Here is a 232,485-nt window from a genome sequence, read left to right on the forward strand (position 1 = left end):
TGTTTTCACCCATTTTACTGCTCATTTTATTTTTCTGAAATAAAGAATATAACAAACTGCATACCCCTGTTTTCAAACTTATTTTTATTTTTCCAAAAAGCCTGTTTTATTTTTTTTAAATAACACATATAACAAAACAATGTATTCCCTTTGTTTTTCCCTATTTCACTCTTAAAAATACATTTAAATTAAAAAATAATACCCAAAACCTTTGTTTAATTGCCCATTGTAATGTGATAAACTACAATCATGGAACATGGTTTCCAAAACTGCATTACAACTACAAACACATGACCGGAACTGGGAGGCGGGACTTTCAGTCTATCCTGATTGGATAAGAGCATGCTGCATTCTCATTGGTTAGAAATTAACATGATTATATGCCATATAGCTTACTACTACTAACGTAATATTTTCCTAACACTAAATTGCAAAGTGGGTCAGTATATAATTCAATACACATGGAAAACATCTTCAAATTCCCCAAGTATACTATTTCATTAAATGTGAAACAACTCCACGGTAAATATTTCATTTTTGGCCGTCAAACGTAGGCAAAATACAGACACATATGCTTTCAATGAGGGGGAGCGTGTGTCCCTGCAAATAGACCCTAGGGGTAACACTGCCTAGTTTGTGATGAAGCACAGTGAATGAATTTAATAAATATTGACCCAGAAATTATATTTTTGTGTAAAATTGCACTGGATTCTGGGACACTGTCGGTAGTTTTAAAAGAGAAATGCCTTATTTTTTTAATGTGTTTGTTACAGCCTGAATGTTCCAGACAATAGCAGCAGAGCTACCATCAGAAAACCAACACTGCAGTCGAGACATGGGGTGGCGTTGTTGAGCCGCGGGGACAAGTAGTCTGCATGTTGCTAGAAAAATGTAGAAAGGGATACATTTTTGTAGAAAGTGACGTGTAAAGTCTCGGGCAACTTTGTTGCAAGCAACTGTATCACAGGACTGTTGATTTTGTAGAAGCAACATTACGTCATAGAACAAATCAGCCAATGAAAGCTTATCCGCTGGCGAAATTTTTTTTTTTTTAGAAAAAATAGCGGAGAAAATGAATCCGGAGCCGGTGTGGGATATTGTGAGGAAGATATATAAAGAATAACGTTTATATTATTATATTGAAAAAAAATGCTGGTAAATTATGTGGACACTAAAAGACACCAATAAACTTTCTGATATGAAATGTCATCTATGTATTGTCTTCTCCGTGTTGTCCATCAACATTTTATCTACAGTGTCTACAATAGTCCCCTGAAATCTGACAATGTGGAAGCAACAGATTTTATTCTACATTTTCTAGCAACATGTGTCTCTTTGGCTTTACAGTGATATACTGTAACTGTAGGATGCACACTGATGACACCTTCTGGGCATTATGTTGTATTGCGTTTGATAGGCAGTTCATAATATGTGACTTGACAGCACTGGAGGAAAAGCATCTGTCCGAAAACAAATACTATAATTGAAACACTATAGTTTTCGAGGAGACGTGTTGTTAGACTATAGTATGTTGTCATTGGATCCCCCAAATGTCTGATGTGATATCAATTGTTAAACATATTTTCAGTGTGCATTTTTTTTAAGTAACCGGCCTACTTCTATCGTTGCTAGGTTTTGTCTTTTGTATTGTACCAATAAAGTTTTGTGAAACGTTGCGTAAGCTGCGTTACGTTGCCAGAGGGGAAGGAGGAACACTAATGGTGGCAGGCAGCTAATGTTTATTGGTGATTAAAGGGAAATAGAGCTGTTGCCGATACTGTTTAATTGAATTTCTTCAGTTAGTACAATCTTAATTTTGCCAAGAACCCTCAATATGTTGCCACGGAGCACCACCTCGCTGTTTTGTGTTCTTTTTCAAGCCCTGGCAGCGGTTTCGCAGGGATTCGGTGAGTTTGAGTCCGTCAGTGTCGGAGCTCCGATAAACGGGGACCGCTTCAGGATCGAAGGCCGGTGCGTTGTGCCGGGTGTCAAAGCACAAGACTGGGTCTCTACAGCACGAGTCCTCGTCGAGGGGGAAGACCATGTCGGCTTTTTAAAGTAGGTTTTCTGTGATGTTTTAACGTGTAATTGACAACCGTGTTGTACTGGCAGTGTGATGGTTGCAGTAAACAATTAATGATATTTCGGTCGCGGAGCATACATTTTTCACACAGGCTCAGATATTCACATATTTGATATGCCACGCAACTGTATTTTGACGATTTTCACAGTGTTTGCCTTGCAGCTGCGACTGATAATTATTGTGAATATAGGAATGGCAAATCAATCAAACTGGCACAGCAATGTTATTTTCTTACCAGTTTGTGCGTCTCTTTTTGCTTCTTTTTGTGCCCCATTTGTTTTCGTTTCGCTTCACTGCAATATTTTAGGGAGCGAAATGCTTGGTTTAGTCGCAGAACAGAATACAAACTGGGGCTAATCTATTTTGAAACGCTAAATGCAGCCATACTTCTGTAATTCTGTACGCTGTCTCTTAACGGGGATAGTTACAAATTCTCACTATATTTTAGTTTTTTGCTGGATTAGTCAAGGCAAGTTAGTAGTTACTGAGTCATGACTAGTAGAGAGGCCCAATCTAAAAATAGGCGGACAGCGGCTATAAATATAGCAGCGATTTCTACAAAATTGTTGCACATTCATGGTGAAAATTATACTATTATGGGAGACTTTACACTGTTTCCATAGTTTACAGATCTTGAAAAGCTTTAGATTTTATTTTTCCTTCCCTAAAGATGTTCAGTTCCTACCAGGAGGATTTTTACTGGCGGCAGCTGATTTCGCTGCAGCCAATAGCTCCAGAAAACAAAATAGGCAGTAGAATCTGTGCTGATCATAAGGAGCCCCAAAACGGCTGCTGTCTGTATTTGTTACTGAACTGCTCCAGTTACTGGCCTATTGTTTTTGACTGTCAGCCTGTGAACAAACCAAGCATCCTCCCGATGCTACTGTAGTACCTGCATTAGCAGGCAGTTATGAATGACATCTCCACTGTAGCTCAGAGAAACAACAAAAAAACAAACATTTGACCATAAACACATACATTAGGTTGAAAACAAGAAAGCTGTAAATTGTATATTAAATAAATTCTTTATATGTTTTGGGGTGATACTGAGTTGCATTATCTCTTAATTTCCAACATTAATATTTTTTGTTCTTTCCCCTAGAACCGATGGAAGTTTTGCTGTCAATGATGTCCCCTCGGGTTCCTATGTAGTAGAGATTGTGTCACCAGCATACAAGTTTGAACCAGTTCGAGTGGACATTACATCAAAAGGCAAAATGAGGTATGGCTTCTAACCCTGCTGCATCATGTGCATCTTTTACATGGATGTGGTTAGCTTTGTGAATAGACTTCTGTTGCTCCAATATTAAGACTTAATCATTTTCTTTACAAATGTGTGAACCTTGATTTGAGCATTGTTAGACATAATTGCTTGTTCATCGTCTTTTCTTGAGCCCAGTGTAAGACTGTGACCTTTCAACTTAGTCCCTGCTGCCAGATAATGTGCAGTGTTGCTGTAAGACAGAAAAAAGCTCCACCCCTAAACACTGAACCTTAACTATCTGGTTGACCTTATTCATGGTAAGCTGGCTTCATTTCCTCTGTCAAATGGCTGATTTTATATTCCAAGATTCAGTAAGTCTGGGAGCTTACCAATGATCAATTAGTAGCATATATTTTAGAAGGAAGTAATTGTAATAAGGCTGTTGTAAGTTTAAAAAAAAAAACTGCATATAATATATGCAATAATGGTGTTTCTGATCTGGATGAACACAGAACATCTCTATTGGCAGAATTTTCTAAAACTTGCTAATGTACAAATTTAATTGCAATGAGAAATATTTTTTCATAACAACCCTTGCAATCCCAATCACATTTCCTCTGTTTTCTATTTCAGGGCCAGAATGGTTAATTTCATTAAAACATCTGAAGTGGTGCGCCTGCCTTACCCACTGCAGATGAGATCCTCTGGCCCACCTAACTATTTCAATAAGCGTGAAACGTGGGGGTGGACAGATTTTCTCATGAACCCAATGGTAGGCATTATAGAATTAGTGAACAAAATAAGGTAGTGTCTTTCTCTTTGTCTTTTCAAAGCGTTAGTTTGCTTGACTAAGAATGTGTACCCAGATTTAATGACTGAATTTTCTGCCACTAATCCAAACTGAAACACAACTAACCTCTTCTATGGTAAACAAGTTAATATCATTATAGATGTTGGAAAATTCTTTCCCAGAACTGGGCTGTAGATCACACACACTTATGTCCTCTTCATTTAAGGTGTTGCATTTCTATTCTTTGTGACAATCAATGTGCATGCACACACACAATTGTTACATTGATTTCCAATGTATTGTTTTTATATACATAAGACATTGATATATACAGTGTGTATGTATATCTAACATACTGTACATTAAAACAGTTTCCACAAAAGCCATTTTTTCTGTATAGATGCTAACAGTGACAGCCGGGTTAAGCAGTGCACAGATATCTGCATGAAGGAGCTTGTTTGTTTAATCTGACTGTTCAACTTCTCTAGGTTATGATGATGGTCCTTCCATTACTGATTATCGTCTTGCTACCCAAGGTGGTCAACACCAGTGATCCTGAGATGAGACGGGTGAGTTCATATTTGTAAGAGAACCAAAACATTTTTAAAAAGGAATCTGACCTGTTATATCATGCTTATACCATGTACTGCTTCCAAAATTTCAGTGTCTACAATTTAATATGATTAACATTGCAGATCAGGCCAGCTAATGCGTAGGTTAATGTACTGTATTGGAAAGCCAGTAGTCTATGGTTACAATTTAGGTGCTGTTTTTTAGTTTGTTTATTTTTTATTACTTCTGCATTTTAGTTTAGTTTTAGTTGAAACACTTGTCCAGAATGCCTTGCGATACATAGCATCTTACTGTATAATGTTAAATACAAGTTCAAGAATGAAGTAAAAAATTGTACATCACATTTCTTTTCTTCTTTGTTTAGGAGATGGAGCAATCTATGAACATGCTGAACCCTAATCCTGAGTTACCTGATGTGTCTGAATTCATGACCAAACTCTTCTCCTCCAAGGGCTCTGGCAAGTCGGGAAGCAGCAGCATTAAAGCAGGAAAAAGTGGGCAATTGAAGAGGAGGTAGTTCCTTCTTGTAACCAGGAACATAAATGCACAGAAACACTGCCTGGCATGAAATTATTTAGTTTGTTTTATTTTTGTCCTTTTTTCTGTGTTTGTGTTTTTTATTTTATTTTTTTGGAGACTGAAAACAAATCCAAGTCTCTTGGTGTAGGTCTGTTACATTACAAGCTAGAGAAGCTAATGATGCTAGGAACAGCTCAAATAAATGGATTGCTTACAGTATAAGCCAGTTTTGTGAACATTTGTTTCTTTTAAATACCCCAGTTGTTTAAAATATTATTAAATCTTCTTGGGGCTGTTCATGGCATCATTTGCCACCCCAATTTTATACTAAGTTGGGTTATACCATAAAACATTTTATATTTTATTATCATTAATTTATTTTACTGTTCTATGGGCTGTTTGATATACATCACTAGTATAACCTATAACATAGCTTTGAATTGTATATTTTTAACAGTGCTAACAAAATTGAGATGCCTATGTAATAAACTACACCTACTTGAATACTTTAAGAGCTGAAAATGAAAATGTCTTTAAATAAATATTAATTTGAGAGTTTTATTTGCCTGCATAGACCCAGGATAAGGGTTTAGATCATTATAAAACGATTATTGTGATTCTTGTACTTTTAGAAAAGAATAAAACTGTATTTAAATGCAAAGGATAATAAAATTGTAATTATCATTTTGTGTGGTTTTTATTGGTGATTTTAAGATTTAAAGATGCAGTGTTTAAGACGGTTGGTACCTATTATTATTTATTTCTTACCCGACGCCCTTATCCAGGGCGACTAACAATTGTTACAAGATATCACATTATTTTTACATACAATTACCCATTTATACAGTTGGGTTTTTACTGGAGCAATCTAGGTAAAGTACCTTGCTCAAGGGTACAGCAGCAGTGTCCTCCACCTGGGATTGAGCCCACGACCCTCCGGTCAAGAGTTCAGAGCCCCAACCACTACTCCACACTGCATCCCCAGGGACTTCATGTGTTTCATGGGACATTCCCCCCATGAGAGGTTCTGACGGCAAGATTCATGTGTTCGAGGTAACAGTGTGTCAATGATTGCAACTAACTGTTCAAATGTTTTGTAAGTTTCTCCCTGTTCAGACCGTGGTGACACAATAGCCGAATGACACCACATCAGGCAAGTGGTAAAAAGTGGCTATTGACAGACAGACATTTCATTACTAAACGTTTCTTTGTTTTATTAGTGCTGAATATGCAATGCAAGTGTTTAAAGTTATGGATGTTGAGGTTAGTGTTGAGCAATAATTAAATAAGCGAACCGCTGGTATTGCAGATCCCAATTAGCTCTAGTCTTGGACTACCTAATGTTAACTTGGGTAAGAAAGTCCAAGATTAATGCTAATCAGGGTGCAAACAGCTGTACATGTTTACCATTTGTCATTGATCTGTGTGTTTCAGGAGGTGGGTTTGTTTTAATTTCTTATACCAGGTATTTGCATTTCTGTTTAAATGTACCCCCTCCCCCCTTTTGCTCTAAAGAAATACTTTGTTGCTGATGCTTTATGTATCTCTTTATGGTAGGTTACCTTGCAGTACAGATAAGACCAGTGATATCTTGCTTAATTAAGCTTGGCAGTTATCCAGATGCCACACATACATCTACAGTTCACAGGTTAGGTCATGTTGTTACCTTTGTACAGACTTGGATTCTAGAACTGTAACTGCAATTAAAGTTTTATATAGGAAAATCAACTTCCATTCTAAAAGCATTCCAAGTGTATTAAAATAGCCAGATCTATTGGACAGGTTACTTCCGATTGAAGATTGACCATGCATGTGAGCTTTTCCGATTTGCTTGTTAAAGAAACGTCTCTCATCCCTTAACTGTTAGTGTGCACTAGAGATAGTAGAATATCTATGAGAAGGAAATTAAGTTTAATGTCAATATTGGATATACTGTACTGCACATTTTGCAATAGGAGTTTGGCACAATCACTTGGCAGTGGGGCAGATGGCCTTTATTTTTGTTCAACACAGATACTGGGTTAATAAGGGAAATAGGTTTCTCTTATGTTCCAGTGCTTCACTTCTGTGCACAAGAATAAGTAACATTTAAAAGGAAACCATTCGATAAGGGTATTACAACATGTTTTACTACAAGTTATTGAGAATATCTGGGGATATGTGGAGAAACCACTCTGCCTGTATGTCACTGTAACAGGGCGAGCAGCCCTGTATATTGTTTGTTTATTTATTTTTAGATCGGGGTCTCCCCCTCCGCCCCTGTGCAGATTGTTTTGTATTGTTTATTTATTTTTAGTGTATTGTATTTATGTCGGCGAGCGCCGTATGTTTTGTTTTGATTAAATGACGGCGTAGCACCGTGTTATTGTTTTGTTTATTTTTAAAACGTGCCCTGGCAGAGGCGAGATCGGTGCTCGTCCTCTGCCAGGTGTAATGAAAAATACTCGTGCAGAAGGTGGCCATCTCCCGAATTAATTAAGTGATTAATTTAGTTGCTAATCGGGAGATGGTCACCTGAATATAAAAAGCCTGCAGCTCTCCAGTTGAGGGTGGGTGATAGAGAGGAGAGAGCGAGCAGAGAGACGGAGAGCGAGAGAAGGTTTATTTAAAAACGAAACTAAAGCATAGCATACAGGAACAGTGACAGCGACTGCCCAGCCTGACCTGTATGGTTTATTTATTTATTTTGTGTTCGAGATTTATTTTTGTTTAATTGTTTTATTTCTGCTCTGCGAGCAAGTGTTTATTTTTGTTTGAATATTTTATTTATTTTTTGGATTCTTTAAATAAAACGGCGCCCGCGCCACTGCACAATACCTTTTTGTTTTTGTTGTCCCCTCTTCTGCCGTGACGTCAGACCACTCAGCCATTCCTGCCACAGTCACACTTAAATTTTAAGTTGTACATGATAGATGTATGTTCTGGTCTATTACAAAATACTGATCACTCTAATTCAATGTACATGCATGGGGATGTATGTTACTAACATATGTATCAAATTATTTACCATGTTGGTGTAATTATTATTATTATTATTTTAGCTGGGACTGCTACAAAACTTGAGCTCTGAAGCTCACCTATGTTGTCTCCTACCAGACTTGTAACATCGTGTTCCTTACTCCTGATTGGTTTTGTCGTGGAGTAAAGAGTTTGATGATCATTGTCAGTCACTCTTGTTCACAATCGGCTTTACTCAAAATTCTTATTGGCAGGCCTGGCCACTTCAGATGAAAGCAAATAAGACGTTACCAGCTCTCCTCCATTCAAAATCGTTACATGTGCTATTGTGGCTGGAGTGCTGATTGGATCCTGTGATGTATTGCTCAGTTGTTAAGCAGACTTAAAGTGTTGTGTCTGATTTCTACATTTTGTATGATTTAAACAGAACCTAAATTACATGATTAAAGTATTAGATTGTTTCAACCCAATAATTTTCATAGAAGGTGTCAAGTGATCAAGTTGGGCATGACTAAAAAAGATGAATCTTCAACAGTGGATAAACTTTCCCCCACATACTCACTGAGAATGGTCTGCAGAAGTATTATGCAATTTATCTAGAGGGAACATGGAGCAGAAGCAATATAGCTTAGAATGTTTAAAAATATATATATAGTTTGATTGAAAAAAAAGGGAGTACAGAGACCATTGTCCAATAGTACAAAACCATAGTATTGCTACTAAAGATCATTTATAAGTACTGGGTCTGTTTCCCCAAAACAAAACCGTGTTTGCATCATTATTATTATTATTATTATTTATTTCTTAGCAGACGCCCTTATCCAGGGCGACTTACAATTGTTACAAGATATCACATTATACATTATTTCACATTATACAGATATCACATTATTTTTACATACAATTACCCATTTATACAGTTGGGTTTTTACTGGAGCAATCTAGGTAAAGTACCTTGCTCAAGGGTACAACAGCAGTGTCCCCCACTGGGGATTGAACCCACAACCCTCCGGTCAAGAGTCCAGAGCCCTAACCACTACTCCACACTGCTGCATCATCACAGCAGCCTCATTTCGCAAGAATTGGGCAATGCTACAAAATATCAAAGGTTAAGATCTGTCTACGGGGCAGCAAAATACAGAAACTAGGGGAAAAAAACTCTTTGGAAAAGAGCTTTGTCATTAAATCATGATCAAATATGAAATGTCAAATGGAGATGTTTTTCTTTTTTTTTTTTTTTAAACTGAGGATAATTTATACACATGCTAATCGTAACCAAAGACAGAAAATAATTATAGAAGACAACAGAAAGAGCAGAGTATTTGTAAAGCGGTTGGTGCTACAAAAACAGAGGTTTCAAAAGGCAGTTTTGAAAGAAACATGTTATAGCAAACATGTATTTTATTTTAAAAGATGATACCTGGTACTAAATTAGGATAAAGGTCTCAGTTGCCTTACTATCAGAAAATATGTTATACTTGCACTTCCTGGGTCATTTCACCCCAGCAGTGTCTTCTGGGTCAAATCATGTTACTGGCTGAAAGCATATCAGTCAATAGGGAAGCAGCTGGTTGGTTAAAGACAAGTAAGAAGCCATTAAAGGGATGGGGACAATTTCACACTCCAGGTGAAATAACCAAGGAAGTGCAACACTATCTGAAAGCATGTTTTTTTTTTATTTAACTGGGTGTAGTACCAGATATCATGCGACCTATTCAAGTAATGAACTACAGGTAAGACTGATAGAATTATTTTATGACTTTAAGTGTTGCCACTTTAACCCTTTACGTGTCACTTGCATGTTTTGATTCCTTGACTCAAAGTCCAGCGCTAATTGCGTAAGTGTAAACTGAAGACACTGCCTCATTGGACTCTGAGTTTGCTGTAACGCAGTTCAGTCTATCACAGGAGTGTTCATTTGGGCAAGAGCTGTGTAACAGATTGCTGAATCTGTTCAATGAGTAACACTGAATACACCAGGCTTCAGCAGACAAGGTAATCTAACCACTTATTGTATTATAGAGGTTTACCATAGTAAGAAGTGCAGTAAAGCCCAGAGAGATGTTAAAGCACATTAAAAACATGGCGAGCCATGGCAAATGTATAGTATAAACAGCAAGAATACTGTGCAGATTTACTGTGGTAAACTTTTAGAAGGGCTTATAAGTAATCCCTTGTTTATTTCATTATTTATTTCACTCATTCCTGGAGAGGTAGGTGGAAATGAATAAGCCTACACAATCTGTTTTCTTTTTCAGTACACCTCAGCTTGAAGAATGGATTTAAGGCAGTTTTTGCAGTTGGTGCTGTTTGCATTGCTGCCCTGTGTGGCTGTGGCACAAGCTGAACCACCTCCTGTAGAAAATGCACATCTCCTCTCTCCAGAAGAATACAAACTGGTTTTGAATTTGGAACTAAAAGGTACGTTTACCATTAATACTGTGGACAGCTCTAAATACATTCTGTTGTAGCCAGTTGAACACTAGCTGAAATTAGCGGAGGATTTTAAAGGGTTAAGGCTGGTGGGCACTAGTCTTGGATTACCCAATGTTACCTTAAGTAAGGTAGCCTAAAATTAATGCTAATTGGTGACTGTGAAACCAGCTATTAGTGTCCCATACAGTCTTTCAGCTGGTTTCACAGACCATGGTTAGCACAAATTCTGAGCTACATTACCTTCACCTTATAAAGTGCTAGTCAGGGTCTGTGAAGCCAGTTATAAGATAAAATACACCGCTTTTCATTCCTGTTTAAATGAGGTAACATTTAAATGTAGTGAGGTACATTTATTTTAAATGTGTTGTAAAATTAAATTATTGTGGCTGAATCTGCCTTCTGATAAAGTTGATTGCCCAGAAGAATAAACTGTAAAAGATTGAAGTGTTGTGTGACACTGTTGCTTATACTAAATGTGTCAGAGTAAGCTCAGGTTTATTGGCCTGCATTTGGGTTTATGTTTGCTGCTGGTAAGAATGCATGGCCATGGCACTGCTCATGAGTTGACATCAGGGGTTCATTTGTATATCAGATTTTCTTGTTCTAATGTACGGATCTTGATTCACAGTAGCTTCCGTGTAATATATTCTTCATGTCATCTGCTTGTGGATCAGGGTTTCATACCTTATTGCTGGTGTTGGTAGCTGCATGCTGACCTTTGCTTAGCAATGTTTTACCATAATCTTCAGGTTTGAACAATAAGTGGCGATCCGACTTATCTGATGAACAGGAGAGATGACACTGTTGTTGTTAAGAGCTCTATTTTTCTTGCATTTCGCCATTAGAGGTGTAAAAATACTAGTATTTTTCTTACTAATAGACGTCGCATCCTAAAATATATCATTACAGTTTCTTCATTCAATTCATGGAACAGGAAAGTGTTTTTTTTTTTATTGTACATGTTATACAGTTCTTTTTTGCAACACAAAGTTTAAACTTCCCAAACCCAGGTTCTCTTAGAAAAATAAAGAAAACCTCTTGAATCTTGAAATGATTCCCCAATAATTATTCGCTAATCATTTTCAACCCCATGGGATTTTGCTGGAGATTTAATAATACATTTAAGCACAATACAAAATAAATAACAAGTCATTTCAAATCTTCAATAAATAAGTCTAACAAAGGAAAAGCATGTTGTGCATCAGAAGATTCCCACATGATTGAGACAGACAGAGATTATTAGAAACCAACACAATAACCTGCACCAGTTGAGCAGATCAATTCAATAAAGATTAGGACGTGCAGGTCGAAGAGTCACATCTTTGGGAGTTCATTTTTAAAATTACATTTTCTCATTGTTTATTTTCTTCTTTTTTCAGTCCTGGACCTCATTTTTTTCAGACTAGCAATTTCTGTGTCTAATCTCTTTCATTTTTTAAGGTTAACTTTTATTTTAAAAATAAACTTTTCAACGACAAAGGTCTTCCTGTATTCTTGAATCAAAATGTTTGTCATTGAATTTAATACGTTTTTTTTAAATATTTCTAAAACAAAAAGTTAACCTTTGTTTTGTATTTCTAATTTTACCACAATTGAGTTATGGATGATTTTTTGTTTCAGATTATCCAAGTGACTGCTACGAGGCCTTGCAGCGCTCTGAAGGTATCTCCCGGGATGGTCTCTACGTGATCAAGCCAATGAAATCCCACATCGTGGTGTTCTGTGACATGCTGAACGGCGGCTGGACTGTGATCCAGCACATCACCGTCAACAGCAGCGTGGACTTCGACAGGACCTGGCACGAATACAAGCTGGGCTTCGGGGCGGTGAGCGGAGACCACTGGCTTGGGAACGAGTACCTGTACCAAATAACCAACAAGGGCGGGAGATACAAACTGGGAATCAAACTGGTTGACATGGACGCTGGAACCAAGGCTGGGGAGTATGATCCTTTCTGCGTGGAAGGAGAGGAAACTCAGTATAAGATCCGCTTGGGTCTGTATGAGGGGGCTGCAGTGGATGCTTTGACGCAGGATACAGAGGCGTATCTCCATGACAACCAGAAGTTCACCACCAAAGACAGAGACAACGATAACTACTACCAGAACTGTGCCCAGCTGGAGTATCTCGGAGTGCCAGGGGGCGGCTGGTGGTACGACGCCTGTGCCGGCGCCAACCTCAATCGTAGGAATGTAATTTACTGGCAGAAAGACTGCAACAAGGAACACCTCTGCAAGTACGCCTGGATGATGGTGAAGCCCACTGAGCACGTGAAGACAACCAAGGCTGGAAACTGTCGTCGTGATGAGTTGTGACGCGAACTAAAACTGAATATTTAACTTGTTAATGAATCCCTTGTGAAAGCTTACCACAGTATATTTGCACTGTATTTTTAAAAATATTTCCAATGCTTTTTCCATGGTTACACTATGCAATTACCATAGTTTAAAATTATTTGCCATGTTTTTTTAAATTTGCTTTACCATACCTCTCTGTGCTTTGCACTGCTTACCTATGCGTTACCACGCTTTCACTGTGCTTTATCACACCTTTTACTACGGTAAACTTTAATAAGGAATGATCGGCTCAAGGGGACACATTTGTAGATTGGGTCTTTGTTGCCCGGGGTACATTTCGAAATATCAAAGTATACCCTGGTTTAGACAAAGCTATTGTTTTGGTACCTCGGCCTGTTACAAATGTCTCGTACCTTGTTGCAAGTCATTTATAGCATCCCTTTGTTGCATTGACATTTGTCAGACTTAGCGTAGCGGAGGTGCCATAGCGAGAGAAAACGTGCACGCGAGATCAGTTTTACTTCTTTAAATATTTTTAGATTTATCAATGATTTGTGTGTCAATATGGGCGATAATGATAAGACCTTGTGATGATGTTGCTACAGTAAATGCTGGAGATGGTGATCTTGAATTGTTTATCTTGTCTACGGTGACGTATTCTTCTGCCTTAATCTCCCTCCCCTTTCTCATCATATCAGCCGCTGCACATGTCCGTCTCATACGATAACCACACAGTTCGCCCTGAGCCACACCAGGTTGATTGCAGGTGGCCATGTTGGGAATGCGCGTGCCATGTCTGAACGGAAATGAACGGTTTGCAGCAAATGCTACTTCTCGTGAAATTTGAAAAGCAGTTTGTAACACGCCGAGGTACCAAAATGACAGCTTAGTCTAAACCAGGGTACACCGGATTCTCCAGTCGACAAAGACCCAATCTGACACACATTGTGTAATAATTACATAGTAATTTTATATCTTTATTGTCCTTTTATAGTTGCATTTAGCTCAGTGTGTTAATGTAACTGAAATCTGATCTTGCTTATCATATGTGTTTTTCACCAGGAGCGACAAAACTAAAATAATAACCTAGTAATTACATTCATTACATTCCTTTTACTAAATAATTACTCATTTGTAATACTGTATGTAGCCTATTACTGAAACTGTAACCATTTTTGTTTTTTACAATTTTTACTACCAGTATTGGATTACTATAGTTCTTGGAGTCTGCAAAGCAAATTAAACCTTTGATTTTGTACCTTTGTCGTTCATTATGTACGTACTCATTAAGAACACATCTTCTAATATGTAATGTGGGGTCTCTGAGTGGCTCATCTGGTAAAAGCACAGCCGTGTGGTGTGCGAAGTTGCTGGTCTTCACTGGGGTAACACAAGATACCGTTAAGAAACAACATAGTTAGTACAGATATCCCATTACAAAATGCCAGTCTTGAAAGATTAACAATATGTTTGGATATATCATACATTTAATTAATTCATTTTTTCAGTTGAAACTTAGCTGTAAGGAATTAGCCAATTTGTTTAAAATACTGTATGAAGGCTGCCAATGAATGTAACTTTTATGTGACTGTTCCTTAAATAGTGAATGGTATCTTACGTAAATGCACTATGCTAAAGTCATGTGGTTTTTGGTATACAGTGGGATTCCATAATTATAGGGTTACTGGTAAGAAGGTCACAACAGACAATAATATATTAACATGGCTATATATATACACACACACACACACACACTTAGGACAGTTATTTTCTGCATCAGAGAACCAAATGTGTGAAATCAACAGAAGAGCAAAAATGGGCTGGAGTGCCTTTGGCAGATTTAAGCATGGTTCTGAAAGAGAAACTTCTCTTATGCCTCAAGAGAAAAGTCTTCGACCAATAGTACCCGATATTATGATCAAGTGAAAATACATGTTTCTATAACATGTTTCTTTTAAAAGTGCACATTTCAGACTTCTGTAACAAATGAAAGTGCATGCCATGTCAGATTTGCTCACAAATTCTGTTTACATTCTTTTAGTTTAGATATAAGTACAAGTTTACAGTACATATTTACATTTTATAATAAGTGTTGACGGCACCAGCCGAAAATTATTCTACTTAGTTTCTCATAGTTTTATTTATAAATTATGTTTTACATGATACATTTATAAGTATGGAAGGGCAAACCTGAGTAAGAAAAGTGCAGGTTTGAGTAAAAAAAATGTTTGAAAAATGCTTCCCTACTATTACAGTAAAATACCAAGATCTAGTTAAAGGGCACATAAGGACCTTTTTATTTTGTGTTACATGTTCCCATGTGCTGCTACAATTTATTTATTTATTTATTTACATTTTGACCATGTTTTTAAACATTTAAATTGCATTCCCTGCCTCAAGATGACTTCCCATGTATCTGCATGGACCTCTGAGAACTACATTTCTCATCATCCTCCTGCTCACTGGTAAATCCATCTGAGTTACATATGTGAGCAGGAGAATGATGGGAAATGTAGTTCTGAGAGGTCCATGCAGGTACATGAGAAGCCATCTTGAGGCAGGGAATGCAATTTAAAAGTTTTAAAAAAGTGGTCAAAATGTAAAAAAAAAAACAATTAAAACAATACACACACCTTACATAAACAGTTGTAGCAACACATGGGAACAAGTAACACAATAAAATAAAAAGGTCCTTATGTGCTCTTTAATAGAGTACGTATTATACTTTTATTTCATCTTCCGTATATATCTAGCTATACCATACACAGAACATATGCAAAAGTCACTGTACCCATTAGTATAACAAGGTTCCACCTATTCTGTTTATGAATGCAAATATGTACAATACAGCACAGACGTTAGCAGCACATGGAGTGTTTCACAGCAGACTGATGGCACCATGATCCCATTGCTTTATCAGCGAGGCAGTATTTACAGCCCTGTCAAATTCAATGGCTCTAAACTCTACTCAGCAGTTTCTGCAGAGGCACAAAAGAGAGCTGTTAGGAAACTGAATACAAAAAAATAAAGATTGCAAATCAATAAATACAGGATACGTGGTGAGAACACTTCCATACATATAAAAGGCTAAAGAGCTTCACATTCTGTTTAAAGTTCCCAGTGTTTCAGATGTGATTCATCTGGTAAACTCTTCCATGCATTCATCTTTAGGAAATGAAAGTCCTTTCATTTGTCCTACTCTCTGTGTTGACTTAGGTACATGTTATTTATAACATTTAGGATTGGAATCAATTAAATCCCTCCTACCAAGGATGAAGAGATATTTTTCTTTGAACCTGTCTTCATACAGTAGCTTGTGCCTTTAACTCCTAGGGCTTGCCTAACCCTCCTCTGTACCTCCTCATGACATGTGCAATCATTTTGAGGTGAGGTGACCAGAACAGGACACAGTAATCATTCAGAGTGGGATCTTTTTTCTTCCCAGTGGTTTTGAGTTTTATGCATTTCCCCCCAATATTGTCTCTTAGCTAACTTTTAGATATATGTAGTGCTTGCTGTAGACTACTAAAGGGTGGGTTTAATCAAATAATAACCCTGTGAGGATCCCCAGGTGCGCATCCGCTCATGGCGTGCAGGTGAGTTATATGACCAGGAGCCTGCTGCTTGTGAACATTCAGCCTCATTTCCTGAGGTGCGTCATGTACGTGTTTTTAATTAAGAGCTAACTGAATGTTCCAATAAAAGTTTTTTTGTAATTTATGTAATGCAAGAGCATGGTTGTGTACTGTACATTTAATTAAATAGTGCCTCAAAACATAAACATAACCCAAGCTGTATTTATTTTCAGTTGGGTGGAAAGACATTTAGAGAAAATGATTTATCTCAATATTGAAGCACGAGAACTCCAAACCACTGCATACATCATGCAAAAACATTAAAAGACATTTGAAGCTCTACAGATGATAACACTGCAGCTCAGAAAGGACTCTTTACTTGGGCTTTCGTTAGTTTAGACAGGAAGATCAGTTTTGTGTTTCAGATCAGATTGAATCTAGTGGAAATATGCATTGTGTATACCAGTATATCAGGCTTTGAAATGACACGTTGCCTCAAAGCTCAGGGAAACACTGTGGGTTTGATAATCCACATTGTGCCCCTCCCCTCTCTATATCACTGCATGCTCAGAGGCCCTCCTTCTGTTTCCCACTTTGCCAGCCCTAACCACATCACACACTGAATCTGGATAGGTCACAGAGGGTATATGGGGAAGAGTTGCGGACTTGGTTCTATGGGAAAAGTTACAAATTTTAGATCTGAAGAGGCTCTCCATGAATAGTAGTGTTAGTGGAAAAGAATCACCTGTGTTAAAGCCAGGTTGCCTAGCCTGGACAGAAACCAATTATAGACAGTGATTCAAATATGTATTTTCTATGGAGGGCATACTGTTAACTATCAATTTTATTTTTCAAGCCAGCTGTTGGCCAATGAATTTTTATGATGTTAAATTGCAGAGTTCCAACCTTACCTTTTCTTCCTCCAGCCCATTCCAGATTTTGTATCTCATGCTATGCTGGCTTTCCAGGGTGAAAAACAGAACATTTATACAGAGAAGGTGCTGTAATGAATTTGATGTAAGAAGCATGGTTGATTTAGTAACATTGCTTAGTAAACAGCCAATCACAATGCTTTTTAAATGAAAAACCTACATGTGTGTGATAAGGGGTGCAAGACAAAAGAAATACATATTTTCACATATGGTCAGGGTGCAGACAATAGCCTATGGTCAAGTGATTTTTTGTCCATGCACAACTACAGCCCATGGACAGAATAAACCCAGGCCAGGGTTAGGAAGATTCAGAATGGTGCCCATGGTCATCTATCTGTCCGCAAACACATGAATGACCTACAGTACAGATATGGTACTGCAGACTAAATGTCAACCACAGATCAGGACAAACACAGCTTATTTGCTTCCCTTTGCAGCAGACATTTAAGAAAAATGGATATCAATTGTACCACTGCTGCGACAATTCAACCCCATTTTATAATAAGTGCATTGTGTTCTATCTTGACTGGCCACTCACGGCAGTTTGTTATTAGCAGTGGGATTCTGGCTGTTCCAATATAGCTTCTCCTCAGCCCTCTTCTTCTTATTCCATTGACAGAACAGCAGCAGCTTAAAGGTCTTCTGAAAGGTCTTGTTGCACAGGGCGTAGCAGATGGGGTTGATGGTGCTGTTGACGTAGCAGAGCCAGTAACCGAGATGCCACAGGGAGGTGGGGATGCAGTCTGAGAACGTCGAGATTAAGACCATGATGTTGTAGGGAGTCCAGGTGAGGATAAAGGCCAGGAGAATTGCACTCAGAGTCTGTGCCGCTTTCTTCTCCTTTATAAGAACCATCCGTTTCCTCTTGGTGAGCTGGTTCTTCAGGCTGGGGTCGATGTTTTTAGAAGCCGAGGGTCCCATGGATTCTGCCGAGGAACCAGACGAGGCTGCCAGCTGGGAGCAGCCGTTTTTGCTCAAAGGGGGGCTGCTGTCTTTAGCGACCAGCTTAAATTTGTAGGAAACACCTTTTTTACTGTTGATGTATTTGGCGGGTGAGGTGAAGTAGCTTCTCAAGTTCGGCTGGTCTTCACCAAAGTCGTCTCTCCCCTCAGAGTCTGCAAGGCTTTCGTTTTGGCTGTCTCTGCTGATCTGTTTCTTGTGAGCTGCCTGGAAGATGGGCTTGGACATGTGCTTGTCCTCGTCTTCAGAAGAGGGGTAGCTATTGAAGGACATCACCTGGTCATTCTTGGACCACTCATCGTTGGTGTTAGGCGCAAGGGCTGCTTTCAAGACCGTGCTTCTGCTAGAGGACGACCAGGAGGTTTCGTTCCGATCCGGGTTGGCGTCCGTCTGTCTCTTGCAATTGAAACACGATTTAAGAAGAGGGTTTTGAGGTTTCGCAATCCTCAGGTCAGCTGAGAAGTTTGAGCCTTGAAGTTCGGCCAGGTCCTTGGTGCGTTTCTCAGTCTCCTTGTAGATACGACAGTACAATATTGTCATGATGGATACAGGGATGTAGAAAGCCGCAATGGCTGTGCCGAAGGTGATGACAGGCACAGAGAAGAACTGGATCTCGCATTCACCTGAAGGCACAGTTCGTTCTCCAACAAAGTATTGCCAACATATAATGGCAGGAGCCCATAAAATAAAAGACACCAACCAAGCAAGGCCAATCATGATGCCAGCCCTTTTGGTTGTACGTTTCGCCCTGTAAGTCAAAGGTCTTGTGATAGAAAAGTATCTGTCGAAGCTGATGACTAACAAGTTCATTACAGAGGCATTGCTGGCCACGTAATCCAGAGCTAGCCACAGGTCACAGGCGAGGGTCCCGAGTGACCAGTATCCCATTAGTATGTAAGAGGTATAGAGATTCATGGAGAACACGCCTATAATGAGGTCGGCAAAAGCCAGGCTCAGCAAATAGTAATTGTTGACCGTCTTCAGCTGACTGTTGACTTTAAATGAAACCATGACAAGGATGTTGCCAATTATTGTTATCAGACTCACAATGGCAGAAGCAGTTGCTATGGTTATGATCTCCCAAAGACTGTGGCCGCTCATGTGTTGAAGACTAGAGGCATTGCTACTGGCTAGTGTGGAGTTCTTCACCAGCGCTGTTTCCATTATGAGGCTGGGTTTGAGTGCTCTGCAGGCAGCGTCCTAGAAAATGGAGTCAGCAGATCTTGCCATGGTACAGTGTTATGGGCCTATATGTAAGAAAAAACAAAGATAAGCGTCAAATAACTTTTAAATATAGTATATTCCTTTTAGTGTGGACACCTCAGGATAGAAACCTTTCTGCACATTATAGAGCTGTCTACATATTAATTCATGATTCATACCTTCCCATTTGAAAAACAAAAGAATACACAAAATGATCCTTTCTTTCTGATCACAAGTGCTGAAAAAAATAAATAAATACAACTGTTTTTACAGTATATTTAGTTTTTAGTAAACTACATGAAGCCTAGGTTAATCCTCACCCCCAGGTCTGTAAAAGCTTTTTGAGATATTTGCCTTTCTTCTGGCTTCTCAACGTGCACCGGAATTTTGACACACATATAGTACAAGTGTGCAAGTGCCAGTACAAAGATAAGAAGCAATAGACTCGCTGTCTGTAGCACTGGAGAAAAAAGATCCCAAAAGCAGCTGAAGTTGGACAAAATACCTAATACATGATTTTGACAATATTTGAAGCATTAGAAACAATTCTGAACAAAAGGGAGAATGGGAAACGATATACATCAGATACATCACAGCCAATACTACCTCTGTACTTTCCATGTCCTGTCTGTGTTCAATAAAGGTTGGTTATTTTGTCTACATCACCATGTTTGCGCATGCTGTTCATGCTCTCAGGCTTGTAGTACCACCAACACTTTCATGCATACAATATTGAAAATAAATAAATTACATAAATAAATGTATATATTGGTTTTGACACATAATAAATATATTTTTCTTTTTTTTTCCACCATTGCTTTTATATGGGGGGAGGCATCCTCTTATGAGGATTCATACCATTAATTTGCGTCTACATGTGTCCTCATATAAAGACTAGAAGAGATTTTTTTCATGTCCGCCCCCATATGAAGTCCCATGCATGAAAGGGTTAATCAAATGGAATTCCAGCTTCAAAGAGCTTTTCTTACAATGCAATTAATATAGATTTTTGTTCTGTTTAGTGTGAAGGGGTCACTTAGTGCAACGTTGCAAGGGCGGTCTCAGGATTTAAACTCACAAGCTGTTCTTTACCAGCTGGTAAGACTAAGAGTTGTACATATCACTAGCATGGTTGTTACACTATTGTTAAAAATAATTAAAATATCGGAACAATGCCAGCTTTGAGGACTGCATAAGAAATATTAACAGCGGAAATATGCTACAACTAGAAGCCTACAAGTCCCTTGCAACAGGTATCCCTTTCATGCATTGAAGATCATTAACTGTTGGAAGTCAAACAATTCTTTTTCTGTCGGTTGTCAAGTAAAATAAAACAGGAAGACACGTAGTGCATATTTTCAAAGTTTATTTTAGTTTTTAATTAACTAATTCCATTTTCTCCTGTAAATAGAATAATTTTAGTGTATATGGTCAAAAATAAACAGATACAAGCTATGAATGACGACATTTCTGCTCCAGTTGACATTCATTTTTGAGAAATGTATACAGTAATACTGTCAGTATTAGTATTACAGAACTTATACAACTACTAGCATCTTTAAACGAACATGGTTTTTATTGTGTGTACAGACTATATATATAAAGCCGTGTAACCATTACTGCGGTATCGAGGAATTAAATAAATATCAGTTATGGTTGTTTGGGGGGATTGTTTTGACTGTGACACTGCCTGAACTACAATAGTGTAACGCTGAATGTCCTCCGGCTGTCTCTGTGAGAGAGGCAAGGACTGCTGACTGCTGTGTTGATGGAGCCAAGAGCTCGGAACCGGGGGTCTGGCAGGGGAGGTGGCAGAGGTGGCTGGAGGCGAAATGCTGGGGAAAAGCAGAACCGAGACGGCGGCGACGGCAGCGAAACGGGAGCACCTGAACACCGTGGCAGAGGGAGGGGAGGCGCTCACCGTGGAAGGGGAAGACAGGAGCATCGCGGGCGGGGACACACATCAGCTAGCGGGAGAATAAGTGAAAAGCAGGTACGTGGTAAAAATGTATGTATTGCGTGAATTAAACTTCAAAGCAAACACCAAGATACAAAAAAGTAGTCGAACCGGATATACAAAAACTATTATTTTTGTTTATTCACGTGCACGAGTTCTCTTAACTTTTCCAACAGCACTGAGACAGTAGCATTGAGCACTGTTTGTAACCCTGCACTGCCAGTGTACAGCGTTGCAAAACTGCAATAAATAACATCTCAGTAAGCTGTTACAGATGACAATCTGTTGGGGCTATGCTATGTATTATTAATACCAGCAGTTTCCAGGGTTCTTCGTCCACCTGCTATTCTCTGACAGCTCATTTACCAGGTGTGCCTGGTGTAAATGAAATCACTAAGGGCGTGTTTGTTCTCAGAGTCTGGTTATACATTACCACCTGTACTTGGGCTGTGTGAAGATAGCAAGTTTCACTACAGAGAAAAACACATTAAGAAAGCATTCAAACTGGAAACAGCGTGACTTTTGACAGCTCCCTAATTTGAAATTTTAATGGACTGAAAATCTTTTCCACTGGTGTAGTGGCATCACTTTTTCTTTAAAATAATAGTTCATTATGCCAACGCCTTTCATGTCAGCAGTAAACCCTTACCTGGCTGTAATGGTGCATGGTTATATATATATATATATATATATATATATATATATATATATATATATATATATATATATATACACAGTACTGTGCAAAAGTTTTAGGCAGGTGTGAAAAAATGCTGTAAAGTAAGAATGCCTTCAAAAATAGAAAAATAGACATTTAATTATATATGCCATAATAGATTATATTTATCAATTAACTAAATGCAAAGTGAGTGAACAGAAGAAAAATCTACATCAAATCCATATTTGGTGTGTCCACCCTTTGCCTTCAAAACAGCATCAATTCTTCTAGGTACACTTGCACAAAGTCAGGGATTTTGTAGGCATATAGTCAGGTGTATGATTAAACAATTATACCAAACAGGTGCTAATGATCATCAATTCAATATGTAGGTTGAAACACAATCATTAACTGAAACAGAAACAGCTGTGTAGGAGGAATAAAACTGGGTGAGGAACAGCCAAACTCAGCTAACAAGGTGAGGTTGCTGAAGACAGTTTACTGTCAAAAGTCATACACCATGGCAAGACTGAGCACAGCAACAAGACACAAGGTAGTTATACTGCATCAGCAAGGTCTCTCCCAGGCAGAAATTTCAAGGCAGACAGGGGTTTCCAGATGTGCTGTCCAAGCTCTTTGAAGAAGCACAAAGAAACGGGCAACGTTGAGGACCGTAGACGCAGTGGTCGGCCAAGGAAACTTAGTGCAGCAGATGAAAGACACATCATGCTTACTTCCCTTCGCAATCGGAAGATGTCCAGCAGTGCCATCAGCTCAGAACTGGCAGAAAACAGTGGGACCCTGGTACACCCATCTACTGTCCGGAGAAGTCTGGTCAGAAGTGGCCTTCATGGAAGACTTGCGGCCAAAAAGCCATACCTCCGACGTGGAAACAAGGCCAAGCGACTCAACTATGCACGAAAACACAGGAACTGGGGTGCAGAAAAATGGCAGCAGGTGCTCTGGACTGATGAGTCAAAATGTGAAATATTTGGCTGTAGCAGAAGGCAGTTTGTTCGCCGAAGGGCTGGCGTGTGGTACACGAATGAGTGTCTGCAGGCAACAGTGAAGCATGGTGGAGGTTCCGTGCAAGTTTGGGGCTGCATTTCTGCAAATGGAGTTGGGGATTTGGTCAGAATTAATGGTCTCCTCAATGCTGAGAAGTACAGGCAGATACTTATCCATCATGCAATACCATCAGGGAGGCATCTGATTGGCCCCAAATTTATTCTGCAGCATGACAACGACCCCAAACATACAGCAAAAGTCATTAAGAACTATCTTCAGCGTAAAGAAGAACAAGGAGTCCTGGAAGTGATGGTGTGGCCCCCACAGAGCCCTGATCTCAACATCATCGAGTCTGTCTGGGATTACATGAAGAGAGAGAAGCAACTGAGGCTGCCTAAATCCACAGAAGAACTGTGGTTAGTTCTCCAAGATGTTTGGGCCAACCTACCTGCCGAGTTCCTTCAAAAACTGTGTGCAAGTGTACCTAGAAGAATTGATGCTATTTTGAAGGCAAAGGGTGGTCACACCAAATATTGATTTGATGTAGATTTTTCTTCTGTTCACTCACTTTGCATTTTGTTAATTGATAAATATAAACTATTAACATGTCTATTTTTGAAAGCATTCTTACTTTACAGCATTTTTTCACACCTGCCTAAAACTTTTGCACAGTACTGTATATAATTATTTATTTTTTTGTGACACAGTACTCATGGTTTTTATTGTAAGTACATTCATGTCTCCTATCAGTCAGCAGTCAGCTCAAAGCTTGCTTTTTTTTTTGGTGTAAACCTTGGTGATGCTTTTGCAGGTGGTACAGTATGAATTAGGTAGAAATTGTGTGCACTTAAATGCAGGCTGTAATCCCTTCACCACATCAAGGCAACGGGCCCTGCAGTTGTCTCGGTATGGTGATATTCAGGATGGTGGAATGGTGATGATTCAGAAAACACCTGCATGGCACAGCCAGTCTGCTCAGTTGGAGGTGGTCAGAATGGCAGCTTTACAGTACAGACAAGCTTGAATTAAATTACCTTTTGTTTTACTCTTGTTATAGCTCAGGAAGGAAAACAGAAATTAAAACTCGGGATTCTCATTTACCAAACAGTGTTCTAAGAACACTCATATATATTATAGTGTTCTAAAATGACAAGAGTACCCAACCCAATACTAGATGTGGCTGATAGGCTAATCCTGCATACTTGTATGAGCCATATAGGATCTGCCTTTATCAAAACTTTATACTGACTCTATAAACAGAGAAGTACATTTGGACAAAAAAATTATGTATGTATGTATTTATTTATTTATTTATTTTAGATTTCTTTTGATTTGGGTCACAACTGCTTAACGGTATCTGATACTTGCATGAGCCTTGCACCGTCCTTTCAGAAACTTCCCTTGTTTAGGTATGTTATTGAAATGACCAGGTGTCAGGAATTTGAACAATCAGGTCCCTGATAAATCTGCTCTAACTGATCATACTTCTCATCATACCATAAGTCACACTCATCATAGCATTAATAAGTCACACACAAGTCTGTAGTAAACATTCATGCAGATATAATGGAGGTATAATTTATTTAACATCAAAGTGATCATTAAAATAACATCATTCTATTTTTGAAACACAGGGTGCAGGGCTTGTGTGTTTCAATCCATGCTTTGTGTGCACGCACACAGACACTGAAACATTGACTTCCTTGAGTGATCGTGATCAGAGTATAACTGGTGTTCTCTGTTGTGAAGGTTGAGGAAGAGGTGGATGTGAAACACAGTGACGATGAAGATTTTGGGCCCAGTGTCTTTTCTCGGAGGAAGCTGGTTTCGAACTGGGACCGCTATGAGGCAGCTGAGAAGGAGGAGGTCGGGGAGAGTGGACAGTCACAGCGAGGAGCAGACTTCAGTGTCCTCCTCAGCTCTGCAGGTAGGAACGACTAGACCATGAAACAGTGCTGTTTTGTATAGAAACCAAAACCCTGCCAGGAGTTAGTGCTGAGACAAACTTACATACACAGTCGACCAGTGCGCACACATACAGAGGGTCTTCAGCATTTCTTAATTATTGCACAGTACCTTTAAAGGTTCAGAATATAAAATCGAGAGTTTATCGGATTATAGCCAAATGCTATCAGAAACGTCTGTAGGCGGCTATGAGTGTATGATAAAAGTTTGGTGAAGATTGGATAAAAATAAAGGGAGGTATCATGTTGAGCGTGTCAGATGGACAAAAACAATCAGCGTGTGAAAAAAAGCATGTTTGTGTTTACCAGAAGTTCTCAGACTTGCCCAAACCCTTCTTAAGTTCTCCTTGCCATCAGTTTTGTCACATAATAAATAATTGCTGAAATAAATAAAACTGCTAGCAATAATAAATCCCTGTCTGTACAATTTAAGGACACTGTGTATTTTATGGATAGGGGAATGCAAACCGCTGTGGTAGTGTATTTTAAAATGAAAGAATATAAAAATATTCATCTAACAGCATATGCTTGTTTGGAAAAAATTGTTTATCGCAGCACTAAATAAAACACATTTAGGAAGAGAATCTAAATAAGAAGCATGTTAAATGTATGAGTTGGAGATGGTTAGCACCAGATTCCATTAACATGATGTTTAAAGAGAGCCAGTGAATCGGAGCTGGGAGCAGGAAGTATTGTGTATATAAAATACATAAATAAATGATAAAGATTTGGTTTTGGTATAAACATAGGATCCATTCAGGTGTAAACTCTTTTCTAGTACAATACCCATGTGACCAGACAACACACAACTATAATTGAGCAATTGACTTTGCACTGTTTTCAGTATCTAGTCATGATTTCAGATTTGCTGTCGCTGATGGCTTGAAAACCATACAGGCAGCAGAGCAACAGTGCATTGAGTCTTGAGCCCCTTTCACACTGGCGTTCCTACCCTGGTCCTTACCCGGGTCCTGGCTACCCGGATCACAATCCTGCGTAGTGTGAAACTACATACCTGGGATGACCTGGGTCGGCAGTAACGCACATCAGGATGTGGGTCGACTCGCTTTGACCCGGGTTGAGCGAGATAGAATGCATGATGGGCGCTCGTAAGTGTACAAACTAAATAACCAACCGTTAATCTTGGGCTAGTGAAATTGCAGTGAAAAACAGTAAGCTAGATCTGTGGTTTTCAACTGGTACGCATCTGCAGTTGTTCTTTATGACGATATGATTCCTCAACCACAATGCTCCCTTAATCACACCATTGTAATGTATCAATCTGTTTGTAGCACTGCATTACAGAGAAATGAGAAATTATGATGCAGTGCTCCAGACTGTGACTAAAATGGTTGCAAATCTGGCTACAAAAAAGTTGCACATAGTTACGTGTGCTCCTGCTGGTCCCTGCTGGAAACACTGGTACTTGAGATGAAAACCACTGATCTAGATTGTGTTGCCTGTTGTATTGTGTTTTCTCCACAGCAGCAATGCTGACAAAGTGATTTTCCAGCCCTGCTTGTATGTGATTATTGTTCAGTATTCAATAAGACAAGCAGGCAGTAACCCGACAGTGTTCTTAGTGTCACAAGAGCACCATCTGAGGATCCTAGTAGTTTTACAATACAGTAGAAAACGTACACTCAATTAAGCAGTGTTTTAAAGTGTAATGTTACAATAACATCTGATGGAAGCTGTTTTGTATTGCTTCTACACATGTATCATAATGCACAATGTCTGTTTATGTGATTCATTGAACCATTTTTAATATTTGGTAAATGTCGTGTGATGTAAGGTTTCTACGACTTACTGGAAATAACTGAATCCCACAAGCAATTTTGGATTGCCATACACTGTGTAAGTACTATGTAATAGACACCCCAGTTGCATGTGCACCACCAGTAATAGTCATTGATTTTTAAATCTGTGATACATTTAGACACAGGACACTGAAGTCTCCTGCTTATCCATTCAGAGAGTTCATGCTGCTTGTGTCAGCAGGGACTGCAAGCGCAGCCTGCTGGAAGCCCTTCAAGCTGTACAGCTGTGTAGCTAATAAGGAAAGCATTTGCCCATTATTCATATCGTGTGCACTTTCTCTGGAGATCATGCCTTCAGAAGACAGAGAGTAAAACTAAGGCCAAGTACAGTACAGGAAGGTTATAAACTCACTCAGCGCAGAGCAATACAACTTGCCAGATGGAGTCACCAGTAGAGGGCGCTCAGATCCTTGAGTGAAGCTTATTGGAAAGTTTGATTAAACGTTTGTCTGCTTGACAGTGTTAATGTTAAGTAACTGAGTGGCTCAGACCGGGAATATTTCCTATCACTGATGAAATCTGGTCTGCAGCTCTGAGCTGCTCAGAGCTCTGTTTATTTCAAGAAATTGTTTATTGAGGGTTGGCAGTTTAACAATGTGTCTTCATTATCCTGCATTCCACAATGAGGTGGCATACCCTGGCTTGGATTAAATTAATTGTGGTTCTGACATTTTGCTAAACATATTTATTTTTTTAACCAGATTGCAAAACATGTGGCATGTTATAACACAACAACATGCCTTTTGCATTTTGACTGTACTTGCTTTTATCAGAGACTACCATTTGCCCCTGTAATCTTAAAAAAATACTCTAAATCAAAAGCTCCATGTTGTGGAGCTCACTGAGCTCCATATGGCTTAGTGTTACAGAGCACCCTCACCCTGTAAAGTTTGCAATAAAGATATACTTTGCTGTGTCTTGTGTTGTCTGTATCACAGTATTATGCAGTATTTTTAAACATATTGCCAACTCTTTTTATATTTTTAATCACACATCATAAATTAACTGGTCTATACATTTCTTAACATTTACTCTGGCCTGTTTGCCAGGAGAAAAAAACAACTATTTTCTAAGGATATCCAGACCACGCTCCCTCCTGCAACAATGTTGTTTTTCTGTTCTCGCAGTACACCACTCTTTTTTTTTTTTTTTTTACAAAACCTTCAGAAATATGTTGGAAAAAAATGGACACTGGATTCAGCAAAGGAAAGAATAGTTTCCCCTCAATGTGAAAATGGAAGAAGACAGACGCACAGACAAACAGACAGATTGGGATTCTGATATTTAATAAATGTTAGCAATTTTAGTATAATATAACCACAGTTCTTTTTTTTAGTTTTAGTTTTTTGATAGTTCTTTTGAAGTCACTAAAGTGGTAGGAGCTCCATAAATCAAATGTAACAGCACAGCTGAGAGATTTAAGATGTTATAGTTTATATGCAAGAAAAAAAGCTTAATTTTACTCCCATACATTATTGAGAATTTGTCGTTATCTGTTTTTAGATTCATCAAAATCTTATCCTGATTGCAATTCTAAACTGGGATTTCCGTCAATTAGTCAGACTTGCTCATTTCTAGTTTTTTAACATTTAAACTGACATTTCATGAAAAAAATGGTGCAACCTGATGAAAATAAATCAATTCTTGCCCTGCATATTTTATTTGAAGCTTATTGTTATTAATGTCATTGATGAAATTAACTGCATGAGTCATGTTTATTTCCTTCATTATACATTTAACAGGAACTCGCAAATTATAAACTGTAATTGCATTTCAAAATATATATATACGCATATTGTCAACCGTATGAAACTGATATCAGCTCTGCCCTAATTTAATGATTATCCCAATATTATTCTGTGGACCCACGTTTAATTACAAAAATCATATTAAACTCAGTAAGATTGCAAAATGAGTATATATCTAAATTCATAAAGAGTGAATTACTGTCCCCGTCTTCCATTACCTGATCTTCATGACACTTTTGACCAAGTGCAAAAGCTTTTTCATGTCTGAAAATGTAAGTCATTTTTATGAACCAGTGATTTTGTTCAGTCCAGTTGTTGGCTGTACTTGGAGAGCATCTGCCTTTTGGGATGCAGACAGATTTGTGCGGATGTACACAGCGCCTGAAGGAAATGCCTGACTGAGACCTAGCACAGGGACAGAGAGCCGCAAGGAAGGCAGATGATTCAGCAGCCAGAGTCGGTTAGAGATGCCAGCGTGATGGGACTGGGGTTCTGGCAAGCAGGAAGTAAAAATAGAATTGACTGTGGACAAGCATTGTTTCTACAGCGGTGGGCACGGGGGTGGGGGTGATGTTGGGATTAGAGGATGTTGCTAGGTGCAGTGTGTTTGTCTTATGTCTAGTAGAGCTGAGCTTCGTTATTTATTTTGTATTTAAGACAGAACCTGTTTGCACAATAGACAGCTTACTGTTTCACAGATTGCTTCCTGATAAACTAAAAAAGGCACTGTAATAGTGATGTTCATCTGTCCGTGAAAGCAGGGCTGCAGAATTGTTGTGCACACGCACACAATGTGCGGCAAAGGATTTGGTCAGGACCCAAAGATTTTCTTCTAGCTATAATTTTTGGGGAGCTAATAGGAGCATTTTCATGTCCGCATCAGCTGCCCCCAGAAACCCTCTTCTTAGCGCTTTTTTGCATAGCTGATCGGATCTCATATTAGATTCAAAGTGAAGTAGAAATATTAAACTTAGTCTATAACTGCTGTTTTGTTAATTATAAATGTCTAATTATTTGGTTCTGAAAGGTTTGGAGTCTGTGCCCCGAAGACTTTGAACCTTCTGCTACCCTGGGTGAACCTGTTCTGAGATAAATACACTAGCCCTGGGTCTGAACTGATGATAATAAAATGGCTTTGGTGATCTCCGCTTAAGTTGGTTCCCACCTCCTGCACAGTGGTTAGCTGCTAGAGGGTTGTCACAAAGACAGCCGGAGTGGGTGGCGTCAGACCAGAAGCAGGAAATAAACGGACAGAGAGGTGTGGTTTGGTGAAGCTGAGCGAATGCTTTCGCTCAGCATTTAATAACAGAACAGAAAATAAAAGGTTTGAAACAACAAAACACAGCACACTGCACTTGAGGCCAAAATAAATAGACGAACAAAACGGACTAGACAGACAAACAAACACGGTGAGCAGATAACAATATTTACGTTCTTTTATATTTACTTTACTCCTTCTCTCTCTCCCGTTCTCCACTCACCGAACACCCAACCCCGACTGAATGCTACGTGTCTCTATATATACTGTTGTGCTGGGATTCAATTACTAATTAATTATTCACTTGAATCCCAGCACGTGAATTAATTCTGTGCAACCCCGTGCTCACATATTACATTTAACCAGCACGTGAAGTGATTTGTGCCCTCCTCGTGCCTAAATACAAATCTACACTTTTTTAAATACACGTGAAACACAGACCCGTTTATATCCCGTGTACCAATGACTATACACCAACATTAACACACGCACGCAACATACAACACATAATATGCACACAGGGGCGGGGCACATTGCCACATATACCCCCCCCTGTGCAAAGCACACATGGCCTCAACGGCCACCTCCCCCCTTAAAAATCCAGCAGTCCAGAACAAAGTCTCGGGCTGGGAAGGGAGGCTTCAGTGGGCCCATGGCTGGCCATGCTGTCAGCACCCCTGCCGGTAGTGGCACGGCTGACAGCCTGCTGGTCCACTCCTGCAGCGAAACTGCTGCAGTGGGAGCAGGTCTCCGGACCTCCCCCACGATCTCCGGCAGCGAAACTGCTGCTGGGGTTGGTGGTCTCCAGACCTCCTCCCCCTTCCTCGTGGCCGACAGCTCCCCTTTCTGGGGCTCCGGCCCCCGTACTCCCTGTGGTGGAGGTACGGGAAGCAGAGACAGCTCCTGCTGTTCTGCTTCTGGCAGTGGCGGAGGCAGCTCCTGCTGCTCTGCTCCTTGCAGTGGTGGTGGCGGAGGCAGAGGCAGCTCCTGCTCCTCTGCTCCTGGCGGTGGTGGATGCAGAGGCAGCTCCTGCTCCTCTGCTCCTGGAGGTGGTGGAGGCAGAGGCAGCTCCTGCTCCTCTGCTCCTGGAGGTGGTGGAGGCAGAGGCAGCTCCTGCTCCTCTGCTCCTAGTGGAGGAAGCGGTGGAGGTGGCGGAGGCAGAGGCAGCACCTGCTGCTCTGCTCCTTGCGGTGGTGGAGGCAGAGGCAGCTCCTGCTCCTCTGCTCCTAGTGGAGGAAGCGGTGGAGGTGGCGGATGCAGAGGCAGCTCCTGCTGCTCTGCTCCTTGCGGTGGAGGCAGAGGCCATGGGGCTGATGCTGGCCACTCAGAGGGAGGCTGTGGCGGCTGGACTGGTGTGCGCCGTGCTCCCTTCAGCAGCATAAATAGAGGCTGCTGGGGGACACCAGCATCCTGCCCTTCTCCCCCCCAGAAAAATTCAGGGGGTTGCGCCTGTAACTCCTCCCCTTCTGGCTCTTGGGACGGCAGCGATGGCTCCTCCCCCTTTAGCTCTCGGGATGGCAGCAGCAGGTGAACCAACAGGTATTCTCCCTCTGCTGGCAGCTTGGGTCCTAGGGCTGTGGAAGCCCCGACTTCCCTCTCTTCGGGCTGTGGACGCACCGACTCCTCCCTTTTGGGCTGTGGACGCACCGACTCCTCCCTTTTGGGCTGTGGACGCACCGACTCCTCCCTTTTGGGCTGTGGACGCACCGACTCCTCCCTCTTGGGCTGTGGACGCACCGACTCCCCCCACTCAGGCGTAGGACGTTCGGGCTCCTCCCACTCAGGCGTAGGACGTTTGGGCTCCTCCCACTCAGGCGTAGGACGTTCGGGCTCCTCCCACTCAGGCGTAGGACGTTCGGGCTCCTCCCACTCAGGCGTAGGACGTTCGGGCTCCTCCCACTCAGGCGTAGGACGTTCGGGCTCCTCCCACTCAGGCGTAGGACGTTCGGGCTCCTCCCACTCAGGCGTAGGACGTTCGGGCTCCTCCCGCTTGGGTTGTGGACGCTCGGGCTCCTCCCGCTCGGGCTGTGGACGCTCGGGCTCCTCCCGCTCGGGCTGTGGACGCTCTGGCTCCTCCCGCTTGGGTTGTGGAGGCAAAACCAGCAGGCATTCTTCCTCTGCTGGTGGAGACGGGGACAGCAGGCATTCTTCCTCTGCTGGTGGACCTGCTACCTGGGCTGTTGTTCCACTTATAACTCCCTCCAGGTAGCTGAGGACCAACTCCACACCTTCCTCCCAGGTGCTTACAGTGTGTTCCCTTGCATACGCCTCCCATCGCTCACTGTCCATCAACCGCAGGAACCGGACGGCTACTGGTATCGACTGGGCCTCCAGCCCAGCATTTTCCCGGATCCAGTCCCGCAGTTTGATGGCGTCTTCTGCCATATTTCCTCTTTTTTTTTTTTTTTTTTTTTTTTAATCCAAATATGCGGTTCCTGCTCTGGCCTGAGTCCTGGCGGCGCTGTAAATCCCACGCAGGACATGCTTTCGCTCAGCATTTAATAACAGAACAGAAAATAAAAGGTTTGAAACAACAAAACACAGCACACTGCACTTGAGGCCAAAATAAATAGACGAACAAAACGGACTAGACAGACAAACAAACACGGTGAGCAGATAACAATATTTACGTTCTTTTATATTTACTTTACTCCTTCTCTCTCTCCCGTTCTCCACTCACCGAACACCCAACCCCGACTGAATGCTACGTGTCTCTATATATACTGTTGTGCTGGGATTCAATTACTAATTAATTATTCACTTGAATCCCAGCATGTGAATTAATTCTGTGCAACCCTGTGCTCACATATTACATTTAACCAGCACGTGAAGTGATTTGTGCCCTCCTCGTGCCTAAATACAAATCTACACTTTTTTAAATACACGTGAAACACAGACCCGTTTATATCCCGTGTACCAATGACTATACACCAACATTAACACACGCACGCAACATACAACACATAATATGCACACAGGGGCGGGGCACATTGCCACAAGGGTTTAACATTTTGTTTGCTGCTTCTTGTCTGCCAACTTTGTTGGATCTTGACCAAGTCATCGATGCCCATGGCCAGTAGCTATCTGGGTGTGGTAAAGACCGTGAGAACAGGACTGAGATGGTAGGAGGACCTGGGGAAGGTGTATAAGAATGTGCCTTGGGCTTTTGGTAAAACTATGCATGCTGTTGCGATCTGAATCGCCATGTGTCCAAATAATGAACAATATACGGTATACCTGGAAAGCTGTGTTCTTGTTTATTTTATACCATTTGTAGTTACGGGTTCTTCCTCCGAATTCTCTTCCCATAGCTCCTGCTCTGCCTCTGTGGTATTTTCTCACCAGGATTCTCACAAAGCTAGAGGGCAAGATGAACCAGCCATACAGCAGCTAAGGCCTCCTATGTGCAGTAGGGGTGTAATGAGCCACTGATGTCACCGATACAATTCATAGAATGATATTCAGGTTGAGATATAAAGTGTTTCTCGATACTTTTAATGGTTCTGATAGGCTACTTGTAGGATGCATATTAAGATTAAATGATCACCTAATAATGGACTATGTAAAGAATTGTTACATCCCTAATTTGCAGCAAGGCTTAGATTTGGGAAGAGTCAGTAACCAACTTCATCTCAGCTTAGCCCTCATTGTACTGTGCTTCACATCACAAAACCTCCACCTCAACTGGCACCATCTGCCTTGGAGAGGCTGAATGGCAGGTGGGGGTCCAGTAGTATCGAGATGCATCCACAGAGCTTTACCGGGGAAGCTCATCATTTCAGTAGATTTTGTTTAAACGGGTTATGTGAAAAAATAAATCAGTCTTGTGGCAAGTGGATGTGTCATGTTTAACTTTTCATTTTCCTCTCTGGTATTGTAATACGCAAAGGGGTTCGCTTCCTGTTCTTGGACTCTTATAGAAGCAGGTGGATATGTAGGAAACAGCGGATTACTCTACTCGAGGGGGGTGGCTCCCTGTAGATAAGTCAGCCTCAATATTGCTTGCAGTATGCCTCCCTGATGAAACAAAGCTTTTTGTTAAGGAAGTATGGAAAGCAGATGCAGGTTCTCATATTCATGAATGCAGCTGTGCAGTGAAGTATGTACACTGCTTTAATATGCATGAAAGGAGAAAGCTGGGTTGCTTCACAAAAATTTGTAAAGATTTTCTTTAAATTAAATGGCATCCAAACTGCATGTTTTGCTCTCTAAAAGTCTTTGTATTTTTTTTCAATTAACCTGTTGATCTATTTCAATCTGTGATGTCAGCTAACACGATAGTTCCATAAATCTTACCTGTTTTGAACCTCCGTTTGCTATATAGGTCTTAATTGAAATTATCTAGGAAGTGAAGCAGTAACAGACTTCCTGAGGCAAGGATACTGAGAACATAAATTGTCCCAAAACAAAACCATATACTGCAAAATGAAAAGGGACTTGCAATGTTGATGAGAGGTAAGACTTTGTATAGGTTTTAGAAAAAAAAAAAAAAACACATTCACAATAAATGCAGAGGCTGAACATTTAAACAGGCTGTAGACATACAAAAACATTCTCTATTCATTAAAACAGTTAATGCAAAGTTAAAATGATAAATATGACCAGGTAATGACAAGGAAGCCTGTTCTTGTTATGTCTCCAGGCAACGGTTTCAGGGCATTCAGACATTTTCTTCAGTGGACAGACCACGCTCCCTCTCTTACTCTCTGACTCATGCTTCACAATTAAAAGACTGTACATTCCTTCCTCAATTATTGCAATGGTGTGTTCTCAAAAGAAAATATTCAATGTGAAAAATAGATATATAGAAGCTTCTAAATTGCAAACAAATGACTCTTCCTGTACTGGTCTGTATGTGTTCATGGCTAATCTTTCCAAATGCAATGGAGTGCTTTATTCCGCTCTATTGACATGCTTTGCATTCTAGTGGAAACAAAAATGAGTAATATGGTGAGTAATGAGGGATATAAATGAGACTGCAGAGGTTTTTCTGCGTTGGTTTATGCAATATTGAACATTACTGCCTTCCTCTCACATTTGTTCTAAAATTGGTATCTAGGTCCGTCGCCTATGTTTTGTGTTTGTGGAGAGAAGGGGTTTGGAGCTACAGCCTGTGAAACGTGAGCACAGTGCTGTTAGATGGTAAAGCCTCTACTGCCTTCCCAACACACACACACACACACACACACACACACACACACACACACTCTCTCTCTCTCTCATATACTATTCTTGTTATAATAGAATCCACAAACCCTTTCATAGGCTTGATTGTCTTTTTTTCCCCCAAAAGTGAGTGTTTTTTAAATAAAATTTGCTTGAATGTATGCTAAATTTCAGGCAGGAAACTCTAAATACTGCTGCAAAAATGATCAATTGATTGACCGCACGACACAACACTGGATAACGTGAGGCAACATGTAACCCAGCAACCACAACAGCCTTGACCGCATTGCAAACACAAGAGTCAAAACTTGTTTTTCTACCAGTTTGTGAACTGGTATTGCTTGGCATGTCTAAAAATACTGGGGTCTGATCAGCATTTCCGATCTGTCTAAGCTGGTACTGTTTGTTAGAAGTGATGATGTTAAAACTTCTCTTGGTGTTCCTCAGGAAGCTAATGATGCTTCTTTGTAAATGGCTGCCTGTATAACATTCAAATTCAAAATTGGGCAGACATCTTTGTTGTCTTTTCTTGGCAGTCAGTCATGTTGCTGTTTGTGTACTCAGATAGTCATGTCTTTTGTTGCCGATTTTAATACACGCCTCACTATACTGTACTTGAATTTAAGCAGCCTATTTTTAAGAAGCAAAAAATGGTTAAATTGTGTCTTAAATTCGAAGGAATATGGTAATACAACAGCTTCACTGTTAGTCCTTCATCACAACAATAGATGATTAGATGATCCCATTAACTAGCCTTGACTAAAATAATCCATTGCCATCCTACTTAAGGGTACTGAATATACTAACACTGTACATCTGCCCAAGGTTAAATAAAAAAATAATAAATGCATTATTTCTACCATAGTAGGGGAAATAATGGACTTACTATTCCTTCTTGAGTTTAAAAAAAAAAAAAATCATTTTAATGCCTCGTGCTGCAAACCCTGGCTAAGGTGAACTTGAACGTGTGCTGTGAAGCCTCTGGGGAGCATCCACAGCAGTAATATAATGAAGTCAATCAAGCTGAAGTTCTAATTGAAGCGGAAACAGAACCTTGTCTCTGCTTTCGTGCAGCTAACGGGATTTGAACGTTTGCCCTGTTTCAAGTCATTGATCTGTCTTAAATCATTAGTATTGTGTTGGTGTTGCCAGTGATAATCCTTTAGAAAGGAAGTTTGGGCAGTTATATTTCAAATCGGAGAGACAGCGCTGGCATTCTACAGCCATGGTGCTTCAAGGTGCACTAACCATGGCTTTCTTCACAACATCAACTGAACCACATGTTCCCTTGCTGTTTTGCTGATTTATCTTTATTTTCCTGTTTTCACATCTACGATGCTATAACGTCACTTCCTGCTTGACATATAACAAGACCTCACCTGAAACAACGTTGCTTTTTCTGGGCTCATGTAGGGCCCTATTACTTGTAACACAGGAAGTGAAAGTGCATTGTTGCAGGATGCATTTTGTTGTTTATGAATTATTATTATTATTATTATTATTATTATTATTATTATTATTATTATTATTTATTTCTTAGCAGAAGCCCTTATCCAGGGCGACTTACAATTGTTACAAGATATCACATTATTTTTACATACAATTACCCATTTATACAGTTGGGTTTTTACTGGAGCAATCTAGGTAAAGTACCTTGCTCAAGGGTACAGCACCAGTGTCCCCCACCAGGGATGCTTTGACACTCTTGGATAAACACACAAAAACTAAAACTTTTTTAGCTACCATTACAATGTGATTGCTTATATTTGACTGTACCGTATGTCCTATATGTAAAGATTAAACTTGTAAAGGAAAAAACATTTTATCAATAATGAACAGTGTGTGTGTGTGTGTGTATATATATATATATATATATATATATATAATATATATATATATATATATATATATATATATTAGGGATGTCAAGCGATTAAAAAAAAAAAAAAAAAATCTTGGTTTTAATTGCATATTTAATTGATACAATTACTGCATCCATCTCATTCAAGTTTGCTTTATTCCTGATATTATTATTATTATTATTATTATTATTATTATTATTATTATTATTATTATTATTATTTTAAAGCTCTTCTTATATGGTCTTGAACCTTCTTATCTTCAAGATCTGCTGACCCCGCATGTCCCACATGGTCGTTCCCGGAGATCGGAAGATGGTAATCTTCTGACAGTCCCTACATTTATTTGAGCTCTGTCGGAGCCAAGGCATTTATTTGTAATGCTCCATGTCTTTTGAACTTGCTCCCGATTCATATCAAGAATGCTAGCACAATTGAATTTTTTAAATCCTGTTTATTTGTTTGGGTCTGTTTATTTGTAGTTGGATTATATATTAGACACAGGCTTTTTTCTATTTCTTTTTGTAAAGCGCCCTGGAATGCTTGCATGAAGAGCGCTATACAAGTGAAATTTGTATTTTATAATAATAATAATAATAATAAATGATTCTGTCTCTCATTCATATATATATATATATATATATATATACATATATATATATATATATACATATATATATATATATACATATACATATATATATATATATATATATATATATATATATATACATATATATATATATATACATACATATATATATATATATATACATATACATATACATATATATATATATATATATATATATATATATATATATATATATATATATATATAGATATATATATATAGATATAGTAACCCGGCCGGCACTCACGGTCGTTCGTTTGCCCCTTTCAAAGCAGACCCAGGACACAGGAAATGGAGTTTCAAGCGCGGTTGCGCTATTTTTAATAAACACAAACACAAAACAAAACCTAACTCCGTTTTGGAGTACTTATTAAACGGGTTATTCCCTGACTAACTTGCAGGACGGCTAAGCCTGGCACCACGGAACATAAACCAAAACCACACAGGTTTAACACAACACGTACTTCTTTTATGACTGCTCGGAAGCAGAGCACCTCTCTTCTGCTTCCTTCTACTCAGCAGCCCCGTGCAGACTGACTGCACATCTTAAATACCCCTGCACCTAGTACTAATTGATAACTACCAGGTGCGGGTGATAATTAAACAAATAAAACAATTAATTTAAACAAAATGTGCATTTGCACATGTTTTTGGCAGGGAAGATTTTAACCCCCTCCCTACCGTGTTACAATATATATATGATACATACAGTACATCAACAGCACTTAAGAGATGTGGCTGTACATGTATCATTTATTTATAGTGCTTGTACAAATATCAGAATATTCAAACTAACACTGCCTTAAAATGTATTTGGTGGGAAAAAACACCATGTTCATATTTGTTTATAACATAATTTGTAAATCACTGTATCAAAAAGATGCAAAGGAAACTATTGTAATGCATCGGAAATAAATAACACATATTCTGCTGTACATTTGATGGGGTACCTTTTACTCCTGAGAACTTTTTTTTTTTTTACTGTAATATGGTACATATTTTTCAGCTAATTCCAAATGTAAGAATATTTGTTTACATTTTTTAAGAAAATTTGAACGTCAAACACCATGTCGATCCCAGAACTACATGTTTGTTTAACTGAGCTATACCTTTTGAGATGAAGGATGCAACACACACACACAATCCTTTTTGTGTGCAAGTGTTCTAACATTACCTGGTTTACCACTCAAAGCTTTTGCCATTTATCCTACTAATCCTGTAGCACTTTACATGTAATCTTGTAAAATCGCATAGCTTTTAATGTCGTTCTCGCCACATGTGTGGAGCAATGTGGAGTAGTGGTTAGGGCTCTGGACTCTTGACCGGAGAGTCGTGGGTTCAATCCTTGGTGGGGGACACTGCTGCTGTACCCTTGAGCAAGGTACTTTTACCTAGATTGCTCCAGTAAAAACCCAACTGTATAAGTGGGTAATTGTATGTAAAAAATAATAATAATGTGATATCTGTCTAATGTGAAATAATGTGTATAATGTGATATCTTATAAACGATTGTAAGTCACCCTGGATAAGGGCGTCTGCTAAGAAATAAATGATAATAATATGTCAGCTTCTCTCCCCGGAATAAAGCAATAGCTCTTTATGAAGCGCCTTCTCAAATGCAACTTTGCGAGTATGTTGGACTCGCGTTTGAACCTTTGCCCTGTGTAACCTTGATTCCTTTTGTCTGCTTATTAGTTTCACAGAAAAATAGATTGCAAGAAGAAAGGCTGCTGTGCACTGATTAGCATGAAACAGAGCAAGTCAGGTTAGATTTCTGGGAGATGGGACTTCAGCCATGCAGCAGTTTGCAAATTGTATATCTGAAGGGAGTTTTTGTTGTGTGAATAATGTCAAGATTCTAGTTATTGGGTTTCATTTTTTAAAGATCTGTATTAAATTATCGTCAGTATTTCTAAAGTTTTACATGTATTAATCGGACGTCTTTTACTTGTCTTTCAGCTTTAGAAGAATTAGGAGAGCGATAATGTAGACAGCATGCCAGGCTACCGTATTTATACTTGAACAATAATAAAATGCATAAGAAAGCCTCTTCTCTTATTTGATGCCATTACTACATGATTGATTGATATGGGTTTATTTTTCATTACCATAGATTTTAGCTTCATTTTAATGATCTTTTAAGTTCATGTGCTGGATCTTTATTGTTATCATTGCTGCTGCAAGAATTCAATTAGTTTACAGTCTTGCAATAAAGCATTGAAGTCATGCATAGTTGAACAGAAATCTCTACTTACTATCCGAAGGTGTTTGCTGTCTTTTCCACAGAAGATCCATCAGCAGGTACAGTCAGGGGGGTTTTGAACTCTGCACACACCCAGTCCAGCATGCCTGTTCACTCTTCTGCATAGACTTTCATATCTTCCATTGAGGAAAATGATTAAAGAACAGCATTCATGGATTCCCCAAAAAACCTTTTCACTCCGCGGTCCTTTCTGTTATATGCTGGGAACTGTAAGCATCCTAAAACAGCTAACCCAATATACTCCAGGCATTCATAGCTATTTAAAAATTGATTGAAATTCATCCTTCTGTTTGCACATGTTTGTCAAGCATTTATATGGTATCTATATAGAATTTTCTTTTTGTTCTCCTTGATTTAAAAGCAAGTCCTAAAAAAAAAAGAACAGATGCCAGTAAGAACTGTTTTCAGAATCCTTTCCTCGCTGAAGTTGCTTGCTGAAGGTCTGGAAGTGTCATATCTCCCTGTGATGCTTCTGACTCAGATGTAACACTTGCTTGCAGGGAAGACGGATTCCCATAGGGCAGAATGGCTCATCATGTCTCGGGACAGTGAGCATGTATGGCAAAAAGCAGGATGGGGGGGGGAGGTTAATAGAAAAAAAGGGACCCGCCCGCTGATACGAGCTGCTCAAACCAGGCAGTGAGCAGCCAAGATGACTCTTCTCTTGCACATAATGAGCACATTAATTTCCTCTGTGTGACTGGCAACTGTGTCCGCTTTAAAAGACAAAAAGAGAGGCAGATGATGTTATTACTTGTGATTGGTGCTCTGTGTTTGAACAGCTTTAGGTAAGCAGTCCACATCAGAGATGCTGTGTGCTGCTTTGTGATGTGACATCAATTGTGTTGGCTTTTTGTGTTCTCTTAAACCACACAGAGATAGTTTGACCTGGGCTGAGATGATAAGGTTAAACAGACAGGGATGTGGCTTTTTCTTTTGTTTTTTTTTGTTTTTTTTTAAAAGATTGATCCTTTTAATTCATATGTCAGTTTATTGTTAAGGCCAAAAACATTTTTTTTAATTTCATATATATATATATATATATATAAAAGGTTCCTAGATCTATATATACAGTATAGCCTAATAGATATAATGCATTTCCAAGTGACTGTAAAAGTGAAATACTGTCAGCAGCGTTTTTTCTGTATGTTATTTTTTTTGCTGACTATGCAGGGACAGTTTCATGTTACTTTATAGAACGGTATTTGTTTAAGCCTGCGTTGATTAGTGGTTACAGTGTTTGCATGTAATCATTTGTGGGTTATGTTAACCCACGTTCATTCTGCGCAAACAGGTGGTCAGTAGTGTGTGTGTGTGTGTGTGTCCACAAATAGTTGAAAAGCCATATAAAGGCTGTCGTTGTATAAAGCGTACACAAGACTTAGCGCTGGGACAAAGATTTCTTTGAATGTATTCGGAGGCACAGTTACCTTCTCGGGAAGTAGCAAACGTAGGTTCATTCACTGTACATAAACCAACCTACATTCCCTGCCTGTAGGCTTTTCTGTAATCCCTGTCTCTCTTTTGTTTTTCTCCCAAGCAGTGTTTTATATTTACACTGATGAAGGCATGAACTGAAGCATTTGTCTCCTTAATAGATTTGTAGAGTGTACAATTATTTCCCCCCCATCGCTCTCCCAAATATCCAATTAGCTGCCGCCCCCTGGACAACACAGGCCAGCCCTGCAGGTGTCCACTTGCTTCACTGGGTGATGCCTGGTCACTAGGAGCTGCTGTTGCACGGTGAGGAGAAACAGTCCCCACACACCACATTTACCAGATGTGGCACAATGGGATCCCAATTAAGGAATATTTTAATATTCATTTGAAATTATTCCAGAACTACAAAAATGACCTTTTCTGTATCATACACTGAGGTCGATTTTAGTTCTATTCTAAGCAGTGACAGATCTAAATATGAATCCTGCTGAGGTTTTACCCCTAGCATGATATACTGCAGTGACCCACTTATTCACATTGCCACATGCAATAAAAAATAATAACAAGTTGGATTTATTCGATTAAGGTGTTGGGATCCGCTACTGTTTACATCATTAAAAAAAGCCCCTGTTACAGTATATGATGGGGTTGAATGTCTCAGACAATCACAGATCCAGCATTTACATTTACAGGGTTATAAAAACATCTTGGGGCAAAGTTTGCCTTGACCTCTGACCCTTTTGGTTTAAAGATGAAGAAGACCAAACGCTGTAGGATTGAAATTTAGTTCCCAGCAGTGTTGTATGATTCACAGATATCACTGCTGCTTGTCGACAACATTCTGAAGTGACAGTCACATTACACTGTGCCACTGGGGATGCTTTATTTTTGTTCGCTTACTATCTAGTTCATCCTACCTTTTTCCTCTGAATCATTGGCGTCAAAATGAAAGATACCTCTATTTAATACCTCTGCCGCAGAATGGCACCAAACACCATGGTAATGGAAAATGATCATAACAATGCCTGGTATGGGCACCATGTCAAAGCCATTTCTGCAACGTGTTGAAGATGACAAAGAAGAATTAGCCACTCACCAGTGCTTTCCTACTCTTCTGGTTTCTCATGTGAGGTATGAAATGCCCGCAGTGTCTGTTCAGTCAGTCATTTTGAATTCATGTTCAAGCCATCTGAAAGCATATAGTACAAAACCACTGCCTGACACATTTAAGATAAGCTGTTTTCACAACAAGCGATTAGCCTCTTTGACAGCTTAATTGAATTTAAGACGCCAGGTTCACCAATTCATTAATCCAGCCCTGTCTTAAATGTCTTCAATTTATCAACTCTAGTCATTCAAAGTAAGTCTTATACCATCAGAGAGAGGGTTAGCTGACCTCCATAACCTGTAAAAAAAATCATCTGCTGATCCATTTTATTTGAGCAGAGTTTAGCTTTTAGATTTATTTTTGTGTCTGTTAAATTGATTTCTGTGCAAAAACAAAACACAATAAGATGTACTGGAATCTAGCGGAACCTGGGAATCTGATTGGCTGATTGGCTTTTATATTTTATATTGCTACAATTCGGCTTTCAGAATGGAACTTTACCTGGCTAAGCTGGCATGTTATTTTCATTACAGCTGACTCTAAGAGAAACAAGCATAAACCACATCACCACTGCCAACTATGGTATTTTATTATTACAGTAATAAAATGCATTCTGTCCTTCCTATTGCATTTGCATCCTTTGTGGAACATGATGTACATTTTTACCTATTTCTTTTTCCTATGAACATAGCCTCCATATATAGTGTAGAGGCACACAATGTGCTGTCAAAAGGATTTTTTTTTTGAATTAACTGATTTTTTATTAAATTTTAATTATTTCATAATACAAACGATAGGTATAGATAAGGTGTCTTGTTAATAAAGAGATTACTGTGTGTTTGTCTGTATGTGTAAGGTAGTTGTTGACCAGCTATTTTTATCTGAGATGTGACGTCCGAACCTGTAACCTACGACATGTGGCATGAGTAACAGTCTAGTAACCTGTCAACACCTTACTTATTATTTTACACCATACCTGCTTGTTCAGATTCTTGATCTGTGAAGTTGTTCCTAATGGCTAGTACTCTGATCCCCCTAATAATTCTAGCAAGAAGGCTAATTGCTGACTCAGTTTTCTGTGAAAAAATTATATTGCTTGCAATGGGGGTTCCAGAAAATATGTGAGTTATTATCTAAATACCTTGCACAAACATATATTACAGTACTTAAAAGAACATTGTTTAATTAGTATAAATGTTAAAAGTGTAATTTAAAGCGCAGCAGTGTGGAGTAGTGGTTAGGGCTCTGGACTCTTGACCGGAGGGTTGTGGGTTCAATCCCAGGTGGGGGACACTGCTGTTGTACTCTTGAGCAAGGTACTTTACCTAGATTGCTCCAGTAAAAACCCAACTGTATAAGTGGGTAATTGTATGTAAAAATAATGTGATATCTGTATAATGTGAAATAATGTGATATCTTGTAACAATTGTAAGTTGCCCTGGGTAATGGTGTCTGCTAAGAAATAAATAATAATAATAATAATAATAATAATAATAATAATAATAATATATCGCCCCTGAAAGGTCTGTTGGGTGGGAGGGACTCCACATTTGTAGTAGTTAGCTGCGACTGCATTGAGGAGGATTCCGTAGGGCTAGTGGAGTGAATATAGGGGAAGTTGCTTATTGTATAAACTTGTCATGAATTTAAAGTGGATCTGATCTTTCATTATGGATTTTATAATGTATTAGTTATTTTCATGTTATTGATCTTTGGAAATCTAATATAAATGAGAAAGCATACTAGTTTCCTGGTTGTATTTTATTTTGTTTAACCTTCTGAGATGCAACATAGTTCACACAATCGGTCATCCACACAGTGACCCTACAACAGACATTAAAACTAAAAAACAATCACTTCTGAAATCTCACCATAGGGCTCTATGGGATCTTTGTGATAACCATCCCAGTCTGCGAGTCGCTTTAGGGTACTTGGAAATCTCTTTAGGCCAGGGTTGGTATTATATTTAACAGTGTCGTTATTTAGGTCATAATTATTTAGATCAGTAGAATTAACCCCACATGTTGTTTCTCTAAATCCTACCTTGAATGTCTGCTGCTGCTTTTAAGTTTCCCTACCCCTGTATACTTGCTCTGTCTTAATGGATCTGTCCTGATATCATGCAATTTTATAAAACTATAAAATGATAAAAAGTCACTGAGGCACCGCCAAGCCCTCTGGTCGCCTGTATATTCGATGACAGGTCAGCAATCACTTCTGTTGAATCCTGAAGCACTTTTGCTTGGGCAGCAACAGAATCCAAGCTGTGTGGCACTCCTGCCTGGACAGATGCAATGCAATACATTGAAGGGATACATGATGAAGATCTGAAGAAACAAGATGTATTTTACAGTGTCTCTCCTGGGAAAGTCAGGGTTACTGTACACAAAGCTTCAGGCTATGAAATGGCAAATAACTTTTACTGTGTTTTACTGTTGCCGAGTTGCTGAATGTTATTTGTAGAAGATGTCAGATTAAAGGAAAGTCTGTGGCCCAGATTTGGGTGTAGGTGTAAGCAGATTTTTGTGCATATTCAGTTTTATCAAAAAGAGTAGGATTTATAAAAAAATGCAATGCATAGACCATTTATAAAAAACATTCATCCAAGTATTAGTATTCAATCTCTTCAGCAAGAGGCGGTTGTAAAATCAGACGGGGGAGAAGGGGCAGCAAGGAAGGCATACTGAACTTGCACTTATCTAAGCACATGTTGGTAATTCTTTCATGTGTGTGGTTAACTGAATAAGTAGTTACTACATTTGCAGCTGACAGCTTTGTCATTGGAGCCTGGCAAACAAAGTGAATATTGTGTGACCTATTAGACTTATGGATACTGTTTAGAGGACCCTTTTGCAACTTTGCAAGTCCTTTACTACTGTATGTTTGTATCTTTGAAACCAATACCGGAAGACGGAAGTCATTTATTAAGAAACTTTTCATGATAAACTGACCCTTGAGAAGCCTTGCTGAACTTGGTGTAAGTCCGTGTTTGTAAATTGCACAACTGTAGTAGTAATCAACAGTGCATACCCCAGCACCAACCCCCCACAGAACAGCAAACAAGCATGAGTTATTCCTGGCCTGTACTTAATTATGTAGGTTAGAAGAAGCAGGTGCTTATAATAGGATCGATTTATTTTCTTTTTCAATTCATGGTAATTGGCATATAATCAAACCAACAGCTATATTGCATTGGCATTTAATTGCACCTATGCCTTTTTGCTAGATTGTAAAATGTAATGATTACAGCACTTGGGGTCCATTGTCTCATTCAGGTCTCCTGGTGAAGCTGTGTCTTGTGAGATGCTGCAGCAAAAGGAGTTTAACTGATGCCTCAACTGGGGAAGATTATTCTAAGGTATGGTTCAGAAACCATTATAAATGTAATAAAACACATTTCTAAAAATCATTTTTATAAGTAGGGCCCTTTGAAATTCACGGAAGAATTAGAACGACATGACTAAGCTGCAATTCAGTCCTAAATCTCAAGATGTCCGTGTAGCTACTCCAGCTAAACTGATCAATAGAATAATTCAGTAATCAACCCATTAAGTTCTGGCTAATTAGAAAGCACCCCCTAATTACATGGGATGATTATTGCCATTCTAGAAATTGATGCGTTTACAGAAAAAGCTTATCTTGAGACCTGCTGTTTTAGAACAAATAGATGTACCAACAAACTCAAAAAGCATTTCTTTGAGAGATCGCACTCATATAACTTATTTTGAAAGCCGTAACGTTAGAATTCATCAAACGTATAATATAGTTGCAGAATGAATAAATACATACCGACCACTGAAATGAGCACAGAGGCAGAATTAACAGACATTTAAACGAATGAGAGCATTCTAGCGCTGCTTCAGCCAACGAGATCTGTCAGAACAGGATGAAATGACTGACTGAAACTACACTAGCTTATTAAGGGACCACTGAGTTGACTGACAGCGACCCCCAGCCATTCAGAGCGGAACAGAGACGGGACAGACAGCAAGTATAAAAACTACACTGACTAGAGATTATTTCTTAAATTATTATTTTTGGTAAGAAAAAAAAATAGCGAGTGGTTTTACCAACATTTATCCTTTGTAAATGTATTTGTCAAAATATTTTTTGGGAATTTGACGTTTAACGAGCTTTACTGATTTAAAATCGAAAAGTAGCAAGCTGATTTAAAATCGAAAAGTAGCAAGCCTACTTATAATGCGTTCTATAGGTATTTGTAAGTGATTGGGATTTTTCTGAAACAAGAAACTCCTTAAATAACTCTGCAGCTGTTGCAGGTTTCTGAAACGTCTTGTCTGAATTCTATATTTAATCGCTGCACAAAGTGTTTTCTCTTCGATTAGCACCCAGGCAGTCTGTTATTATTTTCTCTGGAAGCCTTTATTTTCTCAAAGCCTTTCTTGTATTGGTTGTCGCTTTCCTATCATTATAATGGAAAGTACTTTCACTGTATGTACATACAAGTGTCCCGTTTGTCCTGATGAATGGACAGACAGATATTCCTCCACTTCTCCTCAGATTCTAATGGTACAGAGCAATCGATGTACTCATTATAACAGTAATGAGACTCACAGAACTCATTTTCAGGATCTTGTTGTTTCTTCTTTCCTCTGGCAACACAGCAGAACAACCTTGAAGAAAATCAATAGAAACTAATAGATAAAATGAGTGTGATTTTTTTTTTTTGGTTTATTATTGTCCAATAGGGCAGTCATTGGGTTTCAAGTGTAAAGTAATTTAAGTCAACACGGTCACAATAGGTGTGAGCTTCAAATTAAGGTTCCTTCTCAAAGAAAAACATTTGGGAGGGCTCTTTAAGATTGGTAACCAAGGCTGCGAGCCTATTCAGCATGACAATGCCCAGAGGCAAGACACATGCCATTATTATAAATCACTTCTGAAAATGCAATTAAAAAAAACAAACCAAAAAACACTTTTTTTTTTTTTTTTTTGGCGATTTCTAAGCTAATACATTGTGTCTCTGTTAGATACGTCATTTAGCACAGTTTGTGCGGCTCTGCTTCCTCAAACTTCACAAGATGACATGTCGTATAACACTAAGACACAGATGACTTACTACCTTATAAAGCAAATGGGTTTGTAAAACAAACAAATCTCACTGTGAATGTTTTTCACTTTAGTTGATGATCCAGATTAGTCTACAACACGCAATGCGTCGCTTACCCCATTAGCCAACAAGCGATCATATGTGTACTGCCACCATCGCGCAGCACGTGCCAATTCATCAGACATGGTTATTAAACAAGATTAGCATGTACATTAGGATGATTACTAATAAGCAGAACAAGTTGGGTGGTAGTTGACCTGCCAGCAATGAGCAGGTTTAACCCAGATTCATAGAAGTTTTGATCAATTGAATTATTAACGCACACCGATATATACAACATGTCCATGGTCACAAGATGAAAACCGGTCCATAATCTGCAATAACAGCCTTAGGAATACCCGAATATCCATACTTGCCACAAGAGAACAAAGAAAATACATTATTATAACATTTTTCAGCTATTTTCCTCCAGCCGAAGAATACAGGTATAATAACAATAACACTATTATTTAAACGTTACATGTCTTTTGTAAGGTGTTTCAAACAAATTGAAATTATTGTAACTGAGCAGTCCTTGTAGCAGGTGCGTCAAACTCCAGTCCTCGAGGGCCGCAGGGTCTTCTGGTTTTCATTACAACTTAAGCTCTCAGTTAACATAATTGATCTAATTATTTGTTGAATTTGACTTATTTAATATTTTTCAGGGACTTTTACAGTTGGTGATTTTAAATGCACTTGATTCAAGGTACACTACCTATGAAACATTTTGAGGCCTGAAGAGAAGTGTTAAATGTGTCCAGTAATCAAATAATTAGACCAATTAAGTAATTGAGGGCTTGGGTGGAACAAAAGCCAGAAGAAACTGCGGCCCTCCAGGAACTGAGTTTGACACCCCTGCCTTGTGAGAAACAAAACAAGTCACATTGTCATTTTCATCAACCGTGTAAGTCTGTGCAAGACTACTGCAAATTGCCAAATACACTGTAGGCTCCATTGTCAAAAAGAAAAAAGCTTACAGTAAGAATAAGTGCATGCAGTCAGGTCGTTTGAAAGACGAAATAAAGCTGAATATTCATTGTACACTGTACTCTATTACAAGCAGCTGAGTCATTCAAAAAACTATAACCATGAAACAATTAGAAAATGATTGCTTATTTAAAAATAGCAATAAAAATAAAGGTTTAAACCAAAGCAAAAGTATGTGCAAAGCTGCAAGCAGATTTCATTCAGAAAAAAGGATGGGACCATCTGTGTAATTGCCTTTTAATATTAATAGCATTCTTTTTTTCTGCTACTGTAATAGCACTGAAGTTGGAGGAGGCAGTTTTAAAGTGGACCGTTGATAGGTTTGGAAAACGTAATGACTCGCATCCTGAATATTTCAAAATAGATTTTAAAACCTTGGCTTAGACCATTTATCACTGCAGCACAACATCATAATGCACTTTTGTGAAATATACATATATCTGAGCCCCTCTTGTGCTCTTCTCTTCATAATTTACTAGACAGGGGCTCTTGTCTTACTAGGTTTATTTCATCCTAGAATAATTCTAGTTGCTGTCGTGTTGCCTGTGGAGGATCAATATCTCTAGCCATGCAGTTGTCTATTTGAAGTGTATTTGTTTATCACACTTACAGTTCTAGCTATATCTCAGGATCCTCTCATCCAGCTGTGATGGTATTATTGCAAGTTGATACCGGACGGTCTTGCTGGTCCAAATGACTCATTTTTCTTGGCAGCTGCTTGTCTGATTTTGATGAAGGGAAATGTATTCTGAAATTCTGTACCTCGTGATATGAATGTACAGTAGGTCCTTGTTCTTTTTAATGGTAATGACACCTATAATTTTGTTAATTTTAATCTTTGATGGGAGGTATTATTTGTTTAATTTGCAGTTAAGCCACGTTAACAGTAAATTGTTAGCTCATGAATGTTGCCTTCTGTTCTTAATTGGTATAGGGACAGTAATCCGTTAATTACAGTTAGGTTTAAAGGATTTATACTTGTTAAATATAATAAACACTAAATATATTTTAAAAAAACTTGTAGGATATAGTATAAGCACACTGGCTTGTGACTCAATATTTGGTAGGTTAAGACCACCAGCATGTCGTGTGTGGCAAACTAATAGTGAATGTCTAATGCCGTCACCAGAAATTAGTGTACAGTACAGTAAATGCTTCATCTATACAGGGTGGAGCAGCGTATGTATGCACAGGGACACCTAATGACAGGTGTAGATTGTTTGTTACTACAGTTCCATATCATATAGAACTTATAAGATGTGTTTACCTGCTCCGATTTACTTATTTAAAAGAAAGAAACATCATGATTGATACAGATATAGCACAGAAATATAGATTAAGTGTTTACAGGCATGCTGTGTCTTTGTGTCATTTACTTTTTTAACATGGCTTGGAATAAGCCTTGATACTGGTACAGGTAGCTCTAATTATGTGTTCACAGTCATAGTGGGGATGTATATCACCAACATGCTCATCATGGACAGACACACGTCTGCACCACTATCAAAATGTACTGTAATTCCCACACAAATGATCATATTTGCTTAGTTCTTCACTACGTTAGATTCTTGTGTTACCGATATTGCAGGGTGCTTGTACTCGAATTGTATCAGACTCATGATAAGTCCCGCAGCTATATTGTTACTTTTTTCCACGTCTGAAACAGAGAGTCTGCTGTGCCCTGTGTGTTGAAGACAGGATTAGGGATGCCAAGTATGCAAAACCCTTAGTAATATTCCTTAAGCCTTCATCCGGTTTTAAGTCCTTGAATCCCTTTTAAAGTGCTTTTATTTTAGGCACAGATGTTGAATTAAAAGTAGCAATGACTCCTGAGACAGAGGTCTGGTGGGACTTTGTGAGCTCGTAATAGGACATGGAGCCTCAGGGTCACCAGTTTAGTTTGTGCCTGTCCTGTCCTGGCTTTCTGGTGTGCCTGTGTGGGTGTATTCAAATGGACTGGTCTTAACACGATATTTAGGATGCTGTGTCTGTTTTGAAGGATGAAATGCAGTTTTGCTATGCATGGAACTGGTGTCTTTTCAATCTGTCAAAACTATAAATCGCGTTTGGTTTAGCAAACTAATTTAGATAATTTCATATTTCAGTCTTCATCCTACCACATTTCATGGATTATATATTTAAATATATTTTTTTAAATCATAATGTTTTTATTTTTTGTTTCTTTTAAGTCATTCATTTGTGTTCGCTGTAACTTAATATGGGATCCCAATGCTGCAAAATATATACAGATACTCACTCGTACCCTCTTACGGATAGTAATATTATTACAGCTTAGGCTAGGGGTATAGTGTTGTACAGTAACCCCTTTTCAAAACCAATCCTTCATAAAGCACGCAGAGTATATTAGAGAGATGTGTTGTGTAACCTTGTGCTCTTATAGAAGTTGTCCAGTGCAGCAGCTTCTTATCTCTTCTTTAGAGATTGCTATTCCCTAGACATTTCTAACATATAATCTGTCAGCTCTGGTCAATCCTGGCCTCAGTTATTTGATCCCTGTTGACTTCTCCTAATTCCCCTTAACATCCCTTTGGTTCTGAAAACCTAAAGTGACTTTCTCAGTGCCCAGGGGAGCACATGTTGCGCCTCAGCTTGTAGAGGAGTTGGTTCACCCCCTTCGGTCTGCTTCTCTGATCTGCTCAAGCACGGTGCGGTCTGTCTTCTCCAGTTCCTCATGCGCAGACAGAGACTTGACAGTTTCCTTTGCGACAGCGCTAGGATCGGACTGTCAAAACCAGTTTTCGTCTGCTGGAATGCAACACTCTGACTGTATGGGAACTCCCATTGCATTTGACTTTTCAAAACCATTGTGTTGCAGGAAGGTGAAACGTGATAGTTACATTTAGGAAGGTGGAAGGATGAGTGCATTACCATCTTGAAAATAGCCATTGTTATCAGGGTACAAGCGCTATACTGTTGGGTGGCAACAAAGCTTAAGCAAACTATGGCATTTGTTTAGCCTTCCAGAAATCAGGGGACCCAGGGCATACCAGAAGACCATGCCCCAGACCTGGGTGAGGCCAAATCCCTTTATAACAAAACCCATCAAATCATATCTGGTCTTCATCACAGTTATGCATTCTGTTGATACATCTGGCCTCTTTTTTAATGGTTTGAAATCACTGAGATCTATTATGGATGTGTACAGGTACAGGTTTGAAACCATTTTTGCTCTGTTCTCCTGAATCCTCATTTTTCCCCAGCTAAAAGATTATAATAATAATAATAATAAAACATATTAACTTGTCATTTGAAGCTTTTAACTGTCCCTGAATATGATCAGTGGATGTGAATATGGTCATTTAATTGTGTACTGCAGTGGGAGGCAGTTGGGAGCTCTTTTGTATTGAATATTGACTAATCATGTTAATGTAATGTACTGCTGCCAAGTCTTGCCTTAACATTCATTTATTTTACTGTTTGGAGTGCATGCTGATAAAATGCACTTACTGTAATATACACAGGCCTAGCTACTGAATTGTATTTCACTCTAGGGTGGTAATAATAATAATATAAGGAATTATGTACACCCAATTATGTAATTCTATCGAGGGTTTCTGGTGACATAGATGACGAGAGCACTAACTCGAGTGATTTATCAATGTCACCAGAAACTTGAGATAGAATTACACACTTTTATGTACAGCTTTGCTGGATATTATTATAATACATGGTGACATAACAGCTATCGGTTCAAAACTGAGTTCACAATCGCTCACATGCCACAGCAAGTTAACATAATCAACCTTTTCCCTCTTTTGAATGAAAAACAGACCAAATTTTGTTTTGATTAGAAAATATAGTTGGATTTAGTAACATGTATATTAACAGTAAAGCTTTGTAACAGAAACGCTGAGCATCAGTGTATGGGTTATATCGACAGTGGCACATATCAAACATTAAGGCTCTTGCTGAGACTGCATTAGATTAGTATGTTGTAAGAACAATTATTTGTGGTATTTTGTGATACTGTTTTATGTAGTAGTCCCAGCAAATATACATTTTCTTCAATAACCAAGACTAGGCACTTCTCAATTCTGCATTTTTAAAGAAAGGCTTTGGTTCTGTGTATGCCCTCATTAAGTATTTAAAAGGTGCTCTAGCGGTTTGTTGGCATTTAATGCTAGTAGGCACAAACAGACTTGTTTTGGCCCACTAGACTTGAACTACGTTGATGTGCTTGCTGAAGCTTGCTGAGGTTGCATTTGAACCTGAACTGCCTGCATACTTACCATCCCCACAGGTTCCATTTTTAAAGGATAGGATTTATTGAAGCTCTTTATTAGGTTGCAGAAGCAGACAAGGATTAAAAGAACAAGTACAGGTGCTCCCTGTCAAGATGTTAGTGGGGATGGCCGTGTAGTATTTATTTATACAGTAAGTACAGTATGCATACTTGCGTTTTATGAAGTATCTGGAGAACCAGTCAATCCAACTTGGTGACCTACTTATTCAAGAGTCCAGGTTTGTGAGTTTTTAGTTGCTTCAGTTATGTGAAACTGCTCCGTCTGTACGTATGCTGGCATGATATTGTAATGTTCACAACCTGCAAATTTGTGTTGAATGGCTAAACTGTTTAATAATCTGGAATTCTTACCACAATTGGATTAGGCAGGTCTATATATCGCAGATACTTAGGCTGTGAGAGTAGTAAACATTTATGAACAAGGTGACTTGGTGGATATGCTTCCTTGTCTCCAAAGAGTTTCCGCACAGTTTGTCAGCATTAGTTACACAACGCCAAAGTCTATTAAACAAATATCCAATCTGTTATGAGGTTGGACGAGCAGTAGCTATGCAATACGTTGTACCAAACAAGAAACGACATGTTTTTTTAACCAGTCAAAGAGCAAAAACCTATAGATTTGCTAACCCACAAATCTATAGCTGCAGCGTTTTCTGAAACACGTTTTGGTAGAGTGGGTCTTCGTTACAATGGATGCTCACGTGCATCCAACAACACGACAAAAAAGGAATCCAGATTTGTTTCCGCGAGATTCTAATTCATGGGTTTTAATTTGTTAATGAATGATTTATTTTTCTTCTGCATCCATACATTTAGTGACACAATTCTGTGCTCGACTGAGCAGTGGCTTTGAACATTTCCAAAATACAATAGCCTAAAAAGTTGAAATAAATAAATAGCCCTAACCATGTTCCCTTGTAAGTCACAGTCATTGGTTATAATAACAATAATAAAGTCATGTAGCTCTTATGCTCTTTTTATAGATCATTCTTCAGGAATGGAAATAAGACTCCTGTTGAATAGCAGTTTTACCCATTCCAGGTTTTAATAAGCTCTTGATTAGCCCCAGTGTATTGGTAACAAGCTCATAGTAAAACCAGGAATGCATCTAACTGCTATGCTTTATTCAGCTGTGAACACATCTGGCCTTGTTTTAGTGACGAGGGCCGAGAGCCGATAAATAATACTAATTTACAGAGGGATCAAATAATGAACTAAAACAAAATTGATAACAGAGAGATTTTCCAATACTCAACGTTGATTCCTGAACCAGAATGGTTGCCTGTATGTAGCATTCTTTGAATTGCTTATCTCAATGATAAGAATCAGGGTCTGTGTGGTAGATTGGGTTATTCTCTGCAAACAGTGCTTTGTGTTTCAGCGTTTGCTCAGGAAACAGAATGTACCCAGCACCAGTCTGCACACCAAATCTGAGAACACTCCACAACAGCTCCAGATAATTGTTTCATACTCACTGATATAATAACCTTTAGCTCTATGTGGGATTTGCTGTTATTCATCAGCATCACCAGGAGAGAGTTTTATTCGATTTCACATAATTTTTTTGCTTCCAATCTCAGTATTATTTGAACTCAATACAGTTTATTTTGTTTTATACACAGTTGTCAAATGTTTAGTAGTATGTGATTTACACCCAGTAAGTCCTGCTTTAACCTATATTGTTATGAGTTATATATTTTGGAACTGTTTGCCAGCTGTTTAACACCAAATCTGTCGGCTCTCTTCACCACACTGCCCCCTCCTACCTTCAGACCCTCATGTCACCCTACACCCCCTCTCGCCCTCTCCACTCCTCCTCTACTGCCTTCCCTCCACTCTCCATCCTTCCGTGCCTGCTCCTTCTCTTCCTAACCCCTCTGTGGTGGAACCAGCTAACGGAAACTTCAGGACTGCTCCGTCTCTCCCTGCCTTCCACCGCCTCCTCAAGACCCCCCTGTTTAACTGCACTTGTAGATCTCTTGATCTACCCCTCCTACTATGCACTGGACTTGCTTTACCTAAGCACCACATTACTGGATCTTCAGCTATTGCACTATCCTTGCACTATTGCACTACTAATATGTAATTGATATAACTTGTATTTCTTACTTGTTGCATCCTAGTTCATATTGTATTTTAGTAGTATTATTTACATTTACTGTAAACTACACTGTATTACAATATGAATCTTGCATTGTAACATTGTACTGCCCTGTAACACCTGTAAGTCGCCTTGGGTAAAGGTGTCTGCCAAATTAAATAAATACATAATAATTCAGGTGTTGATATGCCACCAGTACTTTCTGTACAATCAGTGCCTGGGTTGTAGTATTTCCAGTCCGCACACAAGCAGCGGATGTATTGAATTTACTGTACTGAAACTGCAGCGGAGACTCAAGATGAATGAATTAATTAGCTAAACGAGTCAGAAAATGACTTTTTTTGGCCCCTTCTGCTTTTGCATCTTGTGCTTAACAGAGGCCCGGCTTTCTGAAGGTGCCCTCAGATCTTTCAAATCAATCATTGTTGCCATTAGCTAGGAAATTGCTGCAGGACTACAGTACAATACGCATAGAGACACTTTACTGTAAATGCTCATCTAAGGATTCGCTTCCATACCTTGCTTAGTAGTCTGGAGAACTGCTTTTTCAAAAACACACTGCAGAACCTGTGTTAAATCACTCAAGTTCTCTCTGAAATTTGATCCTCCTCACAACCCCTTGGAGTGATATTTGAATTGATGTTTGTTAGAGAATAATTAGATTTGTTTAGTTTTGTGTCTGAATAGGCAATAAACTGGGAAATTAATCATGTTAATGCTTTTATTGTTTGCTGCTGAATATTACATTAGCTTGTTTATTGCATTACTGGCGCTTGAGCTGTTAACTGTTTTACTGCTGACTTTTAAATTCCTCAGATGTTGAGGTACGGAAGTGGACCTGTTTTTCTTTACTGTACATCTGATTAACTGGCCTTATTTACAGCAAGTAGCACCTCTTAGCTCCCAGTGCATTGTTAGAGGAGACAGGTGTGGTATCCAGTGTTAAAGGTGTCTGTGTTTTGGGCCATTGTAACACTGTTTCTAGTCACAATACATTGTGCTTGTCTGCAGGCACAATTAGAACACCCAGGAGATGATGGTCCATGTAGCTCACTACCCCTCGCTGAGATCCATCTGCTTTCTTGTGACTGTTGCTGAATAGTTGCACATAGCTCATACGTTGCACACTAGCATTTTTAATTGTAATATGTTTTTACCGACATTCTCTTTATTTCCTCATTCTCTTCATTAAGTGCTGTCAGTGCTGTTTTCACCTGACAAAGCACATTGCTCTTCAACAAGGTGCAAGCTTCCTGGTTAAATAAAAACACTGACGGTTGCTATACCAACAATAAAACACACCACCAATGTGTTTGCTGTTACGAGATTCATTTCTCCCCACGCTCGGGTAATACAGTATGGCATGAAATTAATTCCTGTGCAATCAATAAACTTTATTCCAATGCGTATAAGAGTGACTGCATTTTCTTACCTGCTTTTTATCCGTGGCAGGGCATGTAAGTTACTGGAGATGCTTGTAGAGATCTCTTTTTCAAGTGTGTCTGGGATGCATTTCAGAGTGTTTCTCTGATTAAACTCCAATCCCAGCCTCAATTACACAAGGTGCTGGTATCACAACGACTGGGATCTTTTGGATGATTTATTGTGGCCAGGTAGTGCATTACAAGTTGAAAAAAACATGCAGATAAATGTTGATTCAGCAGAATTAGATTGGTCAGCTTCAACCTTTTGGAGTTAATGTATGACCTGAATATCTCAAAGGAAGCAGAGGACAGTTAGAAAGGGAGGAAGTGCCTAATAGCCTGGAGATTGCAGGTTTGAATCCCGGCTATGTCGCTGCCGACCATGACCGGGGGTTCCTAGGGGGTGGCGCACAATTGGCTGAGCGCCGCCCAGGTAGAGAGGGCTTAGGTCGTCAGGGGAATCCACGATTCACCGCACACCAGCGACCCCTGTGGCCAATATGGCGTCTGCGGCTCTGCAGTGGAGCCATCAGATCTGTTGGCCTCGCTGTTGATCTGCAGTGCGAAAAGTGACGGATTGGCAGGAGCACGTTTCGGAGTAAGCGTGTTCCAGTCTCCGTTTCCCGAGTCGCCAGGGGGTTGCAGCAGTGAACTGGGATACAAATAATAATTGGGCATTCCAAATTGGGGAGAAAACCGGAGAAAAAAACCATTGGCGACGACTAAATTTATTAAAAAAATACAAAAAAAGGGGCCAGAAGTATCTGGGCTATTGTTTTCCCTTCTGGCTATTCTATTTCACATATCCATTTTACTTCTTGTTTACAAACCATTCCATCTGATATATCTTTGCCTTTTATAATATGACCCAGGGGATGCGCTGCTTTAATTCACTCCCATTTCTAGTTATTCTCTATTGCTCACTCAACTTCCATCTTGTTTTTGGTTTGGTTAAAAAAAAAAAAAAAAAAAAAAAAAAAAAATTGAAAATGCATTAGTTTCTATATGTCTTAAAATAATAGCTTAACATCCTGCCTGGCTTATTGAGGACAGACTAGAAGGCGGCAAACCTGCTGATTTCATATTCAGCACTCTGTCTCTTCCCCCATCGGTGTGTTGTGGGGTTGTCAGTTTCTGGAATCATTTTCTGCATCATTTTCATGGCAGAGATTCGAAACAATCTGCCTCCTTTCACCGTTGGAACACAACAGCCTATTCACGTCAACAAAGGTGACCTGCCATGATAATTACAGAAGCTTTAGGACATTTCCAGTAGACTTCCATTTTAAATTGGTCCAATTATGGATTTTAGACAAACAAAATCAAATAGACTTGTTCCTTTACTACAAAATGTAAAGGTAAAACATTTGTAGCAAAGCTTCTGTGCATTACCCCGTGGCATAGAGGGTCAAATGGCTGTGAGTGTGTTTTTATATTAATAATAGTAATTTAATGCTGAGAAAAGTAAGTGTGAATACTGTAGGTTACAAAGACAATTTTATATAGTGGGGATATAGTACAGTAGATGTGCCGATATCTGGAGAAACCCTTATGGAGTTGTACTTGGCAAGTCTTCTCCACTCAGGGTCTCCTCTAATATATGTCTGACTGAACATACGAGACCAGTGGAGCGAAAAGAATTGCATATATACAGAGCAGGTAGAATAGATTTAAAGCAATGTAAACTACTCAGAATTGTAGACGATATGAAAGGGCCTGGCCAGATGTTTACTTATAACCTGTTTTTTTTTAAGCTTAAAAGGCACAGGTTACGGAAACCATCCATAATTCACTGGTGTATAAAAAGTGGTTAGCAAGTATTACTGCAGAGGGTGCAAGGCAAGCCGTGGGACATTGGCCTGCATAACACAAGCAGATGTTTCAGTAAGACCGGGAAAGGAAACAGAAGCACAAAAATGTGTAACAGAGAGGACTGAACTTCTGGATCCTGTGTAACTACTACTGTACACATCTGGTGGAAGCAACCTTTAACACTGTGCATTAAAGGACAAAGCCATGCTTTCTAGTTGCCCTTTTTAAAAATGCCACCACGACTGCACTAGTTGATCATTTTTTCTTAGACATTTTATATTTGCAAATAACTTTCTGTTTGCATGGCTTACACAGTCCTAAAGTATATTGTGCAACGAGTGCTATTGTTTGCATAGCCAAGGCTTTAAAAACTGCTTTTTTTACACCTCTTCTTAACCCCATCCACGTGAATCACTGGTGTTTCTGTGCCCGCTGCCCTGCTGCAAGATGAATTGCACACCCTGCTGATGGTCTGACCAATGACTGCATGAAATCTGTATCGATGTGGCATAGCAAGTGAATGCACTTTGTTGGGACACAGATTCCTAGTTAGCATTAGCAACACTATTGCTGGACCCATTGTCTTGGGCTTTTTGTTCTTCTATTTTTTTAATATTTTTCAAATACTGAAGTAAAGGTTTAAATTGCTGTTTTCTGGTACTTAATACTTCCATGTGCTGTTGGGTAGTCTTACCACAATGGTCTGGCTACAAGGAGACAAACAGTACAGGAGCATATATTGGCCAATTCTGCATATCGCAGCAATTAAAAACTGATTTCAATTGCATTGCTTATTTTAATATTTAGGCAAACATGTACTGGGGACTTATAGTAAAAGTAGTAATAAAAAAAGCATACAAGGAAATTAATCATTCTGTAGCGCCTTCATAATATCCTGTTTCTTGAATGTTGCACGCAGATATTAAAGATATTGAGGTTATAGAAGCTAGAATAGAACATTTGCTTTTTGATAACGTTTATTAAGTTTACTGTGACGCAGTATAGCATAGTAAAAGCATTGAGAAATCATGGTAAACCATTATTTAAAAACTAAAAAAAAAAAAAAAAAAACAGAATTACACATGATAAACGTTTGAGGTATTGTGAAAACATTTGAGGAGATCTCCAGTAGCATCAGTAGCATCCTCTCCAGTAGCACCCTCACTATTTCCCACCGCGATATTCATTATTCCTACTGCATGTACTTGGATTTTTAATTTTTTTTTAACATTACTTTATTAAAATATCCACCCCTGATGTTTACAGTGAAGACAAGTTATTGGAGTTTTGTGAATAGGAAATGAATTCTACAGTATTTGTTCTCTACTTCAATGAAATGTAATCTGAAACATCTGACTTTGAAAAGAGTCCACCTGAAGTCTGAACCTGCTCTGTAGCGCACTGCTACTTGTTTATTTTAGGAACAAGGTCTTCCGTGAGTAATGCGAAGCGTACTCTATTACATTAGAAGAGGGGAGCGAGGGAACAAGAGCAGCATTCAAGGACTGTCCTATGTTTACTACAATTACATACTGCAGAGGAAATGTCAGCAGTTTTGCTATTCCTTAATTCCCTTTTTAGCTTTTGTTATGTATGTTTTTAGACCTGCTGAAGGTCTGAAGTATCACAGCTTTCTATGTTTTCTGCTTTTTGTTTGCCACCTTCTGTTTTTTTTTAAGTCGTTTTAAGCACCTCTGTGGTCTCACTGCAGCTCTCGAGCATGTCTTCTCTTTTACAGTTCAGTTGCTACACTAGTGTAACCATTAACTTGCCCCACTTTAACACCCCCAGTGTATCTGAGAAATACAACATTTGCTCTGTGTGGAATTTCTTACTAATATTTCTTATATCCACAAGAGGTAACTGGATTTTTTTTTAAACCTGTACCAAGTTGCTTTTTAAAAGCTACCAAATTCTAAGCATGTGGAATGCACTCTTGTCTTGTGACTAGGTCACCATGTTTGCTATCATTTAATTATTTAGTATGGGGACATTATTTTTGCAAAGATGGTGTTAAGCCATGAATCAAAGATAACACATTTTGTCTATACAGATTACATTGTATATCTGCCACTACTGCATCTAGACATACAGTTCATTATCATTGTTTTAAGCACTGAAAATTTAAAGAATTCAGTATCTCAAAAATTCTGCCAGGGTCTTGCCAAAACTGGATGCCCTGTCTCATTCTGCACTGAGATTTCTAATCAGTTTGGGTGAGCCTGTTCATCATTGTGCCTTAAACACACTGGCCTGACTTCCTCATTCTCATGAAGATTGAGACTGGTATACAATAGTTTATAACTCCCACATTTATCTCGGTAAACTGTTCCTTCCTTCTAGTAGCACTGTAACCTCAGACTATTTTCTGGTTAATGGTTTCACATGGATCTCTGTTTTGGTCATGGAATAAACTTCAGGAATGACTCAAATAAGCGTGTCTTAACAACGCTAATGGAGTTTAATCAAATTATTGACATCTATTTAGCAGAGACGACTTTTAAAACCATGTCCCACAAATGTAAGTACAATCCCTTTAGAGCCGTATAGCAGGTGGACTGCTGCAGTGAAAGCGATGGTGGCAGTTTGAAAGTGTTTTTAATTTGATTCACAGACTGTACACTGCCGTTTGTTGCCAAGGTAGCCTTATGACAGCAAAACACTGAGCTCAATAAAGAGGGTGTATTAAAGAGATGTGTGTTGAATAAACACGTACAGTACGGAATCAATAGGGAAAACAAATATTCACCATTGTTTTGTTATAAAAATATTTGGATACTGTTACTGTTATAAATGTGCACCAGAGATACTAGCAAAGAGATCTGAAAAGACAGCAAATAATCCCAGAGCATGGCTGTTTACACTTGGAGATACAGACCTGACAAGTAGGAGTTTAAATATTGCAATTCATAAAGATATAGATAGCTCTTAATCTGCGTAAGCCTGCTGAATGCTGGAGAGCAGTGGTCGCTAATCATTGCAGGGTCTGTCTGCTGCTAACGGTATGTTTTAATCCATTTTGCCTTATGTGGCAGAATCAAAGAAAATAGGGTCCTAATTGGGTAATACAAATTAATAATGCTAGTGAATGAGAGCAATGTTTTCAGGCTGTTCTCACATATTATTGTAGGTGAGACTGGACCTGTGGCAGAGGGGACTGGATGGTACAAGGTTAGGTTTAGGGAAAGTTTTTAGTTGAAAATGCATGGATATAGGCTTGAATGCAAAGACAGATTACTTTGTTACAAAAAAATAAGGGAGTACAAATATTTGAAAAGGGAACCAACATTCCCAAATATTGGTTCTCCGGGGGGGGGGGGGGGACGGACCTGTTGTGACGTCACACTGCTACAAGCTAGCTATTGGCTATTGAAGTTTTTAGTTGAAAATGCATGGATATAGGCTTGAATGCAAAGACAGATTACTTTGTTACAAAAAAATAAGGGAGTACAAATATTTGAAAAGGGAACCAACATTCCCAAATATTGGTTCTCCGGGGGGGGGGGGGGGGGACGGACGGACGGACCTGTTGTGACGTCACACTGCTACAAGCTGGCTATTGAAATATGGAGCACCCACACTTCAGAAAACTTCAGTTACAATAAAAAAGGCACTAGCTGAACGATTTGTCTCACAATTTTACATCAGATTTTATGATTAAGTGTTTGAACTGGTTTGCAGACAGTGTTTCACAATCATCCTTGGTTTAATATTGTATAGACAGGGAGTGACAGCATGGTTGAGAACAGCAGACCACATGGAAAAAGGCAAACCGTGCCCCTAGAGCAGGGGTCTCCAACCCTGGTCCCGGAGAGCCCCCATCCTGCAGGTGTTAGAGGTGTCTTTACGTCATCAATGGCTAAAGATCTGGAACAATGTTAATCTTGACTAATTAAGCCAATAGTTCAATTAAGTAACTGAGAGCTTGGTTGAAACGAAAACCAGAAGACCCTGCCCTAGAGCATTGTGTCATAAAAATTGACATCATCCAATTGGCAACATCCATCGTAAATATGAAATAAATACATTTTTAAAACCTGGTGCTGTACACTTTCAAAAATGGCACCCCTTATATTTGGACTTTATCATGTCATCCTTTGTTTTCTGCTTGTAAGTGGGGTGCAAATGAGCAGGTCATACAGTAGATGCAGTGAGGAGCCTGAAGTCGTTGTCTAACCACTGGCAAACGTAACCTTAAAAAAAAAAAGGGTCAGAAGAAGACGTAAAAACAATTCCAGCTCAAAACTGGTTCAATTCCAGCTCAAAACTGGTTTATGCAGAATATATACAGGGTTTGGGAGTTGATCCGATTTGGAAATTGTTTGCAGAACGAAGGGCATTGTAGCTAGCTTTCTTTTTTTTTTTTATTTTGGTTTCCTGAAAGTGTTCTGTTTTTATGTTCTATTCTCATACTTGGTTGTCAGCAGAGATGTTACTAGTTTATAGTTTAAACATTTAGATGTCATATGTAGTGTTTATACAGTAGGATGTGTATAGTGCGTGTCGGAGAGATCGAGTAACTTTTACCCTGAGTGCGTGTCGGAGAGATTGAGTTCTGCCAGCCCGTAATCCTAACTGGGGCTGAGAGAGTCCCACTTGAAATCGATTTTGTCTCAATATGCTGCTGATGGAAATGAACACGTCTGATTTCAAATTACTTTCAATTCAGTCCCAGTGGCAGGTGGAAACGTGGCAGTATGATTGATATATGGGTATCTGAAGACTACTTTCACTTATTGAATAGTGTTCCTTGAGTGCTCCACTCAAATTTCCAATTTTCTGATTTATCTATCGTTCAATTTTTCAAACGCTTCTGATGATTTAACTTCAAATCCACAGACTAGAGAACATCAGGACAGCAGTTTGAATGTTTAAGTATTGACATCATAGAAACAGGTTTTGTCAGAAATGGTTAGGAGCCTTCACGTAAGACAGAAGACCATCAAGAAAATCTAAGAACAATGCAGCGCACCAGAGGATGGAGGCTAGAACAACATTTTCTTTTTACATTTTTTTTTTTATTTTATTTTTTTACTATTAATCAAATTGTGATGAACCCTGTTCCTGGTGATGGCCAGTTATAATATTGAAGTCTAGTTGTTTTTCATGGTGTTCTTGTCAGGATACTTAGAAAAGAAAACATCAAGTCTATCACTGTTATGAATTGTGTGTTAACCTAATTTGAATGAAGCAGGTTTCATTTATTTTGTTTTGGCTATCCATGATTACCGTATTCTTTGGAATTTAACTTTTTGAACAATTATTTGCTTCTCAAAAATAGCTTGCGTCTAAATTCAAGTACAGTATAGTGATACGAGTATTAAAATTGCCAACAAAAGACATGACTAACCGAGTACACAAACAGCACGGTGACTGACTGCCAAGAAAAGACAACAAAGACATCGCTGCCCGAATACACAAGCAGCACCGTGACTTACTGCCGAGAAAAGATGAAACAAAGCGTTACTGGCCGATCTCAAATCATCCATGACATACAGGCAGCCATTTTCAAAGAAGTGTCATTAATACCAAGAGAAACTTTACAATTTCATCGTTTCTAACAAACAGTACCAGCTTGGACAGATCGGACATGCTGATCAGACCCCCGTATTTTTCGACATGCCAAGCAATACTGTTGTGTTTGCAATGCGGTCAGTGCTGTTGTGGTTGCTGGGTTACATGTTGCCTGATGTTATGGAGTGTTCTGTCGTGCTTGCTGTTGCCGGGATACGTGATGCCGTAAGTGAGTGAGTGGTGTATGTACGACAGAGACACCAGCTTAAGTATTATACAGTACGCAGTACAATAAACAAGCGCCGTGGTTAATCTACAGCAACATTGTTTCGTGTCAGTTTTGTACGATACAACAGCATAATAAAATAAATATAAATAAAATGGATGTTCAGTTACTGCTGTCTAAGGTTTCAGTGCTGGTTTCTAATGTCCTCTGTCTTCAAGGTTTTTGCCTGGTTTAAATTGGTTTTGCTCTTGTTCTGAAAGTTACGAGTGCTTGGGGCTCCCACTCTCTTCACTGCTCTCCATTGTCCTGGCTGCTGCCTAGACCATCTGCTCGCTTGCTTGAGCAGCGCCCCTGCCGATCTCAAGAAGATGGATAGCTGAGAGATTTGAATATGCAACGTGTGCTTTCCATTTTCCATTCAGAGAGTCTATGGTCCACATTGCTTCAGAGGACATAAATGTGCAACAATACCCCAATCAGCTGCGCACGGCTTTGGACAATCAGGAATGAGTTTGGAGTAATAACCTGGGTTCAGTGTGATGCGCTGAATACCAACTGGGTGCCTAACGTAAAACTTTACTCTCTCTCATTGATGGTGGTGAATTTTTATAACCTGCAATTAAAACTTCTTCGTTTGTGTGGCACCGGTTCCTAAAGGTGAAATAGTTACTGTACAGACAGGTGCCCAAGCACCAGCGTATTTAGAAATTTGAATCTATGTTTGTTTCATTTGAACTTGGCCTTGTGTAATGGACAGTGTTGTATGACACACTGCCATTGCAGATACTGCTGAACCCAGAGTGTGAGAGGTGCTGAGATATGAGCTGGAAAGAACCCTGTTGCAGGGGATCCATGCTAGTGTACAGGGGTTAAGGAGCGTGCTTGAGAACACCATAGCTGCGTCTCCTCTGCCTCGAACCCTGTTCTGAAACCCATTCTCCATGAGCACTTCCACTGATTGCACTCCCCTCTTCCACCGCAAGCCTGTCTTGGTGTGGAGGATGTTTAGTGGAGCATTCTCAGAGCAGGTTGAGTGAGCACACAGCTTACCTTTTTTTTTTTTTGTTATTGAACATCTGGTCGCATGGCAGGTGTTCCAAGCAATGAAAGATTCCTTGATTTCATTTTTGATCTATAACTATAAAGTAGGCTACGTACGGTAATTTTCCTTTTAATTACTCTTACTTATGTTTCTAGTTGAAAAAGAAAACTAATGAAGACATGACAACTGCATTTAGGGTTTTTGCTTTCTTCTGTTGTAAACATACATTGCAGGGGTTCAAAACAAAACAAGTGTCCAAAGCCCATTGACCCCTAGTTAGAAATAGCATAGACCAAAGCTTTTTATGATTCCTAATCAAACTGCAGGGTGATGCATGCCCTCTCTCTGTGCAATCATAATCAATCATAATTATTATTTTTTAATATGTTCTTTATTACTATTCTATATATGTATTTATTGTTATAATTATGTTAGGCTTATACATTTACTGATTTCTGACCCGTCCGCGTCACATAAGTCTTATGTGATTGTTACCCAAAATATACAAAGATTCCATTTAAAAATCAAAGGTAAACTGTTCATGGATAAATATCAGGGCTCTAGTATCCAGCATTTTCAAAATTAAATAATAAAGTTAAAACGAAGCATGTATACCGGTTGTAGGCCTTTAATGGCCAGAATTCAAAGTGCTTTAAATGGTGTAGGATAGTGTCACCATTTTATTTAAGAGATGTACATTCAGTAGTTTAAACACTATTAGAAGGAAGGAATTTCAGACATTAAGCAAGTTAGGAGAGACTTGCAGAACCTATTTCCTGTACAGAACAGCAGTATTTTTAATTCCCAGTCTGGTTTGTCGCCAGTGCTTTTTTTTCACTTTTTTATATTACAAGCTGGCACATGAAGTGTTTCCTACAGGGAATGCTAAAAGGACTTCTCTCCAAGGATTACTTCAATAGTTGCCCCCATATGGTAGGATGTTTTGATTCTTCAATCTGTTGTGATTAAACAGAAGAGAATCAGTAAGCTCCCAACTGTGCAATATGGAAGTAGCTAACAACAACAAAAAAAAACATAATATAAAAAGGGCTTCTCTATTTTGTAAGGTAATTTAGTGAGAGTTTAATTTTGGTAATTTGTATTCAGGAAATTAAAAAAGGAAGTAGTAACTGAATGTTGGTTTGAATTGTGACAATGTTCTACGTGACATCACCCCGTCACTAACTGTTGTCTGACATCTATCACTGCCACCTGCCCAACTAATACTGCTGGTGAACTATGGCTTTTTGGTGTTTGCTCAGAATAATTTTTTCACTTCTACACTATTTATGGGGATTTATTCACCTGCATTTTAAGTGGAATCGTTAGTATACTATTGTCTTTTAAAATAATAAATTGATTACAATACTGTGATACAGTGTGGTTCCTAGTGCAAAGTGAAACCCCAATATGTTAAAATATGATATGAAAATACATCTCAAGGGATTCTATTCATACGAGTAACAAGTTAGTACAACACTTAGTCTAAATAAACATTGGACTAACTTAATACCTTGTTTTACAATCCTCTAGGGGGCAGACGACTGATGGAGTACTTTAAAACCACATCTTAAAACCTACCTGCAGACTATCACTAGTACTGCACTCCATACTAACCACAGGATTATCCCGTTAGTACTCTGATTTGAGTTCATCGTAATTGACCATGTGAGACAGATATATCAGGGTTAAAGTGTGTAGTGTTAAAAGGTACAGTTACACACAACTTGGAATGTTAGTTGAAGGATTCAGAAGTGTATCATACAGTAAGTTTGCTACTACTGTGTTTTTGTTCTAGTTTCATAACTATAGTGAAAGACAAATCCAGCCCATTGTCTCCTTTTTAACTCCACTGTGTAATCTGAAGGTAAGAGCATTACCTCTTATTAGAAGTACCCCCTTTCTTGGGCAGAAGATTTTATTTGCTTTTAAAAAACATAATTTATTATTATTATTATTATTATTATTATTATTATTATTATTATTATTATTATTATTTATTTCTTAGCAGACGCCCTTATCCAGGGCGACTTAGTCGTAAACAGAAATACATTTTAAGAATCACAGTACAAGTATTAATACAATTAAGAGCAAGATAAAAATACAATGACTTAGGTTCTAGCAAGTACAAGTATATTCAGTAACAGAGCAGATAACAGTGTCAGTGATAGTACATCAGAATATAATTAAATACAAAATACTACAGATTAAATAACACTTGTGACAGATTACAGTACTCTAAAAGTACAGGATTAAATGCAGTAAAATAAAGGGCAGGAGCAAGTAAAGCACATTTAAGGAAGAGTGATGTGTCCAGAGGGAAAAAAGAGTTCTACGGGTGCTGTCTGAAGAGGTGAGTATTGAGGAGGTGCTGGAAATACACTGACACAGCATCCCTGTCAACAAGTACAGGTGTTTATACACTGACACAGCCCGTCACATAATAATAATAATAATAATAAATCTGTTTTTGTACAATTTTACGTTTGGAGGGCTATACATTTTGATTGTGGTTTGTTTCTGTGAAAGCTTATGACTCATAACTTACGCATTACCTGTTGGATTGATGTGCTTCATAAAACACAAAACAAACACAATTGCAGATTGTTATTAATATTTATTTCTTAGCAGACACCCTTATCCAGGGTGACTTACAATTGTTACAAGATATCACATTATTTTAACCCATACAATTACCCATTTATACAGTTGGGTTTTTACTGGAGCAATCTAGGTAAAGTACCTTGCAGCAGTGTCCCCCACCTGGGATTGAACCCACAACCCTCCGGTCAAGAATCTAGAGCCCTAACCACTACTCCACACTGCTGCCCGAAAAAATGGTGGTGATTTCCCCTGGACTGATAAACCGCTTTGATGCATTGTGCCAATATTCTGTTTTTCTGTAACATGCTGTTCAAAAATAAGATCCATCGTCTGTTGAAATCCAGCCTTGTGACTGATTGAAATGATAAAAGGTGAAATCTCTCCTCCATGGCCTGTAATCTTTAAATCCGCTTAACCTCCTGTAAATGTATCGCACCAGGGTCTGGGTATACAGGCTCCCAAGCTGCAGAAAAGTGGGTTTGAACTCTCTGCTCACATCTGTCACTTCCAGAGCCTGCCAACCATGCAGCCAATCAGTATTACTCAGATCTTTTGAACACTGTGTTTTAAAATGTGCCAGGTCATGTTTAACACAATGTCAAACCGGAGTAGTTGACCTAAAATGCAGGGTCTGTTCTGCTGTTTTGTTTGTAAATGCTATTGCACAAGCCAGGCACTCTATATCAGTACTGACAACACATGACAGATAGTCCAGTAACCCAAAATATCATTCAGCTTGAGCACAAAAGATGATTCGATTTCTGTTTAACCTTCTGGACTTGATTCGTTGTCAGATATACTCTCTCGTTTTGAGATTCTTTGCACATTTTACTTGACCTTTTTCTATAGTTGTATCTTTGTGGTGTTATGGCCTACTTGTTTCACTCATGTGATATTTTTTCCAGGCCTATGTTGCAATATCAGAGTGTAGTTCTTAAAGACTGGATGAGGTAAAAAGGTCACATTGTCACATGTTTTGAATGGAATGGGGAAGGCTGTTCAGTGCAGGTATTTTGGATTCTCAGACAAACCCCAATCAGCTCCAGACCAGGTAAAAGCAGATTTAGAGAAAAGTAATAATAACTCAACATTGGACCAGCAGAACTCAAAACCAATCAGAGTGATTTACAAACGCACTGAAACATGAAGGGAACTGAATTAGCTTGTCAGTAAATCTTGCTTTGGTGTGCCCTAGATGCTGTTGATTTAGATTGTGTTAAAGAAAACCCTGCTCCCTGAAGCACCTGCTTTGTTTTAGACCATGTTTCAATTTTTTGAATGACTTTGCTGATGGCTTTGCAGAAAATCTCAGAGTGTGCTTGCAAGTGTTTCCTGACAACCAAACAAACTGTTGCTCTTTGCAAAAGGAGTCTGCTTGTAAAATAGTAGAAAACTTGCAGTCGGATTATCGGCTGCAGTTTCTCCTAGAAATGCCTGTGCTCTTTGCCAACTTATTTGTGAGAGATTTGCTGTGGGGAAAGAGCTGCTAACCTTTTATAAACAGCCCCTCCTGCGGAGGAGATCAACTGCAAGACAATTTAAAAGATGCAGATGAAAAATAGAAATATTGGAAGAACAGGAAAAAGACTCGCCTATCCTAAATAAAATACAGATTAATGCTGGAAAAAAAATATAATAAAACATATTGATTGGTAATCAACCGCTCCCTATTCAAGCAGCATTTTGATTTCATAAATATTAAGCATCAGAGCTAGTTTTCATGAATTGATTTGAACCGTCTCTTGGTATTAGACAGCGCTGTCACTCATGATCACTGCAGCTGTCAGTATTAGTTTCTAAACTGTCGGCTTCAGACTGTCTTGCATCCAGCCTGCTGATTTCAGTGTCGGGCTCCAGCCCCACATTCACATCACCTGTTTGCCAGTGCTGCTTCTTACTATACTGAGGAGTCAGGTTCAGGATTATCCAGTATTGACAAACCTCGCTTGACACTTGACACAGTAATATAACAGTACATAAGTAGGACCGTCCTTGCTGACATTCACTGCAAACCCCCCTTCATACAAAACAAAATAAAACAATGCAGTACCTACAGAGCACTGGAAGATATCTGTCTGCATTCTGTAAGGTGTGGGGAGTGAATCATAACACATTTGAATACATCTGCAGATAAGCATCTACATTAAAGACCTTTTCCATAAAAAAATAGCTTTATATTGTATATGCAGTGTTCTCATCCCCCTCGAGAGTCGGGGAAGAGTTTGCAAGGTGACAGCAGTCATTTGTCATTCTTAGAAAAAATGGGGAGACCAAGACAGGGTTAAACAGGCAACCAACTTCCACTCCCAGCACCACATGGGTGGTTCAGTAGTTTTTTGAGTCCCTGTACAAGAATCACAGTGAAAGGCCAAAATTCCAGTACACATTGTTGCCCTGTGTACAGATGACATCCTGCAAATAGACCATTACAGCAGACTGTAGTATTTCATCTAATCTAGTTTCTTTCAATTTTGATAACCGTCAGTTTTATGGATGAAAATCTCACCAAAGTAAATCCTAAATTAACTTTTAAAAACAGTTTTAAATAAATAATATATCACTTCTAGCACCTGCTAACTTCTAGGACAGTGAAAGCTGACCCAAACTTTATACGATGACATCACTTCTACAAACGACACTCTGCACACTGCAGAACATAATAACTCACAGAAGGTGCAAATATTCTCCAGGCGCCGAGATTAGGAGGGGGGGGGGGGGGGGGTGAGATTGAGAAAGATAATAACAGGTACAGTGCAAATGCGTCAAAAACCATCTGTCCTCCACTCTCCACCCTCATGTAGGGCAGTGTAATTAAAAGCACAGCAAACAATCTTTTCTCAAAGATGTGAGGCTGTGTTAACATGGAAAGCGTCTGCATGGAGTGGCTGAAAATGGCAGAGAGTGGCAGCCCGTGGCGCAGCTCGTTCTGCAGCTCTGTGGATCGTCTGAGCGGCACAGCGGGCTGCCAGCTGCACAAGACAGGCCAGTATGTCAAACAAGCCAAGGTCTTTCTTCTCTCGTCCTTGGAGGAAACCACATCCCAGCGGCTCATAATTCACTCTCAATATTACATTAGAACTAAATAGAAAATGAACAATACGTTTCTTCCCAGCTTTATAACTACATAATGAAAAAGTTATCTAATTTAAGATTCTGATTTCAAAACATTTTCCTTTTTAATAAGAGCTAAAAAAAAATAAAAAAAAAGTGTTAAATAATAATGTTCTGAAAAAGAAAAAAAGCAATTCTTACCTGGCTCCAAAATAAGTCCTCCTTTATTCGCAATGATATTAAACTTTTTAGAAATGATATTTGCTTTCAAAGATATTCATAATATTTACTTATTAAAGGAACATCAAAAAAGAAACGTTTCTTTTAATAAGAACATGATTTGAGTATTAAATTAGGGAGCCAGGGTCAGTTTTTTTTTTTTTTTATTGCAATAATAGAAAACTGAAAACAGGTATGTTTTAAACAATTACTTAATGTTACCTTTGGTTGGGATGACTGTGGAGAAGCTACTGAGGTGACCTGTCGTTCTTTTTTAAATTTCAAATTGAAAAATGACATACAAACCATTCCACTGTATGCTAAGGACTTGTTTCAAGGCTTTTGAATGAGAATAAAGCTCTGGGTTGATTCTCAGGTTTAATTTGAAATCATTGCTCTACAGTAGCTTCAATTCATGTACATTTAGAATGACACACGATTTTGTATAGCCAGCTTTCTTCCATATAGGTCTCAGACCTAATGATAGAATATAGGGATGGAAATATAGCTCCCATTGCATAGCAGTTTGATCCATTCTGATTTTAGTAGGAGTTTAATAAGACCTGCGCAAAATTGTTACCTATATACTGTGGCCAATCAAGCTTGTAGTACAACCTAGAATGGATGAAACTACTACGCAATAGGCATACATTGTTAGATACAGGCTCTCACATGAAAGTCTCTAAACTCCGTCTGACCAGTCAACACCTTCATCTTACATTTTCACTTCCACTGGTAGATTGACCACTAAGGTTTTTCTGTGCTTGGCATGGCTGTGAACCATGATTTCATTTCCTGATCTCGCAGAATAGCACATCTATTATGTAGGGACTTTTCCTGCGGGTAGTCCTGTGATTGTGATGGACACTAACAGAAGTGGTTTCATGTGAGAATTATCAGAGAAACTCCAGTGCAGGTGGAAACGAGACACAAATGAAGGCAAGCCCAAACCCAAACTTACTGTCTGCTCCCAAAGCAGATTTTAAAATGCATACAGAAATAACAACTGTGGATTTGTTGACCAGTTTACCAGTCGGCCAGACTAGATCTCTGATCCTGCTGTAAACCCAATCACTTCTTTGTTACTGAGATTCTAAGGCAAGCTTGGGAAGTCTGTCTAGACTGCTCAGGGATCTGACCAGTAGGGCTTGCTGAAGCACCATGAGGTGGAGGGTGTTCTTCTTTAACTTGCTAACCTCCAAATCAAACCCCTTCCTCTGTGCGTCAGTGATGGGTCAATGACCCACTCTATAGTCTTGTGATGGCTGTTTCCTTTCTGTGCCCGGCTGATGTAAGATTGTAGCTGGAGCTAGCCCTTATTAGAATGGGTACAAAAACTTCAGCAGTGCAGAGTTTGACTGGTGTTGATGTAAGATCAGCTGTGTTTGCTGATGGAACAGTAACATTAGTAACGTTCTGAACTTCAGAAGTTGCTCCTGTAGTATTTTGATTATGAGAAGGCACTTTGTGTGCAAACAACCTTTTGAATTAATCATGAGTCCAGCTTCGCTTTGTACACTGCATACTCCTTGACTGTCAGATTTGAAAAATGGGTTTCAAATCCTGATCTGTGCCTGCACAACTAATATTGCTTTTAAACATTGTAAAAATGTACCGTTGTAAATTGTCGTAACGTTCTGAAGTGCTCAATTCTCTATGCATAAGTTGCATTACTAAATTACAAGGTACTGTATTAAAGGTTGAATTACTTTTGTAATCTTTCTTGTTTATTACCATAGCAGTAAATGTTAGTCACTTCACTGAGACATCAGTTTGAAACAACATGGGCGACTGCAATGATCTATAAAGTGAATACATCAGCAGACCTATACAAATGTGTATTTCTTCCTCATAATCCAGACACATTCCAGCTATCCTCCACTATAGCTAAAAAATAAGACTTCTGTGCACAAGCTTGCCATTCTAGTTCTAGTGTACAACGTGTGACTCTTAATGCAATTTGAGCACCATATAGTCTAGTCCCCATTACATGAGAATGCAAAACAGCATCATGTATTTTATTTACAATGATGATGTCTGGTTCAGTAGGGAATGCAACACAATATATATCTGCAGGAGGTGCTCTTCAGTTGTTGTCACCTGCTACAGACAGATGTAGGCTTATCAGTGACAAACTGTCAGTTATAAATCCAGCCCAGAACACTTGGGTACTGAATAGTGACTATGGGTGAAAGTCTGTAACAAATAGACTTCTAACTTTTGAGAGGTTTCAGGATTCCTCAGCAAAAATATGTTTAAAACTGGAAACAAAGGGTCATGTAATAATGTTAAACTAATAATGTTTCAGAAGCTGCTGTACCCTTTACTAGCGACACACACAAGGGTTAATGGCAGCATTATTGTGCGTGTATTGTAGCGTAATTATCTGCCGCAGCATGCGGTGTGTGCAGAAACATTTCTATCTCCACATTTAATGAATTGACCTTTTTGAAACCATTTACTATATTCAGATTATTCATATACCTTTTGATATCTCATTGCCAGTGTAAAGTTCATGCATGCGGTTTAAATGGAAATCTCTCCCTGCTCCTCCGGTGTAATTGAAAGGGCTATCGGATAGCAAAGTGCAGAGCACAGCTGGTTCAAAATGAAGAAACCCATCTGAAGTGTAGTGGTCAGGGCTTTGCAAACTTAGAAATCTCAAGGCTTTGCAAACTTAGAAATCTCAAAACCTTACCTGGCGACAACCTGCTATGGTTTAGTGTGCAAAGAGAGACCCTGACGTATCTCTGCTTTGTCCCGTCTTTTCAAGGGCACTGAAAAACGTAAAGGAGTGCTCACCAATGCTTTCAAATCCATTTTCTTCTCATTCTTTTAATATATGCTTTATTAACATTTTTACTAGTCCATCTATTGTGCTGTCACATTTAGGATGTTCAAATATTTAGAAATGTCTATGTATCTCAAACTTGAACTACAAAATACAAGCAAAGAAGCCATAGATCTTCCGAAAAGTGCAGAAAAGAAAAGTGCAGAAAAGTGGGACCAACGATACTGTTTGTGCTAATGAGATGTAGGAAAATGGCAATAAACCAAGGCCAGCATAAGGTCCAATAGGAGGTGTATACTGTAATGTGGGTTTACAGTAAAGCTCTCTTACCTGTAACACTAAGTGAACTTACAATAGTGTGGCAGGACAACATCAATCTCTGAAATGGTCTAATAGCTAATAGGTGGAATATCAATGGCAGTTGGCAAAAGTGAACTATGTCGATATGATCCCGTTTCTCATGTCTAACAACGCGCACACAGTTTCCCTGATTCACCTCTACGTTGTTTATACTTTCCCTTGCCTTATTTTCTGGGTCATCCTCCATGCTGAGTTTTTGCAAGCTTCAGACACGCTCTCTCCAGATGGGACATGAGTTACAAAGATCTTCCCAACCAGGGTTGGGGTCAGTTCCTTTTTTTCAATTTCAATTCCATTTCCAGTTCCTTTGAAGGACTTGGATTTGGAATTGGGATTGATTTAAAAGAGAATTGGAAATTGATTTTCAAAAGGAATTGGAATTGAAAAAGGGAATTGACCCCAACCCTGTTCCCAACACACTGTCTGCATCACACGAGGAAACACCTCCCTAGATTTTGCTCCACTTGAGCTGGAATTGGCCTCCTGTCAGCGTGTCTTTTATAAATACTATGACTAGCTGAACATTTCGTGCATAGCAACTTATTGTTCTGAAAGAACTGTGAATCCTCATCTCCCATCTTCTCTCTTACTCAGGTGATTTTTTCACTCAGTTTCGATTTGCTGAAGAAAAAGAATGGGAGATTGACACCCCAGCTAACAATCAGGTACATCATTTCAATTGCTTCTATTTTTGTGTACCCACTGTAATTAACAGACTTTTCAGGATTGAGTTGCGAGTTTCTGGGGTTTTTTTTTCTTCTCATCAGCAATAGAAGTCTGGTAATAAGCAAATGTAATGTTTGCCTAATTTATATTCAAAATTTAGAAATTAATATTAGTAAATTCATGTTTTTTTAGTATGTTATGGCATTTCAATTACATGTAAATAGTACTAATACTCTCACATTACCACTGGTAAACGATTAATTGATTTGCCTGTTTTCTTTTTGAGCTAATACAACACAGTACTTTTAAAATACCTTCATTTTAAGTCTAGTGTAATGCTTACCAAGTAGTGTATTGGGTTGCAGCCCATGATGTGTCCTGACAAGCTAGGCTGCTTCTCAGCCTGTTTCAGTGACTTGTGACAATTCAGTCAAGTGCAAAGCTGTGTTATCCCTGCTTTCTCAGGGGAATGAAGGGCTATTGCTGTCTAAATAGGAGCTTTAAATATGAAGAGTTACAGAAAAGGAGACTCTAATGAGCTCAGTGTCTGAAGATGCAACGTTTCCAACCTTATTATTTTTTCGGTTTATCCCTTCTTGAAAAGCAATGCAGCTGTGCTCCAGCAGTAATGATGAATCGACCTGCCTTTGTGTGCTTTCTTGCAGATGTCGGCTCTGTATGTTGACTGCCAGTCTTTGGCCCAGTCCCTTCAAGAGCTCCCTCTTCACCTGAGGTTAAACCTGGAGGCTGAACTGGTCCAGGTACTGAAGCACATTTTCTTACACTAACTGTATGCAGAACATTCTCTAATCTCTGTACAGTTTTTGAATGGTATTACTGTATTGTTTTTATATGGGGCTGTACTTGGTCATCACCAGGGATCCAAGGAATCCATTTGCTGCGGAATAACACAGAAAAACACAGATTTTCTATATTGTCTGAGAATATAGTTTTACATTTGAGGTTTTTTTTGGTTGTTTGATTACCAAATCAATACACCTATCATATATAATCATCAACACAGGCAATTTTGCTTTAAATTTAGTAAACATACTTGTTCAATAAAACTGCTTCTGGTGTGCAGAGATGAAGGTTGAAAGAGGCGCACTGTCAGCGTCACATTCGTGTTGAAATGTAGCTGCAGTTTACTTCAGAATCCAGTGCGTTGTTGCTGATAAAAATCATCTCTAAAAATCGGGTTAATGAGTTTGGCAATAGCCATCCATATGACAAAGACTAACTCGGAAATAAACTAATATGAATACTATTTTTTGGTTTTTATTATTACTACACAGAAGTATTTATAATCTTTAAAGTAAAATGGTAAGTTTGTTTATATTATTGATTGATGGCACTGGCGAGCGTGTAACTTCCTTAGAATTTAAAAGTGTACCAATAACTATTTCCTGTGTTAACTGTTATTGAATTGTACTGTTTGTGTATCTTATAATGTGACCGGGGGTGGGGGGGGGGCTCAATTTTAGCCTTTTATTTTTATTGTGGAAAACTAGGATCCCTAGTCATCAACCCTTTGTCATGTGCAGGTAACAACCCCTGTGGAACTACCCCCGGTGATGATTAACAGCAAGAAGGAAGATGTGACTGTCGCTCAGTTCAGAGGTCCCTCGGCTGGGAAGTCTGAGTCCTTCCTGTCTTCTGCTGCAGCTTCCCCCTTCACCAGTTCTGTAACCCTCGCTGACCCGCTGTGCTCCGCTGCACCCCAGCCAGCAGCAGATGAGCTAGATGAAGAACTTGACGTGCTTCTTACTTTAGAAGACCCAGTTCAGACCGCTAAAAACAGCCTTCTGCCAGATACTACAGCCCAAGACATGGAAACTGTGGACATCATTGCTGCTGCAGATCCAGGTAAGAAGATGAACTGCTTAATTAACATTAGGAACTCTGTCTATTGACAGGCACAGGCACAGACAGACACGCCTCTGTAGATTTCTACGGCCAACGTGGAATGGAAGTGCAAGGCTCAGGAGCAGGTCCTGTAACTAGGAACTTAAGTGCTGTAGAAAAAAAAACCTATAGGAAACTTGTGAGAATGCTGTGAAATGAAGAGAGGAAAGAAAGTATTTATTAAAGCCTAGGTTTTCTTTCAAGATGTTCCAAGGGATGGATTGAAAAACATTAGCAGGAGAAAGATGTTCTCCTGTAAATACAGGGGGGCAAGCTTACACAACTTTTCTGGGTAATTTACTTAAGAATTCCTGTTGAAGAGTGTAGAGAGTAAGTAGCAGGACTCCGAAAAATATAGCATCACATGTCCCCAAGCGTTGCTACAATTGTTTAAATAATGCACCTCTAATTTTTCTTTTCATTGTTAACATCCTGACAACTTTGTGTATTTAAACTTAAGTCTGTTTTAAAGCTCTTTTCAAAATAGCCGCTCTAGTGAACTGATAGTGTAAGGATTATTGCCCACATTGTCAAACAGGTAACACAGCAATAACAACCCATTATGTGGTATGGAAAAGAAAAGCCAGAGCTCTTATGTTTTTTTTTTTTTTTTAAATCGCTCTTCCTGCAGTGATTTAGAGGACAGATCTCAAACCCCAGTGCACTAGAGCAGCCATTTTGAAAGCGCTTTGAAACAGACTTTAAAGTTATAAGTGTAAGAAGTTGTCAGGATGTTAACAATGAAAAGAAAAATTACAGGTACATTATTTAAACAGTTGTAGCAACACGTGGTGACTTGTAACGCTATATTTTTCAGAACCCTGCTACTTACTCTTTTTAAGGAGGTGTCTGGATTATTCAACCCAGAGGACAGCACATGCTCAGAATCAGAAAGTTTCACAGAGCCTTGATGGAAAGTTTGTCAGTCGCCCCAGGCTTTCTGCTGTAACGGTTTGCTCCTCCACTTGCTGCATGCATATTGCATCACTGTTTCTCTTTTAATAAATGTGTGTGTTTGTTTGACCACAGTGTCTGAGCATGGCAAGGAAGCTTCTGCAGGAGACATGACCATGAAGAAGGAAATCACTGAGGACGAGCTGGAGGACTGGCTGGACAGCATGATATCTTGATGCTCAAAAGGCAGGACTGCCAGACTCAACCGTATCAAACAACCAAGTGCCAAGGCGAGGACTAGCATGCCCATCACAAAGCACTTCAGTGACCATCGCATAAAAATCTGGACGCACAAATACGCCCATGCCTTTTTGTTCTTTCAGTTCCACAGTTGCTTGGTGACAGTCCTAGCTTAGGAACTAGACTCGCTTTGTTTCCTTGTTCTGGGGCATGATGCTTCCCAGTGCCTAAGCATACAGGTCGTAAAACTTTTGAAGAACAAAATGCAACAAGAAAGGCAATGTATCTCTTTAGTTTTAACTAGGTTGTGCAGGACAGGGGTGTTGCTATATCCTGTATGTCTAAGCTAGGGGCCCTAGCTTTATCAGCTCCCTCTTTGTGTTCAGTGCCCTATCCAGGGGTCAGGACCATGGGACTGTCAGGCTAATGGGTCATAACACAGGGCCATTGAATTTAGTGCTACCTGCTAGCCATAAAAGCAATTGCTTTTAATGACGGCTATTAAACAGGAACCAGGGCATGAATTAAATGATTGCTGCATTCTACTTGTAAAAGATGACAAGACTGTGTGTCATTCAGCCTTGCCCAAAGCACATGCACTACAGCTTCTCAAATTGTACCTGTAAAACTGTGGTTTGCTTTATTGATCTATAATTAAAGCATAAACTGAATGGAATTGGACTCACCCTTTGACTTTTAAATCAATGTGTTGAGTATCCAATTGTATGGAGTTCATCACTGTGTTTTTTTTCTTCTATGCGAAATTAAGGGGCTCACTTGATTTCTTGTCAATTGCTGCTTTTTTATTGTGCATGGAAGATTAAGTGGACAGAGGAATTGACATTTTACAAGAACAAAACTACAACAATTTGGTAATGAAGTTTCATACTGAGAGAAGACCGGTGAAATGACTAATTCAAGACCCCAGATTTTATTGCATTGGGTACTTTTATTTTTCGAAAGAAATGCACAGGTTAGCAAAGCTACTACATACAAATGGCCATACAGTAGCACGTTATTGTTAAGTGTAGCAGGTAACCTTGGAATTAATTATTATTGTATATCCATGGTTTCGTTGTACGTTTTGGAGTTTTGCGGCTGGACAACCGCAGTTGAAAAGATTCCAACCAGAGTGCATTTACACACAGATTATATTTTTGTTTTTTTACATTTTTGTTTTTTTAACAAAATTGAAACAAAAGCCACAAAACTCTCCGAAATTAAATTCTGCTTCAGCTAAACCTGGAGAACTACAGCACTAGTATAACTATAAAGTACAGACATCGTCTTGCATAGCTTTGTCTTGGTTAAGGTAAGGCACTTTTCTTTTTTGACACTTGATAAAAGGTAGTCAGAGCTGCTTGTACATTTTTAACTCGTGACAGCTCAGGAGAACCATATTCTTTAAATAAACACGCAGGTAGGAGCCAGACAAAAGGTTCAATAAATAAATACAATGTTTCACATTTGTTTTCTTTCTTGATTCTACAAGCCCTACTTTTAGCTTAAGTAGCAGTTCAACATTCAATTAACATTGAAATTGTACGCTTGTGCATGTAAAGGCATAGATTCATTCAGTGACTTCATTGAACCCAGTGTTTCATGAGAAGACTACATTTGTGCAAAGGATTGGGGTTATACAGAAGAAAGGTAATAGGTTTGTCACAATAATCAATAATTCAAAAAACAGAATACGTTTGGGCAAGTTGTAAATGTAGTTTCCACATTGGCACAAAGGTAGCAGGTAAACATGCCAGTTAAACTGAAATATTGGACATGTGCCTCTTTTTATTTATTTATTTTTTTAAGAGATGACAGGCTTTAACTCGTAGCCCCAATAAATCCAAACAGCAGGGATATGGGATTAGAAAGGCTAAAACGTTATGTGTTGGTGGTTATTTAACATGTACTTAAGTATGTTTTAAACAATGTTTTTGTGTGTGTGTTTTGTTTTATATTATTTGAAAAATAATTTCAATTTGCCTTTAGGTCACATACTCAGTACAATAGGCAGTGGCATTTTTCCTAACCCAGTTGATCTTCGTATTGTTTGCGGAAGCAGTCTCCGACAGGGAAGAAGTCCCAGCAGCGTTCCTGGTACATCTTCCAGACGTAGGACTCCTGCAGAACGCAGAAGGAATGGTTATCCGTCGGGAAGCTTTGACAGCACCATCACTACAGGAATATTTTCACTAAAACCATGTTCTCATTTATATGTTTAGACAGACTAAATGCTCCCACTTTTAAAAAAAAACATTACCCAGTCTATTGCCAGCCTATTAATTTGTGTATCACAATTAATAATACTGGGGGATGAAACCAAGGTCATTTAACCTCCCAGTCCCCACCGCTCTTGTTTGTAGAACACCTCCATTTCATCTTTTGAAAAATATCAAAACACTTGTGACTGTTTGTTTAAAATGAAATGTACTCACAGATCTTAAATTCACCCATTGATCCCTCACCACTCATAGCAGTATCTGGTATAGTTCCCACAGAAACAACCTTTTCCAGAGTGATGCCCTGGCCTTCTCTACCTTACCGGTAAGACTCCTGATCTTGTTTAATTGGAAACAAGCCACACCTCCTTCATTTGTCCAATTGGATAAAAGATATAATGCAATTTCTTAAGCTGGAGAAAATCAAGTTTACACTGCGTGGGTCTACTGAAAACTTCTATTCTACCTGGCAGTCATTTCTGACTTGTCAATGGGCTCAAACTTATCTCCACTGTCTGAGACCCCTCAAACTTTCTAGGTGATTTGCATGTAACATTATCTCTGTTTTCATTTGAATTTCCTCTCTTTCTGTCTCCTGCTTTGGTTTTCCACTATCTTATTATTTATTATTATTATTATTATTATTATTATTATTATTATTATTATTATTATTATTATTATTATTATTATTATTTTGATCCGTTTAATTTTCTTTTTACATGTATATTATATTTTCTGTTCATTTGCCACCTTGAATATGGAAGCTGGATTAATTGCAACGCTCTACTCAAGCTGTTTTAGCTGATTTAAACCTGAAAAGAAGTATTGAAACACAGTGCTTAATGGTGTCAATTTCAACATACCAACTGAGCCTACTTAATTAATTTGGCCCCTTTTGCAGTTTTAACTTGGACCTTGCCTTGTGAGTTTTTACTGTTTTATTTTTTTCCCCTCTCATCATGCCTATTTTTACATTTACAAATGCTAAGGTTTCCATCCGTAAAAAGCTTAACGCTTATAGTAGTGTATTTTTATAGTTTTATATATGAAATATTACAAATATTACAAAAGTATACAATATTTTAGACAGCACTACCGAACAGCAGTGTGTCAATTGGATCTGTCTTCTCAACTGACTTAAAACAGCAAGTAGATCTCGTTAAATCAATTGATTGGTAGAAGTGCTGCAGTAGGGTTTAATATGTACCTCAATTATGTACCTAGATAAGTGGAATGCTGCAATTAATCCAATTTTTTGTTACTTACATTTAAAAAAAAAAATATAAGCCATTCAGACTGAGGCTACATACCTGACCAGTGTGCTCTGTCTCATCCTTGTTAATGATGTACATCAGGAAGAACCTAAAATGTGAGAAGAGTAAAAGATTCAAGAGCTCAATATCAAGCTAAAATTATTTAAAGTAGCCCCTACAAAACATATCACTTTGCTCAGGAGAATAGTTAAATACAAGTTTGTAAAATGTTTGCTGTAATTATTCTTAGATCCCATTTTGTATTACCAAATGAGATTGTAGGTGAATAAAAAGAAAATATACAGCTAGAAAAGAACTAGAATGCACATTCCATATTGACATAGAACAGCAACAATGCCCTCCGCATCAGAAATTACCAGAGACTGCAGAACGTTCTGGTAAAAAAATACACTCCGCAATATCTCAATGCTTTAGATTTGGAGAAAACAAACTATCTTGGATCTGAGAACAATGGCAGGCACACACACATAGAATAACACTTAGTAGAGGGAGTTTCAAAGACTGAATTGTTCCTCAAAGTTCTTTTGATAAAGTGGGTCACATACAGTATCAAGATTGAGAACTCAGAGGAGAGAACAAGTCTTCATTGATGGCAATACATTCTGTAGCGAGACACATCAAAAAATAACACTTTATATAGCAACAGTAACTTCATCACAATGTTCATCTTTCTGCAATCCCCTTAAATTATCCTCTTCTTAATGCCAACAGGTGTTCTTTATAGTGTACATTTGCAAACTTGCCACAGACCTGCCATATGGAGCTGGGGCAGCAGTAAGTGCCCATCTTCATGGTACTTGTAGATTTGAAGACCTGAAACATGCAGGATCTCTGGGCTCTGCCTGAGAAAAGCCCCCCATACAAACCTACTGCATCCTGTACCAGCTGAAAATATTATGGATTGAATTTGTTCATCTAAATGTCAGGAGACACTGGACATCTGCCTAACTTCAATGGCTTGCACAGCAGTCTAATTCAGTTCTATTTTATTGTGAGCTTAGACAAAGTACAGTAGGGCTCAGGTTCTTTTAAGGGTTTATTTTGCATGTCTTCTGGCAGGCAACTCCAGTCTTTATTAATGACATTAACTATCTTATGTTCTCCTGTTACTGGTCCATATGAAAAACTGTGGGGAGTATTTTTATTTTATTTTATTTACTGGCATGCCAGACTATTACTCTATGTAAGATAGAGATCCAATCAATCCATTCTAGTTCACATGACAAATGCATTGTGCTTATCAATGCAAAATAACACAGAGCAAATATTGCTAAAGCACTAACATATTCTAAGTAAGTCATGCATTGCAGTATAATGAAAGCAGCATAGAGTAATTTGCTTCCTGGGTTTGCTCCATCACTAGTTATTGCTTAGCATTCATTGATATTGATATTAATCCTTTATACAGACTGTACAAGTGGCAGAAAGGAATGTGTGACACTTACAGGTAGTTTGCGAGGTTGTGCTCTTCTAAAGTGTGAGTTTCAAACCCATGCGGTACTCTGTCGAAGTAATCGTTACCAATTCCACAAATGAAGCATTTGGTCTGGAGATTAAAAATAGAACACAGCATGTGTCAGAGAAACAGGCCAAAAGCAAAAAACCTTTGAAAAAAAGTACTGCCTTATCTCTTTCAATACAGAGGCTGTCATTTCAAAGTCACACACATACAGTAGAGTACCCATACATTATTTAACATAAAAACTTCCATAAAAACATTTAAGAGACAGGGTTTCCTACATCCTTGCTTGGATTTATCACTGCAATTCTGATCTTGAAAGGAAAGGAATGCCCCAATGTCACTATAATATTCAATTACAGTGTTTAACATCAAGACAAATGAATAAGCAATGCAAGATCCTCCTAAAACAGAATATTTCCAGTTAAACGCTGCCTGATGAGGATTGAAATTATTCTTCTGGTCTGAGTTGATCTGGGTGGCTGTATGTTTCCTGACAGCAGCTGTAACTGCCAACGGGATTGCTCTTTCCAGCGAGGCTCAACTTCCCATTAATCTTGAAGCATGATTCCTAAAAACCCTTGAAAATTCAGCTCATTTATAGATTCACACAAGTGTTGTTTCGTATTCAAGTATCAGTGTTTGAGACACATTAATCAGTGCAGTTTACAGATTGAAGAGTGTGGTAATCAGGATTACGTCTCTGAGCATTAGGATTACTGTTCCTTTGCATCTCCTGCAATGTTCACTTAAGGAAACGGATGCCAGAACACCTGGCGGCATTACCAGTTCTTGCTTCTGCCTTACAGCAAGAGGAGTCTATTCAGTTAAACAGCAGATGATCTTAATACTGCAGGTATTCAAATCAATAACACAATCTCCATCAACTCCCTTCTCCCCTGAAGTTTTTTTGTTGTAATTGTAACAGATCCTTGTTTGTGTTATTTGTCAATGAAGTCTTTTTTGAACAATTTCAGTGATGGCTCTATTAAGATCGGTCTTGAATACACTCTTTTCACCTAAAATGAAGTCCCATACCTCCATGTCTTCTCTCACTTGCTCCTGTTGGTCTCTGAGCTCACCGAACGCATCAATAATCAAACCTGCGAGGAGAGAGAACAGTACGGTGAGACACAACGGCTAAGCAACACTCCATCAGGACACGGTTCCCAGGATATCAAACTCATATTAAAACTACATTGTTCAGTATTGTTTTATGTAATATATGTTTTAAAATATAATTAAATCTAAGTACCTAACACATTCCTAAAAAATGAAGAACATACTTCAAATAAATTTTAAAATAAAGCTTGGTGATGCATTGTTGTTAAAAGGACAAAATTATTCAATTGACACTAATTAGTTTAATTAGCATAATCTGTCAAGCTATTTATGAGGGATGTTTTAGGGGTGCATTGGTAATGGCCAATACAAATCTAGTATGCTGCAGTAAGACAACTTATCACAGAAGGCTCCGTCTTGACAGGGGACACTTTGAACTGTACTATACTGTACAGTATAAAACAGGCTGCCTCTCAATGTCAGACACAATAATACACATCTATCTAAGACATGGCTCTGCTGGTGAATGAGAGATTAAAGACAGACCCTGTCCAGCAGCTTGGGGCTGCGCTGCAGCTACCAGCAGGAGCGACTTTGAGAGAGGCAGAGCCCACAGGGAAACAAACCTACCCTGGATGATGGCCAGCAGGATGACGATGACGAAGAAGAAGAAGGTGATGTCGAAGATGATGCGGTACATCTCGTAGGGGTCCCCTGCAGGGTCCTCAAGCTCGTCTCCGATCCCACCGCCAGCGCGCACGCCCACGTACATGTGGAACAAGTAGCACTGCCAAACACAGGACAGGGGCGATCAGCATAGCGCCGGTACACTCACACTGGTGCAGGGCATGCATAATGCATGTTTCCATATCGTGCTGATCCAAAATGAAATGAACATTTGCCGTGTCTGATTCTTTAAACTATGCTGCTTGATTATGCATGTATGACATTATACACACGTAATGTCAAGCCTAGGATTATCGATTCCAGGCTGCATCATTTGTTGAAGCGCTAACTCACCGTCATCATGTCATCGCACTTCATGTCAGGTGCGTCCTCATCCTCACTCTTGTTGTAGAACTTGCGGAAGAAGTTGAAGGCCACGACCGTGTAAAGATACACCACCACTGCCAGCAGACCCACAGTCAACGCCAGCTGTGATAGGCAACGCACACATCACATCACTGCAGCACTACAGTTTATAGCTAGGCACTGTATTCACACTGCAGAGACCATGGACAGTGAAAACTAACCTCAACCTAACTGGGATTGTTCATAGAATCCATTTGTTCAGATGATCAAATTACTGAAGGGGACAACACTGAAAGGGATTTTTTTTTTTCGTATGTTCCAAACATCTGACCAAAATCATTTCATTTTTATAATTGCACAGACATCCTGTTCCACTACAACAGCTGTTTTCTACATTTTACTCATGCCACAAACAATGGAACTGAAAGTATCTTATTGTTTTTGTGTCATTCATTAAATTAACTCATTTTTACAAAACAGCCTAAAGGTTAAAGATCGTGAGTGTGCAAGAGATGAACATGACCAATACGAGCACTGCATTGATAAAAGGCTCTTTTAAAATAGGCTGTTTGCATACGTGACACTGCAAGCTTCAATCAGTCTGGTAATGTCAGAAGCACAACTACTCCCTTGATCTGTCTGAAAAAGCTGTTTGGATGCTGCGCTCTGCATACCTGCTTTCCATTGTGAGTTACAGAGGACAGGATGGTTCTCAGGGTCTTGAAACCCATGGCAATATCAAGCAGATGGGCAGCGAAGAAGAAGTTGTTGTAATGACCCAGGACAGACATAGTGGTGTACCAAGCCAGGTAGAGGAAGGACTGAAGAGAGGAAGCAGTAGGTTAGTAACAATGCTATCAGTGACATGCCGCTATGGACAGAAGTTTTGCATCACCTAGAATTTTAGGATTGAGACATCATTAAAAAAAAAAAAAAAAATTTAATTGTATGTAAAAATAATGTGATATCTTGTAACAATTTTTAGTCACCCTGGATAAGGGCATCTGCTAAGAAATAAATAATAATAATTTATATATATATATATATATATATATATATATATATATATATATATATATATATATATATATATATATAAACACAATTTAGATACTTTATTTCACATCATGTAATCAAAGAAACTACAAAATGATATTGCAAAAAAAGTAGAAAGGAAGCCATAAAATGTCACAGTTTTCAATTTTTGTCAGTTTTTCATTAAGTATGTGGAAAACTACAAAGCGGTATGTAATTCTATATGTTAACGTAACATTATTCAGCAGATTTCGTTTGACTATTAGTTAATTTTATAGGGTGATGCAAAACTTTTGGCTATAGTTGTATAAGCACTTGTATGTACATATAGAAAAATACATAAGAACTGACAGCGGGACAGATTGCATCAAGTGTTGCACAAAATCCAAGTAGAAACGTGTGGCATACTGATGGACATCATTACAGATGGGCAGGCATATTCCCAGAGTCTCAACTGCTAAATAATGTTTTATCCCAATTGTAAAAACAGTTCTCTTGAGATGTAAAACATACAGATGTGTGTGCCACACGCTATTTAAGAACTATTAACAATATTGCTATTTATACAGTAACTACTTTGAACACAATTCCTGAGGCTCTAAGAATAACACATTGTGGAAAGCGCTCTGGCAATAAGGCTGCACCTGCATGTTTGATAACAACAAGACCCCGCCCTGTCCCAGTTTGTTTTCTAGCAGCAGTCAGGGAGCTGGGCAGCCTTTCCCTTGTAAAAGATTTCAGGTCATGACTGAGTTGGGCTGTCAGTCAGAGCTTTGTAAGGAATCTCACCAAGCCTGGAGCTAGTGGCATTGTCACTCGTTTCATAGCGTTGAAATTAGCAAAGAAAAAAATGGCGTTTCCCTTACATTATCAGTGAACACGACCCCCAGTTTCCAGATGTGGTATTTCATGTCAATGGAGCTCAGCCTGTAAGAATAATACCAGATAAAAATCCCAAGGCAGCAAAACCCCTGAACGATGCTGACAAGTGGAGACTCATTCAGGGACAATGTGCACCATTTGTTCTTAGTTTTGTATTCAAAAATCAACTCAGAATGTATATTAATACAGTAGTTCTGGACTTTCATTATCTTCCATACACCAAAAAAGAAAAAAAATCATACAAATTGTATTTTGGGGTAAAAATCTGACAACTGGTGCTATTCAGTGGACTTAGCTATTGTTTAGTGCATGTTAAAGGGGTAGTAGCTCTTCAGGAAAGAAAATCCCTTATATTCCGGAGTTTGTGTATGCATCTCAAAGAAGTGTATACTAATATTTGTGGCCATCACTGCACTCTATTGACACCTGCTGGGAGGGAAGGGAACAGCACCAATTGTCAGTAACTCGACACTCAATCTAGCAGTGTGGTATAAAAAAAAAACAAACAAACAAGCTTTAGTTCACCTCCAAACGAACTTGGTCCCTTTGCTCGCAGATAAGTGTGAACAGCAAGCACACTGACACACTGTTTCAAACGAAACGAGCCAGACTGAGTCCGTCTGAAACGGAACCAGTGTGAATGCAGCCTCACTCTAGGTCAGTCTTAATCGCCGTTTATGGAATGCACCATCTGTGCTCTTAAATATCAGAAAACTGACAAAAATAAAAAAACACAACTTACCAAGACACTAGAGTTGCTTCCTTCGCTGCTGTTTCCTCAGTAGGGTTGAAGTCCAGCGCACTTTTATCCAAGCCCAAGAGTTCAGCAATACGTTCTGGTCCATAGAGATCCCCATACTTATTAATGACCTGCACAGGACAAGGAAAGAAGGGAGCATGACAACCTACAGTACAGGACAGTACATACAACACCCCATATTCATACATGCAATGAAAATGATATTTAACAAGCTGATAGATAAAAACTAACTACTATGTTAAGTGGGGCATTTTTTTTTATATTATTTTGCTGAAACCCTCAGGAACCGCCTGGGGTTTCCTCACCATCCCTGGACCTCGGGATGCGAATCTCTGTCCCTAACCGTGATACATTGTGAGATAACTGGTCAGATGTCTGAGCAGATAACAACCAGATAGCGTGACAGAGCTTGGTGTAAGTGTGAGAGGCACTGTGTTCTCTTATTAAACGCAAGAGATAACTTGAATTGCGTCCTTTTCAATCCACCCACGTTGAGCGGATTCCGCAGGGTGACTGGAGAGAGCTCAGCACATTCACTCAGCCCTTCTGTTTGCTTTCTGTTCACCAAGAGACCTCATGAGGCCGGTTTGCACAACAGGCTTTAACTGTACTTTAACTGTTCTCCCTTCAGAGACAGAGACTTCATGCACAGTTCAATGCATGACCTTGCTAGACAAAGGGCCCTACTTCAGTGGTCCAAACCAGGGGTCAGCATAGCAACCTGTCATACATGCCAACGTTGGCACGGCACGTCATTTCGGCTGGCACAGCATTGGAACACAGCTGTTTCTGTTTGGCTTGTGTCGTCACACTGAGGTCATGCTACATGCCCAGAAGAAATGTATCCAGTGAAGCTCAAATATTACAAATTTTAAAAATACATCATTATACTTTTCTATGCGTGCTGTCAACGGCTCACCTGCCATTTATTTTAATTAAACCATTCATTTAAAAAGCTGTTAATTGTGCACATGTGGTGTATACTTAAACAGTATGTGTTTTCACTTCTTGAACGTCTTCATTCTATTGATGCCATCTAATCAAGGGATTAAAAGTAAATCAGAAACAACGATACTTACTTTACGTTTAACAAACTTGTCCCAGTAGTTATTAGGGAAGGACCTGTGGTAAAAAAAACACATTTCAGTGGTAAGTGTTTCTGTTTTTGCAGAAAACCATCTGCATTGACAGCACTAGAAACTAGAAGCTGCTTTTAACAAGGAAGAGAATAAAAAATACCCAATATACTTCCTTCATTCTAGGAACAGAGAGCTGTCAATTAAGCATGGATTTGTGTGTTACAAGCCATTGTTTAACCTGAATGAACACATGCGTTTAAAGGGGTTACAGACGCCAGATGGATTTGTTTGTCCGTTTTGTCTCATATAAAGACGCTTAATGTGAATGCAATTTTTGGTCATTAAAAATAAATAAATGAGGATGTATGTAGCCCATTGAAATTAGCAGCAGCATGCGTCTGTCTGTGAGTGTGTGTGTGTGTGTGTGTATATATATATATATATATATATATATATATATATATATATATATATTATATATCATTAGTTTGTTCTACATAACAATACATTACTGGGAAATCAATGTAACAATTGTGTGTGTGCATGCTTATTCATTGTCACAAAGACTGAATAGAAATGCAACACCTTTAATGAAGATGATATAAGTGTGTGGGATCTACAGCCCAGTTGTTGGGCAATTCTTGCTCACATCTTTAATGATATTAACTTGTTTACGATAGGAGAGGTTAGTCAAGTTTGAGTTTGATTGGAATGGAATCATCTAATCTGGGTACACATTCTTAGTCAACCAAACTAACGTTTTGAAATTACAAAGAGAAAGTCTGCACCTGTCTGCCTCTCTGAGTGAGCGTGTGTCTGTGTATCTGTCTTACGGTGTGCTAATGACAAGGCGGTCCCACTGTCCTTTGATGTCATCGTCAGAGGGCTGCTCGGTGATGTACAGGCCGTCAAACTCCAGCTTTCGAGCGATTTCCTTTTCACGCTTGAACACAACCAGAGGAACCTTGTGAGGGGCACAGGGAAAAGCACTTCAGTAACAATCCACAACCGCATGTGTAAACACAGGGCATATTAATGGACCAATACCTCTCAGGCTGCTCCTGGAACTGCAGAGCACACGGTTTACAGAGGGCTGGAACTTTTTAACCAGCACACATTCATAAACAGGTCTCATACCGTCAGGTTAAGCGTCTGCTGGAATGATTCTGCCACAAGGTACAGGATACGATTCCTGTGCAGACCAGGTCCTTCACTATGAAAGTGTCATGACCTCTGTGATATCGCATGATTAGTATTCAAAATAGGGCAAAGCAGGACAGGCTATGGGCTATGGTACACAGATATTTACACATATTCTCAGACCACAGGAATACAAATGTAAAGGTGGTCAGTGCCCACGAGAACCAAAAACACATCAAATAGAATGCTGCAACCTGAGTAGACTCTGCACTTGCTATGGAGCTAGGGCTTTTTGTTTATGTATATGTCGAAATTGTGGGGATTTTTGTCAATGACCAGAAATCATGTTTATAACCATCCAAAAAGTGAATTGACTGGTTCCTTCTGGTAATTTACTGGGAAATGATGTGTTCAATTCAAACAACAGCACAGACGGGGAAACAAAATGTACCTCTATTGCAACAAAATGCAGTAAACTGCTACACAAACCGGGGGCGCAAACACAATAGTACTACTCTTCTGTGTTCACTCTGTGTTTAGAAGATAAAGACTCAGTGTTGTTTTAATTATGTTTCTATAAAGTTTCTGATGTTAGGTTTGAACCGATAATCACACAGAAATTCAGTAACTGTGTAAAGGAGCGCTTGTTTGACAGGGGCCTACCTTGAGACAGTAGTATCCGACGACACACACTAAAGAGATGATAGTGTGGATGATGGCGAGGAACCGCAGTGTGGGCGCCATGTAGCCGGTGCTCTCCTGCAACACAAAGAACTCCATCCCGAAATCATCATCATCATCGTCATTCCAGGGGTCAGAGTCTTCATCCTCCTCCTCCCCAGTCACCTGCACAGGTACAGCAGTGACGCAGACTCTTATTAGACTCAGGTGTGACGAAGCCTGTGTTAAACTGCAGTCCTGTGTGCTACAGCTATAGTTACCTTGTAGAAAAGCAGGATGAAGTTGATGGCAAAAGCAACAAAGAGAGCAAGGAATCGCAGGTTGTAGAAGTTTCTAGCCAGGTAGTTCTGAAAAATCAAAAAATCTCCTGGTGATCTGGATGAATGAAAAGAACCCTTGGACAGTTTAGATGGGTTTTGACTCATCCTTTTAAGAATATCCTTTACAATTCCTATATTAATGTTGTATACAGTATTGTTTTGGTGTATGGCTCCCATAGTAAGAATTCATTTCCATTTCAATGTATTTTATTTCTATAGTGTCTTTCATACAACAGTATCTCAAAGCACTTCACATTTCGTTTAAAAAGAAAGTATGCAATATCAAGAAGTAGTAAAAATACTAAGTAACAAGACATATTTATAATAATAATAATAATAATAATAATAATAATAATAATAATAATAATAATACATCAAAATAAAACAAATTGCAGAAAACTGGAAATTAAGAAGAATGATAAAACACATGATTACAAAATAAGCAAATAAAATAGACAAAAACAATTATATTTGTAAGTCAGGTAAAAAAGACTAAACTATAAAAGCAAGTCTTTAATCTTGACTTAATATTGACTGATGCAGCATTTCTGATGAGATCCAAAATTCGAAATCCTACGGTATGTCTAGAACTCTGTCCCATTACAGGAATACTGTGCCATCACTGTACAATAGATTCTCACCTGGAACAAAAGAAAATCATTGGGAGCTAGTACTTTGAAACACTGATTTAGCCTTTTTCCTGATGAGAATCGAATGAAATGAAGGTGCAGCATACCCTGCAATGGGTGAAAAACCCTGTATGGAAATTAAACAAGTAACACATTCCCTGCAAAGTTTTCTGTTACGATTCCTATAAGATTCATAGCTCACTGTCTGAGAGCATGAACCAATCGTTTGATTTCAGATTGAAGCGCTTCAAGCTTTAATATAAAAACATGAGTCTGCCATCAGATGGTCCATAGTTCTTGCACTGAGCCAGCAAGCTTTGATGTAGGAGTCACACCACAGCAACCCTGGCCTTCACTCCAGGACTCACCAGCATTTTAGTTTGATAGACCTCCAAGCCTGCTAAGAACTTAGCCATGAAGGCATCCTTCTCCCCCTTCTTCTGCCCGTGCCTCCTCCTCCGCGCCGCCTTCTCCTCGCTCAACGGCTCCGCCTGCTCCTCTTCCTTCGCCTTGTCCTTCTTCTCACCATCCTCCGTGCTGAGAGGAACGACACAGGAACACGTTGGACAAAACTCCAGTACCAAATACAGACAAGCCTGCCTAGAACTCCAAAAACCAGACATGAAGTACACTTGGATCAGGAGACTCAAATACAAACTCTCTGTGTGGGATATGTAGAAAGACGTGTTGAAACTTCCTACCATCATAGTATTTAGATTCAACCAGGTTTTGTTTTATTGTTTATTTAATAGTAATAATTAATACAAAGCCACATAGACAGAAACTCTGCAATAATGGAAAAATTAACATTCTTCACTATTTGAACTAATATTATCCAGTCTGGCGCAGGAGGTATCTGACAGTAGGGGACGAAATAGCCGTCTACTGCAATTATCCACAACGTAACAGCATTCGCTGGTAGAAGAAACAGTAACAAGAGTGCTGTCTTTACTTGTGTTTCTCTTTACTGTTTCAGTTTTAGAAATAAAAAGAGCAACTATTTCAACACACTAAGTTTCATTATTCCAAGTGTGCAACATTGGCTTGCTGCGGTTTGGATTTTGCACCTGTGGTGTGCAGCGTCTTGAGAGACATGCATTGAGTAAAGTTCAATAATGTATAGCTCACTTATAACATAACACTCATATTCATGTGTTATTAAATTTTTTAACAGTTTATTACAATATGTTTCTTTCATGTTCCTTTAACTCTGTTTATAGCGTGTTATTACCAAAACCTTTCTAATAGTGCTTATACTGTAGCAGTCTTTACATATGGGTTATTGACTTCTTGTAACAGATCCGGAAACTTACTCTGCCTTTTCTGGTTCGGCCTTGGTTTCTGTCTCAGTGTCCTTGCTGGAGTCACCTGCCTGGAGCACCAGAATGACAATGTGTTAGTCTCAGGCTATTCATAGATCAGACACAGCGTGACTCAAAAATCACTGGACGAGGGCATCCTTCTTGTGCTTTCTTTGGAACGTACTGCAGGGCAGGATATCGACTGAAGACAAGATGGCCCTGGATTGAATGAAAAGCACCTGCAACTTCTGTGTTTACCGGTTAATAAATGTGTTCATCCCATGCGTCCACTGACTTCTGAGTCATCCAGCATATGCAGTAGTACAGTTTAAGACTGCAAACTAAATAGCCACACACACAAGTCAGCATAGTTACAGGTATTAGGGTTTCAGTACTTTGTTATGAAATTATTGATGAATTCGGTATCTTCTTAGCCTTTAATACAGAAATTAATACAAAAACAAAAGAATAATTTTCAAATATCTAAATAAACAATATATCTGTTTAGTATGAAAAAAAACTAAATAGACTGACAGTAGCTTGGATAAAAAAAAATATATATGATTTTATTGGACTTGGACAATTTCTTTCAGCAAACTGGATCTTTTTTTCAGGTTACAACTGGGGCTTTGTACACTAACAAACAGTAAACTGAACTGCACAATTTATACTCAGACACCCTTAAATGTGCCAATTCACAAAGTAAAAACAATTTATTGAACCACTCACACAATGAAAAAAAAGTAACCCATTCAGAAACTGTAATTTAACTCTACATTGTTCCCTTTTTAGTAATTAATATGGAATGAATAAATACTGAATTAATTAGGTGATTAGTACCCAAGTTTGGTTTAACGGTTTAGTGAATGCCTAATTGTTTAGTTATAGTAAACGTGTACACGTCAAATCCCCATTTTTTTGTTGGTATGACTGAATACCTGTAGCTAGGTCACCTCCTAAAGGTATTCAAGATGCAGAGAGAACTGTAAATAGAGCTAAAAGACAGATATACGGTAGCACCTCTTAATACCTGTCAGGGTTTTAAATTACAGCTGATTTAAAGAAATTAAAACCAACCTGTTCCAATTTCTTTTGACGAACTGCGCTTGCCAGATTGGCTGGGGCATCAGTACCAATGGTTTCAGAGATATCCCCGAGACCAGGCTCTGGGCTGTGTTTTGAGTGACCTTCCTTCTTAATGCTACCCAATAACTCTGACATCAAGTCCGGTTCGCCCTTTTCACCTTTCGCTAACTGCACCAGGTCAGACGAGGCAGTGGCTTCGCTGATCTCCGATTTCTCTGCTTCCAGGACGTCGCTGTGGATTCCGAACTGGGTGGGGTCGGGCATGTTCCCCAGGATGTCCGTCACCTTGATGTTCTTGGCACCTTCGACCAAGCCGCCGCCAAACATGGAGGTCCAAACGATCTGGATGAGCCCCCACACCAGGGTGTAGACAAAGTGGAAGAGTCCCACAAAGATCATCCAGAAGAATGAAAAAAACATCACAATAATTTCCTTGGTGCTCATCTTCTTGAACTTCTTGTACTGCTTCTTGATGTTCTTTAAGGTGAGAAGCTTCATGAAGTTGGTGAAGTTCTTCTTCATGGAAACACAAGCCATGGTGAAGGCAGACGTGGACTCCAGCGAGGCCTCTTCATCCTCTGCCGCTGTCAGCTCCTCTAGAAGGCTGTGAGGCTCCTCCTCATCTTCCTCTGGTCTCTCTGCAGCATCCGGCTCTGAGATCTGCGAGGCCAACTGCATCTCAAAGATGGTGTCCTCGCAGAAGTTCACAAAGAGCTCCATTTTCTCACTCTCACCCCCTTCATTGACAACATCAAAGATAAACTGTCGCTTGGACTCTTTGACTTGTGGTTTCTCCCACTGCGTTCTACTTGACTCGCTGATCTCAAAGTATACCCTCTCAATGCGCTTGGCTCCCCCCAGGATTTCAATGCGACCCAGGTAGGGCTCGAAGTAATTCAGTACATTTTCTGCTAACTCCTGGAAAGTCCCCAGCCTGGTATCGTGAGGCATGTGTTCAGACAGGTTGGTCAGGAGCACAGCCACATTGAAGCCAATGTCCTTGGCTGGCTCGTGGAACCTCTCCACAAACTCTTCGTAGTTGAACATGTCGTTCTCATCGGCATCTGCACAGGACAGCAGGAACTCGATCTCAGACTGAGTGTACTGCCTCTGGCTTTCCATGGCTTTCTGGAACTCCTTCTTGGAGATGACTCCCTTTCCATCAGGGTCATACTCCTTGAAGGCATCGGAGGAAGTCAGGTCTTTCAACTTAAGGAACATGTCAAAGAATTTCAGGATCATTTCCACATTGTTGGAAGATTCAACTAGGGTGTCCACCATCTGCTTTCCAATAGTTCCATTGACAACGTTACCTGTAATAAAACACAACAGCATTAAAGGAAGTTCCAATATACTTGGATTTAGCACTGTTTGGTTGAATATATTTAGGGCTTACGTTTTTTGGTTTTTATTCATTTCATTTTTCTGTGCTTATTTTTAGCTATGTTCGACTTTTATGTAATTTTTTTTTTTGGGCTTTCGTTTTTTATATACTGTATGAAATTATTGTTTTCTGTCACTTTCCAAAATACTTGGGCATTTTGTTCTACCTTCTTTCCTTAGCTGTCTTCCACAACGAAATCCTCATGATCACGGACACATCCTTCTGGGGTTTTTGTGTTTGTAAATATAAATATATTACATTTGGTTGGATTTAATTCTAACTCGTGATACATACGAGGGAACATACTGGATTACAGGGGAGTGAGGGGGAGGTCATTGACGTGCAAGGGAGTGGTTTATGACCTGCCTACCTTCCAGGAGGGACAGCATCATCACCACCATGTCCTGCTGCAGGTCCAGCAGCTCTTTCAACAGCTCAATCTGACTGGAGTCCTAAATAATCAACCACACCAGCACCGAAACACACAGATACACAGACACCCACAAACACATACACAAACAGCACAAAAACAACATGAGTCAATCTCCAGCCAGCTCTGGGAGGGAGATGCAATTTAAAAACCTGAACTGACATTTGGAAAGGACAAAACCGGATGACCCATGCTGGGTAACCACCATCAATCAACCATTTTTAATGTCATCCTATTAAAAATGACAAATAGCATGTTCCTTTGCTGCCATGGAAGTCAAATGTATAAGTGCTACTTTGTAGACTTTGTAAACATTTGAAAGTACAGTACGCCTTTACAAGTGGTTTTGTAATACAAACCCATACTGTGAATTTACTTTAAACATTGATGCCTAAACTGCTAACACACAATTATTTTATATTAGCAGGACTTTCTAAAGAACTAATAAAATAGCAAGGCTCTGTACCTGAGAGAGCTTCATCTGCATGTTTGCAAAGACGTGGAGGAAACCAACAACCGCGTCCCAGAGCCTGCTGTGAGCCAGACTCTGCTGATTCCCGATGCAGGGGCCCTGGGGAGACAGGCAGGGGTCACAACACACTGCATAGGCATTATAGGGGGAGGGAGGAGAGTGTGAAAGAGAGGGAGAAACAGAGAGAGTGTAAAAGAAATGAAGAGAAAAGGAGGGAGAGAGGGAATGAAGGAGGGAGAGAGAGAGAAAGTGACAGAGGGGGTAGGGGAAGGAGAGAGAAAGAGACAGCGAGAGAGAGAAAGGGAGGGAGAGATACACGGGGAGAGAGGGAGTAAGCGAGAAAATGAGTGTTAAAGAAATAAAAAGAAAGGGAGAGAGGGAAGGAAGAAGACAGCGTGAGAGAGAGAGAGAGAGAGAGAGAGAGAGAGAGATGGAGGGAGACTGCATATACAAGATTTTCTAAATACAACACCATAACCTTGAAAACACATAACGTTATTCAGGAGAAAATACAATAAAGTAAAATAATTACTCAATCAAATAAATAAATAATACATAGCAAAGTGGTGGAAACTAGGCAATGTACAATGACCCTGGGCAGTCCATGTCTCTCCAGACAAAGACTGTTTGTGGACAGGTGCAGTGCACAGTGCTCCAGCTGCTTCAGTCTCTGTACATGTGTGCCACTCAGTGGGGTAAAGATGTAGTACACTCCTTTCTTTCCAAAAATAGAAAACAAAACAAAAGCCAAATGGATAATGACATTCTGGAGCTGTGTTGTAGACGGCACTCTTTCAAAGAACGAGCAGGAGCATGAACCCCAATATTAAATCCCAACACTAATATGAATAACCGTTTACACATTTTATAAGAATGTTTGATTTTACCTGGCTAGATAATATTATAAATAAAATATCTTTATTCTAGTGTTTCTACATACTTGCATTGGGTCACTAGCTGGGGTTACAATCTGTCCTCAGGCATTTTCAAAAACTGAGGAAGTCTTAAAGCTATGGAAACAAGGCCACGGTTCCAGCAACAACAACAAAGCAACTCTTACCGAGCTTCTCCAAGAACATTGGTTGCTTTTCATGGCCACAGAAGCCAGCTTTGGAAGGACGTGCACCTTGCCTCCTTACCTGAATGTACTCCGTAAGAGAGTTAAAGATTTGTTTAGCTACAGCCAGCGCTTTGGAGAAGTTGCGTTGCCCTGGTTCGTCTATGACGTCCTTCCCTGAATAGTACCAGTAGAAGTCACTGATGGATTCCTGCAGGAACACAGCCAAGTTTCAAATTATACTGAATGTTCTTTGTAATAGTTTTTGGAGCTCATTGTATAGCTATGGCCAAAGGTTTTACATCACCCTGCAGAATTAACTAATTTTGCTTCATAAAGTCGAATTAAATCTGCTGAATAATGTTATGTTAACATAATGAATTACATACTGCTTTGTAGCTTTCCCCATACACAATGAAAAACACACAAATTGAAAAATGTGGCATTTCGACATCTAACATGAAATACTGTACTACTATTATGGCTTCCGGTAGACTTTTGCAATATCATTTTGTAGTTTCTTTGATTACAGGATGTACAAAAATGTCATATATTATTAATTTTATGTCTCAATCCTAAAATTTTAGGTGATGCAAAACTGTTGGCCTTAGCTGTATTGTTGAAATGCATGCAGTGCTCTACAGACACCCAGGAGGATGATTCACAGCGTAACGGTGTCTGCACGTTCACTGTACCTGCAGACGCAGCAGGTAGTCCACTGTGCTGATGATGATGTTCACAGTGGCAGTGTTTCCAGTCTGGGTTCTCAGGAAATTCTGGAAATCTGTTCATTAAAAACAGAGAACACTGTCAGTATCTGCAGAGCAGGTAAGCTTGTACAAAAAATGCTTCATTCTGCAGTTTAAAATATTATCACGATGAACGAACACCTCCAGGTGTCAGATTACTAACTATAACACGGCTGGCTGCCCATCGTTTGGTGTAGGGATGTAATTTATTTTAATTTCTAAAACATTTCAACATCTAAACTTGAAACATTACAACAAGCTCTCCATTAGAGTGCTGTTATTTTTTATTGTAACTTAACACTTGAATGTGGATACGAGTGTACAACATCTATGTGTATATGGAAAAAACTTTGAACAAATAACCCACACTTCCTACTGTATAAACACTGCAGCTGACCTGTATTTGACATGCATATCTTTGACACACTTCAACTCTTAAGATCCCTAGTTTGGTGCCTCCTCCTGTCCGGTTTCATTGCTCTACTTTTAATCTTTTTCACAGCAGCAGCACAAAGCAGCCAATTAACTTCATAACCAACTTTATTCCACCATTATAAATATTATTTATTTCTTAGCAGACGCCCGTATCCAGGGCGACTTACAATTGTTACAAGATATCACATTATTTTTACAGACAATTACATTATTTTTTACACATTATTTTTACATACAATTACCCATTTATACAGTTAGGTTTTTACTGGAGCAATCTAGGTAAAGTACCTTGCTCAAGGGTACAACAGCAGTGTCCCCTACCTGGGATTGAACCCACAACCCTCCCGTCAAGAGTCCAGAGCCCTAACCACTTCTCCACACTGCTGCCCTATAAACCCATTTGACCTCTCCAACTGGTATAAGTCTTGTCCTTTCTTGACATCCAACCTCTGTTTTTCAAATGCTTTATAAAACAGCCAACTGACATTAATGTCATCAAAGGCTGGGCATATTTCACAGAACTTCAGAATCACGGTTTGGATGTTAGTGTCAAGTTATATCAGTTTGGGTTCTTAGCAGAAGGTCACTTGCAGGCTTCAATCTACTCTCTGAGATGCCCTGGAGAAGTTGGGCAGAAACTGGACGTACCATTATTGTGACCTTCACATAGCAGCTGCAAAAACCTAAAGAGATCCCGAGTGAACTCATCGTTTTGAAGAACCTTCTCACCTTAAACAGAAAAACAACAGTTCAATGAGCAGCCCTGTCACACAGGGGGAGCTGATAAACATGGGGTCAAGACATAAAAGCTACTTTAGCCTGCCGTTGCTTTTTGTTTTTATTGTAGCAAACTGAATTTTCTTATCAAAAAGAATAAAAATCGGGCCAAAAGTAGATTTAATGATTAGAACAATAACCAGCTCTCTCATGGTTACTATGTATATTATTAGTAGTAGTATTATTATTATATGATGGTAACATACAAAAAGAGCAGAAAAATATGCGTCATCTTGAAATCCATTCAAATGAAAACAAATGACAAAAACTGCAGTTCCCTTTCAATTCGAAGACGACCACCAAAACATCACATATGGGACATGCATGCCTATTGGTAGGTATTTTCTGAGCTCTCTATACCAGAGCTGCCGATAGGCCCCTTCCTGTGATGACGCCCCCTGTCCCGCCTACAGAGGGGTTAAAACCTTCATTCCACGGATGCCACATCTCTTTTTACCTCTCAAGATGGTAAGGTAAGACCCTCTGTGTTGGTATCTGAGCATGTTGTGAAAAAGAGCTTTTGAGTCAAATGCAGTTCCCTTGCGTTTCAGGCTGAAAGCTGGCTTGCTGCTTCCATGGAATCAATGACTCCTGATTCAGCCTTTTTCTTCTCTCTTCTTCAGCAACTTGCTCGTGCTCGTGTTGCAGGCTACTCATTTCCTATCTGTGGTACGTGAGCCGACTGCCTGTGCAGTATTGATTTAAAGGAGTGAGCGTTGTTGTTGTCAAGCAACTCGCTAGCTGCCAAGTGGCAGTTTAAATATATATAAAAACATATATACTTGTTATTGCTGTTGACTAAATACCCTTGCTGGCACATCTGCAGTGCACAAGCGGTATTCCCACTTGCCTGTGTTGTGCAGCAGCTAGGTTAAAAAAAAAAAAAAAACAGCAGGCCTTGTCCTCCACGGGCTGTATTTTAACTAGACCTGCTGTAGAGTAGACCTTGCCGGCCTCGGGCCTTCGAAAAATCAACAACAGCAGCAGTGTGCTCCCAGTTTGTATTGTATTATTGTGTTGTACTCCGTCCACAGATTTGCCCGCCACAGCTTCAAACTGTGAGTCCCCTGGTATACGCTACGCACTGACCAGGTGTTTGACTACACGTGGCTAGGGTAGGCACCGCTGCTTCAGCTGCCCCCTGGTGCTTCGGTACCTTGGTGCACTAGTACCTCGGTGCACTATGCTATGCGCTACCCCAGGTTGTGTTGAATACATGTGGTTAAAGACCAGGTACCTCTCGGTGCTTCACCACCCTCAGTACTTAGATGCTCCATGCCTCGGTGCTTAGCGCCCTTGTGCTTCAATACACAGGTCTACACCCTCCGGTATTTAAACAACGCCCTTGGGGCTGTGCACACATGCTTGCACATCCTGCACAACGTCCCCTGGAGGACGGCTGAGCCATACGTGGCGCTGGGAGCCCCTGAGCAGGCTCAAGCCTTTGCTCTGGCCCCAGCTCAGCCGATAACGCCGGCCCCCCGGATGTCAGCATTGCTGAGGAGGACCATGAGGCGATTTTGTACGCTTTCTTGCCGATACCGCTACTCCCTGCCTTCTTCGAGAAGGTTAGGAGAGACAAGGCAGCAGTTCACCTGGTGGCCTCTAGATGGCCTAGGAGATTCTGGTTTTCAAACCTCTGGCAGCTGCTGCAAGGCCAGCCCTGGGAGATCCTGCTGCGCATAGATCTCCAAAGTCAGGCACAAGGGACCCTCTGGCACCCAGGACCGGGCAGACTCCAACTGTGGGTCTGGCCCCTGAAACGGGACTGTCTGTCCACCTTAGGGCTCTCAGACGTAGTTGTCAGTACACTGCAGAACCCTAGGGCCTCCTCCACAGGGGCGTTACATGCCATAAGTGGAAGTATTTTCAAAATTGGTGTATGACCCGAGGTCATGACCCCAATTATTGCCCTATAGCAACTATTTTGCAGTTTCTGCAAGATCTGTTAGAGGCGGGTCGATCCACCTCTACGTTGAAAGTGTACCTAGCAGCCATATCTGCATGCCATGTCCTCATTGACTCAGTGTCCCGGGCACTCATATACTAGCGACCTATTTTTTGAAGGGTGCTTGGTGGTTACGCCCTCCCAGGAGGGCCGTTCTCCCTGAATGGAGCCTTGATGTTGTACTGGAGGCTCTCACAAAGGCCCTGTTTGAGCCTATACACTCCATAGAGTTGAAGCATCTGTCTATGAAGACAGCCTTCCTCTTGGCTATCACCTCCGCAAAGCGGGTCAGTGAGCTGCAGGCGCCGTCGGTGCACAGCTCCTGTATGCGGATTTGAGACGATGGCAGCAGGGTGTCACTGCGTACAAACCCTACTGTCCTCCCCCAAGGTGATCACAGCCTTCCACATGAATCAGTCTGTGATGTTAGGTGGCTAGAACAAGAGCCCTGCGTCATTCTGACCAGCTCTTTCTTTGTCACGGTTTACAGACCCTTGGACAACTCCTCTCAAAACAGCGACTGTCCCACTGGATTGTGGATACAGTCTATGCGGCGTATGACAATGCTGGCTTACCCCCACCTGGGAGAGTAGCTGCGCACTCCACTAGAGGGTTGGCTACATCTTGGGCCCTCTTCAGAGGGGCCTCACTGTCCGATATATGTACGTCGCCCTCACGGCTTCGATGCAAAAAGAGACATGGATTCCGTGGAATGATGGTTTTAACCCCTCTATAGGTGGGACAGATGGCGTCATCACTGGAAGGGGCCTATCGGCAGCTCTGGTACAGAGATCTCAGAAAATACCTACCAATAGGCAGGCATATCCCATACGTAATGTTTTGGTGGTTGTCTTCTCTTTCAGGGAACCAGAGTTACTGGTAAGTAACCTAACGTTAGTAATGCTAAAATTATACCATTCTGATACACATATCGGGCATTATTAGTGGATGTAATGAACTCTCATCAGTGTTTCGGTCAGCATGCACACTCCCTGCAGCCAGTAGCTGTTAGTTAGTTCAAGTCCAGGGCAGAGCTCAGAATTCAGAGGGCAGCACTCAAAGATGAAGATCTGAACATGTATTTACCCCGCTCACGCATCATGACTGCGACCCACGAGTAAAATAAAAAGAAAAAAACAGACACAAGTAACAATGAATTTGATAAAAAAACACGAGAAAGTTTACACATTAAAAACACACACACACACACACACACACATATTGTTACAACTAGTGCAAAGGTACATTTCTTAAGTGACAAAAAAAAAATTTGAAACTTAATCTTCTGGCTAGTTTTAAAAGTTTTGGTTTTTGTATTGTTTCCACAATCTTTGCCCTCACTTTAAAATAACACGAGGTAACTGGTGGATGAACGCATGAATTAAAGGGTGTGTGGGTAAAATGTTGTTTTTCTTGAATATTTTTAACCCCTCACTTTGTGACGTACTCCATGGGTCTAAATGAGCTTCACAGCACCAGATCTAAATGAAGCTATTCTTTAACTTTATTTGAATCCAGCTGACGTTTGACCCAAAGGTGAAATGGTGCAATCGAAATACAATAATGTATGGGTCAGATTAACACACAATGATATACAATAGGTCTCTCGTTGATTTTGGACAGTAACGCCCAAGTGGCTGGGGAGATGTAGGACATCAGTATGGATTTCTTTTTTTCTGTTTTCAGTTTCTTTTACTTACGTGATCCCTCGTCAGCCAGCATTCCAAGTCCCTCAGCTTTATTCTGTCTTTCAAAAGCATTCAAATCCAAAACACTGTTGGGTTTAGAGAAAGAGAAATTAGACAAGAACCTGGATATCTAAGAAACCACCCCTGTTGATCTGGGTTTACTGTACACGAGGAGTAACATGAAAGCGAACTTTACACACTTTTTCACATCCAGGATATCGAATAAGGAAGACGTAACAGTGTTTAGATTTACTTTAGATATACCTTCATGTATAAATCTACTGTGATATTGCTAGAGCTTCACATACTGGAATACATAGAATTAAACTGACGGTGTACATGAGGGAAAAAAAAAAATCACACAGCACAATCCTGGTTCTCTAGACAGAAGTGGATTTGAGAATGGGTAAAAGTAGCTTTCTCACTGTTAACTGAAAAAAACACAGCTGCAATTAGATATTGATGTAAAACACCATATGGTCCATAAGTCCTCAGACTGCGCACATTTTGTGTTGAATAACCCCTCTGGTTTGCATACGATTGTCTGTCTGTACATCACACTGAACAGGGACTGCCTGAGACCAGAAAGGATGTTATTAAATAAAATCAGGTTTCCGTGTTTTAAAACATCTGTCCTCACCTGCAAGACTGCATCAGTCCTGACAAACTCTTGAAAAACCCAGCATCCCTTTTCTCTTTCAAATAATCCAGCATTTTCTAGAGCAGTAAAGAAAGAGCATGTTTGAAAATGAATAGAATGAATGTGCTGAACAATCTCTTACAGACACACATACATGTACAGTCCAGTACTCAGAAATTGTTATGACTGATAATTCTGTGTTCGTTTTAAGTAAATCCTTTTGGATTTTCTATGGTTAACATGATTCCATTGCAATACAATACCATTTCCATTTATATAGCACTCTTCATGCAGAGCATCCCAGGGTACTTGACAATTAAAAACTATATATATTTATATTTTTACATTTGAGCATTCCTGACATGACTTGGGATGGAGTTCCACAGGCAGGGAGCAGAGCAACTAAAGACCCTTGCCCCCTCCTGATTTTAGAGAACTTCTAGGAACTTCCAATAGTTGAGCATTCACTAAATGTCAAGCTGCGACTAGGACCAGAAGCTACCAACATTTCCTGTAAATAGAAAGACCCAAAGCCATGAAGGGCCTATAAGCAGTAAGCAGAAATACGTATAGATATCCAGTCAGTGCTGGAGGAATAATGTAGAACACTTTAACAGTACCTGCTGCACCACAGCGTTCCCCCCATTTAGCAAGGCGATACCAAGCTTCAGGGTGTACACAATCATGGGTCCCATTGTACCTGCAGCAAAGACACAAAGCCATGTTCAAACAGAGAAGCGTACTGTACATCAGCAATGTCTCACCACACAAACACTAATACTCTGACTGGCTCATGGTGCTACACCATTGCATGGGAAGACAGACACAGTTACGTCACATAACAAAGGTACTTTACGGCATGTAAAAGTTAATCTCATGCGGTACAAAACCCTTTGAAGATCATTTTCATAAACCCACTTGGAGAAAGTAAAGGAGCAGCCTCGATGGTTTTAGGTTTAAGCTGCAGTACCATTTCGCGTTGCTCACTTTTCATTCAGCACAACACGCACAGTTGAATAATTGATTTGTTGTCACCCCTTTCAGTAGAGTACATTCTTTTAGGATACAAATGTTTTGTACTCTGGAGCCTACTGGTTAAGCTGCTGGCTCTGATCACACTGTCTCCACTGCCTGCTGTTTAGTGTTGCAGCAGTGTTGTATCGAGTGTTTGGTACCTCTGTGCAGTAATGCTTGTATCCTGTTTTGTATCTAAGAGATACTCTATGCAGCATTCGGAGCCTGATGTTACCTTTGCTGGCGCTGATCATCTGCAGCACCATCTCTGCAGCCCCGCGGTCGTGCAGTCTCGCCTGCTGGTACAGAGTCTTCTGCTTCTCCATCTCTTTTTCCTGGGGGAGGCAGAGGCAGAGGAGATAAGAAGATGTGTACAATGAAGTGACAAGAAATAAGAATCTCATTCTGTAGGAGTTTGGTTTCTCCCCCCCCCCCCTCCCCTGTCTAAAGGAGCTCTGGAATGAAGAGCCCCCCTACTCTGTGTCAGTGACTCACCTCAAATGTTTTCTCTTTCCCCTCTTCTTCCTCTTCTTCCTCCTCTTCACCCTGGCAGCTCTGAAAGAGGAACATCTTGTTTAGATATATTGAATCTTACAGGACTAAAGCTTTTGTGGGGTTTGTATTGGTAGGTGCCTGAACTGAGTAATACAGTAATACAAAGATAAGGGAGCCAGACTTCTGGCACAGTAGACACACAGAAAGGACACTGGGGTTAGATTCTCAGTTGCTACAGGAAAATGACCTTCAAATACTTGTATTATAATTCCCCAGTCACAAAATGTATCCAGATGGGTTTCTAGGCTATACTGTAGTTCAGTCATGTGAAAACACTGGTCTGTGTACAATACTGTGCTCCAGAAACACTGCTGTGTGTGCCTGGACTATGCAGACTCCATACCTTTGCCATCATGTCTGCATAAGCAATATACAAAGGATCTTCTTCAAGAGCGCTGGGGAAAGAAACGTTGTTTACAGTAAGTGAAACTTGTTTTTACAGTTCATTGAATAAGAAACACAATGATAATGGGGTTATATTGCAAACAAGACACAGCTAAACTCCAAAGGTGTTACTACTTAAACTAGAAGGATCTCTGTATGCTTTGTGTTTTAAGCAATTTGTCAATATATGTCAAGTAATTTGTCAATATATGTAATTGTTCAAAATTATGATTGTCTTCCTGTAGATAAATACATTCAGAATTATACCTTCTGGCTTTGTGTGCAAAGTGTAAACCAGTGGTGAAGGGGTATATGTAGAGCTATGTGCAAAGCTTTGTGTGAAGTGTAAACCTTTAGTGTTAAGTTGTGTGTTTGAAGTGTAACACTGAGTGGAGGTTTGTATGTAAAGTTTGTGTGTGTAAAGTGTAAAGCTTGTGTGTGTAAAGTGTAAAGCTGTGTGTAACCCACCTCCTCTCAGTGAGGGCATTGCGACTGAAGTGCAGAATGAGCTGATGAAGAGGATCGGGCTGCTTGTTAGCCTCCTCCTCCTCCTCCTCTTCTGCCTTGCCCTGGGATTTCTGCACAAATAGCCACAACCATCAGCATCTCCCACCTGCCCACCAGTACAAACAACACACAGCACACTCATCTACGCCACACTCATCTACAGCACCGCTGCTGTCCTTCTATCACCAAAACAGAACACAAACATCCCTGTGAGAAACATCAGTGATGCTTTTGCCAATTTTAGAAGTTTTTGTTATTTGATTCCAAGTCGCTACATTACTTCATACTTTGAATGTAATCTTCCCATTAAATCTGTAATTTGTCACTTCTCTCCATGATCTACACATTCACCACAATGTCACTGCAATAAGACCTCTGACCTGATATTAACCAGGCATTACTGCTGGGCCAACAGGTTTATGACCCCTGATAACCCCCATTCTGTTGGGTCTTGGTTACTAAATGCCACCTTCAGTTGTAGTTTGTACAGTTTTACCTAAAACATTAAGTCACTGATTTAAAACAAGAGTAAAATGATATTCCACACTATTTCATACGAAGAACATAAAGAACAATATGGCTTCTACTTAAATACATGCATATACAGTAGACATTCATAATGATTAAACAAAAAAGTACATTTATGTCAGTCCTTGCTTTAAAACAAGCAGTGGTATGACTTGATTAAAATGTAATGAACTGCTCATAAAAATATCAAACCAATACTTTTGCTATGGTGAACAGCAGCACTGAAATTACACTGATTAGGAAACATGCAGACACACATCCACGCAGGGCAGGAAACACTGCATTGTGTGACACAAGCGGCCATGAGAGTTTGTTTAGCATGATTGATGGAAATAGCAATGAGACCCTTTCCTTATACAAAACTGTGCATTTATCAGCAGCACCTTCAGTACCAAAGGAAAAGTAGCAAAGGGTCTCCTTGGACCAACAAAGTATCTCTACTCCATTTTCACACATGCTTAGCATTATTTTGAGTCATTCTCAGTGTGTGGTTGATTGGTAGTTTTAAAACTTTCTGTTTTGCTTGCACTGCCTTCTGGGAAGTCTGTTACTGGTTCACTTCATTGGTCATTTCACCCAGCAGTGTCTTCTGGGTAATGTTACAGGCTGAAAGCATGTCTGTCAATATGAGAAGCGGGTGGCTGAGAGGAAAGAATGTGAGACCCAATATCAATGAATGTGCATGGCAGAGAAATTATGGAGCAATTTTATTGGCTACAATTATTTTAAAGCTTGCTTTTGTTCCACCAGCGTAGAGCAGAGAAGCTGTTAAAATTTCACATGTTAAAGCTGCACACTAATCAAAAGATAAATGCTTTGATAAATGTTGGAAAAATCATACTGAGCAAATTAAAACACTATTATAAATCACATAAAAGATTTAAATAATAGCTGCATATTTTCTCAAACTTCTACATCTTCTCGCGTATACAGATGGCATGTGTGTATATAACACTATGGCACCATTCTAAAATTAACAACACCTTTTAAATTTCATTGTGATTTATAATAACCTTGCATGTAGGTTTTCTCTTATTGTATACGAGATGTCATTTCACAGCATGAGCAGTCAGACTTCACTAGACAAATCTTATACAATACCCTACAAAACAATGAATTAAACTGGAAGACTTCAATGTAAAAATTTAAAGTTTAAAAACCTCTTCAATACACATCTTAACCATGACTAAACCTTCCTGTCGACACCTACCCATAAAACACCTAACATCTCCAAAGCAGAGTCTGAACTGAGACCGGATACAATGCAACATCAGCTTCAGACTTCACATTTCAAGAACTTGGCAGGAATTGTGCTTGCAAAACGTTCAGCACCAAGCGCTGCAGTCTGATGCAAAGCACAGAGAGGGCAGCACTGTACTTACTGCTAGGTCCTGAACTAGTCTCTCCTCAAATGAGTACTCCTCTGTCTCTATCCAAAACCTCTGATAGCCAAAGAGGAAGAGGTTAATAGAGCGATGCCTGGAGGGAGAGCGAGATTAGGGGCATTAACAGGAAGGCAAAGGCAGACAGGAGAGGAAAAGGGAGGGGGAGTAATGATTAGTGTGGGGCTTGAAAACTGGTCACCTGACTGGTCAATGATTTGCCACACTGGTTTGCTTTCAATAAGGAAGGTAAAGAAATACTTCAAAGGAGTGACATCATAATTATTCAGACAGTTAACCATACATTTCAATGTCCATAGTTTTAAGCAGTAATCTATCTATAGTGTTTAAATGATCCGGAAAGAAAGGGGCTTGTTACCAGGAGGTTCAATCTCGGCTCGGCCACAGACTCTCTCTGTGTGACCCTAAGCAAGTCACTTAACCTCTTTGTGCTCTGTCCTTCGGGTAAGTCGTAAAACCGAGGTCCTATTGTAAGTGACTCGGCAGCAGCAAGTCTCTGTAAGTCACTTTGGATAAAAGCGTCTGCTAAATGACTAAATAATCCAACAATTAACAGTTTAACCCGGCCCCTCACTGCAGGCTGACCAATCAGACTCCCTTGGTGTGAGTGGAGGTGGGAGTGCATGGCTGGGGAAGAGAAGGGGGAGGGGCAGCTCTTATGCAGATTTATGCAGACAAGCTACGTGTCTGAAGCTACGTTACCGTTAACATGTAGATCAGACTGTCATAGTCTGTCGTCTCATGCATTTTTTCCAGCCATAAATGTTGATAGGAGCTCAGGAAGTAATTATTATTTTTGTGTCTAAAGAAAAGTACAGTGTTGTCACCACATCACACCACAAAAAAAACACAAAAAAACCCCACATATTTTAGGCTTCGTGTTCGTGGCCTTGAGTCCCAGAACACCTCATGTAAGAGCTACTCTGCCATTTGTATCTCTAAGCTGCTGAACTGTGTTAAGTTGAGTTGTAGCTGTGATATGGTTATAAATTTATAAATCAATCAAATCAAATTTTATTTTGTATAGCGCCTTTCAAGGTGGGCCACCTTCACAAAGTGCTTAACATTAAAACAATTCAATACAATGAAAAAATAATAACAAACAATAACAATTTTAAAATATAAAATACCTAAATAAAAATAGTAAGTAATAAAAGATAATAAGAGAAACAACAATAATTTAAAAAAGAACATTCAAAAATGAAGAAACACACACACACACACACACACACACACACACACACACACACACACACACACGAATAAATCGAAAACACATCTAGATGAAAATTCCTGCAACTGCTGGTTATCGGGTGAGCTGCAAGAGCTGGGATTGGAAACACTACTGGATACAACCCAGCTGTTATAAAAAACCCCATGATTCTGTTTTTCCCCTAGTAAAACCAGTTTTTCAGTTCTGAGCAGGACATGAGAGTTCTAACAAGGCTTGGTCTGGAGGCCCGGCTGATATGGGAGAGGTCCTACCTGGGCAGGTTATACAGAGGAGCCATCCTGAAGCAGGCCACCACAGCCCTCTTGCGCTGCTTGGACAGGAGCTTGTGCCACACCGCCTTCTTCGACCTCAAAGGTTGCTCAACCTTATCAAATGGTTAGAAATCACAACCCCAAAATAATATTTCAACACTGATTTAATTAGTTTTTCTTTGTCAAAGTTGATATGTACTGTGATGGTTCAACAACAAGGAGAGGGAGGGGGAAGGGGTGGATTGGGAGAGGGGGGGGTTAACCTGCTCCAGGGGGAAGGGGAGAGGGAGGGGGGGTTACCTGCTCCAGGTGGAAGGGGAGAGGGGGGGGTTACCTGCTCCAGGTGGAAGGGGAGAGGGGGGGGGGGTTACCTGCTCCTGGGGGAAGGGGAAAGGGAGGGGGGGCGGTTACCTGCTCCAGGTGGAAGGGGAGAGGGAGGGGGGGAGGGGGTTAACCTGCTCCAGGTGGAAGGGGGGGGGGGGTTACCTGCTCCTGGGGGAAGGGGAAAGGGAGGGGGGGCGGTTACCTGCTCCAGGTGGAAGGGGAGAGGGAGGGGGGGAGGGGGTTAACCTGCTCCAGGTGGAAGGGGGGGGGGGTATCTGCTCCAGGTGGCAGGGGAGAGGGAGGGGATGGAGAGTTTACCTGCTCCAGGTGGAAGACAGCTGCTGAGATGCTCTGCACTCTGTCCACGGTGTGCTCAGGGTCTGGCGGCTCCTCGTTCTTCACAACCACGTCTTTGTAAAGATTCATCTGCCACCTCACTGCAGGGTCCTCCGACTGCAAGAGCAAGAAGCCAGCTTTAAAAAGTGCCCCGGTTATCAACTCACCTCTGCCACCCACTAACCAATCTGAATATCAACAGGAGACCTCACCCTGCAATCCACGCAGCAGTGATTTTACCAGCAGAGACACAAGGGAGCCTGTATCTCACAATACGCTCTTCGCTTCACTCAAACAAAACAAACTTCATGGATCAAACTCCTTGAGAGCAAGGCAAGTCCTATCCCCCATCTTCTCAAGCAGGCTTACCTTCTCCTGCAAGTGAAGGTTTTGGCGTAGATGATCTTTGACCTCTTCATCTGTATCTCTCTATTGAAATGAAGTAAGTCGTTATTTGACCGACCAAAGATGATCAAAATCCAAGCTGTGAAATATCAAATGGCCAACAATATACGTTATTAGATTTCTTTAATTGTAACTGGATGATGATGTGTGTATGTGACAATGTTTTTTTTTTTTTTTACTGTCTTCTTAGCCAGGTCTTACTTATAAAAGGGTTAAAGTGACTTCCTGGTATAATACAAGTAAATTGTGCAAGCCGTGGCTCACTCACAAGGCTGTATCTTCCTTTGGCCAGTGAGATAAGCTCCTGGTCCCCTGGGGTGCACATGTTGAGGCCGATGGGCAGCATCTTCTTCAGGGCCGCTATGATAAGGGAGGTCTGGATGGAGTACAGCTCTCCGCGGCGCTTCGTCCTCTTCCTCTCCTGGTCCTGCCCTCCAGTCTGGCAGAGAGAGGGCAAGGGTTACCATAGAGACCAGGGGCCTTAGCTGGGTGTGTTTACACTCAAACTGGGCTTTTACAATACTGTTTTTCTCATTGTCTTACTTTCTCATTTGGTTACATTTTCAGACAGTAAAGGGACTATTCTGTATCAGGCTTAAGTAGGCTATTCTATATCACTGAAATAGGCTTTTCTATATCTGATAACCATCTGTATTTATGTTGTGACCAACTCCCAAATAAATAACAGCTAGTATAGGGTTGGGCCCTATGGTGTTACAATCCAGTTTATTCAATTCCAGGATTTAGTTTGAGTATCATTAGTAACGCAGAAGCATGTCGGTGAATTAAACTCACAGTAAAACTGGGAATAGATATAATTACATTTATATTTATAGTCCTGAAACGCAAGGAGAACTTGGTGACAAACAAAAGAAATACTACTGGCACCAAAAGTCCAGTTCAGTAAACACTACAAGCTAAGGACACAATTGTACTGATGCCTTTACAATACAAAACTGTAAAATATAACGTCTTTTTACCTGTATGGGTCATCTATTACAACAAGATTACATATTACAAAAAGATTTACAGTGGAATTTGCAATATAAAAGCAAGCTAATAAGCACGTATGTTTGTTCTTGAAAAACACAGCTGGAGTGACTTCAGCACTAGGCTTGAATGAGAAAAGACCCTGCTATTTTTAAATACTTAAAAGGTTTTATATATTTTAGCACCTGCCTAGGGTCTTCTTTTCAAATTCCAGTTCCAGGGCTGAAATGTCATTGCGAAAACCTGCAAAGTGTAGTTTGATTACATATTGGGGGTTATAAAGGAAGTGCTACTGGGAAAACACACTGAATTTATAGGTGTGGACACAGGGATTGCAACAGGACTGTCAAGGTCTCCGACTGCCTCAACGGGTCATTAAGGACCCTGTGGTATCGGGCACCCACAGGATAAGGTAGAATAAGGGGCAAGATTTTAGGGTTTTACCTAATTCAGCCTGATTTCAACCCCAAATGGAATTTGTAGATTAGGGTAAAACACAAGTCAACTTAACAGCTGTATCCAAGAATTTTGAGAGGCTATTATATATAGCAAGGCAAATTATTCCTTAACCAATGAGCTAAATAAAATGGAGTATTAATGTAAAGTGCTTTAAAACTGTACAAAACTAAAATGCAAAGCCTCTGTTGCTCCAGGAGTATGATAAAATATAAATGTGTCTATGCGCAGAAATAAGGTCAGATTTAACAATCCTTTGGTTTGATTTGATTGGTTTTTCCACAGTAGCACTGCAAAGTGGCTCACTGGCATTATACCCGCCTGTATGTATAACACTGGTTTAACCCTTTGCCCTTCAGCCCCCACTTTGAAACAATGTTCATTTTAAGTAAATCTAAAAGGTGCTAAAAACTCATTGCAGGTGACCTCAAAGCAAACTGGATTGCGCATCCCGTTCAAACAATGCAGTTTTTATTTGCAGCCACCAGGTGGTGCCAGGATTCATGTAAAAATCCCATTGAAAAAAAAAACAAACATCACAGGCATTTTAAGGAGGGTGTGATATTGGCAATATCGGAACTGTTTTTCCACCCCCTCGGGAAAAGGGTAAAAACAAATTCTACTTTGACGAGAATTTAGTCTCGGGTGCTTCAAGTTGGCGATTTCTATAGAGAGTTTGATACATAATAATATAAGATAAGCACCATATACCAGGCTAAATACTCTATGCTGCCAGCTAAGCACACGTTTTAAAGCATTTAAAGATGCAAGGCTGCTATGAAACTACTACTAGCAGCATTTCAGGACAGGCAGACAGACAGAAAGTGGTGTTTTCAGATACAAAGACCAAAGTGATGTACAGCTCTGGAAAAATCAAGACTGTATACTGCAATCAGCTTGATGCCAGGCAGTTGACGCGAATGCTTGGCTAAAAGACACAATGCATGCAATCTGACCTGTACCTTTACAGACAATGACTGTATGAAAGAAAAACACAGTGAACATTTACTAATGCATATAAAACAGATGACTTAACCAAGATGAAATGTATACAAGTAGTTAAACAACATCAACATGCCAAAAAAAAATAAAAAAATAAACACATTATTATCGGAAAAAATACACACTTTCAGTAAATGGCTGAACAAAGTTTTTGGAATTAGTGTAGAATCCATTACATTGCTGCACTATATATTTTACCAAGGGATACACTGGCATTGCCGTGGCGTGTTACTAGGTAATAATGGAACTCCCAAGTCAATATTTGAAAAAGGCAGTTCCATTATTAGAGGAACACGCCTCAGCAATGCTGTTATCACTCTGTACAGGGGGGTGGTCTGTGGTTGAGACCTACCTTTGACATCTTGCTCTTGCTGTCTGCCGTTAGGAATGACAAGTTGTTGATTTCATTTTGAATCACAAAGTTTTGCTCCTCCCGTTTAAAGTTCTGTAAAAGAAAATATCATTTAATATAAAAAAATAAATAAACAGCAAACACTTTATTGTGACTAGCTCTATATAAAGACCATCTCAGCTACAACATTATTTTAATATATGTTCAAGTAATAAGGTTCATACATTTAATATACTGTATATAGCTGGCCATTCTCAAACAATTATTTATTACTGTAGATTGTAATACCTCATCTTGTTTCCAAGTTTGGCTTTTAAATATAGAACTGGAGTCCTGTGCTCATGTCAATTTACGGTATGTGGTGTAAAATATAATGTGGCTGGAACAGCAAGCTGAGAATGTGTTTTTTTTTGTTTTTTAGCAGTTTCCTTCAAAACCCCTTGATGACAGTAAGTAAAACTAATTTCAGAAAACCTGTTTCTCACAATATCATTGGATATACACTTCCTTGAACTTGTAATCTGCATCTCCCTGCAGCTCGGTTGATTTCTCAGCTTTGTGTCTCATAGCGGTCCCAGATACAGGCACATTCTGCTCATGGGCATTTTTAAACCACCATCCTCAACAGCAAGGTACTGAGAAAAATCAGGAAATGTGTTTGCGGGAATGGTGAAATCGGCAGCAACATCTTTCTATTTCTTGTAAGGCTGTGCATTATACACAGCTTTCAACAACTCCACTTTTGTCTGCAAGGATAATTCACGTTTGTTGTGCGGCACTCGTTTCAATCCTTTTGGAAATGGCATTGTTACGTGAGCACTATGGCAACTTGAAATGCATCATAGGATCAGTAGTCCCAAAATAGCACTAATACAGTACAGAGGCGTTCATCTGGATGTAAGTGAATACATTTCCCAATATCCTTTACACTTGGCTGTTTGAATGTTTAAAACAATTTTTTCTTCCCTGGGCGGGGCTCCAAAATAATTAGCAGAAACAGGACATTCGTGTTAAGTGAATTTGTATTACAAAAAGTAAAGTAAATTTGGCAAGGACCATGTAGGAAATCTGTAGTATAAAAGGATATTTGTTTTATCCAAGTTTGTTTTAATGAGAATTGACTGTATGCATATATTATATAAACTACATGTACTTACGTGCGATTTACACCACAGGATAAAGACCTCAGCCACCATGCGGAACAGTTCATTAGAATCTGCATCAGGCTCTTTCAGCCATCTTGACCTGAATCAAATGAAAAGAGGACATAACAGCAATGTGTTTAAAAGCTCAAATACACCCAGGGAACATTTAAGCCAGTCTCAGCCACAGAGACACAATGCACTGTGCATGGTACCTCCAATCCTGTAAACACTGGCTGCACCTCATTCAAAGTAAAAAGAAAACTTGAGAATGGACTTGAGGTAAGACATTGCTTTAAAAATCTTTGTTATTACCCCTTCGATAAGTGTAAACCCAGAAATTGTTATTAAGTTACTTCAGCACTTGACATTTTTTTACCAGCGTAAATCTGTCAATCAAATTTATAACAAACAAACAGTAGCAAATCAATCAAGAAATTAGAAATGTTTTGTTTTTAATATAGCCTAATGGTTTAACAGCATTTTAACCCAGATTTCAAGTGAGTGTAGCAGTGCAGTGACTCCTATTGTGATTTGAGGCATTCTTTGTTAACTATGGGCTTCACTACTTGACACCTGAGTTGTTACTCACACACTGTGGCTAATTAACCTCCTAGTAACCCCTGGAGTGGAGCATAAGAACATAAGAATTCAGCTCATCTAAGCTTGTCCAGTTCCTAGAAGCTGATTGATCTCAAAACTTTGTCAAGTTGCATCCAGATAACCCATTACTACCCTCACTACTCTCTAGGTGAAGTGTTGCCTTCCTGAAGTCTCTCTACACTTAATGTTCAAATGTATCCTCTGGTCCTGGTTTCTGTACTGCGCTTAAAGTATTGGTTAGGGTGTCGACTCTTTTTAAGATGTTAAAGACCTAGGTCATGTCCTCCCTGACTCAGCCTGGCAGTGGCCTGTACCTGTTGTTGTCCACATAGCGGATGAGCATGGGGTAGAAGGAGTAGAGGTCCCGGCAGAGCACAGCGAATTCGTCCAGGATGAGCAGCTCTGCCTCCTGCGTGTCTCCTTTGCTGTCGGCCTTCAGCAGCTCCTCCTCCGCCACCACCTTTGCCGTCTTCTTCTTCAGCTTCTCCAGCGTGGGCAGGAAGTGTGACCTGAGCAGGTCGGGCCGCGCTTTGCAAATAATGGGCTGGGCGTACACTGGAGAGGGGAAGCACAACAAAAGGGTCACAAACCAGAGAATTTCTTATCAAATACGGGTTATTTCTGTCACCACAGTGACCCACGTATGGTGACCTTAACAGTATTCACAGACTGAACTCCTCTAGTTGCAATACTGTCCACGAGTTAGCATTCAGCTGTTTGTATGCAGCTGCCCCGGCCCCCATCGGTGCTTACCGGCGATTCTCTTCATCCAGGAGGCCTCGTCGATGCCCAGGTTGTTGTTGAGGATCTTCAGGATGTTCCCCAGGATGACACTGAGGTGTTCCGAGGTCACCATGGTGCAGCAGGGCCCGGCCGACTCGTGGTTGTTCTCTGGACCCTTCTCCCACCAGTACGACAGGTAGTTACACAGCATGGGCAGTATGACCTCGATCACATGGGGCATCTCGGTGTAGCGCGCCCCCGACTCCGCCATGTCGTTGATATCCTTCATCAACCTGTCCAGCTGCGGCATATCGGGACACATCTCCTCGACAGTGTCCGGCATGCCAAGAACTAAACCAGCAAAGACCGGAGGTTAGAACTGGGATAGCAGCAAAGACAGGGGTATAACAGAGAGCAGCAAAGACTATAGGGTACAGTTGGGATAGCAGGAGAGACAGGGGGTATCTTAGGCGAGATTAGTGCTAATTGGGGTCAATGAAACCAACCACTAAGATTCTATTCTTGCGGCTCGCTCTTTAACGTATACAATACTAGGGCTGGGTATCAGCAGTGTCTTAATGATACGATACTTATCCCGATACGAGGGTCACGATACGATACGTATCACGATACAGTAAATTCAGTCTCATTTGCTTGTGCAAGTGTTTGCAATAACACTGGTAAAGCACTTTCGGTCAAATGAGCTTCATGACCCGTTTTGCTTTTGTTTCCTGTTTATTCTTTAAAATACATTTATTTAAAAAAAAAAAATTAAAAATCAGGGCTCCAGACACAGTTGTTGCCTCAGGAGCCAATGGCTCCTCGGTCAAATCCAATTGCTGGTGCCACTTCAGGAACAAGTTGGTTGCTATCATATTCAACTGCTTAAAATAAAACAACTTGTGAAGACACTAAAGTGACACTAAAACAATGATTTAATGTCTGTACTCACTTGTTTGTTGCCATGTTCTATATAGCTGATAACTGCAATGAACTCAGCATGTTTATATTTGTTATATTTTTCAAGTGTTGTGTGTGGAATTTGTGACGGCACCTCTAATTGTGTACAGTTTTAACATGGGAAACAGCATGCAGCAGTGCAGCAGCTCCCATGCTCAGTATCAGTGAAGTCTTGAACTGACAGTATGTAACACAGACAACTCTTATCATAACATGTTACCGTTTATTTTTCAGTAAAAACAAGTTTAAATTGCAGTGATTTGGTTCTGCTGTTCACGATATTAAATACTAAACATTTACACAACACACACACACAGAGCCAATGCGACGCCCCCCTCAGGGTCCCCAGCAAAGTTCGGCCTCTGCACAGCCCAGATGCAAACTGGTGCCGTCCAAGCTGTGTGACTCATCCTGCGCTCCCAGTGGCAGCGCTTTAACTGGATGAGTCACTCGGGGACCCCCTCTCATGGGTTATTTAAAAGCTGTTCTTTATGAATAAAATAGAGTTTGCGGTTCATGACAGCATTATAGAAGATAGTTAAATTAAATAACGTTTGGTATACACGTTAAAGCAGTCTTTTCAAATGTAATAAAACTCATGAGTGAAAGCATCCCTCAGGCCTGGAGGGACACACAGAGTGGAGTGGAGCAAAGCAGCACATACCGGCTCTCTCCCGTGGCGTCTTCGTGTTAAACACAGAGTGGGGGTTGTGGAGGTTGAGATGGGGTTCGAGGAACGCGACCGGCATGGCTCCCGCAAGAGTGGCCAGGCACTCCCCCAGGGCGGGACGCTGCCTAGGGGAAACAAACAGACAGCAAGAACAGCTTTTACTACTTATTCATAAGAGACAGATCTTATTCAAACAATCATCATGCAAGTACAGCAATAAGAAACACAAGTCAAGCAGACAAACTTATTGACGAATAACTTTACAAGTGTTATAACTAAGGCATAAGTCAAAAAAAGTTTGTCTACTTGACTACGTGACACCTCAGATCACTGATGAAGCAACTTCAGCTTAGACTGCGTTAAGCAGTGAAACTGGTTCCTTCTGGTTTTTATGCAGTCTGGTGGATACTACTCATACAGATGGGCACATATAATTAATTCTGTATGCACTAAAAGGACAAATTAATATCTAAAAAATGCTTGGAATGGAGATCCTGTAAATGGTTCTTTGTCTGCTTCACCTGCCTGCTTATAGGAGATGGATCTGCCTCAGAGAGGTACTTACCTTTCAACATAGATGTTCTTTCCAGTCCCCAAAGAGTACAGACTGCACAGGATCCTATAGCAGGAGACTTGAACATCGTCCACTAAAACAGACAAGAAGAAGGGTTTCACTTTACCTCAAAGTAGCTAGCAAAATAACCCCATACACATCACCGGTCGTGCACGTTCATTTGCGATATACACATGTTGAAGCATTTTCATTTTAAAACATGATCATCTGCCACTATGTAGGTTTTAAAAATCGTTTCTAAGCTGTACTTTCAAGTTCCCTTCATTGGTTATTTTACCTGGAAAGTGGATTTGTCCCTGACCTTTCAACACCTTCCTTCTATTGACAGAAGACAGTGCTGAGCTGAAATGACCTAGGAAGTATTACAGTCATATATTTCCTAACTGAAAGGCAAGCAAATCGAAATTTCTCTTGTAATTAGTGTAGTACCAGGTAACATGTTTTAAAGTGAAAATACATTTTGCTGTGTCATGTTCATGACAGGTATTATTTTTTTAGCTACGATCACTTTAAATCTGAAGATTGTGGACCGCAGCTCTACAGCAATAGAGAAGAACACTCACAGAGCAGGTCCAACCCGAACTGGTTCTGCGTGATGTGCTCAAACAGGGAGGTGAGGATGGGCAGCAAAGCCACTGTGGTGTAGTTGATGTTCTGGGAGACTCCCTTCATCTGAGTCCTGGAATGAGTGAATTTCCCCAGCTTCAGGTTTTCCAAGGTCTTCTCCAGATCCTCCGCCGCACTGTCAAAGAAGGTGCGCAGGCTAGCCTTCACGAGCTCCGAGCCCGATTTCATCACAGTTCTGCACAACGAGAGACAGTTTACTGGAGGTAACGGGTGCCAATGTTGTATTACAGCACAGTGAGTCTGCAGAGGTATTTCATGAAAATGAATGCTGATATTAAAATATTTAACCAAGGACCTACCTCGTATCAAGAGTGCGAGCCAGGATATGCAGACAGCTCACCATCGTAGCAGAGTCACTGCCTGCAGGGGAGCAAACACAACATATCATAGACCACACAACACTGGCAGCAGTGAAAATGAAACATCAGACTGCTTCTAAATACCTTCAATATGCACATCAGCTGAAGAGGCGTTGATTTCACATGGAATATATTATATATAATATATTGAATATAAAATAGTAAGATGACAAATGTGTGATTGTCCGAGTTAGTGACTGGACCCAGTCTCATGCACCAAAGCACAGCTCCTACCACACTTGAAGACATGGCATTGGTCTATCCTCCTATATTGATTACTGGTATGTAATCTGGGTGTAATTTAAAATGACGCCAAGTGATTTTCATGATGCTTAGCTAATGCCACAAGGGTTTCTGGTGACATGTTAAATGTTTCTGCATGATTGTTATGAATATTTATGGAAGTACAGCAATGTACAAAACAAAGTTGAGCCACACCAGCTGTGGGGTTCTGTGTGCAGGTGACCTCACTTTCCAGCTGACCAGTCTGTTAGTTATGATTATCACATGATGTGTGCAGCCCGTCTATAACTTTCTGGAGCAAGGAATTTTAATAAAGGTCCAGCAACTTCAAACATTGTGTAATGTGTAACAGAGATACACCACAGTCCATTTCCAGCACACTCTGGAGACTGAGGTTTTGTGAAAGCCAGCGATTTTTGTTACTGCAGTTCATTTAATACTGCATGCGCACAACAAATCTTCTTTAGCGTTCCATTAAATGGAGTTGCCTCAGTAAAATCAAGGCCTGCTTACCAAAGAGTGAAATCCTGTGTCTGACAAGAGCTGCCAGCTTACAGAACAAACTGAGGAAAGAGAAAAGAAGAAAAAGAAGACAGTAAAAAAAAACAGAATGGATAGCGGAAGCAGTTAAGAGAAGGAGGGCCCAGATTATACACATGGACTGTAGAAGAGAGTTCATTAGGTGTGGCTGTCTGGGATTACCTGGTCACCATCTCCTTCTCCTTGTTGGATGCATAGCCGCTGCTGCTCAGTGTTTTAGCAGTTGAGGACAGGAAGTACAGACTGTGATTCTGAAAGTAGTGGTCAATCAATGGAAGAAGAACCTGGGGGCACACAACAGAAAAGAAGTGTCGAGTAACTCCCTCTGAAGGATGAAGGGGAGTTCAACCCATCACCTCTAAATGTTGTTATTTATTACAGCTTTCAACTGGCAAGACCTCTTTACAGGCCTGGGAAAGATACTATAGTGAACTAATAAGTATACCCATGTCCAGTTTTATAATGTTGTCATTATTAGACATTGGAGCTTTTTAATTAGTTAGTCTAGGGTGGTCTTTCAGTCGTTAGTATATACTATAAAATCAATCAATATTCTGGTTTTGTAGAATCTTAGTTGCCATTGGAACTCGGAACCACTTTGAATGATTGTAAACATTATAAAAAGGGAAGGGAAATAAGTAAGATTACATTTGAAGCTACTTTACCATTGAAAGTTCAAGTTACACAAAGAGTTAACTGCTTGCTCTCTCACATCTAATGCTAAAAGGAGAGTGGGACAAAGTTATTGCCAGACAAAATTGTTGCTAAAAAAATACACACTGTCGTGTTTATGCAGGTATAGTAAAATATGCAAGTGTTTCAAAAGCTTTAGATTTCACATTTTCAATTGATGTGCTACATATTGAAATCCAATCTAAACTCTCATCATACTAGAAAGACACACATCAGTGGAAAGCACATGCATTAAAAATGATATATTGTAATGCTGCTCTGTAGGTTAATGGCAATTTATAACATGCACAACACCCCATCTCCCTGTCTTTAAAGTAGATCTACTGCATAGTGGTTTGGTTTAAAAGCTGAAATGCGGAATAAAAAATTCTTACCTTTGCAAAAAACTTGATTTCCTGCTCATAAGGAGATTTGTCAACTTTCCCACTGCTGACCATAGCCTCTGCAGGTAAACAGCAAACACTCAACATCAACTCCAGCAGGAACGGGGCTGAACACAATTCAACATGACTGGCACTGGGTTTTGCCATCTCAAACACAGGGAAATTAACTGCCCCCCCAAGAGAAAGGGTTATCCCTCCAGTCCAGGGAAGGCTTGGGGCATGGAGTCTAAACTATGTCCTCCCTCATCCCACTGACAGAAAGGGAACATGTATGATCAAAGGCAGCAAGATTTGCAGATTAAAGACAAAAGTAAGCCACTAATTAAAACAGAACAAATAAAAATGCAGCTAATATTTCAGGGACTGTAATAAATTAATACATACTGCTAACAATGCAGGGGACAGTAATGCTACTGGATAACATGCAGCCTTTTGTCTTATTAACAACATAATAAATAATTGCTAATGCTGACAACGGCTGCCAATTACATAAATATTCGCCAGAGAGACTTTTTTTTTTGTCTATTGGAGTGGTGTTATTGTGGAAATAAATCTCCAGTTTGCAGAGACTGAGGTAGTTCTGGCACCTACCCAAGTGCGCAATGAATTCCTGAGCAGAGTCAACATACTTCAGCAGCTTCTTCAGGAATTTATAAGCAAACCTCTTCTCAATGGACGAGGCGTCCTGCTCCATGTCCTTCAAGCCTCTGAAAAAAAGATACACTGTAAACAAACCCAGAAATGCTGTTCTGATTTATTTAGCTCTATTGTTTATCTTGATTTCATAGTATTTCATAAAAAGAAAACTGTACTCTAATTTTGGGTTTACTGTAAATTCCATTTATATGTTAAAAAGTTTATAAAATTGAACTGCATGCAACACCCCCATCAGAGATCACCCTTTACAACTGTACCTGGTAATGGTGTAGCCACTGATCTGCAAAAACTTGAAGAGCTCCTGAGCCTTCTCCCGGTCCCTGGCTTTCTCCTTGGCAGTCAGAGTGTCGTAGGGAACCAGCAGGGGGTGGCTCCCGCCCCCTGAGGAAGAGTTATTGGAGGAAGTTTACTGATATATAGCTCAGATCTGGGAGATACTGTCATAGTAGTGAGGGGGTCATGCTTAAACATCTCCACACTTCAGTTTACGTTAATAATCGTTCAGACAGACACAATTTTAATTTGCTTTGCGGTTACCTGAATAGTTTATTTTAGTACGTTCTGTGTCGCTTACTAAATGGGGAGCCCTGTTTTAGCAACACAGGGATTAATTACATGTTAGTTTTGCAGTTTTATTTATTTGTGAATCTGTAAATGTGTAAACACAGTTTCCAGATTATTATTTGTAGCACAGCAATCAGGGTGTCCAGCAGTAAAACATTCTGATTGGGATAAATTCATATTGCACTGGCAACTTAAAATCAACCTAGATTTACTTTTTACAAACAGGTCTCTAATTATCAAAGGAAGTCACCCAATTACACTTAAGGTTGTTAGTCCGTCAAAAGGCTTTTGTGACATGATTTGTTTCAAATATTATACGTGGTATCAGGATAAAAGAAATAAGCAGACTTGAATTCATGTCTTACCTCTTCCTAATTCTATTCTCTTCTTTTTAGCCCATATGTTATGGTAGTTTTCAGCAACAACATCAACCATTGCCTGTTTGAAATGAATACATACAGTTTTAGCTGCAACATGTATCTTGTTCATTGAAACGTGTATTTTTCCAAATCTGCACCATGCTGTAGTTTCAGATTCTCGGTCAATTATTACTTCATTATCTTTTATACTTCATTACCATTTGTCCAAATAAAAATGAATAATAATAGATTAGTCTTGATCATAAGTACACCCATAATGTGAAACTTCATTTAAATTTGGCAAGACCTTCTTTTGATATGCTTCTCAACAGACCAGTTTGAACGGCTCTATACTTCACTAGCAGCGTCTTCAACTTGATCCAGCAATGCCCAACTGGATCCAAGAACCTTAATACTGTATTCCCACCCCAGTGTTAAAACATAAAATAAACATTTACTGCATGAAATGACCACTGGTTTATTTCTAGAAATATGAAAACAGACCTAATAAATTCATTGAAACATTTTGAGCAGAAGTCTTTCACAGTGTGTTCAATATTGAACTTAAGTTCACTGAAGACATTGAGACAGACTTCTAGTCGAAACATTTCTTTTAGTATTTCTAACATTAGCAATATTTTTATGGAAAGCAATGGAGAAGATGCGATGGGTGTTAAGACTAGAGGTTCCTCTTATACAAACGCATGGGTAGAATATGCTGTAATTTTCAATACAGTTCAATTATGTTGGGTGGGAATAGTTTTCATTTAAAACAAGTTAAAGAATGTAAATGTTACAAACCTGGAGCTCTCGGGAAAGAACAATATTACTCATGTCAAGCGGACATGGGTTGTAGCCATTGCCCTGCCAAATTAATGAGACGTGGGTTAGCGGTGATACAAAACAGGCATGGGTTTGTACCATTAACAATACATGAAAATAAACTAAACAAAAATGAAAAAAAAAAGTTGTTTTTGGAACCTATTTTAAGAAGCAGAAAATCCCTTTGTACTTTAATCCAGTGATGCTGACACATGTTTATACCTGTGAGAAGAGAGAGGAGTAAAGGGGTCTGTGAGTGCCTGTGCTCTGTGCTACAGTGCTCTGTGAGAAGAGAGAGGAGTAAAGGGGTCTGTGAGTGCTTGTGCTCTGTGCTACAGTGCTCTGTGAGAAGAGAGTAGAGTAGGAGTCTGTGAGTGCCTGTGCTCTGTGCTACAGTGCTCTGTGAGAAGAGAGAGGAGTAAAGGGGTCTGTGAGTGCTTGTGCTCTGTGCTACAGTGCTCTGTGAGAAGAGAGAGGAGTAAAGGGGTCTGTGAGTGCTTGTGCTCTGTGCTACAGTGCTCTGTGAGAAGAGAGTAGAGTAGGAGTCTGTGAGTGCCTGTGCTCTGTGCTACAGTGCTCTGTGAGAAGAGAGAGGAGTAAAGGGGTCTGTGAGTGCTTGTGCTCTGTGCTACAGTGCTCTGTGAGAAAAGAGAGGAGTAAAGGGGTTTGTGAGTGCTTGTGCTCTGTGCTACAGTGCTCTGTGAGAAGAAAGTGGAATACCTGGGAGGACTGGGAGATCTTGCGCAGTTTCTCACTTTCTCGCTGCTGAAACATGGCTTCACCCTCTTTGGTCCTCTCAATATTCCAGCCCATAGCCAACATGCTCTTAAGAGACTCTTTAACAGGCCAGCGATAAATCTCTCGCTCCTGAAAGAAAGATGAAAAACAGGCACGTCATAAATAAATTCATATACTATAAAGATGATCCATCAGTATCATGAAAAAGTAGATGACCATGATCTATACCCACAGCAAGTGTAATATCACTAGACATGCAAGCGTGATACACAGCAGAGCAAGGTTACCTAATGTAACACTGGGCAGTCCAAGAAGCTTTCAGCAAGAATACTGGCATGGTTGGATGCTAGGGAGTTTTATGTTGAAACGGCCAAAAGGAAACTAAACAATATATGTGAGAAAAATTCAAAACGTGCACAAAACAAAAGGCAAGCACAGCACTAGTACATTTTCATACCTATCAAAATTTACTTTCATTAAATACATTCCCTCTGTCTCAATCTAAATGTTCATGTGATCCTAATTATGATTACACCTCTGTCTCGGTTTCAACAAAACCTTCAGTCGCTTTGAGTAAATACTGATTTCATTGAATCCTTGAATTTCTTCTTGCAACACATAAAAAAAAAAAAAAAATTGTGCTAAATCGGGGCTTGTGAAACCAGCTGACGAGTTTAGTAGCATTTGATATGATTCTCGATGGGATTACTATGCTCAGGGGCCAAGTGTCTGATTGAACTTTCTTGCTTCTCAGATTTACAGTAATCTAGGCCAATTCAACTCCAATATGCAGCTAAAACCTTCAAAAGACATCCTAATGGAAGAGACCAAAGCAGGGATCCCAGTGTGACAGTTACCTTCTCTGCTAATGATTTGTACGGCCTCAGCAAGGGATGAGTCTTCAGTTTCTCATCAACCGTCTCCCCGTATTTCCAACCCCCCACCACCTGTGGATAAACGACACACAGCTGAGTCACAGCATCCATAGAGGCTGCAGTGATGAAATGAGACTGTTTAGAACTACAGCACCATTAAAGTGTTACAGAACCCCCTGCAGTGCTTACAAGAAACAGCAATTTTGTTTTATATAACATATTCCTGATTGTTTTAAGTTTTTTTTTTTAATTAACACATCAGAGGTAAATCAATGAGGGAATAACTTCTTTCAACTTTTACACTTTCGCCAGGAGAAAGATTTTTTCTTCCAAACATCGCGGTGTATCCAGTTCATGCTCCCTCCTGCAACAATGCTGGTGTTCTGACTGAAATGAGTGCCGTATTATGCAAACAGAATACAAACACTGTTGCAGGAGGGAGTGTGATCTGGATACACTGCGATCTTAGACATTTTTTTTTCTCCTGGCGAATGCTCCAGAGTAAATTTTGAGAAATGTATAGCACAGTTGATTTATGAACCAGGATGTGTGTTAAAGAATTTTTAAAATGTCTGCACTATGTTTAAAAATATAACACTGCGACAACACGGGACACAGCAAAGGTAATGTAATGTGATTTTTGTAAACTTTGCAGGGTGTTCTGTAACACTTTAAAACACTGCAACTTGTGGGCTAGGTGGCAAAGTGGGTTAATTCACAAGCAACACAGAAGCATTTTCTTTTTAAAATAAGCCATCTTAGAAAGAAGGATAGTTTGCAGTATGTGCTTTTTAAAGAGCTACAACTGTCATAGACATCTTTTTTATAAAGCTTTTTTTTAACTTGTTACCTTTTCAGATGCCCACTTGTCATGAGAGTGCTCAGCATATTTGTTGGCAATGTATTCCATCTTTTCTGGAAGGGAAATGCTGAAAAAAAATCACAATAATTATAAGTGCTATTATAATTAAAGTAAGCAATGACACCCAACAGGGTGGGCGGTATTGGGCAATACCGAACCGCCCAAGGGCGTGATGAGGCCAGACGCCACAGACGCCCACCCTACAGGCTTATTGCGCTTAGAAAATGGGTGGCTCAGGGAAACCTCTCCAGGCACTTATGCTGGTACTTTTTATATCGTGGTCATCTATTGAAAGTTAATGTACCCCCCTGCCAAGGGTACTAGCCAATGAGATGCCAGGAAATATAAAGCCAATTTTCTAATAAACAATAAGCAACTGAAGCCATTAGCCAGGAGAACTTGAAAGAACAACACATTTGAAGTCGAACTGCCGACGATAGCAAGATGATTTAAGGACTCAGAGGAGTTTTAAACTTTTCAAATCACGTTTTGTAATCAATATTCAATCTCAAGTTTATTTAATAAACAAGGTCTTCCACAGTGTGCTACATGTGGCAAAACAAACAGAACACAAGACATGTACTGTAACTGATCTGAAAAATCACCCACAAATGTAATTTAACTGATTTACTAAGCTTACTTAAATAGAAGATGAAAAATGTACTGGGGAATTTTTTTGATATATCCATGGGCGCATTCCTGTCAAACTGAGAAGAACGTTTTTTCCCCTCGTTACACCTTCCTGGTTTTACCTCCACCTGCGACTTACTTGGAAGTACTAATAGGTTTGGGATCAAAATTTCCCTGTCCATCCACTGATGCCTGTTTCTCCAGCATGCTGGTAATGCTGGCATCCACGTAATCGGGAGGCAGAGCCCCGGAGATTGCACTGAGGCAGGGCATGGCCATTTTGAAGAGCTCAGGGTCGTACTTCTGCAGAAATAATAGGGACTGATCGGAGGAGTCCAACAGAGAAACACACAGAGGATTAGTGGCAGGCAAGAACACAGCAGCATAGCCCCGTGAGTATTAACAGAAGCAGGAAGCATACAGCGTACTAAAGAGCAAGAAGCCCAATGGGGTTTCAATACCTGTGTAATCATGCTTCCTTACCACTATAGTAAGCAGAGAGGCGAAGCTCTCATAGTCTTCTGACACAACGCTGGACTGACTATGCATAGTCTTACATGCTAAAAAAGCACAGTTAAAATGCCATCAAGGTGTTATTGGTGTACTTGTTGCTCTTTAAGACTCAATTTGTTATTATTAATTAATAATTTCATGCAAATACATGCCACCGTCAACTTTCAAGACTATTCAACTTAATTGAATTGAACAGCGTGTTAATAATACCCATATTCAGCAATAGAAATGCATGCCAATATTTACAACTCAAATACCAATAGCATGCCTTTTGAAACGTTCCTAACAAAATGTTACATTTAAAACTTAGTGTTGTGCTTTAAAAAGAAACATGCCGTCTGTATTAGTAACACAAACCAGCAGTTATTATCAGGATGTATTGTGACACTGTACCTTTTGAGAGAGCGAGTCAAAGATTCCCCAGAAGAGCTTCTTGGTGAGGAGCACCTCCTCCTCAGAGGCCATGCCATAGCTCCCCCAGCCCGTGGGGAGGCAGTAGTACTTCCAGCTCCGCTCGTAGTGATTGGTTAGCAGCTGCAGAGGAACAAGAGTGCTCTGTTACACAACAGTACAAGCTGTATCTACTAAGGGCTCAGCCCGGTTCAGAAGAGTGGTCGTGTTAGAGTGTGTGGTTGCAATTGGACCGGAGGCTATTCAAATATAATAAATATATGTATATAACTAGTTACTGTTACAATTAGAAACAGTTACTTCACAGGCACAGTTTACATTTTACAGAGATATTCTTTTATGAAAAAGAACCATAACAGTAGTTACTTTAGTTATGAAAAATGTAATCCGATTACAGTAATGTGTTACATATAATGGGTGAATCTCTTCCACCACTTAACAGAGGACACTGTGTACGAACCTTCAGGGGCATCTTGCAATACTCGGTCAGCAAAGGCACGTCAAACACCAGGCGACGCAGAAGCTGCTGTAGCATCGAGGGCCGCAGGTAGCTACAACCAGAAAGAAAGCAGAAGAATCAGAGATACCTTCAAAAAACAAAGAGGGACCAACAGGCTGGAGCACCATCCACAACTGCCATGAACTAAACATGGTAGGGCTCTTCCTAACAGACCAGACCTTGCTGTCTCACAGCCTCATATTCAAACTCTAATTAATCTCCGGATCTCTGCTCTGGAGCCCCAGTAACTCTCAGGGAGTTGAGGTTTCAAAAGCTTACCTACAAATACCCAGCAAGCATTCCTCAATGGCGTCCCTCTGTGCTTTGGTGAGCGAGCGGCCCTTGGACAGCCTGTAGATGGTGTGCAAGGTGGAGTCTATCAGGGAGGCGTGGTGCTCTGTGCCGGCGAACTGGGGAGCGCAGCGAGTGAGCAGGTGCAGCACGGCCGAGCAGATATACCTGTTCATAGCCAGAGCCATCTCAGTGGTGCTCAGGGCCTCCTGTGGGGGCAGAAACATGAAACTGTGAACAGGCCTATACTGCAAACAGGCTTTGCACACTGCTCTAAGCCCAGGTCAAAACCATTGTTCAAAACCTAAGCATAATAAGAACATGTTCTTCATTTTAACTGGGAAAAACACATTTTGTCAGGATGGCTCCTAAGACAGGTATCACTCTGAAGGTTTAGCAGTTTTAGAAGTCCTCAGTCACAACAATGCATTTTAAACGAGAATAACGAAGGCCAAATTGCAAATGTTGGCTCTTTCGTAATATCCCATTTTGGGTTTGAAAAGACAATCTTAGGTAGCAGCACATACTGTTCAAATGCAGCAAAATGTATGGTTAACATGCAACACGATTAACGAGCAGAAAAATACTGAAGCAGCGACTTTGTGTAGTCATGTGCTACTATTTAATCAGCTTTTAAGGACATTTAGAAATATTAAAAAAGAAATACATTCAACGACAAATGTAAGGAAACTAAATTATTGATGTATTTGTGTGTGAAGGAGCACATACAACAAGGGTTTAAGTTTTTTTTTTATAGATTCAAATAAAAGTTATTGCTTAAACATTATCATTTAGACATTATAATGTAGCACCTAGCTATAAACAGAAATTAAGTAGTGATCAGTGACCTAATCTTATGGAAGAAGCACCAGGCATGGGATGGTCAGTCGTCAGGATAGGACTCGGGTATGCTTCTTGAATGCACCCCTGAGTGCTGCTTTTTTATACTCTCTACACCCCTTTGCATGCAAAGCTTACTTGCTGGCTTATCTCTGTGTATCAGCAACATTTTGAACAGACAACTCTTACTATCAAGGTCAGTTCTGTTCATCTGAATGACCTTTTCCCAGGCAATAAAACATTATTTCCCTGAGAGCAGAATACACTGCCCACATAACAGCAGCACAGCTGTATCTCAAAGCATAGTTTTGTACTTGTAATATTTTCATCAACTCTTTCCTTACACAAACGTTTCAACCAGAAGTCTTCAATTGCAGCTCCTCCTTCACTCACCGTGTCGAGGGAGGCTGAGGCCCTGAGGTCTGGCAGGAAGCCCACCTCCAGCAGATGGAGCAGGAAGCTCTGGTCCTCGACCCCATAGACACGCTCCAGGAACAGCACCATCGGGGCCTTGTGATCAGGACAGAAAGTACCGGACATGTCGGGCTCAGTGACGGAGCCGTCTGAGAGGAAAGAGGAACCGAATCAATGAAACAACACGACAAAGCAGGGAAAGAAGACCCATGCTGAAAAGAAAGAACACAAGGTGCTAAGTTATGATACCCGGCAAGGAATGCCGGGGCAGACGGTGTTACTGCTATTAAGAACCAAACAATCTTTCCAATCTAACTGCATATAAAAACTCCACAACCACCTCTGAGTTTTGGTTATGATTATTGTTTTTCTGATCGTGTTTCAGTGACCAATTTCTTTCTCATTAATTTAACAGGTAGTGTTGTGTGATGCACTGCTGTTATGGATTTGGACTCCTGTTGAGTTTAAAAGCTCAATAACAGCAAATGCAGACGAGTCACAGTGTTTTGCATAGAGGTTAAGATGCTTACTCACGCTGTGCACGGATGCCGGTTTGTGCCCGTCCTCTGTCCTGTTACAAAAACATCCCCTGCAAACTGATTGCCAATACTCCTGAAAACCCATGTGTATACCGTATGTATCTATCAGTACCTTTATTCACAATTGGCATTTTAAGTGGTATGCTGATAATGCCCACCAGGTCCTCAGTTGGTACCAGGGATCTCAGAATGGATCTGATCCGGAGAGCTTCCCCCTTCCCTGTGTTGATCAGCTGTGGGACAAGAAGCACAAACACACACACTGTCACTGTACTGAATACTATTGTGAAGACCCTACATTACTTGAAGTGCTACAGAACACACTACAAAGTTTACATGAAACATTTCCTTTGCTGTGCTCCGTGTTGTCCATTTCGCAGTGTTATATTTTTTTAATTTTTGCAGACACTTTTGAAATCTTTAATCATGTTTCATGGGTCATAAGTCAACAGGGATATACATTGCTGAAAATTTACTCGGAAGCGACCGCACTTCCTCCTGCAACAATGCTGCTTTTCTGTTCCCACAATGCACCACTCATTTCAATCAGAGCACCAGCATTGCTGCAGGAGGAAGCACGAACTGGATACGCTGCGATGTTTAGATTCTAAAAAAAAAAAATCTGTAATTGATTTGCCTTCGATGTGTGCATGAAAATATCAAAACAAAAGTCGTGAATATGCTGAAAAGAATTTTGCTTTGATTTGGATACAGCAGAGGTAATGTGTTTCTTGTGAACACTGCCACTTCACTTGTGGTGACTTTCTCCTTGACTTAAGCAGGGAGCAGAACAGAAGTGGCTGAAATGAGATCATTTACAAACATTTACAATAGGAGCCATGAGTGCCAGTACTTGATGAGTCTCCTTGAAACCGAGAAAGATTTTCTGTCAAGCTGCAATTGGAACAATTCATAACAAGTTTGTTAGATTATTAGATCCTATAAACACTGCTACTCAGGGGGCAGCGATACCAGGACACATACTTCTTCAGATGTACGCTGACTGTTTAAGGCACCCACCTGTTTGACGTTGACACCTCAAGGTGACATGCACCTGCACTGAGATATTTAATTATCCCCACATTCTGATAATTCAAATAACTGGCGATAATGAAAGTCATACCCAGGTTTCATCACATTTAGAGAGTGGTCGTCTAGCTATATAGGTATATAATACGAGGTAAGAAATTGATTTGTTGAAGCCGGTGGAACTCACATGCATCTCAGGTGCGCAGCGACCCAGCAGGTCAATGAGAGCGGAGTAGAAAGACATGATGGCATTGCCCATGTGAACAATCTCCTCCTCTTCCTCCTCCTCCCCAGTCCTGCTCAAGCCAGAGACAGACATGTTCAAACACAACCCATTGAAACACAAGCTTCAAACAGAATACACTGGAAGAAAACTCCCATTTCACAGCAGCAGAATTGGCAGTTTCCTATGAGCCTAATTAGCCCCAGTGTACAGGAGTGGTAGAAAGCTCAGGTGGCTGGTGTCATTTAGCTCACAGCACTGCTCAAACAAGTCCTATTTCCATCCCTATTAAATGCACCTTATAATTTTGCTATGAGAAATACACTAATTAAAACACATTTCTAGTGATGATATGTCATTTGTAGTAAATACTGTATATTTCTCAGTAATGTTGGGTGTGGCATTGCTGTCCATTGGCATGAGGGATGTGGGTCGTGATTAGGGATATGAGACTTACGCGTCTCTCTGGAGTCCCGGGGGACCACTGGGCACGTCGAGGGCGGGGTTTTCAGAGATGTCGATGGCCTCCTTCATGGCCCCCAGCAGGCCCTTCCCCCCCTCCCCACGCAGAGCCGGGCCGAAGCACTCGGGGTGACGGATCAGAAGCTTCACCACCACGCTGGAGTTCTCTTCAACACTCTCCCCTGCACGGACATGAACAACAGAATAGGGCTAGCACCGACCAGCCGACAAGAAATGGGACAGTCACCTCAGAAACTGGTAATCGACTTATTGAATGCTTCCATTTCAAAGCAGCAGCCACAGAATCATGTTTTTGTGTGTTTAAAGTGTATACTAGTACATAACTTCCTGTTTGAATTAGATGGGAAGTAATGGGCGGTTTCAGATGGCTGGAAGTGCATATTTCACATATAAACAACATTTTAGAACATTATTTTTTTTTTTTTAAAAACCAGGCAGTTTTAAAATATAAAACACGAACAAAAATGTTACAAAACAGTACACAGTTCTGGCAGTTCTATAAATAATGGAATTACATTTCACTCCTTTAACCCCGTCTATCCTGGAAATACCAGCACTCTGAGCGTATCAATTGGGAATTGATTGGAAAAAGTAATTGGAATTGAAAAAACAAGAATTTACCCCAACCCTGCTATTAATAGAGATGTTTCCTGGATATAGCATTACAGAGTACAGGCACTAGGGGAGCCAGGATAAGAAGAGTTTACATCCAGCTTTGAGCGGAACCCACCGTTGACAAAGACAGCGAAGCGCAGGAAAGACAGGTACCGCTCCCCTTCGATTGGATTCCACCCGATGTCAGGGTACCCTTTAGCCAATAGCATGGGGCAGCTCTGGAGCCCACAGCCTGCCAAGTACGTTACAACCTGCCAACACAGACACACGAAGATTAAAACTCATTTCACATAAGCGTGCAGGTGCTCACAAGATTAGCTCTCAAGACAAACAAGAAAATGAGTTCCAAAGTGTGAAACAGAGGGGAGATCAGGTTTCACAATAATGCCATCAACATTGCTTGCTGCGTGCCCACAATAGAGGTGAATAACCTTGGGCGGTGTGCTATCAGGAAATAAAGGCCTAGAGCACTCAGCTGTTGTCTAAAGGGTTTTATCAGAAGTGTGCTCCTACCCACAACTCCAATGCTCACACTGTCACACCACAATTATTTGGTTGTTTTTTTTGTGGTTATTTGGGCTCTGGGTTCTTCAATAACAAATATCTTCTGCTGTGAATTCTAATCATATTCTTCTGAGTAAATCACCTGACTCTTAATATATATCCACTAGATGTTTTTCACACAGTGAACAGCATTGGAAGCGCTACCTTGTCCAGGTCAGGCTCCTCCAAGGCCAGAGCCAGCCCGTTGTTGTCCATCACAGAGGCGGCGGCAACATCCAGGGGGGTGGAGCCTCTCATTGCCGGAGACGCTGCGAGCACAGGAAGCAGCCGTCAGGAAACAGGAAATACACACAGAGCTGACTACATACCTGGAGTACACCTATTGTAGACACTGTATTCAGCCAAATCAAAAGGTGTCTAAGTCGGGTTAACATACAGGTATAGCGAGGGAAGATTACTGTAGTTGAAAAACCCTAAATGTTATAGATCAGAGATGTGAAACCTTTTTGATTGAAAGAGCCATACTGATGACTAGAGATTTTTAAAAGGGACATAAGAAACAAAACCAAAAAATGACAAATGTTACGCAACATTTCTTTTTGCACTAAAACTAGCTTATGTCCAGCTTTCACCTCTAAATCAAGAGAGCCATAGTGTGGAGCTCTGGTGTAGATAATGCCAAGCCAAGTCACTACATCAAACTAATCTAACCGGATCCTTTATAAATCAGTCTAACCCCTTTCAATTAATCATGGCATTAAATTCCACAGTAGTTTCTGCAGTACTGAAATCTGAACAGCAGAGAGCAGAATCTACATCTACATTAAATGTGCATTTATTCAGCAATATGCAGGTGTCAAGCACGCTACAGTATGGACATAAGCCTCCCATTGCAGCGCAGTTTAAGTCATTCTAACCAAGTGCTAGCATGGCAAAGGAAAACATATTTGAAATCCTCTGTCATTTAGAAGCACACACAATGGTGTAATACATCTCTAAGAATGTACTCTACCCTCCATTGAAACATCATTCAAATATGTTAGTTGGTCAGACTTCAGTTGCTCAGTGGCTTAATATGATAACTTCAATTAGTTTGTTAGCAGCTGAAACACAGCCCTCCCTGTGGTAGAGAGGAGGTATCAAAGGGAAGCTGGATGTCTAGAATCTCCAGCGTCTTGACTTGCTTGGGAAATGAACCAGAAAGACGTATGGTCGTTCTACATATATTTTTAATTAAAAATGATACATGAAGAATATGTGAGACTTAAATTAGATTTCTCATTAAAAAGAACTGAACAATCAACAAGTTCCATGATTTCTTAGTGAAGAAACCCTGTCTGTACATGGTGTGATTTACTATAGAAATAAAAACCATGTCCTAGTTAGAACTCCTTTAGTATAGGTAATACAGATCTGTAGTAAAAGCTGGACTGGTACAAACTGCTCTGTAACGGGAGTCTCCTTTCCATCTCTGCATTATCAGCAGCATCTGCTATCTATCAGTGTGTGCCAGCATCCTGCCAAACTCCTGTCAAGCATGTCTCCCTAATTCACCTCATTTGTCAGCGCTAAGTGCTTACTATACAGTAAGTGATTAAACTGCAGATATGAAGCACGTCCACCCAGACACTCAAACCAGCTTGGAGGTCTTGTTGCAGGGCTCTGAAATCCATTTCTCTCTTTCTCATTATCTTTAGTACCATCCTCACAGCTCTGCTCCCCTTGTGCAGATGAACTTTCTGTTTTGAATTAAGTCATATTAAGGATCACCCTCTCACCCCCATATCTGGTTCTTGTTTCACAGGAATTAAAATGATTTCAACTGAAAAGGGCCTTCTTTTCTGTCAGTAACCAACTATCTACTTCCCCCGATGACTGACATGCTGTGCAGCCGGTAAGATTTCTTTAACCCTAAAGATGCTGCTGCAGTGAAATGACCTAGGAAGTAAAGCAGCAACAGACTTCCTGGAAGGCAAGGTAAGCAAACAGAACTTTCTTTAACCTTGTACCAGTCAGGTTTTAAATGAAAATGCTTGTTTTCTTTCTGAAATAATGTTGCACAGGTATCAGTGTGCTCCAACACACACCCAGTCCAACACTGCTGTTCTCCAATAGGTAGCTGAGATGATCAAACATGGACTTCTGGTTCTGACTGCTGATGCGGCAAAAGTAGCACAAAAATCGGCAGCAGCTCGCCACCATCTTGGGAAACCTAATCTGCTGCAATGAGAGAGGAAACGAGCGATTCACAGAGATCAGTGAAAACAAACGCTAAGAACAGGGACAGTCAGAATTGTTTTATTCTGTAACCTTAATACAGTTTAGCTAAACAAGCAAAACATGTGGAGACTTCGTACCGATCACAGTTTTCTTTTTTTAACTTTTTAATTATTATTATTGTACATCTTAACAATACAATTTTTCAAACAAGAGACTTATTGAGCACATATTGTTAAATTAGGATTATCCAGCTAATTGTAGTTAAAAAAAAAAAAAAAAGAAAAAAACAACAACATATGGCTAAGACAAAACTGTAGTATTTAGTCCCGGAGTGTGCGTGTCTGTGTGCGAGTGTGGATATGAGCTGAAGGATCTACCTGGGATTTGTCCCCTCCGAGCACATTCACCATGACCTCCATCACAGTCTCGTGCATGCCCAGCACTCTCATCAGATTGGGGTGCTGGTAGAACACCTTGTTGTTCATGATGTCCCTGCAAAGCAACACAAAGAAAACAAGCATGTTAAGAGTATCCAGGACCCACAAAGTTAGCCTCAGCCCCGGGGGCAACACTGAAACAAACTGATACCCGCACATGGTCCAACCCTTGTGGCATAACAGAGAACTATTCTGTTTTAAAGTTTCAAATGACATTTTCTACAATAATCTAATAGTTGGGTTACTGTAATAAACAAGCCTTCTCATCGATACTGTACGTTCGGGCAAAGCTCAGCTGAATGTTAACGTGAGGGTTGGTTCACTTTGTCTAGTGGGCATTGTAAAAATCATTCATACACCTTACCCTGTGTACAGACATCATCCTGTGCATGCAATATATTATTATTATTATTTATTTCTTAGCAGACGCCCTTATCCAGGGCGACTTACAATCGTAAGCAAAAACATTTCAAGCGTTACAATACAAGTAATACAATAAGAGCAAGAAATACAATAACTTTTGTTCAAGTAAAGTACAAGTTTGACAAACCACAATTCAATAATACAGCAGGTAATAGTGATAGTTACATCAGGATATGATTAAATAGTGATAGTTACATCAGGATGTGAGTAAATACAAAGTACTACAGGTTAAAAACTTGGCAGATTACAGTATTCTGAAGTACAGGATTAAATGCAGTAAAATAGGGGCTGATAAGAGCAAAATAAAGCACATTTACATGAAGGGTGATAGTGTCCCAGGATACAAACAGAGGAGTTCTACAGGTGCTCTTTGAAGAGGTGAGTCTTAAGGAGGCGCCGGAATGTGGTCAGGGACTGGGCAGTCCTGACTTTTTCATATAGGCAGAATTCATAAGAAAAACAACACTATGTTTAATAGCAGTACCTGAGTGTTTGTTTTTGTGATTTATAATAATGTAATACATTTTTTGTCTCTTCTTACAACAAATCATTTCAGTTTTAGTGGCACAAACTGCACGAGACGCCCTCTCTTATACAATAAGAGATGAAATGGGAAGGCAGCTGGGAGCAAACTGGCAACCCTGCACATCGCAAACAAGCTTCTTAACTACTATGAAAAAGAGACAGGCTTGAGATTATAGAGCTTTTAAACATATCTAACCTCACACAACACTACCTGTTAGAGCTACACCCTAAACACCACTTAAGATGTGTCTGACTGCTGCCTTGGGTTCAGTCCTTAGTGTCCAATTCATCTTTCTATCTCTTATGCTTTAGGAGTTATAAATGTTATTTTATTAAACAAACTGAATGTTTTTGGGGACCAGTGTCAGTCATTTATGGTGAAGTCCAAGGATGGAAACCTCTCTCAGACCTTGTTTAGCCCTAATGTAACCAAAGGTACGGTAGTCCAAGTTCAGAGCTAATCAGGGTCTGTAAAGCCAGCTGTTAATGTATAGCAGTTTGAGCCATCACATGCTTAACTGTGTTGTTAATTAGATATAGCTGAGATTGTTACCTACTGCTCCCAGTAAATGGAATAATCCTCAGAGGATCAAAGTGCTGTGCAATGGGAGTCTTATTTCCATCCCTGCACTGCCCTCGCTGTGTCTATGTCACTGATGCTACAGGCAATGTGGTAATGTAACACACATCTTTGCTGGCTGTGAAATGCTCTTGAGCATACTGTAGTTGCTCTCCAGATCTAAAGGTGGGAGTAAGACAGGGGATTTTTGAAGATGAAATTACAAATGTCAGGAAGAAGAGATATTTATAGAAGCAGAAGTCGCTGTTGTTTATCTGAAATCAGAACAGGTCTGGGGAGGGTCTATTAAGATGAATGATGCACACCTGTGTTCAATGAGTATCAAAGTGCTAACCACTGGTTATTATATTATTAGCACTATACAGTATCACTGTCCTCTTTACAGTAGTGCTAACCAGTCACCGACCCCTTTAAAGCAGTACTAACCAAGGCTCTTATCCCTTATTAGCACTTGGCAGTTGCTTCTTCTGCTGTAGGTCAAATTCATGTCAACTGCATTAGCAACATGTGCCTGCAGCATGGAAAATTATAAGTTGCAGTGTAATCTTTTTATTTATAGTGTTGTATGCATATCCGGAACAATGTAAATGAAGAGCCAAATTATCTTCGGCACAACAGAAGGGGGTTGAGTGATCATGTTGCGAATGCCAACTGAAAGTGAAAACATTTCAAACCCTACTAAGGAGAAGAAGTAGAAGATACTCCACGAAGACTTCACAGTGCAGGCATTGCAACCCGAAGCCACAGGACAGGGAAGTCACATGCACAAAGTGTGGGATAGGGTCCAAAATGAGGCAAGCTGGGATGAGCTAATCAGAGTGAGAGACAGACTGCCAGCTGATACTGTATCCCCGCAGTGTGAACAAGATGCTACAACAGGAAAATTAACAGTGTAGGAGACATCTTCATTTCCTTCAGAGACTGAAATACTGAATTCCCTGAGCAATTCAGAACACCCTGATGCTTTTATGGTGTTAGCAGGAACTTAACAGGAGACAAAGAGACAGCTGAAACTATCTTTATGCATGTAAACAAACTGGAAAGCCAACACAGGGTGCACAGGGTAAACAATCTGCTCCTGATGGATTCTGCAATCCTAGAATTTAGTTCCATTTTGTATGACTGCAGTACCTTTGATGTGTTCTGAAAAATAATGTGTCCGCAATCTTTTTGCAGTCTATCTGGAAATGATTATACTTACTACAGTTATCCAACCAGTAACATACTGTCGTGTCAACTGACATGCTGCTGGACCAGAGAGTACCAAGACCAGTTAACTAGGTTTAGCTTGGGTCTGATTGCTGGCACTGACCACTTCAGTAACGCAGGCAGTTCAATAAGGTAGTTATACAGTAGGTATTTTACAGATGGATATTGCGTATTGATATAAAATGCATAGAATAGTCCCTGATATTGAAGTGATGAAGCCATCTGAAATGTCTTTTTATGAGACGGCTCGTATCAGCGTAAAATCAGCTATACGTTTTTTATGAATCTTATTTAATTGTATTTAATAATAAATATATGCAGTGCAAGACACAAGCTGATTTTCATGCACTCAATAAAGCTTAGTAGCCTCTCTTACCTCTCATAGAGTGAATATCAGCTTGTATCTTACAGCACCCTATGAAATATTCGCCGTATTTATATAGCCCCATCAGTCACTGTGCACAACTGTACCATGTTAAGTTTCCGATCTATACATTTATTTTATAATGCATATATGTTTGTTTTTTTTCAAAGTTATGGCTCCTTCTCTAACTCTATAGAGTTCAGACAAACTTTTAAAAATTTTAAGAATGTAATAAAAATGTGTGACCGAAGGGGATATATAAACCATGGATAGGATCAATTGAGATGCACCATCCTACATTGTAACCAATGCTGGTAGTCCTGATCACTTTTATAAAGCTTGGATCAAGCTCCTCCTGCCTTGCACACAGCCCAGGACTCCTCTCCTACCCCAATCCATTGATCATGAGCTTCTCCTCCTCTTTGCCCATGCGCACGCTGAGCAGGGAGCGGATCTGCCCCAGGGAGGCCAGCAGGTTGATGGTGTCCTGCACGGAGGCCGCGCTGATGGTGTAGCCCTTCCTCATGGCACGCAGCAGCTCCCCGATGCTGTCGTACTGCCGGCGCAGCAGACTGAACATCACACGCACCAGCTCGGGATCCTGGATGTGAGACTCCTGGGCCCAACTCACCATGGTCTGAGAGATCAGCTCCTTCAGAGTGGCTGCAAACAAAAAAAAACATGGATTAGGTCAGACTTTAAAAGAGCTTTGTTTTGACTGAGGTTTGGTAAGCAGGTAGTAGTAAGTTAAAAATGTTTAGTTATCAATGAAGATATTATCAATTTAACACAAAACCTCTCCAATCATTATTCTCTCTCACTCATGTCCTTTATTGTTTTAAATACTTTTTAGCTTTCAATGACAGTCTGTAACAAAATTATTGTTGGCAAGACCATTATTGATAGGAAACATTCAGTATAATAAATCAAGACACAAAAAAAGAATATGTGTTAATACTGTGATAAATCAACCCTTATACGTAGATAAAGGTAGCTTATACGGTAGCTTATATGTTTTCTGTTTAGGGTAATATATGTGCACATATGACAACATAAATAAATAAGGATATTTGAAAAGAAAAATGTAAAAAAAATGTATTAACCTAAAGAAACTTAACTGAAATGTTGCTCTGCAGTCCAGGGTAGATTTATTTATGTGTAAGGTACACAGAGCCAGACACCATGAATTTACTCACTAGACTCCTACCAACAGTACAATCACCCAGGCAGGGTCAAATTAACCACAATATAAATATCCCCGAGCACAGGCTGAAGACACATTCAGCATTTTTTTGAATCGTGTCCTTTTTTATAGATTTAAAAGGCTAAAGACACCTGGAGGCTGTGCTAGACTGCCAGAGGTATGACAATAATAATTTCATACTAAAATACTCTTCTACAAATGGATATCACTAAGGTGTATTTGTAGAAACCAATCCTTTGATTTCACTTTGACTCAGGTGAAGATAAATGCTTCTTTCCTGAGTTACAGGTAGTAGAACCCCAAACATGTGGCGCCAGGAGGTGAGATTCTATTAACTGTAACACAAGCATCTTAACCACTGTGCAAAACAAGCAGGCTTGTTTGAATTGGTGGTTGTAGAGGTTTTGCCTCATCTCATCTCATCAACAGGGTCAGAATCTGTAACAGCAGTGTATCTCCCAGCACTGCTCGGTACACAACCATGTAGTTTCTAATGAGTTTTCTACCATTCACTGGGTACAGTACATTGTAGCCCTGCCACTGACATATTTGTATATTTAAAAAAACAGTACCACAGAATTACAAAATTCCATTTTCTTACGGTATTGCTCTTGGTTCTTGCACTCTCTCCTTCATACAGTATCTGAATAAGAGGTTTGAACAGTGTTGCTGTGTGTGTGATAGTGAGGAGGGGGGTGATACACCACACAAGAGCTGTATGCACATTAAAAACTGTTGGAATTCATCTATTTAGATGCAATTGTTATGCGTTACTCCTAAGTAACTGTTCTGGCATCCCATTGTAGGTTTTAATTGAGCATCTAGCCACTAGAGCATTGAACTTACCCACGTAATACATCAACGTTGACACTCAGTGCCTACTGAATACTCTGTTCAATGAAATACAAATATACTGGAAGAGATGGGAAATGAAATTAAAAGTACTGTAACTGCAAAACCAGTCTCCTTTGGGTATCACATTCTCCAGAAGAAAGAAATGAAGACGAATGTGCTTAGCAACTTTAAAAAGCTTGTCATGCCCCAATGATACTGAAAGTGGCACATGTCCAACTGAGCACTCAGTATGGGCAAGGAGGAACCTAACCCAGCAGCGGTGTGCAGTGTTACAAGAGGTGAAGCACTTGTGTAGCCTTGTGTAAAGCAAAGATCATGGAATTATTATTATTATTATTATTATTATTATTATTATTATTATTTATTTCTTAGCAGACACCCTTATCCAGGGTGACTTACAATTGTTACAAGATATCACATTATTTTTACATACAATTACATTATTTTTACATACAATTACCCATTTATACAGTTGGTTTTTTACTGGAGCAATCTAGGTAAAGTACCTTGCTCAAGGGTACAGCAGCAATGTCCCCCACCTGGGATTGAACCCATGACCCTCCGGTCAAGAGTCTAGAGCCCTAACCACTACTCCACACTGCTGCCCTAATGCTGCCCGAATTAATATCCAGGAATGGTACACTGTCCTCTGGGATGTTCCGAGCATAAGGGTGGAAGTTTTTGGCAGACTGAATAAAATATTCCAGTTCTTCAAAGGTGCAGTTATATATTTCTATTCAGATCAGGTACTTTCCACTGGTATTGTTGAAAAAATCCACCCTACAGAAAGGTAGGAATAAAAGCGTCCCATTTTAGTTCCCATGCTAAATCCCTCCCTTTTGAGTGGATAATTCTCCATTAAAAAGAGAAAGAATTCAAATCAAGAACAAGCTTGCAAGTTTTAGTAATGTAGTGATTGAGAAATCTTCATATAGTTAAACCCTTATTGTTGACAGTGGAGAGGTTTTTCATATTCAGGTGATTATTACAGTTATTCCAGGATAACTGTGTTTGATTACATTGGTGAAGAATACATGTTTCTATATACGTATCTGACTTCCTGAAATCATTTTCATGCAATGGGTCTGAGGGAAGGAGCCCTCACCAACTAGGCAAGACAGCCCTTCAGCTCTCTGTATATACTTCTGAAACATTAACTGCTGGTACCTGACGCTTGAAAGCCATAAACAAGGCTATTTTTTCTTATAAAATATGTTGGGTATTGTAATTTGAGCCTCACCTGCAGCCCTAAATCAGGCCAGCAGCAGACACAGATGCTGACTAAGGCAGCATGAAAGAAGGGCAGGATTCACAGGGCTTCACACCTGATTATTACTCCCAATTCTGACAGCTTAATGTTTAATGCTCTAGGCCACTAACACATTGAAGGCATTTAAAATTAATTATAAAAGGAAATCTTCTTTGGAATACAGAGCTGGCTCGATTTACAGACCTGTTGGTGTTCCATCCCCTGTGCCTCATTATGACTGAAGCAATAAAGAGAGCAATACAGTATCAAACTGCTAAGGTGTAATTCTCTCTGCCGGAGGAGAAGGGAGTGTACAGAAGCAGCTCTCTTTAATAAGCTCTGTAGAGTAAACCGTTATTGCTTATTTAAAATCTCCAGATTTAAATGAAATGGAATCTCACTGCAAGGTTTGCTTTAAAAAAAATGTAGTTTGTATAATGATTGCAATGGTGTATTTAATACAATTTGTAATTCGTATTTGTAGGCAGAATCTTAAATCTCCCAACACCGTAAGCTGGTGTAGTCTCGGAAAAATAACGGCATTCAACAACACAGAGCAGAGAACCGGCCCCTACATAATGTGTTATGTACTATTTCCATATAAGGCACTGACACTATTGAATTAGTTGCAGTAGGGGTGTCTTTTTACAAAGTTACCTACTGAAAAGAGTTAACATGGACAGAAGACATTGTCCAGAGGAGCCCAGATTGTGAATGTGTGATCCACAATACTACATTCTGCTGTGAGAGGCCCCAGCTTGCTGTATGCTGCACTTAAACAGTCATATATTGATCCAACAACATATTGCTGAATACCGGCATTCAAGGGGTGACCAAATCTTTACTTTATTACCAGAAAGCTTAATTCCTCTGTAAAGTGCATTGTTTCAGCTTTATTGCCAGTTCCTTTCATTGCAGTCCTTTAAATAGGCTGCCTTGAATGTCTCGTTTTATTACGGCGACACACTTGAATGCTAATTTATTTATCGATCACATAAATTGCTAATGGAGAGCTCTGTTAACAGAACACACATGCAGCTGAGCTTGTACATCAAACAAACATGTTGGCATCAAAAAAATATTAAAAACTGGCAGGTGATTTCATCTTGACCAAAGGGTTCAGCTTCTTTTATAATTTGAACAGTTTGCTACTAAGTGAAGTGTTAAGTGGATGATTTTTTATGGCAAGTCTGTTCCTATTAAAGTAATTGGTAGCTTACAAAAGAGTTTTTATGCACAGCCATTCATTACATAGGTCTAAATGTGCCGTTTTAAAAGGCACATGTTTTAAAACACAGAATCAAGGAGAGTCTAAATACACAAATGTGACAGCCAAGCACTGTTAGAGATGTTTTCACAAACCTTTGAATGATTACAATAACCTTATAATCCGCTGTTCTTTATGGAATTTATCCTGTAGTGTTTTGAATTTAGGATTGCAATACACAGAGGTACCAATGAAACTAACACATGAATACTCTTTAAAACCATTCCATGTTAGTAATATATTGCACAGCAAACAGCTTGCTATGGCATTTTCCAGATGTTTTTTCTTTCAGCTCTTAAGAAGCTAAAGCAATACTATTATCAGACTCCAGCAGTCACTAGGGTATGGAACTATTGTTGTATTATGTACAGATAATTTGTTTCTATATATCATTTTGTTTACTGGTACAGCATGTACTTGAAACTAAAAATTACATTGCAGTTTAGCAGTTTGTGCACAGCTTCAAGTTACGCTGTTTTGTACTTGACACAGTGTGCAAGCTCTGCAGTTCCCGGCCACTTTCAAGGACTTCCCCTAGTTAATGCTGAACAGGTTAGGAGAGCATTGCTCCATCTACCACCAGCAATGTCAGAGGCTCCCATAGCAATTCTGCAAGCTACTCACTGTACGTGTGCTATTCGTTTGCAGATTGCCCTCAGATGTGTCGTGACTATGGTGTACCCAATGTATTTAATCTTTATGCTCTGATTTTGAGAGCTCTCTTGAAGCCACAGGGGTGCTATTTATATCTATATGAAAGACAGCAGCGTCCTTCTTGCAATATAGATGCATGGATGGGAATCTGGGTGAAACAGACAAATATATATATCGGACTGCATGCCTGGCAGAGGTGTTTTTCCAGAATTAATTTCTTAATTACTAGGAGTAAATCAGTGAAGCATTCTGTGCAGGTTCAGCATGGAAGAAATTAAACAAATCCTGTCCTGACTATGATGAAAAAAAACCCCAAGAAAGAAATAAAAAGGCCAGGTATAACCTGGAACACTCCTGTAAAAACAGCACAATACACTGTGCCACTCTGTCATCACAAACAGGTATCTGTAACGCAGAAGACAGGGGGACATATTCAATTATGCTTGACTCCACTTTATATCAAGCAGCACAACTACTCCATAATAAGGCTCTCTGTGCTCCAAAACCAATAACACAATTTCAGGAAATTAACTTTGACCAATATCCACACAGGGCACTCCAGAGACGAGTATTGACATGTGACAGATCTAATTATCCTCCACTCGATGAACCAGGTTATATTGTAGCAGGAGGCTTTGTGTTCCAAAATCTATAAAGACAAGTTTGTAATTATTTACAGAAATTATTATTTCACATGCAAAGCCTCTTGGAGATGTGACAATCCCCCCTTTGAAGAGTGTGGGCAGGTCACAGGAACAACGGCCTCTTACGAGCATACAATTACTACAGAAAACATTCAACAGTAAATAATGCTTACAAGTCAACCACTAATTGCAATGCACATGAAAAAAAGATGATTTAGTATATTAAATAAGAGGTTGGCAAGACACTTTATTGCAGCTGGGAAGAGAAATCCATGACAATGCCTGTGCTATTCATTAGCAGCCCTGCATACTTTACACTGTATATTCAGTGTTCAGGGAAAAGCTATTACTGGAAAAAGTAAACAGTGAAGGCAAGGGAAAATGACACAGTGTGGTATAGTGCTAGCTGCTAGGCAGGTGGCATGAGATCTTCCCATCACAGCTCTTATTTGAGCACATCTCAAGCCCTTTTTTACATACCCTTTTACTGTAATTAACTTTCACTTCACAACTAGTTCATCCACTAACATTCCCTTTGCATTACTGCTGTATTAAATTCAATTTGATCTGCGCAACAGGAATCAAGTGGCATGATCCAAATCTATATACATGAAGGAAGACACATCTTTCTGCACTGTTTAACTGCACTTTACACACAAACTGCACTTTAAGATTAGTTGTTTTTTCAACATCCAAAGTAATTATTTCCATATCTCTGCCTCATAACTGCCTCTGGTGGTAGTATTAGTTAATCTGATCGTTAGTTAGTTGGTTTTCCTAGACTGAGTGAGCTCTTGCTACAGCATTAGTGTCAAAACAGTAGTAGTGCTGAGCCGAATTGCATGGTAATTTTATCATGTGGACAACTGTTCAATGAGACTCAAGCTGAGCATCTGGATTCAAACCCGGGCCACCGGATGTGAAAGGCATGAAAAGCTAGTGAATTAGCCAGCTGTCTGTGCCACCTAGCCTCATTGAAGCTTGCTCAGCAGGCATGCTGATGTCAGGAATGATCCAGCTGTGTGTGGTACTCACTGGGGGCTGCCTGCTCCTCCTCAGTGGGCTCCTCCTGCTTCTTGGGCGCTCCTTTGATCTTGTGCACCAGGGAGAGCAGCCGGCCCCTAATGGAGGTGTCCTGCTCCACCTCCTCCTCCTCTTCCAGAGGGATGCCTAGCAGGGAGACAGGAGAATCACATTGCAGTCCATGAGACGAGAGGAACATCACACAATCCAGCTGTGTACCAGTTATGCAGCCTACAGCTCAAAAACTAAAAAGTCACATGACTACAATGTGTCAATCACATGACGTCACAGGCACTGTTACATTTTACCAAAGGGTTTCCACAACATTAAACTACGAAGTCTGCATCTCAGGCGGTTGATGAGCTGTTGAAAAAGCCTTGGTGTGTGTCAGTGCCCTTATATTAACACTGTAGTTCTTTATTCTATATACACTATATAACTTAGAGTGAAGCAAACTTAAGACAAGAGCAAATGCATAGTATGACTGTCCCTTAATGTATACGTTTTTGTTTAGAAGGTTGTTCGTGAAGCTTAGTAACAATATTGATTGTAAAATGAAAAGTGTATTGATGTGTGTGTGTGCATGAATGATTTTAGTTTACAGAATAAAAATCAAACCACCAGCTTAGGTTAACATTCTGAACTGTATTATCCTAAAACATTTTTACAAAAGCTGCAGACATCAAAAACGCACAAGCCATTCTCATATAATGAATTCTGAAAGATTCTGAAGACTGAACATGCAAGCATATTAGAAACATTAAAGAATAACATTTTATGAAATATCATGTTTCCAACAACCCTTGTGTGTGTATTAATCATTTACTTTTAAACATTAACTGTAGGGCCCCTAGTCGACACTGCAGCAATTATTTATTCATAAAGGTGTTAAGATTCAGTAGGGTCAGCAAATGCACACAGTCAAGCTATTAGTTACACTGACACTACAGCAGGTTACAAATTCCCTGTTTTTCATTCCAGCTCATGCAAGACAATGGTGTTTCGCATGTTTCTTAGAACTCTGTTATGTATATATTTGTTAGGGTGCTTGCAAATTCCTATAGCATGATGCGTTTCCATACCACAGTGCAGAAGCAGGTCATCGTGGAACTCGTACATCTCCTCACGGATTTCATCTGGACAGGGGCAGTCGTCTCCGAGTTTGTAGTTTAACAACATGTTGATCTACAAGAAAAAGAAAATTGTTAAGAAGCCGTCTCGGTACCAGGCTATGCAATTCAATACAATACCACCATGCTGAAAAGGCACAAGACACTGCTGTCTTGGCAGGTAGACCCACTACTAAATCGGAAGCCCTTTGAGAGAACAATGGTGTACAATGCTGTTAATGCAAACAGCTAAGTTTTGCACCAGAAAATAATAATGGCTCATTCAATTTGATGCTCAAGTTGGGCACTATACTGCTGTTGGCTGAGGACATTTTGCAGGAGGTCTGGAGTGAGTTTAGCACATCCAATCAGCCCTTACTGTATGTTTGGCTTTAGGATTTCAAGAGAGTCCTTAGGAGGTTGACACAAGCTCCTTTATATAAATCTGGAGCCATACTAGTAAATACTTTAGAAGTCAAAAATACAATTTAAAAATTGACTCTGGGAGCCAATGCAGTGAGGCCAACGCAGGAGTTACTGTATTTGGTCTCTTTGTTTGTTTTGCTGAGAACCCTAGCAACTACATTCTGTATAAGCTGCTGATGAGTTACGGCTGACCTGGGAGTCCAGCAAATAGAGCCGTGCAGTGGTCAAGTTGGGAAGCCACAAAAGCATGGATTAGAGCCCATTCACACGTGCGATTTAAAGAGTACATAAGGACCTTTTTATTTTATTGTGTTACATGTTCCCTTGTGTTGTTATAACTGTTTACATAAGGCGTGGGGTTTTTTTTACATTTTGACCACTTTTTTAAACTTTTACATTGCATTTCTTGCCTCAAGATGGCTTCCCATGTACCCGCATGGCCCTCTCAGAACTACATTTCCCATCATCCTCCTGGCACTGGTAAATCCATCTCAGTTACATATGTGAGCAGGAGGATGATGGAGACAATTGGAGTCTGCACTTAACAGTAGATCAGAAATAACTTTGTCTAGAACCTTAGTTAGAAATGGCAGATTTGAGATAGGTCTATCAATCTTTAAAGCTGCAGGGTCCAGGTTGCTTTCTTGAACAAGTTTATCCACAGCAATTTTGAAGGCAGAGGGAACTACTCCAGATGACAGATCTTTAGCATGCGGGACATAATCTAGGAAATATAAAAGCATTAAAAATTCCACAGACTGGATCAGAGTCACTGTCAATAAAATATTCATGTATAATAACTCTGTCCTGTTTAGCAGATAGCATAGAGAGAAACAATCAACACATTCTGTCACAAAAGGTAGGTTGAATTTGAGTGTACGATAAATAAATTACAATGATCACAGGTAATTGACTAACTTACTTTCAATTATATTTTGTTTAACATTGTACTTAGAACGATGAATGGAAGAACCCCTCTCCATAGGGCGTTCCTTTTGCAAAAAATGTATAATAATTCAGGAGAGAAGCCTCTATCAGAGAGACATTTTCATCACCATGTAACCAGGTTTCTTCAGTGAATTCATTCATTCGTGGAGCTTTGCTGGATAAAGATCTAGTATTAAATAATGCGAGACATAGCAGGGAGAGTTTGAATCATAACGTCTGGTTACAGAATCCATTACAGACTGCAGATTAAACTGGCAACTGGTTTGCAGACTGGTTTCACAGTGCAGATGGAAACATGGCATAAGACCTATCCAGCAGCTAGGTGTCTGTTATCCAGTTATTTCTTTCTCCAGCCTGCACTGAAAATGATGCACCTGTCTGTGCTCCTCACCTGCTCCTGTGGAGACGAGCGGAACTCCCTAGTTTTCTTGGCCGTCACGGCTGCAGACATGTTCAAGGCCAGCATCAACTCGTTGTAGCGAAACTTCTGATTGAACTGCAGCTTTGAAACAAAGTAGTCTGAGAAGGAGACGATGGCCTCAACCCGGTGTCTCAACTCGCAGTCGCAGAAATAATGAAGGAGCTCACACATCTGGAAGAACAACAAACCTTCATCAAACAGCTATCTCTCCGAGTGGACCTCTGATGTGATTCACTTTCATTCTAGATTATATATACATTGGCAGCTGATTGATTGTATTTTTTGTAAACATTCATCAACTATCTTTGTACATTAGACTGATAGGACATTATATCTCCCCATTAGCATGACCCAGCCTGTTTTGTTGTTACCTGTTGTTTCACAGACTCTGGCAGTCTCTTCTCCAGCAGACCCTTCATGAGCTTCTTTGTGTCCTTCGCTTCCTCCTCTCCAGCTTCCACCGCCTTCTCCTCGTTACTCGTCACTTCCTCCTTCTCCTTGGCCTCTTCCTGCGGCTCCTCCTCTTTCTGCTCTCCGAACACGTTGGGGTCAATCAGGATGAGGATCTGCTTCATGTCCTCGTCCGTCATAACGCCCATGATGAGCAGCGTGCCGATCAGCTTCAGGATGGGGACGAACTGGAACTCCACACTGCCGCCCACGGGGTCTCGGATGTGATGGCCTCCTCCCTGCACCGCCTCCGTCAGCATGCCAAGAGCCCTCTCCTTCAGAGCATCCAGGGGGATCTGCGGGGTGTACAGCTGCCGTTTGGGGTTGGCGGTGACGAAGTACACAGGGGAGAAGTTCAGCCGTGGTTTGAGGGACGTGCTGAGACCCACTCCGGGCAGGGAGTGCTTCTTGGACTCGTCTGGGAACAGCTTGATGCTCCTGGTTTCGTCAGTGATCGGGATGATGAACTCGTTGTTCATCATTAGCCTGGCCTCCTTGGCGGTCTCCAGGTGCATGCTGATGAGCACGTCGTAGAAGCCACTGCGCAGCAACCCTGGCAGGTATTGGTTATCAATGGCGTAGAGCAACTGGGACTGGTCCACGTGGCTGCACAGCACGTGCGAAATGCGATTGTTGCCGAGAGCACACAGAGCGCAGTAGAGTTTGAGGGTGTGGTAGTGGAACTTCATTAAGTCTTCTTGTTCGGAAAGCTCTAAAATGTCAACGCACCTAATTGAAACACAACGAGAATACAGAAATACAGAAATGAGAGAAATATTAGTTTTAGGATTCATTTTTCATTCAACATTTTATTTATGGCTCTCTAACCTTATTAAGGCTTTAAGAAGGTACCAAATTACAAAACAAATGAACAGATAGGATAAAGCTTATCGATGGTTTAGGGCATTGTAAACAATATTAGAATTAAATAAAACAGCTGTGAGAAAAGGGGCAGTTACTGTAAGTTATTGTTCTGTACATAGTCTTACTTGTTTTATTCAGCAAAGATGAGCAGAATCTGAATAAATAAATACATAAAATGAGTGGTTGCAGTAGATATGGGTAGTTCTTAAAATCAGTGTGACCCAGGAATGTGATTGTTCTTAAGATCAGTATGAAGTGGGAATGCGCTTCTTCTCACGGACCTGTTCTCCTCTGGGATGTGCAGGGCCATTATCTGCAGGGGTTCGAGGCACTGCACCACCCAGCCGTGCCGCTCGCTGACCCGCACCGTCTCCACCTTCAGGAAGGAGTTGGGCATGCGGCTCCAGAGCACGGACGTGATGGTCTGCACGTCCAGGCGAGGCGGGCACTGCGGGACTGGGTTCTTGTGCTCACTCTTGAAGAGGGCAGACGACAGCGGCATCACATTCTGTAAACGGAACATCCACAGACAGTTATCTACGGAGCACCATGTTAATTTACTTCACACATGAAGGGTTCAGAGGTGCAAACTTTGCAAAGGAACAAATGTGGCCATTAAAGTCAGTTAAATAATAATTCTAATATTTTATAGCATGAAGAACTATGCTCAGATACTTATTTAAGTATTTTTTTATTTGCCTTTTGTAGATCCTTTGTGAACGGTTTAGAGTCTTTGTAACTCAAATTGTGATCAATCACTACATATTTAAAGAAACTGTTACTAAAGCTGATATTTATGAAGACTGTTTCACCGGTGTTGGTCTGTATAAGTACACATAATGCAGAAATTAAAGACAGCCATGTTGTATTAGAACAAACCAGCATCTCCAGTTACATACCTTCAGTTTCCCCAGTTCAAACTGGAACAGGTTGGGACTCGTGGGCTGCACAAACACGGCAGGGAACAGCTTGGAACTGGGCTCAACCTGAACACAAAACCAGGACGCTGGTTACACTGTGACTGCTTCCTGCACACAACTGAGAGCATGCTGACAATAAGGGGGGAGGAGGAGGAGAGGGTCAGGGGTGTCAAACTCAGGTCCTGGAGGGCCGCAGTGTCTTCTGGCTTTCGTTCCACCCGAGCTCTTAGTTACTTAATTGGTCTAATTAGTTGATTAATTGGACAAATGTAACACTTCTCTCCAGGTCTCAAAATGTTTCATAGGTCGTGTATCTTGAATCAAGTGCATTTTTAAATCATCAACTGTAAAAGACCTTGAAAAACATGAAATATGTGCAATTGAACAAATAATTAGATCAATTAACTTAATTGAGAGCTTAAGTTGGAATGAAAACCAGAAGATTCTGCGGCCCTCGAGGACTGGAGTTTGACACCCCTGGTCTAGAGTATACTAATGAATGCCCCCAGAACAATGTGTGAGGTTTGTATCCCATCAAACATACTTTATAAAAGATAAACTCTGGTGTTTCCCACACCACGTTTCTCCTCAGAAGAAGGAGAAACCTACGTTTAAGCAAGCATGCATTTACATATTATATATATATATATATATATATATATATATATATATATATATATATATATATATATATATATATATATATATATATATATACACATATTTTTTTTTAAAACATGATATCTGGTACTAAATTAGGTTAAAGAAATATCTGTTTACAAGCCATGCTTTTTAAACTGTCTTGAACTTCCTGGGTGATTTCACCTGAAGAGTGAAATTGTCCCCAACCCTTCACTGGCTGCTTTCCTGTCAATAACCAATCAGCTGCATCTCTATTGACTAACATGCTTTCAGCCAGAAAACACTACTGGGGTGAAATGAACAAGGAAGTACTTTAAATTAGTTCCTTGAAGACAAGGCAAGCAAACTGAGAACTTACAGTAGTACCAGACATCTTTTGACAATGAAAATACATAACATTGCCACAACATGTCTTTCTTTAAAAACTACACTTCTGGAGATCTATGTAACAAATGGAAGTGCAAAATAAGTAAGATTTATGGATTTATTTTGTTAGCTACAATTTATAAGGGAGTTCAACTTAACCATCACAAGGAGTCAAACTGACATACAAATATGCTACTCACTCTTTAATTGAGTTTAACTAATGTTGTTTGTGCTCAAGGTTCAGAAGCTTAGCTTTCTAAAATCTAAGCTGTTTGGTTGAATCAAAGTGCCGCCCAGTTATTAAAATCAAACCAGCGAAGCAGTACCTGGTAGGAGGTGCCCAGGTCCTTCCCATTGGCGGTGAAGGAGACGAAGCCGGTGGCCAGGTCAATGTGACAGCCGATCTCCAGGTCTGCGCTGCCACGGGTCATCCCGTGGGCACCAATGGCATCACCCCCCCACACCATGTAGCAGTTACTACGCTTCACACTGGAATGGAAGGGGTTAAAACGGGTTCAGGGTGTACAGGCAAGACCTGCACTGAGAATGAACGTCCAAATCTAGGACGAAAACCATGCCTTTTTTTATTGGCACCTTTTTTTGCATGTGCTCTAGGTTAGCTGGAGTTGTGAATGTCAAATTTAAATATTGTTCAATGTGCTTCCATCTGGAAATGCCCAATACTCCTTTCCAGTCTGACCAATACAGAGCTCAAAAAAGCAGGCCTGTTACACCATTTGTTTGCTTGTTTTGCACTGCAATGCTTACAATTGATTAGCATACTGCAGTGATTTCATGGGGATAACATTAACATAAAACAGCTCACTGAGTTTTGCTTGCTATTTTACAAATAACTCTTGTGATATGGAGCGAAACAAAATCCATGTTGAAAAGATGATTATTTTTTTATTTTTTTTTAACATGACTGTGGGAGTTTGCTGCTGTATGGAAATGCCCTGCTTGTCTGAGCACACAGTGCACTGTACCTCTCGTGGACGCGTCCCCTCTCATCTCCCAGCGTGACGGTGACAGTACGGTTCCGGTTCAGGTCAAAGGTGCTGCTGCAGTAATGGTAATCAGGGGTCACCCAGCCCACCCACACACTGGAGGGGTCCTGCCCCCCGAACACTCGCACAGAGTAGTAGTACTGCAGAGAGGATCGACACGAAAACTAAATATTACAGAAGAAACTCCAAATAATCACAAAGGAACCTCAAAACAATTAAATACGTCCAATGACAAACCGATTCAAACACTTGCACAGAGAAGTACTGTAGTGCTGCAGAGAGAGATAACTCAGCCCACAAACCTACTCAAAAATCCACAAGAAATATAGCAAAACCTGAAATACAGTCACCGTTTAAAAGGGGCCGCACAGTGTGGCGTCCGTCACCTAGATGTACAATGGGGGACAGAAATGCTCTCGTGTTTACTAGCTGGTAAGAGCCATGATCATTTAGCTCAGGTGGCTGTACAGGTTTTACAGGAGAATGGTCTCTTTGTTCAAGTGACTAGCACAGTATGTGGGTTCCAGCTTTAGGAAACCATAACACATGACAGGGTAAAAGGCATGCAGATTTTGAACCATATTTAAACACCCTGGAGTGTGTTATTGTGCTTATAAAATGGCACCCTCCTCCACCCCTCTCCTCCCCAAAGTGAATTGTTTGTCAAGCGAATCAGGCAGCGGTTGGAACACTCGTTAGCCAATACATTTAAGAGAATTTATTTACCGCAGTGATATTTCCATATTCTGGCCCTCTAGAAGTTTCATCAACTTGTTTTGGGGATTTCAGTGGAAACCTGAAAAGAACAACATCCAATGTATTAAACCTGTGCAGCAGACGCCTTTATAGATTGTCTTTATTAGTGATCACAGAGAACAGGAAGACAACAATACTACTGTACAAATAACCTGTATATTATAGCCAGAGGAGTATATACTTCTCTTGAAGTAACATTCAAGTGCTTTTGATTAGCTAATTAGACCCTCTAGGCCAGTGGTGAATAATTATGTTCCTCATGCTGGTCCACCTGTACACTAAATTATTTTTCTGAACCAAATGAACCTCCTCCCATGCGCTCACCTCTGCTTTGGTTTCTGTGACTCGTCGTGCAGCTTGCTCTCGGAATCATGAAGGGTTCCATTCCGGAAGGAGGAGTGGAACTCCACAGGCATGCTAAGTCGACAGTACACCATGTCTGCATTGCTGTTCTGCGTGCCAAACGTCTTGTGAGTCACTTTGAGACAGGGTGGACTGTCGATAGTCCCATCGATTCGTGTGACCTACAATAAAATAGAGGGAAATATAGTAACTTTACAACCAAACAATCATACGGAGCTACTCAAACCCTGAAAACTGTTTTTGTCCAGGAAACAAACATTTGATCTTCACTTCCTTCTAAATGCATTTCAGTGAAACAGATCAATTTTTGTTTGAAAACACACCATTATTGAAACCGCTGAATTACACAACTGCACTGTCTTCAACTAAACCAAACCTGAGCGAGGTATATACACTTGCTTTTGATCAAGAGAAGTGCTGTTAGTTTCAATTACTAATACTACACTGTGCACCTGCTGATTACTTCAAACCCACGTGAATGAAATCACTTAAGTGCACTTTAGATCTGCCACATTTAATATTTTAGAAATAGGTGTTTTGTACTGATCACAGAGTAATGCATACAATGTTGGCAAAGCCACAAATCATTTCATTGCCCGTTCAGAACCAAAGCACAGTTGCAAAACAGCCTTGCTACAGGCCAAGACCTTTAGACTGTGAGGCTCCATGGAACAAAAAAGAGAAAGAGCTGTACTTTAAGAAATGGTAGCAACCATTGGTGAATGGTAAAACAGTGGTATTTTCATATTCTTATCAATTGTATCACAATGGAACCTACACACAGTGGTATTCTATGGTACATTATAAGGACCACTGTGCAATATGTGTACCAAATCAATTTTGTTTGCCAATGATTCTGCGAAGAATTCTTCAGTGTGACATTGGGATAATAATAGCACCTCAATTGGATTTTCAAACATTTCTATTAAGGAACTCAAAATGACTAGGCCTCAGTCTAGCCCTTATAAAAGTCTACAATGGTAAACGTGCACTGTCATTTAGCAGTTTTCCCATGCATTTAACATAGTTAACATTTTTATTTTTTATATGCTTTAAAACCTTGCCAGACCTTACAATGCTTACCTGTGCATTACCGTGCTTCTACTATGTTTTACTACACTCTGCTATGCTTTTACTATGGGAAACTTTAATAAGGGAGTATCACAGTTTTTTCCTTATGCATCATTTTATTAAATGAAAGCAGCTTTGCTTGTCGGCTGTTCCACAGGCTCTGCCGCTTCTCCTGTCCCTTACCTCCACGTGGCCGTGGTTTTGTGGCACGTTGATGAAAGTGGGCAGACGCTTGCTGAACCACATGGCGACGTCACGGTTCATGTTGACGGCGAAGGGCTCGAAGCCCTCCTGCAGGCCGCACATGGTGTAGTATTTAAAGGTGCTTGCGTCCTTGCCCAGGTTCATGCGGCCAATCTGAGACAGACCCAAGCTGCACACAGGAATGAAACCTGGAAAAGCAAAAAGCACAGCCCCTTTCTCCTTTATAACAGACCTCTCATATAACAGTATACACCTCTCATTCAGAAAGAGTGCTGACACAAAATAGATCAATGTATATTTTGGAATGGTATATTCTGGCATTTTTATAACTTATTGGGGAAAATAAAATAAAAATGCTATGGTAACAAAAAAATAACTTGCAACTCAAAATGTGGAAATAGAGGCAGAACAAATCTGTCCCAAGGTCTTGATTTTTCTTGGCCCGTATGTCACATAAATCAGAACTCTTAACTGAACTCAATATATTGTATTCAGGTTATATAAAATTTGAAGACAATATCTCGTGTCCTTGTTAAACTCCACGGCTTCTCTGTTAAAAGCAGAGTTCTGTATGTGAAAGATTAATGAAAAAAAACTGGGAGTGCTACATCAGCAACGGAATGAAAAAAAATGTTTCAGCTGGAAAGCCTTCCTCTGGAGATCTGTACTAGTTATATAGCTGGCTACCACTTTATTAAAATAAAAATCATTATGTTTTCTAATATTTACTAAGATGTATTTTATTGATGTCCTGCTGTCCTACACAGCAGGACATCAATATAATACATCTTAGTACGCAGGAGTGGCAAGGAGGTATTGAATACAGTGCTAAACTAAAGAACAGTGTCCATTTTTTATTCTGAAATTGATGTTACACAATTCCCTTTGCACGGAACTGAAAGCATCTTATAACGGTCTTTAATAGAGAACATATTGCTGTGAACCAGGCTGAGCTCATTGTTTTTTTTAAATATTTCAAAACCATGAAGGCTATATAGGCTACAGAACTTTTTCATTTGTACACCCTGTTTATTCTAGCTTTAATTTCCACAAAAACGAAATAGGGAATTATACACACTCAGTATTGTAATAAGCCGTAGCTCACAGACCACAAACTCACCATCTTCAACTTCAAAGTCAGCGAAACAGAGTTCGGAGCCTGTGTTAGTGATGAGGATCACTCCGTTCAGAGTGAAGATCATGGATTTATCTTCCATGTCAATCATACAGCCAACCACGTCACCCGCCTTCCAGGAGCGACCAAAGAACTTGGATCCCTGATGCACTCTTTGACCCTGAAAAAGCAAGGCAGGAGGAGCTGGAATTCATTGACAGAGTGGACCCAGTCCAGTATAACACTACCATCCTGAACTAGGAACTGCAGTCCTACCTGAACTGGATCCTGATCTAAGATACACAAGCCCCTATGCCCGTCGAGACACAATACCACAAGATCAGGTCAAATCTCAAATGGTTTCAAATTAGAAATTGAAGCCAATTTTAATATGATACAGTATGAAACTAAGAAAAGAGTTTGAAATGTCCTGCTTTTACAGCGAGTCACTCACACTACATGTACTTCTGGTACCATTCATTCAGCTTATCGGAGGAGTCCGCTACCTTGACACAAGAAACTTTACTGTATGTCAGCAAATTACATCCAAGACTGTGTTAGTGACAATGATGGATTCAGTTGTCCTGTTTTGCCATGCTTCATATGGTTTAATACAAGGTGATGGCCATGTAACAAACAGGCATCATTTGCTTTAAAAGCAATGTATGTTTCAAAGTCCTAACATGAGCACCAACCTGGTACCCGTTGAATATGAAGGCCTGGTCATCCGTCCCGAGGTCAACGTCAGGCCTGCAGCCCGGCCTGGCCCAGCCCACACGCATGTCTCCTCCACTGACGGCCTCAAACTCAAAGTACCACTTCCCTGTCTTCACTGCGTAGGTTTTCTCCACCCGGAAGAACCGTATCTTATCAATACTCAAGCGCTCTAAACTCTGACCAGCTGGGCGAAAAAGGAAAACGTAACAGGACAATACACTTGAAACAGACAGCTCTTCAACAGGTTTGAATGACAATAGACCACAGAGACGGACCAAACATAATTTTTGTGAACAAGGTCATTCATTACACATACTGAGTGATCTTCAATGGTAATGCAATGGTTCTGTACTAAGTGGTAGCACAAGGAAATCCACTACAGTACATGATCAGCAATAACTAGAAACAAACCATAATATTAGAGATACCATTCTTTGTCCCAAAGGTTTTTATTTTTCTACAGTTACAGTATACAGTAACCCGTCGCATATCCGACTGCAGTGGGATCAGTGTAAGGGCGGATATGTAAAAAGTCAGATAAATTATGTTTAATACCATTCATGCCTGTAACAATTACTGTATTCACATAATTATTGTTTTGAGATTCAGCTTTTATTAGGGAGCTCCCCTAAATCCCTTGTTTAGAAAGATACAGGGTATTAATGCTTGTGACAGAGAAGCCGTCTGCCATGTGGGTGCGTGCATTCGCTGCTGAGTGACAGGAGATCGAGACGGAGGTTGAAGTTGATACGCCCTGCAGGCAAACTGGATTTATTTACATATCAACATACTGAACAGCTTGTGACAGTACCAGCAATGGCAGCGCACGGAGCACATACAACACGAAAACGTTGGAAAGATCTACAATATCTGAACTAATCTTCTCTGTTCAATAATAAACTAACGTTGCTGAAGAGGTTGATCATGGCGGGTAAACGGTGAGGGAGGATATGTGACGGGAGGATATGAGACGCATTACTGTATAACCAAATTATTTCAACATGCTTGGTACAATTATTTAGCATGCCATGTCTAAAAAGGTGTGCACTTGCTATATATCCTACCTTAAAATTCCCTCCTTCCGATTGTTGTGAAACATTTTACTGATTCAGAATATGTCACCTGAAGCCCTAGTATCATGCAGAGTGGAGGATGTATGCTAACACACACTGTAACCAGAGACTTCCTTGAGAAAAATGTGTTAAAAACCTAAAACATGGACAAATGTGAAACTCCATCTAAGAAACATGGTTGGGAGGGTCTATTAATAAAGCTAATGAAAGAAGAGACTGGGGGGGGGGGCTATTTTGAAGCCAGGGTTGACTAAAAATAACTTGAAGGTTTTATCTTCAGATTACTATTAAGTATTTTGAAATTATGGAATAACTTCAACTGTATAAACTAGCAAGCAACTACCCAGAACAATAACTGACCTGAGCCTTTCTGCAACCAAGTTGTTTCTAGCTAGTTAAAAAAGTGCCTTTGTACATGCTTTAAAACAGGACTCCTACTGTTGAAGTTCCCCTTCATCTCACTCAGCAGGACAATATGTACAGTAAAATTCATTTTGCTTACCACTCTCCTGGTCAGCAGGTTCAATGCTAAATCCATAGCCAATCAGTGTTCGGACAGCCTCACGCAGGCTGTCTCTGTTCGATTTCTTTGTGCGCTCATCTAATAATGCATACGGCACCAAACGAGGATTCCTTTTGTTCTTCAGATCCTTCAGCAAGCAATAAGACAATGACACTTGGCTATAAAACAAGGGCTTTACCAACACATTTAAAATGCAGATAATCAATCATGTTATAGTGTAAGTAATGGGGTCTATCACAATGACATAATAAGTGGTGTATCTAATTCTCACCACTCGTAAACTTAAGCCACTGTTTTCCCCCGGTTGTGATTTAATGAAAAACGTTTACTATTAACAGTGAAAGTGACTGCTGTCCCTTGCAAGGGATGGTCCTACCTGTTGAATGCCATAGGTCCATCCTTGCTTAATTCTGTCCTTTGCCCAGACGTTGTGTGCGTTCTCAGCAAGTTTATCAACCAGAGCTTCCTGAGCTGGGATCAGCTTCACTTCAGAAAGTTCCAGTGGCGCAGGTTTATAACCGTTCGACATCATGTAGCTTCAATTAAACAGAGAGATTGATGAGAAGCAATTCCCTGGCTGATCGATTCAATGGGGTTGTCTGCTCCTACTACAGTACAGTAGTCCATCGCTAAACCGGACATGTCTGGAGACAGACAGGTTGTCAGAAATAATGAGGTGTCCGGTTTGAAAAAAAATAAATAAATAAATAAATAAAAAAGTAAAAAACACACAAATATACATTTATAATGCTCAAGTCATTTTAAATGTAAAAATCATTGCATTGACAGTATAACACTTTTTTTCAGTGGGTCTCTTTGGATCATGCAATACACAGATATTTAGTTATTACTGGGTGAAACACGTCTGGCATATCTAAATATATGGCATAACAGTGCCTGTATTAGCAAGCGACTACTGTATACTGTAATTGAGAAAACCTACAGCATACAGTCATTATAAAACCACCAATGGATTTTTTAAAATGCTTTAACCTGTAAAATGGATTCCAATTAAGAGTAGTTTTAAAAAACAAGGTAAAATAAATGTCATTGTAAAACTGCGTCAGGTTTGTCTCCAACCTACTTTTTGCTAATTCCTGCTAATTCCTTCAGTGTCTGACTCGGTATACTATATCTCTGTCAGCTTTATCTGACTTTGAGGCATTGCATTTATGCAACTTGGTAAGTAATGAAAAAATGAATAAAATATAAGAAGCTATTATTAAACAGACTTACTTCTTGGGAAGTTTAGTTTTTTTCAGATCTTCTTCTGCGTTCATCTTCACCTGAACAACATGGCACCCCAGAGCCAAGAGGGTCCTGGAACAGTGAAGGAAACTGGTCTGAAACTACCTCCATTTCTATTGCAGTGCCACGAAACCATGCCGGCTTCGTAACAAATCAGGAACACTGAATTACTTTTTGTTATATTTAAGAAAAGGACTACACCTAATACAGAACATAGAAATCAGAAAGCGCTTCAAACACACAAGTCAAACCTTACGTGTGACATGCACACGCTTTTCATTCCATCTTACTAGAAGAGGAGCGAGCAAATGGGTTCGATAGCTGGATTTTTCTAAGAACATTTTGAGCTGCAGCCTGACCAAACCATCCCTGAGAAGTAACTATTTGCAACTGTAACTTCAACTTACAGTACTTACGTTTTTCTTCAAGCAACTTGTAACTGTAACCGAATACGCTTTGTGGTGACGTGTATGTGCCAAACATTAATTTGGAGGCTTTAGGGCCCTGGTGTTAGCCACATACGCATCATCATAGCAAAGGTAACAATCAATTTAATTGAATAATTAATGGGTAAATGCTGATCAGCTGTGACTGATCCAGTTGGGGAATAAAAAGGTCACAGTTTGTGTGTTCGGTGATGGGGGTTGAACTGGAGAGATAGGAGAAAACTGAACAGTGGAAAAGTGTGTTGGACAAAGAAGGATTTTCAGATAAAGAAACAAAGGTACAGGTTTTGACAATGAAAGTGCTGGATGGTGATTTGGATTAGGTTATTTGTGGAATTGGTTTAAACAGGGGAACAGGCTTACCTTGCCCTGTGTTAGATAGGAGTACCGTTAACCTGTTTAAATTAGTGCCCAAATAAGGGCTAGGTTTTGTTTTGTGTTTTGCTTATTTTGAAATCAGCTTGCTAATAAAAATACACTACAGAGTTTAAAGAACACTTCCAGTGTACCGTGTGTATTTAAAAGGGACATTTTACAGCTTTTAAAAGTAACTTCCCCAATACTGGGTATGAACCAATTCAAACTGCTGGTACTCCAGAATGTTCAATAGAAAGACTTCTAGTTGATACTTTGGCATTGAACTTAGTTTCTTTTTGCATTTCTAAATTCAGCACAATTGAGTGTCTAACAGTTCTGGATGATAGCATGGTATATCAGTACCTGCCAGTGTGCCACTGCATCAGGAGCATTCTTTGTTCCCAATCCATTGTGTTGCCATTGGTCATAATGCTGTGGTCTGCTCAGGGGTCTGCTAGGGTTTCTTCATGGTAATATATTTGTATTGTAATGGTATGCCAATGGCATTTTTCAAACAAATAGTATTTCTTTAGACCTAGTTTTGCTACAATGAAAAACTTCCTTTTTAAAAGACATATTGGGCGATTTTGTCCACAATCTCAAACTGTAAAATAGAATTGTTCCCCCAAATCATAATGGCTGAAATACAGCATGCAATGCACAGAATCAGCAGTTTTTTTTTTATTTACCCATGATTCAAATCAGAAACTTTCCGACTGCAATTAACAAAGATAACAATTAATCAACAGAGATGAGGAGCTGTAACAAATCACACTACATTTAATGAAAAGGCAAGTATATCCGTTCTTGTTTCATTTTTTTCATTTTGTTAAATAATTTAACAGCCATCAAGCCATCATAATTGACCTCAATATGCTTAGTGTCCTGCGGCTTTCCCTAAAACCAGTATCCAAACCCAAAAATCCATCAAATCTCCATTAAAAATGTACTGGATCATTTTTAAAAGAACTAAATCATTAAGAAATGTCAGCTTTTGGCAGGACGTTATTACTGAAGTTGTTTGCAATAGGAACTGCTAGTAAATGTACTCCTTGACAGGCATATACTTTTTCAACCCTGGTGGCGCTGTAATAGCACTTGCTGTATGAGTTGTCTATGTAGACCAGAAGTATAGGATTATAAGATTATCGTTGTATTTATGCAAAGAAATCCTCAATGTCATTTACTGAGTATTTATTCAGGAGCAAAATCTCACAATAGACAAAACTTTTATATGTCACTGTCAATTTGTAAAAGTATAAAATCAATTAAGAGTGCGGTGAGGTAAGCCAAGAGGTAAACTGGTCAAAGCACAACAAGCTGCAGATGTGTGTGCTGTTTAACTTGCCATTCTTAGCATAGGAGGCTGTGTGGTCCAGTGGTTAAAGAAAAGGGCTTGTAACCAGGAGGTCCCCGGTTCAAATCCCCCCTCAGCCACTGACTCATTGTGTGACCCTGAGCAAGTCACTTAACCTCCTTGTGCTCCGTCTTTCGGGTGAGACGTAATTGTAAGTGACTCTGCAGCTGATGCATAGTTCACGCACCCTAGTCTCTGTAAGTCGCCTTGGATCAAGGCGCCTGCTAAATAAACAAATAATAATAATAATAATCTGTAAGGATTTGCGACTTACAGACGATTACAGTATTCACGTTTTTCATTTTGATAATTGCAATTTGAAAAAGAATAAGACGACAGAAAGGGGTCAATGGGATTGTATATATTAGAACTTCATTATTTTATAGATGGGTCAACCAATCCCATTTATATGCTATTTTGTGAAACAGGTCATGTGTTCAAAAGACAGCTTAGAGGACATTACAAGGCTTGTTTCCATTGTTCTCCATCACTGAACTTTTTACACTGTCCATTGTTACAGTAGAAAATCATGTGATCGAATACAAAGTTATCCTAATTCACATAACCTGAAGTATGAATGCCTTTGATGCAATGGAAAAGATGTTTAGACAATCCTTCAAGCCCATCTCCATGTGGTTCCTCCCATCCTGTCAAACACTTTCACACATATACCATTATGGCTCCCAAGCACAAAACGGATTGGGAAGATCTTACTTTAAAGTTTCGGTTGACATCTGGAGGTTGTAATTTTTTTCTGTTTCTGGCAATTTCGAGAAATCCACGAGACAGGGGTGCTGCCTTTTGTTGTCATCTCGAACCTAAAGACACAAAGCATACAGTTATTAGAGTCTCGAAGGCGAGGTTATGAACTAGATCAGAGATAATATAATATATTGTATTATAATTAGGCTTGCTACTATTCAATTTTTATTTTTTTGCGAAATCGACGATTAATATCGACATTTATTTTTCAATTGAAACAGAGAATGGGTGAAATCGACCTTTATGCTTAAAAAAACACTAGACTTTTTATGCCATTGAGAAACGTCTCATTAATCGAAACCCCTTTATCATATTCAACATGCAACAAAACCATGGTTACCAACATTCTGGTTGAAATAATGTTTGGTCACAGCATAGCTACCTTGTATAGATAAAGAACCTACACAAATTTAAAAATGGTCTCAAATAAGCTGTAGCAAACGCTATATAAAAGTGTATTACATAGACCTAAAGCATAGATTAATTGGTAAAAATAATATGCACAGAAAAAAACATTAGATAGCTGAACAGAGCTACCTTGCACTTATTATCCAGAGTCTGAGCTCCACCCCTCTCCTGCTTCAGCACAGCTGGAGTCCGCTTCGCCCTGACGCAGAGACTTCAGCCGTCGTTCAGGGTATTGTGCATAATACTCATCAAGTGTTTCCTCTTGCAAATCAAACTAGTAACTATCACCGTATATACCTATAGCAAAAGCCTACCTACACCTTAACCCACTAATTTCAAAGTAGGTGCTTTGAATGACAGGCGCTGTAGCTGGCAAATGAAAGTGCACAGACGGTGCAGGTTTGATGATTGACAATCATTTAAACGAATGAGAGCATTCTAGTGCTGCTTTAGTCAATGAGATCTGTCAGAACAGGATGAAATGACTGACTGTGAAACTACAGTAGCCACTGAGTTGACTGACAGCGACTCCTAGCCATTCAGAGTGGAACAGAGACAGGACAGACAGCAGGTATTAAAACTACACAAACTAGAGATGATGTCTAAAATATACAGTTTGGCAAGAAAAAAAAATAGCGAGTGGTTTTACCAATGTTTATCATATCTAAATTTATTTCAGTCTAACTCGTTTTTTGGGAATTCGACATTTAACGAGCTTTACCAATTAAAATAAAAAAGTAGCAAGCCTAATTATAATATAACATCAAAGCTACAACACATAATAGGGGGTTCAAATATGATCCAATATTCACTTGCCAAGGGGTGTTGTTAGGAACGAGGTGAAGCCAAGGGCCATTAAACAGCCAAGGCCTGCAGATTTTGGACCGTATTTGAACACCCTCCCAAAAGTAAATCTGTTGTCAAGGGAACCAGTCAAAGTTCCCAGCTGTACTGGTACATGCCTGCACAGGTTAGAACACTTGTTAGCCAATGAAACTGCTCCCTCTATTATTGCTATCTATCTATCGATCTATCATCTATATATATATATATATTATGAATGCTGCGTGCCAAATTTTAATATACTTCTTATATTGATTTCATGTGACTTGTACTGCACATCATAAGCAGATGAAGAAATTGTTTGGCTTCAGACATTTCTTACCCCCACCTCCCCCTCCCCCTCTCCCTCCCCCCCCCCTCCTCTCCTCCCCCTCCCTCCCCTCCCCCCTCTCCCCTCCCACACCTCTGCCACACCTTTCCATAGTTCCAGCCGAGTTCAATCTTGTTCATACCCCACAGTTCATGGATATTTTCTGCCAATTTGTCTCTGACTTTTTCTAGGTGGGGAGGCAAGACAATCTGGAAGAGAATAGGAGTGTTTGTCATATAGTACCTCTCACTGGGGCTTAAAGACAGCTTTCCACAGTTAAATTTCCAAGTAGCAGCCAGAAGAAACAGGACAAAACCACTGACCACCATAGGAGGAGAAAAGCACAAGAGTACTGAACACAGGTCTTACTCCTATCATACTTACAACTGCACTCTCCAATAGTGTTGGACTATGAAATATTATAGAAATTAATTAAATAATAATGTATACTAATTCTTACCTACTATGAATTACTATCAATTGTAATATTTTCCTATATAAAAAGATGCAAGCTTACTGTATACCTGATTTTTTAAAGGTATTTTTTGGGAAGCTACGAATGAATACATTCCCAGTCCCCCTGCTCACCTGGCCGGTCTCGACAGGCATGGGGACGAAGGAGGCTTGGGACAGAAACTCTGTGGTTCCCAGCAAATCCCGAACGCCGTCGTAGTCCCTCTTGTACTCCTTCACTGGCTCCACCCTCATCTTCTCCTTGGGCAGCAGGGCCTCGTAGCAGGGGGCGTAGCCCACAGGAGGCAGGAACTTGAAGTCTCCGTGGCGACCTCCCAGCAAGAAACGCACCCTGAATAAGACAACATGGACACTGATTTTTCTTTTAAATTAAAGAGTACAAGCACGGCTTTAAAGTTATTTGAGCACTTAAAGCTGCTGCTGTGGGGGAAAAAAAACACCTTTACAACTGAAATTAATCTATTTTGTTATGCCAATTAATATTATTCCCTTTATAGAAAATAATAATGTGTTTGTCTACAGTTCATTTTTAATTGTAGTACAATTCTACAAAAAACAGCTACTGCATAGACAACCATCAAATCAAATTGCCAGCCGCAGTATCAAGGGACATAAATATTCAGTTTTTCAGGTTAGTCGTGGACCAAAAATAGGCCTCTGTGACACATCCTTTTATTTATTCAGAGTCCTTCACAAACAAGCATCCCAGAGCGCTTCACAGGCTAATAAATGCAGAAAAAACACCTGCCCCTAGTGGATTAGACACACTGTGCAGTGGGAATCATAGAGTGAATGTGGTCTGATTGTTTATTTCACTTGGAGAAAAGAAAGCCACAAGCCAAAGATTCCTTGTACTGTTTATGTTATAACGCAAGAAAAGACACAGTCTTAATCATTTAAAAAATAAAAGCAGAGCAGCCCCTGTCCAATTCCGCAGCTTGTTTGATCCACGTGATTGCGGCCGGCAGCAATTTAGGTCCAGATATCCCAAGAGGCAACAGGGAGCAGCTGGGACAGCCATTTAAAGCAAAGCCTACAGTTTCTCTGTAAAATGATACGCTATGTTAATTTGCAGTGCTCCTTACAAGACGTGACAAAAATAGTGTTAGAGGCGCAGCTATGACAGTAAAAAATCTGGTGGTCAGTTCATTTGGTATTTCTAGTACTCTGCAGTTTTACCTTACTATTTTTATAATCTAAAGACAGCATGCATTCTATACACTACTTAAGTGCCAACCTATTTTTTTTTTTTTTTCTTAGCAGATGCCCTTATCCAGGGTGACTTACAATTATTACAAGATATCAAATTTTTACATACAATTACATTATTTTTTACACATTATTTTTACATACAATTACCCATTTATACAATTGGGTTTTTACTGGAGCAATCTAGGTAAAGTACCTTGTTCAAGGGTACAGCAGCAGTGTCCCCCACCTGGGATTGAACCCACGACCCTCCGGTCAAGAGTCTAGAGCTCTAACCAGTACTCCACACTGCTATCCCATATTTTGCCAGTTTAGTTAATTAAAACAAATAATTTTTTGGCCGATATATTCATAAATCAATATGGATTTTGGTTGTAATTTCTAATTTAATATTGCATTTGGGTATTAAGTGTTCATAAGAGATGATGAACCAATACCTGACACCTTAATAATCCTGCCACTCCCTGCTGGGCCTCTCCTGCGCAGGTATTGTGAACTGGGCTAGCCTAACTGTCCATCAAACTCATTGACCAAACTGTACTCTGACCCAGGCCTCCAGCGCCATTCCACCCAACCCCCTAATAACTCTAACATCTCTAAATGGAAGTGATTTGTATGTAATACGTGACATGTGAATACTGGAAGATATCCAGTAATATATGATCCTTTGGTGCTTGCGGTATTCCCACTGGCGACGCCGAAAGGTAGCGGGCTCTGTTGTCGTTGCAGCCAATCACAGGAAGAATACGAACAATTCAAAGCTACTTAGTCAGGTTGAAGCGTAACCACCCTGCCCAGCTAAAACCCACCTGGAAACCTCATCTGAGGCAATCGTTTATATATATATATAAAAAAAAGGTGCCTACAACTATAACAAACTGTTTAATACCTGTATATATTTAACAAATTAATGTATTTCCTTATTTTATTTATCTGTATTATGTTCTCGTTTAAACTGTTTACAAATTTCATGTTAAAATATAAGTAACTAATTTGCAGTCAGTGTGATACCTCAATGAAAAAAAAAAAAAAAGTGCTGAACTATAAAAAAAACCTTACAGAAACCCCCGTTATATACAGTATTTGTATCAATGATTGTAATTTTATCCACACGGAAAGGTGCTGATAAAATGCTTTGGATCAGAATTAAGATGAATTAATTAACTAACATCAGAATTAAGAGTACCTTTATTAATGGTAGAACTCTGAACCCCTTTCTTCACGGAATTCACTCAGAATGATTATTCTATCAAGGCAGCGTAAAAATGTACACATATATGAATTTGCACAGTTAATTTTCTAATGTAACGACTTACATTTTTAAGAAAGAGAGGGCAGCATGTTGTAATGGTTTAACGTAACATTTTCATGTAAAAAAAAAAAAAAAAGGTTGAGTTTTTATGGTTTATGAAAGCAGCTATAAAATTTTTTTTTAAAAAAAACCTTGGAAACCAAAATTGCTGGGTCGGTGTGGTTTGATCAGTTATTTCACAAAAGGTAGTGAAAGTAGAATACGGCATTCAACTGCAAGCTCTTAAGGGTGCCCGTATTAATAGTATTTAGATTGCATTAAGTTTTATATGGAATAACTATGTCAGTATGGTTAACAAGTAAATACTTAAGTTGATTAACAATATTTTAACACATTTACTACTTTAACCGTGTCTATACATTTAAGCACTGTAGAAATAGTACTTGTTAAAACAGCATTCTTGAAAAATACGTAATTACGTAGCTCCATGAAATATACAGTATTCACTTGCAGACTTTAGAACACACATCAAAAGACAAAATAACTTCATATATTTAGTTTTTAAATCTTTCACCTATTTATTTTATGATCGTGTTTGTGTGAGTCACATTTTCCTTACACGTGTGTGTGTGTGTGGTTATTTATGTTTTTAAATTACAGAGTAGTAGAGAGGAGAGAAATAGGTAAGGTGTAACTCAGGAGAGAGAGGCAGTGTGAGCAGAGCTAGGAAGACAGAATAACGTATGAGACTGCATACAAGTCATATACAATCAGCCACCTGATTCATGACTTTTTTTTAAAGCAAACCCCCCAAAATCAGATTCTGAACAAGGTGCTGTTGTCACAACATCAAATTCTCCAACTACACAAACTGACCAAGATGTAAGTAGTGAAGAAGCTAATGTAGACATAAGTGATTCAAATCTACAAGTCCCTTCCTCACAGGAAATAGAGAGCCAATCTCAAGTTTCTAATTTCAAAGCAACAAGGCAGAGAGAACTATCTGGACCTTCTGCTATTTCACAGGCAATATGTATAATTTATTTGCACTGAAAACAATATAACATTGGTCAAAAAATGTTGACTTTACAGAAAATAAAAAATAGTGAAATAATAATAAATCATGTATAAACCATACTTGGAGCTTCTTAATTCATCTCCCATTTCCTTCCACTTACACAAAATAAAAACAAAAAAAACAAACACTCAGCCCCCCAAGCCCTTTTGCCTCCCCACTTTCAGAATCCTGGAGTCACCACTGGGTATTCCAGAAAAGCATCTCATTTAGGATAGGAATGTTAATGTCACAGGGGAATTACAACAGACAGGATTCATATCTCTGAAAACAGGACAGCAAATGAAATTCAAAAGAGCTACATATGGGTCAATCTAATGGCCCAAAAGCAATTTTCCACTTCAAAAACCTATTTAGAAAGGATTTTAATATCATTATTTACAATAGGTGGCCTGTGGTTGTTATCTTGCATGCATATAGTTACCACAAACAGGACAAATATGAGAACAAATGTTGTTTTTTTTTTTTTTTTTTAAATATACAACAAACCTGGCACTGTGTAGTCTGAAATATGGAAATATAAGAGATACTTAAAAAGTCTATGGTTTATTCCATCAGGGGTTTTTTTGTAAACAGTGTAAGCTGTCAGAAATTAGGGCAGTAAGAAACATGAACAGCCTTGGGACATGTTAAGCTTTTAAGAAGAACCTTCCACAGCAATGACATGTTCGATTAAATCAAATGAACCTTTAAACCAAAAGGAACGGGCAGGGGAGTTTCTACAGGTGAAAATGGGGTTTGTTACTAGAAAAAGCTAAGGGATATAAGAAATAAAAAACACACAATACTGTATGTTGCTTACAATTATCTTAAAAGAAAATCTAACCAATGGAACATCGCATTGGGCAGAAGAAAATGTAAAAATGGGTATTAGTATCTGTAATGGGGGTAGTGGGTTATTTTCAAAACGTGGTAACTTGTGTTGAGTAAATGCCTGTTAATAAAGTTCTGGAACTGAAAAGGCAAATCACATTTTGTGAATAATTACTTACACATTACAGGGCTTAAACTGAAACTGAAACGCAAAGCAGTTTTACCTTTGTGAATGTAGGGATGGTTTAGAAAGTGCCCTGTGTTGGTCACTTACTTGACTCCTGCAGAGATGCTGACAACGGGGAAGAGAAGCCCGTCGATGTTGAAGTTCTCGAACATGCCCTGCACTGGCTGCCCGTTGATACGGAAAGAGATGCTCGGGGCCCCCAGGTCCAGGCAGCAGCTCACCACGTCATCCGAGGTCAGCAGGTGCTGATTCACCGACGCCACGCCTCGGGGCACTCGACCTGCAGCCACCGGGACACAGGGACTTGTTATTGGAACATCCACATCACAAAGCAAACACCACAATCAGGCCCAGGAGTAAACGACAGGAAAGACTTGAGAAGGGTCTAGTCATCTCAGATAGTACAGCACAGGGCTCCCCGTCTAGATTATAACAGAACTCAATAAATACATTTGTGCCCGGCAGAGTCAGACTACTCCTAGTGCCCACCTGTCTGTTGGCATCATGTCTTACTGTAGGCAACGCTATTGCCCATTTCACCTGTACCAAAATTCAAAAGCCCAAAACAAGAATAATACATTTTACAATTAACACCATTAACCCCATTAAAAGTTGCAAATGAGAAAGCTGTGTTACAGCTCAAGTGGACCAAATTCTGGCTGATGAAAAGGTGTCAGGATAGGTGTTGTAAAGCTATATTATCTCCCAGTTGAAACATGCAAATAAAATAAAAAGAGCTTGTTTCAATGAATTTCCAACAAAAAACAATTCACTGAAGATCAATGACACCCTAAGTTAGCATGGTGTCCAGTAGTATAGCACATGTTCAGAGAATGATCTGTGGCCGTGGTCATCCACCATCCATCTTTTCAATTATTACAGGTCATTGGGCAATCTGTTGTAAGGGAGCCAATATAATGCCTGTAAATGAGTGCACACAATACTAATTGATGTGTTATTAGTAACGTTCCTTTATTGATTCCAATATTCAAAAGTTATACACATATTGCTTAAACATTATGATTAGACACAATCACGTAGCACCTAGTTATAACAGTAGCATCAGCCACAGAGATGGTCATGTTGTCAAGAGAGAATTCAGGCATGCTTTCTCACTAGCACTCAAGTGCCTGTCATATATGTTGCCCAACTGTCTGTGTGAAGCTGAACTTTCTTTGTACTGTTTTCTTGACAATACCAATTTCTTGGCGTGTCTGCATAGGGTGACCAGACGTCCCGATAAAATCAGGATCGTCCTGATATTAGGAGCTATGTGCTGCGTCCCGATCGAGGCACTGTCCCAATTTTTAGAGTAAACGTTGAAAAACCTGGCGTAAAATGGGAAATTTAGATTTTCTCATTAGGAAATTCTGTATATGTGGCTGCTGCACTGTCTCGCAGTGCAACCGCACACTCTACTAGTTTAGGGCGTGTTGTTTGAGGGAGTTGTTTGCATCTATGCGGCTATCCAATCGCGTTAACCTGCAGTCATATGATGCGGGATGCGTCATGTGTCTTTGGTGCGTGTGTCAGTGTGTCTGGGGCGTGGGCGTGTGTATATGTATGCTTCTGCGTGGTTTTACTGGCAAAGTGTCATGATGGTTGGTGTTGTCGATGAACCTGTCACTAAAAAGCAAAAGTGTTACAAAGGCATTTTATAAATTGTGTAAAAAACTATTCGGTATCAGTCACAGCGGCAAGTCGGATGTGACGCATCCCGCCGGTGGGAAACAACATGTGCCAAACTGCAAAACAGAATACCCTTGCCTCAAACTTCTTCAGCAAGCCCAATGAAACGTTGGATACCCAAGATCTTGCTACACAGCTTAGCACACAGTAGTGCACCAACATTCCTATCGGTCTTGTGACCGAATTGAAGCTTGCGTCTACATTGTATCCTAATTCATCGATTTTGAAAAACATTAATTGTGGCTGTACGAAAGCCGAAGCCCTGACTTGGTGTGTATTGTCTAGTATTGAGCTGGCGAGGTGCAAAAACGCAAGTAAAAATGAATTTCAACACGAGCTGCAAGGAGTCAGACAGAAAGGATGTTATGCGCATGGCCAAGTCATCCAAGAAGTATGAGGCCGCTGGTGCTGAAAATTAGAGAGCTATACAATACATGGTATATGCACGCTCTATTTTTTATTTTATATACACACTTACGTTACAACTGCCCCACCCCCCCACAACTGAAAGTGTCCTGATTTTTCACTCTTGCTATCTGGTCACCCTAGTCTGCAATGTTGTTTCAGCCACAGAACATCTTCTGCACAAGGTCAAATGTATCCCACTTTATCAGTTCCTTGTTCATCTGTATCCTGAGTAGTAAACATCATCTTACAACTGCTTAACATGCAGCTGTGCTGAGTGTAGAGTACTCATAATATTTGCTTAACCCTTCATTATCCTTACACTGCGACAGAGGGTTCAGGAACCCTATTAAACTGTTCTTCATTTTTGGTGTTTGGAAATTCATAGGGCTCTTAGAGCACATATTACTGCATTTTGAATGATCCATATGCTTCTTTTCAATACACAATGTTGGCTACACAAATGTCTGACATACTGTATGGAGACCCCAGACCTGTCAACTGGAATTTAGCATTCCTTACTCACCTGACCACAGCTGAAGCCCGTCGAAGCCGTAGGAGTAGAGGTCGTCCCCGACCCCATTCCCCCCCCAGCCCTCTCCACCTCCAGGGTAGGGGGCATACCCTTTCGTGTTGGCCCAGCCGACGCGCAGGTGCGAGGGCTCGTTGGTCACAAAGGGATCAACCTGGTCGATTATCAGCTCGTAATACCACTTCTTGTACTGAGCAGAACCCTCGCTGACTCCCAGGAAGATGTTTGGCCTCATGCTAAAAAAGAGACACAGTAAATCCAAATCAAACCACAATCTGTATTTGATTTTTTAAGAGACAGTGGAAACGCTAGTACTGTACGTGCAGATGTCACACTTACATAGAGAACCGGTCGTATAATTGTGAAGGAACTTGGAAACACAAGTTTTTCACAGAATTAAAATCTACAGTAGCTCAAAGGTAATTGCCATTGGTTCTGGCTTGTGATTGTTAGCACTAATAAAGGCTATTCATGTTACAAGATGTTACTCAACACACGGTGTACGCTACACCCTGTTTGCAGATAACAGGGTCATCTGTGGATATTTATTCTTATGTGTGTGAACAGGGATTCTGTCTGTGGTTTGTCCATGGTTATTTACCCACACACTTGACTTGTCTCCATGCATTAATTAAAGCTTTCCATTGACTAGCCTTGCACCCCCAGGGTTTGTCTCTGGTTCTACGAGCGGCTGTGGTGAGGTTACAGTACCTTGTGACATCGTTCACCATGCGGCTCTGCAGAAGCAAGTCCCTCCGAGACAGAAGGTTGTCACAGATCAGGTTCTGATTGGTTCTCACGGCCACCCCATTGCACACGCACAGGGAGCACAGCACATCCAAAACCTGTCGTGAAGAATTCAGACTTTTAACATCAATATTATATATATATTTTTGATGTACACAAAAGATTTAAAAGAATTAAATATATATATTTTATTTCACAACATTTTGGACAAAAGCCCTTCTTCAGCAAATCTTTTTAGCAATTGTTGTATAGCTACACCTGATGAAGACACACTGTCGAAATGCGTTGTGTTTTTGCTTTGTTTGGTTTATATATATACATATATATATATATATATATATATATATATATATATATATATATATAATTTTTGCACCCCTAGTTTATTTAGATAAGTGTGTGCAGTTTTGTATAAAATTAAACTTTACACTTTTTTTTTCAAAATAACCTAAGTTTGGTAAGCTATATAAAAGTCTTAACATATTTCTGTCCCCACTTCTTCCTTTAAAGCTGTAATTAGCATTGTTAAACCATCTCTATTTCTTAATTACATCATGGTTATCTGGCAAACAAGCTTTACATTCAGAAAAATATATCTGGTTTACTAGGTTTGTAGAGTATTGGAAAAATATACTGCTTATCAATAGAGAGGTAAAATAATACTGTTAGTGTTTTTGTATTCCTTGAAAAAGACGATCACATACGAAAGTGGAAGTAAAATACATGCGCACGTTGTAATAGCATTCATTGGAAGACACAGGAACTAGAGTGCAGTATTTACTTGTGTTTCTCCTTACTGTTTTAGTGTTAGCAATAAAAAGAATGACTCTTTCAACGCAAACTTTGAGTTCAGATATTTTAAGTGTGCAACACATCATTTGCTGGTGTAAAAAGAAAGGCTCATTAAGTCAATTAAGGGTCTTAATGCACAGGTCTATTCGTCCAACATTAGTCTAGTGGCCCCACCACTATTATCCGTGACGGCACCTCTGTGTGTGTGTGTGTGTGTGTGGAACAAAGTTCCCTCTTGCAGGCTGAACCCTTCAGTGTTAAGTTACCTCCGGGAGCCTTGTTGCTGCAGTGTACTTAGTATCCATGGCCAGTGCTAATGCTGACAAACCTGCAGCTTGCCTTAAACAGCTGGAGAGATTATTCCATATAATGAATACTGGTCATGTGGGAATTGATATGGAGTACTCGGCTTTACTGGAAAACGTGACACCATGGATATTGACAGCGATAGCATGCTGCCATTGCGTAGACATGCAGAGGAAACTGAAAATGGGCGACCTCCTGTCCCCAGGTTGAGCCAGAGAGACAAAGCTCAGCCCTGCCAAACGCAACATGAATAAACTTTAATGTGTTCTTCTTTAGAGTTAAATTTGTTGGCAGGGGACTCTGTTCAATCATTAAACCTGGGAAGCGGCTGCTAGCAAGCTTGAAGGCAAGGACATTCTCAGCTTGGGAAGCCTCTGCTGGACTTTAACATCGTTGCTGACAAGACCTAATTTTAACATCTGAAGATTACATACTGTCCCCCTCTTTGCAGAATACGTACAGTATGAAAGAATGTTCTCTTGTAAATGTGTCTCTGTCATCAATAAGAGCTTCCAGAATAGTGCTACTTTGTCCTGGTAATAATGTAGCATTATCTTCACAAAAGGATGTATTACTGTAGAAACAGCTTGCATGCACGCTGATGTACCTTATACAGAAACCAATTACAGATGTGTCATATTTCTTTTAGTGCAGTTCAAAGCATTATTTATATTCACTTATCATCCGAATGGGGAAATGGAAAATGACTGTCCCAGTGGTGACAAAGCCGCTGCCAGCTACCCTGCACTGTGTTATTTATATTGAAACGGAGAGAGTATGCCCTACTCACCTTGTGATTGCGTCCATGTTTCTCCAGCAGGGAGATTACAGACTTGATGTGTCCTCTCTGGATGATGTTCAGGGCTTCAGGGCTTTCAATGAGGATGCAGTGCAGGACTTCAATAATTCCTACAACACAACCAGACAGATTAGAGGGAGGTCTGCCTGACACGGCATCACATGCCAACGTGCACTCGCCAATGAATATGTTTACTGATCTAGTGTATTGAAAGCCAGTGGGTGGGTATTTTTGTGTTTTGGGGGAACTTTCTCCAATCGAGTGTCTTTAGTACCCCCATTATGAAGGTGTCTACAAATGTTCAAATCAAATCAAAGCGATCACAATAAGAGTTACAAAGCTTTAATAGCATGTTTTTTTTTTAACCAACTAGAGTGCATCTTTCATAGAGGTTTGGCTGTCTGCCAACATGGCTTTAAAATGGGTTTAAGGTGGGTGCTGTCATTATTTGACTGAACCATAGTTAAACTTGTTACAGTTAAAATGGAAAAAGGACATTTCTTTTGTCTATTATCCTACTAATCAATACTGCTGTGGTCCAGGGAATGGGGAAGGCTACACCTTGCACTATACTGCCCATTGACAGCAAACAGCATTGTTTCAAACGACAAATACAATACAATGATTGAATACAAGAGCAGCTGACGTTACCTGACGAGGACTCCAGCCGGTCCAGTTTGCTGACCAGCCAGTCCAGGTTCTTCGAGAACTGGGTGCAGTTGTTTCTGTTGCCACGAATCAGGGCAGCTAAAAGAAAGATGAATCAGTCAGGGTGGATGTGGTCACTGGCTTGGGCCTGTTTCATTAAAGTGGCCCAAAACAGCGAGTGGGTTTTAAATCACAAAAGCATGCCTTTATTTATTTATTTATTTATTTATTTACTTATTCAGTTTATTTTGTATACATTTAAAATGTTTTTGGTGCCCTTGGCCAACTGTGTTTCCTTTCTGTTTCTCATGCATAATTTCAATTGCAAGGAAGAAGAACAGACTACAGCATCCCCATTTATATTTGCTATTTATGTAAATCCAAGACTAAGTATATGGGAGAAACAGTCCTGAAAGGTAATAGGAATCCAGGGTCACCTAAACCACATTAGAATGTAGCTGGGGAAGAGATGAGGTGTGATGAGAATATAACAGAAAGCCTTTGTAATGTAATTGCAACAGAACATTCCAATAAGCAAAAACATGTAGAAAAGAGGGTCTTATTACTTCATCGCAGCTGTATTCAGATTTTGTTCTGTGTGTTTTTAAAAAAGTTGACATCTGTAAATTAAGGTGTAAGCCTTTTACTAAATTGCTCATTGACCAGATGGCAAACATGAATATTTTCACATGCAACCATTAACTGAATTAAGACCATATGCTTATGCAACCCCTTTAGTAATGATGAAATACTCCGTCTGGGGCTGCTGAGACATATTTCACACTGCTCCAAGGGGCGACAGGAGTGGCAGTCGGAACAGATGTACTGTACCACTGCTGCACGTGTTTCCAGCCATTCAGGGCCCGACAGCACAACACTCTGATGTCAGGGCCAGAATTCTCAATTGCATGCAACTGTGCAAACACCACCAACAGCAACACAAAAACACTGAGAGCAGATGCACAGACAACCAAACAGTGAACCATATAGACCATAATAACAATTAAAGAAGTCACATGGACTAATTCAGTTTTAGTACAATCCATTTTCTTACTCACTCAGCAGAACTTAAACAAATATCTAACATTTTGGGAATGTCAGTTACCAAAAAGAAGACCTCCAAATCGACTGCTGAGTTTTATACATATTTTTACAAAAAACTAGAGACAATTACTCTCATAACCTTTATTACTTATTTTAAAACTGTGCCGGTTTATAGAACTGCCATCTTTTAGATCATTAGATGAGTACAACATTTGTGTACATGGCAAATATATATATTTAGACACATATTACTGTATAAAACAGTATTTTTGACAACACCCCTACACAGGACTCGTGGCCTTCCCCTGGGGACTACTTCACCTTCCTCTGTCCTCTGGGTCCTCTGTGAGAGCAGACGAAGATCAAACCAATAACCCCTCAGCACACTGAGGCACTTCTTCACTTACCCAGTAACTCATAAAGCAGGTTGAGAATGTCCTTCCACGCGGCCCCAGCTTCCTCTCCTGCATACTCCCCGAAGTGCACCGCGCTGTTGTAGATGTTGAGTCGGTCGATGCAGTTTGAGACCAAGGTGAGCATTCCCTAGGAAACGTGAGAGAGAGAGAGAGAGAGAGAGAGATGACATTCATTAAAATCTGCCATTACCAAGCCATGTTGTTGATGCTTAGGTATTGAGATCAATCAGCAGCTAGGAACTAGCATTGAAGGGCCAAATACCATCCTCTCGTTTGTAAATTATGGTTGCAGTGAACTAGATTGCAGTCTTCTGTGCTGATGTCTATGTGAACTCCCATCTAACTCCCATGAAATTGGGCAGATGGAGGCACCTACTAATGGACAGAGGATTCTAGGACTACCGACACAGGTTGTAAAAAGATTGTATTAACTAATTAGAGGCAGAAGAAAGGGGTTACATCGTCTAACATTAAAAACAGCATTTTTACAGGGACCAAAACACAGATCGCACTCTTTAAAATAAATCAGCGAGGATTTGATTTGCTATTTATTCAAAATAAGAATGCAAAGTGTCTGAGTGGCTTCCCTCAGTCACTAACCACCCTGTACAATCAATCTGTTGCTTTCACTTTCGAGATGGAAGTGGATGACAGTGTAATGGGATTTGATTTTACCTACACGCTGAAAACAGGATGACTGATGAATCACCCAGGATTGCATTTCTCTGCAATTTTACAGCAACCTCCGTAATGCAATAAGAAATGTGCTTGTGTGCAAGTGAAGCACTGTAATGTGTTTACCAGGTCACATTTACAAATAATACATGGCTTAAAAAGATTAGAAGTAACATTACAACAGCTGTACAAAACCCAAAAACCAAAACAAAACAAAACAAATGGCAAGGCCACCCTTAAAATAATGTTGGTTGACTGCAGTGTACAAGCTAAATCTAATCTTTTCTGCTTTAGGTTTAGGTTTTGAAAACTGTGGATAAACTAGCTGTACATGTTTCTTTGATTGTAAAAAAAATAAATAAAATGTTCTACCGTATATTCTAGAATGAATAAAACTATTTGGGGCAGGGTTAGAATGATGGGTATATAGTTTAGAGCAAACCACTTGTAATTAGGGCTTTGGCCTTATCTGTGAAAAGTGATGAACAAAATATCTACTAGGCAGGGTCTTAAAAAATTCTACAAACTCTTTACAGGTATACAGCACGCTATTAACTCTTGAAAGACCAGTGGGGTCTTATTATCCAGCTCATTACAGGGTTGATGTGAAAGATGGATTTTTAAGCAATAGTGAAGACAGGCCAGAACAGCCTGACCCTTGATGGTTAATCAAATAATTTAGTCTTAGAACTCAGGGGTCAGCTGGTGATGTATTGCCTGTGAGAAATAATAAGGTACAACAGATTGGCCAGATTCAGTCCTTTTACAGAAACTGAATTGGCTTTCTGGTGAGGTCAAGGCACTGCCCTAACTGACCTGCAATCATTTTCAAAAGTGTCATGGGGCTTTCTTCACTCAAACTGAGAGAAAACAGTGGCCTGCTAAGTACAAGCTAGAGCCTTTAGGACCCAAGGAACAGAATTTGGATTATTCTGTACCAAGTAGTTTTTTAAATTTTTAAATTTTTAAGATGGCAGTTTGTAATGACCCTTTTGGTATTAGTAATACTATACTTACTGGTACTTTTCAGAACAGTACTCTTCTGTACACTGTAGTAACTAATTGTTAGTGACACTTACATAGTAAGAGCAGTACTTTCTGTTGTAGGTATTGTTACCTTTAGTTGCTGTATCAGGTAAGTTTTAATTGAACTGTTTTGCTAGCTCTATGTACTTTTTAGATGATTTAACTGCTTGTCAGGTGTTAAATTGGGATTAAGGACATGGTTGGAACAATGAACTGGCCTGCGTTTGCCTGCCCCTGCCCTAGTCCCACACTGGCAGGACGTGACTCTGGAGCCCTGCCTGCTCTACCTGCCCGGCCTCACTCACCTCCTCCTTGAAGAGGTTCTGCCGGTTCTTCAGTGAGCGCAGCTTGTTCTGCTTCTCCTCGTACGCTGCCTCCTCCTCTGGGGGCTGGAAGTAGTCGATAAGGTCGTTCAGGGTCTGCAGAACCTCCTCAATAGGCAGGATGACGGAGGCTCGGTTCTTTCCACACAGACTGTCCAGGTCCCTGAAGCAGGTGGGAGAACAACAAGGTGAAAAACTCACCTTACAATAACAAACGCCACATTACCAGTGTCAGTCCGAGGCAAGAACCATGGGTCACCATGACCTAGATTAATGCCAAAACCAAGTCTATCATCATGGTTTGATTACACTTGCTCTGTGCCTCGATAGACTTGTCACAATTCTCCATCAGCAATCTAATGCCAGTGACTATCTAATTAGGTAGTCCTGATCTTGTATACTGAATGACACTTCTAACAATCTTCCCTGAATCACGCTAACCTTGCCTAACTTAAGACTTATTTATCAGGTTACAACCCTCAGGCTTTTCACCCTGACACTACAGTATGTTACTTTCATTGCTGGACCAGTACGCCGCGATACCCAGGGGAGCTGTATGTGTTATTGTTATTCCTTCCCGCACACCGTCTAGCCTGTACAGTAGGTTTCATTAGGTAATTGGCTTGAGCACAGTCAGTTTTACCTGATAAAGAGACTGAACAGCTTTGACGTGTTGCGGATGATACGCGCAGCTTGGAATTCTTCGTGCTGGCAGCGCTGCAACGCCACACCATCATCCATGTGTCCTTCTTGATGAAGTATAGCCTAGAGAGAACAGGGAAAGGACCCAGGTGAGTCATTTCAAGGTGTAAAGTAACTATAACTGCACAGGTGGAGAGAACAGTTCTGTAAAATACCAGGGACTAAGTTCAGGTAAAAGGGCAGTTGTGAGGAGAGTAGGGAGTTGAGGTGAGGTCTGCTCTTGTGAATTATGGTGTCACAGAACCACTTAAAGTAATTGTAACAAACCCATAAATCTTAGCCATTTTAAACATTAGCTACACAGGTCTAAAATGTGCAACTTGTGTTTTCATTTCAAAACATGACTCTACAAAAGCTCTACATTTCTACACCTCATTCTTCTGTTTGCACTTGAACTTCCTGTGTCATTTCACTTCAGCAGTGTCATTTGGGTCAATGCATGTTACTGGCTGAAAGCATGTCAGTCAATAGGGGACAAGCTGGTTATTAAAAAAGCCAGCTCTGTGGGGACACCTTTACCCTCCAGGTGAAATGACCCTTGGAAGTTAACAGAGTCGAAAAGCATGGCTTGTTTTCTTTGACCTAGTGTAGTATCAGATAGCATATTTTAATAAAATGTGCATGGTGGAGAAGGTTTATGGAACTATATTGCAGCTACAATTACTTTAATTGTGTCTATATTAAAAAAGGACCTTAATATGGAAGTGGTCCTAAGAGACTAAAGGAAGATCTTCAGATTGAAATGATATGATAGTGCTTTTCATATTCTTGGATCTTTTATTTAACATCATGTAATCAAAGAAACTACAAAACGATATTGCAAGAGTCTACCGGAAGCCAAAATAGTAGTACAGAATTTCATGTTAGACAAATGTGACATTTCCGAAATGTCACATTTTTTAATTGTTGTCAGTTTAAGTATATGGAAAACTACAAAGCGATATGTAATTCAATATGTTAACGTAACATTATTCAGCAGGTTTCACTCGACTTTATGAAGCAAAATTAGTTAATTCTATAGGGTGATGCAAACCTTTTGGCCATAGGGTGGTTATGAAACTACATGTGCTGATACTTTCTAATAACATTAAAATGGACAGAACGCAGCATTTTCTCTGCGCCACTCGACACCTCCTGACATTGCAGCTATATTGAGCAGTTAATTCAATATCATGTACTATAGCTGCTGTGGCCCCCGCTATGTCACATGGTGGGCTCTACAGAGAGGGGCTTTTCCAGAGCAGCAGTGTCAGCGGTTTTTAAAAGCAATCACAGGAACTTCACTGCAGTTCTAAAGACCTCCATTGCACAGGCTCTTCATTGGAATTTTAAAACTTGGCCTTGATCCCATTTCTCTGACGTGAAGAGAGCATTCCAAAGCATTTGAGCAATGATCCGGGAGAAAGTCTTAGCACCACAGGAGTCCAGTTTCATTGAAGGGACACCAGACACCAAGGGGACTAGCAGAGTGATGGAGGTGGCACAGTTTGTTTGGGATTGTACAGTTTTAAAGCAGTATGAGATGATATTCTGAACACAAAGACGCGAGTGACAGAGAATAACGGGCAGACCTTCAGGGGCTTTCTCTTGTACACGCTACATATACAGGCCAATGAAAACCTCATTTATGTGCAGAGAGTATCTTTAGGATGGCAGCACACATCAACATACAAGCAGACGGAACTTTTATGCAACACACCAACATATGCTAAATAATGTTACTAACAAGTCATATACCCCCATTATCTAATACTCTAAATAACCTATGACTCCATCCACTACAGTATATCCCTGTCGCCAGGGACTTCATCCCCTGCAGGTTACAGAGTTTTCAAAGTCACAAGAAATGCTAAGTCATTTTGAGGAATTTTATGCAGTCATTTATAGACGATATGATCTTCTGTTTGGCAAAGGCATTGAGATAAGAGTAGTGTGCATTAAACAGTGATGAGCTCCTCCACAGTTTCTCTCATTAACACACTGTCCGTATCAGTGCTGGGCACCACACTCCAAGTCTTAGGGCAGGAGCACTGGAGATTAATTAGCTGGTGCAGCCTTGCATGCTCTTCTGTCCTGTGAAATGTATAGCTCACGCACAGTGTAATGTACACGCTCATTTCGTACTCACCCTTCTTTTCAGGGGTCCCAGACGTGCTGATTTGGCATCTGGAGCTTGGTAGGACACCCACAGTCCGCTGTCCACATGCATCAGAAAGCAAATTGAATCTCCGTATTTAATTTCAGCCATCCCCATGCCTTCAATATCCCGCTTTGGGCTGGATTCCAGTTTTTCCTGTGGGACAGACACAAACGGATGCACACAATGAGTAGATGAAGGCACACATTTTGTGGTTAACACTAGAAGCCCTTTGGCAGTCATTTTGGTGGTTTTTGGTTTTAAAATGTAATTCTCTCCACTCGTGTAACACACATGGGGCTGTGTGTTCGTGTACCTTTCTGTGTGTATGTATTAAATATTCTCACAAAGCATGAAACGCGGGACCGCAGAAATAAAGGAGATATATTACATTATATCTACTTTGTCTGTGACTTATTCGTTGCCCAGGTTACTATAAAGGTCAGAGGCTACCCTGAAGAATTCATTGTCTTCCACAGTTTCACGAGAGAATACATGAGAGTTTACACAAGAGGATAGTCTTTCAAATATGTTACTTTCCTGCGAATAATAAAAAGAGAAAAATGAGTCAACAAAGACACGTGACTGCTGAGCAGTGCTTGCAGTTGTTATGGAATGTATCTGAAGGTGATTCCGGAGATGAACAAGGTATGGAAAGCGATGTAAGTGACTCGGATGAAGAGTGGATCCGTTTCTGCTTCTGTACCTGCACCAGTGCCAGCTGCCGTTTCTGCGTCTGTACCTGCACCAGTGCCAGCCCCTGCTCAAGAGGTTTCTCGTGATGGTACAGTTTGGGACTTTGTAAATGCTTCTGTGAACCCACCAAGAAGAACTGCTGCACAAAATATTATGAAGGAGACTCCAGGATCCACTTCACACACAAAAGGGAATATCGACGAGTGCCTTCCGCTTACTGATCAATACCTGGACATCGGTATCTACCCTGATTTCTCAGCAGAACTTCAACAGAAGAGGAGACTGAACACTCCAATATGTCGATTTCTGATACGCAAGGGAATATGCTACAGACTGCTGTACCCGGCAACATTGACAGTTACTTTCCAGGAACAGATTCAGCACTTAAACAGTGGAAGAAGCTAAGCACTTCCTGAAAAATAATTAACCATAACTTTGACTTTGCAGAAAAAGAAAAAATGGTACACTGAATAACACCTTCCATGATGAGGCGCTGCTCTCTCTTGGAAGATAATACTTCATGAACTGAACGTTATCCATGTTAATGATTAGGTCTATTTATAATGAGTTTGCGGGTGGGGGGTCAAAGCTGCTACTAAACTAAAAATGGCAGGATAAATAATACTTCAAAAGGGTAAGGAAACGTCAACATTAATAATCTTTGCCATATTTTATTGATTGATGTGTGTATTATTATTGTTTAATTTTAGTCCCCCTTATCTTTTAAACATTGGCACATTTAATTTATCTTAACGCCAACAGACGTTCAATCTAGAATATTATAATTGCTCTGCAATAGTCAAAAACTCTATATGCTCACAGCTAAGGAAATCATCTACTTGTGTTTATTTCTGATATGTATTCTATTCTGTATGTACTACGCTCATTATATTTATGAATTAAATACAAATATAAATGGGAAAAAAAGAAAAAAACAGGGAGAGCTATGTACCATAGTGTAAAACCGCCAGACTGATGCAGCTTTGTAATTAACATTGATAGCTGAGTGACCTGTAACCTTCATTAGTATGCACAGCTGACAAGCCCAAAAACTCCCTGAACACTAGACTAGGTTCAATCTAGGACAAAGTACACATGAGCAAAGCTTCTTGCTTAACCCATTCTAACACATGTGCATTGTCATTGTTAACACATATTAACAAAGACAATGCCTTTATTCAGAGGCTCAAATAAATATAAGGCAGTTCTCTTACTATATGAGGACCGTCAGAAATGTTAGAGAGTGCACATTAGAACTAGTAGGGATCTGCAAACAGACTAGAGTAGCCCATGTGCCTTGACTAAACCACACATAAACCAAAACGCAATACAGTGCGCCGACCAAGTAAACACAGTACTTATATTACCATACTTCCAATAGACTGTTCAAATTCTATTGTGGTATTTGCTTAAAGGAATTTTAGCTATCAAAATAATTCTGTGAAACTTACCTATTTTGCATTTTCATTAGCTACATACGTTTCAAATGTGCAGTTTTTAAAGAAACACAAGTTATAGTAAAAATGTTCATTTTAAAACATCTGGGACTATGTAAAAGACAGTTCAGTTTGTTTGCTTTGCCCGCTTTACTTCCGTGGTTATGTCACCCAAGCAGTGTCTTCTGGGTCCATAGCATGTTACTAGCTAGTTACTAGTTACTAGTCTATCAGTCAGTAGGGGAAGCAGGTGATTGGTTAGTGAAATGAAAGAAGCCAGTGAATGCGTGGGACAGTTTCACCCTCAAGGTGACCCAGGAAGTGCAAGGCAGTCTAAAAGCATGGCTTGCAAACAGAGATTTCTTTAACCTAGAGTAGTACCGTGTGTTTTAAAAATGAAAATGGATGTTTGGTTAAAGATGTGTTGCTTTCAAAGGTGCACATTTGAGACTTATATAATGAATTAAAATGTATGGAACTATTTTGTTAGCTACAATCACTTGTATTTGTTTAGCACTGAAGTAGACAATCCAGAGTTTCACTCTGAATCACAGCAGCACTCTGTCTTTGTAAAGCTCTGTAAACTGCCTCGTCCATGTGCTCAAAGTCTTATTTTATGATGTCTGTTACTGTTTCCTAGTCTTCCAACTGGCTACAGTACAAAACCAGGTGGATGCAAGCAAGTTGAAAGGTCAAAATATCACATGATTTCTGAAGTTCAGAAAGACAAAAAAAATGGTGAGCAACCAAGATGGCAGCCAGAGAAATGACTTCTGCTAAACCTTGTGTGGATTGGCCCATAGACTATATTTGCTCACCCCAGTTCAGGTAACCCAGTGAAAATATGGAAGGCAATAGTAAATGAGGGCTTAGTTCAAATCAGAAAGCTCATTCCACAGGGTCGAAGGGGTTAATTTGATCAAACTATACCATACAAGGATAAGCCACAGCTGGATTCTTAAAGCATTTTGCAGCACCGGGAAACCCCTGCAATACATCAACCTCTTATTTACGGGAAATTCTAGAATCACCACAGAGAGGTGCTGTAGAATTCTAAAAAAAAAAATACAGCTGTGGCCTTTCCCTGCAGGTATAGGTGGATCAAATCAACCTCTGAGACAGATCCAAAGTACTTCTCCTCTGTGACACCTCTTTCACCAGCCTTACCTTTGATGCTCGGAAGCAGAAGGATGTGGATTTGGTGTCGGACTGCTCCCTGTCCTGGAGAGCCAGACCTCGCTCCTCCGTTAAGGCCAGGTAATACCCTGTGGTGATGTGTCGAAGACGGAAGGGCTGACCCCACCGAATGTGACTTCCACTCCAACTGCAAACAAACAACAGGTTTGATGATCGCACCACACAGAACACTTAGATTAATGAAACAAGCAGGACTCGTCCTACTGATTAAACAATCAAGAAATCCTTCTACAGGCTGTAGAGGCACAGAGATTTTAATTACAGCGAGTATCATCGATATCATTCTAAAGTGAAGCAGGTATGACCTCATTGGAACTAATGGGATGTGACAGCTCACGTATTAGAAGTATAGGCGAGCTACAGTAAAAGTCACCCTTTTCAAAACTCCACTAAACCTTGTTCTGTTGCATTAACTCCTGCCGGTGTGTGGAGCAGAAGGGACTGATTTACCTGATCCGAAGGGGAAGAGGAGATGCGGAAGGGGCCAGTTTGGTTTACCTGATCCGAAGGGGAAGAGGAGACGCGGAAGGGGCCAGTTTGGTTTACCTGATCCGAAGGGGAAGAGGAGACGCGGAAGGGGCCAGTTTGGTTTACCTGATCCGCAGGGGTTCCAGCCTCCACAGAGATCGAGCCCGAGCTTCTCCTGCTTCATAGTTCACTGTCCTGCAGACATAGTGGAAGGGTCAACACCTTAGAACAGAGCCGAATTCATGTATTTGCATGTGAAAGTATCAGCACATTTTGAAAGCTTACTGCAAAATACCATGAAATAAAGCACAGGCAGGCGTGTAAGTGCATAGTATAGGCAAGAGATTATTTAAAAAAAAAAAAAAAAAAACACCAACAATGAAGCCATAATGCCACCCTTGTAAGCAAGCACAGTAATGAGAAGTGCTGATTAATCTGAATCTGAAATTAATAGAGAATCTCAAATGAATTTGAAGAGCAGCAGTCTGAGGCAGGCTGACTAGAGTAGGGTTACAATATAAAATAAACAACATTCCAATGGAGGTCAAGTATGGTCCAGTGTCCACAAACCCACGGGTGCTGTTCTCAGTCTAGTCATGCAGATACTGGATCTTATTTGAAAGCCCTGAGTGTTATAGTACTTATAAAAGGACAGCCTCCCACCTCACCCCACCCCTGCCAAACTGAATTGGATGTCAAATGAATAAGGCAGTGGTTCTAAAAGCTCCAAACTGTGCTGGTACGGTGACCTACTGTATTTGCACAGGATTAAACACTTGTTGGCCAATGAAATCGCTCTCTCCTTCCTTGACATTTTATGAATAAGCTCCCTTCCTATTTGTGTGGTTTTTTTTGCTATATTCTGAAATGTTATTAGAGTAGTTTTTGATTAACCCTTTGCAGTCATATGACGGACCTGGTCCGACATTGCAATTTTCCCTTTCCGGTCCAATGTCGGACCCTGTCCGACATCATAAAAAAGACGCAAAAAACAGGTCTCTAGTAGTTTTTTCTCCGGAAAAAGCCAAGAAAACCATTCAAAAACATTTCTCCAGGTCCCAGGGGGTTCGTTATAATGAAGTTAGACTATACATTACGCACACACACACACTTTCTTTTAAATTACCTAGCTTGGCTTAAATTGAACCGTGTTACAGTTTACTAAGTGGGCATATGAACCTACAGTATGTATGTACAGTATTAGCAAGGGGAAAGGCACATTTTCTGAAAGGAATTTATGGTTAAAAACCACACAAAAAACTACTCAATACAGTATTTAAATGTCTCCTACCTACAACTCAAATGTGTGTTGCTGTTGGTACACCATTAAAACAGCTTTATTTAACATTGTTAAAACAGGGCTCTACAAATCAAACATCTTAAGAGATGGCTAAAAAGACTTATCCTGTCAATTCTGCATGCACAGTACCATAAGGTCTGATGTACAACAGGCACACATTTTCAAAAAATGTGTTATATGGTTTTCCAACAAAACTAGGATTATAATTGTCTATATAGTATATTGTGGTATTTATAATAGGACAGCATGCGATGTAGATGTGTGTATTACACTAGGAACATGACCCAAGTATGAATATTCAACACAGTAGAGTGCATACTATACTATGCATTGTACACAGCACGCAGACAAACTTCATGTTATACCTTCTTGTGGATGAAGTAGTATGCACAGCAAAACATTCTTATTTTGTGGAACAGGAAGAAGAACTCACCTGCACTGCTCCTCGCTCTGGCTAGATGATGGGATGGTTAAAGTCTCATCGTGACCATGAAACAGACGCATCACATGCCCACCAAGCAAGTACCCTGTGGAAGATCATACTCTCAGTAAGCACACTGATAAAACAAAAGCTGTACATTACCACTGTATTATCATTCCATTTAGAATCTATTATACGAGGAGCAAGTTGGTCATACAAATCTAGAAGAAGCAGCATTCTTAAAAGAAATATAAAAAAGCACATCAAGGTTCTGTGTTTTTGCATGTCATTGTTAAAGTTGAATTCTTTTAGTATTACGGAAGATTTGAAGTGGTGTTTTTTTTTTGTTTTGTTTTGTTTTAAGGTTTTGCCTACTACCTAATTGACAATACATCATGGGGTATATCTGGCAATATTGCTTTCCAAGCAGTAGTCACTATCTTCTACTATATACAGAGTGCAGGTGGAGGTTAGCTTGGCCAAGACCTCTTTTTGTACAGTCATGCAAAAGCCACTCAATAAAACAAAACAGCTATCCAAGAAGATGTTGTGATCAAGTGTTTTCTAATGAAGACTTACCTTCAGCAACATTGCTGCCGGAGCAAGTAAGGTGCACATTCCAGAGTGTCTGCATGAAAGAGGCATCCACCTGTACACTCCCATTGGAACTGGAGAGATGCTAGAAGAGAAAGAAAAATAATGAGTCCCTCAGAAAGAGGGAAACAAATACAACAACCTCACAGAGCAGACCTAAAACATATCTTGACATTGTGAACCACTTCCCAACAGCCTATGACATAGGATGCTGCCAACTACTCCATCTTCTTCCCTATGGTCCACTATTCCCACCTACTTTATTTTACATCTGAATGTATATCTTGGTATGAAGTCCTGCTATGCGAGATGTAATCTGTCGGGCCATGCCAATGGGATTGAGTGGGTTCTTATGAAGTGGCTGGTTCCAAAAACAGCGCTGTCAAAGGCAGAGATGAAAGGCTTTTTCCTGTACATGTGGCCAGGGGCATCTCTGTCAGCACCATGTCAGTTTTTGGCAGGTTCAGTACTGCTGGACAGATTCTTGAATCAAGCTATTTTGTAGAATGCTATAAAATTAAAACAAAAACAATACAGTTTGCAAGGCTCATTCGAGCCAAGCTGGCTCCGGCAATACTTGAGAGTTTAAACCAGGATGCAGGATGGGGGAGATTACAAGGTAATAAATGCTGCTGAAATGCTGATGCTCTAACCACACACACACACACACAGCCAAGCGGTGAGGTGGAAAGGAAACAGAGGAATTATAAATAAATGTGACATTTAAAATAGAAAAGATATTGCCGTTTTCATTTAGCAAATTCGCTAATTCATGGGAGGGCATCATTAAAAGGTAGCTTATGAAGCTACAGGATCTCAGTTTAACATCTCAACTGAAGGAACAGATTTTGGGTGCCTACCAAGGTGCTGGCACAAGAGGTAGAAGGTTGGGCGCAAACCACCAATCACAACACTGTAAGCAAGCGTCTTAACCCCAGCATTAAAAGAGCCAGGCTCATTTACATGATCACTTAAAGAGCCATTATGGTAAGAATCTGTGCAACATAAAAGTGCCATTGGTTACTTCCTGCAGAATCCGATCTTCATACAAGTGTTGACCAGACCCAACGTTCCATGTTTCAGAGATCAGAACGGGGGCATGACTGCTGAACTCTCCACTGGACTCTGATTGTGTCTCGACTTACCAGGTACCTCTCTGAGGAGACGCTGACCAGGATGAGGTCATCACCAATGCGCACCTTCTCTCCTTCCGATCTCTGCTTGGAGGCAGGGTGAATGGTCCACCAGCAGGCTTCACCTGCACAGCACACAGGAATGACAGGCATGAAATACAGCACATGGACTGTTACCTGTGCATGAAGGCTATGTAACATATAACACTAACACTTCATGACCTTTTCATTAGGACATGTTTATTACTCAAGGGACATGTTTATTATTCAAGGCTGACTATGGCGTTAAGCATTGAGAACAAATTCTCAAAGCTTTAGTCAAATTTTATTACAGTTTCTTCATAGTAGGCCAACTACTGTTTGCATCATTCATGTAACTTGACAAAAATACTAGACATCTAACAAAAAACTAGGTGTTTAACACAGTCGGAGCTCAGAATCTGTAACTTCAGAGCACCACACAAGAATGCCCATTACACTCATCCACCCTGACTGAGGTGATGGGCTACAACCATTGTGAATGCTTTGCAAATAATTTGTATGTCAGTGACCCCCTGTTTAAGTCCTCTGCTAAACTATGCTGCCTGCAAAGCTGCTTTAGTCAGGTCGGGTCTGAGAAGTGCTAATCCACTGGTCATTAACACTGTTATTCACAGTTACTTTAGCTGACAGATTTCATGGTGTTTTGATATTGCTGCATTCCTCCAGCTGCATTTCTGGACCTCTGTTATTTTAGGTTACATTTGAAATAAACAGAAGTGCTTGTTACCTGTTGAATCCTCTTGCAATCCCACATCAAATGCAAGTTTGTCTGTCTGGGATCTTGATGTAGTCAAACATGTTAAATACTGCAACACAAAAATAGGTTATCAGTTGTGAATCTGACAGTGAAGCACTGAAGGAGTGCACTGAAACCTGTGTAACACTGAGATGCTTCACTGCCAGACAAAAGAATCATTTGTAAGCTTGGCAAAGCATGATCTAAGTAGAAACAACAATACAGAATCATAAAAGAGTAGACGTATTATGATATTCAACAGGGGATAAAGTAATTGACCACGAACAAACACATATCCAAAACTTTTTGCAAACACGTAATAAAGAAAATGAATCTAGAAGCTCTGCTATTAGGACACTGTTATGGACCATGTGTTTGAGTCCTCAGTTGGTTATACCTGATTGTACTTTGCTTTCTAAAGTTTCATTTGCTGCTTGATGGTGCAGAACACCCTTCTAGGCTCTAGTTGGCACTTGATGAAGCTTCATATTGAAAAGTATGCTTAGACAGACTGATGATGCAAACACTGTAGTCTGATTGTTAGTAAACAAGTTCCTGATGTAAACCGTGACGGCCGAGCTGCGTTGGAGAGAGAGAGCATCTCTCATGATATCTACCAGGTCATTCATGACCTTGACGACTTACAATGTCATCTTTGTTTTAATAGTTTCAGCCAGCATTGAGGTAAAGAAAAAGGGAAGTCTAAGTTCTTACCATTGAACTGAACGAATGTCTCAGGAGAATGGCGTGGCCATAAAGAAGAGTCCTGTGCCCTCCTCCTTGTGCTGCCTATGGACAAAATGCATCACTGTAAAACTTGCATGAAACCTTTTCATTTGATCTCATGCTGAGAGAGAGATGCAGTGCCACAAGTTCCCCTAGTGGCAACGGTAAAGATGTGGATTTAAAATGAAGAAAATCAGGAAACAGTGAACGACAGAAAACAAATGGATGCAGAGAGGCTGAAGAAGATTAAACTTTCAAAAAATTCACAACTAAAAGAAAAAACATGTATTCACTGAAAAGTTTTATATCCAAACATATTTAACTAAAAGGTGAATTCCGTGACACAAGATAACTATTTCTTTTCTTCTACCAGTACCCTTGGCAACGTTTTCTACACTCGCAAAACATTGCAAGCTGCCAGTCAGCTTTGAGTAACAGCACAACAAATTCAATTCTAGTCTAAACATTTGCTTTTGTATTTCTGTGATAATTGTACAGTGGCAAGCAGCATCAGTTTTCGGTATAAGGGACTATAACTTTGCTTTGTCCCTAATGTATTTTATATGTTACTAATTGCTGGTTTTCTCAGTAAACTGGGGAATCCATTCTGACTGAATTCTAAACCATATTAAATAGCTAAAGTTTTGTATTTTTACATCACTTTGTTTATCTAGCAAATTAGATTTTTTTTTAGATTTAATCCAGCTCATATTTCAAAGAAAAAATACAAAAAAACGACTACAGGCATGATGTGGCAGTTTTGTAATGATAACCCGTGCTAGCCAGTAACTGCATGAACCTCCAGCATACAAAAAATATAAATTCAAAAATACATCAATTCAAATATTAATGTGGTACTAAAAGCCAGGAAGGAAATTATGACTTACCTTCCTTATAAACCTCTAGAATGCATTAAACAGAGAAGAAAAGATTACAATATGGATTCATCTCAATAGAAAATTAGCAACAAATGTTAAAACCAGTGCATCAAACTGGTTATCAGTGTCTTTGTGGTAATGTAGTCCAAGAATTCACATCTTGTAGGCCTCATATGTCTGGATGTCCGATTGAACTCCAGCATAAAACCAGGGAAATAGTGTGGGTAGCATTGTGTTACTGTATTTTTTAATCTCTCCCTTTTTGTCACTTGAGAGAAGGATCCCAATATTCTATCGGCTTGTTTTGTGGCAGCACCTCTACAGATTCACTTGTAAGCAGAACATACTGCAAGATTAGTTTCTATCCAAAACCAAATGAAGCCTTTAAAATGGCTATATTATTTTTATAGTATTGTTTTGTTTTGTTTTTTCAAATACTGAACACACATTCTCTTAGGGGTAAACTTCATTACAGCAATAAACTGCTTGAAATAAAATACATGGTTTTGTTTCTTCCTAAGCCAAACATACATACTTTTTTAAAAAAATTTTAAGAAGCAGTCGATTGTACAGTAAACTATGTAAGAATGTACTAAAGGTCTGTGAAGGTAATGTATAATATTTTAATGTCAAACTGAGCATGATTTTGGGACTGCAGCATTGTTTTTTGACAACACTAATGCTTCCTGTTCTTATAATTGTGTTTCCACTCAGCTGCACACCACTGCTGACAAGGTGTTAATTCTGCCTGTGCACTTGAGCTGATTAACTTTGCTAAATTAAGTTATTTTCTAGAATGCTCTCCACTGGCATAGCAAATCAATGGAATTGTGGTTATTGGCATCAAGGTTCTACAGTGTCCTACATAAGCATTCTAAGGTATGCATTCTAAGGTCCTATATAAGCAATCTAAGATATGCATTCGAAGAGTGAAGCACCTAGCAACTGGTCAAGAATGTATTTAGATCATTCAGTTTCATGGGCAAGGCTGGCGTATGTTCTGCTATGGTCAAAAGTTTTGCATCACCTAGAATTTTAGGATTGAGACAATTAAAACAAATTATACCGGAACATAATTTAGATCTATTTTTTAACATCACATAATGAAAGAAATTACAAAATGATACTGCAAATGTCTACGGGAAGCCATAGAAGTATTTCATGTCAGATTTCAAAGTGTCACATTTTTCAATGCATCAGTTTTTCATTAATTATATGGAAAACTACAAAGCAGTATGTAATGCAATATGCTAACTTATCATTATTCAGCAGGTTACATTCAACTTTGAAGTAAAATGAGTTAATTTTACAGGGTGGTGCAAAACCTTTGGCCTTAGCTATAGCTGAGAGCTGGGCATTGTTGGAGCATAGCCACAAAATACAGACTGGCTCTTAAGTGACCTAAGTCAACTCACTGCTCCACTGGGGAGGAGGAAAGCCTGGGAACTGTGCTGCCTGCTGATCCACCAAAAAGAAATAAAGAAAGTTGTGCAAAGAGAGCGGTGGCTAATTCTGTCTGGTTTCAATATCAGGACTCTGTTTGCTGGGATGCTGTTGTAAATACAGGACGCACTGGGACTGTCTGCAGAAAGGCAATGGGCAACTGATCAAAGAAAATGGTTCTGTATATGGCTCCCAGCTGTTGCTTCGACTGCTGCCTGTATCTCTAGATTACTTACACTTACTTCACACAAATAAACTGTGACCTTTCAAAATCAGGGGTTTGTCTGATAGTTTTCACAGCGTCTTGCAATCTGCTGCACTTTTGGAAACAATTGCTGTTTTTTTATATGATAAGTAAGGCTGTATTTTTTCCATGGTTATCACGGATTTGACTATTTCCATGAAATGTACCCATTGATGTGTAATATGTAGTTCCCTGTGAAAATTCACATTTTTTATGACTTAAATACATAAAGCAAACGTTTTCCTTGTTGACGCACTCCCTGTTACACTGCATTTAGGAACCTGGCAGCCAGTTTAGTTTGCTTCCAGTAAATAATTAAACACACTGCATAGAGCTGCACGATTTCTTTAAAATGTCTTCACCAGCTGTACCAAAGATTGGAAATATCTCTGTCCAGTACAAGAAGGGCACATTTCACATGTCTGTTACAATTTTAGCATCTATTTATGTTTTTATTTTGTTTGATAATTAACTCACTGATGGTGAAAATTAAAATGTTTGAAAAAGGTGGACATAAAAAATAAAATATTCTACAATTTAACATTTACTGTTTTTCAGGTAAGCATTTAAATATTTAGGAATGTTTGTTGTGTAATAACTAGAGAAAATTAGAATGTGACAACGCTATATTTTTCTGATTTACTAAATATTATGTTTAACTGTGAAATAAGTTGAAATACTTATTTTTAGACCGTGAAATAAGCCCCTTTTTACCGTGAAAGAAAATACAGCCCTGATGATAAGCTGTCTATAAGGAGCTGTTCAAAAAGTGTGCCATGCTTAACACACACAATGACTGTCTTGGCTTTCCAGGCAGATTCTATAAAGATTCTGTATCAATAGCTGCAGCTCCCTGACAGAAGGTGTTTTGAGTGTGGCAAATGAATGAAACAAGACTGATGAAATCTTTCTGAAATAATGGTCATGTCAGGTTTTACTGCTGTTGATTCGTTCAATTTAATTGTGGCAACATTAATAGCTTTCCACTTTCATCATAGTTTTAGTTATAGGAATGGTATTAGTATTGGACAGCAGTTTGTATTTTTTTTTTTTTTTTTTTTCATTGTGTTTCTTCAAGGACGCGAGATGCTGGCATTCCGAGGTTTAAAAAAAAAAAAAAAAACATACCTGACAGGAGAGTAACGAGGTCTGTATTAGCAAACATACTATCCAATGAAGCAGAAATTAAAGTCATTAATAACAGTGAGAGCAGCTGACCACAGCTTGAATACCAAAACTTCAGTACATGCTGTACCTGTATGCCTACTACTTCTCCAGAAATGTATGCTAAAGCAGTTTGTTGTGAAGAAAACCCAGTTTGTTGTCCTGAATACATTTCATTGGCTTTATTTAGGACATGTAGGTTTTCAAACACATGTCAAAAAGGTTACGCTGCTGCTTCCTGGTACTCAATCACTTCTTGTTGTGTAGGTCACAGAGTCTGAAGGCTGTTTATACAATTAGAGTGAATCTGATTTAAATCATATACTGGTAAGAGCATAGGTATCTTTGAGTAACAAAGAAAGATGTTAGGAGAGCACAGTAATTTATATTGGCGCCTTTCTTGCACATAAACCCAGCTCGTGATTAATTTAAGCACTCTGAATTAACTTGAATTCATGAGATTGAAGATGTGCCTTACTTATGCCTGCAATATCATTTACAATGTATATACCTACTTGAGTAATGACTCAGTAAAGCACAGCATACAAAAGACAGGGCATAGTAAATCTCAATGTTTTGTTTCAATTGATGTATTGTTAACACACTACATATTTTATAATATGCTAAGACATGCACCATGTGTTACTGCAGACTAAGATCTGGTGGATTGCTGTCTGAATGAAGAAGTGCTGTCCACTTACTGTACAAGCCCTGGAAAGCTAGTGCTAATTCTTTAAATATGGTATGTGTGTGGACTCTAATAAATCAGTTATTACAATACAGTTTATATCCTATTCATCTCTATATCACACCTGCAGAGCGATCAGGTACTATAGGAAAGATAACAGACCAGTAAACTACTCTAATATACTAATATGTGTGTCAATGTAAAAAAACACCCGCCAAAACAATGTCAACAGGATAACCAGCTGGACAGTACAGATTCAGCATCTTGCCCATTGTGAGTAAATCATGTGTGCCAGGTATCACAGGAGTTTCCCATATTTGTCCAGCATTAGAAATGGGTCTGGTAAACAATTAGCTGAATTTATTTAGAAAGAGAGGATATAACAGCGTGAGAGAAAGGCAACAGAAATCAATCAAAAGAAAACATTCATGCTGGGTCTAATGGACTTTTTTATTTCCCATAAAATGCTTTCATGTTCTTAGAAACTCAAACTAGTTCCAGAACACCCACTCCTCTTTAGCGACCTTGAAAGGTTGAGAGACCCTAATGTTGGCACGCAAGTGTGAATAGCAATAATTTAAAAGTCCATTCTCCAGATTAGTCTAATCATCATGTAAATGAAGTCGGCCAACCACCTTTGCAAACGGGAGTCCATTCATCAATCTAAAGTTATTGTATTGAAGCTACACACTACTGGGTTTTGAACCGAGGTCAAACTCCCTATTGAAGGGTAAAGAATGTTGCATGACGCACATATCCCAAGGTAAGATCATGTTTAATAAGTTCAGGGGAACGTAGCTGTTGGCAAACTGAACAAGAGACACAAGCTTCTGGCTCGCTAATTGGATCGTCCAGCACAACTCAAAGAATCGGCAGGACGTGCCTTGACACCAATTTGCAGACAGACGGGACAACAGAAGCACTGTGTCCTAATGGACAGCACTGTAGAAGGAAGACGGATTCTCAAACACACAGTCTTACAACCTGGTATGATAGATACAGCAATCACACAATTGTGAGCTCCATGCACCATTTAGAAGTTAGGCAAACTCCCACCAGAGGAGAGCATTTAGAATGGACTCCTACCTGTTAGTGGGTTTTCACACTCAGTAGTATGAGAAAACATACAGATAGAGACGAACAGATAAAAAAAAAAGAACTATGACTTAAGAAGGACTGTGCTGTTATGAAAAAGAAGCAAGTCTGGTTAGATTGAGGTTTTATGTCAACACCCAAACACCATATCTCTTTCACTTGTGAGTGAACTCAGGGTAATTTATTTGTAAATGTATTATGAGAATAATTATTTTTTTAAAAAGCAAAAAGTATTAGCTTAAAGTAGTCTACGGCTGGCACTTTCACTTGAAAATGTTTGATAATTTTGGTGTGTAAGTGTGGATATCTTTAACTGAGCCCTTGTCAGTTGAACTTTGACAAGTGAACATATCTCCATCTCCAGACAGTAAACAGACACATGCTTTAACATTCTTCTATGCATTCAGCCACATTATTGGTGTGTTTATGCTGGCCTGTTCCAGCTGCACAGGGAATACGGTAGGTGTGAAGTGAGGTTTGCCGATACAGGCTTATTATATTAGTCTTAAATTGTGTATTTATGTACAGTACAGTAAAACCTGTCTAATCCGGCTTCGTTTGGGACCTGAATTGTGCCGGATTATAGTGTGCTGGTTACAGAGGTACTGTAGTAGTCTCCGCATATAGGAACACCAACAACTTTTGCTGCGTTTCTTGTTATAGGTTATCTGAGTGTACACAAACATTAACAATATGTTTCAACTTTTAATTGAAGTTTAAATCGTAAAGTTTAGTAAATGAACGGAATCTAATACCAAAGTACGTAAAAATCTGGGGGGGTAAGAAAGGGGTGAGATGCGCAGAAAATACTAAAGCAAACTTCCTCCAAAAAAACAGCTGTCTGCAGAGCCTGAACATTTTGAAGTGAAAGTGAACCTGTACACAAGTGTGTTGCAGAAGCGGTCATGCAATTCCATAGTGTATACAATGTATGAATGAATGAAACGAGGAGCAACATACCCATTTGTCGAGGCCTTTGGGCTAGCATGAATAAAATAAAGATAAATGATAGAACAAAAAAAACAAGTTAAATGATATAGATTCTGATCTGCTGTAGCCAATGAAAGCTAAGAAAAAACATAATGGTCTCAATTCAATAAAAGATAAAAATCAGAGTCTTTGGAAGTCGTCTTTTCTTAGAATATATGCATTCTTCATTACAGGAGTGATACCCAGGGCTTTAAAATCCTTACCCATTTCTAACATATTAACATATTCATATTATCACTGGTCTTTCTTTCATTGTGCCAAAAGACCTTTTGTTCTGGGAGTTTTTTTTGTGTTTTTTTTATTTATTGAACTGCTGCTTCTTGGTACCCAATCACGTCCTGTGCTGTAGGTCACAAGGTCAAATGCTGTTACACTATTGGAGTGAGACTCCAGCAGTTTTATATGCCATGAACCAATCAAGACCACCAGCACAAGAAAGGGGGCCGGTGATAACGTGTCTTGTGAAAATAACAGATAAGAAATATAATTGTAATGGTGCAGTTATCAGAATATCAAATTCAGAAATTGCTGTAAGAAATGTAATGAGTTGATATATGACAATTTAAAAACATATATTGAATTTATGTGTGTTTTGAATAGTGCAATGTGCCTGGGTGTAATTATTTTTTCAAACAGAGGGGAACAGGACTAAAATAAAGCATTATATGGTATTTCTCAGTAGATTGAGTTGTAACTTATACTATAAAACCCACTTGTGTACTTGCCTACAGCTAAGAAAACATTTACCACCTGGTTTAGACTTCAGGAGACATATGCAGCAGGGGCAATACTAGGTCTCTGTCAATGAGTACTCAGGTCCCTTTTGTAAATGATTAGATTATTTTCGGGACTGTTTTTTTAGCCCCCTCCCCTCCCCCCCTCCTTAAATGAATAAGAAAAGAATATAGTGAGCCAAAGCACAGCCATAAAAAAACAAAACATATTATCCACAAGTGTCTTGGAATTTGACCACTTCTTGGTCAATTTGATGTAACCCAGAGTGCATTTTCTTTCTCTTTTATAGCTTTGGAGAAAACAAAAGCGAGAATTAAGTTTCCGATACACAATCAGTCTGTGGTGTCTCTAAGGTCAACGTTAGACAGGGGAAAAACATACAGTGCAACACATAACATGAACAACATTAGCTAGTGTGTGCTTACATACAGTACAGTAACAAACATCCTGTGTATGACAACAAATAGGAAAAAAAAACACATTTTCAAAAAGGCCTCACTAATTTAGTGGTTATTAAACAGCAACAGGGTTTACTTCACAAAAAATGAACTTTACAATGTAGCAAAGAGCTTAACCCTTTAAGCCTGGGATGTGTTGAAAACTAGACATTGTATTATTGAAGACGGTTTAAAATGTGTTTTTTTTTTTTTTACTTGTGAGAACAACTTTTTTGACAGAGAATAAGGGCCAAACATTTTGACACTTCCTGGCAACGTCACATTGCGTCCCCTAGAGGAGGCTTGATGCTGCCACCTCGTGAGACCCAAGAGAAGTCCATTTGACACCTTTAACAGAGTAGGTGCCTGTGTGTGCGCATCACTTACCCCTTCACCTGCATTCTCAGCGGTGTTGGCCAGCATCTCCTGCAGGGCTCGCACAGACAGGGCCTGCTCCAGCACAAAGTTACACACGCACAGGTCTGGAGGAACATACTGCAGAGACAGGGGAAGCACAGCAGGCACGTTAATGCAAACCCACACAATATTCACCCTACAAAACAATAATGTGCAGACCTGTAATCATACAGTACATCAACATGCTCACAATCTCATACTGTGCCTGGGGTATGCAACCTGCCCCTCCATAAAAGCTATGCCAAGGCGGTTTCCTTCTTCAGAAAGGCACTTTAAACAGGATTATATCATTCAAATAATTTGTTTATTTTTGTTTAAAAGAAAAAGTGGGCAAATCAGTTTTGAGAAATTGATAATGATAAACAGCATTTAGATGACAACATTTTGGCCTTGATATAATTGAGAAATAAATAATCCTGCAGTATTATTATCTAAAAAAAACACATTTATTATTAAGGCCAATAACTGGTTTTAACTAGCTGTTTTTGCTGCCCTCAAGGCTGTCTGTGGCCCTTTGGTTAGCTCAGGTTGCTGACTGGTACACAGCTTGGGCACTTCACCTGTCAGATAATACCATTTGAAAGGCTGCACCTCCTCACAAGACACCTTTTTATTCCTGTTGTAATATAGCTCAGCTTTAACAAACACAGGCTAGGAAGATCCCTCTTGCTCTCACTAATGAAGCTGACTGCTGCAGAAAATGATGCCCTGTACTTTATATCCTGAGTGCTGCAAAAGATGCCAAACCAGCAAAACGAAATCAGATCTAGAAGGCAACTGAAAGAGAGTTATTGGAAATTACCAAGATTGATGTTTTAATTAGCTTGTTTTATATGCTTTGGGTCTAAGGCAGACTGTCAAAACTGGGTAATTAAAGTAGTGGCTTAAGCATTGACACCCCTATTATTTTCAATTACCATGAATAGCATGAAATGCATCTGTATATAATAGTATATACTAAAGTGTAAACGTCAATTTTCTTGGTCCACAGTCCAGACTCCAATTTAGCACTGTTGGATGGAGTTACAGATGGTTGAGAAAAGAGGACAATACAGTCTTCAATTACTGAACACTTGAAACTAATCGGTTGAAGAGAAATCCCCCAGACTTGCAGAGAAGTCTTGCAGAAGCAGTAATAAATCCAACATAGGAAATACCAAACTGTGGGTGTCAGTGTTTCACTAAACAGGTTACTAGTCATTTTGATTTGGGATTAAATACGTATTGTCATTCAAAGTCAATTATATATTTGAACTAGTACATTAAATGATTTACTGGATATCCAAAAGGGTGTCAACAGAAAATCTAAACACTATTTCTGTATTAAATCCATTAGGTTTATTTTATTATCAGTACAGATATAACCACACTTTGGGGGACATGTATCAAGATCGACCAACACAGCAGCGCTCTGCCATGGCACAAATTTTACCCCATCTAATTTTAATACCACAGCCTTCATTTACATATGAGCCCCACCTACAATTTGCACATGCATATAATTAAGGCTTGACACGCCTTAAATTCATGGCTAATGAGCGCCGGAGCACATTTTGGTGGTGCTAACATGGCCTTAATTTGCCAAAAGTGTCATGATACATACGGGGCAATTTTAAGGCCAGTGTATACTCAGCACTATGGCATTAATGCCGTCGCAAATGCTTGATACACGAACCTCTTAATATATTTTAAATACGTTCACATTGCAGAATACTCATTACATTTAATAGATGGGATTTTCCACTTGTATTCACAATATCAAAACAAGCAAAGCTATTTGTTCTGCAGCAAACCCAACGACACAGAATATAATTTACACTTGGGCAGGAAAAGCAGGGGTGGCCCTCTCCCCCAAGTGTAATGCAGACCTGTGACCTGAGACGCACCCTGTTCAAGGCTGGCACGCAAGCGAAAGAAAAAGCTGCACACACAAGCAAGAGCTATAAATGAGAACGCAACTCAGCACAAATAAACCAATATTGTGTTTTCAGTCCATCTGGCAGGAAAGGGCAGCAGTTCCATCTCTGCACCCCTCCCTATTTATTTTACTGCAGGCTACGATCAGAGGTAATACACAAGCCCGTGAGGGAGTGTGACTGGAGACGGTATCTCTGCGGAATGCAGAATCAATAGGGTTGGCTATTAAAGTATTAGTTTCTTAACCAAAAGGCTGTTGTCTCAAAATCAGCCAAGAAGCAAACATACCCTTTCCTTAGGTACTTTTTTTTTCTTTTTTTGAAAGTTATATTTTATTTGTCCTTTTTAGTATGCTTAAAGGAATACCCTCTGAATTTGCATAAATAATATGGTGTATTATCCCATGTAATGTGTTCTTTATCATTTAATACCGTTTCCGCACTCATGTATATTAGACCTGTTGAATGAAGTCAATTGGCAAGTTTTAATATTGGGACAGTCTCTGGGCATGCCTGAGCATGGTGGACTTCTGCAATGAGGCCAGTATAAAAATGACCACTCGGGGTGTGCTCGAAAATATCTTCCGACCTGAAACAGTAAAGGCACTACTGTTTTCAATCTCTCTTTTTAAACAGTTGTCCTATTTTTCTTACACCACATTGAAATGAAGTCTTTGTAAACTCAACATGAATAAAGAATACGCCAGTTCTTCTTTTATTCCTGACCACCATTTACCTCTACAGATAACATATAACTTGTTATAATAAATAATACATATACAATGTACAGTAAATACTTGCAAAACTTCTGACTTTAATGCAGTTTACTCAATCGTGTTTTTAGAATCGACATTCTACATTCATTTTCTCGTATAAATTATAATACACAAAGCAACGGGTGGATTTAAAGAAGGTGAGAATAAGAATAAGATGCTTCTTATTTGTGCTGCACCATTAAGGATTTGTTCTATTGTTGGTGTTTTTTTCTATTGGTACCTCCAAGAGGGATGCTGTTTATACAAATGTAACCTATAATGCAATGAAGTAAAATTACCCTGCCACACATTATATATCACTCTTATCTACTTTAATTACAGTCAGATGTGGATTATAACCTGCTTCTCCACACAATCAGGGAATAGGGTGCCCTGAGAAATGTAAATGTGGCATTAAATCAAACTTGCTGATGTTCTCTTTTGTTTGGAAATAAAACCTTTTTTGTTTGCTGTAACATCTGGACATTACAGAAATGAATTACAACGCAAGGACATTTATTCTGATTAAAAAGGTCTGCCAGTGCAGAAAATTCCATTACGAAACAAACAGTCAGCAAAGTTTGCTTTCCCAAAACAATAATGAATGATAATTAAGGGCTAAGGGATTTTTTCCCGTCGTCATTAAAGAGACTGATTCTTTCTACTACCTTCATTGTCCATGAGGTAAAAACAGCAATAAATGGTTATTATAAAAATATTTTGAAACGTAACAAACTTATAGCCCTCAGCATTAAAAGGTACACCATGGTACACTGTACTGTAAAATGCAAGTATGACAGTCTCCATATATTCCGAGATGCATCACAATTGTACATGGTGTTCTTTAGAAATATATCCTGGTCACAGTGGGAGATGCAACTATTCATAGGATTATCAATTATGGTTGCTCTTTTGATTTCATGTATAATATTGCTTGCTTCCAGACCAGAAGGTTTAATTCTCCCACATTAACAATGTTGCCTTACCTTGGCCTCGGAAGTTGGTTCCAAGAAGCACAGTCGATTACCTAGTCCCTCAGCTGACAGGCAAAACTTGCGTTGCTCTTTCTGGACACTGGAAACGCACTGGAGCACAACTTCATCGTCCTGTCAGAGAACAGAAGCTGGTTAGAAACTGGGCAACATTGTCTTCGAAACTGTCTTCAACCCCAAAAAGTTCACAGATATTTCAAACAAGATGCTTATTTTACGTTAAATCACTGAAATAAGTACAGAAAGAAAGAGAGAAAGAAATTAATTGAACAAATGCAAAGCTATGTACTAGGCTGTAAGGCATGTGCGCAAACACAAGCAAAGAGAAAGAAAAGACACAAGCAAGGCTTTTTTGACAGCTAGAAGATACACCTTTAAGACTTGGTGCAGAAAGATTTTAAATGTATACATGCTGTGAATAGTGCAGACACCCATATTTTTAATAGTATAAAATAACCCCCGTCAGCACGTTTTACCAACACCCAGAGACAAAAGCATTCCAGTCCAGTTTTAGAGGAATAATTGTTTTCTTTTTAAAACTGCCCATCTTAATTATTCTGAACACACACACACAGTATGTAAAATAAAACTGCAGTAAGGTCACAGCTCTTGGGCATGACTCACTCAGTGCCAGTACACTCAGTGTAAGGTACAGACATGGGCACCCGATGGGCACCGGTTCAGATCTGCTGAGTGTTTAAGGTACAAGGGGCATATGTGTCCCACAAATAAAAATGATTATAACTTCCTTGTTTTTGCAACGAGGTGTACGAAACAGGGTTTGAAGTTTACTGACAGGTTGGATCTGGTTATCCAAATTGTCAGGTTTCCTTGTGATACTTGAGTCACTCTCAAATGTATTTTAAGAAGAAACCATTTGAACAACTGCTCAATTCCTTGTGTACCTTAAAGGGTAAATAGTTAGGGATGATTACTAAGAGACTGTGAAAGGTCAAATTCAATAAGAAATCTGAGGAGGAAAAATAAGTCTAACTGTTAAGTGTTAAGGCTAAGTTTAAAACAATTTCAATGGGTACACCAGTGCCCAGGTATTTCACAAAGCAGTTTCCGGATTTGGAGGGGTGGAGGGGATTGGAATTGCCTTTAAAAAATTCCGATTGCTACTGTGCAATTATCTCAGTACAACTGCACGGCTCATCACACTCGGATATTATTTTAGATTGTGTAGACCATTTGATACCCACAATAACACAGCCTGCAGTTGTACTGAAGCAACACACTTATCTGGTAGTTGAAAGGAGGCGAGGGTCAGTTTGATCACATCTGCACCCCTATCTTTTAAAATGCACACCTATAAAGCAAGGTAATGCAAAACTGGTGAAGAAAAAAAACGATCAAATATAAACATGTACATTGACAAATGACCACAATAAACCAATGACATTTCCATGCCAGTTTAAATAGCTGACTAGTTGTTTCTGTTGGTGGCTCATGTGAAGACATTTGTGTTAGAAACAACTGAATGGATGCTGTGTCATTATAAACAGGAACGGTAAACCTCAATTAACTTCTCAATAACAGATCAACTAAATAACAATCCATTGATTTCTTAATGCTATTAGCCTCCTGTGACTTGGAACTCATATAAAATGACTGTACACTAACTGAAATCGGTAATGTATAGAGCTGTGTGAATGAACCGCTAGACACATGGCAATGCTAGACACATGGCAATGCTAGCCACATTCCTCCTATTATATACAATACACAGGTTTAGGTGGTCAACATGACAGAAGTACTGTATCCCAGTATAAAACAGATACACAGTATCTAACCCATCTGTAAACTTTACTGTAATGGAGGGCTTTCTTAATAGCAGCATAGAAAACAGAAAGCAGGGTGATGCTGATGTCAGTCAACTCCTCTGTTCAATCTCTACAGAATTTCACAATGGTACTGTGTAACACATTGATTACAAAGGCATCCCGAAAGCGTTTTCCTTGCAAGAGCCAAGAGGTGTAAAAGCCAGTTATTTATCTTAAGTGCAATACAGTAGCTACAATGTACACCACGGGAGGAAATTTCCAAGCTATCAGTTGGCCAGAATGGTTTTTGTACCATTTACTTATTACAGATCTGAGCAGTTGAAATGACTTGAAGTCTAAGTTGCATCACGTTAAAGCCACAATAAAAACCAGATTAAATACGGGTTGGGAAGTATATTGCATATTGTATTTATTATTATTATTATTGATTTCACAGAGGCAGGGTGGTTAACAGTGTCCTGGCTGAATTCCACCAGGGAATAGCGTCACACTGAGGAAGGTCTGCATTTTTAAGCATACTCAAATACAAGAGTTGCACCGTTCTGTTAAAAGTAAAAACTACAAGAATCTAAGTCAAGCAAACAATTGGGCAAGTCCCTTCTTTAGAGTAATGATTGAGCGTTTTGAAGTTCTGAAGGATGATTTACCGTTCTGTTAAAAAAATGAACAGGATCAACAACAGCATGTGACACTGGGGGAAAATAGTTCACTGTAAAGCTTCCATTCATCTAAAATAGACATCGCTGCTGAACATGATAGGTTTACGGTCACTCATGGCGTAACAATAATGGGTTCTGAGGTACAGTACACCCAGGTTATGGGAGAGCAGTATAGGCAGAATATTCATACTGAAACTGAACAGTGCAACCCTAACCAATGCATTTCCCCTTTTAAACACTGTCTGTCTAAATCGCCAGTCTTTACTTCCACCCAGGGGGAACACACAAGACATCCCTGCTATAAGTCTTTGAACCACAGAAGATCTGCCCAGCATCCAAGTACCATCTAGCTCTCCCAGACAGTTGACTAATTGTTTTTGGAAATAGAAATAGAAAGATTACTGTTTTAATACCATGGGCTGGACAGCATATTGTCTACCTCAAGAAGCAGCATTCCTATCTAACTGAGACAGAGGTTGGAAGAAGTTTAGAGCAGGATTAACGAGGCAGGAAAGGAATTCAAACCTGTGCCGGCCATCTCCTCGTGATCAATGCCAGCAGCGACTCATTTTCCACTCCTCAGTCACCTGTTCTCCTGCCCTAATAAGGTCTCTTTTGAGCAGATCTCTACAGATGCACACCATTGATTGGTTGCTGGTACATTTGCAGCTTCTGGTCCATTTCCAACATTAATCTTCAACTGCACTTGCTTGGTTTAGCATAGGGTTTGTAGCAGATATTGCCTTATATTAGGAATCATTGTTTACTACAAAGAACTATTAATTGATCATTCATGAATTATGCAGGATAAGGAGTCTGTGTGTAATAATTTTGCCTGGCAGTCAGTTAGTGTAATTTAAATCACACAGATGTGGGCCAAATATGGATCCATTCACAATGTGTCTTCAAACTGACACACTTCTATGTGTTTGGGCTGTGTGTTTAGGAGTTAGACACTTATTATAACGTAATGTCGGTACAGAACGAAATAAAAGTATTTACTAGAAGCACAAATCACAAATTTGAGTAGAGAGAGAGGGATTGAACTAAAGATAATGCCCCAACCAACCCCACATACTGTTACTGTTATTGTGTATTTGTACGACAGGTCGCAAACTTCCCTCCACATTGTGTATTTGTTAAGGATTTAGTTAGTGCTTTCTTATAAAAATCACTCACATGTGATGGAAACCCTCTTAAATAGCTGGATTTATCCATTGTATAAACTGGTACACTGATGAAGGTTTGGAAAGTTTGTCCCTTCTTAAAATACATAAGCTTTTACAGGACAACTGCTGATTCAGAATGGAATTTCCAGTTTTATGTATTGCATTTAAATTGCTGTGTTTAGCTCTTAAAGCCAAAGACTTGACCAAAGTTTCTTGAAAGTTTTACTTTAGTTTAAGTTTTGTGAGGACAGTGCTACAGTAGAATGTCCAAAAAACAGTCTCAAATAAACATGCATTTGGACTCCATTTGTAATAGAGCGTCTCTTTTCTAAACTTGTGTCAAAGAATGCAGTGACTCTGCTGCAAAGTGATCCTGACAACCACTGAAAAGCCATCTGCTGGAAAGCTAAAGAGTGGCATCAGAGTCTATGTATAGAGCTGGGGGGGGGGGGGGGGGGGTTTCCATCGGCAGCTCCGAGTGCCTGAGCAAGAACTGGAGCTGGCCCAAGATTCAGGCTGAGAATTACTATGAGCTCACAGAACAGCGTATTGACAAAGCTTTAATTACTATAAATCACAGAACAGGGAGAGAGATGTAAGCCATGGTGCAGCAGAACAAGAAGTAAAGCCAATCTACACAAACGCTATTCAAAAATGAATGCAACATACAGTAAGAGCCTTTACTCCTTTAATAGGAGCCTTCCTACAGTATCTGCGCAAAGCATTTTTAAAGACAAGAGCAGGTGCACTGGTTACCCAAGGAGTTCAAGTCTGATACATTCATTAGCAGTAATCTGAGAGCTTCTAATGTGCTGCTATGCCAAATAATTTATTGCAGTGCACACAGCATTAAAATGGTCTGGGAAAAAAAAAACTGCTGCTATTTCCAATAAGCCTTACTTTGCAGCACAAATTAACAAAGGAGTATTTACTATAAAGCACATAGACTTTGAAGAGTACAGTTAATAGATGAATACTGACAGCTTTCTGTAAATGGATGTCCAAACATTGACTTAAGACATGGTTATGATACTTATTACCCATTAGAAAGATTTCAACAATTGATCCTTGTATGTCATTTGATAATTTGAGGTTTTTATGTGGAATCAAAGCAAGTTTGATAGCTTTTTTAAAACATGATCTGTCTGGTTTTTTTTTTTAATACAGTGTTTAATGCGAGTTAAATAAAGTGTACGCTTAACAATAGTTTTAATCTGGCTCCAGGTAAGTAAGCAGCACAGTTGGGTACATTACTGAAAAAAAGTACCTTAGTACTCACTAATTGTTTCTTCAGAAAAAATATAATGTCCTTACTTATTACTTAGTTTAAAAAAGCAGCGTGTTATATTACTTGTTACACATTACTCGTTATATTTATTTTTCTTGTCTTGTCCTGCGACACAGTTGTTGTGACTATTTATTTTTTAACTACTGTATACATCTGGTAATTTATTAAATGTGTCACAGATTTTTACAATTTTTGTAGTATAAATACATTTCATTTTTGGCATATAAATAATGTACTGTATATTTCCTGACTTTCAATAATTTTGCATTATGAAGACAAATGTGTTTTTGAAGTGTATCATTAAAACTGGCATGTAGGGATACACATTTTGTTGTTCCTAGTGGTTTGCCTTATTCAGTGACAAGACTCAGAAAGACTAATTTGACTGCCTTATGGCTGGTCCTGGAGAGCTACTGGGTCTTCTGGTTTTCATTTCAACCAAGCTGTCAGTTACTTAACTGCACCAACTATTGGCTTAATTAGTCAAGATTAACATGTGTTCCAGATCTTTAGCCACTGATGATGTAAAGACACCAAGAAAACCTGCAGGATTGGGGCTCTCCAGGAGCAGGGTTGGAGATCCCTGCCCTGCATGAGACATCCCAGAAGAGATCGCGTCATCGGTGCTGAGGCACCGACATTGGAGCAGTCTGACGCATCGGGGTTAAAAAAGAAAAGACCACTAATGTAAGTGTGCAACAGAGAAAAGGTAACAAGGAGAACTCGTTTATTTTTTGCAGAAAGTAACTGTAATTTTCAGATTAAAAATCAAACATGTTATTATTGACAAAAGCAATATTATTACAGTAATGCGTTACTCAAGTCGTGAGTTACCCCAGCTCTGGTAAGCAGCAGACATCTTACAAAGAAACACTGCCAATACGCCTGCAGTGTGCCCTACATCTGGTGCTGCTGCTAACTGGAGCGGGATGATACGTAACTATTTCATACATGGTCTTTTAAAAGAGTGATAACTGTGCCAAATAACTCTGTTTTATGATGTGTGACTGCTCATGTACACCTAGAGTCTAGCTTGTATTTAACTTGACTTTAACCCATTCGAATGCAAGGACTGTAACCATACATATATGACCCTCTACCACAAATGTAACAAACACTTTAGATGCGTCAATAACGTGGAAAAGTAGGTCAGCACATATGGGATCATTTACTGTAACAAAAAACAAGCAAGAGCTTCTAAAAATACAGCCTTCAATAGCGAAGAGAGTTCACACTCACAGTACCCATATTAAGATGTGCTTGAATGATTTATTTCCATTTCCAGCACCACTTCACTTTATTCCTCCCCGCTGGCTGCCCTGTCATCTTGACACGTCATTGCATCTAAAGAGCTTGAATTTCTTCAAGTCTGTTATTAAATAATCTAGCAGTAATATTCACAATTTTTGAGGTTATGATCATTTTAAGCTGCATCACTCCACAGTCAAGTTAAAATAATGCACTGCTGTCTCTTTACTACATACTTCAGCCAGATGGACACGTTATCAGTTAACAGGCTTTGTTAACAGTCCTGTTGGTTTATATTCTCAAAGGTAGTTTCTATATGGAGGGTTTTAACCTGCAATGCCCCTCTGTCAGCTACTATTAATTACAAACTCCTGTTTCATTATATCTATATCATTATATATTATAAACGGATATTAAAAAGGTGTACAAAATGAGAAAGGTGCTAAGCCTACACAATGGTAGGTTTTAACAGACAGGTGTTTTAGAATTCAAGGCGCAAAGCAGAAATGTAAGTTTGATGAATGGCTTCCAAAGGCCTGTCAGTTTCAAGGTAAATTACTTTCCACAGTGTCATTTATTCAGCTTGTAGAGATTGTTTATGTTTTAGTACACATATACACATTTGCTTTCAAGCACACACTCCATGTACAATTTTTTTTTTTTCAATTCCATTTTGAATATGTAGGGAGTTAACTTATTTTTATTCATTTTACAGGGCACGTTAATTACAGTGTGTGTCAGCAGCCCAATCCACTGCCTGGCAAGTGATCCTGACAACACTGCAAGTCCCTATCTCTCTCGTAAAAGATTCATGTCATTCACGTCACAGTGTACCGACTAAGAGATACCTGCGCTTTTATTACCAGTTGTCAGAGCGAAGAGTCAATGATGTGTGTGATCAACAAAATATTACTCGACCACCACAGCCACAGGAGAAGTGCTGAACCACTGAGATAATATATTGCTAAGATCTTGATAAGGGCAGACAAAATGTATCACTATTTCAGTCTCAAGTGCTAAAGGAGCCTGTTATTTAATGGGAAAAGGGGTCTGCAAATGAAGACATACAGTACGGAGATTTGATCATGTGTATCAATAATTCAGCCAAGTAGAGCCGCATTAAAAACTGACCTGACATTTCATTTCAGCACTCTGGACAGATCATTGCTGCTGCAGTAAATGAAGCTTTCAAATGTTCCTCACACTATAGAAATGGAACTGAAGCAGCACGCCCCTTCCCACTGTACTGATAGCGCTGTGCTTTTACCTCTCAGCTCACACATGTTAATGGCATCATTAATATGCACACCCTTTGTGCCACTTTTTTTTTTTTTTTAATTGGAGAAGGCTGCAATTCTGCCAAAAAAAAAAAAAGTCTATTTACAGTCACAGGTCAGAGTAACATGCCTCACCTGCCAAGGCTGCAAATAGAAAGATGTCTTCATATGAAGAGGACTACAGAAAGCGAGTGACTTATTTTTAAAGAAATAAATACTAAAAAAAATGACCCTTCACTGATAAAGATGTTGTTTCCACTCCAATTATCTAAATGACATCTAATATATATACCCGTTGCTGATTAGGTCTGTGGTACGAACAGTAACCCATATATGCACCAGTTGTCACCCTCCTATGTGTATATATTTGCATTCAAATTACTACTAAAGGCCAAAAAAGCACTTCAACATATATGTTGATTTGTTTGTTTATGAACCCAGTGGTTCACATCTTTGTAACAATGTGACAATCCAGGCCCCTTCTATTTCAATACATGATATCTGCAATGACTTTTGCTTGTGGCAGCATGTGTCTAGCAACAATCGCTAAGGAAGCAGGATTCTTATGGAATGTCTTCCAAAGCAAGGGTAAAGTAAGGCCCTTCTTACTGCTGGGTTATTTTAATACAGCGTTACATATAATGGCATTGATAACGTTTTTTAGAACGAATATCCCAACAAATATCTACATCTTGAATGAATATCCAAAACATGAAAATTCCTTGTTCGTCATGCGAAGGAATTTGTTGGAAGCATGTTTGCACACGTGTTCTAAGAGGTGACGGTGAGTAAAATAATCAATATGTGCTATTTAGGGGAATGTAAATATGCTATCCATGATAATTTTTGTTAAATACAATAACTTTGAGGTTTTGGGTTCATCTTTGTATTTTTAAAACTGTCATCGGGCCGGGGCCATTAAAAAGTGCATAACCTGCATCCACATCTACTGAGCATGTTATATGTAGGTGTGATTTATCTACATACGGCACAAGATTCAGATATGCACCCAGTAACAAATTCCTTTACCAATATCCACTGCCCTTATCAAAATAGCATAAGCAATTCTCTGAAGTGTGAAACTTTTATTTCATTTCCACAATCTCTAAAAAAAAGCAAGCCCATACACAAATAAAAAGAACTAAACACACAAACTGTAAAGCACATATCTTAAAACAATCTAAATGACCTTTTCATTCCACTTAATACTCGATACTAATAATCCCTTCCAAAGTCCTTCCTGCTACTGTCATGTTTGTTTTTTTTATTCCCAAAGTGCTACTAGACCAAGATCAAGGAGGAGCTGTGGTCTCCAAGGCACAGCGGGCTGCTTGAGGAAAAGGTCACATTACAAAAAAAGGGATGTGTGCTAAAAACATTGCAAAGGGTTTCAAAGCCCATGTATGACACCTCATGTGTGAACATGGTATGTCAGCTCTTTTCATAGTGCTTTAGGAACCATGCTTGCACTGTAAAAGCCACATAATGCTTCTTGTGCATGCACAGCATTCTACAGAGCTGACCTCGCGATCAGCTAACACACTCTCTGAGAGGCTTTTGCTCACACCAATTTACATTGAATCATCCCGTCTGGAACAGCCAAGGGGTGGACTTTCCTATAACCTCTCCGTGTTTCTGACTGTTAGATTATGGCTCTTAACACACTTTGTTAAAGTATATGTAATAGAGTTCACTCACATGTTGTATATCCACGTTGTCTACTGGAGTTTCCTGCAGTTTTACTTGCTGATCAACCTTTATAAAAGCTTCCCCTAGTAAAAGCATAGCAAAGTAAAATAAAGCATAGCGAAAGCTTGGTAAAGCATGGGTAAGCATTGTAAAGCCCAGAGGCACGGTAAAGCATATTAAAAAGCATGTCAAACAATGGTAAACTACGGTAAATGCATCCTATAACCATGGGAAAGCATAGTAAAAATGCTAATATACTGTGATAAAATACTACTGTGTAAAACTCTTAGAAGGGAATTGAACTGTTAATGATGTTCTAAGTTGAGCAGCTACTGTAGGTTTTTGCATGAAGCTACAGGTCACACTGGTTTTACAGAATTATGTTTGGGCTTTACTTTAGTTTTAAAGTAAGAATACTGTAGAAAAGAACATCTAAAGACAAACTACGCTACAGCAATGCATAACACATGTTCTGTACCACCGATTCACTTGGAAGCAGAATATACAGACATTTGTTTTGGAATCAGTCAGCACAAGCAAAAATGACAGCATGAAAAATGAAATGCAATAAACATCTTTCCTTTCAGTTGAACCAAAAATGACTCATATGTCAAAGATGGGGACATTAGTGGATGAAGGCAGCATAATGGTATGGTATTAAAAAAAATGGAAACCTTGACAACTGAAAGATACCCTGCCCAGCAACATCTCCCTCGTTTCTGCTTGACCATGGGGGTGAATCTGACTAACAGCACAGGTTAAGTGACCTTCTGTACCAGGCAGAAACATCAACTTTTTGTTAATTGTGTTATGTTTCAAAGTGTATAATCAAAAGAAACAAACAAAAATTAAAAGAGGGTCCAGTGGTGTTGCTAGTGCTAATAAGAGGGAAGAAATATATTTTACAATGCAATTCCTCTATTGCAACTAGAAAAGGTCTGAGTTAATGCATCTAGACAGCTGGATCTGATAAGTGTAGATCTTCATAAGGGACTGACCGGTCTTAATTGTGATGTTTATGGAGCTGGTAATAATGAGGAGACTTACCTTTCCTTAGAAATACATCTTAGAAAAGGGACAGCAATGGCTTCAAGATCTGCTAACCTATTTATAACACATTGAAGATATTTTGGGGTTTTTGTGGCTTGGTTTTTCTGCTTAATTTTTGGGATGTGCAGACCTTTCTAATCTAACAGTAGAGATGATCATGTATTACTCCTTCGTAGTACCTAATTGCAGGCTGTGCTGTAGTTCACAATCGCTCCAATGGTCTAGCTGCAATCAGACTGTGGCAAACAGGCTAGCATAGGTATCAGGGAACAGCATTGTACTTGGAAAGTATATCGCAAGCAAAAAGTAAAAAAGAAAAAGAAACATTTCATTACAAGATATTCAGGCTGGTTATGCTAATAAGTAGTAAGAAACATTTATCAATGCTAAAACAATTATCAATAGAGAATTGTTCAGGAGTTGAAAACTTTGACCATTTTTGTAACTAATAATGCCTCCAAATTTCTGTGATGGAAGCAAGACGTCAATGTCGATTCCCAGAATCAATATTCCATTAGTGCTGCCGCCCAGTCAACAGGTTCCTGCACCACTGGAGCTGCTGAAAAACTTGAGTTTCTCCAGATATATCAGTTTCTTGATTCGCGGTATATCTTTTCTAGCTTAAATTAGCTTCTCTTTTAAAAGAAACAAGAAAAAAAATGTATATTTCTATAACTGAGCATTAATGTTAAATAAACAAAACTCAAGAAGAGATTTCAACCTGACAGCAAAATCTGGTCTACCATGCAAAGGATTAATGAAGCCTTCACTCAACTCCAAGGACAAAATCCTGAGCCCTACACCAAACACAAAATGGGTAAAAAAATGAAAATTGAGCTCTTTCACAATTGGATAAGCGTTCGTCTAGATTCAATATATAGGTAAAACTGCTGCAAGTGTGACATACGGACAGAGATACGTGTGTCTCCACTACATCTCTGTACTCAGAATATGCATCCCCTGCAGGGGTTAAGAAATACTACTTCCAAACCCTGAAGATTGTGAAATAGTAAATACAAAACAGACAGTAGATACATGAACAGTGACTTTCCATGCCCTAGTTGTTCTGTCTCCCTCTTGCTATCTTTCGCTAGTTTTAATGTCACTTCTCTCCCAATCATTGCATAACTGAAGTAAATGTTATATTTGGCAGAATATCTGACTAGTGTACACTTTTCAATCCCTCTGCTCCACCAGCAGAGCAGATGATTCATTTAGATACTGAACTGCTGCAGTACTTATTGATGTTTATTTCCTGCAGTATACTACAGAGTAACCAGTGGGGGGTGCTGTTGAGTGCTGCTCTGGGTCATATTGTGTCACTATAGACATCCTTCTTTCCCATGGTCTATGGCTTCTGCTCCCTGTCAAGTTGCATTGCTCTATGCTGTATATTTTTCTTTTGGCTAACTGTGTGCTGATCAAGCCAAGTGACCTTTTAGACCTCTAATATTGGAAGAAAAAAAACACTGATATGGGAGATGGGATTCAATTTGAGTTATGGCGCTGTTATGCCGATATCGATTTTAAAGAAGCACCGAACTGTAAAAAGTATAATTGATGTTCTTAACATGATATTACAATTAACGTTATCACAGTTTTTGGTATCTGGTACCTTTTGGAATCCGGAGTGCTAAAAAAACATATGGACTATGATACCAAGAAAGGCTATTGAAGCAGAAGTAGTATAAATGGGTTCAAGCAACACGTTTTTCTTATCAAGGAGGATTGAGGACAGAAGGAGTGAAGGGGATCTATTCAAAGGTTAGCTGGCCTGGTGGGTCACCCACCTTTTCTTAACGTGGCATTTATCAAAGTCAGTTACACGATAACTGGTAACTGATCTGTCAGCTTCTAACACAGCAAGATGGGATAAGGCCGCATCAGCGAACAATAGAGATTTACTTTAAAATCATGAACTGAAATAAAGGAGTTATAAATGCAGTTATAAATATTTACAGCATATATTTTACAATGAGGAATGTTTATGAACATGAGTCACTGTGGGGAGGGGGAGGATTTATACAGTCAAAAAAACAACTATTAGGACCAAGCAAGCATGTCATCTCTTTGAAGTTGCGCCTATGGTACAGTATGGACTGTATGCAACGGTACCAGATTAAAGTATTTTTTTTTCCAATTAGAAACAACTTTCTTATTCACAAAGACGAGGTAGCAAGCACTCCAGCTATATATTTTCTCTGCTGCTTCCTTCAATTGTGTCATAAAGCCTGAGTCTCATGTCTTTTACACCATTATAGTAGTTTGCTGAAGCTGCTGCTTTGACTGCTTTCTGGTGGTTCTGATAATTTAATGCCATGGATTGTCAATACTAGTGTAGATTCTACACTGCAGAAGACCAGAACTTCAGCACGGACAGTAGCCCGAGCTGGAACTTGAAACACTAGACCCTGAAGCACTTTCCTCATAGCTCTGTGACAGAATCATTAAAGCAGCTTTTGAAAAGGTGGTGGTACCCAAACTCCCTCGGGTCTTGGAATTCAGCTTCAGTTCAGGGCAGTCAGTGTCAGCTGTGATGTTGTGTGGAGTTTTACAAAACACTCTCCAGAGACATAGCGAGAACATACACATAGAGCAGACCAGTGTCCAAGCCGTATCCTCACAGGGAGGAAACACACTGCAAGAAGTGACTGCACCTTACTGGTAAGACTAAACTTGAAGGCACAGGTACTAACCCAATACCCCTGGACTTGAAATACAAGGCCTGAAAGTGTCTCTTGAAAGCACATACAGGCCGAGACGATTTTTTGATTGAATATCGCTGTGTTGTTCTACAGTGATATTCAATCAAATTTCCAAAACACATCACTGCTGTAGTAAGAGAGTCTTAAACTTGTGTTAACAATCTATCAGCTCTTAACTTAAAACACAAATACAGTCTGGTTTAATGCCCTCATAGAACAGGGACAGAACGCAGTAGTTCATGGTTTCACTAAAATGACTTAGCCATACACGGTAAACCTCCCAGAATACAACAACTCATCGATCTAGGAACTGATCAGGGAAGAAGAATTCTGTTCATTTTCTGCCTCTTGTGGTCAAATCCCATCTTGATAAAATAAATACATACTATTTAGATTTAGTTTTACAGTCTTACTACTGCACTCCAGAAGAGATGCTTGTGCTGCTTCCAGAATAGTTAATGTCCTCTGCAGTTAAAATGTAATTAATTGAAATTAACGACGTAGTGGCTGATGCAATAACCTCAGCCTGTGGATGTTCCAGGGGACAGTGTGCAAGCAGGCAAGCACTGTGGAAGCATCAGCTTCTTAAAGTCTAATTTTAAACCTTGGAGTCGTTTGCATGAATGCTTGAGGCTTCCAGAACAAAATACACTCCAAATGAGCCAAAGCCCTCGGAGTGACTCTTTTAAAAGACAGTATTATAAAAAGCTGACATGTATGTATGTATTATCCATTTGATTTTTATCTTTCTTATCTTTATCGTGTAGAACCAGCACATGTAGCAAGTGTTATTTCTTTAAGCTCCTCTCTCTCTATCGTTCTTACTCCCTGAACACCCAACCCCGGTCAGCAAAAGCTGCTGGTCGAGAGATTAACCGGCCATCAATTACCTAGTTTATCCCTCTACCACATTCTGCATGGGTTTTCTCATATGCATGGTCGACAGCCAACCTGTCAATAAATTATAACAATAAAACAAACACAAAACAGTACATTTAAATAATAATAATAATAATAATAATAATAATAATAATAATAATAATAATAATAATAATAATAATATTACAAAACACAAATAAACACAGGGGTGGGAGTACCCCATCACAATATCTTACAATGATTTAGAGATATATTGAAATGGGCAGGAAGTTATTTCAAGATATCTCTAAATGACAGTTTGGCATCCCATGCCAGCAAAACATTATTTAAAGATATCTGTAAATCAATTTGAGATATTTTTATTTCATTTTTAGATATCTCAAAATGAAACTAAGATATCTTTAAAAGGGTTTATTTACAGATATCTCATATTCAATTAAATATCTGCAAGTGATTTACAGATATCTCTAAATATTTCAAGAATGCAATTTGAGTATCTCTAAATGATCATTTAGTTTGCCATGCAGTATCATGAAAAAGTTAATTACTAAAGCTTTAAACACCTCACTCTAAAGTCTTTATGTTTGAGTGTCAAGTAGACACATATGTACCTTGCTCAAGGCATAAGTCAAACATTGTGTCTGTCTTCTAATTAGTTTAATCTCTTTATAAATACATGACAAATAAATGAACACCACCACCGATATGCATCTTAAAACAACCCAGCCTTCAACAGAAGTCCCTTAATGTCAAACTCTGTCATAATGTAATGTTTAATGCATAATTTAATATTCTTACCACATCTTGATAATTAAGCTGTCAACAGACAATTATATTTTCTAATGATGCTGCCAATATTAACACCTTTTACACAACGACTGCCAGGTAAAACATCATTGTGTAGTATCTAGCACATAACAACCCAGTCACAAAGCATTAGCATGCTGGTGCAGACATACTGCAGACAACGCACTTGCCAAAATACACACATCCATTAAACCATCATCTCATGGGTTAGTACTCAATACAGAAAGTCATAAAAACATACTATAAAAAATACAAATCACTGCAAAGGGTGACAATTAGACTTTATAAATAGCCATTCGAAAAGACATGACTTTAATTAACGCAAGAACAGCGAAAGATACGACCATGCCCCGCTTGAGTAATGAAGATGGCCTGGTTGCTATGGGCATGATTGAAGGCGGCCTGTCTGTGAGAGAAGTTGCCTGGAGAACGAGATGTTCTGCTTCAACAATCAGCAGAAACCCCAGATGGAATTACTTTCCTTTAACTCACTGAAGCCTAGCTATTATTTTTTATAATATATGGATATTAGCATCTGTAATAAAAAAAAGACAATAAGTTTAAATTGCAAGGGAATAAAAATGGCCAGATAATAAACTGCAAAAATGAATGTATTTAAGGAAAATGTGTTTCAATGGGGTATGCTTTTTTTTTTTAATTAGTCGCTGTCAGAGTTGAAGATTTGTGTCGCTCGCTTGATTGGTGCTCCTGTTGGTGAAATATGATTATAAATCTTCAGAGACAGATTTGTTAAAAGTGGCTAAAAAAACCAAATTGTGGGTGTTGTCGGGTGACAATTTTGAAAGTCATTGACAGGAATGTCTTTAATTTCCTGTTCCTCTCCAGTTTCTCGGAGACACGAATCTACCAGCATCATTTTTTTTTTTAACGTATTCTCATTTTGTTGATCATTATGAACATTTCTCTACTGTGGGTGTTGTCGAGTGTTTGAAAACGAGACATTTTGTAATTGAAAGTGGTCTCGAGCACTCCAATATATATATATAGTTGTGTAGCATTATAATATAATAATATTCAATAAAATAAAAACAAAAATATTGTCTACAATGAAAAAAAAAATTAAATTTTTACCAAACCCTAGATTCAACATTCTTATATTAACAGCAGTACTGGCTCCTCTGTTATAAACACCAATCTGCTATTAACCACAGTACTAGCAGGAGCAGATCACGTGATCTGAGCACAGGTTTTAATTGGAGGAGACCAGAGTTTTTTTCATTAGAGAAGACAAGCCTCCATTATAAACTCCTATCTCTATAACCACAGTATTAACAATGACAGATGATACAGTCTGAGCCCCTGTTTTAATTGGAGGAGCAACCCATACCCGCCCGCCCCCTGCTGACGCACTGCTACTGTGTGTTTGATTATTTGAAATGCTGAATAATGGAAATTGCATAATTCAATTTCATATTACATTTTCTGAATTTTAAAAGTCACCAGAAAAAAAAAGAAATCCATCATAATGGTTGGAAACATTTAAAAGCTAAACAAAGTTAGATATGAAGCCAGCATGTTGCTGACATGCGTGGATGACAGGACTCTTTTCTGTGGATTAGAAACACCTATCCGCATGAACCAGATAAACAACTATTCCCAGAAGACACTACGCACCCATATGCCTACTGCATTGTGACACTGGGGGCATCTGTAAAGTGAGATATATTTTCAAAGTTTCATATTATGATACCACTTCCTTTCTCTGGGAATAAATATAGTTGTTGGAGGTGTTGTTTTTTCTCTGTTAGTGTTTGTTGTAAGTTGTATTTATATTGTTTTCCCCAGCAGTGTGTTCATTTTCCCCAGCGCAGGTAAACTCTTTCACTTTCTTTTCACCTGTACGGTATATCATTATTTTGTTGGTCATTTATTTAGCAGATTAAATCTATATAGGATGTGCTTGATGTCTGCCTTTCTCCTGCTGTAACAACTTTGTTTAGAAAATATTTTATGTAAAGCATGTTAGTGACGTGGTCTTGAAATCGAAATGCTATATCAATGTTATATACAGTGCATTCTTAAACATACGCTGTCAGTGTGTAACAGTTAAGTATATTAGAATAAACTGTCATGGGCTACTGTTTTCTTTTCTCTGTAGGCTGGTGGAGAAAATGCGTTTAACAGCCAAATTGAGGTAAAGTTGATTAGACTGCACCTGTAGATCTCTATTTACATTCTATAGACATTCTATTTCATATTGTATTTCAGTAGTATTATTTGCCCTTACTGTAAACTATACTGTATTTAAATATTCATCTTGCATTGTAACCCTGTACTGCCCTGTAACACCTATAAGTCGCCGTGAATAATAATAAAAAAATAAGAAAATGAAGAAGAATATGAAGTGTTGTCAGTCCGAATACAATAAGATTCTACTGCTGCATTTATTTTGGCCACCAGCCACCAGTGATACATTGCAAAATGAGACTTACTACTTACTCTACGAGACATAAGTAATGTGTGCCTTCTAAAAGGTAAGAGAACACGAGCCAGTTGTTTTCCCCACATATTCAAATTGATTTTAAACATTAAACTTATCGCTTTTTTACATGAATACAAATCCATGTATACTTAATGATTTTTTAATAATTAATCTTAAAAAGGAATTATTGGTTGACCTTTATCGCGTTTAATTACAATCTCCAAATCACCATCTCTCAACGTTCTTCTCAATTGTTCACTGCCCCCGCTTGAACGGTTAGCATTCGTCAGATAATCAAGATGGCCAAGGAATCTCAAAAAATGAAAACAAGTGGGAATTGAAAACAGATGCCTGCTGCCGTGCCATAACTAGCAGTGGACTGCGGTCATGTGTCCGCCCCCTCTGGTTTGTAAACTGATTTATAGCATGGCTAATCAGAATTGGTGACAGACACAGCTAACAGCTGAAAGAACGAGGTAGTGAAATTATAAAACCGCTTACCGGGAACATATTTGGCATAATAATGTGACTACTCGTGGTCGGCAAACCTTGTGCAGAGAACCAACACGCTCAGCAGTGATATTGCATTGGCCTTTCTAATTAAATACTGAGGAATGAATTCACTTCGCTTTCACGTGACACACGCGATCTGACAAGCAGCACTCTATTAATATTAGTCTCCCGTCTGTCCCGTGGTTAAAATGCATTTTTTTTGTAAAAACAATAGAAATAATAATATTGATTTACCTGTCTGAGTGTATTCCGTCTACAGCTGTCTAATCTCGATATTTAGTTACTGTAGTGTTAATTGCCAGTGTAGTTTTCTGCAACTTGCTACTTTTCATATGATTTTGTATGTGAGAAAACTGCCAACAGTCATGCAGATTGAAGCCTATATGTACCACCTCGATGCAGCTACAATGCATTTGAATCAGGCATCTCCAGATATAATATTACAATACAAACTGGACTAAAATGAAATAAATCTGTACGGAAGTCACTGTTACCTTTGCGATGAAAATCAGTTCGACACTGGACTATTTACTTCTTGAATATTTAGGGTAAGCCTTTGCAGTGAACGTGAGTACGTAATTGCTAAGTACTGAAATTGTACTTAAATCCCTAGCTCTTTCCAATCATGAAAACAATGTGACATATTGCGAGGTTCACTGTAACATCCTAGGTCTTCTATTTAATCATAAATAACCATAACATTAGCTCGACCTATTATTTTTTTGTGTCCGAATAATACATTCTATTTTCGAACACTACAACCCAGAACAAACTTAACTTCATCCAAATGCTTCAATGATGATGTCATCATTAATAGCTAGTCTATTTGTTACGTCTAATTATTCACCAACAGCCACGGGCAACTAACTTTGAATCATGCAGTGATTACCGATTTATAATATGGACTTTGTGAAATGTTATGACAGAAACCGGTTACACAAGTGTGTATGTATTTAATTAAAAAAATCCAACTGGATACAATTTAAATAAACAAGTAAACACATGGAGGTATTCCTAATATCTCAACTGCAATCACGCCACTCAAAAAATGCTGGCATATTACTAGCGTCTGAAAAAAAACAGGTGTCGGGTCCTCTGGAAGACAGCCCAGTCCAATAGACACACACAGGTACTGAATATCAGTCCTAATATGAAAATAAATATGTTCGCACAGGTGCTCGCTGGATACGTGATCCGAACCCGGCACAGACGGGCCCTGTGCAATGGTTCTCCGGTCGACCAGCTGCGCTAGTTCTTCACTACGCAGATCACATCCTATCGTATCACTTACAAAGATAACTGCCATATGCCACCAAATCTATGTAAATAATCTGAGGCAAAAAATAAAAATAGAAACATCTCTAAGAGGCTAATGTGCGAAAAGAACTTGTCAAAGTCGCATTTAGTGCGCTCCACGCAAAGGCTTAAAGAAATCGAGACACTCTAGCTGATAGAAATTAATTGTGGAACTGTAACCGCTAACAGTACCGTGCAGAGAAAATAGTATTTTTCGTCTTTTAAGACAAAGTGATACTGACTCGTTGCACAATTACAGTAACGTTTGGTTACACCAGCCTCTATAACTTAATATTGGTCTATATATATATATCCACCATGCACCGGTAGATTGCAAACTTTGCTTGAATACCCCTCTCCTACACACATGCAACACAAATTGAAAAAGTACCGTAGCCTATATATATACCAGTCATATCGTAGGAATTCAAAACAAAGACGCATTAGGCAAAACTAAAAAGTTCATGCCCAAAACTGTGTTTTGTAACAAACTATAAAACAGGTTCCTTTGCAAAATTATTCCTTCAGCGTGAAACAAGACATTATATACACCTGCTAAAATAAATACAATATTAATATGATGTAGACACACACACAAACAAATGCTCAATTCCACAGCTGAGTGAAACAAAGCATTCTGTTTGAATTGCGATCTCTTCGTGCATAAACAGGTGATGCTCATGCATTGTTTTGTACTGAAGAAGAAGATGATGAAGCCAAGGGCTTGTATGAAAGCGACACGGTCACTGCTTCGAAGAGGAATATTGTAAAGCGTGTTGCAATGCACCCCTCGATAAAAGCTGTCGCTAATTAAAATGCATTACTTACAGTTCTTAAGAACTGAATGTCATCTTCCCCTTCACCACCTTCAGCCATAGCTGTTGAGGTCCCGGCTTCGCTCAGACTCTCCTAGCCTCCTCCACTGGCAGCTCTCGACTGTGCTTGCTCCTCTGCTCTCAGTATTAGCATATAGCTAATCCACATCCATATACGGGAGACCGAGCAAGTATACTGCACTGCAGCCTATCACTCTCGCCGTGCTTATTTGCAAATACCCGCGGAAGCGCTGCTCAGAGACAGGAGGGTGTTTTGGAATGCCGACCTGGCTAATGTAGAAAACACTTCATGCATACGTGGTGTCTTGCAGTCAAAATATTGTATGCCTTACTTCTGACGTCAGCAGTGTCGTTTGTTTGCGCGAGAAATAACGAGCGGGTCTACCAGTTTAATTGAGTTCTGATTGAGAAAGGTTTATTGAACACATCCCTTTGTTAGATATATTGTTTACAATACAAAGGTTGTAAATGTAATCCATTCAAGGAATTGGTTCTACGGTGGCAGTGTACTGAGATATAATGTGTTGTTAAAAATAAAAAAAAGAATATATCCCTTTTAATCGTCCGGGCTGGTATTGTAAAATGCTGACACTAAATATTTTGAACACTAAACCAGGAATTTGGGATACCAAGACATTTTTATTTCAGTTCAGCAAAATATCGGCTAATAGCATTGTCCAATTTTATATATTATACCGTACAGTATTATTCGTCATCTTCTTTTATAATAATAATAATACTAATAATAATAATAATAATAATAATAATAATAATAATAATAATAATAATAATAATATCTTTTACATGCGTTTCTGTTTTGGAAGGTCGGACAGTTTAAATAATAATATAGGGTAGCTAAAACCTACTTGCAAAAATATTAGGAATGTAAGTCAGAAAAAGACAAAAACCTCCACAGGCATGCAAACTCTGACAGCAGAAACAGTAAAAGCTAACACACCTGCACCAATCAGTATGAACTCCTGAAGGTGAAAGCTGTAGTGACCTTCATAGTAATTAACAGATGATATATTTTATTCATGCTGTAAGGTGGCATTAGTATAATACACACACACACACACACACACACACACACACACACATACAGTATATATATATATATATATATATATATATATATATATATACAGACATGCTCAAATTTGTTGGTACTCTTACAGCTCATTGAAATAATGCTTCATTCCTCCTGAAAAGTGATGAAATTAAAAGCTATTTTATCATGTATACTTGCATGCCTTTGGTATGTCATAGAATAAAGCAAAGAAGCTGTGAAAAGAGATTAATTATTGCTTATTCTACAAAGATATTCTAAAATGGCCTGGACACATTTGTTGGTACCCCTTAGAAAAGATAATAAGTAATTGGATTATAGTGATATTTCAAACTAATTCGTTTCTTTAATTAGTATCACACATGTCTCCAATCTTGTAATCAGTCATTCAGCCTATTTAAATGGAGAAAAGTAGTCACTGTGCTGTTTGGTACCATTGTGTGCACCACACTGAACATGGACCAGAGAAAGCAAAGGAGAGAGTTGTCTGAGGAGATCAGAAAGAAAATAATAGACAAGCATGGTAAAGGTAAAGGCTACAAGACCATCTCCAAACAGCTTGATGTTCCTGTGACAACAGTTGCAAATATTATTAAGAAGTTTAAGGTCCATGGAACTGTAGCCAACCTCCCTGGGCGCGGCCGCAAGAGGAAAATCGACCCCAGATTGAACAGAAGGATAGTGCAAATGGTAGAAAAAGAACCAAGGATAACTGCCAAAGAGATACAAGCTGAACTCCAAGGTGAAGGTACGTCAGTTTCTGATCGCACCATCCGTCGCTTTTTGAGCGAAAGTGGGCTCCATGGAAGAAGACCCAGGAGGACTCCACTTTTGAAAGAAAAACATAAAAAAGCCAGACTGGAATTTGCTAAAATGCATATTGACAAGCCACAATCCTTCTGGGAGAATGTCCTTTGGACAAATTAGTCAAAACTGGAGCTTTTTGGCAAGTCACATCAGCTCTATGTTCACAGATGAAAAAATGAAGCTTTCAAAGAAAAGAACACCATACCTACAGTGAAACATGGAGGAGGCTCGGTTATGTTTTGGGGCTGCTTTGCTGCGCCTGGCACAGGGTGCCTTGAATCTGTGCAGGGCACAATGAAATCTCAAGACTATCAAGGCATTCTGGAGCGAAACGTACTGCCCAGTGTCAGAAAGCTCTGTCTCAGTCGCAGGTCATGGGTCCTCCAACAGGATAATGACCCAAAACACACAGCTAAAAGCACCCAAGAATGGATAAGAACAAAACATTGGACTATTCTGAAGTGGCCTTCTATGAGTCCTGATCTGAATCCTATCGAACATCTATGGAAAGAGCTGAAACTTGCAGTCTGGAGAAGGCACCCATCAAACCTGAGACAGCTGGAGCAGTTTGCTCAGGAAGAGTGGGCCAAACTACCTGTTAACAGGTGCAGAAGTCTCATTGAGAGCTACAGAAAATGTTTGATTGCAGTGATTGCCTCTAAAGGTTGTGCAACAAAATATTAGGTTAGCGGTCCCATCATTTTTGTCCATGCCATTTTCATTTGTTTTCTTATTTACAATATTATGTTGAATAAAAAATCAAAAGCAAAGTCTGATTTCTATTAAATATGGAATAAACAATGGCGGATGCCAGTTACTTTTGTCATTTTCAAGTTATTTCAGAGAAAATTGTGCATTCTTCGTTTTTTGTGGAGGGGTACCAACAAATTTGAGCACGTCTGTGTGTATATATATATATATATATATATATATATATATATATATATATATATATATCCATATATCCACCTCTTCGACACCTTCCCTGTCATTAACCCCTTGCTTAGCTAGGGCAGTCTTACTGAATTCTTGCTGATATTTTGGAACAGTGTCTATCTCATTATCTGCTTTTATTTCTTGTGGCTCTATTGAAATGCGTACTTCCATGAGAAAAGCAATGTTGTCAGCTTTTCTTTTTAATTTCCCTGGGGCTCTCTGAGATTATTGAGATCCAGTAGTGTAGAGCCTCACTTAATCACATATCTCTCACACATGCAATGCACAGGCAGAGATGGCAAGCTTTTTAAACTGCACTTCAACCATAGTAGTGTATGGTGTGGTATTCAGGACACTGTGATACCTGTCATTTGTATGAAATAAACATAACCTCACTTTGTCTACGAAGTACTACTTGAAAATGTGCTTGAAATCTATAGCCACTAGTCAGGTTACAAGTCACAAAGGTAATCATTTATTATTATTACTATTATGATAGCAGTGTTTTATCTTGAAGAAACCATTAGCAGGGCACAACATTACCATCAGTGGCAATACAAAGTGGTCCTGGCACTGATTAACTATATGTACTTGTTATTATAAAGAAAAATAAAATTACAAAATTACTGCCATGTAGAACAAGTGTATTATAAAAACATGCATCCTACTGAAGTAATGGAGAGAGATACTTGCATATACAGCGTTCATGTCTTATTCTCTACCTGATGCAGCGCTACCCTCTAATGGACACTTTGAATTATTTCAGCTTTCCCACTGTTTAGCTTAGAAAGTTGCTATTGGTTGGTACTTGTGAATTCAGTGTTCAGGAAAGGTGAGGGACAGCGAGCCTCCTCTCACTACTCTGTGAACTCCACATTTATTCCTAGGCCTGTCTCGAGCAGAAACTGTTGATTGTGCCACCAAGGCCAGAATAGAAATATTATATTTGCTGGTAGCTGCAGGCGCAGTTTAAAGGCTTCAAAGTGATATTGGCTAACAAAATAATTCCTAAAATCTTGATTTGCACGTCCATTAGCTACACAGGTCTCAAATGTACAAGTTACAAGAAAAAGCCATTTTGTCACATGATCTGGTACTATGAAGGTTTCCACACCTGACGTTCAGGAAATCTGGTAGACTTGCACTACCTGATCATTTCTCCTCAGCATTGTCTTCTTGGCAAAAGCATGTTGCTGGCTGAAGTCAGTGGAGAGGAGAAGCAGCTGGTTAGTTAATGACAGGAAAGAAACAGTTTAAGGGGTGGGGACAATTTACCCTTTAGGTGAAAAGACCAAAGAAGTGCAACACTATCTGAAAACAAGGCTTGCAAACTGAGATTTCTTTAACCTAGTGTAGTACCGTATATCATGTTTTAGAATGGACATGCATTTACTGTAACAAGTGGTTCTTTGAAACCTGCACATTTAAAACCTATATAACGAATGGAAGTGCACAAAGGGTTTATTGAATTATCACTTTAAACATGCAGGCATAATAATACACAGACATAAAATGAAACAGCTGCTCCACAACACTCAGGAGAGGAGTGAAAATGATACTGAAGCCAATGAGAGGTTGCATGCAGCTTGATGCCAGCCGTGTAAAAAGCAAAGCATCCCAGCCAATTCCTGTTTCATTATGCTTCTAAATGCCTGGCAGCCACCCTTTCACTGCAAGAGTTTAAAACCACAAACAGTGCTGATAGAGCCCAGACTGTCCCCCTGCAGACACAGAGAAACAGCTCACCGTAGCGTAAAAACTGAAATTTAATCTTAGATTCTTGCTCTGTCTCCACTCTTCATGGAATACAAAATAGCCAATGCATACTGCACAATAACATACCAATAGAAAGTGGAGAAAACGTCCATACCAGCATACCATGTATATGAGTAAAATCTATAGTCTATATAGTTCAAGTATATTTACAAATGTACATTACACTGATAAAGGCAACCTAAAAATGTGTCTGCTTAGTTTCACATTATATTTTTCATTGAGTGTGATTAAAGTTATGGATGGATTAATAGTCACATTGCTACAATATTGAATATGTCAAAGAGTTATTGGTTAGTGTATTTAAAGCTGGTCATAATGAGAGGATACTGTAGGAATTGGATGGACTATACAGCAGATTACATACTGGGATTACATTGGTATCTAAAATAAGTAATCACCTAAATATGATTGCTGTTTCTACTGGGGCTTAATATACATTTGCCAGAATGTTCCAAATTTTAACCCTTGTGGGGGGGGGGGACGGGACACATATGTATGTAGAACTTCACACACTATAACCCTGTTATACAATTGTGATGAAACTTGGTAAGGACATTCTTTACCAAGTATTGTACTGCAGATAATCTGAGGTGCCTGTCCCTTTGTCTGTAAGCATGTGCAGTCCAGTACGTCACACTTTCTACAGGTCAGTACTGTGGATGAAGATCAGGCTAGTTTACTGATCACTCGTATCAATCCCTGTGCTTATTTTATTTGATTACATGATGTTAAATAAAATATCTAAACAATGTTCATATCGTTTTTTTTGTTTTTAATTATGTCTTAGTGTTATTCCCATAAGGACCCATAAGAACCATTTACAGGTGAAGTCATAATGTTGTAACTTCCTGTGTTACAGAAAATAGGGCCCCACTTGAGCTTTACAGTTAGGTTCTGTGGTGCATGATGCATATGGGAACCTATGTGGTGTTAGGTAGGGTCCTTTTATTAGATAGTGAATGGAGAAGAAAAAACAGGAAGACTTACTGTACAAGGTCATATTCACAAAGCATTTAGAGCTCACACAGGGCTTCCCAAACCCTGTCCATGTGACCCGAGTGTTATAGTTAACTTGAAATCTGCAACTTAGTTTTAAGGCCATTTGATCACAAGCTGCTCAACTGCAATAGCAGACAAGCACGTCCCAAAGATACACTAAATAAAACAGCAACGACTTTGGAAAAGGCAGCAAAAGGTTTATCTACCTTCACTTAGTTTCTTATGTCTGAAGGTTCTCAAAGAAAAAGATTCAGGGGGAAAATGTTTTTTTAAATTGCTTAAGAGTATCCTTGACATCTAGTAATCCTCAGAAAGAGCTATCTCTTCACTTCCCCTTTATTCTCTCGCAAATTCTGTGCCACAGGAGGATAATATCGCCAGCTGGATAAGGGCTTCCATCGGAAGTTTGTTTTAAATAATAAAATCTGCTGTGCTGCAGAAGCCTGGCCTCTAGTGGCATGAACTAGAACAGCAGTAGAAAGGTTTGTATAGAATAGAAGAGAATAGGAAGGGGTTTCTTTGACAAATATATTGTACCACTTAGAAACCAAGACTCCTATTGCACAGCTGTTTGATCCATTTCTGGTTTTACTATGAGTTTAATATGACAGACCTAAGCTTGTTACCTATACACTGGGGCTAATCAAGCTTGTACTAAAACCTGGAATGGGTGAAACTGCTATGCAATAGGGGTCTTATTTCCAGCCCTGCTCAATACTTTGGAAATTTTGGGAACTGTTAAAATAGTTTTGTTCAATGTTGGGAAAGTTACTTTTAAAAAGCAATCTGTTACAGTTACTTGAAATCTGAGTTTATATTTTACAGAGATTTGCTTTTCAGTTTGGTCAGGCTGCAGCTCTAAATATTCTTTGAAGATCCAGCTATCGAACCCACTCGCTCCCTCCTCTGGTGTCATTTTCTAGCAAGAGGATATGAAAAGAGCATTCATGTGACATGTAAGGAGAGGCTTACACTGTTGAAGCGCTTTAATAGTCCTTTTTTTAAATGTAACTAAGAGGAACATTTTTTCACATAAAATGTAATCCATTTCCGCATTTCATCACCTTTCTGAAAAAGGAACTATTACAGTCACAATGTGCTAAAAAAAAATGTAATCAGATTACAGTTACTCCCCAATTTGGTATATGAGACTTTTTTTTAAAAGGACATATTCAATAACTACCGTATCGAATCGACACCTTTTGTGATATGTTAATCAAGAGCAGTTATATGAAGCTACTGCAGTCTGCTCTACAAATGGAGTCTGGTTGTTTTAGCATGTCATTTAGACAGACAGACAGACAGACAGACAGACAGACAGACGTTGCTCTCTATCCCTGGTTACGTTAAGGATGCTATCATACCTTTTCGACCATTCCTTACGAATAACATATTGTTATACTTATTGAATAACAATAAGACCATGTCTCCCATGTGCTAGCTTGCAGTTTTTTTTTAATGTTAGAATGTAATTGTCACATTCTTTGCTCTTCGGGATCAGTAATAAGTGGAAGAGTTTGTGGGACACTCCTGGTAGTAAAAGTGGTCAAGCCAAGCTAACTGGCAATGTGCCAGACTTGCATTAGGTGTGAATGATTTGCAAACACAGCGAATCTGTTTTTCTAATTTGTAATGAACATTGCTGCCCACCTAAAGTGAAAAAGAGACATTTAGTCCTGTAATAGTTATTTGGGTCCATTTCAATCATCTAATCAGTGGCGGATTTTAATACTGCCACTCTGCAACTCTGTATTAATCCAGCTGGGGTTATCCCTCTAGGGTGATTTATTGCCCCACTTATTAACATTACTAAATAACATTTTTTTTTAAATACAGTGAAATAACCCACCAATATGAAGGTCATTAAAATAGACTCATGTCAATATTTTAAACAAGTTGTGGTAAGGCAGTAATCGCTCCATTAGAGAAATCTTTCTCTGTTGAACTTGTGTTCATGTTGGCTGTGTGCTGCTTACCACTGGAAGCAGAGAGACACTCCATGTGGTTTGTAACAGACCCCCCTCCTGATAGCATTTATACCATCGTCATGTGGGATAGCTGTGCACAGACTGACCAGGAGACACAATCAAACAACAGCAGTATGCAAGCCTGACAAAGCTGAATCACATAAAAAAAACACATGATAATCTTTAGTTCTTACCCTTGTTTTTGGTGCTTGTGTATTCAGCGCTTATAGAGGTGAGGAAACCTGGCACCATCAGGCACAGTGAAGACAGGTACAATGAGAGTGTCTCAAGAGAGAGAGAGAAGAGAGAGCGAGAGACAGAGAGAGAAGAGAGAGAGAGCACGTCATGAATAAACCCCACCATTCAGTTCGTCAGCTCTCTCAAGCAGGGACAGACAGAGCTGCAGAATGATGTTTTTTAACAGTCTAGTGAATGATCTTGCTCAATTGCTAACCTTTATGAATAGAGCCTTACAAAAGAAATGCGTCTCTGTACTGGACTATTGTTACAGCATCACAAGTCTCCCTAATTTAAGCAAACCTCCCTCTCACAGTGTCACAGGTATGAATCATAGTTTGCAGGTTACCATAGGAACCCTCTTCCCCTGCAGCATCTCTGTTTTAACTGGAAGGTCTTAATGAGTTCCTACCAGAACCAATAATTTGCTTCACATCAAAAAGACTCCAGAAGAAGACTCTACTAGATTTGACTGTACCGCCCCGGCAGCTCTTCTGCTTTATTTCACCATAATGCAACCACAATGGCCTGTTGTTTTGTTATTTATTTTAGTAATTTGAATAAATATCATGTATGCTGTCTGTATTTCACTATCTATCTTACTGCATGCTTACACCAAGCTTTAATGGGTCAGGAACTGTAAAAACAAAACAAACTCCATTGATACTGGACCAATAAATACATAACGATTCATCCATTATCATTAACTGCTTACTCCTTTACAGGGTCGCAGTGAGCCAGAGCCTAACCCGGCATACACAGGGCGCAAGGCAAAACTACACTCTGGACGGGACGCCAGTCCATCGCAGGGCACCACACACACACTGGGCAATTTAGAGTGACCAGTCAACCTAGACAGCATGTCTTTGGACTGTGGGAGGAAACTGGAGTACCCAGAGAAAACCCACGCGAACACAGGGAGAACATGCAAACTCCACACAGACAGTACCCTAGGCCGGATTCAAACCTAGAACCCTGGCGCTGTGAGGCAGCAGCGCTAATCACTACGCCACTGTGCCACCCATAACGACTCATGATTTTTTTCAAATATAATGAAAATGTAAATTTAGATACATGTTTATATTCAGATTTATTTTAACATTTGCTGTAACAATGTGTGTCTACGTATACAATTTAAAGATGTACAGTAAGTAGTTTCAAATGTCATTTTAATTGCTGTTTTACATTTCTCTTACTACATTAAGGTGTTTGCAATAATGCTGAGTGTTTCTTGGTTCTCCAAGTTAAGTTTTTTTTTTTAAATCTGCTTTTATCTGGCCTTGAACTTGCCTGAAGAGTCCTAGATGCTTGCCCGGGACTGAAAATCCTTCCTCATTCCATTCAAATCATGTAACATTGTTATCTTTTTAAACTCAACCCGTCTACTTTACACATTATTTATTCCAATGTCTGTACTCAGGTATTTTTGTTGTTGGTTTGTTATAGCTGCCACAGTACCGCAGTTAGGACTGAAAACCTCTTTCCACTCTCTGCATTCAGGGCAGAGCTTTACTTCTGGCAGGAGGGCTGTGTAGAATCCACCAGACTGCAGCAAAGCCTCCACAACTTCCAGGGTTTTTTGTTCCACAGCAGGGTGACCCTGCATGTGGTGAAAATGATTTATTTATCAACAAAGGCAACTTTGTACCATTCTGTGCCCTGCAGGGATTTCATTTAATGCAGTGTGTGTATCTGTGAAATGCTGCACTTGTGCGCCAATGAAAACAAATAAAATGCAGGACTGTGACTTACACAGTAGGACTTTTACAGCAGGCATCCTATAAACAGCTCTACGTGTACAGCTGGATACATTTCTTTAAATACATTTTCTGATAAAGTTCGTTGGCTTTTTGCTTTGCGATGTGGAAGCTGACTTCAGCATTCCTATACACTGAATAAAGTGAAAGGGAAATTGTTTTTCACTGCCCCCTAGCTCCAGGACTGTGCACTGCACCAGTGTATCTTTCAACGCTTTTAATTGAGTTTAAAGCAGAGGTGTCCAGTTACAATCCTGGAGGGTTATTTCACTGTTTAACAGGTACAATTATATAATTAACTATTTTAGGGTCTGTATGGAGGATTAATTTATTTGATTAAACAATTAAAACAGGGTTGGAACAAAGACCAGGAGTGTCGTATGCAGACAGGCTAAAATAATTGAATCTATTCAGTCTTGAACAAAGAAACTACGCTGTGATCTGATTCAAGCATTCAAAATCCTAAAAGGTATTGACAATGTCGACACAGGGGACTTTTTCGACCTGATAAAAGAAACAAGGACCAGGGGTCACAAATGGAGATTAGATAAAGGAGCATTCAGAACATAAAATAGAAGGCACTTTTTTACACAGAGAATTGTGAGGGTCTGGAACCAACTCCCCAGTAATGTTATTGAAGCTGACACCCTGGGACCCTTCAAGAAGCTGTTTGATGAAATTCTGGGATCAATACGCTACTAACAACCAAATGAGCAAGATGGGCTGAATGGCCTCTTCTCGTTTGTAAACGTTCTTATGTTCTTATGTTCTTATGAGTGGAAGGGGCAACTTTGAACAGCCCTGGTTTAAAGGGATTTACACATTTACATTTTCTGTATATTTTGCTTAATATCATATTATGTTTTGTATAATTGTCTCTTGCTGTTTTTGGTATATTTTGTTTAACCAGGCTTGTGCAGAGGAAATAGCAACTAGGACGTGTAACCGTAATGTTTGCCTTCCTTGCAATAGGGACAGAAATTGCAGCTGCACACACCTAGTGGTCATTTGTCAAACCATCCCACTTCAGAACTTGATCTTTAAAGAGAAATGTAAGCGTGAAATACCACAGTTATCTCCTATGTAGGACTTTTTAACTCCTACGTAGGACTTTATATCTCCTACGCAGGACTTTTCTTTTAAAAAAAAAAAAGTTATACGTAGGAATTTAAAGTCCTACTTAGGAGATTTTTATTTTTATTTTTATTTGACACTAGGACAGTTGCATACATCCTGGGGGCTTATTAATGGCTGGGAAAATTCAACAGGAATTAAAAATCAATGTAATTTGATTTCAGATTACCTCCGATGAATTAAATTAGGAAACCAGGTTCGTATACATGGTAGTTCAATCACTGTAAATTTGAATGTGCAGTACTTAGTGCTTTGCATTGCTTTCAAAGTTATCAGTGAGCGCCTCCTGTTTAAAGAAGACCATTCTGGCTCTTCTTTTAAATCAAATCATAAAACAAATGAACGGATGCATTCTCAGAAAAAAAGCTGTACTCAAATTAAATTCAGCTTTCTTGTCCATCTGTCACAGAGCTGTAAATGTAGGGCGCACTGCCCCTGCTGCTGAAATGGGTAGCCTAATCGCTGAGACGACCCGTTAGCTGTTCATCCGAGCTGAGCTGAATAATCAGCTTTGCCTGTGCACATCATCAGACACACACAACGTGCACAATGTAACAAAAAGGTTCTGCTATAAATCACGTTTAAAAACACTAAACTAAACTCACCTAATGAAAGTTTACCATGGTAAATGCGCATGGTAATTTCCCAAGGATATACTATGCATTTACCATCGTTTGCCATGCTTTAACATACCTCTCTGGAATGTATAATGCTTGTCTATGCTTTACCATGCTTGCTTTCATTATTCTTTATTAC

At 39.5% G+C, this 232,485-nt stretch overlaps 5 protein-coding genes across 27 annotated transcripts; 3 read left to right on the forward strand and 2 right to left on the reverse strand.

Annotated features, from left to right (window-relative positions):
* The first annotated feature begins 1,668 nt into the window (after positions 1-1,668).
* Positions 1,669-5,853, forward strand: LOC117419460 (ER membrane protein complex subunit 7). The gene is made up of 5 exons (XM_034032217.3): positions 1,669-2,058; positions 3,186-3,305; positions 3,921-4,059; positions 4,566-4,646; positions 5,015-5,853. Exons 1-5 carry the CDS (start codon positions 1,835-1,837, stop codon positions 5,165-5,167), a joined length of 717 nt encoding a protein of 238 aa, XP_033888108.3. The 5' UTR covers positions 1,669-1,834; the 3' UTR covers positions 5,168-5,853.
* Positions 5,854-9,343: 3,490 nt separating this feature from the next.
* Positions 9,344-14,116, forward strand: LOC117418487 (fibrinogen-like protein 1-like protein). 2 transcript variants are annotated; one of them, XM_034031610.3, is made up of 3 exons: positions 9,344-9,860; positions 10,386-10,548; positions 12,184-14,116. In XM_034031610.3, exons 2-3 carry the CDS (start codon positions 10,404-10,406, stop codon positions 12,876-12,878), a joined length of 840 nt encoding a protein of 279 aa, XP_033887501.3. In that variant the 5' UTR covers positions 9,344-9,860; positions 10,386-10,403; the 3' UTR covers positions 12,879-14,116. The 2 variants fall into 2 exon arrangements, with proteins under 2 accessions (XP_033887501.3, XP_033887491.3); XM_034031600.3 differs by lacking the exon at positions 9,344-9,860 and adding an exon at positions 9,959-10,122.
* Positions 14,117-15,336: 1,220 nt separating this feature from the next.
* LOC117419395 (muscarinic acetylcholine receptor M5) lies at positions 15,337-40,571 on the reverse strand. The gene is made up of 2 exons (XM_034032112.3): positions 39,858-40,571; positions 15,337-19,574 (listed from the first exon to the last, which is right to left on the reverse strand). Exon 2 carries the CDS (start codon positions 19,489-19,491, stop codon positions 17,902-17,904), a length of 1,590 nt encoding a protein of 529 aa, XP_033888003.3. The 5' UTR covers positions 19,492-19,574; positions 39,858-40,571; the 3' UTR covers positions 15,337-17,901.
* On the forward strand, positions 21,184-78,299 carry LOC117419401 (cell death regulator Aven). The gene is made up of 6 exons (XM_058991376.1): positions 21,184-21,523; positions 24,903-25,080; positions 74,513-74,583; positions 75,250-75,345; positions 76,129-76,450; positions 77,519-78,299. The coding sequence occupies exons 1-6, from the start codon at positions 21,299-21,301 to the stop codon at positions 77,617-77,619; spliced, it is 993 nt and encodes a 330-aa protein (XP_058847359.1). The 5' UTR covers positions 21,184-21,298; the 3' UTR covers positions 77,620-78,299.
* A 1,109-nt stretch (positions 78,300-79,408) lies between these two features.
* Positions 79,409-221,181, reverse strand: LOC117419285 (ryanodine receptor 3). 22 transcript variants are annotated; one of them, XM_058991368.1, is made up of 105 exons: positions 221,040-221,180; positions 201,396-201,515; positions 197,709-197,816; positions 196,120-196,140; positions 189,636-189,710; positions 188,913-188,991; positions 188,156-188,268; positions 186,996-187,095; positions 186,429-186,522; positions 184,822-184,890; positions 184,198-184,354; positions 180,890-181,054; positions 178,703-178,824; positions 178,042-178,222; positions 176,027-176,162; positions 174,579-174,674; positions 173,919-174,037; positions 171,995-172,128; positions 171,278-171,519; positions 168,745-168,937; positions 164,236-164,452; positions 163,752-163,856; positions 162,039-162,142; positions 159,153-159,236; positions 158,293-158,452; positions 157,899-158,043; positions 156,299-156,504; positions 155,610-155,784; positions 154,469-154,677; positions 153,176-153,375; positions 152,822-152,891; positions 152,075-152,235; positions 151,415-151,577; positions 150,060-150,146; positions 149,442-149,668; positions 148,218-149,025; positions 147,817-148,017; positions 146,025-146,127; positions 144,955-145,089; positions 138,436-138,709; positions 134,886-135,000; positions 134,376-134,508; positions 132,493-132,596; positions 131,900-132,035; positions 131,144-131,330; positions 130,651-130,759; positions 129,547-129,667; positions 128,875-129,044; positions 127,630-127,850; positions 127,312-127,402; positions 126,834-126,974; positions 126,067-126,230; positions 125,286-125,364; positions 124,418-124,507; positions 123,543-123,689; positions 122,802-122,864; positions 122,007-122,079; positions 121,335-121,458; positions 121,012-121,127; positions 120,412-120,479; positions 119,507-119,628; positions 119,318-119,367; positions 118,502-118,562; positions 118,139-118,377; positions 117,567-117,648; positions 116,996-117,126; positions 115,402-115,722; positions 114,963-115,203; positions 114,061-114,148; positions 112,904-112,996; positions 112,512-112,526; positions 110,372-110,542; positions 110,068-110,127; positions 109,681-109,815; positions 109,039-109,151; positions 107,533-107,629; positions 105,584-105,693; positions 105,075-105,126; positions 104,672-104,731; positions 104,412-104,511; positions 103,783-103,862; positions 103,163-103,239; positions 102,535-102,608; positions 101,921-101,938; positions 98,758-98,838; positions 97,621-97,709; positions 97,008-97,136; positions 95,863-95,967; positions 95,337-95,418; positions 93,574-94,895; positions 92,509-92,567; positions 91,564-91,732; positions 90,507-90,593; positions 90,229-90,411; positions 89,259-89,389; positions 88,426-88,468; positions 87,329-87,456; positions 86,571-86,631; positions 85,344-85,490; positions 84,658-84,792; positions 84,268-84,424; positions 83,614-83,678; positions 82,562-82,662; positions 81,153-81,204; positions 79,409-79,744 (listed from the first exon to the last, which is right to left on the reverse strand). In XM_058991368.1, the coding sequence occupies exons 1-105, from the start codon at positions 221,085-221,087 to the stop codon at positions 79,649-79,651; spliced, it is 14,670 nt and encodes a 4,889-aa protein (XP_058847351.1). In that variant the 5' UTR covers positions 221,088-221,180; the 3' UTR covers positions 79,409-79,648. The 22 variants fall into 22 exon arrangements, with proteins under 22 accessions (XP_058847351.1, XP_058847344.1, XP_058847337.1 ...); XM_058991361.1 differs by lacking the exon at positions 107,533-107,629 and adding an exon at positions 108,256-108,355; XM_058991354.1 differs by lacking the exon at positions 107,533-107,629 and adding an exon at positions 108,256-108,355 and having other exon boundaries at positions 126,067-126,248.
* Positions 221,182-232,485: the final 11,304 nt, after the last annotated feature.

This window comes from Acipenser ruthenus, chromosome 18 (genome assembly GCF_902713425.1).
Source record: "Acipenser ruthenus chromosome 18, fAciRut3.2 maternal haplotype, whole genome shotgun sequence".
NCBI classification, from domain to species: Eukaryota; Metazoa; Chordata; class Actinopteri; order Acipenseriformes; family Acipenseridae; genus Acipenser; species Acipenser ruthenus.

Coding starts and splice junctions, on each gene's coding strand:
- LOC117418487 (XM_034031610.3), top strand. CDS start 10,404: ATGGATTTAAGGCAGTTTTTGCAGTTGGTGCTGTTTGCATTGCTGCCC. Junction 10,549..12,183: donor TTTGAATTTGGAACTAAAAG/GTACGTTTACCA, acceptor TTTTTGTTTCAG/ATTATCCAAGTGACTGCTAC.
- LOC117419460 (XM_034032217.3), top strand. CDS start 1,835: ATGTTGCCACGGAGCACCACCTCGCTGTTTTGTGTTCTTTTTCAAGCC. Junction 2,059..3,185: donor GACCATGTCGGCTTTTTAAA/GTAGGTTTTCTG, acceptor TCTTTCCCCTAG/AACCGATGGAAGTTTTGCTG. Junction 4,060..4,565: donor ATTTTCTCATGAACCCAATG/GTAGGCATTATA, acceptor CAACTTCTCTAG/GTTATGATGATGGTCCTTCC.
- LOC117419395 (XM_034032112.3), bottom strand. CDS start 19,491: ATGGAAACAGCGCTGGTGAAGAACTCCACACTAGCCAGTAGCAATGCC.
- LOC117419401 (XM_058991376.1), top strand. CDS start 21,299: ATGGAGCCAAGAGCTCGGAACCGGGGGTCTGGCAGGGGAGGTGGCAGA. Junction 25,081..74,512: donor TGTCCTCCTCAGCTCTGCAG/GTAGGAACGACT, acceptor TCTCTTACTCAG/GTGATTTTTTCACTCAGTTT. Junction 76,451..77,518: donor CATTGCTGCTGCAGATCCAG/GTAAGAAGATGA, acceptor GTTTGACCACAG/TGTCTGAGCATGGCAAGGAA.
- LOC117419285 (XM_058991352.1), bottom strand. CDS start 221,087: ATGGCTGAAGGTGGTGAAGGGGAAGATGACATTCAGTTCTTAAGAACT. Junction 119,629..120,411: donor AAATCAAGTTTTTTGCAAAG/GTAAGAATTTTT, acceptor GTGTGCCCCCAG/GTTCTTCTTCCATTGATTGA. Junction 89,390..90,228: donor TCGGATACTACTGTCTCAAG/GTAGGCCCCTGT, acceptor GCCCCTCACAAG/GTTCCTCTGGTTGTGTTCAA.